Source organism: Biomphalaria glabrata, chromosome 10 (assembly GCF_947242115.1).
Source record: "Biomphalaria glabrata chromosome 10, xgBioGlab47.1, whole genome shotgun sequence".
In the NCBI taxonomy this organism is placed as follows: Eukaryota; Metazoa; Mollusca; class Gastropoda; family Planorbidae; genus Biomphalaria; species Biomphalaria glabrata.
Window position 1 is genome coordinate 19,656,307 of NC_074720.1, and position 235,674 is coordinate 19,891,980.

The window sequence follows — 235,674 nt, forward strand, 5'->3', positions numbered from 1 at the left end:
GAAGGGCGTTTCTGTAATTCGTTATGGCGAGTGTAATGATGTGTGGGCGACATCGTTCCGACACAGCTAATGCCCAGACATTCATCTCATTTACATGAGATGATCCATAGTCGCTTCGCGACTGAAGGAGGTCATAGTAATGAAATAAGCAATTTAAGAAAAGACTTGAGCAGCATGAAAAGTATGGCTGTAGAAGTAGGCCAAGCATTGAGTGTTGATCCACACCAGTATCTTCAATACAAGATTTGACTGACTTCAAAAATTATACACAAATATTTGTATCATTTAGTATCTCAAACATATACACTGTTTCTTCACCAGAGACAAAGTTGCCATTGATACAAAATTACATTAAAAGTTAAAAAAACAGCCAATAACTTAGACAAAGATACTCTTGTTTTTGACCTTACTATTCGGAATGTCGAAAAAAAAAAGCAGTTTTAGTAGGCCTATATAAATGAATTACAATGATATTATAGTGCCCTCAACAGAAATTTGATCTCAACTGATTAACAATAGATTGACAAATGGCTATATTTTATTAATGTTTAACATTTCTAGAATATGTTTCTTTGTTTGTTAAATGTTTCACATATGTGGTTTTGAAATATAAATTTATGTTATAAGGAAATATAAACATGTGTTTGTTAATATGAACACCCGATAGTTACTTTTAATAAATATAAGTATTGAGTGTCATGGTACCATTACATCTAAAATAGGGAGGCTTTTTTGTATGCTGATGCATACGCAATGACAAGATTTGTTAGTTACATATTCAATCTGCTTATCTGAGCGGGCCCACCATCATATTCTTGAACTCCGGCTTACGACTACCTTGCTGCGCAGGGGCGGACTGGGTATCAAAACCGGCCCGGGCATTACCATATAAACCGGCCCACAAATGTCATGCCATATATTTTCGGTGTGTGCGTGGGGGATTTTAAACCTCTCCCAAATTAATATATATATTAGTGTCTGTGTATATGTAATTAATCTTCATTACATTCTTATCTTTCATTATTTCAAACGTTTTTTCTACCCTAGAATACTCCCTATAATTAGTGAAAGGCAGTATACACCGCCAAGGGACAGCTAGGGAGTCTGGGGGAGCACTATAAGCTCCGGATCCAAGCATTATTTACGTTATTTTAAGTTTTAAAAAATGCATATTTTGAGGTATCTACAGTGCAATTAGCCTGCTATTCTTCCGACTGTAGTTTGCTTAAGTTGAAAGGGAAAGTTTGCTTAAGTTGACTGCAATGGGGAAGTAAGTAAAGTTTCCCTTTCAGACAATGAGATCTGAGGCCGGTGATGGTTTGAACTCCTCACCTCTCGGCTACGCCCATGTGTTTTAACATAGGTGTAAGCCTTATTCTATTCAAAATATATAAAGTTTGATAACGCATCGAAAACTGGATGTATGCTTTCGTAGGCTTACATAATGTATTCTATTTATACATGCATGTAGTCTGAAAACTATAAACACTACAATAGCAGCCTTAATGAGTTTCAAACTTTTTGATATTACTTATAGATTACAGACGTTTCTTCAAAAAAAAAAAATAATAATTAGGTCCTACGCATTTCATGTGTCAATCTAGTCATGCATGTTGATCTGTGACTTAAAATATGCTAAGTCATTGGTTTTCCTGGCTGACTCAGGCAACCCATTCTTTTAAAGTGGTATCACCACAAATACAAAACTAGGGGTCTATCGAGCCGTCGTCCTCCCTACATTGCTCTATGGCTCTGAAACATGGATAGTGTACAGTTAACATGCAAAGAAACTGAATCACTACCACGACATGTCTGTGAAAAATACTGAATGTCAAATGGCAAGACAAAATACCAGATAATGAAGTCCTTCAAAGAGCGGGTCTGCAAAGCATCCACACAATCCTGATGCAGTCCCAGCTGCGATGGGCAGGACATGTATGCAGAATGGAAGACCACCTCATCCCTAAACGACTCTTGCATGGCCAACTAAGCTAAGGAAAGCGCTCGCAAGGTTGTCAAAGAAAGCGCTTCAGGGACACCCTCAAGGCTTCTCTGAAGGGGTTCAGCATAGACCCAGCCACCTGGCAGACAGAGGCACATGACACTGTGAAAACCGGCGCACAGGTTGCTGAGGAAAAGAGAACAAAGATGGCAGAAGAAAAACGCCAGAGAAGAAAAGCAACGCCAATGACACTAGCTCCAGCTGGAATAACCTGCCTAGTGTGTAGCCGAACATTCCGGGCTCACAAAGCCCTCAGCCCCCTGGATGACAAAGTGGTCAAAATCGAACTACGATGGGCGAACTATATATATTCCTTTACAAGATAAGAGAAAGCAGAACGATTAGAGAGGTACTTCTAAATGTGAAAAGCTCTTGCTTCGTCCTAGTACATTCTCAAAAACGCGATTTGTATATGAATATATTATTTAAAATATAAATGATTCTAAATCTTTCATTAAATATCGGATGTGACAGCGCTATATAAATTATTGTAATAATTTTCATCATCAATGACTTCATACTAAGCATAAGTTTGCCATTAATTATATAATTATAACGGTACAAATATCCGTTTCGATCTAGTTTATGTTTTAATTAAAATAATTTTTTTTTTGTTAGCCTTAAGTGTAGTATTTTTAGATCTATGTTATTACAAATAAACAAGAAACTTACTTTTTTCTTTTCAAATCGCAGAAACTAGAAACTTTATACGGTTATACCCATATTGAGCTATGAATAAGTTGGGTGGTTTGCTATTTCGCGGCTGTGTGTATGTGTTTAAGTTAACTTCTATTAAGTTTTGTTAACGAGCTAATTGTCTCCCCTTTTGACGCATTATATCAATGTTTTCTAACTTAACCTCTCCCACCCCTCTTTTTCGTTAACTTTCAATGGAACCATAAAAAAAAAACGGGTGAGGGAAGGAGTAAAACAAAAATAGGAGTGCCATCAAAGGCCCATGCCGACCAGCAAAATGATCAGGCCAAACAGTCTTGAAGACATCAAAGTAGTGTTGAAGGTCATGCCGCTCGTGCATAGCAGAAAGTACGATCTAACGTTTTACAAATGATAACACGTACAGTGTATAGTGTAATTCTTAAATTTTGTTCTTGTTGAATTTCAAACAAAATTAATTGTTTAAGTTGTCTGCATTTAATTTTTTTTTCTTTGATCGCGACCAGACCGGCCCATTTGGTACCGGCCCACCGGGCATTTGCCCGTTTGCCCATAAAGCCAGCCCGCCCCTGTTGCTGCGCCACTGGATAGATCTATATCTTTTTAAAATACTGCATGTGTATTAAAATATTTCTGTTAATATTTTTTAAATGGCGATATATTAATTATGTGTTAACAGTTCACCGAAATTTTATAACGCGTCACATAAAATTCCATCATGTCGACTCTAAAAGCTATTGGAACCGTAGGGATTATGATTGCATGTTTTGCAATCATTTATCCACGATTTATGCATCCTCTTGTACTACGAGCTCTAGGAATGAGTGAACCTGCCCAGAAAATGGAAGGTATATTAGTGTTTTTTGATTACTTAGATCTGTTATTGATTGCGAGTTTAGAAAATCCTTGACCTTTCATTTCGTAAGTTTGGTTATTTTGTGTGTAAACTCAAGTGTAAAGTGTGTACCGTAAAACAAAAGTTAAAGTTGGTTAATATTTTTAATAGTAGACGGCATTGCCTACCCTACTCAGTAACTGACTAACTCACTGTCTCATTCTCTACTCTGTGACTCTGTCACTACTGATTCAGAGTAGACTCTATTTAAAGTATTTACTATTAGATTTATTATCTTCTAGGTATTCTTAACTCTAGATTCTAGATCTTTCTATAATTATATTACTTTTTTTATTAGTCTTAGAATACTTAGATCTCTAAAAATATTGACTGATCGAGATATCTAGACTGAGACTCTAGTCTAGACTAGACTAGACTAGATTACTTGACTTACTTATACTAGATAGATGATAGATCTAGATTATTCTAGATTTATTAATTTATTGATTCTATTCTGAAATGAGTAATCATCTAGATAATAGATTAGAATGAGGTAGTTCCGTATTTCTGACCTACTTTAACCAAAGTCACGTGATTGTTGGACAACAAAGAGAAGATTGGCATTGTTTTCCTATATTTCCATTGCTGTTGCTCCTCTATTTTTACGAAATTTTACATTCACAAACATTTTAAAATATACAGAGTACATCAAGGAACTCCATGAATGTTCAAATAATTATACGAATGTTTCATAAAGGGCCAAGAACTGTTTAAGGATAGGTTTAAATTATCAATGATATTTCCTTTATAGTCATATCAAGCGTCAACACTTTGCCGATGATAGATCTACATTCACATACAGAAGAAGACGTTTTTACAAACGTTCTTGTAAGATTAAAAAAAAAGCTTGGTATAAAATACACAAAACACACACACACATATATATATAGAGAGAGAGAAAGAGAGAGAGAGGCCTATATATGGGATAATATGCATATTAGTTGAAACATTGTTATTTTCATAAACTTCAGCTATTTTTTAACGTTATGTATTTCATATTCCGGTTATTGTGTTGGATACATGATGTATTATTATGTTATTAAAAGTTCTATCATTTTTAAGAAATTCACAAAATATTACATTAAAGTTTCAAAAATGCGTTGACGAAAGAGATCTATTTTATTACTTAGAAACCAAATTTAACAATGAAAGGGCGGGGTAAGACACATTTGGCCTGTGTAACTGTAAGAGTAGATCTAGATTTATCCTTGACTATCAGATTTGTTATTTGTTCGCTAAACAACTGAAGCCTATTACGCACAAGGAAAACACATGGCAGTCTTTTTATCTTTTATAACAACTAGTCGACATATCGACTACACACTAGCCCTAGAGCTATCTGACCAATACACACTGGTCTGCTGTCCAACTTTTAGTGTTCTACTCAAGTTCAAGCTTGTTTACTTTTGGGCAGAGAGGAAAAGGGGGGGGGGGGAATGAAAGTATTACTTTTTTTTCTAGGACTGGTTACCCGAATGCTATGAACTGTAAGTGAAGTCATTCATTGTAGATCAAGAAATCTTGATCTCAGTATGGCAGATTATAGGCCAACGCTTCGGTACCTTCTATCAAAGGTTTAACTATTTGTTTTAGTTGAAACTATTAAAAAAATATATCTCTAGATTCTCCTGTTATTAACAAATTATAGTTTAGCGCTAATGAGTAAATTGAAACCACTAAATATTGACTTAAAACGCTTCAGATTCCCACAACAAACTAACTAAAACTAAGCACAGTGCGCATTGTATACACACAACCACGTGACTCGGGGGGAATACGAAACTACCTCATTAGATCATCATCATGCTCCAAATTTTTTCACTTCTGATTCAGATGTGCCACTTAAAATTCTACAAGTTTCAGTCCTTGAAAGTATGGTCATTTGTACATAATTGGTTTGTTATAGCAGTATACACATTTGTGTATAGATCTAGTAGATGTTACGAATTTAAAAAAAAACAACATTTTACTTATTATGTTTGTCTTTGTTAACATTTATAGTTTGCATATAATATATATATAATATTTATAATTTAAATTGATTATTTCTGTATACCCTATTAGATTTATCATAATTTGTGAACACTGATAGCAGTTTTAATTTGTTTAAAAATATATAAACATACTGACAATTATTCCATTTCATGTCTCTCACTAAATCTATAAAGTATTAAGAGTTAATTACATGACCTCAGTTTGTTTTTAATCATTTTCATGAATGAAAATGCTTGCTCTGCTGACATAAGTATCTGACAAGCATAAACAAGATTACATTACAGTTCCAGTAACTCTACCGGTCATTGACTGCTTAGTTTACTTTAGTTCACTTTATTTAATTGATCATTTCCTAGACATGACTTTGCTTCCTCAAATATGTCTGATTGTCAAGTTTTTCCTTAGAGTGACTTAAGGTCAATAAAGTCTTTAAAAATGTTGAAATTAACATCATTTTTTTCTAATAATGAAAAGCTTAAATAGGTAACATAAAAAATGTTTAATACTAATGAAAAGAAAAAACATACACATAGATTCAAATGCAAAATTCTTTGTTAACAATTACATTAATCCTACCTGTTCTTTGTTTTTTGGTCTGATTAGTTTTATAAATATTTTGGTCATTTGTGCGTCATAATAGCTAGTAAATTAAATTCCTTTGAAACTTTTTTTTTCTAAAAATGTGTTATCATTTTTTACAAACAGGCATGCTTTTTCTTGATTTTTTTCACTGGGTGAAATGTGCCACTTTTGGCACTTGTGCCATATGCTGGCCACCCCTGATCTAGAATCTAGTTTATATAGATATCTACTAGAGTCTAGAGTGAGTTTTCTCGATGTGTTTACAGTGCAGATGAGATTATATATGCTCTAAAATTAAAGTTCAAGCAAGCATTCTTACAAATAACATCACATTGCTAAATAGATAACAAGATGAAGTAACTCTGATGTTCTTTGGTCTCTATGTTGGACACTGTCTTCACATTTCTACTTCCTCATCCTCTGATGCAAATGACATGATTATTAACATTAGTAGCTGTTGGTTAGAAAGCCAAATTTTCTCATGGTGGGAAATGGTAACACATGGGTGACAGAAGAATTGGCTTACTAGGGCTAACGTGTTCCATTCCTGTGCCCTTATAATGCCCTCGAAGTTTTGTTATCATTTTGCTATGCCCACCCTGCAACTTGCAATGAAATAGCAGCGTAGAATTAGTTGCAACTTATATTTGATGGTCACCAGGAGGTGTTCTACCAAAAGTATGTATTTAAAAAGAAAAACATTGGGAACAACTGTACAATAAGCTTTTAAGTGTCATTAAAAATAAATTAAAGATAGATTTAATCTTAATGTAGATTTTTTTTTTTACTGTAAATTATTCTAGACATAGATATCTATGTACTGTATATGTAACCATGTATAAATCTGTAAATGACTATAATAGCTTATACAAATCTGTGAATATATGTTGTAGAGATGTATATTGTAAATCTCTACCTTATCAAAGAGGGCATGGTGAGTGATTGGTAAAGCGCTTGCCTTCCAAACCAAAGAGTTTTGAGCTCCAATAATGGTGAAGATGGGGATTTTGAACTTTGGGATTTTCAGGATGCCCCTGAGTCCATCCACCTTTAATGAGTACCTGACATGTTTAGGTAAGTAAAAGCAGTTGGTCTTTGTGCTGGCCACCTGACACTATCATTAACTGTTGGCCATAGAAACAGATGATCTTTACATTATCTGGCCCCATAGATCACAAGGTCTGAAAACGGTACCTTTACCTTAATAAATAAAATGTAAATATCTCTATTATGAATTTTAAAGTTGTAAATACCTGTTGAAGCTACATATATCATCTGTCAATAAATCTTTAATCAATGCATAGGCATTGTACATAATGACTATTTTAAGCTTGTTATTATATTTAGAAATATTGATGTCTATCGAAAAGTATCATTTAGTTGAATTTGTTATTGTTTTGTCCAACTGTAAAATTTGACAGATGACAGTATGTTTCCACCTCACTACAAAAACAAGCCAGCAGATGGGAAAGCCCAGACTCAAGGAGATGACATACGGAAGCACCTACGGGTATGTTTACTTTACGTCTAATGTTCTCTCATTGTAAGTCAACTTGGAAAAGTATGCATTGTAATTCTAAACATTACTGCATTGGAAGTTGGCTTTCACAGTAGCCTATACATTGTGATCTTGAACATCTCTATTATTGGAACCTTTATTTTCTAAGTTTCAGACGTTCCCTCAAAGATTATTATGGGCGGGAAGATGGCTGGTTTTGGCTTGCCATGGATATTTTTATTCCTTAAGCCTTAAACTTACATTTGTAGTCTTAATCTTATAGACTCACTGTTCATTAATGTTTGCACACAGGCTTGTTCTTTCTAAAATGTTCTTGAAAGTTAAATTAAAATAGAGCAAAGTTATTTTTAATGTCACTTATTTTACAGCCAGGTCCACACCCTGGTATGCGTGCGGCAGCTGAGATGCAGAGGCAGCAAGCCCAACAAGGATCTGGCCGAGGCATGATGGGTGTGGTTCTTCCCATGTATGCAATTGGTATAGTGCTCTACCTGGTTTACACTTTATTCAAAGTAAGTCATTTTCATTGACATAAGTTTCCATTCTAGTGCTAACCATTGCCAATGTTAGTAGTCTTGAGTGGTTTCACAAGTCTCTTGACTTGGACAGATTTCCTATATTAGTGGCTGAGATAAAATTTCAGCTATATGGTGGTGTTTTTTTTTCCAACAGGTATTCAACAAGTCAAAAAACAATTCCTGGAGCAAGATCGGTGGACAGTATGAAGATTATTCAGTTGACCGAATGGGTTTCCCTGCTGACTTTGATGGTAGTGCTGATGTTCATGGCTACTTGCAAGATCAACATCATAGAAAGGAGTTTGAAGATCTTTTAAGCCGTGTTGAGGATAAAAATGTTTGTGAGTGTGTCATTCATTGTTATTCAAGTAGTCCTGTTACAAAGTGACTATGGATCATCTCAGAAATCTCAAAATCCTGGTTATTAGCTATTGTTACTCTCAATGCAACTGATGTGTGCAAAGCCGGTGCTGATACAGTTTAAGATCAGTGGCTTTGCAGGTTCTGCCAAGGTTTAATACTGTGCTGAAAGCTGTCTAAGGTCACCAGCTCCTGATTTTTCTCAGGGTTGACTTACAAAGTTTTTCCCAAGTTTAGGTATAGCCATAAGGCAGCAGAGGTTTGCATCTCCAGAGCTAACAAGCCCCTCCTGCCCAAAAGCTTACTGGTTCATGTGCTATTCGCTTGCCTTTGCCCCTTCTCCGGTCAGAATAGCAAATATGGAACATAGAGATAATTTACAGATCTCTGTGGAGAGCTTGCTATCCTTTGGGCAGAACAGTGCTGGTGGACCTAAGTCTGTCAGTATTCAATATTTGAGTCACACCTGAAGGCCAATAGCTGGACTGGTTTTCAGGAGCTATTTAAGACGCAAACTATTGGAAGCATTTTGTAGGAAATAATAATAATAATTTTTATTATCCATATGGAAATTTGTCTTACAATTTGTGCATCACACTAAACAAAACATGATAACTATAGAAAACCAAAAATATACATTCACACCAGACTCACTCATAATTTACATGTGAAAAGTTTATATCAGATCTTTAAATTTTATTTAGTGATTTGATTGCCAGGGGGGACAAAAGAGTTTTTGTTTCTGTGTGTCTTTGCTATCAGTGTCTTGTATCTCTTTTGTCATGGTAAAATCACAAAATCCTGACCCAGAGGGTGATTTTTTATTTCTAGAACTTTTTATCTTTTTTATGAATTGGGTTTGTTTTTTGCCAATGACTTTACCAGGAGCATTTAGGATTCTCTGAAGTTTATATTCATTTCCACTTCTGATATGGAACCGTATCATTTATAACTGCAAACTACAACAATAATTTGTTTTAATACATTTCAACAACGAAGACTTCAGGGAAATTTTCAGATAATTAAAAATGTAACAAGGAAAAAACTGGAAACCTAATTTTTTTAATTATAGGTTAAAAATGTCAGTTGTAATATTAAAAAATGTTTGTGAAACATTAAAAAATGCTAATTTGTTTTTTAGCTACTGAAGAAATGAGAGCTTTACAAAAACGTCTTGAGGAAACAGAAGCCCAAATGACACGTATACTTCAAGCTATGCAGTCAGTTCAGAACAATGTCAACAGGATGGCAACAGATAGTCCCACTGAAAAGGTAACATAACTAACTTTAATTTAAGTTGAGACCTAGCTTGAGTTTCATTGTCTCTACATCATCCAGGACAGCTGGTGTTGTTGTATGTTAAAAGGCAATCATTTAATGTAAATGGTTACTTTGGATTCTAGGATTTATTTTATTTAACAAACATTGATACAGCTTTCTTAAAATGAATGAGCATACTCCTTCCAAGTAGACACATGTGTTTATTAACATTGACAGTTGACTATACCACTATATTCACTAAGATGTACTGGTATCAAATCAACTGTGTCATCTACTGGTCTCACCTGACAAAATCATACACTTACACTAGGTTCAATCAATTTTCACTCACAATAACTATATATTTAATACTTGAAATGATTTGTATGCCTGGTATAAAATGGGATGAAATAATAATGATAAAGGATTACATTTCTAAAAGTGATTTCTGGTAAGCTAACTTGAATTCTGTTCATCGACACATTTCAAAATGGCTAAGATATGCTAATGAAGTGAGAAGAAGTAGAAAGATAACTTTGCTTGCTTTATTCTCTAAGTAGATAGACGACTTTGATTAAATGCATAAGAAGATAGTTACATACAGAAATAATAATCCTAAATACTTACTAGAAAGTTATCCTAAGTAAAAGATAAATGGAACTGTTTTGACTTTGCAGGCTGACGGGAAAGATATTCCAGAGCAAGCTGTCAGCCATGAAGAGGTTTTAGAGGACATGAAGGCTAAAGAAACTTCAGAAGCAGTTCAAGGAGCTGAGGGTTCAGTCAGAGAAGAAGTGGAAGAAACAAGAGATGTGGACTTGGATGCTATTGACAGTGATGAGGATAAGTCTGAGAAAGAAGGGGATGTAGATGAACAAAATCTGCCAAGTGATAAGAACATACATGATGAGAGTGACTCTCATGTGAGGCAAAGAAGATTAAAAACTAAAAATGAGCAGTAAAAATTATTTTAATGATGGCACTGGAAAAAATCATTTTACAGTAGTTATGGCCATATTTGTTAGAGTGATTTTATTTTATTTATTTATAGAATGGACATTATCAAATTTTATTTGCTGATTTGTATAGATTTGTGATATTACTTTAACATTTTTTACATATGAAAAAGTTGTCTTTTGTTGGACATCTTGACATCTCTTTTTTTTTTTTCTTTTAACAGAAGAAACTACAACTGTTTCTTCCTTTTGTGTCAGTTCAGAATTATGATATCAAGTTAACGTTTAATTTCAAATAATCTTTATTTTAAGAATATCATGGCTTTAGTTTACTTTTTCATCTAAGTAAGATTTTTAGCAACTTCATCTGTAATCCTCCATGTGCCAAGTTGTATTATCACTTCAAGCGCCATGATGTCTTTAAATCTCAATGTATTTTGGGTTCTTGTTTATATGCAATGTTTGGCATCGTATATGTCCTACATTTTGTGTTTGGTAGAAGTTGATGAGCATCAGTGTACATTACACTTCATTGTCTGACTGCATGATATCTTATCTCCCTTTGAATGAATTCTTTTATCCTTTCCTTTTGATCTTTTGGTTTTTCACACAGTTTCCCATTGGCAATAATGTTTATTCAGAGCTAAGAAAACCATATTTCAATACTTTGTCCAAGCTTTATTATTGTAATGCAACATAATCTACAGAATACTAACCAGCACTCATATGCTCAAGATATGTGTATTAATGTTTAACATTTATTCCAAGATAGTAGAAGTCTAGTTTAAAGTGTACCCTTGAGTTTTTCTACACATATGTTTACTTGGATAGATATTTGTATTGTATTTTCTTCTCTGAATAATGTGGGGATTTCTTTTGCCTTTATTTTCCCCTACAAAACAGAATTATGAAACAGCATGATCCATAAAATGAAATCTATCCAGAGATCAGATGAAATCTTGTCTTAACTTATTATTTTTTTTTTTATTTGCATCAAGTATCTTTGACTAAAGACTAAAGCTCCACATTGGGGTCTAGTAAGTCCAGGACAGATGGTCACCCAATTTCTTGTGCTGTTAGCCTCAGCATATAGTAAGCTTATTTTCCCCAACCTTACTGGACATATTGTTAAGTGTAAAAAAAAAACAAAAAACACTTCATCATCACTAAAAAAATCGACATGTTTGCTTAACCATTAATTTCAACAGACCTTATAGAGATGTATAAGGCCCTTCTGTTATGGTCACTGTGTACAACAATATGTGTGTCACCCCTTACTTCATATTTCAAATATGTGCAATATTTCCATCAATTCTGATATCAATATTATGATTGTAAGTGTCTGCATTTTAGACAAATATTGTATTTCAGGAATCTCAACATATTATTTAATCTTTGATATTTTTTTTCATATCTTTTTAAATTTTTATAAAATGAAATATTAAAAGATATATGTATCTTGTTTTAAGATGTATAAATTATTTGAATGAATAATTATTTTTGTTGCTTAGGATTCCTTGAGAATTCATTGCATAGGTCACAAATGTTTACAGTGTGCATTTCAGTGATGGAACTAAACATTATATGTATTTTAGGTACACATCTTAAGTTTTACTTATAAGTTAAAAATTAATATGCATCTAATTATTAAATAGTTTTAATTAATATGATGTATCTATCCTGATCATATGATGTTTCAAGTTACAGGTATTTGTTTGTTTTTTAAAAGAATTATCATACTTTTTTTTTCACATTTTTAAATATTACATTGGGATTTTTTAGTGAGTTTTTTACATTAATTACTTAGACTAGAGATTTTCTAAGTATAATTTACTTACACAGTTTTTTTTTCCTATTCAAAATCACATACCTTGATTGACTTTCTTTACCTATCAGTGTCCTCTCTAAATATCTGCAAATATTGCTACAAATAACTTGATACCAGCAATCTCTTAAACAGATAAATTGTGTCCCATCATTGGTCTCTTGTGAAGATAATTTCTCTTTTTAGTATTAATCACCATGGCCATGCAGAGCTTACATTTTTTTTTACTGTGTAAGCCATACGATCAAAGCACAACATGAATTATCCAAAGTTCACTTTGTTCAGTTGAGTAGAATGTATCTTCAGAAGACATCCAAAGTTCACTTTGTTCAGTTGAGTAGAATGTATCTTCAGAATACACTGTCATCTCTGTCAGTGGGAGTCATCCTCAAGTTGTTTGTAAGCTTAGCATCATATATCAAAATAAAATAAGCAGGCACATTTTTCTTTAATTCTAATGTGGTTCATAAATTATGAAAGCCTATTTATAATGTATTTATGTGCACAATATATAGTGTTATCAAAAGAAATGGGGTTATCAATTGATTCTTTCTTGATATTGGTTTAAGTAGGTAACAAATGTTAACACATTGCTAGATGGATAAGACTATTATAAAACCAGAGCTAGTAACTTTTTTAAAACTATAAAATGTCAATTCTACAGTTTATATTTGAATAATAAACAGGAATACAAATAGTGTGTTAATCTTATTTTGTATTGTTATCGTCATCTAAAGATCTCCATGTTACAATTATATTCATTCAAATGGTAAAATTTGCCAAGTTTACTGTTTAAAGCTACTTCTCCAGCTATCATCATCAAAGACAGGTATAGATAGACCTCATTATGTTCAATATTTAACTGATATTGAAAATGTCCATCTAAAAACATTCTTCTTTATATTATATTACTTTATCTAATTTTTCCAACAGACTTTATTTCTTGCAGCTAACTCAACTACAAATGTTTGGGATGTAGAACAAAACACTCATGTGACCGAATGAAGGGAAAATGTTTTGGTAGTGTTGCTGAGCTCTTCAATAATCCTACACTTGACATTCTATAGAATGACCAAAACTTATGGGCTACATTTACATGCCAAGTTTTAAAACAACATTCTGAACATGTTACCTAGATCACATTTACATGCCAAGTTTTAAAACAACATTCTGAACATGTTACCTAGATCACATTCACATGCCAAGTTTTAAAACCACATTCTGAACATGTTACCTAGATCACATTTACATGCCAAGTTTTAAAACCACATTCTGAACATGTTACCTAGATCACATTTACATGCCAAGTTTTAAAACCACATTCTGAACATGTTACCTAGATCACATTTACATGCCAAGTTTTAAAACAACATTCTGAACATGTTACCTAGATCACATTTACATGCCAAGTTTTAAAACCACATTCTGAACATGTTACCTAGATCACATTTACATGCCAAGTTTTAAAACAACATTCTGAACATGTTACCTAGATCACATTCACAAGTAAGATAAAAGTACAAACACTGCCATGGAATTGATACTTGTTTTTATTGTGCTATTTAGAGCAGTTGATCTGAGCCAGACAGTGAACTCCAAAGTAGTGTTAATGGAATGTAACCAACATAACAGCAGAAAACATGAAAGTGTCATCTAACTATGTACACAATTAGACTATTGCAGTTTATTTACAGTTTTTCTTTCTAGTAAGAATTAGGGTTTCTCCATTGCCCTTTATAAAGTGCCAATAGTCTAGAAACATGCTGGATAGGTATTGAGATTTTAAAAAATATCACTAACAATTGTAGTGGAAAGACTCTAAAACAAACTAACATTCATCACACACATACATTATGCCTGTATAGAATATATTTGAAACAAATTATACTGTAGTGTCCACTACACTACTCCATGACAACAAATAGCACACATCAGATACTGATGGTTCAAACACAATTCTAACCTCTCATGTGCTAGGCCATGAGGAGAATGTTTTGAGTTTCTTGTGGTTTCTAGTAGGTAAATTCAAACTGTTACATGTTGGTGGAAGCAGTTAAACAATTTAAGTGAGTTTATAGCCAAATATAACCAATGTACATGTTTTCTATTTTCTGGAGCATGGTCCATTAGGAAATGAATAGAGAGACCATCTTGTTTTTGGAACCAATCATCCCTACCTTTGAATTTAGTCCCAAAAAATGTAGTACTCACTGCATGTAATGAAAAAAAATATCTTTGCAATCAAAATGTTCTAAGGCACTTGCAATGAAATATGAGACACCTTCAAAGGAGCAGCATAGCCTGCAAACACCCAAAATAGAGTGTAGAGATTTAGATATTTTTTGGTTTGTACTCAATTAAAAACAACAAAACTATTTGTAAAAAGAACAAAACATGTGTAATGGAAAAAACTAGCTAACCCAACAACAATCAAGTCCAAAGAATACATGGAATTAAAACACACACAAAAACAGATGCACTTGCTTTTCTTTAAAAATGGAAAAAAAACACAAAGTAGCAGCATTGCAAAAGAAATGTTTCTTCTAGTTTGCTGCCAGTAAAACAAAGAAATACATTAGTTTTGTTACTGAATTTAGAGTACAATAGAATTATTGTATAATAAATTAAAATGAATCAATGTTTGGCTCAAATAAACCTACTGACAAGTTTACTTACATACAATCAGCAAGTGTGTAAAGTGTGACATAAATAGTCTAGTTCTTCAATACATACTGTACACTCTCAGTATTCCTAGAGTCTCAAGGTTCTAATTGGAAACAAATCCAAATAAAAGCTCATTGAAAAGACTTGACAGAAAGGCAGCCAGGCATCAACACATAGTGTTGAACATTCTCAAAGTACAAATAAACCAATGACATCAATCATGCTGTGAGGATACCCTCTTGATGAGATGTACTCAATGAGGAAGCCAAAGACATGTATAAACAGTACATTGCTAAACACAGCATGAACAACTAAAGATTCATTTCTACATAAAACTTTCTAACATGGTCCTAAAATACATGTTAAAGACTCTGACTGAAATTATCACTCTTATAAAACTAGATCTACATAATATGTTCCTTACGACTCACTGTTCCTATAAAACTAGTATTCATCACAAAATCAAATATTGCACATATTTATCATCTTTACATCTCAATAGTTTAGGTCAAACATGTAAGAGAAAAAAAAAAGTCCTCCCTTAATGGAATTCAATCAAACTATCAAATTCAAGTGCCCTACTTCTAAATGTTTGCTGTGGAAAGTTTTGACACCAAATGAAATTTTAAACAAAGTGTTCAACAACCATCAAAATCAATTAAATATAATGAACTTAGTAACAAGAAGAAATGTGTGTTAAGTAGTGATGGGATATACTAAGTAGTGACAGCAATGTACTAGCTACTAGTTTGAAGGTTAAAGATTCTGGTTGGCTAGTGTCAGCAGATTGAGTGCAGCTTCTTTTTCATTTTGCTCCTGAAGAGTTAATTCATCATTAGACATTGGTCTTAATTGAGTCATTGGACCAGAAATCTGGTCAGAGGGGAACTGGGCTTTGGAAGAGGTAAGCTTACTCATTGCATCTTGAGAGACAACTTTACTTGTATTATGGTTGCTGACTGAGGCCTGACCATTTACCAAGACTAGTCCATCAGCTCTATGAGCTGACTTGTTACTTAGAGTAGTTGGACCAGATAAAGAGAATGAAAACTGAGCATTGCCCTGATGAATTCCATTTACTGAGCCAGTAGATTGTTCAGTGTTTCTCACGGAGCGATTTTGTACAAGAATCTGGTTTGATGTTGGTGTAGCTGTAGGTACCATGTTGGTTGATGTTACTGTAGTGGTGTGCTTGAGAATCTGATCTGATGCCTCAATACAAGCAGGGGGAACCAATAATTGGACATCTGTTTTAGCATTGGCAACCATTGCAGGGATTATGTTTGTGGACACCTGTGGGAGGTTGGTACCAGACACATTGCTGGCAGGAGAGAAGTACTGGTCTCCTATCTTGTATAAAATTGTCTTTGACTCACCGCCAGCCAGTTTTGGTCCAGATGTTACAGATACTGCACTGCTGGCTTGCTGGGAGTTGGATGGCTGACCAAGCAGTAACTGTGCAACTTTACCCTCTTTTTTATCACCATTGGCCTGACTGGCATAGATGACTGAAGGTTTAACAGAAACTTGAGCTGGTAAACCAGCCATTGCTGAACTGATAACAAACTGGTTAGAACTCTGACCTGACACTGAACTTGGACTCTGCAAAGCACCTATATATTTGATAGGACTGATAAGATTCGCTTGTTGATTCTGTGGGGCTAGTTTAACAGGTGAAATGAGAAACTGGCCAGGAGCTGTATTTGGGATGATCATTTGGGACACAGCTCCTTTGTTTGTAAGTGCTGCAGCTTGCCTGGATGCATTGGTTAACACAGTTCCTTGTGGTGGTAGCACTTGTAATGTTGTACCTGAGTCTGCTCTTATGATTCTGTTAACTGTGCCAGTTAAGGACCCAACAGATATCTTATTGAGTGCAGAAACCCCTGGCTGTGTCCCTGGTGAAGAATTCAGAACATATTGGATTTGGTTAATGGGGGTGGGTGTAGAAACTGAAGACTGCAGCTGAGATATAACAAGATTGTTTGAATTCTGACCAACACTAGTAGTAATCTTGGTTGTGGCTAAAGTTGAAGCCTTGGAGGCCTGCTGTAAGGTAGATAACTGCTGGCTGGCATTTCCTATAACACCCTGTTGCTGAACAACTATATTCTGACCCTGCTGTTGTTGAATGATAATATTGTTTTGGGGCTGCATCTGAGGTAACCCTTGGCTTTGGACTTGTGGACTCAACTGGGTTGCAACCCTGACAATTTGAGGACCTTGTGGAGCCGCCATTATGGTTTGGCCACCTACCTGGGGATTGATGGCTAACTGCAACACCTGGTTAGGTTGCCCAACTCTACTGGTGTTACCAAGTTGCTGGAGGGAAGCCAGCTGTTGTTGTGGCAACTGAACTTGGGAAACACTGCCCAAATTCAGAAACTGTCCAAGTTGCTGAAGCTGTAAGGACACAACTGATGGTTTGCTCTGAACTGAAGATGGCTTGGTTGTTGTAATCACAATGTTGGGCTGTTGGTGCATGGCACTGCCTTGTTGCAAAGTGAAGATCTGTGCCAACTGTGGTGAAACACCTGCATTCAAAATTGTCTGAGTGGGCAAAATTGTTGAGTTACTGATCTGCAAACTGGTTCCCTGGATCATATTACTAAGAATATGGGGTTGGTTTTGTGGATTAGCTCCTGGGCTAATGGCTACTGATTGTGGCCCATTGCTTTGGATGTGTGAGTTATTAGCCAGCTGTTTAACCAGCTCTGAGGCTGGAGTATTGCTTGGCTGGACTGATGTCATAATACTGTTGGTGGTGGAGGAAGACTGGCTGCAGGTAACTGTGGAATTCAAGAACATAACTTTGAGGTTGGGGTTAGTGTTGTTATTCACCATACCAGTTGAAGAAGGAGGTGAGTTGATAAGAATCTGCTGAGAGGATGGCTGTTGAAGTTGGTGTGTTATAGATTGCTGGTTAACATTAGCCATGGGAAATGTTGGCTGAGTACCTTGCTGGATTTGGGGGATACTGCCAGGCTGCACAGTTGTAATGTTACTAGCTTGTATTTGAGATATACCACCAGCTTGAATCTGAGTAATGGCACCAGGCTGTGAGACATTCAAACTAATAACATTACTATTTTGCTGCTGCTGTAAGAGAGCTGCCTGGGGAATCACTAAACCTCTTGGAGTCATGTAGCCCTGAACAAACTGGCCAGGCCCACCTGGCTGTGAAGTCACTTTTAACATAACATTTTTCATGGTATTCACAGAACTAGTTATTGGTTGGCTAACTAGAGCAGAGCCCACATTCCTTATAGCACTGCTGTTCGCATTAGCCAATGAAGAAGAGATGACCATGCCACTGTTGACTTTGGCAAGTGGGTTGACAGTATTGACAGATGAGTTTTGCTGGTTGATTGGACTATCACCAGTCTTGGCCTCTGACACAACAGGTATGGGAACCTTGGTAGACTGAACAATGGTAGTACCATTTTTATTATGAAGTACAGAGGGTAGTGTGTTAGGAGAAGGAACTTTAATATTTACAGTTGGAACAATGACTTCAGAGGATGTTACATTTCTAGAGGGGATCCCTGTATCCACAGACAAAGGATGTGTATGGGGTATTAGTGTGGTCACAGCAGTTGTATTGGCAAGAGAGAATGAGTTCTTTTTTAGGACAGGGTCAATTTTGTTGGATACATTAATGCAAGTATTTTGGTCTTCATAAGTGCTTTCTGAGTCATTGGTACAATCTCCAAATGTATCTGAAGCCTGGCCAGATTCATCTTCCTCACCTAACTTCTTTGGACCTCGATTCTCCAAAAGAGCCTTCACTGTCACATTGCTGGCATATTTCTTAGCAGTGCTCAGAAGAGGAACATTAATTACTTTAGCTTTTGTTAGTTCAAGGGACACGCCAGTGCTAACCTGAGATGTGGAAGAAACCAGGGGAGTTTGAGTGACACTCACACTAGAGGCTAATGTCATCCTTGTAGTCATTGGGTTCAGTGAACTAATAATCTTAGGTATTGGTTTTTGTGCGACTGAGACAACTGCTCTGACACTGCCTTGTCTGACTACTGCCTTCTGAAGGTTGGTGGGTGCTACCACCTTACCAGCCACAGAGCTCACTGTGACATTGGTTCTGGAAACTATGGCCAGTGCAGAGGTCATGCTTATTTTAGAATTGCTGCCAGGTTCAGTATTCAATGAACTGTTCACCCTCACCACTGGACTAAACTGAGGACGTATGACTTGTGGTGAGCCTTGTCCAGGGACACTTTTATTGCTGAGCCAAACTTGAGACTGTGGTGTTGCACTTTTGTTAATGGTTGACAACAAAGATGAAACTCCAGAAACAGCAACCTTAGTTGGCTGGCTTGAGGCAGTGACATTAGAAGGCATCCTGAGCTGTGCACTAGCAGCAAGGTTTATTGTGGCAGCAGATACAGGGTTAGGTTTGCTAGATAAGGACTGAAGTCCTGCACTGAGAACTAGAGTTGCTGGATTACCAGTTCCTGTGTTAATTTGTATGGCCTGGTTCCTGATAAGCTGTTGAATCTGGGTAACAGACAAACCAATATCAAGCACTTGTTTACTTCCTGTGTGGCTGCCAGACTGTGGTGATATTAATTTGGAAGACACAGTGGATGGGACAGAAAGCACATTGGACATCCTAGCAGGGCCAGAAAATAAAGCCTCAACACCTTGTGCAGGTAGAGGCCTGGATGGGACAGAAAGCACATTGGACATCCTAGCAGGGCCAGAAAATAAAGCCTCAACACCTTGTGCAGGTAGAGGCCTGGTTGGGATAGAGTTGACAGTTTTGGTTGTTGTCTGTGCCACTGTCTTTGCCTGGTTTAGCAACAGCTGCTGGATGACTGGATGAGATGCCTGAGTGGTAGATGTGGTAACAGTGTTTCTAGGCAAGCTGACAACACCTGTGCTGGTTATAAACCTAAGGTTGGATAAATTCTGGGATGAGATAATCATGTTGGGCTTGCCAGAAACACGTATAGTCCTAATGCCATCTGTACCAGGGGAGACTAGACGCAGGACCTGGCCAGCTGGAGAGGACAGCTGGGCTTTAATAGCAGAGTTCGGCTGAGGTGATCTGAGCATGGACATGATACTAGATGATAAATTAGGCTGAGTTGATGAGATGGTCCTAATAGATGTTGCTGCTGTGACAGTATCTGCTTTACTTAAAATGGCTAAACTTGATGCCACAGAAGGTGCCTGTGTTGAGTAAATACTTTCTTGATTGGTAAGGTTCTTTCTTTTCTTCAGCCCAGTGTCTTCAGTATTGTTTGGAATGACACGTCTCTTTCTCAAGCGTCCCCTTGAACTAATGTCCAGCTCATAACTGTCATTGCTGTCTTCATGGCCTTCCCCAGTGATAGAGTTCAGCTTGGAAGCAGCTGATGATAACAAGGCAGTAGTAGAAGGCTGCTTTGGCTTGAGTTTTTTAGACTGCCTGACTGCTGTATCTGGTTCTGGCTTGGATATTACTTCCTCCTCCTCACTGGAATCTTGGCTACTCTGTGAATGGTCACTATCCCAGCCTTTAGTTTCCTAAGGCAAAAAAAAATATTTTATTTCATTCAGAGGGCGGGTCATTTTTTTTGTATGAAAAAATAAAAATAATTTAGCTTACAAATACTAATAATTATACTTATTTTTACAAATGTTAATTACAATAATATAAATGTTTATATAATACAAGTGTAAATTACAATAATGTATCAAATCTAATGTAACCAAGGAAAGCTATTCAAGAATAATGTTAATAAATGATATACTTATGTAATGACATATCATATTTAAAGCCAACTAAATACCTTTTTTTTTTAAAAATAAAATTAACATAACCAATTTGTATAGAAAATCAAACACTGAAATACTGAGATGTAAAACTTTCATGTCACTGTAAACTATTAACTAAAGATTAGTGACAAAACTTTGTTTGTATCAATTTATTTTCTAAGTAACTGAAGACAAATATGAAACAATGTTGTAAGCTACAATTCATTCATTACATACATTAAGTTACTGTGTGTGTATACAGTAATAGGATAAGCTCTATTGATTGATAGAAACAGTACTAAATTTTTTTTAAATAAGTAAAAAAAAAACATATTTTGTGTCTTACACAGCCTTTAAATATATATATCTTTGCCCATTAAATCTGGGCTCCACCAAACAATAAAACACAATGTTTATTAAAAAGTTTTGGTTTCTAACCTCCACATAGCTTTCTACTTCTTTACGAAGCTTTGACTGCATACTAACTCTGGCATTGCTCAGACTTTTCTCATACTTCAAAAGTTCGTCATAAAAACGAGTAACATTTGCTAAAAGCTCTTCTTCACAGGGTTTCATCATCCCAGGATATGTCTGTTAGAGAATATACAAGGACTTGTATGATTACAAAACCAATGTCTGTATGCAAATTCAAAAAAGAAAAAAACAAACTCTTTACTATTATATTCTAGACATGTTCCATGCTCATCTTTACTAATTGGTTAATTTGTGTTAACTCTTGTTTTTGTCAGGTACAAGAAATATTTGTGCGAAATTTCAACTTAATCAGAGAAATAATGTGTAAAAAATTTTAACCAGACAGACAGGCGGAGAGTGGGTCAATATAAGCTTAGTAAAAAAGTATTGACTAGCTAAAAGTAGCTCACCCGTTTCCCTCTTTTAACGGGTTCAGGGTTTGAGAGTTTGTTCATAAGTTGTCTGATTTCCTCCATACTCTCTGCCACCAGCTCAATACAGCCAACATCAGGAAGCTGGGAAATTATAAATAAACTTAATGCATTGTATAACTATGTCATACCATACAAAGTAAAGACTAATCAGTAGAATGTTTCAGTAGACATTTTGTAAGAAAACATAAGAAACTTACATCATCTTCATCAGTCTCAGCATCATCTTCTTCCTCTTTCTTAACATCCTCTGATTTGACTTTGTCCAAACTGTCATTTCCATGCTCATCTTTAACCTCTGCCTTGACATTTATGTCAACAGCCTCTTCTGCTGTCTTAAGCTTAGTTTTGTCATCACCCTTGTTAGTGTCTACAAGAGAAGAGTTGACAATCTTATTCTCTAGACTTTCTTCTGGGAGTTCACATTTTATCTCCGTGCCCTGAATGGGTGACACTTTTTTGTCGACATTTGTATTGACTAAGTTCTCATCATTCTTAGAATTCTCCTTGTTCTCCTTCCACACATCACTGTCGGCACCAGAAGTCACAGAGTTCTTGTCTCGACTGTCAGAGGTGTCATCCAGATTAGAAGTGCTTTGTGGAGATTTACTGTTTTCATGCAGCTCTTCTTGTGTCAACATTTTCTCATCAGAATTCAAAGATGGCAACACCTGTGTACTCAGTATTCCATTCTGATTTTGAATGTCATTTAATTCAGCAGTCTTGTTTAAATTATCCACAAAACTATTATCACCAATATGATTATCACTTGTATCTACATCTTCACAATCCTCTCCATTGACAGCAGCACTCTCTGTAGTTTTATCAGGAACTGTGGGCTTCTTGATGCCAGCTTTGAAACGCTTTCGCTTACCATTAAATATACCAGTGCGCTTTCGTTTCTTAGTGCTGCCTAGTTTACTATTGATTGAATTAGATTCTGCAATGTCACAGGATGAAGAGTCATTTTTACTATCTGGAGCATCAGAAAGGGATTTGTTGGAGTCTCGAAAAGGTGATGCTTCTTTAGACTCGGCCTGTGAAAATGAAGTCAATTTTTTTATGCCTTATTAAAGATCATTTTTAATAGTCTGATGTAATTATCTTTTTATCTCCTGTACCATTTGATATTATTTAGACTTAGGTGAAAATTGTCACAATGAAATTACTAATCTAATAAATGGTTACATAAAATTGTAATTTGAAGGTAGAATAATTTAAATGATAAAACATGCTTTATTCAACATTCTTCTCTGATCAAATACAGATAATACATGATTATGTCCAACACGTGTCTCTAGGTTAATGTTGTCATGAATGTTAATCAATGACTTCTTCTTCTTAAACTGTCAGGTAGAGTTGAGCCTAAGGCTCTTGGAACTCTAGGCCAGCAAAAGTGACAAGAGCTCCCTCTCACCGGCCTGTATGAAAACAGTGTACACTGTTTTGTCTGGCGGGTGGGCCAGACTCGCGGCAAGAGGCTGCATATAGATCTACTAAATCTACTAAGACCCTCGCCATTTTTCTTTTCTATACCAGACTAACCGTGCGGGACACGCCATTTATTATGTAACACCCCCTTGAGGAACAGCACCTGGATTGTGACAAGGTTGTGGGAGCTTTTTTACAACTCCGCGCAGTGCAATGAGGATGCTCTCGCACCCCCTTAGGCACCACCACGGGAGTCTTGTTTTGCTACCCTTTAGCCTAATCGTTTCCCCTTACGATCGTTTCCACCCTGGCGCCACTATGAGGCAGGCTAGCATGCCCGGGTAATCAATCACTTAAACTCTGTCATGTCACTGGTTTTCCTGGCTGATTCAGGCAACCCATTCCATGCTCTAATTGCACTATGGAAGAAGGAGCATTTGTACAAACTTGTTCTAGCATATGGAACAAGAAATGTGCTTTTATCTTTGTGTCTTTCTGAGTCTTTTATTAAATTTTTTTTTTGTATTTGAAGATGATGGATCAGTATTTTATGTAGAATTGTTAATTTACTATTTAGTCATCTATCCTGAAGTGTCTCTTAATCTAATTAAATTGATTAGCATTTTTTTATATTAGATTTATAATTGTTTAAGTGAAATACTGCATACCTCCTTAATCTTCAGACTCAAAGACAAGCTTTATTATCATTTTAATTGTAAAATGTTCATTTAACAAGATTTTTTTTTACACACCTAAATTGCATTGACCAATTAGTTAATATTTAATTTGTCTTTCCTAAACATCTTTTTGGAGTTGAATGGGAAACATTTCTTTTTTTTATAAAGCAACAACACTTTTATCCTTTAATGAAAGTATCATATTTGAATAAGACCATCTATACATACATAGCAGAAGTCAAGTTAAAATCAAAGATTTTCATAAAAAACAATTAAAAAGAAAAACAAAATTATAGTATGATGTGAGGTGTTTTTTTTCTCAAGTAAACCAAATCCAAGTTTTCTTAATCCACAACCATTCTTTACTACAACCTACCGCTTGCAACAGAGCTCTAGCCCTAAGAGAAGTGGATGGTGTTTCACTCGCACGGCTATTTCTTTGATTAACTGGCGTAGAACATCGGGATGATGAAGCAGAAGGCTGAAATTAAAAACAAAACATATATATATTATTGCGCAGGTCAATTTCACTATCGATTTTTCCGTTTTCCGTTTTTTCCCAAATTGACCTGCGCTTCGCCAAGGCCAGTGCATCCTATGGCAGACTCTCTAAAAATGTCTGGAACAGACGTGGTATCACCACAAATACAAAGCTAGGGGTCTATAGAGCCGTCATCCTCCCTACATTGCTCTATGCCTCAGAAACGTGGACAGTGTACAGAAAACATGCAAGAAACTGAACCACTTCCACATGACATGTCTGAGAAAAATACTGAATGTCAAATGGCAAGACAAAATACCAGATACTGAAGTCCTTCGAAGAGCGTGTCTGCAAAGCATCCACACAATCCTGATGCAGTCCCAGCTGCGATGGGCAGGACACGTCTGCAGAATGGAAGACCACCGCATCCCTAAACGACTCTTGTATGGCCAACTAAGCGAAGGAAAGCGCTCACAAGGTGGTCAAAGAAAGCGTTTCAGGGACACCCTCAAAGCTTCTCTGAAGGGGTTCAGCATAGACCCAGGCACCTGGGAGACAGTGGCACATGACAGAGCATAATGGCGTCGCGCTGTGAAAACTGGCGCACAGGTTGCTGAGGAAAAGAGAACAACGCTGGCAGATGAAAAACGCCAGAGAAGAAAAGCAAGGCAAACGACACTTGCTCCAGCTGGAATAACCTGCCCAGTGTGCGGCCGAACATTCCGGGCTCACATAGGTCTCACCAGCCACATGAGGAGGCATAAAACCCCAGTGCAAACCCCTCAGCCCCCTGGATGACAAAGTGGTCATCATCGAACCACGATGGACAAACTATATATATATATATTATTAGATTCAAAACAAAATTTTTTTTAAATATACATATATATTTAATACTTTTTTTAAAAAACAAAGCTTACATTGAGTTAAGGGAGACTGCTACAAACTGTTGTTTTTAAATTTATCTTGCTTTTTTTTTCATATACACAGGTTTGTGGCAAAGTCAAAGTAGTTTTAGAAGAAAGAATTATTTGAGAAAATGGATTAAGATTAGAAAATCCTATAAAAAGTTTTCTTTATAATTGATTAATATACATGCACTCTTTGATATAATCTTTACATCAACATACAACCGACATGCCTACCCACTGAGGATGACAATGAGGGCCTTTAAAGAGGAACATTTATGTGTTTAAGTTCATATCATCAATATTGCGCATATAAAAACAAAACTTCAATTACTTAATAAACATTGCTAGTTCACTTCTTATTTATTAAATCTATATAATATATAGCATAAATAAAAACTATGAAAACCTATAATATAAGTAATTTAATTTACTAGCTATGCTTGAAATAAAGAAATCTAATTGATAAGTATCCAGTTAGACTGCCATAACTAATGATAAAAAAAACACACTTTTACATATATATAAACATTTATTAAGTCTAGATGTAGTGGTCATTATAGATCTAGAATCTATATCTAGATTACCAATAACAATAAAATCTAATCTTAAGCTTCTTAGAACTTTATATGTACATTACTAATATATTTTAATTCAACTAGATTTAGACCTCACAGTCTTAACTTAGCCTGTACTACTACTAGATCTAGATTTACTTATCTAGATATAGACTATATTAATAGAATAAATATCTAGAGATAGATTATCTAGAGAGAGACTCTGTAGTCTAGAATAGTCTAAATGTACTCAAGATTATTTTCTAGATCTAATCTAGATAAGATATTAATCTAAATTCAGTCTAGATCTACTGGTTATTGGATCTCATGTAGATGTAGATCTAATATAGAATACATTTAAATTTACATATATATCTTAGTCAAAAGTACTAGTGGATTCTAGATCTAGAAGAGCCGAGGCAGTAGATCTGGATCTAGATTCAAGTTTTAAAATAAGTCTGTAAAACTACAAATCTAGATCTACTAACTAGATCTAGTCTATAATCCTTATCCTTTTTAAATTCTATTATTTTCTTAGAGACCAATGTGTCAGAGAATTGTCTGGAAAAATAATGTTTTGGCATGATAATTAATGACCATTGTCATTGAATAAATAAAGCATCTAATTTGCACTTTGCTAAACCAAATCTAGGCCACACCACAAGGAAATGTAAACAATAAATGAATTTTAGCATTAAGAATTTTCAATTAGCATTATTATAATATACTGAGAACGACTGTCTTTTAAAGAAATTTTGTCGGATAAGAAAAAAAACTTATTGATAGTGGAACAGCGGAACATGTTAGCTTTTATTTATGTTTTAGCTGGATAGCTCTGCATAATGTAGGACAGTAGGCATGTCTGGTACAGTCTTAGATATAATCATCTTAGATATAATCATTACACTAACATTCATTATTTTATTTTACTCTATCTAGCTTTCAATTGTTATTGTCTAATTCTCTACATTAAAATTGTAATTGTATAATTATCTACATATTGCTTAACTCCACTTAACTATGAAATCATATTCTCTGCACAAGGTTAATCTCCCCTTAGCCTGCTGATTTTTTTTTTTACCTGCATATATTTTATATAAAATCAAAATTAACTAACTTCAACTAATAGACAAAATTAATGGTCAATTTTTCGTTCAATTTATGTTTTGTTAGGGGTAACAAATAATTGTGCAAAGTTTCAAATTGATCCAAGAATGAGAAGTGGGAAAAATAATGTACACATGTATGACATGACAAGTGTAGCGGACAGAACAAGTTGTTATAAGCTTTCTAAAAAAAAAATTCTAAGATGTACCTTTTCCTCCAAAGACCAATTTAACATCTCCAAAGATTCAAGACTGGGTTCTGGTGTTTTGGCATGCTTGAATATTCTGATATCTTTTCCAGTGAACATTGGAAAATTGATGTATCGATATCCCCTTCCATCAGACCCAAGTAACACTTCTCGAACATCATTAGGTCTGACAACTTCTACATCATCTATTGTTTTCTGAAGGTATTGCTGAGTCTCCTGGAATAGTTAAATATACATTGTTGACTTACTATAGAAAGATTGTATCTTCTTAAACACAATGTAGGAATCCCCACAGATGGTTACAAGATTTCTTGCTTAACCATAGAGAGGTTTGTTAAGAATAAATTTACACAATGAAGCCATAACTCATAGGCCTCTCTATGCAGCTGACTTCTTCCTTCTTCTTCTAGCAAGCTTTATTGCTGCTGAGCAGTGAGCTCTTTTGCAGACTGTGCCAAGGAAAAAAAGTGTGCTGTTTTCTTCAGTTGTTCAGCACTGCCGTACAGGGTGTTGGTTATGTTGGGCTGTAGTGGAAGTAGGGTCTGCCTAAGGTGGATTTGGGAGGGGCATTCAAAGAGGATATGGTTTACGGTTTCAAAGGGGTGGGTGCAGTGTCTGCAAAGGGGTAGTTGTGTGGAGTTTATTTTGTTCAGGTGGTAATTTAATAGTGGTGTGTGTCCTGTTCTTAGTTGGAAGATTGTAGATTGTTCTTTGCGGGGGAGGAAGTTAATACTGTCCAGTTTGTTAGGCGTAGTCATTTCTCTGTACATGGCTCTGCCTGTGTTTCCTGATGCCCATTGGTTGAGCCACTCCTCCTTGTGATTGTTGACTAACATTGACCTTAGGGTGAGGTAGTTAACAGGTCTATCTGGTTGTTCCATAGATGAACCTGCCTTTGATAGCTTATCTGCCTTTTCATTTCCCATGATGCCAATGTGTCCAGGGATCCACTGTAGTGTGATATTGATATTTAATTTTGATATCATCTGGTGGATTATCACACTGAGTGTTGTCAACTCTCTTGGGCTGTTTGAGGTGCTGCTGTTAAGTGCTTGCAGAGTAGATTGGGAGTCTGTAAAGACAACAATATCTGATGGTGGTTGCACTCCTTCATATAGTTTGTTTTCCACTGTCTGAAGTGCTATGGTAATTGCCTCAATTTCGGCTTGGAAGTTTGAGCAGTAATCGCCACAGGGTGCGCTTATCTCAAAGTATTTATTTTTAGGGAAGACCAGGAAGGCACCAAGACCAGCATTGATGGTAGCTTTGAAAGCTGATCCGTCTGTATAAATATGGATAGCTGTTTTTTTATAGCTTTCGATTGTTTCAAGTGTGCCTACTTTGAGCTCCAGTGGATTTGATTCTTTTGTTAAGGTGTTATTTAGTAAATGTGTTTTGATGGTTGGTTGTTTGTAGTTTAGTCCGGGTGTAATGTTTGCAGCTGACAAAATCTAAAGCAAAAAACGTTTTCATTAGCAATTTGCATTTTTAGTTTAGTGTTAAATCTTTTTAAAATATAAATGTAATTTTCAAAAAGGCAAAAAAAAAATCTAGTTTTGAAAAAGAAAGGCAACAAATCTGACATAGTAACTCACACTACAAGAGAAAGGCAAATCAGACACTTAAAAGAAAAGAAAAAAAGGCAACACAAGTCACTTACCATGCAAAAGTCACAATAATTCTTTAAAATCCAAACTCTTTTCAGAAAACTCAATTCATGGAATTTTTTCTTCTGCAAAGGATTACTTTTACCTGCAAAATTGTGTATGTATAAATAAGTAAAAATAAGTCTAGATAAAAATTAAAAAAAAAAATGGTTGTCTCAACATAAAATAATTTATCTAAATATAGCAAAACTATGAGTAGCTTTAATGTATAACTAAAATGAATAATATTGTAGATTCTAATTATAGTTCTATTGATATAAAATCAAGTACCCATCATTCTGAAAGCCCTTGTATCGAGACCCAGTTTATAACAAGCCTGAAAACAAAACAACATATTTTATAACTATCATAACGTATGGAAAACTTTGATGTTGTTGTAACAAACAGATTTACAATAAAAACTAACTAAGGCAAATATTGTAAGATGTACCTGAATAGAATTCCCTTTCTTTTCTGCAAGAACTTTGTAAAAATAGTCAATTTTGTCTGTCAGTTTATTGTTCCATACATGATAAGGCATAAAACTTTTCAGGCTGAAATGAGCATCATAATAATATATTTAGATTTTTTGAGTTGTAAGATCAAATTTGACAGTAAGCTAAATCAAATTCTAAGAAAATAGTTGTAAATACAACAACAGTAGGAAGAATACATGTAATACTCTCAAGCAAGGTTACGAATCCCACACACACACAAGAGTTTATCTCATGATATATTCCTAGTAGGAGCCAATGCAACAATGAGGCCTCTGAAATCAATGTTAACTTTTGGCAAATAACAACAATATTTTTTTTTTCAAAAGACTTTTGAAAATGTTTATTATGACTCCAAGCTTAATTTACATTTTAACTGGTTTACAGTTTTTAAAAAGACCTTTTAAAAAGTTGTTAATGGAGCCATTATTGTTAATGAGATGAAAGCCTGGGCTTTAGCTATGGCCAGAACAATGTCACCCTCAAAACAGTTCCCCCTCTTCATGCAGCCAATGTGACCAAAGGAACAGCAAATACTCTATACAGTTTGGGATTAGCATTGAAGGTTTTGTCAGGATGCAGCACTGTGTGCCCCAAGTAGCTTTAGGGTCACCAGCTCCTAAATTTTCTTCAAGGTTATGCTTAATATTGTAAGAATCACATTACCTTTTTCTCTGATGTGGAGTGGAAAGTAAACATGTCATCAGTCGCCTGAAATCTGAACATTCTCTTGGTAAAGCTAAGCCTCTCTCTAACTGGTACTGAGTCACTTCTTCTTCAAGACCAAGACTTTCCATACACAAGTAAACAAACAGGCCAATTTGAGGGAGCTAAAGAAAAGCATACAAGAATATTAGTTGTTATCCTTATTCATACGTCAGATAAGAATGGCAAAAATATTTTTTGCCCTATAGATTATAGGGTCTAAAAGGGGAACTTTAAACATGAAACTTTTCAAGTGTTCTAGTGTTATGATTCTTTACAGCCTAACTTTGACATTTCAACGTGCCAAAACTTCTTTCACAAGTTACTTGTGTAAGCACTAACTCAAAAGCCAAGCTAATGGCTACAAAATACACCCTTGTCAATTTATTGCTCTACTTTAAAATTCAACTATTTGAACAGTTATTACAAGAAAACTCTCTTTTTTGCACTCACCTCCATCGCTCACAATGTTCATATTCTTCTATACAACTTTCTCTATCCCTAAGGCGTAACATTTTTAGTGGGCAAATCCTGTGTTTTTGCGACGAACCAATCCATTAAAATAATACACATGTGACTGGACACGCTATTTTTGAGTCATTTTTAGGAACAGTAAATCTATAAATTACTGTATACAATAACACCCTCATTATACCAGGAAACTTGTTACTAATTTATACGCTCAGTGTCTCGCTCTATATTGATCTGAGTATGTTCAAACTAATACAACTTCTATAGGACTACTGAGCTACTTGCTGTTTCAACTAAAATAAAGTAGCTAAACTAAAATCTTATCACCATCTAAAGAAAATTAAACTCAACTAAAAAATAATTTTAAATAACTTTAATTAACAACTTTTCATAACTTTTTTTTTTGGTGGGGGTGATCAAGACTAGAATCTATTATTTTATATGCTTCGGCATCATCTAAGGTTTAAGCTATAAAAAGTTAGTAAATTATAGTTTACCGCAAATGAATTGATTAAAACCATTAAATATTGACCAAACACACTTATCAGATTCCGTCTATAAACTAACAGAAATTAAACACCACTACATGACTCAGAAGAAATACAGAACACCCCATTCATAATACTGCATGCAATTTTTTGACAAAAAAATGTTTAAAAACATTTCATAATGCTCTTGGGGGAGCTACCACCTTCTACCAAGCGCGTCCCCAGGTGGCGGATAGGGGAAAGACCCTTAGATATAAGGGTTAGCTTTGAATAGCAAATAAACAGCCACGGACCAACTGGTCATGGAGGATGAGGTGAAGTATTCCAGTGGTTAGAATATTTACTAAAAACATCTCAGAAATCCAGGGAAATGATTGCAAAAAGCGAGTATAGGGCGCTCTAACTCTAAACCCGGGTAGATGAAACTTGTTAGCTAGGGATAGCAGTTCATCTAGGAGAGAAAACTGAAAATAAACACCTGCTGCCTTGCAGATGATCTTGCATGATCAAAGGCTATGGGAGCACACCCAGAAAGAAAAGCAGGCTGAAGTCGGAGTCAATGGGCCTCCTGGCGCATAACACATTGACACGCAACCTCATCTATGTTGGATGAGAACGAAGAAGAAGAATTTCATAATGCTGCTATATTCAAGTGAATAATGACTCCATAACTCTAGCAAATTATTTTACCAGTCTCTCTTTAAATGCAGACTGTTAATTGCATCATTTTTTTTTTTATAATCAATCAAAGTTGTTGATATCACATGACTAGAAAACGGGGATGTGCGTTTCAACCATTACCACATGTTGAATAGTTTTTAAAATTTTAATTGAAATTTTTAGTTTATAACTAAAAAAAATTAAATAATCTACGATTTTAACTTTACTAAGCCTTTATTTCCTAATTAAACTTTGGCCTTAATTTTTTACTGTAGGTTTCTAACCTTTTAGTTAACATTTACCCATTATTATGTATATAAATTATAGCTTTTATATGGCGCCACTTTCATGCTTATAGCATGCTCAGGGCACTATGGTCCCATCTCATGTGTGGACCAGTGGGGGGAGGAGGTATCTGGGAGTAGGTTTTCCACGCTGCCTTTGGGCAGTAAACACAACTCTGCTCGAGTCGGGTGTCGAACCTCGAGCCCCATCATAGTCATAGCCAAGCCAAGTTCAAGCATACTTAGCCTCTCGACTAAATTACACAAAATCACTGATCAAGCAAATGTGAAGACAATCCCCATCATGTCACTCAGGAGTTGACTTGGGGCAGCTAACCATGATTATGGTGCAATCAAACATATTTTAAGTTGAAATACATAGTGAGTTATTATTCTAGAGATCGTTCAGAACTGTATTATTTGTTGTTTATTGTGTGATCACTGCCTACATAAGTCTACATATACTGTGACATTTATTATCAAATGGGCAATGAAAGCCAAAAACTCACTTCCCACATAGTTCTTATTTTGTCTTTAACATCTGGACCTAACATTCTATCTTCCCACTCCTGCAAATCCTGCATTTTGGCCTGTTCCATGGCTTTTCTGTCCTCAACTTTCTGGCGACGATCGGATTTTTCTTGCATCTCTCTGTCTCTCCTAAGCTGGGAAAGAAGCTGTTGTGATGAATCATCTAACATATTTGGATTTTTTATTCGTCTTTTGTTTCCTGTGGGGAAAAACAAACAATTTTTAAGAGCATATAACTATTTTGTAGGAAAAAAAAGTTAATTGCTCTGATGCAAAATTAAATTTAAATAACATCAACTCTAACCTGGTGCTAAAACATCCTCTTCACAGCTTTTTTCATAGATTTTATCTCTCAAATCTCTGTAATAGTGTTGCAAACAATAAATAATATTAAAATGAAAGCTATAAAATATGACTTAGTTACAACATATACAAAATGTACTCTTTTTTTTTCTGACATCCTTCATTTGACTGAATTACTCCACAGCAGCAATATTGTTTTTCTGGGTTTGGGTTAGTTTTGTTTCATCTCATAAATGTGCTATATATATATGAATAATATAAAGTGCCCATGACTAGTAAGGGAGGTGCAGTGGCTGAGCGATAAAGCGCTTGGCTTCCGAACAGGGGATCCCAGGTTCGAATCCTGGTGGAGACTGGGATTTTTAATTTTGGGATCTTTGGGCACCTCTGAGTCCACTCTGCTCTAATGGGTACCTGACATTAGTTGGGAAAAAGTAAAGGCGGTTGGTTGTTGTGCTAGCCACATAACACCTTCATTAGCCGCAGAAACAGATGACCTTTACATCATCTGCTCTATAGACCACAAGGTCTGAAAGGGGAACTTTACTTTTTATGACTAGAAATATTTCAAGTTTTTTTTTTTAATTATAACTTATTCACATTTCTGAAATAAAATGAATGCTATTAATCTAATGTTAAAAAAAAAAAGATGCTCTTTTTATTTCAAGTACAATATAAATAATAGACTTACCTTGATAAAAGTGCTATTTTCTGCTTCATCATTGTCTCCAACTTTTGAGCCTTTTTTGATACAAAGTTATCAGGCCCATTAAAACGGTAGCAGTTTTCTATCATCAAACGAAAGTCTGCCATGAAATCAGTCAAACTCTTATACTGGTGATTTTCAAATTTTTCTTTCACTGTGGGAATAGAAATTGATGGATAAGGTTAGAGCAAAATTCATTTTCGCTCTTCAGTAATTGAATTTGAATTTTGATTTATCAACTCCATAAGATAGAATCATTTTTCACCTATTCATTACGAATATTTATACCCATTTTTGTATGAAAAAGTAAACATTCAAATTAAAAAAAGGGTTATTTACTATAGATATATGTTGTTGTTGTTTTTTTAGCTTTATTTTAATTTTTCCATTTGAAAACAACACACTTTTTTTTTTATTTTTAGAAATTGTGTTGAGATACTTGAATTTTCTCATCCAATGGCAAACAAAGAATCTGGATAAAAATCATTATCTGAAAGTCAAATTTTTTTAATTATGTGGTGGGGGGTTTGAAAGAAAAAAAATGAAGAGAGGATGAAAAGACTAGGAATAAAATGGGCCAAGGGACGCAGATTTACAAACAAGAAAAATAAAAAATACTTTTTGAAAAAAAAAAATTAAATAATATTTTTTTAAGTGTAATTGTATCAATTAGTTTGGCTCAGTCATGTAATTAAATTGTAATAAATCTTTGCGATTGGAAATATTTTTTTACAAATTGGTTTTGTTTAGTGCTACTTCAGGCTTTTAGCTTTATCAATACACTATGATGCTGGACAAGTTGGTAAAGTCACGGGGTGGGGGAAGAAGAGATATCTGGGTGAATACCATGATTGCTTTTTTAAATGCATTAAAAATTGAAATCGAACTCAGGGCTCAAGCCTTCTCAATGGGATTCATTCATCTTATACCATCACATCTGTCAAGTACATTTTCTTTACCTTATTTGATACCACACAAAATAATTAATTATCAATGGTTAATTATCTAATTGGTTAATTTTTTTATTCTTGTTTTGACGGGTACAAGAAATAATTGTGCGAAATTTCAACTTGATTTGATATTGGGTGTGGAAAAAATAATGTTTACTTTTTACCAGACAGACAGAGAGAGTAATTTGGGCTTTGTAAAAAAATAAATATCTGAATATACTTTAGTTGAGAAATAAAACATGTTTTGTTTTAGTTTTACCAAATAAAAACTTTGTAACAAACTGATAAAGTTAATTTACTTATTAAAATGTATCACTTGAACTTAATTAATCCATAGACTGCACTCAAGCTACACATATATAATATATATATATATATATATATTCTTACTTTTAAACATCCACATAGGCTCTTTAATTTTTTCATAATAATCTGATGTTTCTGGATAGTTATCATCTACTGGATATAGAAAGAGCTTGTTAACACATCTGTTGCTGGCACTCATCATATTGCTTAATATCCTGTAGCCAACTTGTAGTTCATAGTTGAGAGATTCAACATTGAATTTCTCTTTGCATTTCCCATCTTCATGGTCAGCCTTACTACTCAATGTCTCTGTTTCAGCAGTGTTTTCATGATCAGCTGACTGGTTCCCAGCATTAGAACTGCTGTTTGAGTCTTGATCAGCATCAAAGGAATATAATGCTTCATTATTATCTGTTGATGATACCACAGTGTCTCCAACTTCGTATTCTTCATAAACAATACTGTCCACACATTCATCTGGCACAAAGCCACCTTCGAGTACCCCCTCCCCCAGGTGCTGTTGTGTGAATCTTGAAACATCATTTGGATCAATGTTTACACTGTTAGCGTTAGCATCGTGGTTACTGGATCTACTCTCGTTTGGTTCAGAAGTATCGTTTGAAAAATATACGACTGATGATCCTGTAACATTACTGTCCATCTCTTGAAATTCCATTTACACCGATTTTTCATATGTATCCTTAGAAAGAAAATATGTAAACATAACTATTAATAAGACTAGATCTCTACACATCTTCAACAATTTACTAAAATTAAGATTTAGTTTCTTAAATAAGATAAGATCCAATTAGATATAGAATGAAATAATCGTGATAAAAGCAAGCACTCTTTTCTATGTAACCACTAGTCTACCATAAAGGAAACTAAATACAACTTTTGAACTTAAGTAGAATAAACCATTTTTAACAAAATTATCAAAACTTGTCTCACTGTGTCACCTACTGTAGACAACACGCATACATTGCTGTTGCATTTCTACTAGGATAGAAAACACACTATTTCCAAAACATCTTTCCACCTGTAAAAAGATTCTGACTAGATGACATTGCATTGTGGGATCAATTAGAAAAAAAAACGCGCAGTAATAAAGGTTACAGTTTTTAAATATTTTTAAGGATGTTATATTAAACGCGTTAGACTACGTCCAAAATCAAACAATATACATTATTCTTAGCAATATATTTATCTCACCTTCCCATGATTACAAAAATCTTTTAATGAAAAATAAACACAATCTTTTTTTTCTTGCGCATTAAAATATGCAAATTTTGACCACAAAGTCTGCCTCACTTTCGAAAAATTGACCTAGATAAATATTCTCCCCATGTTCACTAAAAATGTCTATTTGTTTTATGTTTAAAATTAGGCCAATAATTAGATTTTTTACCTCTTTATCATTAATATTAATATTATCGATACATTACGTTTAAAAAATTACAGAACTGAAGCATTATTTTCCATTCAATTTAATTTGACCTAGTTTAGTACGCATTAAAAAGCCATCACGCTTCTTTGACCCGCATTGCCTCCCTTTTCACGTCTCTTTATGATCACTACCACTTATTTATTTATTTTAATTACAGAATGGGAAAATACCCTCACTGGATCAGAGAGTGGTAGTGAAAAAATATATAGCCTATTAACAAAGAAAAAATCAAGAATCGTTTATGCGCATGAAGGTTTTAATTTAAGTCTCACTCATTTTTTATTCCTTTTGGTGTCACATTATGTAAATCTAGATAGGCCTATAGATTGTAATGATTATTATGTTTTCAATAACTTCTGTTATAATAACTGTGTACAGCGTACAACCATATTTTAAAAACCTTTAGTACAAATACTGTTGGTACATGCAGTTTGGCAGGTTATATGGGTAGATCTATGTATATTATCCCTTCAAATTTAATTTAATACCGTTGTTCATATTTGCTTATATTATATTAGTAAAGAAATAAATCGTATATAAATCTTTTAGAACATTGATTATTTTTATGACTTCAACTAGTCTAGCTCAGTAGACTCAGTTCTATGCACATTTGTACGATCGTTTAGTTTTGCTTCTTTAAAAAAAAAAAGGGGTGGGTGGGTGGCACTGAATAGGTCGAGACTATTTCATAATAAAAGCACTATCTTCGGTTCAAACTTATTTATTTAGTATAAAGATTATATGAAATATTTTAAAGGCTTAACAGCTTTTAGCCAATACTGGCAATAATGAATAAAACCGTCACTTAGGCCTCTAAGCCCTAAGTAGTAAGAGTGGTCCAATATTGAGATGTCAATAATATTTATTTTTCTTATTAAATATTGATCTGTATCTAGCTTCTAGATCTATAAAATATACAACAATCTATAATCTACTAAATCTATAAAGTTTCTGTTTATTATTATTGTTATCTATCAATTTAAAGGAAAATGATAGACTAGAATCTAGATCTTATCAGATTCATGTCTTTTACGACAATAAAGAATAGGTTTTCCAAAAACGTGGATTTTTTTTTCTTGATGCAACCTAGATATGAAATGCATCGGAAGTCTTACGTAGTCTATACAGAATCTAGATATCTAGGTACGAGCTTAGACTAGGCTAAGTGAAAGATGGACAAGCTAGGTTTAGGAACATGTTTAACTCTGTTGTTATTAAATATATTTATCAAAGTCTGCCACAACACAGAAATTTCTCTTACTGTAGATATCTCAGCTGGTCGTCAAGAATGTTTCTTCGAAACTTTACCGGCAAAAACAAATGTAGAAATAGATTACCAGGTAACTTAAGTTCAGAACCTGAAAAATGTATAAAATAATAAAAATTAGATCTAAGATCTAGATCTAGCACTTTATATTAGTTTATAAAACTCTATTTAGATTCTATATAGTACTTTAGTTGTTTTAGTTTAGTCACTTTATTAATCTTTAGTCACTTTAGATTAAATTAGACTAGACATATTAATAATAATCATAATGATAATTATACTAATTATAGCATTGTTAATAGATCTAGACTCTATTCTAGATCTAGTCTAGACCTATTCTATACTTATAGTTATACTTATACTAGATCTATATTATACATAGACATATTCATGATATTGTCATATAATTATAATAAATATAGACTAACTGTCACTAACATTGGATGGCTGCCTGGTCGTGCGGTTTGCGCGCTGGACTGTCGTTCGGATTTATCGACGGTCGAGGGTTCAAACCCTACCAGCTCCCATCCCCCGTCGTCCTGCGGGAGGTTTGGACTTGGAAGTAAACTATCTTCAACTCTGAAGGAACATCCGAAACATGTAAAACAAACAAGCAAACATTTTACAAACATAGAGTATAGAGTCTCTAGACTAGACTCAATTTATTCTATAGATAATAGTTGTAGTAGAGATCTAGATCTATAGTAATTTCCCTCTTCTGAACACCCCCTATTAAGCCTATTTTCTGACATTAACGAACACCCCACAATCTTTGTTAAAATGAGCCTCTATTTTGATAGTTATGACAAAACTAGTCTTTTGTTTTTATTTATACTCCATTTCTTTATAGATCTAGTTCAGACACATTTTTTGTTTCGTTTACTATGAAAAACAAGGGTTTTACACGGGTTCAAAGAGCACTGGTAGGACAGTGCCATTTTTTTCTTCTAGGACAGAAGGAGGGTAGGTCCGGGGTGAAGGAGATTTTTTATAAAATTTAAGTATCAGCTATACATGAACTATCTAATATGCTTCTAAATAGGCCTAAAAACACAGACATGTCATAGTCTTTGAGTAAATATGGGGTGTTCCATAATATTCATTTGTCAAAATCAAGGACACTAACGAACGGTCTTTATCACTATCAATGACACTAACGAACGCTATTTTAATGTTGAAAATGCATCTCAAAGGGATGTAACGCAAGGCCGGGAAATGGAGATTTCTTTGATTTATTTTGTATAGGTCTAACTTTTTCTTACTTAATTTTGCTTTTGTTTTAGATGTGATGTGTGATGTGAATGAGTAAAAAGAAAGGGAATATCGCTAAACATAGTGCTAATGAGGGGTAGAGTTCAGTATAATGTGAATGAAAAAAATAATGTTTTCATGAGTGGCACAATCCTGCTCTCTCTCTCCGTTTTTTCACTCCTTGTTGCTCTAATTAATGATTGACCAGCCTAGGTAGGTACCTAGCATGGTATCATCAACCAGAAAAAAAAAAGTAGCGGGAGGGACAATTATTGATCAAGCAGGTACCAAATTAGGTCACATTCACTGAGTGGAGTGAGCAGGTTAGACACGCTGGGTCACGCAGTTGTTTTTGGGTCAACTAGATCTAGGTAGGTCACAGTATATGTCCCTTTGTAAAGTTGAGGGTTTAGCAGAGAAGGGAGCAATTAAAAAGGGAAAAGTGACACTATTCTGTTGGTCTTGAGTTGGTTTAAAAAGAAATTGATAATAAATTAAAAAAATTAAAGATAATATTATTTTTAAATACAATAACTAAGAGGTGTTCGTTAGTGTACAGACAGTGTTTGTTAATGTACAGAGCGGGGAATGTTGTTTGTTAATGTTAGCGCTGGACCTCATTGACCTGACCCTCTTCAACATCATATTTTACTGTAACTATGCGTAGCATAACAAAACAATATAGCTATTTTTATTGACAAATAGATGATGAGTTTATAGATATTTGTAGTTTTTTCCTAGGACTAACCATTACGGAACTACGGAGCTATTAAAATTCAAATGTAAAAATTGCGGCGTCATCGCTTAACTTGTTTGGAAGAGGAAAATTACCATATATATAGATAAAATTAAAAATAAATTAAATGTATACTGACCAGTATAGAGATCTTCTAGAGTAGTTTATTTAATCCAGTCATTACATGAATTCGAACACTCGCTGTTTTTATGGTCATTACATCTTTATTTTGATATTTAATATGAAACTAGCGCGCTGTATAATGTGCTTGTCCATTTTTCAATAATTCTAACCCAATTTCCAATTTCCTTCCATTTAGCTGTCTTTTTATGTAAGAAAAACCAATTTCAAATTTGTAAGTCAGGTTGTTGTTTTTTCCTATGTTACCAGGATGACTTTACTTCTTCCTAGGGTTAAAACTATATTTTTTGGTTGGCTAAGTCTATGCTAATGAGCCCTGCAATATTTATTCTGTTTTTGGAGCTGATTTATTTGATTCATAAGCCAAGTTGTTTGATTCCATACAAAAAAAAAAATTAATAGGGTGTTTGAATTAAATTATGATTTTCTTACCAAAATTTATTTCAAAAAGCAAGTTTTGGACATCAGTGTTAATGATCTTATATTATATTATATTTGTTTGTTTGTTGTTGTTTTTTTATAGAGAATAAATGGGCAAATGTTTGGTGTGAGCTTGGTACATTGAATGAAGTTAAATGCCTACATCTAGACCTACTAGATCAGGGGTGGGCAACCTTTTTGTATCGAGGGCCGCATTAAAAATATTTTGGGAATGGGGGGCCGCATATATATATTTCTGAAACCAATTTTACGAGTTTTTGAAAAAAAAATTGCTATTGCCATTTCACATCACAACATTTAACCACAAATGTACAGTTGTGCTTAATGTGAAGTATTTAACTGTTAACACTCGTGCATAATGTTCCAGAACTGTGGAACTAGCTTACTAGCTGTTATCCTTTTGACTGCTGTCAAATTACAATCAGTCACCATCGACATGTGATTACACTTCTTTAGTTTCCACACAAAAACATGTTTGTTCACAAATGTATGTTTACACAAAAAAATGTGAAAGTTCAGCAGCAAAGTTTTTTAAAGTGTGGAAATACAGCTTCTGGCAAACATTAAATTCCTGCGGATGTACTGACTGGAACTTCTCTTTCAAGTCATAATTCGCATGGAGCTGAATCATTACCTGGTGAGATGATGGTATTGAAAACAGGTTCTTGAGGTCTTAAAATTTGCTTTTATAAATTCCATAATTAAGGATTCTAAAAAAAAAAAGTCTTGTACTTTTAACCATTTCAATAGAAATAGTTTCACCTTTCAGCAAATGGAAATAACAAAACCTGTTTTCACTTGCTTGCCTGGAGAAATTGGAAAACCTTGTTTGAAAATATTTAACATGCACTTACATTTCATGTGCAAGCAGCCCTTTGCAATAGCTGCCATGAAAAACATGAAATCTATCTTCCACTATTCATTAAAAATATTAGTAACAAAGTCACTGTCCTTCTTGGAACATAACAATTTCTTCCTTGAGATTTTATATTCTTATTACCTTGACCAAGCTAAGACAGCGGATACATTGAAATATGTTGTTACTAATTCTTCAAGTACTTTTCGAAACTGCCTGTGGTTATGACCCCTAGCTCTGATACCGTTGGTATTTATGATATTTACATCAATAATATTGTGATATTTTATGCAGCTTTGTGCAAACTTTCCTGTTTACAGTTTATGGTTTGGATATTCTTTAAAAGAAACAAACAAACAAACTGTTTTTATCTATCAAAGAGCTCCATCAGTTGTTACACTTGCCATCTTTTTCCATGCATACTCAACACTCAGCACAGTTCTTCATAGCATTAAATAAATACTGGCCTGAGATTGTGATTTACACCGAGTGTATTGAAGTATAGTCAATAAGCTTAATCTTCAGTTTCTTGAAACTGTTTATAATGAGACTGTTTTAATAATTTATATAGATATTTGGAATTATTTTTAATATATTTGCATTTTAATATTTATATACTAAGTTGAGTGATTTTTCTTAAAGTGTTACTGTTGTAAAATGTAAATATTCATTTGTATAAATCTCAGAGCTCTATTTTGTGTCTTTTCTAGTTTCTTTGTTTTGATGAGTTGAGGGTTCCTGAACTGATGATTCATATTCTAATATTGGTCTAACCAAGCTTAAATAGCATTTTAGTTATATGTTTGATTTATAAAAATAATTTCTTTTAATAAACCTATTGGTTTGTTTGATTTTTTGATAATTTTCATCAAAATGGGATTTCCATGATAACTTTTCATTTTTTAATACGATAGTTTAAGACAAATGCCAAAGTGGAACATATTGTCTGTAGGAGAAAATTATACCATTTTCTGCCTATATTATACTACTTTATTTTGATGGTTATGGTGGATCTATTGTATTAGAAATGCACCAGCACCATTTTTCAAAATTTTTTTATATACTAGTTTAGTTTTTCAATAAACAGCTAAAAGTTTTAGGCAAAGTTTTAGAATTTATTCCTTTTTTTTTTAACTCTCAGGAAGGAGGAGAGTGGGTCAGGACTATTGTGTATAAGAATGAGGATGTTTCAACCAAAGAAGGCACATCAAAGCCTATGCTGTCGATTGAACTAAAATAAAATAAACAAAAATGTCATACAATTTAACTACGTAATTTCTATTTTATTCAAAAGAAAAGAGTACATTTGTTTTGGATAGTTTTATTATTGTTTTTGTGTCAACTAAAAGCTTTTTTTAGGCTTTTTAATAGTTTTGAGTTTCATTGGCTAATCAGATACAAATCTTACAATCCTAGGTGATAGATGGTGGTGATTTGGATATAGATGTGTTGGTTTCTGGACCTGATAATCGAGTCTATCATTTGGACCAAAGGAAAACAGAAAACACAGTCAAGTAGGGGATAATTGTAGTTGATAGCTTTAATTAAAAGTCAGTGTTATTATTTTTTTTAATTCAATACTTTTGAAATTATTTTTTTCTTATTGCTTTTTTATACAGATTTGAATCTACACAAGAAGGTGATTATAGAATATGCTTCGACAACACTTTTAGCCGTTTTTCTAACAAACTGGTTTTCTTTGAAATTTATGTGGAGGATGGCAAAGATGATGATGATGATGAGGAGGATGATAAAAAGCTTACATTTGAAGGAGAAAATGTTCAGGGGCAGTTGGATATGACCATCGAAGAATTCTCGGTTTGTCTATTTTGTAGCTAAATAAGTCAAATCCATTTAATCCGACTATATTGGGAAGCAATTGTTTTGGTCCTAATAACTAGCTTATCCAGTTACACAAACCAGTGCTTTGTTACATAACAGAACATACTATAACTTATGTTACATATTAAATTGAACATTTTACATGTATATATATATATACAGAAAATAACTACTGTTTCTATGAACTTTGTTCTTTGGAAAATACATTTGCAAACAAGTTTTTTCAAAACGATCATTATGTTCTCAGCCTGGAAAGCACTTAAACATTTTTTTTTTATTTCAGTCAATGTTTTGAAGAACTTATCCAGTATGATTTGATGTGTTCTCCTGACATACTGCACTGTACCATTAACATCTATTTTGCAGTAGCTTTTGGACTACATTCATTTCTTTCCTTCATGAAAAAGTGGCGCAAGTTTTCAATGCTTGTCACTTGCATCAACTCATTAGGGGCATCACTTTCTTCCAATGTTGTCCTGTGTTTCTCTTCACAATTCCACAACAATTGGAATATTGTAATCTTCATTTTCATTAAAAATGAAACTCATTTTTGATGGGATAAAAATTTTTGACCTGTTGAAGTTCCACATTTCTGACTTAGACTTCTTTTTCTTATTTGCTCTCACACTCCTTAGTCCTTAGTGAATTTTGGTCAGAATAAAGGAATAATTTTACACACTCGCACACACACACATGCACATACATATACATACTGGTGTGTGTATGTATATATATACACATATATATAACAAGATTTGTTTGGGTACTTTAGGATTTGGTTTGAATAATGGCTGGTCAAATTAACTGGTGATCATATTAACCGAATTGGACTGTGAAAATGTATTAAGAAAAATAAATTATTCCTTCATTCTGAAATGTTATTGAGACATTACACATTTTGAATTAGTTTTATGATATTCCTTTACATAATCTGCCCAATAGATTGAAAGGTCTGAAAGGGAAACCTTACTTTATGATGTAGTAACTAATTCAAAAATATGTTCTTTAGTTAAACTATTCACTCAAAACCTTCTAAAAACTTGTCTGTTGACCTTAATAATGTATCTGGTTTCTTTAGCATATCTTCAGTGATGGGAACTAAACTAAATTTTAAATGTTAAACTAAAACTAGTTTTCAACTAAAATAAAGTAGTTAAACTAAAAGTTTATCATGAATTTCAAAATATAGTTAAACTAAACTAAAAAAAAATGTATCAAACTATAACAAACTTTTCATAACTTTTTTTGGGGGGAGGTGGGGTTGAACTAGCAATGTTTATCCATAATAAAATCAGTAATAAGGAATATGTTTCTTACATAAAAGTTAATGCACAATAAAAAAAAGTTTTTAAAAAGATGTCTAAATAAATATGTGTGCTTGTATTTTTTTTTATATTTTTTATTTTTTTTTTTTTTAGAAAAGAATGGTTGGCCTACTTTTTTTTAAAAATTATATATTTATTATATTATTAGCGGAAAATTTTAATTACTTATACCAGTAAAGTTTAAAATCTCATTAAATAACATACAATTAGAGTTTTAAAATTAGATCTAGTAACCAATAAAATAGAAACGAAATCGTTGGAGTTTTAATAAACATTTTACCTGTATAATTATTTTATAGTGTAAAATACTTGCTTGACTAACCATGCAGATGTGCTATTTTTTTTTTGTCTGTCCACTAAAAATACAAACTAACATTATTGCATAACCGTTAAACGTGCAAGGAAAAAAGAATGGGTGTTCTTGTCATTATGGACTGCACACTCAGTACACTATGTAGGCCTACATGTATACGTCTATCTAGCCATGTTGTCAAACAGTCGGACACACCGTCTATTTACTTTCTGGGCTGGGAGGGTGTGTAACTATTTTAGTGTAAAGAACATGCTTGACTAGCCCTGCCATCCATGCCTCGTCTGACCACTCCACATTAAGCAAACACTGTTGCATAACGCGTAATGAAAAAAATGCAGGGTAGTCTTGTAGTATCATCGACTACACACGTACAGTAAACTAGGCTTACATGTGTATGTCTAGATGACCAGGTTGTTAAAATCAGTTGGACACAGTCTATTTACTTTATGGTCAAGAGAGGGTGTGGATTAAGATTTCTTTTTCTAGAGTTGGTTATCCTAATTAATGCTTTAAGATCTATATAGGCCTAACTGTCGATTCTTAGATCTCAATAATAAGTCTTAAGACTATAAAAAGGGTGTAGTTGATGTTCCTGCAGTTAAAACATTATTGTTTGTCGCAATGAATTGATCAAAACCATTAAATATAATATTGACCTAACTCACTAATTAGACTCCCACTAGAAACAGAAATTGAACACCACCACGTGGCTCATACAAAAATTCGGAACAATTCCATTCATAATATTGCATAGAAGCTTTTAGCAAAAAATGTTTAACAACATCTTATTATACTGCTACTTTCAATTGCAAATATTTAATCCCATGACTTCTACCAGCATCTTACTTTAGCCGCTTCAAATGCAGACTGACTAAATAGTTGTTAACTGCATCATTTTTTTTATAGAGTTATTGATATCACATGACCAGAAAACAGGGGATGTGCGTTTCAACCCTGACCACATGTTGAAAAGTTGTACAAATTTTAATTAAACTTTTTAGTTAGTAACTAAAAAAAATTAATTAAACTACAATTTTAACTAAACTTTTTTTGTCTAGTTAAACAATTTTTTTTGTTAAACTAAAAGTTTTTAACTTTTTAGTTAACTTTTGCCCATCACTACATATCTTGTATAGTGATATCTATTATATTTAAATTTATCATTCTGTTCATTTATTTTATCCCTTGATCCTACTGGGACATGAGATGAACTGCGATTGGGAACAGAATAGGAAGGACTAATCCCCCCATAGTGCTCTGGCAAGAAACTGGACCATATGGCATAATGTCGAGTGACTTCCCAGACATGTCCCCCCTTAGCTCCCAGAGCTGGGAACACAAGATATGTGAAACTGTTTCAGTTCTTTCTCCACAGTGACAGCATTAGGAGTCATAGTTCAGATGGAGCCAGACAAAGTATGCCCCATTAGGACAGTGTTCCATCCTACACTGCACAATAATGGCCTGGTCTGACCTCCTCAACTGCCACCATGGATCACATGATCTGGTGTCGCATACGCTGCCAGACACCACAGGCACAGGCCCTTTCGGATTCCTCCCAGGATTTTACCCACTACTCATGAATGAGTGCTCAGATTTGTGCCGTAGCTTGTAAAAATGTGCTTGGTGCTTTGAGTTGAGTGGCTGCCAAAGCTCCCTCTCTTACAAGGACGTCTACATCCTCATTGCCCTTCACACTGAAATATGAGGGTGTCCACTGCATAAAAACAACAGCTCCAATAAATTGGTGAATGTTATTTGCGGCACAAACTGTCTCTTCTGTTAGGGGTAACCCACCGCCACCCATGGGAGCTAGAGTCAGTTATCAGCACAACAGCAGTTGCGCTGGTTTCTTTGCGGGACATAGGGCTCTAATGCATGCGCTATCCCTGTAAGTTTGGCGTTCATGGAGCATGCAGCAAAGTCATGAGGTCCAGAGAGCTGATCTGGTTCAGTCCTGTCCTGGTAGACTATCAGGTACCTGGATCTATCAGGGTCTCTCAACATGGGTAGGACATATTGTTAAGGATGCCAAAAGTTTTTTAGGATGGCAGGTGTTAAATGTGTCTAAAATTGTCTAAACACCCTAGCTCTAAACAAGTGTATTTTGTGACTTGTTACCTTTCACTAAATTTAATATTTTCAGTCTTAAATGATTTTTGGTAAATACCTATATTAGCAATATCTAAAAGTGTTAAATCAAGTGTTCAACTTCGAAGTTAGAAACTCAAGGATAGCTACCCAGTAGAATTTTTATATATTTAAAAAAAAATAAAACTGTATATAAAACTGTCAGAATAAAATGTGACCATTTTTTTTTTTCAATGGGGAAAAATAATGGTTTCTTTCTTTTAACCTAAATGCTACTATTTCTAAAGCCCAGTTATACTGTCATTCTTTCCATGTTGTGTTTGGTCTTCAGCCTCTTTTTTAGCGGCCCCCAAAAGGGGAAAAGACGCTATTAGTTTTGTGCGAAATGTCTGTCCGTCCGTCCCGTTTAGATCTCGTAAACTAGAAAAGATATTGAAAATCCGACATCACAATATTTTAGACCATTCAAAGTTCTGATGCAACGGCTACTTTTTTTTTTCTGAAAGCGAAAAATCTAATTTTTATAAATCAGTTATGCAAGCAGTTTTTTAAAGAGAAAAAGCTAATTAGTATGCATTATAAGTTAGACCTAATTTAAAATGAATAGTAATCTTATAAAGTTCATATTTATGAACATTTTTTTTTATTGCGGAATTTTTTTTAAATTTTTTTTTTGAGGATTCGAATAAGAGATTGAGCCTTTTCAAAACAATTGGATCAATTATAAGACATCAGTTAGGCCAAGGGAGGCGCGGTGGCTGAGCAGTGAAGCGCTTGGCTTCCGAACTATGGGTCTGGGCTCAAATCCTGGTGAAGACTGGGATTTTCAACTTTGGAATCTTTGGGCGCCTCTGAGTCCACTCAGCTCTAATGGGTACCTGACATTAGTTAAGGAAAAGTATAGGCGGTTGGTCGTTGTGCTGGCTACATGACACCCTCGCTAATCGTAGGCCACAAAAACAGATGAACTTTACATCATCTGTCCTATAGACCACAAGGTCTAAAAGGGGAACTAGTTAGGCCAGGTTCACATCTAACTTTACATTCACTTTCACCTATCCTTTGATCTGCGGGACCGTTGGGGCACTACACAAGATCTGTTAAACTTCTTTCTCCATTCTTATCTCTCATTTGTCTTTGATATATTTTCATTTGCATGTTCTTTCTGAAAATATTGAAGCCTGCCTGGATGGACCTTTTCGGGGGCCGATTTTGAGTTTGTGTTTCCACACAAACTGTCTTTTGTAACCTTGTTTAAATTAAAAAGTGTCCATTTGGTCTTCAGCATAATTAGTTTTCTTTTTAAAATCAGTTCCTGATGTGTTTGATAGTCTATTTTCTCTTACTCAAGCTTCGACTTTAATCAGTGCATTATGAGAATTCAGAAAAATCTGTTTCCTATCCCTGTTATCCCTTTTTTTTTTTTTATGTTATTGTCTTACAACTGACTTATTCACAATTTATTGTCATTCTCTAGCTATTCTGCTTAATTTTACATTTTTAATTGTAACACAAATAACTTCCAAAATAGTTTTTACTTATTTCTTTTGGATTAGTCCTCAACAATAATTTACAGTAGCATGCTCATGTAAATGTCTTGTCTCTAGTTGCTGCCTAATTAAATAATACCATTCACGACAAATTGTAATGTTACAATGAATAAAAAATAAAATAAATTTCAGTGCACTTAAAAGTGAAATTATATAAAATAAATATGTATGTCACACACTTGTGTGCTATTCCAAACAGTGCTCCATACTTTGATTATTGTATACAATTCAGTTTTTGCTCTTTTAGTGCATTCAGATAAAGGCATGTTTTTTATACATATTTTTTAGCCTTAGCTGGCTTATTTTCTCTGACAAAAAAAAACAAACTACCACACAAAAAATTGTGATGGTTAGGAGTCTTGCTTGATAAGAGCTTACAGTTTTAAAACATGACAGTCTCAGTGAGTTCTTCATCATTATAATAGAGCTTTTTGTCATAGTTCACAGAAAAGGAAAGGGGGGGGGGGCGTAGTAGCATTGCTTCAAATCTTATTGTCTTAAAAATGTATATGCACGTTTCTCAAAACCAAACAAGACTGGACAAATGGACTGAATAACAGACTAGCAAAGTTAAAGCATGTAAAAAAGGGGAATCCTATAAGTATTATTTTTGTGAGAGAATAAGTCCTGGTAGATCCTACTTGAGATATTGGATAGGTTGGGTTTCAGTTTTAATTTATTCTCATGGATTCAATTTTAGAAGATGAAACTTTTTTTTCCCCCAATAATTGTTGATTAATGCATTTTAAACTAGTTAGTTAGGTTAATTAAATTTTTCATTAGCAATATTTTTTCGTTAATTTTTCAGGGTATATTGGAAAGGTCAAAGAAAAATCTTGAGCGTTCCATCCAAGTTCAGACTCTAATTAAGATTCATGAAGCTAAAGACAGGAATACTCAAGAAGCCAACTTTTTCAGGGTGAATTTCTTCTCTCTTTTTCAGCTGGCCCTTATGATTTCTGTGGGTCTTGTGCAAGTCATTGTCATACGAAGTTTATTTACTTACCAGCAGCCTGTAAGTGGAGGCTCTTTAAAAGCCAGAACATAGCCAAAAGTATTAGGGAATATTTATTTCAATTTTTCAATTTATTTTAAAACATTTTCTTTGTTTTGTTACAATGCATTATTTATTTTTTTTTTATTTTCATTTTCAGAAGAATATTTATTGCATATTCTTAGCACATAAAAGGAATTGATATCTATTATTGTACATTTATAAGCTTCCCCCCCCCCCTTTTTTTTTTTGTCACTGAATATTTCCTTCCAATCCATTGCAGAAATAATACTGGTTTGTTTGTTTGTTTGTTTTTTCGCTTGTTTTTTGTTTTGAAAGTACTGTAGGTCTACGGTTATTTTTTTAAATCTATGATTTTGGTTTTACATATTTTAAGCTGTGATGATTATTTTGATACATATGTATACATGAGCAGCAGCTAAAGTAGAATGTATTTTTATGACTCTGTAAATGGAACTGTCATTATTATCCAAAGCTGAAAGTAAATATTAATATTGTCTTCTGTCTTTTTGTCCATACCTATGCTCATATTGAAGCATATATAGTGTTCATTTGGGTGTCTTTTTATAGTCAACTTTCCTTCATTAAACTAAGCATAATGAATGCATTATCATCATCTTATTTCTCAGTGAACAAATTGCTTACCACCATTTTACCAAAAATCCTCTCGTCGCTTTCTCTAATGATTTCACTTAAGCAGTATTATAACTATATAAGATTGAATCAAAATGTTGCCATTTTTATATACATTTTTACCATTACTCCTTGTTATGAACAAAGGCCTTTGTACTGTATGAAACTGATATAATGCCTTTTAAATGTCTTTTCTATGTTTAGATATCATACAGTTTTTTGTTCAAATCCTCTTTGTTTATATATATAGGCCTACCTTCTAAGTTAAATGACAAAATCAATTGAAATATAAATTCAAGAAGATGACCCAAAAAATTGATTCATTAAGCAAAACAAGCAGAATAATAAAATAAAATATTGATAAATTCATGCTGGGGATATTTAAAGAAATTCATATATATATTTATGTTTATATATATATATATATATATGTATGGATAGAAAGATAGGTAAAGTCCTGACAGTTCGAAATGATTACTACTGAACCTATTTCAGGTTAAGCGAAATTATTAGTAATCATAATTATGAAATTATATAAAATTTAATGTAGCATTATGCTATGTAAAACACCAGTCTGCCTCGATCCCAACATGTATGTTGTTTCTAAGGCATTGACGTAATTTTGCTTCAAAAGATTGTCTTTGACAAAAAAAAATTTAACAGATATTTAAACCAAAATAATTCAGGACCATAGTACCACATATAACATTGTTCTATTTGTTCATTACATTGTTCATCTTTGAAACCTCGTGTACTTTTTAGCACATAATACAACTATTGACTGTTCTTTTTTTAGTTTTTATTCCTTTATTCCATTTAAAATAGTTTTGTTGAAAAAAAACTGTTTCATGGTCCTAATAACTAATAAAATTTAAAGGGGTAAATTTTATTAAATTCTAATTATAATAATTAATTACAAAAAATACATTTAAATTTTTAAAATAATAAATGTTACAAAACCTAGTGGTAATTGTAAGATTTTTTTTTGATTGTTTTTGTTTTTTTAACCATTTGTCTAAGATTTGATTTGAACTATTACTGATAGCCATTTTATTTCAATTTAGACTGCCAAGTAAAATTGTTAAGAACTTTTAGATGAATTTAACAATTCTAGACATCTAGTGTGTTCACTGTTAGTAATTTATTCATGTGAATAGGAATTTAAAAAAAATAAAATATGACCATTTGTTTCTCAAAATTTCCCAAACTAATGGTCAGCCTAGTTCTGTACTTTCTTTCTAATAAAACTGACAAAATAAAAATGTTAAAATGTTGCCATTGAATGTCCCAGTTTATGTACAATCAAAGAAGCTGTGAGCTTGAAACTCTACACTGCTTTCAGTAATTACTTAGTATGCTACTCAACCTACTTGTATTTATTCTGGTTTTGTTTTCAGTATGCTTTATCAACTAAAACGATTACCTCACCAACTTTTATTTTGTAGGTTTTTTTTTTATTATTATTTTGTATTTTTGTATTATTTACTTTTATATCTTCATAATCTGGGTTTGCTGCTTCTGCTTGTTAACTGGGCATAATAATTATTTGAATAGAAATGTTTGTTGTTGTTTTTTCTACCATGTTGTATTTTAGTAGTTTCAACCTGACATGTCTTTTAACTTAATGAGTTTAAGTATTGTTTTGTTTTTCCAAAAATGTTTTTACCCTATATTTCATTTTCTGAGAAAAATTGAATGTTAATCAGATTGATACTACCTAACTTAAATACAAAATTGAATACACGAAATCTTGTTAGTTTTGTTTCTCCAAGAATCACTGCAAAACAGAAGAAACAAAATATTGTGGATTTTTTTTTATCTCTCTAAGGCAATCACGCTAATCTAGTTGGTATTTTAAACACAATGCAAATATTGTTGCAGCCTCTTGGTCAAAATTTGAGAAGTGTATTCATCTTTTTAAATTGTGTATATCTTTTTCATTCAAATTTTGGTTGTAAAGTATTAGTAAGGTGTTATTGTGTGAACACAAATTTTATTGTAGATCTTCATTTTGAAAACAGTAAATCCAGAGTAAATGATTTGTGTAAAAGGCTATTGAACATTTTATGGACAGATTTGTGAATTTTTTATTTTTTTTTAGTGTCTGTTGATTGTATATGAATGGGACCTTTTTTTAAAAAATAAGTGCCCCCCGCCCCCTTTCCACTTCTTTTGCAAGCTATTATAGCACAGTGCAGAACAGGCCACTGTCCCGTTGGCTCATATTTCTCACAGCTATGGCCAAATTTTGATAGTGTCCCCGCTGCAGGAAGAAGAGGAAACCGTGCCTCATATTCTGTTTAACTGCCCCAGACTTGCTTATCTCTGTCTCGACAGGTCTGGGAAACCAAAAATTCTCAACCTGTATGTGACATGCATGCACAACGCAATACAGCAGGGTTTCTGTCCAGGGCTTTAGCAAGAGAGGATTTGAGCCTCTCAAGCCCTCAGAGTTTTATGGTGATGATGATGATGGACAGATTTGTACATTTTTTTTTTCTTTTGAGTGTCTGTTGATTGTATTATATGAATGAGACCCAAAAAAAAAAGTGCCCCCCCCCCTTTTTTTTTTTTTTGTTTACAAAAGCTAAATTAATTTGTTAGCTATCTGTTTTTGAAAGAAGTGAATGAGTTTTCAGATCATATGTATCAGCTAGTACAAAGTTAGATATGTATCAGCTAGTATTTTTTATTCTGTATTATTGAGGGAGTGTAATGGTTTCTCTCTTAACAATGAATTATAACTATGCAGGAAATAAACTTTGATGATTTTGATTTGTTCTTTTGATTAGTTTTATCTCCAATGTATGTTGTCAATTTGTAATTGGAATTCTGACAAATTCAGATATTGTTTGAAGGGGTTCTTTCATAAATTACAATTAATCTGTTGGTTTATGTACAAATAGGAAATAATTTCCTTTCATATTTGTTAATTTTATAAAAAAAAGCACTTGGCACATAATTAATGTGAATAGTGACTCAATATAGAATTAAAAAAGGTAGGGGTTACAAGAAAATTGTTCTTTAATTTATTGTGTCCCTTAATGAAGTTACTGGACTTACCATTAATTCCATTGATATATATATAATATAATTAATATATATATGTTTAGGTAGGGTTAGGCCAGGCATGCCAAACACAGCGTTTGGGGGGGCCGCATGCGGCCCATGACCACTTTGCATGCGGCCTGCTTGTCCACCTAAAAAATTATCAAAATAATGTTAAACTGTACGTTGGAAAATCAGAGATGACAAGCTACTTGAATTGAAAAATAGTATTTGTTAAACTGAACAACAACATTGAGTCTGCAGTGAAAGCCAGCTACATTTGTCTAAATTGCAAGCCATAGCAAATCATTTAGTGAATGTGATTTTATGATGGAGTGTGTCTTTAAAGCCGAAGTAATTTGTCCAGAAAAGGTGAAAGCATTCAAAGAAATAGCGTTAACTAGGAACACAGTGGCAGATAGAATAAATGACATGTCAATCTGCTTGTGTGAACAATTAAAAAGCAAAATAGCTGATTTTTAATTCTTTTCTTTGGCTCTCGATGAGTTAACTGATGTAACGGGTGTAGCACAGTTGGCTATATTCATAAGGGCCTGAGACAGGAATTTTGAGATGCATGTTCTATGCATAACACCAAGGAGGATGTTTTTGAGAAATAACAGGTGATATTGCAGTACAATTTATCTATGGTAAAGCTAGCTAGACTAACAACGGATGGCGCACTAACCATTATGAAATGGTTTTGATGCAAAGCTTCTTGCAAAAATAAGAGAGACTAATGCTAATTTTAAATTTGCTCATTTACAGTGCATCATTCACTAAGAAACATAACGCACAAAGCTATTACAATTCCAACATGTCATAAGACTGGTTTCAGTCACTATCAATTTTATTTGTGACCGTGGCTTAAATCATCGCCAATTTTCAATGTTCTGGATGACATTGGACACAAATTTTGCTGGCTCTCCTGTCATAAAGAATTGAAGAGATTTGTTGTACTGCATGAGGAAATTGTATTGTTTCTGAACATGAAAGGTGAACCTGTTGAACATTTCCATACTGATTGCATTTGCAGTTGATCTCACTGATCACCTGCAAGACTTGAATTTGAAACTTAAAAGAAAGACTAAATTGTCACAACTGCATGTGATCATGTGAAGTGCTTTCAAGCAAAATTACGACTTTGGATAAACCAAATATGAAGAGAAAATCTTTTTCACTTCTCAACATGTCAGGAACTAAAAAGATTAAATACGGCTACATTATTTGGTTAATATGTCCTACACCTTAAATCGTTAGTAGATGCTTTCAATGGCTGTCTTCATGATTTCGTTTCATACGAGCAAGAATTTTCCTTGTTTTTATCTCCATTTTCATTGGCTTCTGAAAATGCTGCTGGTAACTGCTGATAGAATAGCAGTCAGATTCTTTGTTGAAAGCGAAGTATATAGAAGTGGCTGCGCCAAAATTTTACAGTTATTTACCTGAACGGTACGTTTAATTGCAGAAATTTGCAGCCAGAATTCTAGCTATGTTTGCAATCACTGATCTCTGTAAGCAGTTCTTTTCTATAATGAAAGCTACAAATCACCTCACCGTTCGAGATTATCTGATCAAAATTTGTAATCAGTGATGATAGTGTCAGTGGCAAACAAACTTCAACCTGACATTAATAAACTGACAATGAAAAAAATGCACAATCTTTGTAATTTTTAATTACCAAATTGTACTAAAAATTTAGCTAATTAAGGGACAGGTATGGCATTAATTATTGTATTCTATTGTATTGTTTCTAATTTACATAAAACCAGTAGGCTGTTTTGCAACTAATTTTTGGCTGCAGTCCCTCAGGTCATAGTAAGTTTCTTATGTGGCCCATACACCTTAACAAGTTTGACATGCCAGGATTAGGCTCTCAATAAAACTGACCGATACATTTTAAATATCATAATATGACAGTGAAATGCAAAAGAATCAAAACTGTTTATCAAGTTATCTTACTGTTAAAAGAAAATGTTTTGTTAATTAAACATAAACAGTAAGCTTATTTCAAGCATTAGCACTGATATTTACAATCAAAATATGAAGAAAAAAGCACAGCTTAATAGAGTTCATTAGCTTTTAGCTAATTACAAATGAATTTAATTATTTTCAATAGTTCAATTAAAATAAAGTAATACTATAGGATGATACATTTTTCATGCCATTTTTTTAAAGAACAAAAGGCAATTTATGAAGTACAAATATATACTTTACAATTCTTTGTATTATAAAATTTTACCCATTTGGGGGGAAAAAACAACATCCTGATGTGTACAGGTACTAAACTAAATAACTTGTTTGCTTAAAAGAATAAAAAAGTCAAGTTGAACAAAAAACCATTTTTTTTTACATGTTTTTATTGGTCCAACTATCATGACATGACAACACTGAGTCAACATTATTTTACAATTGTATTTACACAAGCAGTACATCCACGCCCAAAGATCATTAGCTTACTTTCCTTTTCTTAGATGACTGAAATCTAATGTGAATAAAACACATTTATCTAATGTTCTTAAGTCAACGTAGTTTTTTGAAATGAAATATCCTGCTTTGAATGAAGGTTAAAAAAATGAATAGGGAAATGTTTTCTAAAAATCTGAACTGACCCGCTCTTATATCCATTGTGAAAAATCAAACGGAATTGCTTTTAATATTAATGTACATTTCTAAGGAGAAAGTTTAGATCAAAGTTTAATGTAGCAAAGATAATTGTTAGTTATGAAATAGCACTTAAATTTAATCTCTTTATTATCATTATCATTCTTGAATATATTTCAATATTTAATACACTCATCCACTTAGCAAAAAAAAAAAAAAATGCAGTCACACTCCTATATGTTATTATTTGTGATAAAATGTACTTCATTGTAGATTAAATTAATTTAATATTTTCATTTACTGTAATCTATGAAATATGAGTCAGAATGCAAGATTTGTAACAACTAAATGAGAAACACTTTTAGTTTCATAAATGATTTAAACCATTGGATGGGCTCAGTTGGAGAGTAGTATTGGATTTCTACAGCTGAATAGGTCTAAAGTTAAACTTTACAGGTGAAGGCCCTTAGTAAGATTTAAGGACATCCTGGCAGTCATTAAAACTACCTAACCTAAAAATAAAGGCAGGCATAGTTGTGCTGGCCATACAAAAAAAAAACATTTGTTAATTGTGGCTACAGAGACAAAATGATTTTTATATCTTTTTACTACAACTTATTGTCGACACTGAAAATGTTAAGGTTTCTTATCAAATCAGAAAGTAAAATCTCTGAATAGAAAGAATATTCCCTTCAAATACTTTTGGTTTGTTTTATTATTATTATTGTATAAGTATTTTTAATTAAAACAAATAGTTCTTATAAGAAAAAAATATTTAGTTTGACAGCTGTATTAGATATTTTGGACAGTTGCTTGAAAGACTAAGAAATAAAGATATCTAAATTAACATGAAATTTTCAGGGCATTTTTGTTTTTTTAGATCAAACTACCATGTTGCTCATATGAACACACAATGACATATCTACATAGCAGTTTGTAAACAAAAAAAGAAATAGGGCAAAATAAATAGATTCACTGATTGCATTTTAAAAATTGGTTTGAATACAATTGAACCCAATTCATAACTTCCAAGACAAAAAGAAATACAATTATGCACTTAGCTAGAAACATAAAATAAAATGTTATATTGATTTTTATTTTTTGCCCATGAAGCACTTTTAAATGTATCTATGGCACATGAATAATTAATAGGCATACAGAGCCTAATGTTCTAGAAACCAGTCTGAACCTAAATCTAGAATCTAGTCTTATAGATTTAGTAAAGAACCTAAATTTAGCTCACATTGTATTTAGACATTTAAAAATTGCACAAAACCTAAATCTCATCTTATTGACACTTGATGTAATCTTATAAAATATGGTAAACTCACTATAAATTTAGTGATGGACACTGTACTTACACTTATAAAAAACACTATACTGAATGGAAATCTTATCTCAAAATTGTAGAGAATCCAAATCTTTTCTTATCTAATCTTATAGAAACTAAAAAGATACTGAGCTAAAAACTTATAGACAATTACAGTATATAAATGAGTCAGAGAAACATTATAGAATTTCAATTGTCTTATAGAAAGATACACTTGAATTGTTTTACCCAGATCTTAAACATTATAAAAAAATCACACACATCTAAAAATAAGTCAACTTTTGACATTGTTTGGCTATACAACAATCATACAGAAATGGATGGAAACTAATAATTGAAAATCCTTGTTTAAGATTTGAGCCGAAAAAAAATTCAATATGAATCAATGAATATCAAGTCTTTTGTAACTTAAATATCTAGTGAGATTTTCAGCTTATTTTAAACATTGTACCAAAATAATGTCTATATACAACATATTAAAAATGTCCCATGTCACATAAAGTACTATACTAAAATATCTACAAATCATTTGTTACGAGATCGTCGCCGCCCAGTTTCACTACCAGACGAGCTTTCCTCTCTGTCATTAACAGTTCTGTAAAATGGCCAGTCAGGTAAGACTTTGTGAAGTGCCTCCCTGAAGACTTTCTCCACCTCTTTCATGCAATGATACACTTCACTATCAGGCTGTACACAAGAACAAAAAAAAAACATGTTGACATCGTAGAAATAGACTTTCAAAAGTTGTCTAAACAAATCCATTGATATATATAAATCAAATATTGTTACAATTCATTTCTGTAGAGAACATTAAGTGTCCTTCCTTTTTAACTCACAACCTGATCATTTTTGTTTTCAGAACTATAATGCTCATATTGAAGGATGTATAAGAGTTCATTTTGAGCTAATAATCAAACTACAGAATATAGCTGGCCAATAAGAGACTGACATGAATATATTCTACAGTTAATGACAACATTTTTTGACCCCCCAAACAAATCAAAGAGCTTAAACTGTTTTTGACACTATGCAGAGAATTCTTTGTATCATTCATAACCAGTGGACACAGCCCATACAAATACAATACTTTCAAATTATCTTTATAAAACTTGTGTAGACAAAATCTCAGTATTAACCCTAAAATGATGCACTGACCTTATTGTAAGATTCTGCATTCTCAAAGACCAGGGCAGCATCCTCAATAAACTCTTGAGGAGAGGCATAACTCAGTCTGGCACATTTCTTCATCATAGTTTGAAAATCCATCGGCTTTTTTATGAGAACATAGTAATCAGGGACCTGAAAAGTGAAAATAATCAATGCAATATGTCACTACTATTTGAATATATGCTATAAGGTAGTTATAATCAATGCAATATGTCATTACTATTTGAATGTATGCTTTAGGGTAGTTCTTTCTAATCAATGCAACGTGTCACCACTTGACTACTATTTGAATATGTGCTTTAGGATAGTTCTAATCAATGCAACGTGTCACCACTTGACTACTATTTGAATATGTGCTTTAGGATAGTTCTAATCAATGCAACGTGTCACCACTTGACTACTATTTGAATATGTGCTTTAGGGTAATTCTATCCTTTAGCTAGCATGTCAAATTCATCACTGCAGCCCACCAATACAGTTTTGTTAGTCTCAATCAAAAGTTGTACTTTATAGTGTTAAGATGGATAATTTCAATCCACGACCTTCATATTAACTATAACTTCACTGCATTCTTTACTGTCAACTGGCTTGTGAAATACTCCCTATTATTAGACTGAACATATTTTGGCTACAAATAAATTACTTTCATAGCTGTACAAAAAACTGCTTTTTTTTGTAGCTGCACATATTATGAGTGAATAATTCTCAGCAGCAGCCTAAATAGCCGGGCATTATTTTAAAACAACTTTTAGTAAATCTACTGAAAAATTATTTTTTTTCAGCTAGAGATATAATGACCTGTTGCTTTTAGTTTATTTTTGTCTGCGAGAAATCTTTTATTTAGAAACCCATAACTCTTTGACTTCGGAACAACGCACTGGATGTTGGTTTTACTCGGCAAAAAGGTCAGATCAAAGCTGAAATCATCGGTGATTTAAAATTAATTTTTTTTGTTTCTATTTTTCCAGTTCATGTTTTTTATTGCTTAATTTTTTTATCTAGAATAGTTTTCCTTTGCAAAAACATCTGAAATTTCCTTCATTCAAGGTGTTTTTATTTTGTACGAAGTTTTGAAAGAGACTACATTTATTTTTTCTGTGTGAGTGTTTTTTTAACATGGAGCCTCAATCTGGGCCATCTAAACTTTGTAGGTCTAAATATTTCTTTGATGAGGAAGTATAATAATTCAGATGACTGTGATTTTGTTTTATCTGATGGTGATAATGATTCCAAATCTAATGATATAGATCTAGTAAATTAATTTATAGATCTAGACCTAGTTTTGATGAAGCAGCCCCACCCCCAGCTTTAGTTCAATGTAGATCTAGAACTAATTTAGCTGTCTCTACATCATCTAGATCTAAATCTAATCAGATAAAGGTAGATCTCTAGATCTAGGCACTGAAACAGAGCAATTTCAGATTTGTTCCAGCAAGAAATGTGGGTGTCAACCTGCAGCACTGCATCTAATGAGCTGGAATGTTGTTTTTTATTGACAATGACATTGTTGATAGTCTTGTGAGCACAATAAATAGCTATGCTGACCATAGGATTAAATTGAATGTACCCCTGCTAGAATAAGATCCATTTTCAGAGAATGGAGACCTATAACTATAAAGAAAGACAAGAGAATGTAATTGTAAACACTGTAGGTCAGGGAGAACGGTTAATGTTTGCGCTGGATGGGAGTCGAACCCACACATTAATATTGACTGCTTCCATGAATATCGCAGCTAAAAGGAATATACTAAGTACATGAAGAACTTATATATAATATATATATATATATATATATATATATAATATATATATATGCTGTAAAGTTGGACTAGTTTTAGGGTAAAAGTTTTTTGTTCCAAGTGTGTTGCTTTTTTATGGGCTTTTTCATTAAAGTAGTGACATAGGATTATTACTTCCAGTTTATTATTTTTTGTGTCTTTTGCTGTTTCTTCTATGGTGTTCTGTAAATAAATGGATAAAAATGAGAAAAAAATTTCTTTCGATTCAATAAATTTCTTATTACATGCACATGTCAGTTGGTGAGTTTTTCATTAATTTTTATATTCAAAACCCCAAAATACATCAACATGATTTGCAAGCTAGAAAATTTAAGAAATAGAAAGAGCATGCATTTCTCTTTAATTCTATATCAAATTTATTATTTTCCAATAATAAATAAAAAAGTTATACAAGTTAAATCAAAGCAAAGTAGTGCGCTCCGAAATGGCAGAAAAATTAATTTCATCCAAACGTGGAAAATAATTCCGGAGTCAAAGAGTTAAAGCAATTCTATCCATACAGTGTTATCTTTGACTTGTTTAAACAAGTGACTAGCAGATGATTGAGTCATACAAAGCTAGTAGTCCTCCTTCAAGAAACAAACACTAAATGTCACATTTTATACAGACTTTTGTTTAAAATATATTTCTTTCATTTGAAAGTTTATGTTTTCATTGTTAAAGTAAAACTAATCCTGGGCTGTAGTATTCTAAGGGATGAGAGTTGGCTCTTTATCATTGCCTATTGTTTGTATCTGCAATTTATTTTCTGAAGTTACTTACATTTAGTAACAGATTAATGAACATTTTTAAAGTCAAGACTTCAAGCAAATGATTTTATTTAATATTCATAATCCCTTTGGAGAACAAACAAAAATCTAATTACCCGCACTACCTTAAAAAATCCCTCACAAAACAAAGATCAAGGTAAAGTATAACTTTGACCTATTTATTGGAAGTGTGTATTTCAAAAAAAGAAAATATGAAAACTTAAATGCCAGCATTAAAGCCACACAAAATGATGTAAACAATGCCTGCCTCATTTTTATCAGAGATAATGTGTTACCAAATGAGAAAAAATGTATGCACATTTTTTTTATTTCAGTACAAAGTTGTAAACTTTCATAATGTTTGCAGACAAACTATCTCATTACTCACAATTTTTTTGTCAACAGGTTCCAGGAAAGGCCAGCTGGATTTGTGTTTCATTACTTTTTGTAGCACCTCTTCACACAGCTACAAATAAAATTCAGTGTTAGGATCACAAAAGACAAAACCACTTTGAGCTAAATACACCATGTTTAATTTAGAAACACTAAAACAATTGAAATGTACTTCAAAAGCCCAGTTAGCAAGAAAAATCATCTTCAAAAGTTCTTTTTTTTAAACAATCAAAAGAATGAGTTTGTTTTTTGTAAAATCATAGTAAACTTTGTTCCTAGGAATTGACAGGAGAGTATGCTATTTAATGCCTTTCTTTAATTGTTTTCTTACAAAGAAAAAAAAATGTACTGCTTTGAGATTTACCTCTGGACAAAAAAAGTAAGGGTCAAAAGCTGCTGAATTAAGTCTCACTTACAGATAACTCAGAGGGTCCACGTCGAGATACACGATGTGTGGGAGTGACCATTTCTTTTTGTGTACTTGATCTTGACCGACTTGATGTCGTGGAATCCTGAATGTGGCAAGAGCGTTTCTTGACTTTATTGCGTGTTCTTCCTTTGTTTGAGCTTGACCTTTTAGATCTAGCAGGTGTCACTTCCTCCTCTTCCTCAGTAGACTCTTCTTCTTCCTCACTGGCCGACAAAGCTTGCCGGTAGTTACGTTTAGGTGCCACTAGTAAACAGAATTAACAAAGTAGAAAGTTTGTTGTGATTTTAAGATTAGTTAAGTTTTTTGTTTTTGTTTGCTGCTAGTAATACTGAGCTAGAAATAAAATGCTTTGCCTAGCATCACAATGGACAGAAAGAGTTTCATGGTATTTAACTCATTCACTACTATTTCTGGCTTTGAAAAGTCATCTTGAACTCAATAGCAAACTATAAGGTCTTATTTTTTAAAGAAAAAAAAGAAGCTAACATTTGGTTTTTAAATAGAACAATAGTTTCACAGCTAAATCAGAACACGACATGAGCTCTTCCTATACAAAAGTTTTAAAATAAAACTTTTTATTGCATCATACTGCTTAAGCGGGCTTTCTTTAACACAGCATTCTATCGTAAAAATAGTTATCAGATTAAATTCACATTTTAACTGCCAAGTCAACTTTAGATTTAATAACTAAAAGATTTGATAGCAGACTCACCTTTACGAGAAAGTTTTCCTCTTTTTCTCTCATTGACACCATTTTTACAGTCTGTGCATTCCCAAGATCCTCTGGAAAATAGAACAGAATCAAAATAAAGATTTTATCCCATAATTTAACATGCCCCATTTAATTCCAACAGTATTCTGCATTGCTGCTGTTTGATTAGTTTCAAGTTAGGAAATGGAGTACAATTAAGACAGCTTTGTTTCTTGCCCCACAAAACACTCATAAATAAATCAGTCCAAGTACAAAGTACCAATAAACTGCATGCAACTTCTATGTTTGCAATCTAAATTAAAGTTAAAAAAAACATGTTGACCTGGGAGGGTGCCGGAGGGGTGGATCATGACACTGAGTGTGGAATGCAGCAGGACACTTTGAGCAGAATATCAGCTTCTCCTTACCACCACATTCACGACAAGCATCTTCCCTCTCTTCCTCATCGGCTTCCGACTCAGACTGAAAAATGAGGATTTACGCTTGAGTAAAAACACATAAAATTTTTTAAATCTCAATAATCAATGTCTGTACTTAATACTCAATTAAATCTTAAATATAATTACCTCTGCAACTCTTTCCTGTGGTCGTCGAGGCTATTGGCAAATAGAAGAATTTTGCAATACAATTAGCATCAATTGTACAAATGAACAACACATACTTAAAAGCAAATTTATATCTAAGAAAACTATCTACACAAAACAATAATAGGACCAATAGTTATATATATGTAAGTGAAACCTGGAAACTGACAAAATAACAGAAAATCTGCTAAATACTTGGGAAAGGATAAATCCTCAGAAAAGAGGCAGATCTACAACAGCTAAGAGTCTGGACATGGAGAAGCCCAGGATAGATCAGAATGGAAAGATGTGATAGAGCAGGTCAGGGCACTCCATGGGCTGAAGTGCCACTGGATGGATGAAAAAGTCATTACACAACTTGGTAGTTGTCAACCAAACCAAAAAAAGTCTAAAACAGGTTATTGTAATTGCCACTGTAGAAAAAAAGTCCATTGATTTGATGAAATTACTGCCTACACATGTTTAATATGTTATAGCAATGTCATTAGATTAGCTACCTATTGTTAAGTCAAACACTTATGAACATGTGAATTAATATGATGTGACATAACTAACCAATATAAATTGGTACATAATCTTTCAACCTTCTAAAACTCTTATAAATAATATAAAAAATATAAATATATATGGGGGCGCAGTAGGTGGGTGGTTAAGGACTTGTCTTTCGAACCTAGGGTCCTGGATTTTAATCTCTGTGAAAACTAGAATTTTGAATTTTGGGATTTTCGGGTTAGGGTTCCTGACTTTAGATGAGGAAAGTAAAGGTGGTTGGTCATTGTGCTGGCCACATGACAGCCTGCTCAATAACCGCTGCCCAAAAAAATAGATGACCTTAACATTATTTGCCGTATAGATCACAAGGTCTGAAAGGGGAACTTTACTTACTTTAATATATATGTATGTACATGTATATACAGTGCTTTTTTGTGACGGTACGCACCGGTAGGGCGTACCAGCACCTTTTTTAATGTGGGGAAAAAATGATTACTTTTCTTGCATTTTAACGTTTATTAGTAGTAAAAAGTTAGGCAATCCATCACAGAGTACTGGCACCTATTTTTTTTTACAAAATATATATATATATATATATTTCAACATACATTTAAAAAAAAACATTTATTCATTTTATGCCTCTTAATAAAGCAGAAAGATATTTTTGTTTCTACAACCACCAGAGCATATAAAACACACCTTGCAAGCAGGACAAAACCAGTCACCACTAGGCAATTTGTTGAGAGCAGGTCTCAAACAGTACATATGGAAAGCCTGATTACATTCATCACAGAGTAGCAGACGAGCATCGTCACATTTTTTGCGACAGATTTTACATTTCTGAAAGAAAAGTTTTGATTTTCAAAATAAAGTTTCAAGACATCAGACTACAAAATGAAATAGTCAAAATGTTATTTTTTATAAGCATTTGTTTAAATGTTAAAAAAGAGTCAGATGGTTTTATGGAAAGTGAGCTTAGATCTTGCCAGTTTTTAGCCACCTTGAGCCGGCTTCATGCCAGTTGTCTGTGATTGGGACATAAGCTGATCTGCAGTGCAGTGTGGGCCTTTGCTGGCCATCCTGTATTGCACTGGTGTTCATCACAAGGTGCAAAGTTAAGTATTACATTATTGTTCTACTTACTAGGTGCATTAAGTAATTACTGTGTGGTTGCAAACACCTTATATCATTGTGGGTCTAACATTGTCATATATTTTTATCATTGTGCATGTTCATTGTATTAAACATTTTTTAACTATCTTCACCAGTTTGCTCTTCATTTTAAATAATGTCTGGGGCTTGAGAAATTGACAAATTAATTACAAATTTTCTTAATATATTTCAGAACTAGATTGAGAAAACAAAAAAAAATTAAACTAAAATATCTTACAGCATTCTCCGCAGATTTCTCCCACTTGATACATGAGTCCAAGAAAGCCATCAGTACATGTAGCCTGGACAAGGTCTGGCAATTCTCTACAGCTTCCTTCCATTCCCTTATAACTTTCTCTCTTTTATCTTCCTTCTCTTGAGGCTTATCAGCACATTCACCTAGTACAAATACATTAGAAAAGGATACTAAAAAAATATTTCTATCAAAGGTGAGATTAATGAAAACAACAATGTATTGTTTATACAAGGTACCAAATTCCTACCATCACTTTGTTTGTCCTCTGTTTCACTATCCTGCTTCTTTTCTCCCTCACCAACACGATTGCTTGGCTTCATAAAACCTTGTAAAAATTTCTCCAGTATTCCATCATGTACCCGCAACAAACTTAGACCCTAAAAAGATTTCAAAAATTTCTGACAAAAGTAAAAAAAAGTGAAAGTTTGAACAATTCCCTTTCACTTGATTTTGTCAAAAGTCATGGACTTTTCTCTTTAAGGAAAATGTTTGTGATACGTAAAAATAATTTAATAACTAATTGAATACAAATATTTCCGTACAACAGAAAACAAAATTAGCAGTACAAGTTTGAGTTGAATATACACTGATATATATATATTTCTGTAAAATATTAGTATTATTCTTTATGATTAGCAGATTTTCATGCTCCTTTAGCATGCCTAGTAGCTCTAGTCCAACATCAAGAGTGTGTGGACAAAGGAATATTTAAGATAAGATTTACATGCTGCCATGAGGAGCTCAGCAAAATCTAATCTTAAATTTAAAATTTCTAAAAATAAACCTTAGTAATTGCATTGAACTAGTAAGATAAGACACAATTACAAACCAATTCTGATATCTCAGTAGCCTTCATCAGTGTAGCTTCCCACTCATCGTAGTCTTTGACTCCACCTAGCCCACCATTTCTAAGTCGCAGCTCCATGTCAGACAATTCTTTCTTGAACCCTTCAACCATTTCTACATCACCATCAGAGTCTCTGAGTTCTAAATTTGTTCTCTGAGACTGTAACAGAGAAAAATCAAGCTTTTATTTCTTTTTTTTTTTTTTTAATTATTAAAACTGACAGTAAGTCCTGCATATTTCTTTCTTTTATCTAAAGACTGATAGTCAGTCCTGCATATTTCTTTCTTTTATCTTAAGACTGATAGCCCTGCATATTTCTTTCTTTTATCTTAAGACTGACAGTCAGGCCTGCATATTTCTTTCTTTTATCTTAAGACTGAGTCAAACCTGTATATTTCTTTCTTTTATCTTAAGACTGATAGTCAGTCCTGCATATTTCTTTCTTTTATCTTAAGACTGATAGCCCTGCATATTTCTTTCTTTTATCTTAAGGCTGACAGTAAGTCCTGCATATTTCTTTCTTTTATCTTAAGACTGACAGTCAGGCCTGCATATTTCTTTCTTTTATCTTAAGACTGACAGTCAGGCCTGCATATTTCTTTCTTTTATCTTAAGACTGATAGCCCTGAATATTTCTGTGAAGCTTTTCAAACTGGAAGGATACAATACATTTAATTACTTTTACAAATTTACAAGTGCTGAAACAAAATTAAAAACAAGTATTTTGACAATACTAATAAATATGAAAAAAGGACTATAAATTTCTAAAGAAACAAAATGCTACAAATAGTTTTCATTGCTCCTACTCTAAAAAAAAATGACATTGGTTAGTGTTATAGTTAATTACAAAGGTGTAAATAATGTTTGATCCAAATGTTTGTACTACTGACCATAACTCATTTCTAAATGTTAGTTTATGTTAGAAAGTTTATTAGTTTCTAAACGTAAGGGCTTCTGACAGTAATGGTGAATTTTAACTTGCTTCTTAATGTTAGTGCTACTGACAATATGTTTTAACTAGTTCTAAATCAGCAATTCTCAATCCAATTGAGGCAAAACATACTACTGATAGACATACTACTAATGGAGCAAAAGATGGTAATTTTTTTCCAAAGAAAAAATCTTAATGAATTTCTGCCGACAGATTTTTACCAAATAAATAGAAAACTTTGTCCCTAAGAATCCAAAGACAAGCCAGTTAAAGCTTTTTTTCTTTCAAAGAAAAAATATTGCTTTGAGATTTAGCTCTTAGATATCTTTAAGGTTGGGATTCTGATCTTGACATCACCGGGTAAGTTTAGAGACTCCACTAGACCATACAGCTGAGCAAAGACCTACCCTTTTAGTTTCAAGTTAAAAGTTGAAAACACTTGTTAACATTGACTACTAACCATAATGATGGCTCTTGAAATGTCATCATATCTTTTCTTAATTTCAGCCTTAAGCAGACTTTCTCTTATTCCCTGAGGATGTAAAGCTTTAAGCAATCCATCCAAATCTTTCTGAGACCTGTATGTAAACCACATGTTTTGTCCAGGATGTGGGGTGCTAGCGGACAAATAAAAATAGGATGAATTAAAAAGTGTCTTCTTTACAAATGAACAAAAAAAAAACAACTAGAAGATTATTTAATGACCAATGCATATATTATTAAAATTATAGCAAAATAAGTTTGAAAAATTAAACACACAAAGTGCATAATTAATATGTATGGTTAAATAACCCCTCACAAGGTCTCACAAAGGAATTACTAGTCTTATAAATTCACACAATAGTAAATATTCTGTTTCAAATAATAATTAGAAGACTGTTACACTTACAGTATTTAAAAAAACAAATGTCAAAAGTTATTTGTGCATACATTTTTTCTGTCTCAATAAGTAAAAGAAATCCTGGCATGATTGTACTCTAAGTAGTGTGCAAGGCTTACCTGGTCTCAATCATCTGCTTCTTTGTTCTGTACTTCAATTTGAGAGGAGTGTCTCCAGTTTGAGGGATATCAGTCTCTTCCTCACTTTCAGATGATTCCTCTTCTTCTTCCTCCTCTTCTGTGCTCTTGGTCTTTTTATATATGTTATAGTTGATCTCCTCCCCTACCCAACCTGATGTAGAAAAAGCATTGCAATTGTTGAAATTGTTTACTTTGAAAGCTATGTAAAATACACAATACACAAAATACACAATTTAATACATTAGTAATTATTCTAATAATTTATGTTTACACCAGTAATTAGCTACAACAAGAAATTCAATAACTTTAAAAGTATTATAATCCTATGCCAACCAAACTGATCAATGTGTGAAAGTTCTGTAAGGCCAGGTAACGGTAATGTGATTATCTCCTACATTTGTCAGAATGACTATAATAGGAGAGGTAATAATAGAGTGAGGGGAGGCATTAAGGGACAAATCCACAAAAAGCAGCTAAGGAGGTGAGATCAAGTTAGGTATGCCACTAAAACAGTGATAAGAAATATTAGGTACTGTAATAACCCATTCAGACCTGATGAAATGTGAAAGGCAATTATTGAGACAGAAAATGATTACTAAGCTTGTGAACATCAAACTACATCAGCTATAGCATCAATACACAACACACAGTGGTATTTGTAAGTCTCAATGTCCTCTTTTCATTACTTGTCTAAGAATCAGAAGCTTGACAGAACGAGAATAAAAATATCAACAAGGTTACCTTTTTCTACATACAGTCCAGGTGTGGTATTTGTGAACACCCAGTAACGATCATGATGTCTATCTGTGCCAATGGGTTCACATCGAAGCACCATCCTAGCTAGGTTGATGGCGTCTGCCATTTGTTCTTGTTTCTTACGTAGCTTTTCTTTCTGCTTTTCTTCCTGTTAACAATTAAACGTCATTCTAAAAAACATGTTTTCTTATTTTAAATGAGTTTCATCTAGCCTACTAAACAAACATTCTCTTGTAGGTACACATTTTTGTTGTTTAATACCAGAGCTGTCCAACTGATGTCATAATATCAAAATCATACTTATTACATTGAGGTTGGGTTTTGATACTTTATTGTTTGCTTAATCCTATTCTTCAATTAAGTTTTTGACTGGAAAGACTATTTGAATTTTAAAACAATGAAAAACACAACACAAATCAGTGTGTGCAATTTGAATAGTATGTTAGAAGATAGTTCCAGGGATTACCATGATGCTACAGTAAAGAAAGTAACTTCATTCTTCAAATTGTAGTGACAAACTGAATTGCTTGACTTAAAGCTTTAAAAATGTCTAAATAATATTCTAAATTCAATTTATACATATTTTAAAATAATAAAATCAGTTAGTGCTTCAGTATTTTAAGCACATCTTAAACAATTCAGAGTATTCATTTATTTTGTTTACACCAAAAGTCCTATTCAGACTGTTTGGGTCTTAACCAAAACAAAAAAGTAACTTAAAACCAACCAGCTGTTGGTTATAGCAAATATATAGCAAATTTTTACACAGTGTAAAACAGTGATTTTCTGTAATATTTTGAAAAGCTTCTATTAAATGACTAAAATTACAAGCATTGGTTTCCTAAAACTAAAAATTAATTCTTGTTTTATTTATTTTATTTCAATTAGAAAAAATAAAGACCTGAATTTCTTTTTCCCTTAATGCCATTCTCTCTCTCTCTAATCTTTCTTTCTCTGCTGCTGCCTTGGCTGCAAGTAGCCTTCTGCTTTTAACAGTAGATATCAAATTATCAGACTCCTCTGTAATATCTGCAGCTTCTTTGCCATAGAAGGAAGTTATTGTCAGTGATCCATTCTTAGTATCCTTGTTGTCTTCCACTTTTTCATTTTTCTCAACTAACTTTTCATTTTTAGTTTCAAAGCCACCCTGCTTGCCAGTTTTCTTTTGAGCCGCCATTTGTTTCAGTTCTGTGTTTTTTTGTTTTCTTTAGAACAAATAGAAAAACAGATTTTATATGTAGAAAAAACATTTTATTTGGCATCAATTCGTTTTAATTGTGGGTTTAATGCCTTTTTCATTGAAATCCTTCTGGTTACTTTTTTAAGTCACCTATTCAACACTAATAGAATTTAAGTGTTGTTTCTAGAAACACTACTAACTCAGCAATAGACACACATACAGCCTCAAATAATTGAACATTTCTGCATCCTGAAACATTTGTTATTAACTTTAATTTTCAAATCTTACAAATTAAAAGTTCAAAGTCAATCAAGTTTTGCTTAATTTTCAACTGAAGAAAGGGTATGGATATCAAATAATATCTTTACTTTATAAAGATAAGAAGATATTGTACATTAAAGGTGTATTTTATTAAGTCTAGTGCAACTAACAATATCAGGAAAAATTATTAAGACTATAATCTATTATGATGAGACATTAAAATTTTAGCAAAAGTTAAAACATAATAAAATTAAATGTATTTAATACACTTACGTTAGAACATTGACTTTCCGCTGCTGCTCTTCCATGTAATCCTGAACTGAATAAGTCGCCAGTACACGAGAACACAGACCATGCAGCACACACAGTTTCTGTTCAACATCTAACTGATAAAACTCTGAGTCTTTCAACAATCTGATATACTCTTCAGGCTGCGAACACAGTGACAGAGAATCATGAAGATGCTCAATGAAAGGAAACAATACCAAACAAAAACAAAAATATCTGAGAGATAGTTACTGACCACATCTTCAACATCATCATCCTCATCTTCACACTGTAAACACAACCTGACCAGCTCTGAAGCTGTATAGGAACTTACAGCTATATCTGACAACAATGTGTTGAATTCCTTATAGCCCTAGGAGCAAACACAAAAGAATAAGCTGAACTGTAAGAGACATTTGGGGCATTATTATAAAATCAAACCATCATTTAGGCTGGCATTATAAATCATTCTTAATACTAATGTAGATAACCAGCCACCTTTTAAACATAATTAAGGCAACTTAAAGAGAAGTAATCATATATATATATATAAATATATATATATATTATATGTGTATATATAGTTATGTTTTTTGTTTGGTGTAATGCACAAATTGTAAGACAAATTTCCGTATGGACAATAAAGATTATTATTATTATTATATATATTAAATGTATATATATATGTGTATATATATAGTTCACAAAGGTGCAGGAAAGTAGCTAATTCAATTATTTAGTGAGGTGAATAGACATTATGGAGTTTTATTTGTAAAGTATTTGTTTTGAAACATTACAATTAAATTATTTTGCAATATAATATATTATTATACCCTTACCTTAGCAATTTGATCTTGTAAAAGGGTTTGCAACAACACATTTAATACCCTTGAGAGATAGGCAAAGCCTGAGGAGCCACCAACCAAAGCTTTCATCAATGCATCAGTATAGATTGGATACTCTGATTCAGGCATCAAGAGTCCACTATAACTGTTAATGAATTCCGTCACCATAGCGACATCCCCAAAAAGTGAATTTGGGAAGCTGTCTGGTGTGGGTACCAGTTTGGCTTGTGGCAAGGGTGTTAAATCCAAGTCTGTATCCTCAAACCTTTTCCTTTGATCTCTCAGTTTTTGAAGCAGTTTCTGTTTCTGCACAATTTTAGCCTGCTCTCTCTTCTCTTTCAGGTAAGCCTCTCTTTCCTCTTGAGTCATCTTGGCCATCTTCTCTTTTTCCTCCATCAGCTTCTTTTTGTGCTCAACCTCTCCCTTCAATTTTTCTGGAAGGTTCTTCACCTGAGCAGCAGACAGGACAGACACAGCCTTTTTCAACAGCATTGAGTATTTCATCTTCTCTTGAAGTGTTTCCCGCTTTGAACAGAGCAGACGCTTAACAATGGCTGGGGTAGGCGGGGGCCGAGGGGGAGACTTAGGGGTTTTAGCTGGCGATTTTTTCTGGGGTGTCTTCTGTTCAGAGATTTTACTTTTCTGCTCAATCTTCCCCTTTTTGGTGAGATCAAACAAGGTAACCTGTTTCATGCCTCCCTTTTTCTTTTCCTCAGCTAATATTTTCTTTTTCTTGTTGCTCTTCTTGCTTGTTGACTTGTCTGATATTTTTTTCATTGACTTAGACAAAGAAGTTTTCTTTTTAGGTGTTGAGTTAACAGTTATCTTAGGTGTTGATTTTTTGGGGCTTGACGGTGTGATTTTACTTAATGGTATGTCCTCATCACTAGAGACATTAACCTCACTGGACTTTTTCTTTTTTTTAGGGGTAGTTTGATCCACCAGCTGATAAAGAGGGACATCTGAGTCAGAATCAGAATTCACCACAGAGCTGCTACGTTTCAGTTTAGCCAGAGAAACTTCATCCTCTGAATCACTGTTTGCAATAATTATGGCTGAATCTTTACAGGCTTTTTTCTTTGGTGATACTTTTGTATTCTTCCCTGCAGATTTGGAGTCCTTTGTTCCATTTAATTCCTTTTTAGTATTAGGGGTAGACTCCTGATTCTTAAGCTTCTTGTCTTTCTTTAAGGACTTGTCTAGTTTCAGTTTCTTAGCTGCAGATTTTGTTGCCCCATTTGACAGTTTGCGTTTTTTGCCATTCTCTTCAGCTTTTTTAATTGCTTCAGACATCTGCAAAAAGATTTTGAAGTCAAAAAAACTAAAATACAACAGCTTATATAGCTCACTTATTTCATGGTGACAAGTTTAAAGAGAAAAAAAAAACAGCTACACAGAATAATACAATACTACATAAAACTGAATAGTAGTTTAAGGATTAACCTTGCTGTTTGTAACAAAAATGTTTTTTCTTGAAAAGTCAGTATAAGATTTTCTTTTATTGGGATTTGTTAGCTTCTTTATTCTCAACTGAAACAGTGTGGGTTTAAAATCCATTAACTATTATCAAACGTAATATAATGTACCTTCAGAGGTGATAGGAAAAAATCAGCAAATTTGTTGACAAGTTTATACTGTTTAACCAAGTCTGTGTTGACTACCCATGGACTTGTTGCTGTGTTTCCTGATCTTAAAGCAGAAACTCTTATAAAGTGTCGAAGGACATCTTTGGATGGGGCTTTTTCTACACGACTGAAAAGAATATAAATATTGCAATAGAAATAAAATTTAGGTTACAAGATTGGAACATGGCAGCATATTAGCCCCAGATTCTGGTACTAATTGTGACTTTTTGTTGACATCTTTAGGGAAATCTATACAGAACTTATCTTATTACATACTTTACATTTGTGAAACAAAGATTGATTATTGTACTCACTACATGACACTCTAACTAGTTAACTGCAGAACAGGACAACCCCCATCTCCTTTTTTTTTTTACCCTGACTTTTATCTACTGGAAGGAATCTATTTATTGCACTCATTTACAAATTTCTTTCAAAACAAAATGTATACTACTTACTGGAGGTCACTCCCTGGAACTGAATGAATCACTTTGGCTTCATTCTCTAGCTCTATACTGTAGGTATAGGGAAGCATCTAAATAAACAAAAATAGCATCAATTGAATGGTTCATCTACGAACTAAGAATCACTTTAGATTCAACCCTTTTTTAATGTTTAAAGTAGATACTTATAGAACTGGCTACACAAAGCTAAAAATAAACAAGTACGAAATAATTGAGCAAAGTACTATCCAATGAGCTAACAAATGTTTTTTTTTAATATATCAATTTTGTATACAAACAAGACTACAATTATAATAAATTGCATATATATTAAAAGGTTTATCCAGAGTCAATTTAAACATTTTTCCTCCACAGAAAATAATATGGAATTGTGGAAAAATTAACAAAATAATCTTAACTGAATTGTATCAGCTGGGTTTCCTCAATTATAATTAGGTATTTCCACATGTGAAAACGTTGATTTAAATCAAAACCTAATTCATTTATTGGCTTTTAACTAATATATTCAAATGAACAAGAATTCATTTGACCTTAGGTGGTACCCATTTTTTAGGGCTTTCTTTATCCTTTTCCTCTGTACTGTTTTCCTTGTCACTTGATGGTGAATTACAGGCAGGGCTGGATACTTCTTTACAAGTCAAATTAGAATCAATGGCAATTACTTTGGCAGGAATTCTGCATGGAATAAGGTTTAACACAACAATTTATTCAGCTAGAACTATCACAAAGATCTGTGCTATAAATACTCTTATCAACTGATGGCAAAATTTAATAACTTACAAACAAACTGTAGAACAGAACAAACAGGACAATATTTATTGATTTATAATAGGGAATATTTAACTCTTTCCATACGTTAGTTTTTGTCAATGCAACAGAGCAAAAAAAAAAAAAAAAAAAAAAATTGGCTGAAAATGTTCTAGTGTAAGTATTGTATGTTCTTATATACAATCATTTTTTTAGTTTCTATTGCAAGTAGCATATCAATGTTTGTGTCATTGAATAAGGAATATTATACTGTAAATATTAATAAGATAATTACAAAAACAAAAAAGTTATTAAACTTTAAGTACAACACTATGGGAAAAAATATTTTTATAATTTTTTTAACTCAACTTACAGTACGAAAATCCATAAATATTAATCCAAAGAAGCTGCTTTTTATAAAATTTACACCAAAATATGTTTGTAAGAAAGTAGGAAAGTTTCATCAAATAGCACAAGAAATAAAAAAGTTATTAATTTCTTTGTCCACACACCTGAATTTATTTTTTTTTACATGTTTTCTATGCGAAAACTGAACTTTTTACACTATATGCTGAAAATGAAAGAAAAAAAATTGTCCAACAGTCAACAACGTAATTGCACTTCATAAAAGGATTTGAAGCATCCTTTAGGATGTAAGTGAGGCTTTGCTTCACATCCAGAGCAAAAAAAAATTGGTTTTAGTGCTCGTAGAACAAAAAACGCAGTCTCTGTCCCGTTTGCTGTAGTCCACTATATGCTGACTCTTAGTTATTTCCAGGCAACCTGTCTCTTGTTGTCTATCAGGAGCTCTGATTTGTTCATTTAAAACAACATTCTGTGTTAGCTGTCGAATCAAAACATGCTTGTAGTCTTTCAGAGACAGTTTTCTTGCACCAGGTTTCTGGCTGGGGCAAAATAAAATGTAGGAGTTGGCTTGACATATTTCAAACAGCCAATAAAACAATTTTTTCCACCACTTGATGTTCTTTTTGTCAAAGACACAGTTGTAGGTCACTTTCTGGTCTAGCTTGTCACACCCATTCATGTTTCTATTGTATGTGTCGACCATCTAAGGCTTGTCAATGTCGTTCACTTTTGAGGTGCCCACTTCAGCATCTGTGGAAATCATTTTTTTGTTTGCTTTTTGTCTTTGAAAGCAACACAGAGCATTGTTTTTTTTTTGTGGAGGAACCATTTCATTTCCATGTGTTGCAAAACCAAACTCTTGACTTCTCTTGGAAAACCAAGTCTGTTGACGTTGAGTGTACCTGTGTAGAACTGTTGTTTTTTTGCAGCAAATAGTTGATGAGTTTCTGGGTGGTATAAAACTGATCCGCAAAAATTTTATGCCCCTGTTCTGACATGTTGAAGGAGGGTGTTGAAAACCTGTACAGCTTATCCGCCATCCTTATCTGCATCAGGATTGTAAGAGGTATTTGTCCCAAAATGTCAAAATATCGACAACATAGCCAGTTGCCGAATCACACAGGCCAAAGGTTTTGATGTGATATTTGCTAGATTTAGTGGCATTAAACATTTTGTATTGCCACCTACCTGTAAACCCAATAACCATCTCATCAATGCTAAGCTCCTGGAAGGGATAGAAACATTTTCTAAATTTATCTGTCAATAAATTCATGAATGGCTCTATTTTTTCTTTTCCTTCTGATGCTTCATCACCATAGTGAAGCATGGTGTGGTAAATATCTTGGAAGCGTTCTCTGTTGAACACATGGTGAATCCAAGGAGAATAAATTTCTGTAGCAGTTGTCCAGTAGTCCGAAATAGCTGTGTAACATGTAACATGGTCCCATTCAGGACCTGCAGAGTCAAAAGTGACAGAAGAATTAAATGTACTAGACCTAGTTGTAGTGCTGGTATCAACAGACTGTAGACTAGTAGATCTAGAACATTTCCTTTTCCCTTTAGTTGATGAACATGAAGCAGTTTTTTTCACAAGCGGAGGCCTAGGTCTGGTTGGTGGCTCATAATCTTCATCACTGTCAGTGTCATCAAATATAAGTTGTGGGTCCATATCAGAATCTTCATCATAAATAGGTCTAGGCCTAGGTCTACTAGAACTACTTCTGCTAAGTTTCATGCTTTTCCCTGGATTCTGATCTAAATCTAAAGCAGGTTCCTTCCTTTTTTGCTAGACTTACAGAGAGGAACAGTTTCGAAGACTGTCAAGTTCTAGATCTAGAATATCACTATTACTATTACTAGATCTATCATCATCCGACTCAGAATCAAATAGAATCATCTGACTGGCTTCTTCAGCCGTTATACATCTGTATTTATTATCCTTACATCTAGAGCTATCACTGGAAGAAGCCATTGAATCAGCTGTTGTGTCAAAAACTGTGACACAACGTGGTAAAATGTCTATAACAAAATCAAAAACAGCGCTATAATCAAACCAAAACAACATAAAGGAAGTTGAACCTCTTCTGAATAGAAGTAATGAAAAGTATTTAAAATAAAAGTAGAAATACTCATTAAAAGAAATAATATACGCTTAGCACAGCCTGCTGCGATAGGTAATCAAGCGAAATCCCCTTGGCGCACTGTGCGGCAATACGTATTGAATGAGTTAATAATTAAAACTGATTTAAATCCTCCTGATTTAAAAAAATATTCAAATTTTGACTTGGTGACAAAAATAATTTTTCCTTTAAATATTGCATTAACTCACAGTTTATCTGCAAATTTGACTTTCAAATTGACTTTCTCTCCAACAATAAACTGCTGTTGTAATTTCAACCAGGCTTTATCAACCAGATTTTCCAAGCTTACAGTATCTGTGACACAAGAAAAGACAGCATTATTTTATTTTAATAATATCAAACTGGACTTAACAAAATATATGCACTGATCAATTAGAATTTTCTGTTAGCATATAATTTAAAATGTGAAGTTTGTATATGTTCTTCAAAATCAAAATTTCCAAATTGATCAACTCTTACATGATTTAGCATCAGTTCTTGAAATGTGAAAACTAACAACTATGAACAATAAAATGCTCCTGTACCACTGGAAGGAACAACGGAAATAGCTAATACATTAGGATAGTCTAATAAACAAAACAAAACTGACAAGATTTGTAATAAAAACAATGCAATTTTTTTAAAAATGATTTTCAACTTACTGTGGTGGACTATTTCTAAAATATCCTTTTCAAAGCACTTTGGGAACTGATCACCTAACTGCTTCATCACAGTTTTCTCAGAATTGCAAGCTTCTTCATGACTTAAGTTGGTGTGCCCAGTGGCACGGCAAGTCCAAATTTTCTGCTCATACAAACTTTTTCTTTTTTCATATTCACTGGCAACAGCTAAGGAAATATACTAAAGTAAAGGTATACCTAAAATGCTTAGCTAATAAAGAAAAATTTTCCCCACTGAGAACTTGCTGATCATTAGGGCAGATGATGTATAGCTCATATCTATTTCAATGACAGACATGAGTTATTGAGCATAATATGTAGCCAAGTCAAGTAACGTCACATTCTACTAGTCAGTCCATTACAACAGAGTTCAGCTGCAAGATTAGGAGAAGCCAGCAAAGTTCTTGTTGCATTATTATTGATCAGACTTCCCCTTTTGGTTCAGAAGCACTTTCCTACCCATGACCCCAAGCCTAAAGAAACACTCAAATCAGATGGCTTTCAAACAGAAATACAAGTGACAAAGATGCCACATAGCCATCAAGAAATACCATGTCAACCTTTAGAGTTGATCTGAATGAAACTGAGCATGAGAAAGAGAGTTTATTTCTTGTTTCAAAGAATTTCTTTTGTCCTATTTCAATTTCATTAATTTACTTCAATCTGAGTTTTAGACTTTTTATTGCTGATTGAAACTTGAGGGAAAACAAGTGGGAAAAGTTTAAAGCTTGTTACATAAGAGAAATGCTTATAAGACTTGAATCATCTAGAACTCTACATCTAGTAGTCTAGACATTTGTTTTATTTATAGATTTATGACTATTTTTGACAGTAGATTTAATTATAAAATCTATTTAAATTGTACATCTTGATGCTTTCATTGATATAAAAAATATAATAAAAATTTAATTCTTTGTAATCAACAGACATTAAAGCTAAAACAAAAAACAAAAAAAAACACTGGGATTTTAACTATCACCTTAATTGATCCATATCAATTACTGATCACCTCATATATGTCCTTCTGAGGGCCCTGCGCTCCATGGACATAACATTTCTAGTGGTGCCCATGCCATAACAGTTATCAGTACATGGACCAAAGGTTTGAAATTTGCCACTATTAAGCTCAGACAAACAACTTGCTTCCTACTTTCAAGAAGAACATTATTATGTATCTGTTTAAATCTTTTTTAGATTAACTTGTCATTTAGACTTTTTTATGCCTATTATTTATTATGTTATCATAACAATGATATTGTCCCAATAAGTATTGATGATGAGTATGATCTGGGTTTACTCAGTCTCAGTAATTATTTTAGTTTTAGAATGGAATAGGTCATTGAATGGGTTGCCTAAATAAGCCAGGAAAACCAATGACTTATGAATAACATGCATGAATAGGTGAGGTCACTAGATTGACACATGAAATGTATTTAGGCTAATTAGGATATAATTATCTTCTTTTTTGAAGTAACATCTGAAGCATATATAAGATAAGAATGATCTCTAGAGACTATTCTAGACCTGGACTTAAATTAAGTCTAAACTCTAGCTAGATCTATTTGTCTATTGAACTATTCTAGAATTTTAGTATTTTCATGCGACAATGCCTATATTCTTTGCTACTCTAGTTTTATTTTACTGGAGAATCTAGACCTAGTAAATATCCAAGTTAGACGACCTAGTAAACTAAAAGTCAAAAAGTCTAAGTCTAAATGAACTGAATTACTGATACTGAGAGAGTGATACATTTGATTTTTTATTTATGACTGAGATTACTAGACTACTACTAGACCTAGATCTAGCTAGTAAGCTAACCTAAATCTAGACTCTTAGTCTTAGTAACCTTACTCTCGGTAACTCTCTAGTTCTAGACTAATCTAGACTGACTAGACACTCTTACTCTAGGCCTAGGCTCTACTTCTAGATCTAGATCTAGATTTTTTAAAAGATAAAGTAGATCTAACTATAATTTCAATTCTAGATTATATGATTATAGACGTCTAGTATAGATAAATGAATCATTCTAAGTAATAAGTCATCAAGATCTAGATTCTAGAAGAATTAGAAAAAAAATCTAGAATTAATCATCATCATCATCATGCAGCAGACATGCATGACAATGAATGATGATCAGATTCAGAATGATTTTTCTGCATGTTCTGAGTTCTGAACTGAAACAGTGAAAGTGAAAGGATACGACTTTGATTGGAACCGCTCCTTTGTGTGAGGAATGAAATACTGCCAATCCTCTTTATCTTTTTGTGGAGAAATAGCTCCTATGGTAAATAACTTTTTACCTAGAAGCGGCATATTTGTTTAATTTACATGAAATTAATAAACTAATAATGTTTACAAATCTGGCGCGAACCTTTAATAAACTAGTCTATAGAGACAAGCCTTGTAGAAAACAAATGTGCAAGGCTCTTGCATAACTGATGTCGGATTCAAACTAACCAACCATTACATGGAAGCAAAAGTTGGCAGAGACTTTAATTTATTACACAAAAAAATGCCGATTTCATTATTTTTATTCATTTTTTTTAAATATACGGCACACTTAGAAAAAAAAGTGATATTAAAACTATCAGAGAAACACACAAAACATGTTTTTAGTTATCTGGCATATTTTAATATCATCAACCTGACAATATTTGATGAAAGTATTTGTAAAAGAAGGTTCGCTCCCTTCCCTAGCACTCTTTTATCAGAGAGGTACGTATTTTATCCTCAAAGTTTCTCTCATAGGCTATGGTTTCTCTTATTAACAGTACCCGAAGGGGAAAAGCTTTAAAAAAGAAGTACGTAGTTTTGTGTGGTCTGTTCATCTCTGTCACGTTTGGATCTCAAACGCTAAAAAAGCTATTGAAAATTCTTTTCACTAGTCGACCGGCGGCGTAACATACGCCGCTATTTTGCAGGGCCGGCCTTAGGCCACTGCAACCCAGGGCCGGTCTTAATTAAGCCACTGCAACCTATGCGGCCGCAGTGGGCCCCGCACTTTCAGAGGCCCGCGCGAATTCTAGGTGTAAATTATTCAATTTAACTTATTATTAAAAGGTTTCTGAAATTCTCATGAAATTGTAAAACATCCGAAAAAAGTCATAAAAATCTCCTGAAATTATTAAAATCTTCTGAAAACTGATGCAAATCTCCTTAAAAACAGACGAATTGTCATATCCATTCAATATGGAAAACGCCAATTTAAAAAACGGCATTGTCAGCTTTCATTTAAATAAAAATGTAATAATAAGGCGAATTTTAACCAAAAACAAGAAGTTCAAATTCTTAATTTACTTTAATAGTCACTGGCATAGGCCTACAAATTTAGATTTAAATCTATCTCGACCTCTTATAAAAAAAAAAAAAAGGGATATTTTGCTAGTCGATAGTATAAATCTAAAATTAGATCTGAATGTTTATCAGCTTTTTGTTGAAAAACTACTATCTATTGTAGATGGCTCGTAACGCTAATTTGACAGTGATTCTGTACTTAATAAAGTAGGCCTATTGTTGTAACTCTGTCCCCGCGCTGATATAGGCCTACATGGTGCGCACTAGCACACTGTTCCACACGAGCGTTGAAAATAGAGGACAGGAAATAGAGACATGATGGTGAATGCCAGCTTATTCTGAAAAAGAAAAACTAGACCTAAGAAAACCTGCCATCCTTTTGGTTTGTGTATGTTATTTGTTTTATTTATTAAATCACTACCAATGTTATTCTTCCTCTGTTGAGTGCTTATCTTGAATTTACAACAACTGGTATCAGAAGTGGGATTTGTAATGGCTACCACGAAAACGCTAGACCAACTCCTTGTGAAGGAACTGAGGTGGGAGCGTCTGAAGACAATTGGAAATAAGGAAACCTTACAAGCACGTCTGCGGGAAGACCTGATGGAGGAAGACGCAGATCCGGACACATATCTTTTTGAAGTCGAACCAAATATGGAAGATATGCAACAGCAGATGGCAGCTGTACTTGAAAAGATGAGTTCTCAGCAAGAACAGACGGGAGCTCTGCAACAACAGATGGGAGCTGTGCTCGAAAATATTGGTTCTATGCGAGAACAGTTGAACTCAGGGCTAGGAAACACCAATGACAAGCTAGATGTCGTGGACACCAAGATAGATGTCATGGAATCGGGAATCAAAACCGAGTTATTAGCTATGAACCAACGCATACATGCTGTGGGGGAGAGAATCACCAACATTGACGAACAGATGAATCAGAGGGTCGACGCAGTTTTGAAGGCCATCGACGAAATGAAGATACAAGTTCAATGTAAGCACATAAATATACGAGAAGCCGATATGACGTCATTTGTACCCGAAGTCTCCGGGAAAATGAAGCCCCCCGTATTTGTTGGTTCCGTGTCCTGGTCCGTGTATAAGAAGCAATTTGACGCAGCGGCTAAAGTTAACAAATGGAACAGTGAGGAAGAGAAAGCAACCGCCCTTGTCTTATTCCTAAGAAGAAAAGCCTCCGAATTGCTTCAGTCTCTTCGCCGCTCTTGTCCAAGCTATGGAACTCCGATACGGGGATGAACATTTGCAAGAAGTTTATCGAGACCCGACAACAGCGCCCCGATGAAACACTACAGGAGCTAGAGACAGACATCGAACGCCTCGCACATTTGGCCTACCCAACCGCCGCACAAGATTTCTTGAAAGTCATCATCACAGACGCTTTCATTGATGCGCTTCGAGACCCTGATTGAAGAAAGCCACAAGAGTTAGTGGTAAACGCAAGCGAAGCCCTGGTTTACGCTCTGTCATACGAAGCTGCCAAAGATGCATCTGGGAGCGCTCACCAGGGCCGAAGGCTGGACGCCAAAGAGGAAGTATACGCACAACTTGCCAGAAGGGTGACAGAGGCACTGGACGAACGGCGAACAACCCGGATACCAGAAGATCAACCCAGGGCCCCTGTACGATGTTGGAATTGTGGGGAACTTTGCCATATTCAAAGAAGCTGCACTGGAAGATATCGTCATACCGGAACCCATCACAGATCAGAAATGTATGCACGAACTGGTTCCCGGGGCTACCAGGGAAACTAGCACGCGCCGGCTTCAAGGGGCGGAAACCGTTATCCCGGTCGCCGTGCTAGGGCAGAGTAAGAGTCTGAAGGTAGAAGGCAAAACGGTGCTGAAAATTATCGTTTTCTGCTGGACACTGGTGCTTCTCGATCAGTCATTCGGCCAGAGGTCATGAACAAAAACATTATAACCAAAGTGAACTCATATTCCTTAAAAACAGCCAGTGGTGAGTTAATGCCTATACAAGGATTGACGAGTGTTACATTCGAGCTCGGGAATCAGTTATTCATTCATGAATTCCTGATCGCCAATATAACCGATGACTGCATTATAGGACTCGACTTTATGCAGAAATTCGAGTTTTCTATTGACATTGGCGGAGGAGCTTTGACATGTGGAACGTAGAGATTCCTTTGCTAAATGACGAGGATGAGGAAGAGAATGGTCGAATCAGAAGAATCATGTTGACGGAGGATACGAGATTGCCTGCACAATCGGAATCAATTATTCGGGGAAAATTGGAGCCTGGTCATACAAAGACGAGAACAGCATTGGTTGAGGGCAAGGAAGATAACTACAGTGAAATTGCCGTAGGTAAGACATTGGTCATGATCGATAGAGATCAGAAAGTACCTGTTAGAGTTATGAACCTTGGCTTGGGTGATAAAAAAACTAAGAAAAGACAGCATCATAGCTGTTTGCAATACGGTTGACCATATACAAAATTGCAGCGACGATAACATCACCAGTGACAGCACTGAATCAGCCCATCAAGATTTTGATTTTAAAACCCCTCCAAAATTTACGATAAACCCCTTCTTCAATATGAAAAAAAAGCAAATTATGCACTCAAAATGTTATGAGCGTAGCCAAAAGGGTTTTGAGTTTAAAACCCCCTAACAGGGGGTTTTGAGTTTAAAACCCCTACCGGGGTTTTTTGAATTAAAACCCCCCTACCGGGGTTTTTTGAATTAAAACCCCCCTACTAGGGGGTTTTGAGTTTAAAACCCCCTACCAGGGGTTTTTGCAGTTAAATCCCCCTCTTCTATAAAACAAAACCAAAAAAAAAATGCAAACGACAATCCCCAAATTCCAAAAGCACAGTTAAGGAAGATTTACGATAAACCCCTCTTCAATATGAAAAAAAAAGCAAATTATGCACTTAAAATGTTATAAGCGTAGCTAAATAAGTTTTGAGTCAGTTTTAAGTTTAAACTCCCCTTCAGTGGAGTTTGAAGCTAAAAAAATACAACTTCAATATAAAAAAAAGCAATTTACAAACTCTAAAATCTATGAGCGTAGCCAAAGGGGTTTTGAGTTTAAACCCCCCGCCATCGGGATTTGAAGCTAAAAAATACATCTTCAATGTAAAAAAAAAAAGCAAATTAGGCACTCAAAATGCTATGAGCGTTGCCAAAAGGGGTTTTGAGTTTAAATCCCTCTTCAGAAGGGTTTAATGCTAAAAAAAATACCTTTTGAATTTAAAAAAAGCAAATTAAACACTAAAATTATTTGAGTGTAGCCAAACCAATGGTGGGTTTTGAGTTTAAACTCCTCTCCTCCAAATGGTTTTGAGTTTAAAATCCCCCTACAAAGCGTTCTGAGGTGGAAAACCTCTATCTTTAATATTATTCTAAAGCAAACTACAGTTACCAAATTCTATGATCGTAGCTAAATGGGGTTTTGAATAAAAAAAAAACCAACAAAGTAAGTCCTGAGATTTTTTAGTTGAAAACCCCCAACAGATGATTTTGACGATAAAACTTCGTTTTTCGATAGAAAATCTAAAGCAAACTACAGTCACCTAATTCCAAGAGCGTATTCAAGAGAAGTTACACATTTCTACCAGTTGCAGGGCTCCATCAATAAAGTGCAGTGAATAGTCATCTGCCGAAATTGAAAAACACTAAATGTGGCTCAACAAAGATGGCTAAGACAGATTTTAGGAGTCAGTTATAGAGATCGGGTCTAAATCAAGGAAATCCTATGCCGGACTGGAAGTTGACCCCTTAGTAAGATTGTGAAAGAGCGTCGCATGAGGTTTGCGGGACATGTTCTCCGACAAAATGAATTACGCATAATAAGAAATGAGATGACATCCTAGTACAACTTGGCGCCACACCTTCATGGAGGTCCTCAGAGCAGGTGGTAAGAGGCTTCAGACATTACCAGTGGCAGATTTTTGTGGAAACAGCTTGACGGCAAATGCGCCGAACGGTGCGGGAGGGTCTAAGTCAGTAAGAATAACACACTAGGTTTGAAATAAGACTTTTTAATAGCAGGAAAATGCACTGTAGATACCTCATAATATGCATTTTGTTTCCATTCAATAGCAAAAATAGTCCTCTTGGCGGCGGGGCTCCGCCCCGCGCTTGGGGGAGCTCCTAGCGCTCCCCCAGACCCCCTTGCTAGCAATGGCTGGGAGTCAACAATTTTTCCACTAACTACAGGAAGAACCTATTCTAGGGCACAATAAACGTGTTCCGAAAGAATAAAGGGTCAAAATGTAATAAAGACTATGTACACACACACACATACATACATACAAATATTTTGTTTTCGCGGGGGGGGGGGGGGGAGAGAGAAAAAAATCCCCCCTAACCCCCCCCCCCGAAAAAAAATCCTGGCTACGCCCATGCGTCAAACGCATATGTCCCTAGATCAATCTAGTCAAGCGTTTTAACTCTTTCTCTCCTAACTGACGATACCAGCGTTGATTCCAGCAGAATGTGGTAAATAATTACTGAGATAAAGAGTTAATCAATGACTTAAATCACTGGTTTTCTGTCTGTCAGGTAAAAAGTTGTACACGTTATTTCTCCGACACCCAATCGCGGATCATGCTGAAATTTGGCAAAATTATTTCTTTTACCTGACAACATAAGAATCAATAAAAAAAAAAACAAATTAGTTAATTAACTATTTTTAATTGATTATTTTATTTGGTATCCCAAACAAGGGGAAAATTGTACCAGACTTTTGTTGTAGTACAAGCTAAATATGTCACCGCTTTAAAGTTTGAAGCTAGAAATAAATAACTATAAAACCTTCTATTTTCATAAGCGCATCGCAGTGGTAGAGTGTCAGTTTGGGTTAGGCTTAAGCAGAGAGTTCGAATTCAGGCTATACCTTTTTTTTTAATGTTTTTTCTTGTAACTTTCCTTCAGAGTTGAAGATGATGATGATCTATTTCCTAGTCCAAACCTCTAGCAGGACGACCGGGGATGGCAGTGGGCAGGGTATGAACCCGGGACCATCAGAACGACCAGTCAGCCATCGTTGTAGGATCATAATCTTTTTGTCTTTTGTGTGAGCGTGTACGTGTTTTTGTTTGATACGCAAAAGTCGTCTACACTACGATTTCGATCATTTTGACACACGAAGAATGACAATAGCTTAGCGCGCTGCGTAACATTCTTCAAAAGGAGCCTTCGATCGTTGCAAACTCCTCCCGCGTAAACTGTTTACATTTTAAAAGGTCCTCATTAGAATGTGAAACGATGTCAACAATTTAAAATATTTGAACTGTTGAAATATTGATACTAAGAGTAGCATTGTCGTAGTTTCGCTAAGGCTAAGCCTGCTCTTGAAATCAGTGTTTAATGTACGAGGGGAAATCACAACAACAACAACGAAAAACTCGGGTATCTTAATATTTTTTTTCTATTCAAGGTTATTAGTCATACATAGAGTCTAGATCTATATATATATATATATCAGTGCATGTTGTGACGCATGGGAGATAACTCTAATACTCATTCTAAATCCTAGATCTAATAGGTCTAATGTTTATATCTAGATTTAGTCTAGATCTAGATCTAGATCCAGATCTCTAGATCTAGAATCTAGGTCTAGTAGAGTGTAACTAGAGTAGTATAGTCTAGATCTAAAGTCTAGAAATAGAGGAGTCTAATCTAGTCATCACAGACTCTCTTACTATCTTACTAATCTAGATTTCTAGATCTAGATTCTATATGAATATCATTGAATATGTAAAATATGTTACAATATGTAGAATTCTAGGTCAAGAAATAGAATTTTAGATTAGATTTACTCATTTAGAATAATTTAGATCTATCTGTCTATCTATATAATAGTATATAATCTAAAATATACTTAATTATATACTTATTCTACTAGAATCTAGATTACTAGATCTAGTCAGTCTAGATCTAGATTATTCTAGATTCTAAATGTTTTTGTTTTGTTTTCCTATCGGTGACAATCGGTCCGATAATTAAATATTAATCCTAGAATTAGAATGCCTAGATCTATAACTATAATTTAAATTATTAATAATAGTATAGTATAAGTACTATTATATTATAATTATATTTATGAGTATGAATTATACTAATTATAGAATACTTATATAATATATATATACTTAGACTAATACTATGAATGATAATGAGACTGTCACTGAGTCGAGTCACTATATGACATGTATGTGACAGTAACTTGTCACAGTATGAATCTATGAATCAGTATCAGTGAGTATGTGATTCATAGGCCTATGTATTATGTTCCTTCAGCAGACTTCATAATCACAGAGCTGAAGTCACTGAAGATAATCTAGACATCCTTTCTAGAATCTTTGAATCTACTTTCTTAGACTTTCTACTAGTTCTAACGGTAACATTCTAGTCCAAACCTCCTGCAGGATGATGGGGGATGGCAGCAGGCAGGGTATGATGACTCAGATGAGTACTACTACTATTTTCTAGATCTAGATTCTATGACTGTCTTACCATCAAGACGACTGAGCTGAGCCGAGGTGGACGACCAGTCTTCAGGCAGCCTTCTGGCTATAAAGTCCTACTCCTAGAAAACTATCTAAGAGTCAAGAGTATCTAGATCATCTATCATCTAGATTAGGCTAGGCTAGATGATGGATCTAATATTCTAATCTATATATATACTATATTAGTATATATATAGATTAGAATATTAGATCCATCATATATATATATATATATATATATATATATATATATATTTGATATAGATAGCTTATTCTAGTATTTCTAGATGTAGAAATAGAAGTCTGTATAGTTGTATAGGTCTAGATTGATATCTTAATATTATCTATTCTATAGGTTAATCATAATCTCTACTAATCTAGAATAGATGTCATGTCTAAGTCTAAAGATATAGACTAGAATAGATCCTAGACTAGATGACTAGCCTCTGCGCTCTAAAATACTAGATAGATTATTAAGATTGATAGATCTAGAACAGATTTAGTTTACAGTACACTAGATTCTAGTTAAGAGTTTAGATTTTAAGTTACATCTATTTATATAGGATTATATAGTTACAAATTAACTTAAATCAAGTAGAATCTACAGACTACCTGTGCTATTCTATGGTTCTAGGACAGCTCTTGAACAGCTTGATAAAATACAGTCTCAAGCACTAAGATTTGTCTGTGGAACCTTTAGGACAAGCCCAGTAAATTCAGCTGAAATAATGCCTAAAAGTAGGTCCACTAAAGCTTAAGTGGGAAAGGTCGATACTGATTTGCTTTGAGTGGTATAAAAGGCTGGATGAATACCTACCAGCTAGAAAACTAGTGGATGGTTGGAGATGCAGAAGACGTATCCATGTGCAGTCTTTTATGCATCATGCTACCAGACTATCTGATAAAGCTGGCCTCTCCACCAACCGACAAAACATTCAAAGTTTATATCACCTTCCCCCTTGGTGTTGCCCAACGACCCCAGACATATGCTTGAAACTAGTAGACCCTAATGCCACTGAGCTATGTCGTTCATCTAATGACCTTCAAATTCTAGCACTGGAGACCATTAATGCCTTCAAGCCCAGTGCCATTTTTGCATATATACTGATGGGTCAGCATCATTAGATTCTGGAAGAGCAGGCTTTGGAGCTTACATCAAGTTTCTTGGCTCTGATTCAGTCAAAATCTTTGGACCATGTGGTAGTGTTTACAGTTTTGATGCACAGGCAATGGCTGTCTGTGAAGCCTTAAAAGTCACTGACTCTCAAATCGGCGAGGGACATTTGAGGGCAACACAAATTGTTGTGTCACTGACTCAAAACCTGTACAGTCTACATGTAGATTGGAGGAATGTTGGTTGAGTGGTAAAGCACTTGGCTTTTGAACCATGTGTCCTGGGTTCAAATCTTGGTGAAGACTGGGATTTTTAATTTCAGGATCTTTGGGCAACTGAGTCCACCCAGCTCTAATGGGTACCTGACATTAGATGGGGAAAGTAAAGGTGGTCACAGGAACAGATGACCTTTTTACATCATCTGCTCTTTAGATTGAAAGGTCTGAAAGGGGAACTTTACTAATACTACATGTAGATTACTCTAGTCTATATCAAGAATCTTAAGATAGATCTAGATCTAATCTATCATTTAGAATAAAAGATATCTATTAAAGTATAGATCTAGTATATAATCTACAAAAATTATAGTAAAATCTAGACTATATTTTTTAATCCACAGAGATGTCAAAGTTATTTAGATCCTACAATCTAGATTGACTTTATCTAGACTCTAGACCTACTACTGCTACTATCTTTAACTTTGTAACTTTTGTTATGGTACTGTAAAAATGGCAAATGATTTAACTAACTCAATTATGCGAACTGTTTCCTTTGTGGAGAGAATAGAAGTGGAATTTCATGGTAACATTATGACTCAAACAATGGTCTTAGCTGATGTTGATAATGATATGGTAAGCCTCAAGCCCATTGTCATCTTAGTTGTTAGTTGATATAAATCTTGCATTTTATATTATACTTGATCTATATTATAATAGTGAAATCATTTAAAAATCCAGACTTTGGACACCCATTAAGTATTAGATCTTTTAGAAAAAGATGTAAAGTCTGAATAGGAAGTTAGCACATAGTCGATATAGCAAGCTTCTTACCTTAAATAATTAGATCTCAATACATACTACTTATTTTGGATGATTATTGCAGAACTACAAGATCCAGATCTGAGTTTGTACTATGAGGCCCCATTTCTTTTTTAACATTTAGATCTAGTTTTGCTTTTCTCAATACATCAGAGATTAACTTATATGATAAAAGTTGGCAGGTATGGAAGTTTCCATTTTGACCTCTTAAGGAAAAAGGCACAAGGCAGCAAAGCTTAGTACAATTTTTAAGCCTTTTGACTCATTAGCTATTAGAGAATAGTAAATTTGACCTATACATAAATGGGGAAACAGGTTTATTTCATAGCCTTTGCTTCCAATGAACTAAAGAAAATAAGCTTGAGATGTGTGCTCTCTCTCACTTTTCCCAAAGGTAAGCATTGGGCAACAGTTAATAGAGGGTAAATTGTTAACTGATGGGGGGTTGATTCCTGAAAATGCTTAGCAAGAAACAAATCCCAATATAGACTAGAAATAAAAAATTAAAATACACTTATACTGATCAACTAAAGGCAGTGCAAAACTCATTTCCCCCTCCAATAAAAAATGTCCAAAGAGATTGGACCATGCCTACTTGTACTGTTACTTGGTCAGGAACACTAAAAGAAAAAAAAATGTCTAGGTAACAATCGCTTAGGAAACAAGAATAATGTAGATTTCAGGGGATATAGTGAGGCCACCAAATATTGATGGACCACATACATGTAAAACTGGTCTGACCAATGGCCTTGGTATAATGTAAAGTAACCTTTCAACTCTGTAAGGTAGTTAATTTTGTTTTGTTTTTTCTCTGCAGGCTAATGAACTTATAGTGGGAAACATAGATGGTTTTGTGGCAATATTTAAAGGAGAATCAGCTCAACCATGGAAGAAGACAACTGTCAATGGAATGGTAAATTAGTTTTTATTTGTAATGGTTCACAACCAGGTCTGTTATTCACTAAGGTTGCATGGATTAAATATTTTTCTCTGGGTCTGTTGTGAGTAATACATTCTTTTAAGTATTTTTAATGAATACAATATTTGCTTTTTGCTACTGGTATGCAAATCAATGCAGAAAAAACACATTATGACCAATAGCCAACAGCGATTTAAAAGGGACATCAGCATTGGTGGCGAAAAGCCAAGTGTCAGAAGTTTTAACTACCTTGGACCTATTGTCTCAGATGAGAGAACCAAACCTGAACTAATGGTGAGAATAGCCCAGTCTACAGCAGCACTTGCTCAACTCAACACAATCTGGACAGACAAAAGCATAGCCTTGGACATCAGACTGATGCACTCCCTGGTTATGGCCACATTCACATGCAAATCTTGGACGCTGACTGCAGATCTTGAGAAGAGGATCCTAGTAATGGAACTAAGATGCTACAGAAAGGTTCTAGATGTCACTTACAAAAACTGCAAAATGAAGATATTAGAAACAGGATTATACAGCACTTGGACCCCATGTTGACCTGCTAACCACTGTCAAATATCAAATTCTATGACCACATCACAAGGTCCTCGGGGCTCACAAAAACCTTGCTTCAACTAACAGTTCCAGGAAGAAGAAGACAGAAAAAGTGATGGGAAGACAACATCAAAGAATGGACATGCCAAAACAAAGGACAGAGGAAAGGAGAAAGACAGTTAACAGATCTTATGTGGTACCCCAACAGTCCAACAAACTAAGGGATAGATGTAGGTGAAAATCATCTCTTAAGCTGAACTTTTGGAGTATCATCAGTACATGTTTCATCTCAGATATCAGACCAGTTATCGGAATTCTACATGATAATGAGAATGCAGAAGAAATCTCTATGATTACTATAAATAAAAATGGCTTAAATCGAATATTTAATAACATATCTACTCAAATATAGTCAAGAAAACTTAAAGCTACTATGAATGTATTGTGAGAATGACTAGACCAGAGATAAACTTTTTGCAGAGCAGGTCGAAAAATTATAGGAAAAATCTTTGCAGGCCATAATTATTTAAGAAAATACAGAAATTTAGTATCAGATTTAAAGATATGACAATTTAATTAATGGGATGTATGAAGCTACGATTGTTTTGATTATAGTTCTTCTTAATTTGGTTCAAAAGCTATGTCAGAAATAGATTAAATGATGAACTACTAGTTAATTTGACTTGTGACTTGCAGATCAAGCCACATTGATAGTTAAAAAATTATATAAAAATGCACAAGTTTTTAGTATATTATATGTTATCTCTAATATTGCACAAAATTAATTAAAAATGTTATTAAATGGTTGATATGTTTTAGAAGGTGGTATTCATTTTGAAATAATTGGTTTTATGAACGGAGAGTTGTGGGTATATTGAAATAACATAAATTGTATGGAATGATTTTTTTCATTTTTCTGTTCTTAAAGAAACTGCTTAGCCCAGTTATGGATCTAGGCTATACAACAAGAGCTTTTATTTAAAAAGCAGGTTATTCATTTAGAAATTTCTAAGATAGTCAGAAGCTAGTGTATTTTTTTATTAACAAAAATGGAAATGATGTTTAAATTTTAAAGCGGGGGCATTTTTAAAAAATATAAACGAACCAATTGCTAGTCAGCCTAGTGTCATCTAAAAGTAAGAAACCGTGATGAATTGTACTTGCTTGAAAAGTGGAATTTTGTGAATTTCATAGTTTGTTTTTATGTTTTATATATTTTCAATGACAATTTTTAGTTTTATGTTAAAGATTTACAGTTACAGAAAAAATGTTGAGCTAGAATCTTTAAGCATCTAACTGCGTTAAACTTTTTCTTTTCTATTGAAGCTGACTTGTTTGGCTGTTGGAAAAGTGCATCTATCAAACAAGGTAAAATAAAAATATATGGTATAAAAAAAACTTTAATTTTGTAACTTTTTGTCTACAATGTGCTCTTAAACTAATTATGCAACTTTCCCCAACTTGGTATTTATGTTGTTTTCATTCTTCAAATATTTGTTCAATTTTTATATAGAATAGTCTTGTGTGTATGACAGCTGAAGGATGGTGCTATATCTACAACATAAATTCAGACTCATCTAGTCAGGTAGGACAAATTTAAATGTATTAACTCCCTCTTTTTTTTTTTTTTTTAACAACTCACTGTGTCTGGTAAAAAGTTTGTACTGATACTTGTTATTTCTCCTACACCCAATCTCGGATCAAGTTGAAATTTTACACAATTATTTCTTGTACCTTGTACAAATGTACTAGGCTCTTGCATAACTAACATCAGATTTAAACTAGCCAGCCATCACATGGAAGCAAAAGATGGCAGAGACTTTAATTTATTGAAAAAAAACAAATGCAGATTTCATTTTTTATTTACTTTTTAAAGTTATTATTTAATAATATGACATATGGCTTAGAAAAAAAAGTTAGTAATATTAAAATGATCAGAGAAACACACAAAACATGTATTTAGTTCTCTGGCATAGCCTATAGATGCCTTTTTATGTCTTCAGTTTGACAACACTTGATAAGAGTTTTTATAAAAGCAGGTTCGCTCCCTTTTGATTGCTAATTTAAAAAAAAACTTTATTATTGAATTTCATGATTTTAGCTAAGTTATGATCTTTTTTTCTGAAGATAAATTGTTCAGAAGTACAATTACTGTTTGTATTATTGATTTGAAGTTTTATCAAGTGTCCTAGTTTTGTCAGGCTAATTCACATTTAAAACTTTTTGATATTTGGGTCAGAATGGTAGCACAAATTCTTTGTATGTTTCCAAATTCTTGCAAAAACATTTATTGTGTTAGTTTAAAATATTGGACTCCTTAATATGTGCTCACAATCTCTATTCAAGAGTTTATTGACAAAATCCTGTGGATATTTTGATTATTTTACTGATTTTGTATTTTATATTTATTGGTTTTATATAGTGTTTTCCATGCTCCAAGAGCATGCCCTGCTCTTACTTGTCCTATTTCATTTATGGACATGTCACAAGGAAGTATCTATGGGAGGTTGTTTTTTTTAATGCAAATTTTTTTGGTAACAAATCTAAGATAGTTTCTCTTGCTTAAATGTTTTGACTAATTAATCTTCACTAGATCAATAATTCAGTGGAAGATGATGGTGAGAGCCCTAGCCTAAAGCCAGTCTTTACACAAGAACTGCCTGCAAATGCAAAAGTAATGTGCCTTGCTGATATAGGTCAGAGACTTTAATTAATTTCATAACAAGTTTTTAAAAATAGGTCCTTTTTTAAAAAAATTGTTCAATCTTTGCCATGTTCTTTAAACTTATAGACTTAAAAAAAATAAGCATAAAAACTCAATTTCAGACTTTTTTTTGCTGACCTTCATTTTTTTCCCTTTGAAAATTAACTTTTTTTTTGTTGTCATTTTTAGATTAAGTTATTTAAAGAGAATGAGAAGGGAGAAATAATGTTCTCAAAATTTGTACTAGACAACAGAGTGAGTTGATATAAGCTTTGTAAAAAGGGGAGGGTAAGATATGTAGGTATTAGCTACTGCTCATTTTGTTCAAGATTTTATATATTTTTATTACATCATAGTTATGCAACAGTAGTGTTAACAATTCCAATTAAAAAATGTTAAGGTACAATCTGATAGATTCTCATGATAAATTTGTATTGAACATAGAAAGCTTTGGCAGTTTGCATTGCCTTTAAGAACATTGACTTGAAGCTTAATTTTTGTCAGTTAAAATTTCTGTAAGTAGGTTTGTTCATTTGTCAGCTGAGAGATTTTTAATATATATAATAGATTCAGAACATCAAATATACATTTGTTATTGTTTTGGATATAAAAAAAATCAAATTTAAACAAAAATACTTTTTAAAAAAAAGCCTATAAGAAGTTTAATTGCATTAATTAGTTTGTATAAGTCGTGTAATTAAATTTGTAATAGATCTAGACCAATAAACAATAAATCTGTGCAATTAATAATATTTTTATCAATTGTTTTTAGCACTGTTCATTCTTTTGGCTTTCTCAATACGCTATGATCCTATCACTTATCTGGACCAATTTGGAAAATGTGGGGAGGGGGGGGGGAGAGGAGAGATAGAAAGAAAGAGATATCTTGGTGGATTTTACCGTAATTGGTTTTAAAAAGCATTTCCAAAAAAAAAAAAGAAAGAAAACAACCTGAATTCGAACTCGTGTCTCTAGCCTTCTTAGGCCGACGTGCTAACCACTCTGCTAGTGAGGTCCTTATGACTATAGAAGATTGTATAGTTATTTATCATTTGTTTCAATTTAGAGCTGCGACCTATAAAGGGGACTAATTCAGCTTATACCACCACCTCAGTCAAGTACTATTTTTTCACTTGTTCAAGATACCAAACAAAATAGTTTATCAATAGTTAAGTAACTAATTGGTTTATTTTTTAAAATTAATTTTTGTGTTGTCAGGTAAAAGAAATAATTGTGCAAAATTTCAGCTTGATCTGACATTGGGTGTGGGGTAAATAAGATGTACAAACTTTTTACTATACAGAGAGAATTGATATAAGCTTTTAAAAAACATAGAAATCAGATAGTTTACATATGCTTTATTCAGAGAAAGCATTCACATTTTAACTTAAAATATTTCTTTATCTTTGACAAAGTCAACATCTAGCATATTTGGTTTAATCTTTTACTCTATTTATGTAGATTCTGATGGCCATATTGAAATGGTGATTGGTTATTCTGATCGTGTTGTCAGAGCTTTTCGTTGGAAAGATAATCCTGATTCAGATGGTGGTCAGTTTGTTCTAATACAAAGATGGCAGCTTGCAGGTCAGGTAAATGTTCCCAACTAGCAATGATGTTTTTTTCAAAACAGCCATTGATTGACCATTGTGAGCTTTGATATTAGGTCAACATAAGTTTCAGTAAAGAGGCAATAATGATTCATAGGTTTAAAGCTTCCAATTTTTAATGATATGTCAAACTGTTATCAATTTACATTTGATTAGATATTGGATAATAATATGCAGCAGAAACCTTTCAAAGAATATATACTATGTAATCTTAATCTATAGAAAATTAGAAAAAAAAATGAAGCTCGTCTTCTCAAAGATTAAGTGCAGATGCACTGATGAATTGAATTCAAATTCACATATTGTTGATGTATACTGTAGAAGCAACAAGAATAATGAGACATTTTAAAATTATAGAAGCTTCTTTTATTAATTGGTAAGCAATGATTTAGTTGTTGTTTTTTTATTTATTGCTCTCATTTTTCAAGACTATAACAAACCACAAACTTAGTTGTAGGCTTATCTCAAATTCTTTAATAAATAAAATTTAAAAACTACCATAATAAAATTCACTCCAGTAGATTTCAGTAGATATAATAGCTTGTATTATTTAGCTTGTCTTAGTATTCAATATAGAAACAGAGATTGAAGCATTTATTTACAGCCTTCTATTGTTCTTTTTGTGATCAGTAGATCTATGTCACTCACACTATCAAACAAGGCTGTTAAAGTACTAACTCTACTCAAAATTATAAAAGGCCAAAATAATTTTTTATCTTTAAATGTCAAAAGTTGAAGTTAACTTCAAATAGTGAACCAATTTTTAGTAATTTTTTGGGCCTTAATTTGGCATCTCATCAATTGAATGGCTTTAGATAGAGAATTTATATCCCTATTTTAGAATTCAGTAAATAAAAATATACCAACTTTGTCAATTTTGTTTTAAAATCATTTGTTAAACTCTTAACTACAATAATTACTTTGTCATTGATTAATATTTGCTGGTAATTTTCTTTTTCTAGATTGGCAGCATAACTATTAATTACAATAAGTATCATGAACCAGAACTGATGGTTTCCCAACCAGGCGCAACGTTTGTCACACTTCTGCTCAAACCAACATTCAGACAAATTAAGTCTGACAGTTATCTGGACAAGATGACAGGAACAAAGAAAGATAGCTCTTTTGAAAGGAATGGGAGCTTTGTTTCAGCTGGTAGAGCTGACATCATTGCCAGCAAGTCAGACATTTCCTCCATCCACTCAGACAGTATGTCCAACAATCTAGCTGACAGTTCACAAGACCTGAACAGAAGTGATTCAATGTCACAAAAACAAAATAGTAGAATGGATCAAGGTGATCACAACAAGTCACCTGAAAAGCCAGAATTAAAGTCCAAAGTGAGCTTGACCCTGGACAAACTGACCTCCTCCCCACCAGCCAAGACAAGCTTCAGTTCTCCTGATTGTTCAGAGCATGATAAGTCAGATGAAAAATTGAATCATATATTTGATGTAAAAGATTCTTGCGAGTAAGTCAAATTTATCTGTATTCATTATTTATCTGCACAATTAAACTGTGAAAGGTTATAATAGTCATTAAAAATCTCTATGGATTGTGAAATGTTACTGTTCATTCTATATATAGTTCATCCATCATGGTTAGATGATGACCACTTTTGTCATCCAGGGAGCTAAGGGCTTTGCACTGGGGTTTTGTGCATGGCTGGTGAGACCTATGTGAGCCTGGAATGTTCGGCTGCACAGTGCTGGCCTTGCTTTTTTTCTGGTGTTCCTAGGGTTTCCCTAAAGCATTTTCTTTGTCCACCTTGTGAGCACTTTCCTTCCCTTAATGTTAAGCTTGAAAATTAAAGCACAAATCAGGAATGCACAGAGTAATTTATAGATATTGTTGTAACTCCGCTCCCGAGCCACACTGATGGTGCGCATCAGAGCGCCATTCAACACAAGTAGTGGAAGACATGTTTATACAGGAAGAAGAACTGTTGTAGATCTGGCTAAAGTCATGGGAGTCTGAACAGTCTGGCGCTGAGTGCTGTCCTGTGTGATACTAGGGAACTGTTTGGGAGCCCTGAAGCAACACTGGGAAGTGTGTTGGTCGTCTGTTCTGTGTTCTGGTATTAATTAGGACTTAAGACGTTACTCCCTGTGACTTTATAGTGGAAGTCTAACTCCAACTATTTGTTGATAGTTTATATAATAAATACATCATTTATTATAGTTTATATAATAAATAAATCATTTATTATTGCCTCCTATCTGTTCGTTGAGTGCCTACCTTAGAGTTCCAGCAATATTTTAAATTTTAGTGTGTTACATCATGTATTACTCTTGGAATATTGTAACACATTCATGGCTTTGTGGAGATCAGTGTTTCCCATACTGTGTTCTGTGTGACCTCATTTGGTGTATACAGGGCTGGACTTAGGCCACTGCAACCTATGCAGTCGCAGTGGGCCACACACTTTCATAGGCCCCGCGCTAATTCTAGGTGTAACTTATTAAATATAAAAATTTTAACTCGCAGGTTTTCTGTGGATTCCTGATTTTCCAGGGGCTCCTGGAAATCTTATGTAATTGTAAGATATACCAAAAAGTCACGGAAATATCCTGAAATTGAAAATCTTAACTCAAAAAAAAAAATCTCCCGAAAAATAGACAAAGTGTAATTTTAGGGTGCGAATTTTACGCATGATAAAAATAAAAAAAAACACATTGTCAGCTTTCATAAAAATAGTATTTTCTAATACAAAATCTTAATTTTGACATAATCCTTATCCCTATATGTATCAATTCATATCACAGTCACTTATTGTTTCCTCCCCCTCATTACTGTGTAAATACTGCTGTAATTTAGCTTCTAAGATTTCTTGAGAGAATAAACATCCAAAATTCAACTGATCATTTAGACTGCAGGATTATTAAATAGTATTATTAAATAGCTTCTCTCAATAATTCAATCATGAATTTAATAAAACCTGCCATATTAGTTTAAACAATGTCATAAATCTAAAAAGATTTGATGATAACTTTCACTAGATACACCTATCTTCCTTTCTCAGAGAAGAAATATTTAAACCAAACCTCATCTACCATCCTCTGGCACATATGCAAGCAAGGAATAAAGACACAAGCACTGTAATCGTTGGTGGAATCAACAGAGAGAGGGTCTCCCAATCCAGTAGTGACTCTGAGTTGCACACTACAGCTACTTATTATGCACTGGCAACTTTAGATGGTAATATTAATTTCCATTTTGTCTGAAAAGGTTGTTTTTAATGGTTCAGTCTTTAACTTGTTTATTTATTTGTCTGTGAAGTTTGTCTGGAGTATCTTGTGTGTTAAAGACAGTCTCATTTTGTTTATTATATGCAATACATAAAGTAATAAAACGAATATACCATCAAGCTTGTTGTTAAGGCTTATCTCCCTAGAAGCTCTTAAAATTTCTTGGCTTTCCTTATTAGCTTCTGGTTTTCAAAGATAAGAGCTAGCCAGCACACCAAGTTGGCTGACATCTTTTTTATGAAAGGTTTCGTTTGGGAGAAATTGAATCAAATTTGTTTTAAAGTAAAGAAGTATTTTAATTATATTTTAAAGTCTTTTTTCCATTCAGGGTGTTATCTTTTTGAAGGACTGTTCGTAATTTATAAGATACAGTTCTTGTATCTAAAAGACTAAGTGCACTACTCTAAGGATATCAATACCTGCCAATATGCAGCTTAAAAACAAACAAACATATTAAATATGTGATGCAGCAGTAATTATTAACTAAAAATAATGTGAATAAAGTGTCACTAATACAAAATCATTGAATGCTTCGTAGGTTCTTTAATTTTAGTAGAAAATGACAGCATACTGTGGTCATTACAAGTGGATCATTACCTTTTTACTTTGGCTAAATTGGATGTAACAGTGAGTAGTTTGATAAAGTTTTTTTATTTTTTTTTATTTATATAAAAGTTTTCAGCTTATATTTTTATAAAATATAATATCTTAAGCTTTAGTCATTAATTTTTTTTTTAGTTATAATGAAACTAAATAAAATGGCAATGGCAGGCTCAATGCTTTAATAATTTGCTGTAGACAAAAAAAGTCATTTGTGCTTAGTTGTGTTTTTCACTGTGACATAATTGTAGGGAAATGGTCAGGAGGAAGTCGTCTGCTGCTCATGGAGTGGACAAACATACATTGTTAATCACAGCAAAGAAATAGTTCGTTACAATTTCCCCGACAGTGTTGCAGCATTTTGTGCAGGTAACTTTAAATCCTAATGAAACTTTGAAAGTATAACATATTTTGTTAGCATAGCTTTGACTCAAAAATGATATCTTCAGATTCACTTTAGAGGTCATTGTCAAACACATTTAGTTTTCTAAAAAATTTTAATAAACAAAATAATGAAATCATCAGAGTAAATAAATATCAACATCTATCATGCAAACAATAACTTAAAATTTGTCTATTCATTTTAATGTGCCACTATAAATCAGAATTGTATAAAACATTGGTTTTTCTAGAATGCTCTGTTGTAATGAAAAAAAAATGCTTTTCAAAGTACATTGGAAGAATACAATAAATTTATTTTCACTGGGTATTAAGTGGAGTTTAGTAGAGTTTAGAAGATTTATTACTTAAAATCCAAGGGTGTTCTAGTGTCCACTTTGCTCTGTTGGTGAGCTTTAAAAGGATTGGTCTTGTTTTTGCTCACATCACACCGTTTTAATGACATTTCTACATTTTTCTATGTTATGTACTAAATCTTAAATTTTTTTTTATTAATGTCAACCTTTTCTTCATCTGCCATTTTGTCTTTTTAACTAGTTGAAATAACTTGTTACGTTGAAAACCATTTAGCACATAAAACTTAACCTTATCAAGTTTGTTTCTTTCTCCTAGGAAACTATTCACTGCATGGGGAAGACTCCAACTCACCTTGTTTTGTTTATGCTACATTCAACAACAAGATCTACATTTACCCAAACCTGACATTGCCTAGGGTAGAGTCCACCAACTTGCTGGAAGTTATGCAGCGGAGACCAGGGACTCGTGAACTATTGCAGAAACTAAACATCAATGGTACAGCACATTATTTAATTGTGGACAGTAATTACACAAATATAAATAGAACCAAATGTTTCATTCATGGTTTTAAATTTCAATAACACAATGATGGGACATGGGGGATAAGGGGAAAGCACCTAGATTCCTAACCTAGGAGTCTCTGGTTTGGATCTTGGTCAAGGTTGAAATTTTGACATTTTTAGGACACGCCTGAATCCACCCTACTCTAATAGGTAAACGCGAAATGTAAGATATAATAATAATATAATACTCTAATGGGTACCTGACTTTAGTTAAGGAAAGTAAAGGTGGTTGTTTGTTGTGTTGGCCGCATGACACCCTTGTCAACTTTTAAAGAAACGGATGACCTTTTCACCCCACAGATAACAATTTCTGAAAGGGGTACTTAACTCCAATGATGAAAAGTTTGTGAACATGAACCTGTATTCTTTACACATTAGAACCTGTATTTTTACACATTCGTTTGAATTAAGCTTTGAAATTGAAACTAATTTACAACATTTTAAAAATATTTCCAGCTGATGATCATGAAACCCTGAGAAAGTTGTATCGTTATTGTCTTTATGGTCAACACAAAAAGCCAAAGGAGTAATTACTTACTTTATCACTTTGATACACAAGAAATATCTTTAAAGAATACTATATTAGTATTTCTAAACAAAAATATGAATGTGTATGAATTCAAGAGATGTTGTTTTCACTTTTTGTTTTCTCTTTTTTTTTTATACCATTACATTATCACTTTTCATAAATCAAATAAAAAAAATAAATGAAATGATAAGTTGCACTTTTTGTTAGTGTTACTTGTAACTTGAACATAGATTGTTTCTTTTTGTCTTATCAAAACTTTGAGATAATTTTAAAAAGAAGAAACACACAAAAAACATCTACAAGTACTACATTTTAACATGAAAATGAAACAAAAAATCATTTAAAATAAATGTTTACGTTTATAAGGCAAGAGTAATAAATCGTTATTTAAATTTTGGCATCTTCAAAAAAAAACTAATTGCTACTAACAAGCTACTTGTACATTCATTTACATTAGTTATAGTTCATTTTAAATCTGACATTAATTATGTCATCTAATGTATGTATAACTTATGTACTGGTATTTATTATTATAGTATAGTTTAGTCAATTTAAGTAAATTAAACTGGGCCTGAAATAGGATTCTGACAATAATTCACAATCAATGGAACTGAGGACTACTGGTCAAGGTCAAAATAGGGAACCACAGTACAAGACAAAAGATTTTTTTTTTTTTCGAGGTGAATATTTAGCAAAGGAGATTCAGCAAAGCAACATTGCAATGAATTTACATTTCATGAAGTGGACATCATTAATGAACAATATTTCTACCAAAAAAAAATTCAATGATTTGCTTAAAAGTTTTATTTTGATAAATGTTCTTCAATTGTACTGAATGGAATGAATACGACATATATACATGTAGGTACCTCTAAAACTACTGGAATACAAGAAAAACATTTTTAAAAATACAATAGTTAAAACCCTAACTCTATTATACAATTTAAAATATTTGAAAAAATAAATTCATTATCATAGCCATGATAAGCCATCAGACATTGTTTTAACAAAAGAAGCGGTTTGGGCATTATGCTCACTGTGCTAACGACAACTTGGTCATGATTATGTCAGCTTCAAGAAGTTGCAGATGATTTGATACAAAATGTGTTGAATTTTTGCTCACAGAATCTGAAGATTGATTCTTGAATCCAATAAGGAGGGCAAATTTTATAGGACGCTCAAAAAATTGCGCTCTACAAGCTAGTTGTCGCATTTAGTTTTGGTGTGAAGTTTATTTGTAAATGTACACAAATTGAGAGCTCCGCTTTCTTCTCTATATATGTACAAATAACGCTGCTTTATTCTAGGTGCTTTGACGTCATTTTTGACACCATTATAATTTTGTGTTATATATTTTTTTCCTTGTTGCTTTGTCATGATTTGGTGTGACGTCATTTGTCAACTCTTTAGTTAGGTTGGCAAAATATGCAGGTCACAGCTGGGGTTGCGCAGCCACGGGAAATACTGTATTCCTCATTAATCTTCGGACTCGAAGAAAAACCTTATATAGTTAGGTTTAGTTAGGTCATAGACTATGTATTACATATAGTCTATGGTTAGGTTTGCATTTCGCCATTTTGAACTTGAGAGGATAATCTCTATTTTTTTTTGTCCTGAATAGTTTTTATGCTACTGGACAGCCTTAGCCATGTTGCCTTGAATCTATTCTGGGTAGGACTTGACGCTGTTTCGGGTGTTTGTTTGTTATTGCTATGATATTCTTTATGCGGATTCGCTCGTATTTATAGTTTAGATTAGACGTTAGAGTCTTTTTTTTTTTATTTCTATAGGGTTTAAGTGTCGGAGTTACCCATTTCAAGGGTGGGTTTACTTTGTCGGTATTGGTGTTGACATTGACAGTGTAGTCATCATCATTGCCAGTGTTAACGGTCTGAAGTTCATGACAGTCTTTGATTGCCGTTGTCAGAGTTAATATTCATTGATACTGACAAATCATTGGTACAAGCTGCGGAACAGTTTATGTTGAAGTCACTATCGATACCTTGTCATTGTTGTTAGGCAACATAAGATTAATATTATTTAAGTATGGGTACTCACTATGAATGTGATTATGATTTATTATCTTCATATTTAATTTTTATTACGTATCATTCACATTATTCATATCATTATATAAATATCTTTGTGTATTAAATACTCTATGTGACGTCTATGTGCGCATGATGTGTCTGTTAGGCTGAACCTAGGGACTAAATAATTATAATACAAAAAGAAAAATAATTCTTCTTACTAAAACATACAATCATTGTATTTAAAAATTATAAGTAAATAGCATAACTAAAGTCCTGACAATTTGACAGTGGTCATCAAGGAATGATTCTCCGACAGAATTGAGATTCAGATTTTTTTTTTGATGTAGCCTACCGTTACTAAAGATAATAAGACAAATTAATTTGTGTTTCTCGAAGGAAAAAGAACGCATGGAAGCTGCAGCACATATAGGCCTATGAAATGAGAAATTGTCTAGTACAAAATTGTAAGCGCAATCAACGTTGTGACAAAAATGTTGGAACGTGAGCTGCAAGATCTAAATTTAATGCCGTGAGTCGTCTGGAGAAGATAGAGAGTGAACTAAATTAGGTGAGAAATGACTTCGAGAGAGAGTGACCAAAAAATGAGGCTGCTGAAGTAGCTGTGATCAAGTTTTTCGCTTCAAACCTTTTCTGAAAAGTTAAAAGACAATTTAAAAGTCTACCATAGACTACTGTGAAGAGAAAATTCAAGATGAAGAGAAGACTTTAAAAAAACAACAACATATTTTACCAAACTTTAGATGTTATTATTTCTAAATTAGGCTACAAGAATAACTTCATGAGCATAATTTTTTTAACATATTACAGTCATTAATGCACAGTTAAATTTCAATTGCCAACGACATAGAGTTATATGATGCCACCATTGCATGCTTCTATTATGGTTTCCTCTTACACAGACGATATTACCATAGAATATTATTCAAAGATTCAGTACCTCAAAGAAGCTTTCCATAAAGACATACCAAGTCTGTGTTCAATACGAGATTTGGTTGTTTTTGCAAAGCTTATATCAACTCACTCTGTCTGTCTGGTAAAAAGTTTTTACACATTATTTCTGCTACACCTGATCTCGGATCAAGCTGAAATTTTGCAAACTTATTTCTTTTACCAGACAAAACAAGAATCAATAAAAAGAATTTAACCAATTTTGGTAATTAATTATTTTGTTTGGTATCTTGAACAAGAGAGGGAAATTCTACTTCACCGACTGATAAGGTGGATTATTAGTTGAATTCTTTATATGTCGCCTCTTTAAAGTTTGAAGTTAACAATAGATAGGTCTAACTATTTTCCTAAGCACCTCCCTGACACAGTGGTTAGTGTATGGGCCTGAGGAGGCTTTAGCCCACAAGTTCGAATTCAGGTCGTTCACCTTTTAAAAAAAAAAATTATAAATGCATTGATTTTTGAATCCCAGACAACTAAATATTATGGCCTATCATCAAGTTTTCCAAACATTGTCACAGCATGTTATTTCTCATTTTGCATGTGATAGTAGAGCGTTCATTCTTCAAGTTGTGATTGATCAAAATTATTAAAGAATTTATATAGCACAGAGCAGATGGACTTCGCTTGCTGTTCTATACATTGAGCAAAAAACAGCCAAAAGTTTAGAAATACATGCATTGGTTTCTGACTTTCTAATCAGAAAGCAAGAAAAATGAAATTTTAGTAAATAAACATAAGATCTTTTTTTTTTTTCTTTGAATCGTAGTTTAATATTTTTACACATAAAAGTGTTTTCCGAATGTAAATGTGCATTATGGGGAAAAAAAGAACTAATAAGCATTGGTTTGTTAATTTGAAACACCTTTAATTAAGTCTTTTAATTCTGTTAAGAAGTTTTACAAAAATTGACTTTTAAGACATTCTCACTTGTATACAGTCCTAACTGAATCAAACGTAATGACTTTGGAGGCGGATGAGTGGACCAGACCGCAAGGATGCGTGAGAAACAGGCCGTCCTAGCCTAGTTCCGTGTCACTGCCCTATTGGTGCTTTCTTCGGGCAGTTTCGAGAGCCTTACAACACATTGCATAGAAGGCGACGAAACAGTAGACCACATTCTTTATGAATGTCGCGTTCTGCAGGAAGGACGAAGGGGACAACGATATGAGAGAGAGACCTGGTCCAAGTTTGGCAACGAATTTGTCCTTGTAGGCCTACGGGGACAAGGCGACCTTAAGATATAAGGCTCACTGCCCGATTTCTTTCAGATGCTCTAAGGGACAAATCTCAGCTTGATTTCTTACTAAAGGGGTTTCTGAAAGGCCTACCGGAAGAGGCAGCAGTCGACATTGCTAGAGACTTTTTATATGGAGACAGCTTTTCGCCCAATACGTCAAACGGCTCAGGAGGATCTATTAAGACATTAAGTCTATAGCATAGGGGCCTATAGGCTAAGTCTAAATGTGCTTATAACACTTTAGCATCGGCTTGTCCCATAATTTAACCTTATTTTACCGCACCATTTTTACTAACATGCACTGAAGACGCTAGGAGAAGTAGCCTAATGTCTGAAGCTGAGAATGAGGGACAGGCTTAAATTAGCATCGCACCCTGCTCGGAGAAATTACAGCACCTAGGCCTATTCTCCAATAACCACCTAACTAGCTAAAAGGGGGCGAACGTATTTTTTTCTTCTGTGGGGAATCTAAAGTCATATAAAGTTTTAGAAACTGGAAGTTGCTTTTAAAAAAAATATTTAAAAATTATATTCGAAATATCCCCGCTCCCAAATTTCCCATTCTTTTAAAGTGTAAAATAATAATATTGCGAAACTTTACTGATCCAAGTTTTCTCGTCGTTTCCGTTGAACTAATCTAATGTTACGGTGTGTTCATTAAAATTTCACCAGCATGGCTTTACTGGCCGAACAAAAAAGGAAAACTAAGTTTGGACTCGATCCACGTAATACTAACTGGAGCAATGGTATTGTGGCCTTATTTATAGAGAGCAATAATATGTGTTTTATGCGGTTTCATCTAGTGATCTACTGATTACCGCCTACTACTGGCTACTAGATTCTAGTATTTCTAGATCTACTTACTCGTCGTCTTAGTAAACTTAGTTACACTCAACACTGTGACTTAGTCTTAGACGACTTTTTTAGTAGATTTAGATTTAAGTAGATCTACTAGTAGTACTAATACTACTAGGCCGCTAATGAGACTTATGACACTTATGTTAGTATTGTTACTCACTCAGTGAGTCAGTCACTGTTGACGAGTGTTGTTGTCACAGTAATCACAACACTACAACTACAACAGATTCAGGTGTGTTGTGCTTTTCACCCCAGCCCAAATCCTACCTAAAAGGTCCCCCAGCTGTTGCAGTTATGCGTACACTTCGCACCATGCCTCGTTCCTGAATTCCACTCGCCTCACTCCCTTATGCCAAGTTATGGCTTATAAATTAAAAGTTAAAGTGGTAGAGGGCTGTGCTTACCATGGGCACGGGGAGTTTACCTTTTAATTTTAACCTTAGCCGGCTTAGCCTTATGACCTTATGCATATTAATATTATATTATATTCCTATGCCTATACTGTAACTAGTGTAACCACCAGCTGTTTTTTGCAGGGACCGCCACTGGCGGAAAACAGATTTCCCATTGAAAATGCATTTTTGAATGTCAATATTCATTATCTCTGAATTTAAGCCACCTGTAACGTATTTTTTAGATCTGATACGTAGATCTATGTTTGTGTAAGCTTCATAAGCAACATTTTGTGGAAATTCGTTTTTATTAAGATTTTGTGCCCTTGTGAAATTCACCAAGTAGGCTATTCACGACAGAAAGGATTTACTTATGGTTTTATGTGATCCCCTTTGAAAAGGTAAGAAACATATTATTTTTATAGTTATATGAAAAAAATTGCCTACTTATCATTAAAAAATGGTTGTTGTAAATGTTCAAGGAAAAAAAAAGTGAATTGAATGGTTTGTTTGTCTTAGATTTAAAAAAAAATAGCCTCGATGCAAATACGAAAATTGGCTGTCGCGAATGTACGGTTGCCGATATTTATTTATTTACACTTAAATATTACCAATTTTAATTAGGAAACACATATTTTTATTTTAGAAATCATATTGCAATATTTTCGTACTTAAAAAAGAGAAAAAACTATAAAAAATAATGTTTTATTACGTTTTTTATAAACCAATCGGAAGTGGTGTCGTCGAAATCAGAGGGCTTACGTTTTTTTAAAAACTTGTTTTTTCAATCATTCGCTCTGAATCCTCGAGAAAGAAACATCGCTAAAAGCGATCTCAGTCTGAACTATCCATAAGACAATATTTTTTATAATATTATCAACTATTAAGGTAATTGTACTTTAATACTACGTTGTCGCTTTCGAACAACCGATTTTCGAATAACCGGACATCGGCAATAACGCACGCGTGCTAAACAGGCTAAACACTACACAGCGTGATGCCGCATGGAGATCGATATCTTAATTTTAACTTACATTTTATAATCTAGATCTAGATTATAGAATACCTAGATCATCTAGTAGATCTATAATCTATAATAATAGAGATTAGACCTAGCCCTAGTCTAGATCTAGGGATTATATACTGTCTAATAGAGGCTAGATCTAGATCTAGAAAAACTTCTACGGCGACTACGAGTGTTTTTTTCCTTTGTAAATTCTTTTTACTAACGCCAAGAAAACCAAGATCGGGATAAAGATTGGATTGTAGATATAGAATCTAAATTTTAGATTAAAATTAATTACGGTATTGCTAGATTAGATCTAAAAAAAATGCTGACCGGTAAAAAATCGAGTGCTGTATCACTTCCATTGTTAGATCTAGACAGTAATCTAGATCTAGAGGTACTAGTAGATCTAGACTAGAGATATCAAAATAACGCAGATACATTTTTCTTTATCTAGACACTTGATCTAATAATACTTGTTATGTTTGTGATTTATAGATCTAGACTAGTCTAGGTCTAAGACTAAATAGTAAATTCTAAATCTCTATAGATTATAGATTACTATAGATAGATCTATAGACTATAGAAGAATAGATCCACTTATCATCTTATGACTTAAACTTAAGACATCGTTAAAAATAACAACAAACACATATAAACCAAATATAAATGTTTTTATTTCTTTTCTCAGCAACATTTACAACCGATACAAAAATTGAGATTATTTGAGATAGTAAACAGAAAACACCATGCACTTCTAGCTTAAGCCTATTATTAGGTCTAGAGTCTAGACCTCAAATGCCTAGATCTAGAAATGATCAAGAACAAGATCTATTTATATCTTGATAATAATTCATTTAATATTAGATCTTTTCTAGTCTAAAATACATCTATATATTATACTGTATTTATGTAAAAAAAAATGAAGATAAATATAAGAAAAAAAAGTGACTTTTTATGGTCGGGTGGACCGAAGAGGAGACTTATTTATTAGTTATCAATACATTTCAAAGTTGTTTGTTTGTTTTTTCAAATGTTGTATAAATATACTTTACTTTGTGACACAGTTTTATGTTAATAATATTGTGAATTTGTGAAATTCATGGAATATTGGACATATCTTCTGTGAATTTTGGATTTTTCAATATTAGGGGTAAGTGTGTTTGATCTCATTTTTTTATGTTAAATACTTGCCTGATGTTAATGAATTTACTTTTTTTGGATTCCTCTGTTCTTGGGCATTAAAATAGATACATATTATGTCAAAACTGATAATGGTTTTGTTATTCAGGATGATGATAAAGTATAATTTGCAACTTTTTTTTTTACCGAGGGGGTGGGGTCTGGGGGGGGGGGGCTCAATTAATAGGCATAAATGTCTTAAAACACATGTTTATATATTTTTTTCAAATGTTCTATAAATATACTTTACTTTGTGATACATTTTTCTATTAATAATATTGTGAATTTGTGAAATTCATGGATAATTGGACATATCTTCTGTGAGTGATGGATTTTTCATTATTAGGGGTAAGTGTGTTTGACCTCATTTTTTCAAGTTAAATAATTGTCTGCTGCTTCTGATTTTATTTTTTTTGAATTCCTCTATTGTTGGGCAATAAATTTGATACATAATATGTCAATAATAGCCAATTTGAAATTGGTCAAAAAAATGGTCCTAAAAGTAGAATGTTGAGAACTCAATCTGTTTTCCGCCCACTCCAGTTTGTGGGACACTGGTGTCGGCCCTCTTTATGGAACAGTGTGGCAGACTTTTTGGACTGGGGTGCTGGCTATTTGTTCCATCCTCACCTCGAGTGAGATTAAAAAAAACAAAACTCACTTTTATTAAGGTATCCTGCATGGACCTTGTTCGTTTCCTGTTCTTAGCCTATCTAGTTCCAATATAAGACGTTTCCACGGAGTCGTCACGCTGATGCGACGGGGGCTGAGTCCTCAGCATCTTTTTACATCAGATTAAAAGCCAATCACTTCATTGTCATTATTTGAATGCTTACTAAGGCTCTTTTCTGTTTATAATTAATGTCTCATCCTTTCCTTTCCACAACTAGATGCAGTCCACATTATTCAGTTCTCTATCCTGCCACTAGTCTTCTACATTATTATTCTTCTTATTAATGCTGCAATTTTTTAACTAAGGTCTCAATGACATACTTGGTCCAGTCTATTTGGACCTGCTGGGAATACATACACATTGCTTTTAGGGGATCAGCAATCTTTTCTTTTTATCCCCATATTTTTTTTTTGTAAGTTGTCCAAATGGTTTATGCCACTTAATCATACAAGTTTTAGGCCTACTTGTACCTCGTCAGTCAGCCTTTAATGGGGTTCTACCCTCTTCTGTGACCTAGGAAGGAAAGAGGGTGGAACCAGAAGAGCTCATTTAATCTCAAAATTTCCTGTCACTGGAAGAATGAACCCACCTCATATTTTTCAGTTATTGACCTTTTTGCCCATCCATGGCCTACTCAGCCCAACATCCTTAAATGCATAATTTGCTGTTTTATAACTTTACACACCTTTGATTATGGGGTGTGTGGGGGTCGCTATTAAAACAGCCTTAATAAATATACACTTACAGATTTATAATTATATTACATATATACATGACGACATACATTATTATGTATAGAATAATAAAAGTTTATACCTGTACATCTCTTCAGATAAATCTAGATTTTAGACTTTACTAGATATCTATTATATATTTACCTTCATCAAATAATCTTTTCTAAAGCATTATCAATATTAGATAAAAAGTACAGATCAAAATATAATCTTCATTATCTTTAAAGGGCACTTTCGCTTATATCATAATAGTGACCAGGCAGTTATATTATTTTTTGGAATATGTAACTTTGCCCAGACACCTCCTTATATTTTACTATAGCTCTAGTAGAGCTTTGAGATTTACATACACACTAGGTCTAAGCATAGCATAGTTTTAGCCTGGTTACACTTTTTCATTTATTATGCTTAAATCCTGCAAAACTACACAATGGTAAACTTAGTAGCCTACATTTTGTAGCCAGGCAAAGCTGCTTCTTGAACTTGTATCACTAGTATTTGTATTCAAAATACACTTTCAGGCAAAACTGGGCAATGGTACTGTACTCAAGGGAAATTAGATTGTTCTTAAGTCTAACCTTGAAGGTTTATTCCTTGTAGAGGTATAAACATTTGAAAAATCAATAAATTCCCTTTTTTTTTTCAGCTTTAATTTGTATTTTGTTTCAGATGACAGTAAAATAGGTCAGAAATTAATGGAGAAAATGGGTTGGGCAAAAGGAAAAGGACTTGGAGCTAAAGAGGATGGCATGAGAGATCACATCAAAGCCACTTACAAATCTGACACTAGAGGTGAAGTGTTTAATTAAAAGGAACAAGTAGAAATATGGAAATTGAATTCAAATATTTGAATTTTTCATAAATTGTTTTATGATGGGTTTGTGATGTTCTATAGTTTGTAAAATGTTTAATGATTTTAAACGAAAATTGTGTCCATGCAGCATATGTCAATGCAGATAGCAAAATAGATTAAAAATTATTTTTTTCCCTATAATCTTAATACAATTAGCAATATCAATCAATTCTTTTTTTAATAAATTACTTTTGTTTTCTTATTTTAAAAAGTAGTGATATTTTTCTTACCTCTGAACATGGTTGTTTTCATTCAAGTATGAATCAAAACTTAGCAAAATTATAAATCATCAGGATAACAAACAATTAGTGTTGTTTTTTTTCATCCTATATAATTACAGGCCATTGAGTTATTTTTTATCCTATAAAATTACAGGCCTTGGGTGCACACCAAAAGATGCTGATGCCTGGATAGCTCATCAAGATGATTTCAATAATTTGTTACAACAATTGAACTCTCAGACTTCATCACAGCAGTCTTCAGACAAAGTCGTTGAGGAAAGACCACCTGATGGACATAAGAGATAGTATGTTTAATTTTATTAACCTAATAGCTACCATAGCATCAAAATGCTGTCACACCTCCTGCCACAATGTGGCACTAGTGTTTCTCTTTATCAGGCAAGGGTGTGGATAAAGGTCTTATTGTAGCAACACATTGTACTGACAGACAGAAGGTCAAATGACCCTGTCATGACTACCATTGAGGGAAGATCCAAAGCATGAATGATACATCTGAGAATGTCTCTTCCAGTTGTCATTTATAATTCTGGCATGTTTGGAGTAGAATTAGCAGATCAGCATTGTGCTTCTACCCTCTTGGCCCTGTAAGCAACAAGTGGTGGAGGCAGATGCTCTGGCACCTGATTGAAATCTTACATGTCTGTGTATCTTTAGGACCGTTATAATATTTCAAAATATAATAATTTTAATACTTAATTTGGCTTGCATCTTTTTATCCTGAGTATCCTGGTAATTCCTCCTTGAATTCAATTTAGAGTTAAATAAATAAATAGATGTTCAGGAACATTTTGCGCACCTTCATTAGCTGGACTGCTAGCATTAATTTGTGACAATTTGTACAATTTATTATCCATACTATTTTTCTAACTAGAATCAGTATTCTAGTCTAAACTACTGGTTTTTTTTTAATGTTTCCAAGTCTGGATTTAATCACCAAACTATAATTTTCTATACTCTAAGTAGATTTATACATGGGAGTAACAAGGATTTGTTTGGGTGGGTGATGTGAATTATTGCAGGTTGCAAACATTTTCTTTTTTTTTTTTAAATCTATCATTCATTAGCTTGTAAGAGCAAAGTAGTCACTCTAACAAAAGGTTGTCAGCTTTATAAATGTGGAAATGTTTAAAAAAAACAACACTATACATCTTTAAAAAGGTCAAACATAAACATTTTTCTTTTTTTTTTAAAGTATTATTTTTATGTAATTAGATGTTTAGAATAGTCTAATAATTTTTTTTTTTTTTTTTTAAATGACTATTTTTAATTTGAAGTAACCTTCCTTAGCGTAGTATTTTGAGAGATTTTTCAAAGGTATGGTTCTCATAGCAAAATGGTTAAAAACAAGTCTAGAAGTAAAGCAATTTTGAAGATAGTTATCACTACCAGCTAGCAGGTCATGTTGACCATTAATGTTGATTTTGAAATCTCTTTTCAAAATAGTATGTAAATGTCTTTCCATTTGTTTTATACTATTGAACCAAAACTAGTTTGTACTCATCAAAGCTATTTAGTTGTCAGTAAAAATGTTTTAAAAGTGTATATTTTTCTTTGTCTCCCTAGTTATGGTAGATTTGCTCGTGGACGTGTCCCTACCTTGAGAAGTACAGAAGATCTGAATTGTATATTTGGTAAAAGAAAGAATGTTTCAGAGCCTGCTACTCCAACAAGACAGTCAGATGTATGTAATTACTCTCATTAAATTCTAGCATAAAAATCTAACATTACATTGCAAACCTTAGGTGAAATGGGAAATTCTGATGTTTATTTCAAATCTGAGATCTCTTGTAATTTTTTTTTTTTTTTTGAGATTAGAAGAATTTGATGTCTAATTTATTTAATATAAATGAATCTTAACATCTAAATAAAAAATAGTAAAGTGTTTACTGTTACAACTTTTTACACAGAATTTTGTCATTATCTCAAATTTGAGAGTGTGTCAAACTTTGGCTATCAAGGCTGAAAATGAATGAGCTAACTGAGGTGGACAAACACATGAAATTGGGATGGTGCATCCAGAGTAATGTTGAGGATGAAGGGGTGGGACAGTGTCACAAAAGGGCTAGGAAAGTACGAGGAAAAAAGAGGCTGGGTGCTTCTTTCCCATTTCATTTGACAGCACACTGGGCAGATTATTCCAGCTGGAGCTAGTGTCATTGGCCTTCCTTTTTTTCTGTGACACTTTTCTTCTGCCAGTGCTGTTCTCTTGTCCTCTGCCATTTGTGCACCAGTTTTCGCAGCTTCACGCCATGATGCTCTATCATGTGCTTCTGTCTCCCAGGTGGCTGGGTCAATGCTGAAGGCTTTCAGACAAGCTTTGAGGGTGTCACTGAAGTGTTTACCTTGCCTACCTTGTGTAATAGATAAACTGATGACCAGGAGGTAATTCAACTTAAAACAAGTTGACATTCATATTCCTCTCCTGCAAATTCTGTTAATGATATTGATTTGCTATTGGTCTGTTGTGAATGACATATAACTCTTGAAAAGACTAGAAAAGTTAAAGAGATAAATAATTTTGTTTCTAAAAAAAACTAATGCTACATATAATATCCAGAACTAAATTGTATTTGTCTGGTATTTCAGAGTATTTCATCTGGAGATGAGAGTGACGAAAAGAAACATGGAATCACTACTATTAAAAGTAGCTCAAGTGTTCAAGAGTACTTTGCTCAGAAAATGGCTGCATTGAAAGCCAAAAAAGACAAAACAGAAAGTGTGACAGAACAAGTGGTGAACATGAAAAAGTCAGATGAGCAAAGAGTTCCTGCTGTGTATGGTGCAGTTCAGTTTACATATGACCAGGACACTGGGTCTAAGGAGTTTGATAGCTCGGATGAAAATGTACCAAACGTAAATTTTAGTCACAGTCAAAACAAAGAAGAAACTTCCAACTTAGATATTGATGAGAAACTATTAAAAAAGAAAAGGAAAAAGAAAGAGAAGAAACATGGTGAAGAGAATCTTTTAATATCAGATCAGTTAGTCAGTTGTGGTGTTTTAGTAGATGAAGAGAAAGCTACTGCCAAGGAGAAAGACAGTTATGGTGAGTCTCAGTCTAAAACGAAAAAGAAGCACCAACTCTGTGAAACGGGTTGTCTGGGTCAGAAGGATGCTAAACAAAGTAACTCTCTTTTGGTGGAAACAAGTAAAAGAAAGCTTGAAGATGGAGATGACTCCACCTTGCTGAATCAATGTAAAAGAAAAAAATTAGATAAGGAAGAATTGAACTCAAAAATAGATGTGAAGAATGAACACTTAACTAATTCTAAAAAAAAAAGATCAAAAAGTAAATTAAAAGACAAAGATATACAAGTGGAAACAATAGAGTGCCAAAAGAAGGAACTTGATCCAACTCGTGAGAATATTGAAGATTTTAAGTCTGAGGCTGAACAAAGCAAGAAAAAGAAGAAAAAAAATAAAGAGCAAAAAACAGTAGGTCAAGAGGATTCTGAAAAGAAAAATGTACATGATTTACCAAATGATGGTACTCTGCAAGAACCTTATGATGAATCTAAGACTCAACAAAGCAAGAAAAAGAAGAAAAAAAATAAAGAGCAAAAAACAGTAGGTCAAGAGGATTCTGAAAAGAAAAATGTACATGATTTACCAAATGATGGTACTCTGCAAGAACCTTATGATGAATCTAAGACTCAACAAAGCAAGAAAAAGAAGAAAAAAAATAAAGAGCTTAAAACTAAAGAGGATTCCCCCAGTGTGAATTACTTGCCAGAACATTGTGAGGAATCAAAGCCTTTACCTGAGACTCAAGAAAGAAAGAAAAAGAAAACAAAAAATAAAAAGCAAAAAAAGAAATCAGAAATAAATAATATGTTTCCAGGTTCTAATATTGGAGATATTCAAGGGTATGCTGTTTAGCCAGTTCAGAACACTTTCTGTCTTTTAGTTCAAGAACAGTTAAATGTCAGTGTATTTACTTGTAACACTATTAAACCTTGTGGATGTAAGAAGACAGGTCTATTGAAAGATATCATTTTGCAGTACATCAGGATGGACATTATACTTTACTGAAGTATGTTTGAACTGAATGGGTGACATATTTCTTACTGACACACACAATTATTTGAAAGTATTTCAATGAAATGCTTATTAGAGTGCCTTTTATTGTATATATGAATAAGTTACAGATGATCAGTAGCTCTCCTATAATTTATTTGCTGTTCATGTTGTGTACAAATAATTTTATGTTTATGCCAGACTATAGCAATACATAAATGAAATAAAGTTGCTTTTATCTAAATATATTGAATAAAAGTTTAATTGCATGTGAATATTTACTGTCCTTGTCAAGTTACGCAATTAGGGAAGTCCATCTGATCCTTCATGAAAGGCATTAGTTCTGTAAGATACAAATTTAAGTACATGTAACTGAACCAATTATCTGGTACCAGTACACTCCAATTAGTAAAGCAACATGTCAAACTATTTAAAGTGTGTTAGGATCAGAAGTTTTAAATATTTTAATTGTATTTTTTAACACACTTAAAGACCATTATTAAACAAGTCAAGGTTGGGGTGATGAATGGAGTCATATTAGACTCAATTTAAAAGAATAAAACTAAACTTATTTGTTGCATGCACTCTAAAAAGTTAAGCTTTGAATATAACATGATATAAAAACCAGTAATTCTAAACCTTTATCATTTAGAAGGGAATATACGTTTCTAATATGGCTGCTTGGTCATGTGATATGTGCTCTGGACGGTCATTTTCATGGTCTCAACTTGAGCCCTGTCCACTATCCTCCCATCCTCATTTCTGAAGGGGAACATTGCAATGAACAATAACATTTTCTGATGTTGTTTGGGTCGGATAGCATTCTATCTTGGGCAAGATATAGGAATCACAAATAGGCTCTTTTAAAAGGGTACGGGAACTAAAAAATAATAATAAAAAAAAAACAAGTTTTCAATATTTGAATAAAAAAATGTATTTATAAAATCTTCAAAGCAAAAACAAACTGTAATGTTAAAAAAAAAACAACATCAAGCTCTAAATAGCTTTTGATATAAAAAAAAACAATGAAAATATCAACCAATAATTTCTGTTAAACATAAAATCTTCACAGGCAAGTATATTATTATTCTGGACGGTAATAATAATGATAAACAAAATGTACCAAAGGCACACAATTTTGATTTATTTGTTTTGATTAAGTCTATAAGAATAAATGCACAGGCCTACATTTTGGCAATAATTCAAACACTCCCAACATCTTTTATAACACACTACACAATGATAAACACAAATAAATGTATGGTTTCTACAAAATGGTGTCAATAACAAGTTATGGGAAAAATAAATAGTTGTAATATATGTTTATATAATTGACAATCACATCTATAAATTACAAGATATAAATCAATGGATATCTTTCAATGATGTATAAGATAAAGAGGGAAGGGAGAGACTATAAGAGATAAATGGTAGCCTAACATTTTGTGTGAGATAAATATTTATTTAGAAAAAAAAAAAAAAGAAACTGCAGTGTAGGGCAAGTTCAATAGCCTGAACAATAGTCTTTACCTGCCATGGCCATATTTATGAAAACTTATTTGTTAAAGACACAACTAGTCAATAAATCCTACAAAAAAGTTCTTCCTACCCAGCAAAAATTACTTTTAGGAATAATGTTAGTAGTAGGTCTTGGAATTGCAACAATTTTGATTTTGATGCGATTAGTTGTACATTAAATTGTACAAAATATTACAAGTGATTAAAAAAAAAAAAAGCATTTAGGATTTCAATTGAGGTTATGAAATGCATAAATTTACATCAAATAAAAGAAATTTTAAAATGTATATATATCAGTATTTATACAACTAATTTTCACAATGTTTAAAATTGATAATCATTAATATAACTTACTTCTCATTACATACACATTCATTAACTATTAGCCACATAAACAGCTGACATAGAAGACTAAAAAAAATAAAGAGAGAACTTAGCTCTTGAACCGAGGGGTCCCAGGTTCAAATCCTGGTGAAGACAGATTTTTACTTTTGGGATCTTTGGGGCACCTCTGAATTCACTTAGTTTTTACGGGTGCCCGACATTATTTATATACAGTACATACCAGGCTATTGTGTTGTGTACAGTAGTTAAAAGGCTGCTTTGTAAACATACAGCTTTAGAATTTAAAAATGTTCAATTTTGATAACACAAAATGATTCTTGTTCATTGCCTACATTAGTTGTGCCATTCACATCTATATTTAAATCACTTTTTTTGAGCTTTGTAAAAGTTTGTTCAACAAGTTAACATACTTATAGTCTTGTCTTCTATGTCCAGCTGTTTATGTGGCTAATAGTAAATGAATGTGTTGTCACAAAAAAACAACAACAAAGTATTCATTAGACTGAGTCAACCTGCAAGTCCACATTTGTTAAAATCACCATATTGCCCAGTATCTGGTATAATGGAAGCAAAAATCATTTAAAAAAAATTTTTCACAAAAAAAAGATAACCATAATATATATAAATTTTATCACAGAAACAATTACAAAATAAGATCTCTCATTTCTTTTGATAAATATTATACATATGTTATATTACACCAATGTCATCATGCATTATATTTATTAAAAAATACTTTGGTCTGAACAGTTGTAAATGGTTTGGTTTGAATATAATAGTAACTTGTATTAATGCTAAAAGGAGAATCTAAATTTCTCAAGATTAAAAAGTAACAACATTTAAGTTTAGAAGTTGGAATGTTTTGATATCAAGTTAGTTGTATCATGTAGTTCTTTGTGCTAGAAACCATTGGACTTTAAACCATCTCCGTCTCTCCTCGTCTGTAACTGGCTGATGAGTTCTGATTCACAACAAAGAGTCGGAAAGCCCTCAGGACAATGGCCACCTGTTGACAAACTCTTACAGAATTAGTATATATAGGTACAGTATAGCTATATCTCTTGTGCATAGCTTGTAAATAAAATGAAGATTGATATATTACATATTTTAAATGAAAAAAAAGTAGTGGAGGGACCAGAATCTTAAAATATTAACAAGTTCTTACAAAATCCAGAAGGGATGACCACAAATGACCAGCAAAATGAGAGCAGAAAACTTTATTTAATGGTAAATATTTATAAGACTCTAAACTAAACTCCAATACAATCCTATAAATGATGGTTAATGTTGATTGTAAAGCTAGGTCAGACATTGACAAATCATTCAAATGGTTTCTTCTGGCTGCAATGAGTCTTGAGGCTGATAAGAAGAGTCACAAAATTGATCATATCTAATATAGAATCTACAATCTAGTTTATCATATCTCTAGAAAAACATTACCTGTGTACAAATAGCTCCCAGTAGTTTGACCAGAGGCTCCAATGCTTGACATAATGCATTTAGTATGTTCCAGAGTAAAGCAAAGATGGGGTGTATAATGACATTAAATAGGAGGGTAAAGAGAGGCTTAAACAGAAAGTCCCCAATGGCACGAATAGTGTCAAGTAACAATGGCCTGACAATATGGTGAACAATGAAGAGTATCAATTCAGCAAAAAATAATAGAACAATTGATGTCAGAATTCGAAAAGCAGCAAACACTTCTCGCCAAACACGACGAAATAATTTTTCCAATCTGTCAATACAAAGAAAAAAATAAGTTTGATAAGTCTGTATCTTTATAAAGATGAAAACAACACCAAATACAAATGTATCTATTAAACAAGGTTACAAAAGACAGTTTGTGTGGAAACACAAACTCAAAATCGGCCCCCAAAGTAAAATGTTTTACATAATTCGGATAATCCTTCAGAGTTGAAGATAGTTTACTTCCTAGTCCAAAACTCCCGCAGGATGACGGGGGATGGGAGCAGGCAGGGTTTGAACCTTCGATCGTCGATAAATCCAAACGACAGTCCAGCGCGCAAACCGCACGACCAGTGGTCCACCCAGGTAGGCTTCAATATTTTCAGAAAGAACATCCGAATGAAATTATATCAAAGACAAATGAGAGATAAGAATGGAGAAAGAAGGTTAACAGATCTTGTGTAGTGCCCCAAGAGTCCCGCAGATCAAAGGATACGTGAAAGTGAATGTAAAGTTAGATGTGAACCTGGCCTAACTAGTTTGTGGTCTAAAGGGCAGATGATGTAAAGTTCATCTGTCGTTGTGGCCTACGGTTAACGAGGGTGTCATGTAGCCAGCACAACGACCAACCGCCTTTGCTTTTTAAGTTTCAATATCACTGCCTGGTATGGCAATCTGAGCATTAAAAATAAAAATAAACTTAATAGAATCCTAAATGCTGCTGGCAAAATCATTGGCAAAAAACAAACCCCATTTGGGTAGTTGTTTGAGACAAACATCTATAAAAAAGCTAACAAGATCCTCGAAATAAAGAATCACCCTTTGTGTCAGGATTTTGTGATTTTACCATCACAAAAGAGATACAAGACACCGATAGCAAAGACAAACAGACACAAACACTCTTTTGTTCCAGTGGCAATCAAATCATTAAATAAGAACAATCTGGTATAAACTTTGTGACATGTAAATTATGAGTGAGTCTGGTGTGAATGTACACTTTGGTTTCTTATAGTTATAATGTTTTTTGTTTGGTGTAATGCACAAATTGTAAGACAAATTTCCTTACGGATAATAAAGATTATTATTATTATTATTATCATTTTCCCCAACTAATGTCAGGTACCCATTAGAGCTGGGTAGACTCAGAAGTTGAAAATCCCAGTCTTCACCAGGATTCGAACCCGGGACCCTCGGTTCGAACTAATTAAGTTAATTTCTTTGAAAAGGCTCAATCTCATTTTCGAATTCTCAAAAAAAAATAAAAAAAATTTCCGCTATATGGAAAAATGTTCACGAAAATGATGTTTATAAGATTACTATTCGTCTTAAATTAGGTGTAACATATAATGCATACTAATTACCTTTTTCTTATAAAAAAATGCTTGCATAATTGATTTTTAAAAATTAGAATTTTCGCTTTCAGGAAAAAAAAAAGTAGCCGTTGCATCAGAACTTTGAATTGTCTAAAATATTGTAAAGTCAATTTTCAATATCTCTTCTAGTTTACGAGATCTAAACGGGACGGACGGACAGATGGACAGACATTTCGCACAAAACTAATAGCGTCTTTTCCCCTTTTGGGGGCCGCTAAAAATCACAAATTATAATTGTGTCAAAAGCTTAGTGTTCAATAATGAATGAAGAACTTACTTATCCACTTTTTCTGGTAAGTAGGCATTGATTTCATCGTCTGACACCTCAACAAAATGTGGGCTGCCTTCTTCAAAGTAAAATATGCAGCTGAAAAATAAGAAGGTTAAATTGACTTCAATTAGCCAAAGTAACAAAACAAATAGCATATTTCATTATACAGAAGATTCTTTTTGTTACAGACAACAGTTCCCAATGTAAATAATGCTAGACTAATATTTTTGTAAGGTGGCTTTAAGCTACTTTTCTTCACATCACATAGTAGCCTGGCCACTGGAACAAAGGGAAATAAGCAATTACAATAAGAAAAAAAAGGAAAACAAAATCTTGTTAGGTCACACATGCGAGTGAAAAAAACAACAGAAATGTCTATTTCTAGATATTGACCACAAAAGCTTGGCTTTGCTAATTATGGGATATCTTGACCTCAAATTTACTAGTTCCTTCACAAGTGTCAGAAATGCTAAATAAGAAGTCTCTGGGCTAGAAGGTTCACTTGTTCCAATAAGAAATTCCTTTGTTTAATTGAGATGGATTCAGTGTAATTTTTCATATTCGTGAAGTTAATTATGGATTTAAATGTCCTGAATTTTATTCCTGGATTTGTTGTGCTTTATTCTATTTGAAGTCAACTCGTGTTATACAACCACTGAAATGTATTGCTACAGTTAGAATTAAACAACAACAAATATTCAGAACGAAAACTTAAAGACATTCTCAGTAAAGAAAATGAAATAAATAAAAAGTTAATCATAATGTAAAATGTCAATAATACAAACTTGTGTACCTTTTCCCTGTAGCATCTTTGATGATGACTGGAGCTGACATCTTAGACTGAAACATCTGAGGAACTGGAATTGCTTCTTTAATGTTGCCAGATATTTTCACAATCTCAGAGTGATGGTCTGAGTTCTGAAAAATTTAATGTTGCTAGAGATACATGCCATTGAAAGAGAAAACAACAGGCTACTGATAGAGAACAAAATTACTCTTTTAGTTTATTTTTGATTCCCTAAATGTATAAGATCTAAAAAAGAATCACCCCTGAGGAAATTCAGGAGTTGGTGACCCTTAGGTGGCTTGCAGCACACAGTGCTACACCCTGACAGAACCTTTGTCACTGGTGACGCCAACCTGTATTGACTGCGTGAAGAAAAGGGCTGTGTGGGTAACATCATTTTGACTATAGCTAATTCACAGGATTTCAACTCATTACCCTAGTTGCTTTATGACTGAAGGAAGCCATAGAATGGCAACTTACACCAGGTGCCTCGTTTTGGTGGCAAAATGTATCACTTCAAATTGGAATGAAGTAATAAAATAAGTAATATATATTATATTTCTAAAAAAAAAAAAAAGAGTGGTTACCATTGCAGGCAATGGAGATTTAGCCACATGGACTTCACTTGTACGATTCTTTTTGTCAATAACCGATTCATTGGATCTTGCACCATGTGGACTGGACATATAACCATAGTTTTCTGCAGCTACTTTTAGCATAGATATTATAAAAATAAAAAAACAAAAAAGTTTTTCAAGTATTGTTAGCTAAAAAAAATTTTGACAACAACATTTAAGGTCATAGTTTTTATTGCTGTAACTCATTAAAGATACTTTAGTTCCTTATTTTAGGCTGCATGTAGAGAGACTTAAAAGGCTTAAAAAAGGTAAATTCTCTTTTTTAGAGGATCAAGCAAAGTGCTGACTTGTGGTTGGAAGAGTATTTAAGCCACCAATCAAAATATTTAACTATACATACATATATGTAAACAAATAGGTGCCAGTACTCAGTGATGGATTGCCTAACATTTCCTAACATTTAACTACTAAAAAATTAATAATAAACCTTAAAATACAAGAAAAGTAATATTTTTTCCCACATTGAAAAAGGTTCTGGTACACCGTACCGGTGCATACCTTCACAAAAAAAAAAAGCAGTGTATAAATATACATATATATATAAATATATATAATATTTCAGATGAAAAAGAATTTGCAAGGAAGTCTTGATTAACAGGATAAATACAATGCATTTCTACAAAGGATGCACACTAACAGTCATAATTAAACAAACTCCACACTTTAAAGAACATGGTTTTAATTATTTAGATTACGCGAAAAAAGAAACACTAGCTATTGCGAGACATTCATATTATTAAAAAAGTACTTTAACATTTTACACATTGCCAGAAGAGGTTCTAGTCATTCTATAGAATGCCTAGGCAAAGAAGGAAATAAAGAAATAATTTCTCACTTCGCCTGGAGTTGTTATGCATTCTATAGAGTGCAGGATTTAGTACTTTGTGAACTAAATATATTATTGTATCCATTGTTTTCTCTTACAATGTATTGTGTGTAATGCACAGTTGTAAAACAAATTTCCTAGAAGATTATTAAAGATTATTATTATAAATACTGCTATCATTATTACCTTTGCCTCAAGTAAACACTATATAAAAAATGACACTCACTGTTGCTTTTGTCATTAACAGAAACAATATGTTTCCTGTCTCTGGAAGCAGCCTGAACCCTTTTCAGTTTGTCTCTCTCTTGTTGTAGCTCTTTCAGTACTCTCTCTTCAGCATCACTGTCATTCCAACTGGGAACTAATAGACATTGAAAATAAAATAATGATCACTAGAGTAAGAGTTAGTGGTGAATAGTTTGAAAATAAAATTTATAATAAAAACATTACAACATAAACACGAGAGCTAAAATGACAAACTAATCTAAAAAAGTTTTGAACAGATAGGTCTTTATGTTCTTTGTCTGAGATCGATAAGGGAATGAGTTCCAAACCATTGGTCCGTGTACTGAAAAAGCCCACAAACCATTATTTATTAGGGATAAACGTGCCATCACTAGAAGCGTTGAGTCCATGGAGCACAGTGTCCTATGAGTGACATATGGAGTGATCAGTTCCCTAAGGTACAAGTGCATTTCTTCATTATAGATGCACTGATGACAAAGTGTGGCAACCGTGTAGTTGATTCTTGCTTTCACAGGAAGCCAAAGAAGCATGCAGTCGCAGAATCTCGTCTTGTTTTCTGTAGGACTATTTATGCGGTGTAGTTCTGAATTCGCTGCAGTTTGGCGATTTTGTAATCAGGTATACCTGCTAGCACAGCATTGCAGTAGTCAAGGAGGGAGAGTATGAATGCTACAGATAGCTTTTTTGTTGACTCCGTTGTTAAATATTGTTGGATCTGGCCTAATCTACAAGAGCTGACATATGTGGGGGTCGAAAGATCTGAGTACCTCTGAGGGTACTGAGGGATCTTATAACTGTGAGTCATCTGCAAAGAAGTGGTATAAGATGCAGGTTGGTTGTATCACACCGCAGAGTGGGTATGTATACATAGGGAACAATACTGGGCCTAGAAACGATTCATGGGGTACTCCATACTTCAAGAGTAAGCTTGTTGACACTGTCATGTTAACCACAATAAGAGTTGTGAAAATTTTGAAAATAAAATTTATAATTGAAATGACAATCTGCAAGATTAATGAATTCCTTGAAACACTGTTTCTCATACTAGTGACTCACAAACAAAACATGAAAGTGAAATGAACAGATATACACAGAATGTCAGTGTAAAATGCTCAAGATCAGAACAAGACATAGAAATAAATCTTCACAAGACTCTTGCTCTTAGAGATTGTTCTATGCTTTGATCATGCCTTGAGAGTGTCACATCTTACAGTCAGTTAGTCTTAGTAGTTGGGAACCACTATCTTTGTTTAAATACAAGAAAAACATAAAAAAATATTAAAAAAAAAAGTTTATATTAAGTGTAATTGTATCAATTAGTTTGGATCAGTTATGTAATTATATGTATGATTGACCTAGACATATAAACCTGTGCGATAGAAATATTTGTGCCTATTGTTTTTCTTTAGCTTTTAGCTTTCTCAATGCGCTATTATCCTATCACTTGTCTGGACCAGTTGTGAAAGGGGGAGGGAAGAAGGGGTATCTGGTGACTGTTTACATTTTGTTTTTTAAATGCATACACAAAAAAGTTCACTCAGGGCGCAAGATTCCTCAAGGGAACTAATTCAACTTATACCACCACATCTGTCAAGTATGATTTCTTTCCCTTATTCAAGATACTAAACAAAATAATTAATACCAATAGTTAATTAATCAATTAGTTAATTTTTTTTTCTTGTGTTGTCAGGTAAAAGAAATAATTGTGGGGAATTTCAGATTAATCTGAGATTGGGTGTGGGAGAAATAATGTGTACAGACAGACAGAGTAAGTTGATATAGCTTTGTAAAAATGTGATGAACTTACCCTTACACCTGAAACCAAAAGCCTGAAAAATTCTTTAAACTCACCTTCTCTTTTCTGTGAGGTGGACATAAACATATCAGATTCTGGTACTGTATATAGCTTCCCTTTAGTTTCATAGCCTCTAGAAGGAATGTCAGGCATTACTTCATACACTGTCGAGTAATCTGTCCAAACAAATGCAGTTGATACAATTACTTATGTATATGTATATTTATACATTTATATGACTCCTTTTGTCTCGAAAGGCGATGGATGCGCCCAAATGAGTCACTAGTTTTGGCTTAATCTTTAGACGAGGCAGAATCTGGTGTGGCTAATCAAGCCAATTAGTTTACAGTTATTAATTTATTTCAATCAAGTAAAAGTAAAGTTTACCTACCTGAAAGTGCATTTCTAAAGGATGACAGATGAGGGGGAGGTGAACTTAGTCCTGTGGCACTTAATTCTCTTAAACTTTCCCTGGAAATATATTTTAAAAAATGTTAGAAAAATTAAATTATAGCTTTTATATAGTGCTTCATTTATAGCATGCTTAGAGCACTATGGACAAATCTCATGCGTGGACCAGTGAGGGTAGGCATATCTGGGAGAAGAATTTCCATCTAGGCACTCAGTAAACACAACTCTGCTCGAGTTGGGTGTCGAACCTTGAGCCCCCTTCATAAGTAGACAAGCCAAGCCAAGTTCAAGCATACTTAGCCTCTCAACCACACATCCACTAGAGGGTTATAGGGAAGTTATTGTAGGTGGTAAAGAACTCACTTCTAAGCAGAGGGACTTTAAAATTTCACATGGAGACATTTTAAACATTTTTAATTCTGTCCATCACACTAAATGAAATTTGGCAGTGAAATATAAAGAGTTAGTTGCTGTGCAGCCCATATAAATATTTAATGATTATCCTCAACAATAACAGCAAGTACTATCTACACAATTTTTTCCCCTAAGATTAAAAAAGAAACAAGGATAGATTTGCATTTTAGATTCAAAGAATAATCTGAAAAGAGTTTGAATGAATTAAACTGCATGATTGAAATGAATCCCTACAAAGTATCCATAATGAGAAACAAGGAACACTAAGCACTACTTGGTTGAATTGGACATGCTCTGAGTATATCACACAGAAGTCTACCAAAGTTTGTGTACACAAAATATTCTACTGTATATTTCTTTGCTCACACATAACTAAGCTAGTCTTCAAAATGAAAACTTAAACATATTGTATCCATGGTGTTAAAAATACCATGTTTTACAGCACATACAAAAAAAAAAAAAACCTAACTCATTAGCGGATAATTATCTGGACACATTATTAATGAGGTGATAACACATGAACAGCAAATGATTTTATTTTTTAAAGAAAGTTGTACAGAATTCTATAAAATAAAACAAAAGACAACTTGGATTTAATAAAAAACATTTGATTGAATTATTTTACAAATATTTGATACTCTAAAAAAAAAATAATGAAAAACCTTAAAAGACAATATTGACCAGACAGATGCATTGTTTATAATGTTACTAAACATAACAATGAAATTAGCCCCATTTTTTTTTTAATTGCAATATTGCTTTTATTTTTCTTTCATGTAATATAGCAATGTTCTCTTTAGAGTAATGTAGGGGACGTTCTTTTATAAAAAATGAATTATTCTCTCACAAGACTTTATCCACCTTTTAAAATAAAAAACACTAAAAAAAACAACTTGCGTGTTTGGCAATTTAGATTCTTGTTTATAATTAGGAGATTGGGTATTCGCAACTTTCTCAGTACTTGGTTCTTTGTTATTTGAATCAGCAACTGGATAAAACAAAAATAGGACAAAACTGTAAACATATTGTGGAAACATTGTGGAATTGATAATCATAATTATCTTATCTTATATAATACAGACGTTACGTCAAAAAAGAAGATGATTACATTATACGTGTCATGCATTTAGTCATGCATATTAACCAATGACCTAAATGCTGTCAAGTCACTGGTTTTCCTGGCTAGCTCAGGCAACCCATTCCATGCTCTAATAGCACTAGGGAAGAAGGAGCACTTGTACAAATTTGTCCTAGCATATGGAACGAGGAATGTGTCTTTATCTTTGTGTCTTTCTGAGTATTTTATTAAATTTTGTTTTTATTTAAGTTGTTACACTCTCTCCTGAGAATTTTTTTTTATTTTGAGATTTAACATACTATTTTTCTTTTACCGTTATATTGCATAAAAGTAACACAATATTCACAATTATTGCTTAAAAAGTCTAAAAGTAAAAGCAGCTTATAAAAGACAAAAGAACCAAGTCTTCAAGCCAAAGTACATATGTCTACCTCTTGACTTATATAAGCGATGAGCCAGCCAAAGGGTTTAAATGGACCTTGACCTAACAAAATGCATTATTTTTACTTTTTATAAGCAACAAGTCAGCTGAACAAATAAAATGGTCATCAACCTAACAACATGCACTATTTTACTTGTATCTACTTCAAGTGAATAAACATGATAACATAATGGACAAGTTTGCCTCTGCAATTTACTTCCATTCAGTGGTATTCTCTTTTGAGCTTGGTTAGTCCCTAACCCCTAAAGCCCCATACACTCTCCCGTTTATAGCACTATAGAAGACAGACATAGATAATAATAATATAAAATTGTCCTAACAGCGTACATAGAAAAATAGTGATGTTTATATCTATATCCTCTCAAAACCCTCAAAACAAAGGGTCTCATCAAAACACTTTAATAACAAGCTTTTCAAAGCATGTTGGTGTAACTCAACCAACTGATTATTACAATCAAAATCATAGTGTCCAATGCCTGATAAACTCTAATTCTGTTAACAAAAACAAAAAACAAAAAAACTAACAAGAATAACACTACTCTACCTTTAGGATTTTTTGGCTGCTTAGGTTGTACTGTAGCATATAGAGTTTCATCAGTTTTGTTGGCTGTAGGGAGCTGAATTTTCAGAGGAGGATTTGAATGTGTAGGTGATTCATTAACAGTGGAGTCCCAGTCAGACTCTGAGTCTTCACTATTGTCATATGTTGAGGATCTCCGATTCTAATAAAGAGTAGGAACTAAGTTACAGTAATGTATTTATCAGCAGTTCAAAAGTTTCAAATAGCTTTTAACTTAAAAATAGAGAAAATCTGTTTTAAAAAGGCACAACAGCACTACTCAGGCAATATCATGCCCAATTAATTAACCTTTAAGTCAATATCCACATATCAACTCTTAAACTCTGATGGGATCTAAAAACACACAGACTTGTCAACATACAAACCATAACAAATCAACAAGAAGTAAACAGTGTCCAATACAGTTTTGTAATACATCAATCTTAATTTCAGCTATATTTTTCTTGGTTACTGAAAAAATTCATAGGGCTAGACATTTATTTGACTCAGGTTTTTTCTATAGTGGTTTGAATATTGCACTTGTGGGTCCTAATATGACACTTCTCTAGCTAAAGGACAGACCTATTTACTTACCATGTTTATTTAGAAAGCTTGAAACTTTTCAAATAATGATTTTCATTATGAGCCATATGAATTGAAAGTACACACCCTGATGGTTTAACCAGCCTTCATCTGGAAATCTAGACCTGATTACAAGAGGTTGGTAGAGATACAAATGTTGTTAAGCTATTTTTTCATCTATATAATCACATATTAATGAAATAAAGATACTTCACCACACCTTCTAACACCAATAAAATCCTTCTCATAAAAAAAGTAAAATACTGGTACTCCTTTCAGACCTTGCAATCTATAGGATAGATGATGTCAAGGTCCTGTTTCATATCATGTGGCCAGAACAACTTCCCCCAACTAATGTCAGGTATAAATGGAGAGTTAAGTCCCCTGAAATTCAAAACCTCTGCCTTCAGCAAGATTCAAACCCAAGACCCCTTGGCTCAAAAGCCAAGTGCCTTACCAGTACTTATCACTCTACCAAATGCCTCCATATGCTTGTCGAAGAAACCCAATAAATTGAAGTTTCACTTCAAAACTCCAGAGTTCAGCAGCAGCTATTTCACTGTAACTTACTTCATTACTTAACTAGCTATAGCATTGTCTTAACTTGCACTAAAGCCTCCTTATGTTGTGAAGTGACTATGGATCATACCCACATAGCAGTTTCCTCTCTCTCCACGCAGCTGATGTGTCCAATGGAATGGCAAGTGCTTACATAGTCTGGGATCAGTGACATTATAGTTCTGCCAGGGTGTAGCATTGTGTGCTGGTAGCTGCCAAATTTTTCCTCCACTATCCATGAGTAAATAAACCCACACAAAGAATGATAAAATAAATTTGAAAGTACAACTGTGTTTCCTCATAATTACCAATGATCTAAGTTAAGATATAAAAAATATCTGAACAATCAAGACTGGAATAAAATTAGTTATTTTTAACTTTCTTGGTATCGCTAGGGACTAGTGGATCTCAACCTTTAAAGTACTTTGACCCTTTTCTACAATATCCCACCATACATCGACCTCCCCACTGTCGCGTAGTATAGACAAGTGTCTTTTTCTTTCTCCTAACTCTGTTTTTTTTAAATTTCCTCTACTGGTAGTACGTGTACGGGGCGAGAGTGTCTTGTATTTTTTTGTTGTGAATTGTTTTGCTACGTCAGAAAGTCCGGTGACATCTATGGGTCTTTTTTTTGTCATGAGGCAGTTCACCCTCTAGTTTGGTTGTAGCGGACGGTGTGTTGGCTCGTAAAACGTTATTTGTCTGTACCAGTTTCTCGGACTTATTATTCAGTTGGATTTTTGGGACCCCTGTTTAGGGTGAGTTATTCGTTTGTGATATCTATTATTGTATGTTGTATGAGGTTGTCACTATTTCTATTTTTAGTGTAGAAGTTGAGAGTATTGTGTTTATTTCGTTATAGGGTGCCAGTGTTGGAGTTGTGGGCTTCGCTTGCCGTCTCAGAAATACATATTGCAGTTTTTTTCATTGTCATTGTCAAACTTTACTATTACCAAGGTTGGCAGTGTTGTGACGCCAGTCGGTCAGAGTCTGGTGGACCATAAAGCCAGGGTGACAAGTTAATAGCCGTAGCAAAGGTGCTTAAATTAATTATTGTATAATATCTTTATATATACCTATTATATATATATATATATATATATATATATCTAATATATATACTGTCTATTTGTCATCCTCATTGTACATACACATATATGTTTCATACAATTAAATTCATTTATTTTTGTTGTTATTTAAACTATTCACCTAGTTGTTTACTGTATGTACGACTGTGTGTGAGTGATGTTCTTGTCAGGTTGAACCCCGGGACCTTAACAGTATACAGATAGTTAAAAACGCAAATAAATCCTAAACCTGACAAATGGGGGCTCAGAGTCCGGCTGTGACTACTAGGTCATAGATTGTCTTATCTCGTCTTGTTATCTTATAAAATAAAAATAAAAAATATACTGCCTAATACCCCTTTATTGTATTTATATTTGATGTTATTGGGTACAATTTGCTGAAGAAAAAAAAAAGTGTTTGTGTACTTCTCATAATTGTTGGGACATCAAAAGTAGCAGAGGCTTGAAACATTGTTAAATTTATCATTAATTTGTTTGAATTCACCGCCATATTATTATATGTGTTGATTGTTATTGAGGATTGTACCAATGCTAAATTTATCATTTATGATTTTGAACTCATCATCATAGGACTATAGGTGTTGATATTTCAAGATTGTGATTTATATTCATTTATTTAATTTTTTCTTTCATGTTATTTTGTGCTTCACTACCACCGAGTGACGAGTGTCTTCTCGCTCCCGGCAACAGGCAAGTGTGTGGGGATTGACCGTTGATAGCGGTGTTAGAGGCCATCGTTCCTATATTGGTGTGTTGGAAGTCCCTGTAACAGCTATCTTTCTACGCATCGGCCTGGAGTGAGGCGTTTTCTCTCCGACTTTGGATACTACTCAGATAGGTTTTCTTTCTTTGCCATACGACACACTCTAAGTTTTAGTTTACATCTTATGTCTGTATATTATAGTATATCATAGTAATAATAATAATAGTATTAGTTGATTTAGCTGAACACAGTAAGGCACTTAGACCATGGAAACCAGGTTAACGGTAAGGTCACAGTTTATTAGTGATGGCCGTGCTATGGGGTACGAAGGGGAAAGGCTAGAGAAATATGTGAAGGAACGGAAAGCTGAATATGATAGAGATAAGGAAGAGGCGAAGGCAGAAGAAGAGGCTAGAAAGAAAGAGGCGAAGGCAGAAGAAGAGGCTAGAAAGAAAGAGGCGAAGGCAGAAGAAGAGGCTAGGTTTGAGCGGCAGGAGAAGTTGAAGAAAGAGGCGAAGGCAGAAGAAGAGGCTAGGAAGAAAGAGGAAGAAGAGAGATTTGAACGTGATGAGAAGGCCAAACGCGAAGAGCACGAAAGATGGAAGGAAAGAGATGCCAAGGAGTCAATCAAGAGGAAAGAGGAGTTGGAACTGGCTAGGCTTAAAGAAAAGTCTGCGCCAGAGGCAGGCGGGGCGGCAGGACAGTCAGGGGATGTGCGATACAAGAATGTCTTAGACAGGCTTGACAAGAGTTTCCAGGGAATGAAAGATGACGACGACCTCCTAGCTTACCTAACACACTTTGAGGCCGTTGCAGCAAGGTGCAAAATAGAGAGAAAAGAGTGGTCCTTGCTGTTGTCATATAAACTGACCACCGCACTCAGAAACTTCATGCTAAGGGACAGTCTGTTCCTTAGCGAGAATTATGAAGAAGTCAAGACTGCACTTCTTCGCCATGCAGATATCAACGCGGAAACCTGCCGCAAAAGATTCCATCTCGTGAGACCAAGTCAAAACGACTTTAGGAGATATGTAACAGAATTGAAAACGGCCTTAGATAATTGGTGCAAGATGGCTGAAGTCGGTAAAACAGTGGAGGAGTTAAAAGATCTGTTGATCAAAGATAGGATTTTAGAAAGCGTATCGAGTCGTGTATACAGGCAACTGGTTTTGAGCAAGCACAGAACAGTAGAGAACATGCTGGAAGTTATAGAAGGCTTTAAGGTTGCTGGGTCAGATGAGCCGATTTGTAAGGAAGAGAGTGTATATGTGGCGGCAGCATGTTGTGAACCTGTGGGTAAAAGAAAGGTAATTGTGTGTTTCAGTTGTGGTGAAAAGGGGCATAATTCAACCGAGTGCCGTAAAGGTGTTTCCCCGTCTAACGAGATTGATGTTGAAGATGTGAACTCTAATGATATTGTCAGCGATCAAGATCAAAGGTCAAGACATAGATGACTAGCGGGTCGTCGCGATTCGGATGGTCGCCGTGGGTATAAGTTAGTGCCGGATCGCTACACAGTAACTGTTCAAAATTTGCCATTCAATGTTAACTGGCAGAAGTTAAAAGATAGATTTAGAGACGTTGGTTTAGTGGGATTTGTGGAGGTTTTAATGGCAAACGGGAAGTCGATGGGCGTAGGTCATGTAAAGTTAAGGAACCTGGCCGATGTTGCGAGAGCAGTTAAATATTTAGACAAGTCCAAACTTGGAGGTAGAACTATTGTAGTTGTCCCACATCGTATAAGTGCGCGGGGGTAACGATATGATAACTTTGATTCTCTGTTATATATATATATATATATATATATATATATATATATTAGCTTTGTTGGTCAAACGTTCCAATATTTAGACCTATGGAAGTAAACTGGAACTGCAAGTGTGCGTTGGCATTGAATAGGCTGCAGACTTGTCTGAGTAAGTGTCCTATTCTTCGTTTACCTGATACTTCTCTAACTTTTTTTTTCTTCAGACAGATGCTTCAGATAAAGGAATTTCTGGCATTCTCTGTCAGTGTATCAAAGGCATGTTACATCCCATAAAGTACGTAAGCCGTAAATTGTTGCCTCGGGAGCAGAAGTACTCTATTATTGAACGGGAAGGATTAGCCATAGTATATTATGTTAAGGAACTGGACAGGTATTTAGCAGGTAAAACATTTTACCTGCTGACTGATCACAAGGCCTTATCGTATCTCAGGAGCACAAACTTTACAAACGCACGTATCACAAGAGGGGCATTGATGCTACAAGACTACTCCTTTGACGTTGTCCACGTAAAGGGAGAGAACAATCTGCTGGCTGATCTTTGTTCAAGATTGATATAGACTTCCATCCGCCATTTATTTTATGTTTCTATGTGTTATAACATTTGAACTTGTGTTTTATATTATGTAAATGATACTAATTTCAAGAATATAATGTGTATTTATTTAATATGAATATAATTTGGTATATTATATTAATGTTGTATTTGTAAATATGAATTTGTAATATAACTTGGTTCTTGTCCCAAGTTGATATGGGTCACCTTTAAAGTCAAGGTAACCAACTTTTCTTTGTTATTGGATCTTTATCTTGACGTGTATTGTGTCTCCTTGGTTCATTAATTGGTGACTCCCCATCATTTTTTTTTTCTTCCATTATTACATTTTGAAATGTGACATAGATGCACTTATGATCTTTTTGTTCTTCCTTGTTCTTTCTACAAAGTTTTGTCTTCGAAAGGATTTTTGATTACTGGAATTTCTTTCAAAATTTCCAGTTCGTCGAGGAGGGGGGATGTCGCGTAGTATAGACAAGTGTCTTTTTCTTTCTCCTAACTCTGTTTTTTTTAAAATTTCCTCTACTGGTAGTACGTGTACGGGGCGAGAGTGTCTTGTATTTTTTTGTTGTGAATTGTTTTGCTACGTCAGAAAGTCCGGTGACATCTATGGGTCTTTTTTTTGTCATGAGGCAGTTCACCCTCTAGTTTGGTTGTAGCGGACGGTGTGTTGGCTCGTAAAACGTTATTTGTCTGTACCAGTTTCTCGGACTTATTATTCAGTTGGATTTTTGGGACCCCTGTTTAGGGTGAGTTATTCGTTTGTGATATCTATTATTGTATGTTGTATGAGGTTGTCACTATTTCTATTTTTAGTGTAGAAGTTGAGAGTATTGTGTTTATTTCGTTATAGGGTGCCAGTGTTGGAGTTGTGGGCTTCGCTTGCCGTCTCAGAAATACATATTGCAGTTTTTTTCATTGTCATACTTTACTATTACCAAGGTTGGCAGTGTTGTGACGCCAGTCGGTCAGAGTCTGGTGGACCATAAAGCCAGGGTGACAAGTTAATAGCCGTAGCAAAGGTGCTTAAATTAATTATTGTATAATATCTTTATATATACCTATTATATATATATATATATATATATATCTAATATATATACTGTCTATTTGTCATCCTCATTGTACATACACATATATGTTTCATACAATTAAATTCATTTATTTTTGTTGTTATTTAAACTATTCACCTAGTTGTTTACTGTATGTACGACTGTGTGTGAGTGATGTTCTTGTCAGGTTGAACCCCGGGACCTTAACAGTATACAGATAGTTAAAAACGCAAATAAATCCTAAACCTGACACCCACCCCCCATAAATTATTTGTGTTCATAAGCGTTAGTAACCATGCTTCTAATTTAACTTGCATAACAATACTGATCAAAAAGATTCTTTTTAAAATTTGGATGGTTCAGTGGTTAATTCACCTGGTACAGTGTTGCTGCTAAGCAGAGCTGTCGAGTAGAAGGTTCCAAGGTTTTTGCCCTGGTCATCATCAGCAGATGATCCTTAAGGTCCATAGCAACATGCTTGGACGCAGACCCAACATTGTCTTGATCTGTCCAGTTCATTGAAGTACTCATTGCAGGTACATAACAGACTTCTCTAGTTTCTTTATTTGTCTCTTTCCTTTCAATTCGGTACATCCCGTTGAGATCGATGCAGCAATTGTTTTCACGTTTCTTGTCTTGAAATTCACACCTGCAAGACTTGCCCACATTAAAGTCACAGATGGCGCTCCAACCACTGGCGGATCCAGAACTTTTGAGTGGGGGGGGGGGGGGCGATTTTTTTCCAAACCCTAACCCTAATGCCCAGTAAACCCTAACCCTATGCATAAACGTGCGTATATATATATATATATATGAGAATTTTTAAAAAGCAGCATTTCTCAACCTTTGGTGAAAAACAAAACAACTGGGGCATCGCTATAAGGTTTTAAAGTGGGGTTCGGGGCGAAGCCCCGCCGCCAAAAGCGTTTTCTTGCATTCTTCACTGTAGAAACGCATTCTCCTGACATCTACAACTCATTATTTATCAATGGAGTTCGGGGCGACGCCAAAATTTCTTTTCTTGCATTATTCATTGCAATAACGCATTCTCCTGACATCTACAACTCATTATTCATCAATGGAGTTCGGGGCGAAGTTCGGGGGTCGGCCGAGTGGGGGGGGGGGCGATCGCCCCTACCGCACCCCCCCCCCTGGATCTGCCAGTGGCTCCAACCCCCAGAGTCTCCATCACCAGTGTTTGTGCAGCCACAGTCCTGACCATGCAACCTCTCCTTCACCAACAAGTCTACAGGCAACTGCTCCTTCACCAGCTCTTTAATTAAGAGTTGGTCTAGTTGTTTCAAGGATGCCATTGAGGTCGAATCGTACCTTCTCTCGTTGAGTCACCTATAATTCCACTTTTAGACGCAAATGTAATAACTTAAGGGAGGCAACTCAACGATATAGATATTTATTTACATGAGGACATCACAAACACATAAAACAGCATCTGCCTTGATCACAGCCTCTTCATAAGCTCTTTACTTGGGCAGAACTTTTAAGTCTATGGTTATCTCCTTTCTAATGTCAACATCCTTCACAAATGGAAATGTGTATTACCAGACCTATAAATGTGTATTTTGAGTTTTGAGGGTTGAATGTGTATTTTCCTAAATATATAGAAATATACCCAGGAAAGACCACAAATCATTCAAGCAGCAAAATGCAGCAATCCTAAAGTTAACACAGCATAAAGTTATGTAAGACATTTTGTACCCTTGTCAAATATATTTACACTTTTAGTCTTTGTCATAGACTTTTCTAGAATATGTTTGAATGATGCGGTTCTTGTCACTTGGCAATGATTTTTTTGACTATAATGCATCTATAGTGTATTCCACATTCCATAATAGAGGCAACAGAAAATTCATTGAAAACAATGGGAATTTTTGTTACAAGTGACTTTAGACTTAAACCAGATGTAATGGTTTGCTTAGCTGGATAGTGACATCTAATTCTATAAAAGTAGTTTTGTTTATAGGCAATTTCTTTACAAGGTATCCAGACACTGGAAATATTTTATCACATTTTGAAAGAATTCAGATTTTTCTTCTTTCAGACTTTTCTTTGCAGAGTTAGCAATGAAAGCTTTGGCATCATGTACAATCACTAATAACAAACATTTAAAGATTTTTTTTTCAGGCAGATATTCCTAATTAGTCATTGAACTTATTTCTAATATAAAAGCTGGGCTATTGAATCTGTTGAATAGCTGTTGTAAGATAAAGATATTTATTCTGGTTTCTAGTGCTTGGACAGCCTTGAATGCCCCTGATTTAATTTTTTAAATTAAGGCCTTCATTAGTAATGGAACTTAAGCTAGGCTAGTGACTATAACAGTAGCTTTTGATCTGCGACAGAAGAAGTCAGGGAACATCAGTTTGATTCCTTTTATCATGCTAACAGAGAGCTCAACCACTATTTCTTTATTAAAACCTCTGCCCTTCTCACTTTTATCTCAAAAGAACTCTCCTGAATAAGGTGGTTTACAAAAAATCATATCAAGATCAGTAGGCAGCTTCATTAACGGTTGATTGTTTTTTTAATGTGCATAGGGCTATTTAAAGGTATTTTACAATCCCAATGTCAAGGAATTGTAGGCTCTATCGTGAATGTGAAATAGGCCTACTAGACAAGATTTAGACCTTTATAAAGTTAAAACAGCCAATTTTGCCCCTTTTTTTTAAATTTTAGATTCCATAAAGGATAAGATGGGAGATCAATAAATCTCTTTATAAGATAGCAGAAATTGCTGCTTTTGAGTAGATCTGGATTAAAAATCTAGATTCTAGATCTAAATCTAAGTGTAGTACACACATCTAGATCTAAAAACTAGATTAGATTAAAATTTAGATATGTATCACTATATCTAGACATATCTAGATCTTTTTAGATCTACATCTAGATATGATTATGAATTCAAAATCTAGATTTACGTAAATTCTATTATAATCAAGGTGCCTGACATTATAAAATACTCTAGTTCTAGATCTAGATCCAGTTTAGATGAATTATAACTATTCAGTCAATTAATGCGTATTTTTGTGTCCATTTGCATAATATGCAAGATGTGTACTTGTAGGCAACTCTGAACTTACTTTACTAGAGAATACTAGATCCAGAATGATACTATAATATATATATATTATAGATCTACTTTATTTAGATCTGATCTAGATCTAGTAAGAATGAAGTAGATCTCTAGACAAAAACAGAAAAATATATATGAGACTGGATCTGACAGCTAGATAACTAACTATTAGATGCAGGAGATGTAATCTTTTATGCACATGTCATTACTGCCATTAGATTTGTTTGTTGATAAACTAAAAAGCTAGCCTCTTCAGTCTTCACCAACCATCTGAAATTGTCTAGTAGTGTTGTGTGACGCACTTGGAATACTAAGGCCAGCAAAAGCGAACAAAAGCTCTCTTTCACCAGTCTGAATTGGACAGCGAGTTCCTCCTTCCCGCTGTCCTGTCCAACGGGGGGTGAGACTGGGGGTTAAATTTAGAGTTTGTTTTGCGTTCACTTCCAATGGATACAGACACTCCGGACTCGAGATTTCAAAGGCCGCACTACTGGGACCCCCGTCATATTCGTATACTATACCAGGGCAGGCTAACCATTTAGGACACACCATTTATGTTACAACGTCCCCCTTGGGGGACTGTGCCTGGACATTGACAGATCGCTGCGGGAGCTTTTTCAAATCCCCTCACAGTACAATGGAGATGCTCTCACATCCCTTTAGGTACTCCAACGGGAGCCTTGTTTCGCTACCCTTTGGCCAAGTCGTCCCCACACACCCGAGCGCCACTATGAGGCAGGGCAGCAAGCCCGGGTCTTCACCAACCAGGTAAACACAAAGCATCCATTCATTTCACCACCTCCTTTCTTTGTGCTACCCTGCCCCAGATATTCGCCAACTTGAAACTAGTAGTGTAGTGGACCTTAATGTTAATAAGTTGGCTAAGCCTAAGCCGCCCTAAGGCTAGGCTAAAACTTTTTTTTTAAAGAATCTATGTCTAGATTTCGACTATCAATATCATATTGATTTATCATCTAGAATTCTAAATCTAGTAGATCATCAGATCATGACAGATGACTAATAACTAAATAAGATGATCATCATGATCATGATAATCTGTCATGATGATGATCTACTATCAGTAGAAGTAACTATGTTTAGATTTACTCTAGATTCTAGATCTAGAACCGACCTAGACTACATAGAGTCTACTAGTCTAAGTCTAGACTAAAAGTATATAACTATAATAAAAAATAATTAAAGTTAAAAGTATAATATAAAATAATAAATAAATTAAATATAATAATTTAAATAATATTCCCTCTCTATCATATATAGTAGTTTATTTATTTCGGACATTACATGAATTCGGACATTCGCTGTTTTTGTGGTCATTAAATAATTATTTTAATATTTATTATAAAACTAGCGCGCTGTATAATGTGCTTGTCCATTTTCCAATGATTCTGACCCAATTTCCTTAATTTATTTCGGACAGCCAGTTTTGGACATTTATGTTAATGATCTTATATTATATTTGTTCGTTTGTTGTTGTTTTTTTAATAGAGAATAAATGGGCTAATGTTTGGAGTGAGCTTGATACATTGAATGAAGTTAAATGCTTAGATCTAGACCTACTAGATAGATCTAGATTTATATATAGAGAATATAGAGGATTCAGCTATTTAAGCAAGAATGGCTATCCTAACCTGTACTATACTACAAAAGATCATCTGTATTAGAAATTTATTAAAATGAATAAACAAAAAAACACAAACATTCAATACAGATCATGCAAACATAAAATAAGTCTAAAAGTCTGTGTAGAAGTCATTATCCCAGTGACCTAATTTTGGTAGAATAAGTCATAAGTGTGTTTATATTTTTATTTTTTGTGTTCGTATTTATGCATAGTTTGAATACATCTTAATGATTTCATGTGAGGGGCTATGCCTGGGGATCTTAAAATCTAGTTAATGTTAATATAGAATTAAAATCTGAGTTTATTGATGCCTAAATATAGAGACTGTCCGAAATAAATTATGGTGTCCGGAATTAAATAATGTGGGTCAAATTTGTCAGAATTAAATGAAAACACATGGCCTCTTTGACCTTAAATATAATAGCAAATATAGGTTAGGTACAAATATACATAGTCATCCTTATTCTCCTTTAGCTAAGGAAGATTTTAATACTTCATTTTCTTTTCTATGTCGAACCATTGTAAAATAATGCGCTGTCAAAGTCAAACTTTCAAATTAGGGCCTATAGGTGTCCGAATAGCATAATGAATGATAAACTACTCTAGTCTAGATCTAATTTAGGTACTCTCACAGGTGGCCATTTTGGATCTAAAAACCCATTTGACATCAAAACAATTTCCTGTTCAGGTTTTACAAAACTGAAATTAAGCATGTCCTAAGAAAAGACATTGCTTTATAACTAAGTGTTTTTTTATGACATTTTCTTAAGTTTATTCTAAAGATAAGAGGTTCCTCTAAAGGCTAGCGAGAAAAAAATATTTTTTTTCTCTTACTATGTCCAAAATATTTTAATCTGAAAAATTTGAAATTTTCAATTAACAAGGAAAAAAATATAGGTCTCCGTACATCTTTAGTTTTAAACCATACACTTAGAAAATTCATTCAGCTTTCCAATGATACCAAATTTATTAAGATTAAATGAGTCAACGATATTTTAAAACTTAGCACACTTTTTTCAGGTACTAGCATTTCACTAAGGTCGGGATGACCTTTTATCATTAATATCCGTTTTTTACATAAGAAAAATAAAATTAGTGTACACTAAAACATGTCAAATTGAATGAATCACTTCTTTATACCTATATCATTACTTATTAACATAAAATATAATAAATATCTGTATTCTTGGGAGTTCTTTTGGTCAGTCGATGTCGATGCAAAAATCTGTAAATCTAGGTATCTAAAATATTCTTTCAAATAAATATACTTAAATAGATCTAAATCTTAAATCTAAAGATTCTTTTTCTAATCTACACTATTGTTTTATAACTAGATAGATATAGATCAATTTAGAAGCTTATTGTGTTGAAAACTTGACAACCAGGAGCATTGTTTCTTTTTATAGACTATTTTAAGAAAATTAGAAAAAAATTGTATTTTTTCGTAATTTACTAATGATATTTTTAAATTTTAATTTCATTATGATTTGCCACTTATAAATTAAAATTCCTCCTTTAAAACTGTACAATTTGATATATACCTTTTGTATATGTATTCACAATAGTTTTTGAAATATTCACATTAAAAAAAATTTGCTTCACTTTTTTTTTTTTCTATATATAAAGTCCATAAGATGTCAGGACGCCTCGGACAAACTTAAAATCACAATAACTTTTGAACCAATAATGCTAGCATAATACATTTGGTGTTGTTGGAAAGCATTTTTCATCCTCTTTCATTCTATTACACATTTGTTGGTATAGGACTAATTAAAATTTTTTGGTGCAACTACCTAATCTAATTTATAATAATAATAATAAAAATAATTATAATTAATTATTTATATAATTTTAAATTTACTTAATATTATTATTATTAATATAATATATTTACTAGATCTAGAATCTAGTCTATGACTATGATCTCTCTATCACAGTATCACTACTACAATAGGACTAGGACAGTAGTCAGTAGACTAGCTAGGTAGGTGATAGGTGAGTGAGTACTGAGTAGGTCTACCGTCTAGTCTAGTAACTAGTAGTTAGACTAGACTAGATCTAGTACTTACTGGTCGTCTTACTAGACTCTAGATTTGTATATTATTATAGAATATAGTCTAGATCTAGATTAGATCTATCATCTAGATCTAGAGTTAATCTAGTGATTCTAGTCACTAGAATCTAGATCTCTAGACTCGATCTAGATTCTAGTAACCAGTCATAAACAAAACTAAAGAAAATATGTGCATTCTTCGACGTGGGAGTTACATTGTTGCATTACTTGATGTGTCCAGAATTTGTAAAAACTGCATTTAGACTCTAGAATTTTGTAAAAAAAAATTTATGAAATTTTGTCAATCTTATATAATCTGACTACTATTTATATGTCGTCAATCTATCTATGTACATTTATTCCGAGAAAATAGTATGAAATATAATAACAACTAGATCTATTCATACAAAAATTCCCATTGTTTAAATACCGTTTTTTAAAATATACATTAAAGAGCGACATTTTTTGACGTCACAGTTTCTAAGTTATTTCCCTTTAACGCATGCCTACTTATTTAACTTATTTTTCACTCATTTGGAATATTTACAAAAAATGAATGTTCCTGTATTTATTGACATTGCCGTTCCTCTTCAGGTAGACTCTGATTAAATTTTAATATTAACTTATCGTTAAATTAATAATGTCGTTTAGCTATGAAATTATTTAATTATCTCTTTAAAACATAGTCCATCTGGTCAAATGTTTGCCGGCTGTAGGATGCCCAGTTATCGATAGTGAAATTAATATTTTATTATTTACTAAAAATTAGACATAGATCTATAGTAGATTCTTATATTAGGCACACCGTATTCGGGAACTAGGTCAAATTTTTATTTTATTTTTTTATTTGGTGACGGTTTAACTTACAAAAAAACTGAAAGCAGATTGGCGGAAAACAGATTGAGCTCTCAACATTCTACTTTAAGGACCATTTTTTTGACCAATTTCAAAATTACTTTTATTGACATATTATACATCAAATTTATTGCCCAAGAATAGAGGAATTCAAAAAAAATAAAATCAGAAGCAACAGACAATTATTTAACTTGAAAAAATGAGGTCAAACACACTTACCCCTAATAATGAAAAATTCATCACTCACAGAAGATATGTCCCATAATCCATGAATTTCACAAATTCACAATATTATTTATAGAAAAATATATCCCAAAGTAAAGTATATTTATAGAACATTTGAAAAAAATATAAAAACAAGTTTTTTAAAGGGAAACTCCGATAGTTTTTCAAATTTTAGTTATTGACATATTTAAATTCTGCGTAAAAAGTTGTAATAGTAAACATTATATCATTTTTTATTTAAATGCTCGGAAAATTTTATATTTAATAAATTAGACAGAAAATTCTCCACGCCCCCCAAAAAACGGGGTTCTGCGAGATGTTTTTAGTTTTTAAAAACGTGACGTCACGAAGGTGCTGGGGGTGCTGGCTAAATATAGATCTAGACCTATATAACCGATAAACTCTCTAGTCTAGATCTAGACCTATCGGATCGCATTTATTGTTACGCTTCACAGCTAGATCTAGTCTCCACGTTGATTTATAATCGGTCATTGTTTATAAACCTCTATTTCTACTTGAAGAAAATTAAATATTGTTCTTCAGCTTGTTGCAGTAGTTCCAATCACAAAGATAAAATCAGCAAGTATGCTGATACAGAAATTAGTGTCTCTTTTCATTTGTTTCCAAGAGATGAAGTTTTAAAGGGAAAATTTATTCGCCTGAAGAGCAAATATTTTACAAAGGCATTAGCTAATTCCTGTTTGTGCTCAAACCATTTTGAGAGAAGCTGTTTCAGCAACTTCATTGCTGTGGAAATGGCTTTTAAAAAAAAAATTGAAGTTAATACCAGGTGCAGTACCAACAATACATTGGATTTCCAGGCCAAAGAATTCAATTAATGATACTACTGAGACATTTTAAACAACTGAAGTTCATAAATATAAATGAAATCAGATTTGTGAGCTAGAAATTTACTACGAATACTAGATCTACTATTAAATTTCTTATTTAATAAGTAGATCTATCGTCTACGAAACTCAATTCCAACTTTTTAACTTTTGACCTTGGGGGTGTGTCTCGCCGGCTGAGCCAGCGTCAAGCTCTCTCATCACTTTTTCCATGTCAACCAATGTTAGGTCGAAACAGCACAAAAAAATCATAATTTTATTACGGTCAAACATACAGTCATAATTTATACACCATTAGAAATTTCTTTTAAAGTATTTTAATGATGTAATAACGAAAATTTTTTTTTATCAAAGATAATTTCTTTTTCGCCTCCCTATCAATGAGTATCAATAGGATTTGAGTGCACCGTCGTGACGTCACACAGAAATTCAGTGAAAATCTGACTGTTTTGGATGCGCAGAAAAATTATGTCACAAAAACATCAATTACTAAGTTATTCTTGCAAATAAAAAAAAAAGAATAATATATTCATTATCTATAAATCAAAACACATATTATATCAAAAATTGTCAAAACCATCGGAGTTACCCTTTAAGTCATTTATGCAAATTAATTGAGCCACCCCAGACCCCTTCCCCTCCGTAAAAAAAATTAGGTTGCAAATTATACTTTATCATTATCCTAAATAACAAAAACATAATCAGTTTAGACATATTATGTATCAATTTTAATGCCCAAGAAGAGAGGAATCCAAAAAAAGTAAATTCATTATCATCAGACAAGTATTTAACATAAAAAAATGAGATCAAACACACTTACCCCTAATAATGAAAAATCCATAATTCACAGAAGATATGTCCAATAATCCATGAATTTCACAAATTCACAATATTATTTGCTTAAAACTATGTCACAAAGTAAAGTATATTTATAGAACATTTGAAAAAAAAAACAACAACCTTAAAAAGTATTTATAATTAATAAATAAGCCCCCTCTTCGGCCCACGCTACCAATAAAAAGTCTTTTTTTTTTCTCTTATCTTCATGTTTTAACATGATACTATTTATATCAATTGTAGATAAAGGTTATAGATATGTATAATTTTAGACTAGAAAAGATCTAATATTAAATGAAATATTATCAAGATTTAGATCTATTCTAGTTCTTGATCACTTTTTAGATCTAAGTCTAGAGTACTCTACTTAGAGTTAGACCTAATAAAGCTTAACTTGCATGGTGCATGATCTATATCTATTGACTATTCTGTTTACTATCTCAAATAATCTCAATCTTTGTATCTGTAGTAACTGTTGCTGAGAAAAGAAATAAAAACAAATTTTATAATTTGGTTAATATGTGTTTGTTGTTATTTTTAACTATGTCACTATGTCTATTGAATCTCTTCTACTCTTGTTTATAATTGACTAGATCTAGATTTTTTCCACTTTAACTTTAAGTAATTTAAGATGTAGATCTAGAGATCAGATCTAATTTAACCCTACTGAGTTTATAAGATCCTATGAATTAGATTTAGATATATAAAATCTTAGATCTAATCTACATTTAGATTCCTAGATCCACACATGTACATCGCTAATTGACTATCTACTAGTAGTACTAGATCTAGTTACTAGATCTAGAAATGACTAGATCTAGATAGTAGATTTAGATCTCAGATTTTTTTCCATGTTAAAATCTAGTCCTAAGTCTTACTATGAATTATATTTAGACGTAGATATAAGGCTATATAAATTATATAGATCTAAGACCTAGAGTCTACATTTAGACTTAGACTAGATCACTACGGTCTTGATTCTTGATCCACGTGTGTACATCGCTACTTGACTATCTACTAGAAATGACTAGATCTATATATAAATATAGATCTAAATCATCTAGTTCTAGATCTAATCTATCCTGATAAGAGAATTTAGATCTAGATCAGTAAATATTTAAATAATTTCACGCTTATTAACTCTAATGACTAGATCTAGACTAATCTAATCTCAGAGTCTAAGTCCAGTGACCTAGATCTAGTCCTAGACCTAGAGATCGATCTATGTCTAACTAATCTAAAAGCATTTCGCTAGATTGATTTTAAAATATGGTTAAGATCTAGTCTTTATAGATATAGATCTGTAGAAACTATTATTGATCTAGAGATAGATTAATTTAGATCTAAAATCTAAGTTCAAAATGTGCCCCCCCCCCCCTCGCGCTGAAACATCGCATTGCCGGGCCGATTTTATGACGCATGCAATGCACCAATATTAAAGTAAAATAATTGCCGTAGTAGTCGATATTAATTTAAAAATTATAGGTTTTTAGCTTTTACAGAGTAAGATCTCAATTCAGAGGTGCGCCTTCAGGTTGACTAAGTCAAAACGTGTGTTTGTTTGTTTTTTATCGCGCGCGCCTGGCTAAAGATAGATACCCGTGTTCCCGTCCTTGAAGTTAATTATTGAAGAAAACGACATCCTATTATTAAAGCAGAATAATTAACTAAGCAGTTGATATTATGAACTGAATTATCTGTAATAGATTCTGTCTATAATTACCTTTGCTAGAATTATCGCTTCGAATATTTCTGAGCGAATGACAAAAAAAAAAAGCACTTTGAACGGGAGGTCATGAAGTCAATTCCGGCGACCTCCATTCTGATTGGTGTTAAAAAAAACGAGATTTTATAAATATTTTTTTATTTTAAATAGCCAAAAAATAAAAAAAATAATTAATTATGATGATAGAAATACAAAAATAAGTGTTTTGAAACGAAAATCGGCAAAATGTAATTTATATTAAAAAAAAAATGTACACATTGTTTGGCGACATCACAACTTCAAAAATTGCATCGAGGCTATTTTTTTTCAAATTTAAGACAAAAGAAGCATTTTATTTACTTTTTTTTTCTTTATGGTGTATAACAATCATTTTTAAATACTAAGTATGTATTTTATACATGAGTTATATTTCTAAAATATGTTTCTTACCTTTTGAAATGGGATCACATAAATCCAGAAGTAAATGCTGTCTGTCTTTTTGGCAATACTTCATGATATTCACAAATGCACAAATTCCATATAAAAACGAATTTCAAAAAAATTTTGCTAATGAAGCTTCCAGAAACATAGATCTATCCATCAGTAAAAGCAAATATACCACAGATGGTCTATATTCAGAGATAATGAATATTGAACTCGAAAAATGCATTTTCAATAGAGAATCTGTTTTCCGCCGATTCTTATTCTGCAACTAAAGGACTATAATATAAAAATAGCTGTGTTCCTTTGTATTACCACCCATAGTCAAGATTTTATTTTAAAATAAATCAGGTCACTTCGTGCTCCTATAATAAACGCAGTTTTTGTGCTTTCTCCTTTAGCGCACATCGAGCACCGTTAAGAAACACCACTATGTTATTGCTAATAAATTATATCTGTGTTAATAAAAAATTATTTAGATTGTATTAAAAGAAGTAGATTCACTTCTGCAATATAATATCAATTTATAGTATATTGCCTCTCTCTCTCATCTTTTGATATATTAATATAATAATATATATATATGCCTACCTATATAATCTATGTGTAGAAACAGACAGGAATAAATTTATATAATTATAGATCTATTAATTATTATAATTTAATAAACATGATATTTTCAACTAGGCTACATGTATTCTCTGTCTGTCTCTTTCTTTTAATTCCCATCCAAGGACCCTCTTCTTTTCATAATTTAGATGTTCATTTTGTTACACCTTAACATCCCCTCCCTCCCATAGATGCTTATAATTCTTTTCATGACTCTCTCCCCCTTCCCTCCACTGCCTGTATGATAGGTTGTGACACTACACGCTTAGTGTATACCTCTCCTCACCACCAGCGCTCGCCTGGCGTGATCACCTGCAGTGGGCATGGTCTCTGGCTTCAAATTAGCAGCCCGCACTTTTTCTTTCATTCATAAATTATATATATATATTCTAGATATCTCGATCTAGGTCACATTTATTTATTGAAAAAAATCATAGATTTATTAATCCCAATAATATTTCTTATTACGATTTTGCCTTGTGCACTATAGGAGAATGTGTTTAATTCATTATTATTCATTGAAACACCTCCTTTTTTAATTTTATTTAACAGCTAACAGTATGAATGTGATTGGAATGTCTTTCTAAAGATGTTTGGAAGCTTATTTTGATATAGCCACCAGCCTACGATCAAACAGGCTCATAATATAGCCTTCATCCCTTATATGGGTATGAATTGCCGGGGGAGGTTTAAACAATAGCTTTACATACTTGGTTACCGAGAATCTAAAAAACTGCCATCTGCTTTGGAAAAGCGGAACAAAAATACAGGAACTTATCTAAAATTGGACATGCACTGTCCCGAAACATCGTTTTTAGCTCCAAACATAAAAACAAATTAATTATAAACAAAAAAAGCGACGTGTTTCTAAAAGGAGAATTCGATGAGCTGTGCCTAATATAAGAAGCTACTATAGATCTAGACTCTAAATAATAAAATGTAAGATCACTCCAGAGTCCATTCCATTGTGACTGTTGCATTGACCATGACGTCCATGACCATTGCCAATGCCATGGCAATTGAATTTCTAGATCTAGAATCTAATATTAAAAACTTTAAAATGATAGCATAAGAACAAAAAACTCTCTTTAAAAAAATTTATTGAAAAAAAAAGAAGAAACAACAACTGAACATATCAATTTATTATTAACATTTTATTTAGACCTTCATTTCAGTAAATACACTTAAAAAGACATAAGTTGACAGCTTAAGAACAAAAAAGCTCTCTTTAAAAAAAGTTTAATATGGGTAAGGGAGATAAATATGCTTAAAAACAACATGGTGGTCAGTAAATGTCTCTGGGTATCTAAACTATTACCGTAGTTTATTTATTTCGGACATTACATGAATTCGGACATTCAATGTTTTTGTGGTCATTAAATAATTATTTTAATATTTATTATAAAATTAGTGCGCTGTATAATGTGCTCGTCCATTTTCCAATGATTCTGACCCAATTTCCTTCCATTTAGCTGTCTTTTTATGTAAGAAAAACGAATTTCAAATTTGTTAGTCAGGTTGTTGTTTTTTCCTATGTTACCCGGATGACTTTACCTCTTCCTAGGCCGTCCTAGGGTTAAGACTATATTTTTTGATTGGCTAAGTCTATACTAATCAGCCCGGCAATATTTTTTCAGTTTTTAGAGCTGATTTATTTGATTTATAAGCCAAGTTGTCTGATTCCATACAAATAAAAAATTAATAGGGTGTCCAAATTAAATTACGATTTTATTATCAAAATTTATTTCGGACAGCCAGTTTTGGACATTTATGTTAATGATAGGTACTTCGATAAACTGACCTAGATCCATTTTTTTTATCTCCCAAAAAATAGCTGAAAAGTGTGTCAGCACATTTTACCCTTTTTTTAGGGGTGGTCATTTCCATGAAAGTTTTAGCACATTGTATTTGGTTTGAGGACTAATTATGATTACTTTTTGTAAACATAAGATATCAGAGATCATTTTTATTTGCTTTTGAAGCCAATCTGTTAAATTTTTCTTAACAAAAGTTTATATGAAAGTTGACATTTTTACAACTTTTTTCCTATAAAAGTTACAACAATGCTGTTTGCTACAATAATTTATCATATTATGAAATGTGTATATTTCAAATGTCATTAAATTCTCTTGGCTCACTTTAAAGATATTTGATATTAAAATTAACAAAGACAAAGAAGGGTAAAATTTTCTTTTTTAAATAAAATAAAAGTGTTTATAGTTACAACAATCTCACTAATTCTATTGAATTTAGCATGTTAATATATATCTGTGTGCTAAGTTTGAACTTTAATTCTTTATAGCTCACTCTTTAGATATTAATTTTCAAAGTTGATGGTTAAAATCTATTTTTAGTAACAACCACCACTGTGATTTACTGGAAATGTCAATTTCTGTCTATCCCGTGCTATTTTTAGAAGCACACATAGGAATTTTTCATTTAGATTAACTTTAATAGTGTTTGAATGCTAGATTATGGAGAGGGAATGTGTCTTTATTATAATGACTTTGTAATCTGCAAATTTTAAAGTAAAAATAAATATTTTAAAATAATAATATTAAATATTAATTATTTTTTTTTCATATTTTTAGCTCAGCGAACTATTAATTAATTATTTTCTTCCATGTGTTGTTTTTTTCTATTAGTATACATGTGAATTAATAGTTAATAAATGAGTACATTATATTTTTAAAATGATGAGCTATTACTTTACAAAAATTCAAGTAAAAAGTCTTTTAATAACTTCTAAAAAAAATCGCAAGGTTTCTTTTTTATTTTATTGTCCGATGTAAGAAAATTTTCATTTACAATCTAATTTTTAAAGCATTTAAATTCAGGCATTTTAAAATGATTAATTGTCAGTGCTCTACAAAAAGGTTAAAACTGTTTTTTTTTATGAAGTTTATAAAACCTATAGTCATTAAATTTTAGGAAATATTTTTCTGCGCAGTGCTATTTTCATTTATGATTTATAAGAATTATCTGTCTGATGCATATAAATAGCTATTTAATTACAGTAGAATTATAATTAAACAAAATAAAACACAATGACAATACAGATCTCTGATTTGTTTTATTTGTGATTTTTTAGTGACATAGTCTAGATCTACAGTAAATTCAGTGAAAACATTTCTCACACAGCCATGAAAACTCAGAGAATTTGAGTGACTGATCAAGAGTCTAGATCTATTGTAGATGTAACTAATTATTTCGCACACAGCTGTGAAACATCTGTAAAAGTTTTTTCAGTCGTAAAAGCCCGGGAAACTACAAAGTTGAAAAAGAAATTGTGCTCGAAGAAAAAAAAATGATAATATGTCTTAATACCCCCTGCCCCACCCAGTTGAAAAAGCCATTATTTAGTAAGCAAATGTCAACTAAACATACAAATAGGCCTGTACATTACAGGCTCTGTTTATGAGGAGGATGTAAGCACAGCTAATAAAAGAATAAAAAATTACCTCAAATATATCATACATTTCATCCTTAAAAAAATCTCCTAAAATTTTGTCATGGAAAAGTGCTACTAACCCTGTAAGATATATAGTTGAATAGTATTCAGAAATATATCAATACATTTTATAACTAATAATAACTTAAAGACATTAAGCCAGTTTTATTAAATTTGAAAGGTGGCAACTCAAAAGAGTGTAACAGGAAAAAGCACCTCTTTTTCTCTAGTAGGTTGAAATCAATACAATGTGCGCTTGAGATCTTGTGCACATTTCAAGAACTCCTATTATAGGCGGTTTAAATTATTTTCAGTATTTGAGACATGAAAGAGTAAATTGAAATGTGAAAAAATCAAATGTTTAATGTACTGGTATAACTCTACACAGGGATATATGGTAGTTGTTTTTTTTTTTCTTAACTCTCATTAACTAATTATAATCAGTGATTTTAACTTTTTTTTTTCCTTCAGACATTGGAGTTAAGAACTTTTTTGAAATCGCTGGGAGCAGAAATTTCTGAAGAAAATGCAGAGTCTGGTCTTTTAACTGACCTTAAAAACATTATTGAAGCAAGTAAATTCTGCTGGAGTTTAAACAATGAAGCAGGTGAGAACAAAGTTTTTTTTTTTATTTTGGGTTTTTAAATTTTATTTTTTCAAAGAATAGGAATGGGAACATTTATTTTAATCAAAATTTTATATTGAAAAGTTGAAATGAGTTTGTTTTTACCTCAACAGTATCTAGTTAAAGAGTCAAATATTGTTATTAAATATCAAATTTCATTGGATTTCAGTGTAACTGGAGTCGGGGCTGGCCTTAGCAATTGCAGGGCCCAATTTATTGGATGCTTGCGAGACCCCTCTTCTAATTTTTGTTTACAATAAAAACTATTACTATCAAATAGAGCATTATACAACATGCACATGAAGCAACTCAAAACACAACTTCACACATGAACTGTTCTATATTTAAACTTTAATAATAAAGTATTAAAACAACTTTTTATAAAAAAATCAGTTACCATTAATAATATAATGACACGTAATAGTTTAAAGGCAGGCCTTTCTTGCTTTCAGGAATTTTTCATAGTTAATGTCTCTGCTCAGATCAAGCTTGACTACCACATAGTCCCAAGTCCCCCTACACAAGAAAAAATTGAATTCTTTGTATCTGCCACTCAACGGCAACTGATTTGGAGCAATGTAATAAAGAAGAAAGTATCATAAAACTTAACTTACTCAATACTGGGGAAACAACAAAAAGAAGCTCCATCAAGAGCCAGCCTTGCAAGCCAAATAAAAAAGAAACACTGAGGTTAACAGAGCGCATCTTTGTAAACCCTACATTATTTAGAAAAAGAAAATGAGTTTGCTTGTGCAGTTGAATTGATAAGTGTTCTCCATCTTTTGTGTATAACATTTAGCTGTGAAAGATTTTCTTTTTCCAGATATTGAAATGGTTTTCAATGGGATCATTTCCCTCTTGCTTGTGGTGCCTGTCCAAGAAGCAGAAAGTGTGGTCACATTATTTTGTGAAAAAGTTGGGAAATTGCCTGAAGGAGATAAACGAGTTGCCATTAGGCTTAGGATGTACGAACATGCTTTTATTTCCCCATTGGCATTAAAATAAATAGTTTACATTAATCTTAGATATTTTTTTCGCACTAAATTTTAGCTGTCAATTAGAATTAGAAAGAAAGTAAAGTATAAAATAATTTTGTTTAAATTTTAAGTGTATTTCTTTTAACAGGTTGAGTAATTTATTTTATGGCTTAGAAAGAAAGTAAAGTATAAAATAATTTTGTTTAAATTTTAAGTGTATTTCTTTTAACAGGTTGAGTAATTTATTTTATGGCTTAGAGGAGGAAGCGAGCCTGAGATATGTAGTTTTGTGTAGCATGGTACGTCTGGCTGGACAGAATGATCTATTGTCAATGGTTCCAGTTGACTTAGAGAAAGTAAGTTAAATATTCATAGATTTACCATAAGATAGATTTTATTAGTATTTCAATGATATATTATGTATCTTGAGCTAATGTCACAATTATTTTATACACTTTGATCTTTCTTCAGATCAAAAAGTGGATAAATCTTTGGGAAATCAGTTCTGCCAAGGTTCAGATGTTATATAGAACTTTACACGAGTCTTTAATTGCTTGCAATATGAGGTTTGTTATTGTACCAAATATTCTATAAAACTTAGTCTCCAAGAGAGCCAATACCTTCAGAATTGTTTTTAGTGTTCAACTGAAATATTGCCTATTTATATACATTTTATTAAAAGATGTATTGGACCTTAAGCTTAATATTTGAAAAACAAATCTTTTGAAAAATGACTTTGTAAACTATTCACAACAGTTTGTATTTTTGTTTGTATTTGTATAAATACACACTATAAGTGATCAAGGAGGAACTTAAAACAAATTTGTATTGCTGTGTTATATTTTTTCTTCGTCTATGCCTGTCTCATTCAGCTTTGTCTTTGGTGTTAAAAAAAACAACTAAATGTGAATGCTTTTAAATATACTTTTTTTTTTCATTTGACTGATATAATTTAAATTTGTAGAGAAAATTTAAGTATACGCTGTTTAAATGAGATTTGAATACTAATCCTTCAATAATTCTCTAAATACGTAAAATCTTTGTTTTTCATTGTAGTGTTTACATTTTTATTCATTGCATCTTCAGCTTTTTTTTTTAAATTTGTATCTTGTTACTTTAAAGCAAGGTGTTTAAGAAGATGCTAAAAAAATTCTGGGCTATCCAAGGAGATAGGTTCCATAGCTCTTCTCCATTTCAACCCATGCACATTTCAATCAAAGTTTCTAGGTTATTGTCATTTTTTGTTCTATTAATTCTATTAATGTTGCTGAGCCCTTGAGCTTAGAATGTCTTATTTTAAATTAAATGATCAAGTCTTTTTGCAATTAATGTAAATTAGCTAGATTGTAGATTAGAGTTAAATGCAAAATTTTTTTTTAGCTAGAGCTATGTGGTTTTGGAGGCCAGGATAACTCCATGTAAAACTTACAATAATCAGATCATTTTTTTTTTATATTTAAAGATTTTCTTCACTCTCATTTTTATGTTGGAGCGTTCAGATGACTAGACCAATATGTGAGATGAACTGCGCTGTGGTTTCCAAATAAGGGAGCTCTCCATATGATATAGTTTTCTTTCTATCAGGGTATTTTGGGGCCAGTGTCTTGTACGGGCCTCTTGGTAAAGAGAGTAGTTTTGGAGGACATGGTCAGCATTCTCTGGTGACACTCCACATGGGCAGATTTCACTGGTTCCAATTTTGAGCTTCCGGTACATATGTTGTCTCATTCTGTTGTATACAGTCCTGAGTCGAAAGATTAGACGTTGATCTTGTCAGGATAGCTTATGATAGGCATCATCTTGTGATTTGGATGAGTGCTTGCCCATTTCTCATTTTTTTTTTTTAATTATTAGTTTCTTCATTTCTTCTGGATAGAATGCAATGGTTTTTGTGAGTTTGTTCTCCCACTCTTGGCGAGTGTGTTAGCCTTCTCATTTCCTTCTAGTTCTATATGAGCTGGTATCCATTGAATAAGAGTATTTATGTTGTTGTTGTTGTTGAGCTTTGTAAGTGCTGTCGTTTTATATAAGAGGAATCATAGTTTTCCAAGCTTTGGGGGGTTGTTTTCGCATTGGTTAGAAAGAATGTCTGTGTGGGGTACTTGGATGATTTGATAGCATGGTAGCTGCTAGTTCTAGTGCTTCCCTTTCAGCTCTGTGGCTGTCAGTTGCAATGGATTTTTCTAGTTTTTCTCCATCGGGCCATTCGATGAGTATTCCAGCTCCTCCATTTGTGGTAGTTTTATGGACATTCAATTAATTGTATAATAATACAAGTAGTTCTGTTAAAGAAAAAAGTTGAAATAATTTATGGTCAAGGTTGGTGAATGAATAGGGGAGTGGGGACAGGTAAGGTGTATAAGCTTCTAGTATTGTGGCTGTGATTTGATAGTAAGTGTTAATAGTATAAATAGGTTTAAATGAGCCAGTGTAGAGACATCTGAATGTTAAAAAGTGAAGAATTTCGTGAGGTTACTGAAGAGTTATGTCTTAATGCTTGTAGATTTTCAATACATTTTATGAGTATACCTTTTTCATATTTTTTTTATCATTGCATCTTCAACATTTTATTGTTTTGTTTTGTTAAACAAGATATTCAGAAGATGCTACAATAACATTCTGGGCTATCCAAGGAGACAAGTTCCATAACTTTTCTCCATTTCAACCCATGCACATTTCAATTTCACTAGGCTATCATTCTTTCGTGTTTCATTCTAAACACACTGAATGTAGAATTTTTTTAAGCTTTGAATACCTTATAGCACTATAAGTTTTTAAATTATTAGTAATAGTTTTTGTTAGTAATTTGTCCATTTACTGACAGTATCTATTTATATCCTATTCCAGAGAGCTAGCCACCAAAGTAATGATAGAACTACTGGGCACCTACACAGAGGAGAATGCCTCCCAGGCTCGGGATGATGCCCATAAATGTATTGTAACTTGTTTAGCTGACCCAAATACATTTCTTATGGACCACTTACTGTCCCTTAAGCCAGTCAAATTTCTAGAAGGAGAACTTATACATGATGTAGGTTTAACTTGTACATCTACCTGTTTATGATTTGTATTTCTTTTTATTATTCATAAATATTTTCATTAATAGTAAACTTTAAAAAAAAATTTTGGGGGGTTAAAGTTTGGTTAGGACTTTTTGTGTGTGCATATAATATGTTGGAAATATATGACATTATTTAAAATTTCATAATTCTGACTTGGGGAGAAATGTCTACATCAGAGAAGTCAGATATTCCTGTTAACTGGGCTAACCCACATTGTATTTGTCAAATTTTATTACTCGTTCTTGTAAAACTGGATGCAATTTATAATATACAGATGTGATTTAATTACTAATAATTAACTTTTTATACCTTTAGCTCCTGACTATCTTTGTATCTGGTAAACTTGCCCAGTACCAACAGTTTTATAAAAACCATACAGACTTTATCAACTCTTTAGGTAAGTTTATGGCAAAAACGTTTCTTTGCTTGTTAATGACTTTAAAATTGAGTTCCTATACTTGTGTGATGTTCACATTGTCAACAATTACTTTTTTTATGCAGGTCCATCACATGAAGAAAACATGCGCAAAATGAGACTGCTGACCTTTATGCAGATGTGTGAGAATACAAAAGAAATGGCTTTCAGCTTAATACAAGATGAAATGCAGCTTGAGAAAGATCAAGTTGAGGAGTTTATCATTGATGGTTAGTTAGTTTCATTTGCCCTAGATCATTTGTTAACAATGTTACAGAATCTGTTGATGCAAATTTCTAAAAGTCCATCAGAAAATAATTTCTTTAAAATAATAAAGTTTTAGTCATGGAGTTTATTTTTTTTTAAAATTTGTTTGAACAGTTCTAAAGACCAAAGCAGTGAGAGCAAGGATTGATCAAATCCAAGAGAAAGTGATTGTTAATTCCACAACATTTAGGACATTTAGCAAACACCACTGGCAGGTATACAGATGTGTTTTTTATGCTGTACATTTGAATGTTTAGACCAGTTTATTAGAGAGATAGATTTATTTACTTTTTTATATGATAAGTTTGATGCTAACACATTTCTTGGACATTCCAGGTGATTCGTCAACATTTGGCTACATGGCAAGAGAATTTGGCACGTCTGGAGATCAACTTTGAAAATGTTTCCCTTTTGCAGTCCCAAGTCCAACAACAATAGTTTTATGAGATTTTTAAATTTTAGGGTGGGGTACAGTTTTATTTTAACTTAACAACTAGTTTTGTTTCAGTTCTTAATTTAAACACTACAATAACTTGGGTCATTTCTTGAAACATTTGATTTTGTACATAGAAACACTCATGCATAAGTTCAATAAACATTGTATGAACTTCCAACTTTCATCTTCATTTATTTGTTTTAGACCATAGAACTATACTGTATTTTAAGTCTCTGTTAACAAATTAGATTGAACTAATTTACATTGCAAAGCTAGTCTACATCATGAATAACAGTATTGATATCCTATGTTATAGGCCAAATGATCTGCAAATTTCAACTTGATCAGAGTGACATCTTATTTCTAATGAAATGTAAAATTGAAGCCTATTAAATCTAATACAATTCACATATAGGCTACACTTGCTAATGCCTGCTTTCATTTTTTTCTTTTGCATACTATATCAATATAAGCTTAATACATTCTTCATGCCTTGGTACTTGTGATTATGTGGGGAAAGTACATCATCTGCTCTATAGAATGCAAGGTCTGATGAGGGAGAATTTACTCCCACTCACTCAGGGTTAGGGTGAAATTATTTTAAAAAAATGTATTTATGTGAAAAAGGAAGTAGAAACAGAAAATGGAGTTGGGAACAAAATCAGTCGTTTTAATAAGAAGAGAAAATTATTTTTGATTCTCAATTATATTTAATGGTTGATTTTATTTCACATGAACTGGACATCGTTTTTTTCCCCCCTATTTCTAGCCTCTTTTGTCCTAGTTCAAACTTTTGTTCCTATCAGTTGGTTATTTCTTGATACAAAGCTATGCTTATTTTATCAGATATACATGTGATTAACGAAGGCAGTTTTACACTCTGCAGTTAGGTATTGATTTGGAGATTAATGATGCTGCAAGCCATGTTTTCTGTTCCCATTCATACACCCTGTATTTTATTTATGGCAAATTCCACCTAGTAAACTCTAAAATAATTAAGGAAAACTACCATGTTGGCATATTTTAAAATTTATTATAGTATTCCAACATTTGTTCTTAATAGTATTATATTAAAAAAAAAAACACAACCATGAATGGAAACACACATCTGAGATGATACAATGACAATCATGAATGACTTAACATGCAACAGCCATTCCATATCTACTTTGACAATACTTCCATTTACAACATGAATGTCTTCCTATTACCAACACACATCACTAAACAAGTTTCCAAATGAAAGTCTTTCACTGTCAGGGATGTTATGAGACCAAATAAAATAATGTTTTAATTTCTAAACTAACTAACATATTTACAGGAGTCAAAATAGCTGTTCTATTTTTGATTTTTCTTTTTCCTAGTATGGTACAGAAGAAGCACTGCAAGTAAGATGTAATATGACCAAATCAGCTTTACAATAAAAACCTTCAATGGCAGTAATTACTTAACCTTCTACTTCTTACTTGCTAATTAGCATCACAGTTGATTTGTACATAATAACATCAATATTTAATGATACATTGTCTATTTAGAATACTCAATACATAAAGACAGCCTCGGGGTATCATGACAACAGAATAAAACAAAGAAATAAACCAGTCTACAACCATGTTAACCTTTAAAATTAAAGTTCTTCTGAAAATTACAAAAAAAAACAACAACTGTATCACTAATAACCAAAGTTAAAAAAATACATATTAATTTTTTAAAGTACCGGTACTGGTAAATGATTTAAAATATTAATTATCAATTTAGACAAGCAAGGTACAAAAAAAATATATCACTAGATTTGTAACAGCTTTTGTGCTGAAATGTAATAAGCATCATTAAATTCTTGTTGACAACAACCACAGACAGCCAAACACAAATACCATTTGTGTAGAGTTGTATAAATTCTTTCATAACAAGTGACATCAATTAACATTACAAAAACTATTCAGTACAGGTCAAATATAATATCAGTTCATGAGTGAAAATATACATGGCCTTTTTTTATTAGGTATATGAAAAGTATATACAAGTGTTCCAATGCAAAAGCATAGGATTTATTTGTGACAGATTTACAAACAAATTTCTTCTCCTTGTTTTACTTTGCATAGATTCATAGATTTCATTAGATTATTGCTGCTATCAACAAACACCCCTAAAAAAACTATTATAAACTCCTTGATAAACAGCCATTTCATAGGATTCAATACAAACGTTGGACAATTTATCACCATAACAGAATACAATATATTTTGTTTTAAATGTCCAAGACAGTAGAGCTAAGTCCTCTGATTAAAAAAAAACTATAATTTAGTAATGGAAGAAACCATATATGCTGGGCCACTTAATGAACTATATAGATATATCTAGGACACATTCTGACAATCTCATTACCATTGTGGGTAATCAAAACAGACTGAAAAAAAACTTAAGACTGAAGAGCAATATAAAAGCCATCTAACTGTTGAACCTTACCTCTAGCGAAAGTTGCTGCAATATCACTTTGAAAAAATTATTTTTACAAATTCTAAGTTACAAACCAATTCATGTGGACAAAGATAAAAAAAAAATAACTTATTAAAAAAAACTTCACAGCAGTGAGAGATCAAAGAGTGAAATTATATAAACTTGTAGGCTGATAGAATAGGAAGAAATGACACTAATGTGATTGAGATTTTAGCCCAAAATAAGACTTGTCAGGGTTAGGTTGTAGGCTTAGCTAAGATAAAACAGGTGTTGCTTGTTTGCTGAAGTTATGCTTGAAATATATAAAACAATGAGTCTAACTTGAGCTTAAGAGATGGATGATAATATACAAAGAATGCATAAGTTGATCAATTCAAGAAGTTTGTTCAATAAGTGATGCCATACATTTGGGAAATGAGCTAATATAAGATAAGAAAAAAAATGTCCTTTTCTGTTCAGCCACCCACAGACTTAGGGACCAGAATGCAATATAACATCAATAATGTCTATGAAATAAACTAAACAACATGGGATGGTTACAGTGATGCCAGTAACTAAAACAACTGACATGACCAGAATGTAGTCACAATATATGTAAGTTGAAGCCAGTCTTGAGGCTACTGGGGAAAAACAGCTAAAACATGGGGATTTAAACAGAAAATGATCTGGAAGTTTCTTAATAGTAAAAAGTCACCCACACCTTACCACAAGTTTCATTATTTCACACAGGCACAATGAACAATAAAACCTCCAAATCACTTCAAACCCCAAAGTCCACATATCAAACTATATTATTCACCAATACAGCATGTGATAGAGACACAGCTTCTTTTGGCATAAAATAGAAAACAAAACAATGCATTCCATAGGAATTATATAAGAATAGTTTGTTTTTTTTACTTCATGGCAAACAAATTCACAGCATAGACTCATGGTAGAATTTGACTTGTTACTTAATAAACTTGATAATCACATCAAACAAGATTACTAACCAACAAACAAACAGCATAGACTCTTGGTAGAATTTCACTAGCTACTTACTCAATAAACTTGATACTCAGATAAAAAAAAGATCACTACCAAGGACTGACTCAAATATCAAAAGATTTAGAAAATATATTTTAAAAAATCAGTAACATTATATGTCATCTAGATCTTGGCTTAAGTACTATATTAAAACAACTGATGCAATTAAAAATAAAATTCAAGGATTGAAACTAAAAAACTTGCATTGTTATATAATAAATCAAACAGTTTTAAAATTTCACTATCCGATAACTAGTAACAGAAAATTCAAATATGTGAGTTTTTATTTTCAAATGAGTTAAAAGGCAAATCTTTCATATATGAATATATTTTACTTATGATTTAATAATTTAGGCAATTATTCACTATTTTCTTATTTAAAAAAAAAAATATATAGTTTTGATCAAAGCCCAGGCTTTCATTTCCTTTCTATGTGATGATTCATAGTTGCATTGTGAATTGAATGAAAGAGGCCAAAAATGAACCATATTCACTGAAACAATTACTGAAAAAAATCACATTCAAATTATTTTTTATTTAATTATTGGAAAACCTGTTTGATATAAATTTTTGAAGAGAAACATATTTTATTTCAAATTACTAAAAAATACATTTAATTCAAGTACTATTTAGGACTCAATGTCACTTTCACTAGTTATCTCAATTTACTAGTTACTAAAGACTCATTTTGACAGAAGGGATGGAACACATGTTCAACATGGTAACTAGTTAAAAGACTAAATACCATACATATAATTCACACAAAATTACCAAAAAATGACAACAACTAATTAAAAAAAAAAAATGGAAACCAATTGCCATTTTGTAGTAAATGATACAAAACAAAATACACCTACTTTTGGATGTAGTTAAGAACATTCAACTTGCTGCCAAACAGTACACATTTATAAATACCAGTCTGTCCAGTTCATCACAACACAAGTAGACAGAAATTAAAGCTTAAAATGTCCAGAGATTTGTGACTATGATTCAGTGCACCATGATGGCTATACTTATACCAAATATGATCACTGTAGTGTCCCCCTGAGGCTTTTAATGCTAACTACATAAACAAGTCCACACACTGACAATATCAGCAGTCTGAAGTAGCCACTGGCGATGGTGGCGGGGGGTAAGGGTTGAAAAAGCTCCGCTCTGTCGATGGGGAAGGCGGACAACTGACGTCAGAGTAATAATGACTTCGAGGTGTTGGGGGTGGGGGGTATGGGTCAGAGTCGTAGTTCAATTCCATTGCAGTGCTGTTAATATAGTATTTAAATTTTTTGCTGCTGGACCTCGACGAGCGAGTACGAGAGGACCTATTGCTGTACTTATTGTTTGATGGTGTGGAAGTGTGAAGTGGTACTGTTTGGTAGTAAGGCTCACTGTCCTCGCAGACATCAGTGGAGCAAGGTGTGGTTGGAGGTGGTGGAATGGGATGATGGTGGTGGTGATGGTGATGCCGTTTGTGCATCCGCCTCCTCCCTCCACTACCAGCTCTTGGCACTGACGAAGGCAAACTGTTGAGTGAAAGGTTGATGTCACCTACAGGGGCAGTATACACTGACCTGTCTGTCACAGGGGAAGGTGGCGGATTCAAAGTCTCCTGGGGATACTGTGTGACTGAAGAACTGCTGGAAGATGCTCCAGTGACATGATTCCTGTCATAAAAAGGTGGACCAGACTCAGAGCCCATGGAGATACCAGTAGCCTGAGATTTGCCTCGACTCAATGTGTTCTGCGGGCTGGAGCCATCCTGCACTGAAGGCACTTGAGGGTTCAATGGCTTTTTCACCATACCAATGTCTTCATCTAATGGCACACTGTTTGACTTGTGTCGACAGACTAAGATAAGTCCTATCACAACCAAAAGGAAGACTACAACAACAACTATTGCTATAGTGTAATCTTTTGAAGTTTTGCTGGGACCTGGTTGCGGGCCTTTACTTGGACACAAGTTTCCATTGGAATCTTTGCATTCCTGTGGTGTCTGGCAATCAGCACAGTCACAGTTTTCTGCAGTGCAACAATCCTTTTCATCGGATTCATCATCACAGTTTTTTCTTCCATCACATTTGTACTTCTTATCTATGCACTGCCCACTGGCACACTTGAACTGATTAGAGTTGCAGGTGACACAGTTCAACTCATCAGAATTGTCCTCGCACTCTGAGTGGTAGTCACACTTCCAAACAAGAGGTATGCACTGGACACCCCCGCTGTGGCACTTAAACATGTCTGCTGCACATGTAGGTGGCTCAGCACAAGTCTGTTTGTCAGACTTCAGCACAAGATGAACAGGACATGAGCAGCGGACTTTCTTGTCTTCAGTAATGAAGCAAATATGTGAGCATCCGCCGCTGTTGTTGTAGCATGGGTGCCAGGAGGCTGAGATGGAGTGCTCCACTGCAATCATGTCGGAGAGGCCTGGGATGCGACCCCTCACCCACAGACGTTTGTTGCCTTTTTTGTGAATCCTTTCAACAAACGATTCTTTGCCAAGCCAGTAAAGAAACTTGCCAAACACAGCTAATCCTCTCGAGCTACCAATCTATTTTAGGAGAGAAATTATACAAGAAATAAGAACACAAACTATTTTAAAAATTACTTAACAATAATTAGATTAAAATGTTTGTTTGTCTATCCCATGAATCCACTTACTTGATGATCCACAAGTACACGTCTATTACCGCCTGTTAGATCAGAGTATTCAATACGGCCAAGGTTAGAGTCTACCCAATATAAATTTCTTTCCTTGGTGTCAATTGTTAAAGACTGGGGGTTGTATAAAACAGAGTCAAACAATGTATGTCTCTCTGAACCATCCATTAGGGCCACTTCAATTCTTGGAGGAGTTATCATATTTGTGAAATAAAGCTTCCTGTTAAAACAGAACAACACATTAGCACATTGACACAGAAATACTCTAGAGTGCTTTTATGACTGTCAAAAATCTAGATATTAGCTTTAGTGAGACGAGATCTGCCACAAGGCACTCATCTTTTCCTCTCTTCTGTCTGATGCATAGACAGGTGCTTCTTCATTGATCCCTAATCAAATCTGACACAAAACTCAGATTTATCAGACAAACTGCTGATTTTTGTGTGTGTGTATGTTGCCTTCAAATAATCATAGAGGCAGACATAAGATGCATTTTACCAGCAAAAAAATAAATTTTGTATTAGTACAGATAATGGATACATTTTCTCAATTTTTAATGCTATATATACTAGCACTAATTCTTGATCAGTCAGTGTTTCTAGTTAAGTTAGTCAATAAGAATTACTGTCTGAATGACATAGTCTCATATGACACAATTCAAATCTCTTTTAAGAGGTCAAGACTAACTATAGTGAAAGTCAATCCCTAGACTACATGCAATGCTAGTTCCATACACAGCCAACCAACCAAACATTAAACAAGGTTACAAAAGACAGTTTGTGTGGAAACACAAACTCAAAATCGGCCCCCGAAGTGGTCCAGCCAGGCAGGCTTCAATATTTTCAGAAAGAACATCCAAATGAAATTATATCAAAGACAAATGAGAGATAAGAATGGAGAAAGAAGGTTAACAGATCTTGTGTAGTGCCCCAACGGTCCCGCAGATCAAAGGATACGTGAAAGTGAATGTAAAGTTAGATGTGAACCTGGCCTAACTAGTTCCTCTTTTAGACCTTGTGGTCTATAGGGCAGATGATGTAAAGTTCATCTGTTTTTTTGTGGCCTATGGTTAACGAGGGTGTCATGTAGCCAGCACAACGACCAACCGCCTTTACTTTTCCCCAACTAATGTCAGGTACCCATTAGAGCTGAGTGGACTCAGAGGCTCCCAAAGATTCCAAAGTTGAAAATCCCAGTCTTCACCAGGATTCGAACCCGGGACCCCCGCGCCTCCCCTGGCCTAACTGATGTTTTATAATTGATCTAATTGTTTTGAAAAGGCTCAATCTCTTAATCAAATACTCAAAAAAAAAAAAATGAAAATTTTCACATAAAAAAAAATATTTAGGAAAATGAAGTTTACAAGATTACTATTTGTTTTAAATTAGGTCTAACTTATAATGCATACTAATTAGCTTTTTCTCTTTAAAAAACTGCTTGCATAACTGATTTTAAAAATTAGATTTTTCGCTTTCAGAAAAAAAAAAGTAGCCAGAACTTTGAATGGTCTAAAATATTGTGATGTCGGATTTTCAATATCTTTTCTACTTTACGAGATCTAAACGGGACGGACGGACAGACATTTTGCACAAAACTAATAGTGTCTTTTCCCCTTTCGGGGGCCACTAAAAATAGAGACCAATATTGACTGTGTACCAACATTTAATGTTGCTTAACTGATAAATTCATAATCTGACTAATAATGCTCTTACTAAGGTCAACTTGTAACATCAGTAGTAGAAAGTGATCATCTTAGTCTCTTATGATTCACTTGACTTATGATGCTACCAAAAAGTGTTTTTTTTTACTTTTGAAAATGTTTAACATAGCCTAACTGTTGAGATCAAAACTACAGAGTAGTAATAAAAAAAAACGTACCCTTTTTCTGGGTACAGCACTAGAGATCTTGGTTTAAAACTAGGAGAAGAAGGCATGATGACACCAATGGGAATACTGACATTGCCAATGCGAGTGACATTGATAACATCCTTGACTTGACAAGTCCAGTAAAGTGTTCGAGCATATGGGTCAATAGCAATGTCATAGGGCTGGAACACATTCTCACTATCTGTTACAAATGTACTAATCTAGAGAATACAATCAATTGCATTTTAGTACAAATACAACAAATAATTGAGAAATCATATGTATCAATTACAATAGGTGGTAGGATTAAACTAAGGATAGTTTTTTTTTTTTTTAATACCGACAGATGTAGCAGCTTTCAAAGCTGTTTAAAATAGGTAAAAAAAAATGTTTCACTTATTTACTGATCCCTAGATCTAAATCCTTGAAATGGATATAAAAGCGGAGAGAATGAAATGTCACAACAAATATTTTACCTTAGTCCCATTGTCATACGCTCTTCTAATCTTATGTTTGCCTTCTATCCAATACAAATATTCTCCAACTGGATCATATTCTATGGCTTTTATGTTTCTCATGCCATGAATTGGCAAAACTACTTCGGGGTAGTTGACTACATTTTCCACATTTTCAATGACCAGCCGTATGGTGGTATTCTTGGTAGACAGTAGCAAATATTGTTTAGGCGCTGTAGAGATATATTGGGAATCAGTCAGAGCAGAGATATGTACATATTTAAATAGAATTTGTATAATTGTAAGCATATATAATAACTTTTAAGGAGCAGCCATAGAGTTTGATAGGAACAAAGAGCCAATTAATCATAAAAACTGCCACAGTAAAAATGAAGATACAATAAACATACATGTAAACAAGAAAACAAAAAAAATACTTAAAAAAAAACAACAAAGCTTATACTAAGAGTAGTTGTATCAATTAGTTTGGACCAGTCATGTATTTAAATTTGTAACAGATCTAGATGAACAACAATAAATCTGCACAATTGCAAATATTTTTAGCTTTCTGACTGCGCTCTGATCCTATCACTTGTCAGGGGAAGCAGGAGAAAGAAGCTGCTATCTGGGTGATCACTTTTTAAATGCATTTATATATATAAAAAAGTTGAATGACCTGAATTTGAACTAGAGGGCTAAGGCCTCATCAAGTCGATACACTAACTAATAACATGTACCACTTTTTATCAGACAGACACACAGAGTGAGTTGATATAAGTTTTGAAAAAAATTTTTTTTATTTAACTTATTTGTCCTAAGTTGTAGTTGGCTATCAAAGCAGAAATAAAAGGAGCTCTACAAGTGTGGGACATCAGAAAGAGGCAATGCAGTCTGACCAAGATAAATGGGAAAAGGGGGCAGAATTTTTGCCTCCATCAGGTTTGAAAGAAAAGTCTCTTGTGGATATTAAATCAGTTGATTCTCAATCTGAAGTATTTTTCAGTACAAATACAAGTAATAAAAAAAATTTCTAAACTACAATATCTGATTTGTAAAAAAAAATGTGGACCTACCTGAACAAGTGAGTCGATCACTATTGAGGGTATAGTGTGTTGGACAAGCACAATGGTGTGTAGTGTTGCTTTCATTGGCAGGATGTGCTAAACACAGATGTGAGCACCCTCCATTGTTCTGACCGCAAGCATTAGTACCTGTGTAGGAACAAATTATTAGAGCTAGCTAAACTTAATATAAATCAAATTAATTGCACAAATATTCAGTAACAAATGTATTTAACCGATTGGTATGAAGATATTGTTCAGTATGAGCATGACATAACAAATTTTATTGAATGGTCATCTAATTGATAGCTTAAGAAAGGGCCAATCTCTCATTCAGTAAAGTAAAGATCCCTTGGAATCTAGAGGGCAGATGACAAGATAATCTGTTTATGTGGCCAGCACACTGATCAACTACCTTTACTTTTCCCAACTAATGCCAGCTACCCATTGGAGTTGGGTGGACTCAGGCACACTAAAAATCCAGAAATTAAAAATCCAGGATTCAAACCAGGATCACTCAATTCAGAAGTCAATCACTTGGCTACTGCGCCTCCTTTATATAACAGAAAAAAAATGTTTTAATACAAATATTCTTTATCCCATTATTTTAGAAAGGAACAAAACGTATTGCTTGAATTTGAAAAAAAAAAAAAAAATCATTAGTTAATAATTTAAAAACCTAAATACTTACCAAACTGTCTAGAGTTGTGAAACACAAGAAGGTCCATGGCAAAGTCTACATTTTCTTGTATCAATGTTCTGTTCAAACCATTCACCTTATTAGCCCTCTCAATGGTCTTGGCTTTCAAATCTGTCCAGTAGACATAATCTTGATATATACTCAAACCCATTGGCTCCTGTATATCTGATTGGACAACTTGACGAAGATCATCTCCTAAATAAGACCAAAAAAAAAAGTTCACTTTGGTTAGATTTAAATTCAATAAGGTAGAAGTATTTATAGCCTGAATTTCAATTCAAATTTAATAATTTTCTCTTTTATTCTTTGTTTATTTAAAAAGATTAAAAAAAAAAAAAAAAAAAGAAAGAAAGAAATATAATATTTTTGTGTTATAGTTGAATTAATTGCAATCAATTTCAAAAGTTAAAAACAAACAAATGTCTAATATCTATCTTAAAAATTGTATTTAGGTGTTACAAGATTAAAAACAACTAACCATTCATATCACATGACATGATACTATGAGTATCTAAATTAGTCCAATATAATCTGCGCTCAACATAATCTATGGTTAAATCCTGAGTTCTTCCAATTTTGTTCAAAAGTTTCCTGCGATTGGTTCCATTCAAATGTGCTCTCTCCAAAGCTTGATTTTCTTTAGCAAGAGTTGTCCAGTAGATGTAACTATCAAAACATACAATTGTTTTCATTAGAACTGGGTGTTTTAATATTATTTTCAAAGTTGTTTTTTTCTTAAAGAAATCTAAAAATATCAATTAATCACCTCACTCCCCTCCCAAATGTCAAGTACCCATGTAGAGTGGACAAGACTTAATGATTAAAATCTTTAATTTAAAATTCCTGTTAGGATCACTAGGAATGAAACTCAAAGTCTTTTAGTTAGGCATGTATATGTTAGACTTGACAAAAAGCTAGACAATAAATGTTAATGTTTGATGCTCCATCAGATTTAAACAGCTTATTATTTTAAATTTTTTTTTTTTTAATGAGAATCTAAAGTATGAATGTTTGTGATAACATCATTACATTAAGCATTGTTACAACCATCTTGTGTATACTACATTATGTGATACTTGAGATTTAGATCTCTGATTGCTACATAGATAAAACCACTGTGTTCTCACCCATTAGGAGGATCTACTGCAATGGCTTTTGGCTCCAGTAGGTTGCTCCAAACTAAAACTTTTCTGGATGATCCATCCAGCCGGGCAACTTCAATCCTGTTTTTCCTGGTATCAGCCCAGTATATGTTGTGTGCCACCCAGTCTACAGCCATACCTTCAGGGAAGTCTAGCCCAAACTGGATAATGTTTTGAGCTGAGCTACCATTCATAAAGGCTCTGCTGATATGCTGAACAAAGAATAACAAAATAAGCAATACATTGTTTTCTGTCACTAAGTAGCCTACCTTCTAGTTATAATGCTTTATTATTATTATTATTTTGCTTATAAAAACAGCAAAGTCCAGAGATTTCATAAAGTCCTTAGAGAAGATTTTTTATTTAGCTATTCAGACTATCTAATAAAGGTTTTAAAATAAAAAGACCCAAGGGCCACTACAAAATTAATGCTAGTAATAGCAGAGATGTCAAAGATATGGAAAACTAACAGGGATAATATGGCCAGAAACTTTTTTTTATTGCTTTCTTTTTGTAACTAGAAAATTGGAAAATAGCATAACTGATTTAGTGTCTTATCAATAAGAATATGGTTTAAGATACCTCATTAGTTTAATTAGTATCTTTTTAGAGTATAGTAAATTGAAAAGTTCTTTTAATTAAAATAAATAAATGAATAAATAAAAAGAAACCTGCAATTCCACATCAGTCCAATAGATTCTCCCATCAGATATGTCAAAGTCAATAGCAGTGGCCTTCTGGGCTCCAGGTATAGGGATGACTTGGCTTTGTTGGTTGGTCAGTAGGGAGACTCTGTGGATGTCTGACTGGCCAGAGAACAGGAGAAAGGCCACAGGTACAATACATGTATGTCCATCATATGTTAGCTCCAAGCCCATTGGACATGCACAGATGTGATTTAATGGCTGTGGTCTGTACAAACACAGGTGGCTGCAATTGCCATTATTTCCTGCACAGGTGTTAGTGCCTTTAAATTAAAAAAAAAGACATCTTTATATTAATTTTTTTATTTAAGTAATAATAACTAATAATTTTCCAACATCATAATTTAACTGTATGAGATAGTCTTGAACAGTTCCTTAAATCTGCATTAGATTTCTATAAATATAAATACATTATATGTGACAGTTTGATGTTAGCTATAGATAAGTTTATTACTGAGAATAGTAAATAAATAGAGCCATTGTAAATGTATTTACAAACTATTTAGTTATTAACTATTAAATCTAAAAAGAGAAATACTAACCATTGGGCCTGTGGATATCAACAGCAACTATTCCCATCACATCTGGCAGTTGATCAATTATAATTGTCCTATTCAGACCAGTATATCTATTGACCCTTTCTAAGGTGCGGCTTTGCCAGTCCGTCCAATAAATAAACTCATCTTGAAAAGAAAAGTAACTATTATAAAAATATTGCTAAATTTTTAATGAACTTTTCTTGTGCTAAACAGAAAATGTTAACTCACCCACTAATGCAAAGCTAAATATATGTGGCAGATTCTGCGAAACTAAAATCCTTCTATTGCTGCCATCTAAATCTGCAACTTCAATGCGGTCAATTTGTGCATCCCCCCAGTAGAGTTTCCGGTGAACGATATCAACAGCCAGCCCGTTAGGCCAGCCTACCTCTGAGGATACTATAACCGTTCTGTTAGTGCCGTCAAGGAAGGCTCTTTCAATGGCGGGTGGCTTTCCCCAGTCAGCCCAATACATATACCTGCAAAACAGTTTAAGTTGTTTTTCTTATTAGAAATATATAATAATAATAAAATATATAATAATAATAATAATATTGATAGCAGTTTTCTGGAAGACCAAGTAATCTCAAGCTAATTTTCTATGATAAATAGTGGATAAAGGCTTCATGTGCTAATAAAGTCAAGTACATATTTTAAAAGGGTGGAAGCTTCAATACTGTCAACTAATTGAAATATCCTAGAATTATTCCTTTTATTAATCAGACTTTAATAAAAACTGCATGATACTGCATCAGATAAAGAAACAAAAATTACCCATCAACTGGATTCAGACAGATTGCTCTGGGTTCCAAAAGGCCATCAGAGATAAGAACCTTCCTTGAAGAACCATTTAATCTGGACACTTCTATTCTGTCAGTTCCAGTGTCTGTCCAGTACAAGTTTTTGGCTATCCAATCAATAGCAAGCCCATCAGGGTTGTCTACCTCTGTAGTCACTATAGCTTCTTGTCCTGTAATGGAACAGTAAATCTATATTTAAAACAAAACTACCAAAAGAAAAATCTGTAACAATTTTCTCCATTTTGTGTAAACATTTAGCAATCTATTTAATAGTTTGATGCTAAATATAACAAATAACAGTGTTCCTGACACCATTTTTTCTCTTTTAAGATTTTTTTTTCATAATTTTTTTTTAGTTTTTAAACTAACTTTAAAGAGGTAGCTTAAAATGTTCTCTTTATTTAAACTGTAGCTTGATAAAAAAGACAGATTTCTTTTAAATCTTAAAATATGTATATTAAAATGTAATAGATGAAAATGCGATTGAAATTAATTTACAAATCAATTTTCTAAAGATGTGATATAAAGTATTTTAAGTATTATGTCACCCACCTGAACCATTTAAATAAGCTCGCTGAATCTTTTTAATTTTTTCATCCGTCCAATAAACCATGCCTTCTGCAATGTCATAATCCAAGATAATGGCATGAGAAACATCTTTCAGTTGTAAAGCCACATCAGTGTAGTCAGAAGTATCCAAGGAAATCTTTCTAATGTCAGATCGTCGAGCCAACAACAGCATCTTTTCAGGGCCTTTAACAAGACAAAGCACTTATTAGGAAGAAGTAATAGCCACAAGAAACAAAATATTCTCTATCCTATGTCAATCTGGGCCTAATTAGACACCAGGAGATGGTAGTCAAACATTTGACCCAGAAGTTGGAAATGAATTCAAACTCCAGATAAAAGTGTTAACTCGTTGTTAAGAAAAAAATAAACTCCAACAAGATCTTCAGACTAAAGAAAATACAGTTAACATACAAAATCATTTTAATTTCTAATTTGTATCTAAGCATATCACAAAAGTGACACTACCCACCGTTGGCACATGTTCTGTTGTTGGCCAATAATTTAACTCCAGTTGGGCAGGCACATGTGAAATAAGGTGGCAATGGAGACAATAGACATAAATGTGAGCATCCTCCATTATTCCCCCCACACATGTTACGACCTGGGAAAGTAACAAAAATAACATTAAATTCATATGAATATATAGATTGAATAACCTCTATTAACTGTATTACTTAAGCTATCAAGTTTTTTCTTGTTTTTTTTTAATACATATAATACAAGGTTTAAGTTATCAATTTTAATTTCTTTTGGTTAAATATTTTTAAAATAAATTGCCACAAAATTGTGTTCACAAAGAAAATGAAATTTAAAATAGCCAAATAAAATATTGCTATTTTGGTAACTTCTAAAAGTACTTAATGTAGACTTTTAAATGAACCAGAAACAAATTACTATAGCAAACAGTAACACAAAAAAATAATTGCTTAAAAAGCAGGAGTAATTGAATAAATTCTATATTCATTAGTCTTATTAGTTTTGTGTCTAATACAGTGTCTGTAATGTGACAAGCCTTATTAGTATAAAAAATAAAAATTTAAAAAAATGTCACATTACAAATACAGTAAGCTGCATCATGTTAAATTTTAATTGAATCAATTTCATAGTTATTATTACAATTAATCTTTTGTAAGGTCAAGATAGACTGATTTTTAAAAATTAATTGTACTAAACTTTACTGCAAAAATCCTTTAAATACTGTGCATAATCTTCCATAAGAGTTGTATTGATTAAATAACTGATGGATTTCAAATGCTGAAATCAGACAAATCAACACATTTTTTTTTAAATTAAATAAAACTATCAATAAAAATGATACAAAATCCCCAAAATTATAGATTTGATTCAGGCTTGTAAATGGCCTGTGAATCAAAGAGTTGAGCTTACGAAATTGTATTACTTCCCATTTAGTTCACATCTCTAGACAGAATTCATGGAAAATGGAATTTAAATGAATCAATAAGTTGTTTTTTTTATATTTATTTACAAATATATTTTAATCATTTTTTTTAAAGAATTGATTATGCCTAAATTAAATTAAGCATAAGCCTAGTAAAAAAAATTACTTCCAAAACTAAGCCTTTCTAAGCATATCTAAATCCAGCTATGCTAATTAATTGAATCCACTTTCTAAAAGTTAATTCCACAGGGAAAGACAAACAAATGATGCCTTCAGGTGAACTTTGAGGCTAGAAAGTAAACAAACAAGAGAGTAGACTGTGTGAATGGCAATGTGTATCTCTGGGATAACAAAGACACACACACAAAAAACTCAAGTAACTTCACTTTAGAAAAGATGTATCCTGACTGCCAGGATCAAGAAATGACAAGTTAACTTAAAAGCCAGTGTTGAAGGTATAGGAAGATAGACATAATGACAATGTGGCCAATTATTCAATTGCTAAACTATAATGTTATTTACAATTGTCTTCTGTTTTATTTATTTCTTTAGAGTTGATTATGTTATGTCTTATCGTAGAATTCTTGTTCAAAGAAAACATTTAAGAACCATTAAGAATGATTTTAATTCAGATTATCAGTTTAACTATAAAAATACATCTTTTGTGATTTAAATTTTAAAAAAATGTTTGGAAGAAAAAATTAAATGTAGAAAGAAAATTCAGATTTTTTCCCCATATTAAACAAACAAAAAAAAAGTTTTCTTTTCTTTTTCCAAAGCTTAAGAACACTGAGTGAGATGCTTGAATAAAATAGTTTGAAAAAAACAAACAAACAATTTAAACATGGACTATGCATAATATGTGTTTATCTAATTTTATAAGAAACACCTGAAAGCTATTCAAGTCCATTCCATGCATATAAATGATTGGCTGTTTTCACTCACCTACAGGTTGTCTGCTCTTCATAAAAGCATGTATATCCATAGGGGAATAGATTTGATCCAGAACAACAGTCCCATCTGCACCTGTTAGCTTATTGCATGTCTTTATGGATTTATTCTGCCAGTCAGTCCAGTACAGCTGATTTTCAAAAAGGGTCAAAGCAAAAGGATGGGGCAGAGATCCATCAATAACTGAATGTCGATTCTTGCCATCAAAATCACAGCTGCATTGAAATAAAAAGATCTCTAAATAAGTCTCAATGGTTTCTTTTATACCAGAGGGGGATACTTGTAACCTTAGAAGAATCGTTAAATATTGAATAAAAGACAGATGTCCCTGTGCCTCCCCTAGCTAGCTAGACAATCTGAGGGAGGGCTTCAAACCAAGCAAATTTTCTTTATTTGGAATATCAAAAACGAATTAATTCTGCTGACGTCTAAAGCAGAAATGTCATCATAGTAAAATGAACTAAGGTGCAATAACGAAAGGGAGACAAAGTAGAATATGTAATCACAGACCCATAATGAAATAAGAGAGGCATGAAATTGCATGTAGGTCTGCAATAGTTAACAATTAATTTTTTTTTCTCTACATAATCTCCTTGTAGATCTATGCACTTCTCTCAGCAATACCAGTTTAAAAAGTAGGCCTATATAGTAATTTTCCTAAGCTAAAGGTTTAATGAGTTGACTAATAGTTTTAGACTTTCCTTCAGCCCAAACCTCCTGCTGGATGGCATCATGCAATTTTCCAACTGAAGACAACCGAGACCACAGTTCTAAATGCATAATATATATCACCTAGAAAGCCAATGTACTTGGAGGAAGGAAATTTCCATCTACTGATAATGATAACCTTTCTATAGAACTTTTTATGAAGAAATATGTTAAAATACTATTTGTCTGCTCTTTATATAAACATAGGGGAATAGATTTGATTCAGATGGCATAAGCTAAAGCCTTGAAAAGCAATCTGTAGATATGGATGTCATAAGCTAAAGCCTTGAGAAGCAATATACCTATGGATGTCATAAGCTAAAGCCTTGAGAAGCAATCTATACCTGTGGATGTCATAATTAAGTTAAAGCCTTGAGAAGCAATCTATACCTGTGGATGTCATAAGTAAAAGCCTTGAGAATCTATACCTGTGGATGTAATAAGCTATAATCTTGAAAATTAATTCATACCTATGAATGTAACCAAGTTTCCCATCAGCCCAATAGAGTTTTGAGGCTTCATAATCAATGGTTAATCCATTGGGCCAAAAGATGTTATCATTTATAATGACAGATCTGGTATCCTCATTTCCATCCATTCCAGCCTTTTCAATTTTGGGTGTTTCACCCCAATCAGTCCAGTACATGTAACTGTAATTGAAAAGGATAAAAATATAGGGTTTGGGATCTATTGTCTGAAGTAGAGCTAAATTAGGAAATTAGTTTTTAAAAAGTCATCTAAATATTTTTTTTCTGATTAAACATGCAAATTTACATCAACCTCTTAGTATCAGATTATATTTTGTATGAACAGCTAACAGATTAGGTTACAGGTCCTTGGAGAAGTCATAGCACATGTTTTATTTCCACATTGCCTATATGCCACTTGGGTGTTTTCAGAAATGTTTTTAGCATATAGCTTCATTTAGACAAAAGAAAAAAATGTTTTCAAGCTATAGTTATCAAGATTTTCTTTTAATATGGTATTTATTTGTGTATTACTAATGATGTTCACTTGTACTAAAATGAAAACCCAAATTGAGAAAATGACAATTTATTTATAGACCACTAAAAGTCCAGCCCAATCAATACAATTAATTTTAAAAGTACAATAAATAAATAAGAATTTTACTAAATTTTAGAAAGACATTTTTTAAGAACTGGAAATTATGACTAACTAGGCAGATGTACAAGGAGAACACTCACGGGAATTTAGGATTAAACGAGGATTAAGACAAGGAGACGCACTTTCCTGCATGCTTTTCAATTTAACACTGGAGAGAGTTATAAGAAATATACACATAAACACAAGGGGAACTATTACTAACTACTTCAGGAGAGAAAACATGGGTCCACAACCAACAGGGACGATATACAGCCAACCTCTACAATACATTGCTTATGCCGATGACATTGCCTTATTGGGTAAAGAAACCTCTGACATCGCTAGAGCCTTCATACAACTAGAAGAAGCATCTCGACCAGCAGGACTTGAGGTCAATGACAGTAAAACCAAGTACATCACAATGACAAGAGACAATCAAACAGAGGGACAAAATATCAAAATCAAAGACCACGAATTTGAAAACGTCCAAACTTTCAAATATCTAGGAAGTACTATTAATTTCAAAAATGACCTACTAACAGAAATAAAGGAAAGAATAGCAGCAGGCAACAGGGCATTTTATAGCACCCACCATCTACTTAAGAGCAAAATGATTTCAAGTAAAACCAAGAAAATAATATACAAAACTATAATAAGACCAGCAGCAATGTATGGAAGTGAGACCTGGACACTGACAAAGACATCTGAAAATTTACTTAACACTTGGGAAAGAAAAATCCTTAGGAAAATCTATGATGCCATACAGGATGAAACAGGGTGGAGGACACGCACTAACCATGAGTTATATCAATTATATGAAGACCCACCAATAGTGAACGAAATAAAAAAGAACAGACTACGTTGGGCAGGTCACCTTGAAAGAATGTCAGACAACAGAGGGGCGAAAATCGTATACAGGCAAAAACCAAAAGGCAGGCGACCCAAAGGCAGACCCCGAATGCGATGGATAGATGACGTGGAAGCAGATCTGAAGCAGCTTGGGGTTAGGGCGTGGAGACGAAAGGCCCAGGAGAGATCTGAATGGAAGGATGTGTTAAAGCAGGCCAGAGCCCTCCATGGGCTGTAGCGCCACTGGGATGGGATGGATAGGCAGATGTACTAACCATAACTAATATGACAATCTTGGCAGAAGTGACTACTGACTAACATTAACTAATGTGACTATCTTGGCAGTGACTAACATTAACTAATGTGACAATCTTGGCAGAAGTGACTAACATTGACTAATGTAAATTCTCTAAAGAAAATTATTAATATAATGTTCAACTACAGCAAAGATGAAAAACAAATTTTGTTTCTACTTTTATCAGATTATGGCTGAGTACCACATAAGTTCAACTTACCCATTTTGTGGATCTAAAGCAATAGCTCTTGGTTGGTCTATGTGATGCCAGAAAAGAACTTTTCGATGCTGTCCATCCAAATTACTCACTTCAATGCGGTTGGTCATAGAATCTGTCCAGTACAGCTTTCTACCAACCCAGTCACAAGCAAGGCCATCAGGGGAGTCCACTCCAACTGACACAACCACTTTAGGATTCTTTGTGTCATTCAGGTAGACCATTTTGATAACTTCCAAAGAGACATCTGACCAATAGATAGCAGCATCGTCATAGATGAAATCAACAGCAGCTGAGTCTTCCATGCCAGATATGATAACACTGGCATTGGACCTTGAACTTTTCACATCAATTATTTGGATGTTTCTGTGGTTGGCGAACAGAAGAAAGGGGTCAGCTGGAAAAAAAAAAAGAAACAATTTAAATAAAAAAAAAATAAAAATATTGATAAAAAGGAAAACAGTCAATATATGAATTCACATCTATTTTCATTACTCAATCTTTTAATAAAATGTACAGCTTTTACATATTAAGTATTGGGATGCATGGTCAAGAGGTTAAGTACGCTTGAATGCTTAGCTTGGCTATTTATGAAGGGGGCTCAAGGTTCGACACCTGACTCAAGCAGAGTTGTGTTTACTAAAGGCCTAAAGGCAGCACGGAAAAACTTTCTCCCAGATATTTAATTTAATTTTTTTATTTTATTGACAAGATTTAGTGGGCATTAATCATAACAATAGCAAATTGTATTTCCCTTTAAACCAATCATGACCCCAGGATTGCCAGAGAATCACTAATAGCTAACGAGTAATGATGCCCAAAGTATGGTCCATGAGCCATTTCATGCATGTGCGATGATACTATTTGGTTGCATTGAACTTCAGAAATTTTATTGTGGCAATGTGGGCCATGACCAGTGAGCTTCCTTTGTCACTATAATACAAGAACAATTAATGCAAACTTAAACTTATAAGAGCATATTTTTAAACACAATGTTAATGACAAATGTTGAAAATCTGAAAATAAAGGTGAAGTGATTGATAATTTAATGGCAGGTTGTCAGTAAAATATGGCAATCTCAAGTTTTCAAAATCAAGCTGTGAAACCAATTCATCAACAACTTATCTCAGCATATTGACAAAAGTAAACTGCCTAACTTTAAATACTTTTCCAAGGAGGAACTTGACCAACTACATTCTTTATTGAGACTAAATAGATTTTCACTAATTAGACCTCTTATTATTGACCATAAAGAGAAATCCACACTAATTATTGACACTGCATTTCAACATCCATTATTCAATAATATCAAAATGAAAAAAAAGGACAAAATATTATTACAAATGCAAATAAAAAAGCGAATAATTGAAATAGCAATATACATATACGCTATTGTGATCATTGCAAAATGGTTAATGATAACAGTTCTTACAAATAACATTGGAGCCCTGAATAAGAAAAGATTCTTTCCACCAATCAGAGCTATAACAGACCTGTCACATCATAAGAAAATTTATCAGAGGACATATTTTTTCCCCTAAATGACTCTCAATCCTGATATTATCAAAGAATGCCTATTAGCATGTAATTGACAAAAATAAGAAGAAGAACATGTGTATGTATTACAGAAAAATTTGAAGGCTTTGCTAAACACACTAGAGCAGTGGTGTGACTTAGACAGGCACTGACAAATCAAAAGTGATGATTGAATTACAGAAGAGTAAGCAAACAAAGCTTAATGCAGGCACATCAAATTAGTCATTTATCACAGGAACTGCTTAAAAACAATTTTTTAGCATTAAATTTATTAACAGAGATGTGTGGATTAAAAAAAAACAATTATACTATTTTTTTTAGCATAAAATGTGAAAAAAACAACAAAGAAATGATTATTGGCTTTCATAAGGAAAAAAGGGAAAAAATAGCTTTCATAAAATAGAGAGAATATTAATTAACAAACTTTTTAGTATCATGTAATTAAATTGCAAATAAAAACTATATCATAAACGTACAATAAAGATTAAGACAGCTAAAGCAAATGTCCTCTTTTAGTGTTCATAGAAAAACTTGATCAATGTTTTGTCATGCTCATATCTGCAGTTTTTAAGATAAGATAATTTTATTGGTCCAAACAAATGGAAATTTAGTTTGACTTTGATAGTCCAACTTGGCATTACTACTATAACTATAACAATATATATGTATGCAAAAACAAACAACATTCACATCAGTAATATAGGTACACACACAGCCAGTGCTTTATGAATTAGGCTTCTACTGTATTTCTCAGTGACAACAAGTGACCTTACAACACCCTAACTGAAAGTTGGATAAAGGAGTTTTAAAATCTTTCTGTTCCAGCCTTAATGGAGAAGAACCGGCCACTTCATCCAGATCTGGTATATCTGTTGTTAAATGGGTGCAAATAGTCTTTAAGAATTTTGTGTTTTTTGGAAAGGCATCTTTCATGAAAAAGTTCTTCAACAGATGCCATGTTCAAGTGATATATGATGCTTTTTTATTTAGTCTATTTAGTCAATGTCTTGTGCCAGTGAAGTATTACCATACCAGCAGGTGATGGCAAAGGTTCAACATCTCTGCCTGGTTAGACAATCTGAATATTAAAAATACAAATAAACTAACCCTAAACCCTAAATGCTGCTAGTAAGATCACTTGACAACAAACATGCCATGACTTGGACACTTCTTCAAGAAATGTTAAGAACACTAAATAGATTTTAAACACACACATACAAAACCTTTGGGACATGACTTTATCACAAAGATGCAAGTCACAAAAACAAACAAAAATATTCTTTGTTTTCATGGCAATAAAATGAAATCTTTCTATTTGATGTAAATTTCACATGCAATATTTGATTGAAACTGTTACATGATTGTATTTTTCATTAGCATCTTAGTAATATTTTACCTGTATTACACTACTGTTAAAGAATGTCTTTTGGGATTAATAAAAATTATTAATAAATTGTACAAATTGTTTTAAAACTATTTTTTCTTGATAATGAAAAAATGTCAAATTTTAAATTGAAATTTGTTAATGCTATGCTATAAGTCAACTAAGTCTCTTAATATTTTTTTTTTAGTTTTCTTGAACATGAATATTGTGCTAATATGAAACTCATCAAGGGATAGGTAGGCTATAACAGAATGTTACTACACTTAGTGATGCTTTTGCCTTTTGTAACTCTTTGTCAGGTTTGGTAGGTGTATAATCACTGGAATCCTAATGCAATAGTTAATTGCCAGGGCTCCTGAACAAGAAAACTCACTCTGTATTATATATAAGATAAGAATTTTGGATTAAGTAAGTGACCAATGGTTTAAAAGAAAAAAGAAGTGGCTGCATTACTAACTCAGACATGTTCACAAAGGATAAGCAATGATGGTGCAAAATGTGCTATTCAAGTGTATTTACTACATGCATGTACATTTGAATGGGTTCACATATCAATACGTAGTTTATATTATATAGATATTCAACTAATTTTGTTCACAAACTATGATTCTCCATAAAAATAGGACCGCCAACCCCCCACTCAGAGGGCTAGAGTGGGAAGGGCAGTACATGCAATCGCCCTCCCCACAACCCCACCGAATCGACCAAGATACCAGAACGGGAGCGACATAATATAAAATTTATATATTAATTCAACTAATTTTGTTCACAAACTATGATATCTCCATAAAAGTAGGACCGCCCCCCCCCCCCAATCAAAGGGTTTAGGTGGGAAGGGCAGTAGAGTTATTGGCCCCCCCCCCCCCAAATGGCAAACAGGGAATGACATAATATAAAGATCGGTTAAAATATCAATAACAAGTTTTAATCATATAGATATTTAATTGATTCTGTTAGCAAGCTGTGATTTCTACAAATAAATTGGACCGCCCCCCCCACTCGAAAGTGTATGGGGGGGGGGGGCAGGATTGATACCATTGCCCCCTCCCGACCCCACCAAATCGGTCAACATACTGAAGGTGGGGGGGGGCGAGTGTGTGTGTGTGTGTGGGTCGATCGCCCCTTCCGCCCCCCCCCCCTGATCCGCCAGTGATGTATATAAATAATATGAACTCATTCCACACCATGAGATCTGTTTGCTATCTGCTGGAGAAATGAAATGACTGGATCCCAAACATGACTGAACCAGTGTATTTCTGAACTGTGTACACCACGATGGATAGCAAGGCTGGGTGCACAATGGTCCCAAGAATGAACCCCTAAAAGTATGCAAAGAATAGGGGTCCTTATATATACTAGTTTATATTGACAGTGATGATGATTAAACTAAATAAAAGGTCTGGCTGTAAATTTACCAAACTCATCCAAAATGAGATAAAATGAGGTATAAAATTAATATACAGAAATCAATCAAGTTCAACCATTGTTGTAGAATTCATGGTAGTGGATGACAACTACAGAAATACTTTTGATATAAGGTAACTATGACTAATATGACTTAGTATCTTATAAATATATAATTCTCTTCATGGCTCAGGAGTCTGGACAAGAAGTAAACGAAAGATCACTCTTTTATTTCTGCAAGTTGGACTAGAGTTACCTTCGAAAAAAAAATGAGGGGGGGGGGGGGGGAGAGAACAAGTAAGTATTCACCCGTCACAAAATAGCAGAGCCGGATTAAGCGTTGTGACCAAGAAGTCATGAAAAGATCACTCTTTTTTATTTCTACCCCACATAGTTTTAGCGTGAAAAAAAGAGGGGGTGGGGAGGAGAACAACTAATCTACTCGGTATTCACCCGTCACTAAATAGCAGGGCTGGACTCAACCGTTGTGCCTTGCGTGTAGCGAAGTCATACAGTATATCATAAAAATTATATTTCCTACATAGATCACGCTCAATAGCAGGAATTACCAAATGTTTCAATCTATCTATGAGAATTGTTGACCTCAAATTCTACATTAGTTTGAGGCGGGAGAAGCTTCTTTCACCATATTACGGGATAATGTTTTATTTTATCACGCGTATGATTGTCATTTTCCATATTGAATGACACCCCAAAATGACAATTTTTATCTATATATTTCAGGAGATTTGTATGAGTTTTCTAAAGATTTTAATAATTTCCAGAGATTTCCAGGATTTTTTTGTGTGTATACCCTGCAAAATAGCGGCGTATACTATGCCACCGGTTGACTACTTTGATATAAGTTAACTAGCACCAATGCGACTTTCTCCAGATTTTTTGGTGCTAAATTGCTAAATAGTTGGGGACCAATTATATGACCACAGCACAGATTTTATTACTAGCATGGAAATGTTAATTTTATCATAGGAAATTATTCCTGAGTGAAAACTACCATGCTCAGTGAGAAGTGGGTTGAATAGGAAATTGGCGGTTAATAGGTACAATGATTAGTGAGTAAAGAAATTGTAGGTCAGTGGGCTCAATGATTAGTGAGTAGATTATTGAATGACTGAAGAACTTTGGTGAGAGTAAATGGTAAACACTTATTAAAGAGTTGAGTCTTCATATGTTGTTAAGAAACTAGCAGAAGTATAAACTCAGAACACACACACTATAATTACTTTCCATTTGATATCTTTCAGCTTATGAACAAAAATAAAAACCTAGACTACTTACTATCCCTGTTCCCCCCCCCCCCCCTAAACTTTACATACAAACATTCTCTCGTCTAGTCCACCACAGAACAAATGATTCCCTTCACAGACACACACATACACCATTCAGTTCGTTCTCTGACACCTCAATGGGGACCACCTATCACCCCCTCCCCTCCTCCACAAGTCCCCATGTCCACCACAGACCAGCACAAGTGAAACCCAGCAAAATTGTACAAAGCCGGTTGCTTTTTATTTTTAAACCTCTCCTCCCCACCCCTCCCGCCAACAAAGTCTTGACACTTTCAGTGCAACCTCCCAAGTCTTTCTTCCAGTATAAAAAAAAACACAGCCATCTCCCTCCCCCCCCCCTTCCTTTGCCCATTTGTTTTTACTTCTTGCGCAGTTCTTTACTTAACGGAGGACTCCCTTCCCTAGCTCACCATTCAGCAGCATTCAGTTGGTTTTACCTGCCACACAGCACTTGTTAAAGGGGGGGGAGGGGGAGAGAGCTGGCTAGAGGCCAGGTGTGATAGCAGTTCTTTCAACGGTTCTAACACAGTTCAAAAACTCTACAGGGATTGGAAAAGTTGCCTGCCAACTTTATTTGACTAACTAGATCTATAGATCTACTAGCTCTTGCTTTTTTTTAAACACACATCCGGAAATTTTCTTTCAGCACTTTTTTTTTTTTTACTTTACATTGATTTCATTAGAAAGGGGAGAGGAGAAAGAGACAAGAGAGAGAGAATGAGGAGAGTGAGGAAAGGAGAGATAGGAAACAGGAGAAAGTGCGGAGAGAGAAATGGAGCAAGAGGACAGAGAGAGAGAGAGAGATATTTGACATCATCCATGTGTAGAACTTTACAACGTCGCTACAATGTTTTACTTTGTTCCCTTCAATGCTATTAATAACCTTCTCTTCCTGAAATAAAATCGTTGGTCTCTGATCGAGCATTGCGACCCCTTAGATTTCAACAGGCCAGTCAAACTGTTGGTCATCTTCTGATTAAACGCTACAGCTATATGTCTACGACTGGAGTTGTGCTCAAAGAATGAAAAACATTGATAGATTTCTACACCAACAAAAACTTCGGGAAGCACCTGTATCAATGTCATCCTAAAAGCAACACCGCCAAACAGATCACGCCCCATCCTTTTTTTTTTCCTAGAAAGAGCGCATTTTTTTTGTCCACATTGCCATAAGTAATGTTCCATGTTTAAACAAAAATTGTAAGAAACAGATGCAGTTGAAATATTCCTAAATAGATCTCCTAATCGCTTCAAAGCTAGGTGGGGGAAGCAACGAGAACCCTCGTGCCACTAACGTACACAATGTTGAACGCGCTACACTAACATAGGATTTACTGACATGGACAAACTTAACCTCAGGCTCAGGGATTCTCACATTCACGAGTATCAAGTATAGGGTGTATTCTTTAGCACAGTGTTTCTCAAACTTTTTTGTCTGCCGGCACAGTAAAAAAAAAATACACAAATTTAGCGGCACACCACGAAGAGCAACAGTTGTTTTATAATAAAAAGAAAAAAAGATTTTACCTATTTTTAAGTATTACATTTAATGTGAAGGATGTGCCTGTTTTTGAGAGCAAATGCGATCTAATCGAGGCTCCAAAGTCGACAAACTCACATTTCATCGTCTATTGTAAGAAGTCTCTCTCTTTTCTTAGACTTGATTTCAGTCAGTAAGTTTCTTAGATTGTTTATTTTGTTGAGCCCTGATGTTTTCGATGTATTCCTTTGTTTGCGCTTTTACAGCTGGATGTTTTGTTTCCAAGTGTCTCTTCAATTTGCTTGGAACAAGCGCCTCATTCGACAGAGTTGCATTGCAGATCAGACAGAATGGCAATGGAACATCTTCAGGTCCAGAAGATATGAAACCATATCCGATGTAATCTACTTTGTACCTTCGTTTTGGTTCCTTGCTTTTCATTTAACACTTTCGCAGTTTCATTCTTGCTAACGTATTTCTCCATGGATAACAATGAATAACGCTTATTGATAATGTGTTATTATTAGCATACAACTAAACAATTCACATGAAACACATCGCTATTATTATTGTTACCAATTCAAGAACTGCTGTGCGTCTGCTAAGGCGCCTACATTTGAGTCATTATAATAATATATATATATATTGGACTATTCCATAACCTGAAGAGCTAACACCCCTTTCCGTCACTATGGAGCGCTCCACTACTATTACTGGTCGTTGTAAGTGGGGATGTCATCGCAACGTAAAATAAACATTTAATAGTAGACAGAACTGTGTAACACTACACGTGTGGCGTTCTGAAAACTCCCGCGGCACATCCGCAAATCTTCGGCGGCACACAGTTTGAGAGACACTGCACTTTAGCAGTATCATTTATAACGTACTTTTCTTCTTCTACCCCCCCCCCCCCACGCCCGATTTCGTTGTCCGTGCTCCTTTTGTTCTAGCTCTATTGTAATAATTTATTTTTTTTAATTCATGAAAATGTTTTTAGATGTTTTTATGACAAAATTTTTTGTCATACTTTCTTAATACGATGATACGCATTCATAGCGGGAATTTGAAATAAATATTTTGATATTTGTTCGTTTGCATCCTAGGGCAAATGACGTGAACCCACAGAACAACAAAACAAATCAAAATCGTTAAACGGCATAACAGAACATTTCAAATGAAACTGAGCAAATCCACGGAGTATCTGACAAGAATACGTATCAGACATACTTTCCTTTTGTAGAGCTAGGGGTGATACTCTTTGTTTTCAACGCACCACTGGCATTCTGTTGCATTTAGTCCTAGATTGTCCCACGAAGACCTAATTTGTGGAATAAACAAAAAATTCATGCCTGTCTTTCTTCCATTTGTATCTCTGTATTTTAGAACGTCACAAATCTCTCCCTCTCTGTCCCTCCTTTCGTTCTTAATCTCCTAGTTCCTCTTTCTATGTGTAATCTTTTTCCAATCTACTTTGACAGGTATAACCAACATACAAGGAGAAACCGAAAGTCTTTAAAGAGTTAGTACATTTCAACTAATTAGACTAATGACATTGTTATGGCTTGTGGTAGTAGAAGTGAAAGAAGGTGTAGATAATGATGTGAATGAATGTCAAGTTAATAATGTGAATGAAGGTCTAGATAATGATGTGAATGAAGGTCTAGATAATGATGTGAATGAAGGTCTGGTTACTGATGGGAATGAATGTCTAGTTAATGATGTGATTGGAGGTCTAGTTAATGATGTGATTGAAGGTCTAGATAATGATGTGAATGAAGGTCTAGTTAATGATGGGGATGAAGGTCTAGTTAATGATGTGAATGAAGGTCTAGTTAATGATGTGAATGAAGGTCTAGTTAATGATGTGAATGAAGGTCTAGATAATGATGTGAATGAAGGTCTAGTTAATGATGTGAATGAAGGTCTAGTTAATGATGTGAATGAAGGTCTAGATAATGATGTGAATGAAGGTCCAGTTAATGATGTGAATGAAGGTCTAGTTAATGATGTGAATGAAGGTCTAGTTAATGATGTGAATGAAGGTCCAGTTAATGATGTGAATGAATGTGTAGTTAATGGTGTGAATGAAGGTCTAGTTAATGATGTGAATGAAGGTCTAGTTAATGATGTGAATGAAGGTCCAGTTAATGATGTGAATGAATGTGTAGTTAATGGTGTGAATGAGGGTCTAGTTAATGATGTTAATGAAGGTCCAGTTAATGATGTGAATGAAGGTCTAGTTAATGATGTGAATGAAGGTCCAGTTAATGATGTGAATGAATGTGTAGTTAATGGTGTGAATGAAGGTCTAGTTAATGATGTGAATGAAGGTCTAGTTAATGATGTGAATGAAGGTCCAGTTAATGATGTGAATGAATGTGTAGTTAATGGTGTGAATGAAGGTCTAGTTAATGATGTGAATGAAGGTCCAGTTAATGATGTGAATGAATGTGTAGTTAATGATGTGAATGAATGTCTAGTTAAGCATGTGAATGAATGTCTAGTGAATGATGTAAATCAGTGTCTAGTGTTCCGCGAGGCCTAAATAGGTGTCCCATGAACTACTGAAATAATTCACTAGTAGGCCACCACATGAACTACTGAAATAATTCACTAGTAGGCCACCACATGAACTACTGAAATAATTCACTAGTAGGCCACCACATGAACTACTGAAATAATTCACTAGTAGGCCACCACATGAACTACTGAAATAATTCACTAGTAGGCCACCACATGAACTACTGAAATAATTCACTAGTAGGCCACCACATGAACTACTGAAATAATTCACTAGTAGGCCACCACATGAACTACTGAAATAATTCACTAGTAGGCCACCACATGAACTACTGAAATAATTCACTAGTAGGCCACCACATGAACTACTGAAATAATTCACTAGTAGGCCACCACATGAACTACTGAAATAATTCACTAGTAGGCCACCACATGAATTCACTTCTCTAAAAAAAAAAAAAAAAAAAAGCAAAGTGTTCTTTTAAGGAAAAGTTTTGGAAAACACTGATGTAAATGAATGTCAAATGAATGATCTGATCGAAAGTCTAGTTAATATTGTCAATGAATGTCTAGTTAAATGATGTCAATGAATGTCTAGTTAATAATGAAAATGAATATCTAGATTATGATGTGAATGAAGGTCTAGGGCAGAGACGGTGATGCGTGTCTCAATGCCACCTACCACTCTAAGCATCATAACAGACAGGTACACAATATGAATATTTTGACAGCGAAGCTGTAGATATCACTACAAACGAATAAAGCAAAAAAAATAAAATAAAATAACCCACTGTAATTTTTGAATATTTTTAAAGACATTCAGCTTAAAATGTGTCAAAGTGACAGCACTCCCAGCTAAGCCAAAAAAAAAAAAAAAAAATTCCCATGTAGTTCTAATTTCTGAAGCTCTGGCAACATAAACAAACGGTAACGTAAACAGAGGGTAAACTGTTCGGGGAAACCCGAGGAGCAGTCACTGAATAAGACACAAGAACCCCAACGAGAAAGATGTTACATCGAAAATGTAAAGATAACACACACCAGTGACACTAAATGGTCTTCTAGGCTGAGACGTGAACACACTGAAAGGTAGCAATTAATGGCAGCTCAAATAGGACGAGGACGTCCTTTTTCTATTGTAAATGCATTGAAACAAGCAAAATAAAAAAAATACTTCTAAAAACATCTAAGATTAAATAAGAGGAAGAACTCCACATTTACAGCCATACATCTAAATAATGTAATATTTATTTCCATTTTTCGATATTAAACACAATTAATGAATTACCACTATTTAATTGACTAATTGTTTTGAAAAATCTGATTCATGTTTTGTTAGAAACAAGGAATGATTGTGCAAAGTGTTAACTTGATCTGGGAATAACGTGTTTAAAATGTGTACCAGTCAGACAGAGTGAGTTGATAGAAGCTTGGTAGAAACGGGAAAAAACAATTACAACACGGTGGACAGATCGATACGGATTTTGTTTTTTAAATGGCAGTAAAAGTGTTTAGGATAAAACTAATAAAACTAAACTGAAAATTTTAATGTAATCCTTATCCTATGGTAAATGTAAGACTAAACCCTGAATAAATCTAACTATTCCATATTCCAATCCTATATAATAACTCTGCACAGAGAGGACACGACCTGACATCTCTGACATATGTTGTAGAGAAATCCACTTTCAAATATATAGTCCAGTCTATGGTGGAATAGCACTGATGACAGGAAGAGATGATGACATTGAAAGCAGAGTTCATTCCTACGTCTTATGTGTATGAAGTGCAGACCTACGGACAGGTCATTCCTACGTCTAAATGTGTATAAAGTGTAGACCTACGGACAGGTCATTCCTACGTCTTATGTGTATAAAGTGTAGACCTACGGACAGGTCATTCCTACGTCTTATGTGTATGAAGTGTAGACCTACGGACAGGTCATTCCTACGTCTTCTGTGTATGAAGTGTAGACCTACGGACAGGTCATTCCTACGTCTTATGTATATAAAGTGTAGGTCTACGGACAGTCCATTCCTACGTCTTCTGTGTAGGCCTACGGACAGTTCATTCATACGTTTCTGCGTATAATGTGTAGACCTACGGACAGTTCATGCCTACGTGTTCCGTTTATGGCGTGTAGGCCTACAGACAGTTCATTTCTAAGTTTTCTGTGTATGACGTGTAGGCCTACAGACAGTTCATTCCTACGAATCTCAGGTATAGGCCTATCCTTTGAATAAAAAAAACACAAGGGTTTCAGAAGACCAAAAGTTGCAGTTGAACCTATTTTAAACACGATACAGACGGACGGACAGACAGGTTGCGCAATACCTAAAGCAGCCTTTACTACGAGAGCCGAAGAAGACTATCTTCCCACATCTACGATAGAATCTTATATAATACAGACGTTACTACTATGCATCTAGTCAGGCATATTAACCAATGGCCTAAATTCTGCCAAGTCACTGGTTTTCCTAGGGGAAAGAAGCAACTATGACCAGTCTAACCAAGCCATTAATTAAGTTGAAGGCATCAGTTATTGCGTCAATGTGTTCACTCGTCAACAAACTAAACAAGCAATAAGTACAACTAATTTGTATACGACTCATTAGATCTATTCTGCATTTTTTATAGGTCATGACTTAATTCTTTGATTGAAAATAAAAGCGAAACAGTTCTCTGTTTAATAATACTGTATGCTAGATGGAATTTTGCAACACTCCAGTGTAGGGTCTTCTGCATCCCATGCACGCTTCGTAACGATCGCTGACAAAACATTTTCTCTTGACACGTTTGACAACAGTCTGGTATTATGTACGTGTCCAGGCCACACAATCCCACGGAAACGGGAGAACTTCCCTTCCAACACAAAGCACAGTCGCCTTTTATGTTTCTGGTACAAGTCACAATAGCCACATCAAACAGGTGGGAAGAGGATGGGTGGGGGGGGGGGGCAGGGGAGGAGAGGGGCGACAGCAACGATAGGAAGACACCGGTTTTTGACGAAATGAGACAAAGAGACGGTCTCTGCATAGTGTGAATGGACAAAGGTCAGGAGCATGACACAGAACGGTTAGGACCAACAAGTAGCCAACTGGTGAGCCAAAGGGAATACTAAAGAAATCGTTATGCGACTCAGTTAAACACACACAAAAAAATAGCAATGACCAGACATATTGATACGACTCATTCTAACAACAAAGTACTAAGCCTATTGGGAGTACAACAGAATTTTTTAGCAAAATATTACTACTACATTATTTCAGCCTCAGAAAATGAACAGCATAATGTTATGCCGAATGCTCATGTCTAGAGCTTAGCGTACCGTATTGTATGGCATGACACTGAACTGTCTATTTTTATTGATTCCAAAGTACATCTCGATGATTTTATTTGCAAAGTTTTGGTTCAAACAACTTTTAACAACCTTAATCAACAGCCTTTTGTCTGCCTTGGTCAAGGAAAGAAAAGTATTCAACAAGATCACAATGCCTTGGTGGTGTTAGAAGATGTATTTCAGCACAGATTAATGTGAAATGCATTCGTTCCTCTACCGAGCGAGAACATGTAGATGTGTTCTATTTTCTTAATTTCATTGTTCTACAGCTTGGTATCCCAGAGATGATCAAAACGTCTGTGAATAAACATGTAGATGTGTTCTATTTTCTTAATTTCATTGTTCTACAGCTTGGTATCCCAGAGATGATCAAAACGTCTGTGCATGAGCATGGGACAAAGGAAACATCCAAAGAAAAAAAAGGACAATTGAATAGAGAGAAGAATAAGAAAGTAATAAAAATGAAGCAAATAATATTGTGCACTCATAGAGTATGTTCGGAGGCCGAGAGGTAAAGCGCTTGACTTCTGAGCCGGGGGTCCCGGGTTCGAATCCCGATGAAGACTGGGATTTTTAATTTCGGGATCTTTGGGCGCCTCTGAGTCCACCCAGCTCTAATGGGGGAACAGTAAAGGCGGTTGGTCGTTGTACTGGCCACATGACACCCTCGTAAACCGTAGGCCACAGAATCAGATGACCTTTACATCATCTGCCCTTTAGACCACATGCATGCAAATCTAAAACTTGCCTTTCTCTGGTCTAGGTATTGTGTGTTAATCTGAAGATGATAGCAAGACAAGGACGGACACAAATGAAATGCACACATCAGAGACACAGATTCACAGAGGTTCTCACAACCAATAAGACATAGAAAAACAATTCTTTTGATACACCTTGTATTTCTAGAGTATTTGATAGTTGGTATTCATTTCGTTTCTCATAGTAAATGACAAGCAGCTAAAAGACTTTCTGAAATTCTCAGAGCATAGTTCTGAATAACTGAACATGTCTGTAGGGTCTTCTAGTGTTTTCTATTCAGTTTTTTAGGATAATAATAATGAAAAAAATAATAATTTAATCTATATAACGGTAATAGCAAACATAATGTAGGTTCAATAACAAAACAAAACAAAAAACACAAGAGTTAAAATGACAAACTAATGTAAACAAGTTTTGAACAGATAGGTTTTAATGATCTTCTTAGAGTGAAGCGTGTTGTTTGTCTGAGTGCAATGGGGGCCAAGTTCCAAGCCTCTGGTTCGTGCACTGAACAAGCCTGCAACTTTTGAAGGAGAAATGTGGCACAAGTAGAAGCATTGAGTCCATGGATATGGGGACAGACGTACACAATGATCCTATATTACCAAACCTATGTAACAGATGAACATCACGTATTTATTCTGAGCTTTCCATCTTTCCCTCTCCCTTTATCTTTCACTTGACGAGAGCTACAGACGTCCAGGACAGTTTCCAAATACACCGTTCAATCAAGAAACCGTTCTCTCAGAACGTCGTACGTGAAGAAACAACGCAAGGGAAGAGGGGAACCCATCACGGCTGACAAGAACATCAAAATACTCTTTTGTTTCGTCTTATTTCTGCCATTAAGTTAAGTGTGGACTTATGGAGCAGATAAACTGTCTAGCTAGTTGATGAAGCTTAATTATAATGTAAAAAAATGTTTTTTTTCAAACAAAGCTTATCTAAGGGGAAGAATCATAAAATCATTGAAAATCACTGCCCTTTATCTCAATAATGCAGGAATAAGCTCCCATTTTACTGTATAAAACCAAATTAATTAATTACCACTAACTGATTAATAAATTTATTAATTTTTGTTATTGATTCATGTATTGTCATCGACTGTGAATAATTATGCAAAATTGTAACTTAATCCGAGAATGGGAAGTGGGAGAAATAACGTGCAGAATATGTAAAAAGGAAAATAGCTCCACAGATAGTCACAGCTCTCAGGAAGTTGCATTTCTGTCACTTTTTCCATACCAAATTAAATTATGAACTATAATTAGTTAATGTTAGATTGATTCGTTTTTTTTTTATTGTTTTTTTATTAGGTAGGCGTACAGCAAATAATTGTGTAAAGTTTCCACTTGATCCGAGAATGGGTGTGGGAGAAATCACGTGTACAAAACTTGTATCAGACAGAGTGAGTTGATATAAGTTTTGTAAAAAAAAAATATATAAATTTTAATTGCTTTATTTTTAATTCGTGAAAATTGAAACAAATTAAATCGGTAAGTTCAGGGACGACCTTGGGCCACCGCAACCTATGCGGCCGCAGTGGGCCCCGCACTTTCATAGGCCCCGCGCTAATTCTAGGTGTAAATTATTAAATTAAACCTTTATAACTTACACAGGGTTCCCGCGGACTCCTGATTTTCCAGTAGTTTCTGGAAATTACAAAATATTGAGGAGTCATTCAATATGTAATATGCCAATCCAAGTCAATAAGTGAGTAAAGAACTGCAAGGTGAAACAATAGATTTGAGCAATGGATTCGTACAACAACTTGATGACTTGGCTAAGGAAACAGAGTTGATGGGTTTGTTCAGACTCTTGTGCAAAGGAATTGCATGGATGTTGCAATCTTTCCAGCCAAATGTCTAAGGAAAAGGCAGTATGATAAATCTGTGGAAAACTTCACATCTGGAAATGCTGAAGGTGACAACATGATAAATTGAATTGCAGTGCCCATAATTCTATTGAAGCAATTTATCCTGTAGTTTCGCATTGGGCCCCGCAATTATTAGGGCCGGCCCTGTGTAATTAATATTGTCTGGACTAGTCTTTATACACCAAGAACAACGAAAAAAATAATAATTAAATAGACCCCGGATAACAACGCTTTGTCTGCGTCAGATGCGACAAAATATGTAGGTCGTAAACTAGTCCGCGAAGACATTGCCATCACAGGTGTTAATGGCTAACTCGTGTTACTGTCTTGACAAAAGTTTTATAAACATCAATTAGAAAAAAACAGTCAGTTATTGATCTCTCCGGTACTTAAATATATTGGTGAAGGAACATATCGGTTAGAACGTGAAGATCATCTCAGCCTCTTCCAATACAATCCAACAGTACATCAAGCTTCTCTATTCATTCTTTATTGGCTCTATCAAGACTTTCCATTGAAGTTCTGAAAATACTTTATTCAGGCTTGTTTCTCGATCTACTTTTTGTGTGCAGACGTTACACATTCTGTGCCTAATACAGACTCTCTTTTCACAACATAGGCCTCATACTAGGCTTAATACTCTTATGTTTTCACAACATAGGCCTCATACTCTGACTCTTTTCACAAACATGTAATCCTTGGGGTTAAAGTGCACAACATATAAAAACGCAGAACTAATGATTCCTACTGCATATGAAAGCTTAATATTCGATAACCAATGCATGTATATTCCCCATACATAGTAGATATTTGATATCATATAATCATATTTACAAAGCAAAGACAAAACGAAATAGTCCTAAGTCCGACACTTGGTTAAAATTAGAATGCAGCCTGATATTTATTTATTAGAAGTTTTTTTTTTTTAATTCACAAGGTGAAAAAACCTGGTTCTCTTAAGTAAACTCAGGAGTGCATATCTTTAGACTGTGTGGTGTGACCTTTACAAGGTAGGCTGTGGCAACAGTTGTTACTTAGGATCACAAAGGTCAAATAGTGCCATTAGTGTACACATTCTTTAGGTGTAGGCTTCCACTGAGGAAACGAAACAAACAAAAAACTGACACTTAAAAAAAAAAAAGAGCCGTCGTCAAAGAAAACAAAAACGTTTCATAGAGAAGAACACGACAGCTTACGTAATAATAGAATGTGTGGCAGGTTTCCATTTGTACTGACCTCTGACTAGTAGAGGAAAAAAATAACCTTAACCCTTTCAGACCTTGCGATCTATGAGGGCAGATGATGCAAAGAAATTAAGCTTCTATGTAAGACGCAGTGTCCTGCGGCTAGCACAACGATAACTGCTCCTTGCTTCTCCAATGTCAAAGTACACATTGAAATCTGGCTGCATGCTGGGGGGGGGGGGGGCAGTAAATAGTCCGATGTTCAAAATATTGGCCTCACAGTGATTTGAGCTATAAATCCTTCGGTTCGGAAGCCCTCATCCACCACGCCCTCTGACTTGCAACAAGAATTTTATTGTTTGGTCAATTCAGAATCGTATCGATGCAATATTCGTTCTTATCTATGAAGAACCTTTCCCCAATCCTTTCCTTACTATCTATCTGATCGAGGTCTCAAAAGGAATCCATGATGTTCCTGGTTGTCCCTTTATATACATTACACATCACTGTACAATTGTGTGAACATTAACAGGCAATATGATGATAAGATCTGTAATCTTCAAGCTCATGTGGTAGGTGCATCTTTTTGTACGGGAAAGTCTTTAGAGACTTTGCCTTGATTCTTTATGAACATCTACAAAGCTAGGCGCTCAGTTTACCAAAATAACGCGATAGAGAATAACGCGTTTCTATAACTCTGTATAATTTTTCTATGTTATCAAAGGCAGAAAATGCAAATGGTAAGCAATAAAAGGATCGCGAGGCGGTGAGACGTTGAATATATTAAGTCGGGGTATCTGCAGCCAAAGGGGTTTGCTTAGATATGTCTGATGAAGACACAAGAATACGTCCCTTTGTTGTCACGCCACAGTGAATGTTGTTTGGATCTGGTTGCGCTTGTCTGGTGCTGCATAACAAATGTGACTCTTTATATATTTGGCATCTATTGCTGTACACAATATGATACATTGAATTCTATATAGTGTAAGAAGCATTGACTAATGTCTTCAGTGGGCCTAGAGAGTTGTTAGACCACGAGTGATTTGATGACTTGTAATGCAAGCAGGTAGAGGTGTTATTTAAACATTTCATATTGTCAGTGACGCCGGTTTAGACACTTGTGCCCAATCTTTTTTTAATACTGGGGGGGGGGGGGGCATTTTAATGTACGACATACATCACTTCGTTTAGTCCAATAGAACAGAGCCACTAGGACTTCATCAAACATCGTAGGCCGTTAGACTGGACAGCACCGCGTCAAGGGTCGGATGTGTCCCTTGGACCATAATTGTATTTCCTTGGTTAATACCACACTCCAAAATGAGCCCAACGGTAACAAAACAGTATCGAAACAGAGACAAAATATTAAGGCACCTTTGTGTTCTATTGGACCAATCTTTGAAATTTGATAGAACACGTGTGACCTACTTATGGACAATACTATATAGTATGTTTCTTTGTATATTTTGTTTTTAGATAAACTTGACTAGATAAACAGTATCTGAGAAGTTGTATAGATCTCAACGAGACAATGCACAATCAGGTATCCGAGATGATGGAACTAGACTAGATGGGGGGGGGGGGGGGGGAGAGAGAGAGAAGAAACTACTTATCTTAAAAATAAGTGGTTAGAATCTCAAGGTTAATAAGTTTCATTTTAATTTTAAATAAAGCAAAAATGCTCTAGCTTTACAAAAAATGGCAACAACTGTTTTATAGGCCTGTCTATCCGACATTATTAATCAACATTTTTTTTTGTCAAGATAGTTACGTCTGACGTGGTACACAAGTAGACCTATCTGTAATATAAAGCTAGTCGTGAATTTGTCGTGAGTTTTACATTTGAAGAATTATTTACGATCAAGGGGCAATTTTAAAGACAGCACACGGCCATCTACAAGCTAGAAACCACAGCTGAGAGGTCCATCCCACTACAACTTAGTCTGAAGCACCAACCCTCTCTACTGCTAAACAGGCAGCGGCCTCACAGCTGAGAGTGCCAGTCCTTCGACCGCCAGAAGACGACTCACGGGCTAGCAGCTAACAATATAAGTAGCCAGACATAGGAACACTCTTCTCTTCCAATCACTCACCAATTAGCAATCCATGATGAGCAGTTATGTTAGATATTAGCACCTTCATTTCATTTCTTGATTATAATTTTATTTGATCATTTATCTTATGTAAACTTTCATTTATTAAATAATTTTTATCTATAAACTTATAATATTGGTCTGTTCTTACTGTTAGTTGCGGTGTGCCTGTACAAAATCTTATATGTGAGCGTGATAAATTAATAAAATTTCCCCTAGACTTAAATAAACAAGCGACAAATTAACTAATTAAACATCGCGTCACAAAGACAGTGGTATAGTGGTGGCTTCATCACAATTAACAACTGGTTGTAAGTAACTCATCAGACATACACAAACTATTAATAGTATTACTGTATTGGAAAGAACTGCACAATTTTGACGATTCTAATGGGGTTTGTTGCTGAACATCAAAATTATATATGTGTCAGACGCGAATAGCCCAATTTTCAGTAAAAGAAATTACAAAAAGTCATTTCTCTATAGAAGAAGTTACGAAGGCTATATAAAATACAACCACAGACCTATATATACTACAATAAATATAGGTTTTTGATTGCTAGTTACGATTTATTTAGGTAGGTGCTGTTTTACTATTACATACCAAGTATTAGAGTTTAGAAAAACCCAGGTTTGTTTCTTGAGCAACGCTATTAGCTAACACCTCATATCATCTATCCATTAGTATATTTAGATCTATAATTCTAGTCTAGATCTATATATAAAAATCGAATAGATCTAGTAATAGTATAGATTCTATCTTGAGACTAGATTGCCGAGTCTAGCCTATGCTATGCCTATAGTCAGTTTTTATAAGAAAAAAGTCTAGATATTAATAAAGACTAAAGTTTTTTAATTATTAGATTATTAGAATTTTTAATTAGATATAAAGATAGACATAAGACTTAGATCTAATAATACTGTAATACGTTTACTATACTCTATACTTAATCTACTAAACTAGAGATCTATAGATCTATCTATAATATAGTCAATCTAGATCTATACAATATTCATTATAATACTTCTACTTATAATGACTTATTTAAAAAGTTAGTACTTAGACTTAGATCGATTTTAGTTTATTAATAGATTTACTTTTCAATGCCTAGACCTAAGAATAAAATTGCGAATGATGTCTATAATGACTGATTATTTTTTTATAATAATAGGCCTATTTTTTAAGTAGCCTACAAAGTTTTATGGAAGAGGCAATATATTAGTTGTTTGAAGATTGTAACTTCTTAAATTCAGGCTAAAAATATCGAAGCCTACATTTTTACTCTCACTTCTAAATAGTCAGAAGAGATGGACTGACTCATAGTGTAGCTTGTGTACATCTGCAAAAACACAAACTCTGTTAGACTTTCAAAACTATTAAAAGAAAAACTTAGTGATTATTTTTACTTTATAATTCTATTATTATTCCTTTTTAGAATTAGGATATAAACAAAAATTTGTTATATGACTATATCTAATAGAAAAAAAAATTAAACTTACATCTATTTATGTGGTTATTTATAGTTACCTAGTAATATAAAATATATTGAACTAACACGTACATTCATCATAATGCAGCCATGCGATTTTTCGTTTATAAACATAGCATTATTTAGGACCAATATTTTACAAAGGCTGCTTGGAGAAATCAGGTATACCCATTAGGAGAAAAACGACCCCTTTACTCAAGAAAAATTTAAGAAACTAGAACAGACACAAAATAAACAGTGACATTCATAACAAAATAATATTCACATTGATTAGAGTAACACCCTTTTAAGTAATCATTTAAAGTTTAAAATCATTACAATTTTTTTCAACAATTACTTTGTGTATTAAATTGTGTATCGGAAAATGCCGGGTACATGAAATAAGCTAGTCCTAAAAAAAACAACACAGATCTTGGGTAAAATACTCATAAAATAAATAAATAAAAAAGCGACTTTAGCCCAATATCAAAGAAACGAAACGGACTAGTCCAACAAACCCCATTAAAAACATTTCATACATAAATAAATAGTGCGTCCGATGATTACTATACTATAATATACTGTTTATAAGCAAAATACACGTATAACATGCCTCATGTTTTATTTCAACTACAATAAACTTAAAAATCATATCCGACGTTTAATTATTATATTCATCAAAGCATAAAGCAATTTAAAACTTTAAATGACCACGCACAAAATGTGTTGCTGATATGTGTGAGCAAAGGACAATGTGCGATTGTGAGCCCAATCTAGCTAGCTGTGCAATCTGTTATTAATTAACATGCAGCCCTACAGGCATCATGGTGCTATTTTGTTTACAAAGGTGCTATTTTGTTGACCTGTGTGAAGTGTGTACACACACAACGGTATCAAGCCACGCATTGTACGAGACACGCATATGTTCACATCCAGTAGCGCAAGAATCAAGATTGCTCGGGTGAAATGACGGAGGGGGGCGGCCAGAGATCTGCTGTTGTTTGGCTTAAGTGGGGCAGGTAATTAAAATGTCAACTATCACTAGGTTAGATGAAGAAGGAGGGGAGGGGAGAGTTCCCCCGCCTTTTTTTTGTGTTCATAGATAAGGGAGATAACATTGAGGGCAGGGAGTTAACCAAGGTCAAGACTTTGTTTTTTTAACATATAAAAACTGGTGGTAACAAATCTAATCAGTTATTTTAAATGTTCTTCTTTTCTGAAACATTTTTTTTAAATTTCAACCCAAAACAGCCTTTAACCGCCTTTTTGTTTTCAACTTTAAATCAACATGAACTGAGACATCTTTCGTTTCTTCTTGTTCCAGTCAGTGAGATGGCGAATGGCGTGTGACAGTAGTAATCAGTGACACCTGACTTGTGCAAATACTGGCAGGCCTTTACTGTTGGGTGGGTTTGATTAGACTACCTGGCAAGTTTATTACCTCTGATACAAGTACACAAACAAGACAATGAAACCTGGCCGCTTGCCTGTCTAGTTGTCAGCAGTCTACAACAATGCGTGTAACTGCAGCGCTTCCATAAACACAAGTATGAAGCTGTACTGCAATAACAATTTATATTACTGTGTTGTGTATGTTGAAATAACGTCATACACAATGGGATAGAATCATTTCTATTCGGTGTTGCTATCAGTGACGGAAGCTGGACAGAATCCGAAGCAGATCAGCTCAAAGAAGGGGCAGAGGGATATCTAGAGTTCTAGATTCTATTTGGAAAGTAAAAACTTTGTCCATGCTCCCGCTTTCTTCCTCATTTTTATAGAATGTTTTAAAACGTCCATCTTAAGTGCTAGCCATCAAGTTATAATAATAAAAAAAAATATTTTAAAAGTCTTTGAAGAGCCTGTACATTGAAACTTGACCATTGGCTACTATACTATTCTTATTACTGTGACATCTGACTATTGACTACCATACTACTCTTGTTACTTCTGACCATTGACTACCATACTACTCTCCATCACTGTGACACATGACCATTGGCTACCATACTACTCTTTATCACTGTGACACTTGACCATTGGCTACCATAATGCTCTTATCACTGTGATACCTGACCATTGGCTATGTTCCCACTTTCTTTCCCATTTTATAGAATATATAAAAACGTCCATCTTAAGTGCTAGCCATCAAGTTATCATAATATATTTTTTTTTTTTAAAAGTCTTTGCAGAGCCTGTACATTGAAACTTGACCATTGGCTACTATACTACTCTTATTACTGTGACATCTGACCATGGACTACCATACCACTCTTATTACTGTGACATCTGACCATTGACTACTCACTACCATACTACTCTTATTACTGTGACATCTGACCATTGGCTACTATACTACTCATATTACTGTGACATCTAACCATTGACTACCATACTACTCCTACTACTGTGACATCAGACCATTGGCTACCATACTACTCTCCATCATGGTGACACGGCCATTTGCTACCATACTACTCTTTATCACTGTGATACTTGACCATTGACTAGCATACTACTCTTTATCACTAAGACACTAGACCATTGGCTACCATACTACTCTTATCACTTTGGCATCTGACCATTTGGCTAGAGTAACACTTAGAAAAGGACAAAAAATTTTTTTTTTTAATCTTGAGAGTAAAATAATTACAAAAGAGAGACAACTTTTAACTAATGAGGAATGGTGAATATCTGACCCCTGACCTTTATTATGAACAAATGAATTAACAATAATAATAATAATAATAGTTCAAATTATATTTTCAACAAATATTGACTAAAAATTTAGTTTTCAGAAAGTAAAAAAAAATTAAGAAATTTGACAAAAAGTTGTACACCTAAGTTAGAGTGGAGAGTTCAAGGCCATACATCTCAATATTGGTGCAATGTGAGAAACTTTGTTAGCATTTTTAAAACACAAGTTTGAAGTAGTATGTGGTTAGAGTGAATCTTTGGATAGAGTAAGACCATACAACACACCCGAATATAATATAATATAATATAATATAATATAATATAATATAATATAATATAATATAATATAATATAATATAATATAATATAATATAATATAATATAATATAATATAATAATATAATATAATATATATATATATTATGCCAGACACTATTCTTATTCCAAATCTATGACAGTTAAGACTGATGCTTAAAAACAAAAAGCATAAATGTAGGAAATTGTTTACAAAAATAGCTGTAAATGTAAAATAGTATAAGAAATAAAGTTCTGGTTATGTTCAAAGCAATTATTTCTTTATTGTATGCCCCATTCATTCATTTCAGCAGCACTGAATATTGCTAGTAATAGAGCTTATAGCCAATGCTATAACTGTTAGTAAAGAAACCATATCAGTAAACTGTTTTTTTAATGAGAAAAAAAAGTCAACTAATTAAAGGCTATGCTCTTTTTTTTTTCCTAAGTTATTTTTTTTCAGTCATAAACAAGAAAGTCTATCATTGTTTAACAAGAAAGCACCAACCTAAAACTGTTATGCATTACAAATAATCTATCAAGTGCTATAAAGCTCAACATTTTAAAAATCTAAATGTATATCATAGCTACAATGAAACTGTGACTTAGGAAAACTCTCTTACTACTTCACAAACTTGGTATATCACCAAACTGACAAAAGTCACAAAAGTGAAATCTGAAATGGGCTGTAGGCCTACAAGTCATTATCTGGCAATGATTAGCCCTGTTTGTCTGGATTGTGGCAATTTGTGCTGTTGTGCCCAAAGTGCTGTTGTGTCCAACAAACAATCATTGATAAAGATTCAGAAATTCAAGAAGGCAGATGTAACATTCAATTTGATGATGATGTTTTTTTCCCCACCTTTTTCTATAAAAACTGACACTATATGTAGAATGCCATTTAAATACACATCAAGAGAGCTAGTCTACTTCTGACACAGACTCTACTTCTGACATTGACTAGATCTATAATGATGAAGATGGAAGCATTCAGCTCGTTAACATTTTTAAGTCTACACACTTCATTGTTTTATTAAAAATTTGAGGCTAAGGCGAGGGCAATTTTATTTTTAATGAAGTATAGAATACTATAAATCTAGATTTAAAGAACAAGGTCACAAATCGTGTGACCTCATTTTAAGATGTCACACATTCCACTACCAATGTTTACATACACACTCAGACACCGATACTTTATTTTGAAATTTGACACCCAAATAGTTGTCCATTTAATTAAACGCATCGCTCCTAGACTATCTGGTGGAAGTCAATACTGGCATTTAATGAGGCTTAACGGTCATGCTTAACTGTGTTAACAGCCTTCTCCATCAGCCAAAATGGCCGTCGGCAAGTCTTTTGAAGTTCGGTCTTGTCCACTTCAAAACCGTTAGTCTCGCTTAATTTCATTACAGTTGAAATGTTGATAGACGACAACAAGATCCAGACATAGAGACTTGAAAGTTTTATTAAACTAATAAGGTCTGAAACAATCTGAATGTGTGGTACCGAGATAAAAACAACGCATTGTGAATGATTGTGATTGTCCCCCCCCCCCCCCCCAAACCTAGTGCAGTAGAGCCAGTAGCGATAGTAAACAACAAGTATGGCCGTACGTACCGTTAGAGAGGGATACTATCCATGTAACACAGACGAGGACGCAGGTAACGGTACACTGATCCATCCCTTTCTGTTTCTTTGGGAGATCACACTCGAAGAAAAACAGTCCAAGAAATCATGCGATATAATTCCGTCATTATAGACACAAACAAATAGATCTAAGTCAGGTTAAAGAAACACAAGTATCCCATAGAGCCGCACGAATGCTACAGTAAATTTAACTACCACCGAACTTTAGATGTAAGCCGACAAAACATAACATAGGCTCAAAGGGAGGGAAAAAAGTGTAGAAGGGGAAACCTGACTGCATTTTTTCCCCTTGATATTCCTCCGCGTGCTAGTTTTGACAAAAAAAATAATTTAGCTTTATTTTAGCATTGATATAGATCTATTGTTGAGGAATGGTTTAAGAGTCAGATACATGTACAGTTAATGAAACACAATATTAAAATTTTAATCTCTACTAAATGCCACTGTAATTAAAGAAGAAACCAAAAATAAATCAAATAAATATTTTTTGTACTACTTTTCTTAGCGCATGCACTACGAAAAGAGGACTGTGAATCCCCCCCCCTCTTCAAGTCAGCCACACTGAGTGGCCATGACTGTTTGTTTATTCGACAAAATGATAAGCTAATTTGAAAATTAATTTAATTTAAAATGAAAAAAAAATCTACATACACGAATTTTTGATTGAATAAACAAATAATTACATGATTAGTACAACATAAAGCTGTGAGTGTCGATGTGAAAGATGGGTATCAAATGGTGCATAATTACAAATTAAAGAGAAGACAAAAAAAAAATAAAAAAATATTAACCTACCCACCCCCTTTTTTTTTACCAGTTACAAAATAAGGCGTCTTGAAATATATTTCACCAACAATGTAATATGCTGTTCATTTTACTTTTTTTCCTCTATGAAAATTAAATACTATAGTAAAAAGACCTAAACGTTAATCACATCAATAATGTGCTTATTTAAAACAAAAGATACCAAAATGAATGAATCAATACATTTCAGAGAATAAATAAGAAGCTCTAACAGCTACGCTGTACAGACCAATCTTTTTTTTTTTTTTTTTACAAAGCTTATAGTAACTCAATCCACCTGTCTGGGAGGATACTCTAACACTTTTTTCTCCACTTCCCATTTTCGGATGAAGTATTCATTGTCAATGATAACTCACGAATCAATAAAAAATAAATGAAAAAAAAACATAATTAATCACATAGTTGTAATTAATTAATTTTGTTTTATCTTTAAAAGGGGGATAAACCTCGCAATATTGAGAGATTGAAAGGTGCTCTCCCTTCGCTCAATATAAGCTAAGTTTTTTTTTTTATTATATCATCTGTCCCTTGTCCCTTGACTTTCGTCGTATGGGTGCTGTAATGTGACAGTTTGTCTGGTCAGCAGCTGTTCTTAGAAGGATGCTCGTGCCTTCTCTACTATACCTAGAAGGACGACTTTAGACAGTGAGTCATGTCCTACAATATAATCAAACCAACTCAGCTCTTCACAGTATTGAGGAGTTTCTCCTTTTTGCCAGCCAGAGCGTTTACTTGTAACAGTAAAAAGTAATACAAACTCGTGTGTCTTCTTTTCCTTGAATCAGACACCCAACATTTGTTCTGTAGCATTTACTCTCAAAAGACTTGAATTCTTCTTTCAGCCTCAGAGTTCAGTGTCCAACTTTCACAACCATATTGGAGTACAGAGACTACTAGAGAAGAAAACAGGTTTAATTTTACTTGGAAGCTGATGTTACTCTCACAGATTTCACACAGTCTCCCCATGACAGCGGATACCATTGCTTGTTTATATATATATTGCTTTTTTAAAATACATATATATTGCTTCTTATTAATACACAGGCCTATATGTTCGTTGTTTTTTTATACATATATATAGCTTGTTTTTATACATATACATATTACTTGTTTTTATACATATATATTGCTTGTTTTCTTTTCAATCTAATCTACATATATGCTTTGCTGTGCTATGCTAATGATATGAGATTTGCTCAGATTTGTATGAATTATTTTTTTTATGTGTGTGTGTTTGGGAGAAGGGAGTTGCAGTAAATTATTTGAATCAAAGGGGAGTAATAGGCATAAAAAAGTCTAATAGATTTGGTATAAACATCATTATAACCTCCCTTAAAAGTAGTTTAATTAATTTTTGAACCAAAAAAAAAGAACAACTGGCTCCTGAGATGCCCACCAACGATTGGAAGCACGCCCCTTAGTCCCCATGAAGTAATTTCTCATATATAATTGTAAATATTTATGGGAAAGAAAAAAATTTTTGTGTGGAAATTTATAGCTTTTACAGTAGTATCAAAACTATTGGAAATGTTCCTCCGACATTAGAATAAATGTAAGCTGTAGAATACTTTAGATCTATGAGAACAGAGATACAAATTATTGTAGAAGTGCAGAAATATATATAGGGTTCCACCAAAAATTTTTCGAGATGAACCATTGTCATTCTATGACTGAAGGAGGCCAACAATATATATATATATATATATATATATGTGTGTGTGTGTATGTGTGTTTATAGTTAACCAATGAGATGTTCCTAACTTTCCACTCAGGACAAGCTGCATTACAATAACTCAGGACATTGTAAAAGGTAGCACAACATTGAAATAATTAAGGAAAGACTATTTTTGTTTTATTTCTGTGATTATTTTATTATATTTTTTTTTTTACAATCAGATTACATGGGAAAAGAAAAAGTGCAATTTATGGACAATAAACATATTTTTTAATCAAGAAAATAATTGTGTTTACAACACCGAACATAAAGTTGAAATTGTTTATCTTGATCTTGAAGTAAGAAAACATTCACAGCCTCAGGATAATATTAGGATAGAGCTTGCTGCCATAGTTAGAGACACACAACATTTCTTTCTAGTTTTACATTTGAATACAAAAAACAAAATACAATAGTCCAATGAAACAGTTATAAAGGACAGAAGCTGCACACTTTATGAATCGTGTGTTCCACCAGAAACATATCAAACAGTATGTGTAGTGAATTTACAGTTGGGAAGAACCTGCTGTGCCAGATTATTTTTACAAGTAAATCAAATACTAAACTTTGTATGAAATTTAATATTTACACCATGTTTAACATTAAGACAAATAAAATAGCAATAAGTTGTAGCTGTCTCAAAATAAATGTTTTTTTTTATTTGAAAAGTGTTGTCAACTTTCATTAATCCAGTACAGACAAAGAAAAAAAAAAGGTCAACTTCAAGACCTTTCAGTACATGGGGCAGGTTCAGTTTATTTATTTTCAGGCCATGAGTTAGAGTGTGCGTCGTATAATTAACCTAACAATCAGAAGTCTATACATACTTTGCCCTCTAAACTAATTTAGGTTTAAAAAAAAAGAAAAAAAAAATTCTGGTTGAAGTTTCTGTGTTTGAAAATTAAATTTCGTTAATCATACATGAGTGGAATAAAGTTATACTTTTAGAATAAAAACCTGTTGTCAAAAATGATGTTTGAAGGTTGTTGTTTTTTTCCGTCATATTTTTCTTGACTTAGTAATGTACAAAGAATTTAGTCAAGACTGTCCACCTCTTATAGTTAGACACGGACAGACAAGAGTGAGTTGATATATGCTTTGTAAAAAAAAAAAAAAGCACAAGTTAAACAAAAAACACAACTAGAAAAACAAAGTCAAATTACAATTTAAAAAGTCATTAATTTTTTTTACTTGTCCTTAATTAAATAAAGAAATTTAAAGGGTTTCTATCCAAGTACGTGATTGAGATTTTAAATGGTCCTATAGAAACCCTTATCTACTGTCAAAATTGTACTTGGCAAAGATATAAAATACTTTTATTAACTATAAATGTGCAAACTTTATAACTTAGTTACAAATTAAAGATGTGGTACATTTTCTAAATATAGAAATATAAAAAATGACAAAAATAGTGGTCATTTTTTTTCATTCTGACTTCAGTAACTATACATTAAATTTAGTAATTAAATTGCTAAGGCATGAACTTATCGCTTCATTTAGTAATTAAACCACGTCAGAACTTTGAAAATGTCTTCAATTAATGTGGTGTTGCAGAGCAAATGAGCTTCTCATAAAAATTCAAACTGCTACAGTATCCTTTAAAGACTCCAAGGTGAGTGATTTTTTAATCTTTGTTGAGTAGATGGAAAAGAAAGATTGAATTACATTTGACAAACTAGCATTCCTTATAAGCATGAGGTACAAGCTATAGTCTTCAATAGAATTTAGTCCAGTGCTCAAAGTAACACCAATTACATACTTTGAGACAATCCAGAACTATTCATAAGAATTTGGTTCACGATATAGAGCACAACAATTACAAGTCATTTCTGTCTTTCAATTCAACTTCTCTTTCTTTTCCAACCATTCAACAAACATTAAGAAAACATCTCTTCCTCTTGAGGCTTACTGATCCACTTTCCGCAGCCTGTAGCTCTGAACTGTTTAAACATAGCTTCTTTAGCCTGAAGGAAGGACTGGTTCATTCTTTTGGTGGCATAGTATGTGCTTCCACTGGGGAGCTCTGATCTTCTGTGGGCAGCACAGGCTCTTTTGTACTTGTCAAACATATTCTTCTTGGATAGTCTTGAGAACATCTTTTGCTCTAGTCTGTACAATAGTTGAATAAATGAAATAGAAGCAAGGAAAAATACATAAAAATTAATATGTGCTAAAAAGGATCAAAAAGCCTCAAAATAAAAAACTATTATATCTAAAAGAAGAACCATGGTTTAGCACACACTAGGGACGCACTGGATAGCACTTTTTTTATTTCCAGCCAGAGCCGGATATGACCAGATAGTAGAATAAGATATCCAGCTGTAGCCAGATATTGTTAGAAATGTATAGTAAATAGCTGATTAGTTATATTCTGAGCATTTTGCAAATCTATGTTATATTTTTATTTTACTTTTTTTCAGCTTTTTGTTTTCAATTCCATCCCTAAATGATGAATTAAAGTTGACAAGCATTTATTAACAGATATTACAAACTAATATATACATGTATATGTTACTAATGTAAAGTTCTCAAAGGTAAAGTGCAACCTCGGTTGTATAGTGGGTTATATGGGTTCATGTATTTAAGGCTCATGTTTTTTTTAAGGCCATGGTTTGTGTAGCAAAAGGTCCCTTGTTTAGGTGTGTGTTTTACAGTCCAGCCTCCTAATTGAGATTTGCTTCCAAGTAAGCATACTCAGTATCCATGTAGAGGTGTGGCTTGTAGTCCAGCCCCCTAATTGAGATTTCTCCAAGTAAGCATACTCATTACCTGGTTAGTTGTGTAGAGGAGTTGTTTGAACTCCCTAATTAAGAAATTTCTCCAAGTAAAGAAACTCAGTTCCCTCATGATCTCAATGTGATGGACTAAACAAATAAAGGGGTGGGAGTTTTCATCTCTACCTCTGGAGTTATACCCACAAACATCTGGTCAGAGTGATGTAGTTAAGGAATATAGCATGTTAACTAATCTGTTCAAAGGTCAGGACAAAAAAAGTTAAACAAATGTGCCAGCCATTGCTGCTATGTATGTAATTCACATTTATAATTGTAATGTTTCATTTCTATTTTTCTTTGTAACAAAAGATGTTAGGTGCATATTTTATATTTAAAACACATTTTTTTTTTAAAATAAATGTTAATACATTTCATAACAGACAATAATGGAACCATGTCCACTTTACATATTAATAGAAGGTGCACTTTTTAATATCTCGCAAACTATCCTGCAGTGATATTCAGTCAAAGCAGAAAAATGGTCAGATATTCATCATGAGCCAGAGCTACTATCCACTTTACATATTAATAGAAGGTGCACTTTTTAATATCTCGCAAACTATCCTGCAGTGATATTCAGTCAAAGCAGAAAAATGGTCAGATATTCATCATGAGCCAGAGCTACTATCCAGTGCACCCCTAACACACACACAACTATGAAAAGGCACAGAAAAAATTTGGATGGATAAATGATAGGACATGACTAATATTTAAAGTAATGTAGAGAAAGCAATCAAAAGAACCAAGAGACTCCAGCCCTCTTCAACTTTGACTTGACACATTTTTTGCAGAGACCAACTCTAAACCTGAATGTTACTGATAATTTAAATTATTTGTGTTAAACTTCTTTATTGAATATCCCATTACTTCATTTCCATAATGTCTATAGCAATAATGGGTAATCAATGGTGTTAGGAAAAGTATGTTCTTTTATCTCGTTCACAATTATTTAGATTTTAGTCAAGATAAAGACAAAAGTAAATACAAATCTAACTGATACTAGTAAAAATGAGAAAAGTAGCCAAATATTGTTTTAGCCCCCTTGTGGAAAGGCAATTTTGGACACCTATTCAATTATGCCTCATTTACAATAAATGGAGTATGCAGTCATAAGACACTAAGGCAAAAACCTTGGCTAAAGTAAAAAGTGATGAACTTACGCAGAGTAACAAATTCCAAGACTGCCATCTAAGATTTCAGGCCTGTCTTCTCCAAGCCTCCAATTCACACTATAAGACTTAGTCTTTTGGGTTTCACGTGGAGGATCACATGCTGTTACTCGACCCAGAACTGGGTGGTTCAGGTGGTAGGGTTGGGGTAACTGTTCATTAAGGGATGAATCTCCACGATCAAGACGACAACAAACTGCTCTACACAAGTGACTATGATCATACAAGTAACCTAGAGTAAGAAACAAAGAGTTTTAAATATTGTTCATAAATAAGATGCATTTGACATAAACAAGTATCATCATCATCAAACTCCATACGAGTGAGGGTTGAGAAACTCAAATCTTCTCTTGCAAAAGCCCTGGACAGAAACCCAGCTGTCATGCATTATGCACCTATGTCACAATGCAGGTAGGAAGACATGTTCTTGACCTGTATGGTGACATAAATGCATCAAACACAACAGCAGGGTTTCTGACCAGGGCTTTTGAAAGAAAGGATTTGAAACAATAACTTCCTATTAACACATACACACAAAAGACTACATAATTCTAGAGTTTTTGTTCAAACTGAATCAAACATTTTTTCTTGTTAAAGCAAGTTATAAAATGGCTAATATAAGTGTAAAAGAAACCTATGTTGCTTTGTTTCAATATATTGTTAAAAAAGAGGGGATATAAACTGCAACAATGATTAAACAACCTTGAAGGTAAATAAGAACTATTTTAGCAATGCCTTTCTGGACAATCTTAAAAGGATGTGTTATAAAAAGGTACATGTTTTATACCAGGCTATTCAAATGACTTTCTAATGAGGATTTGTTAGGTCAGAGATTGTATTAAAAGGTTGTATAAAAAATAGACTAAAAAATCCTTTTAGGCAATAAATGCACATAGAAATGCAGTCAGTTAATTAGATTAATATTTTCAGCAATTGCTTTACAGAACTAGGAAATTATACACAAAAAGAGTAGAAAATAATAAGAAACAATACAGATTTTACACAGAATACATTAGAAGACTTGATCCATGTTCTATGTGAACTAGCAACTGACCATCTGTTCTATATACCAAATAGAAAAGAAATAATCAAATGAAATGAAGAGCAAGTTACCCAGTGTGATGGAGCTGAGATAGACCGGGTCCAGAAAGTGTCCCAGAAGGGCTCCCTGCATACCCAGAACATTCCACCGGCAGATTTTGTCACTGCAGGACATTGTACGAAGTCTTTCCCCAGTGATGAGTCCATCCCATGCCTGCTCTTTATAACTGGCTTCAATTGGTATAGTTCCTTCACCTGGGATAAGAGTTGCACTAGTAGTAAACCCTCTTTAATAGACTATAATAACCCTCTTCAATAGACTATAATAAGACAATACTGATATGAGTGAGTCATGTGATGCTACCATGATATCAGTAACTCCAAACATATTACAAATTACTATTAAAACATTTTATTCATAACACTGATTTATTAGTTTTGTTGCACTGTGGAAAAGTCATTCATTTTATTTATTATTAATAGAAAATATTTTTTTCTCTATTGTTCAAGTCACTACAGATAAAATTAAAAAATGTGTCACTTATTAAAAATCAGTATTTTATAACATTAACAGAAGTTACCTCCCTCCATCTTGGTCCTCAGCACACCATGTGCATTGTTTGTGTAAACTGGACGATGTATGGAACCATCTGTTAATGGTGAATTATTGGATTTCACATCCCTAAAAATGTTTACAAAAATACATGTTTTCATAATTCAACAGAAAGAATTTATATGATGTAATATTGCTAATTTTATAATAATATTTACACTGCAAAAGTCTAGATTTAAATAGAAAAAAAATATAATAAATATGTAACACTTCAATATTAAATATGAAAAAAAAATTGAATGGTTTGAGATATGAAAAATTGATAAGCCAGAGGCAGAACATTGAATTGAGTAGATGAATGAAAGAGGTAATGTGTATCACGTATTGTTAGTATATGTTGTATCTAGAAAGTTCTAACAATCCTAGTCAACGAATGTATGTGTTAGCACACTACAAGTAAGACACAGCAAACAACAAGTCATAAATTTTGCACTTCCATGCAACAAATTCTGTACTGTATTTTGAAATGGATAAACAAGATCTTAACCAGAGGTATGAAATGAGTAGATAGGATTAGAATGTCCTCTGTTCTCAACAAAATATGAATCAGGTGATCTGAGAACGTTAAGAGACCAAAAAAACAAAAAACAAGCAAATTTCCAAAGGATCTGTTGCATGCATGATGAATAACCCTAACCCTAAAACTCAAGTTTTAGTAATACATTAAGCAGACATATTAAAGTTGCTCACATTGCCATCAGCCACTACCAGGATAGGGAAGAGGATTGCTCTACATTTATACCACTGATTGTGCAGATACAGATGTGAAGCATTAGGAAAAATCAAAACTGGATGTTTAGAGAATAAGAAGGAACGGGTGGACTGTGTCAGCCTATGGCTTAGAAATATGTTTGGCAGGTACAAGACTGCTTAGACACTCTAAGAGTTGTAACTAATACCCCTGAAATAAACCATCTGGAAGTTAAGGTGGAAGGATGTCAACTATCAGAAGGTTAGCTAATTTTTATAAATAAAAGATGTGAAGTCTACAAGTTCAAATTAATAGTAAGGTGTTGTCTTCGAGTCACAAGATAAAGGATGAAAGCAGTGTTTCATATCAATATGCAGACCCAGTTAGAGCCTGCATAATTTGCCAGATTTGATGCAGACAAAACTGTTGTCCGCTGGGGGTCTATTTAATTTTTGGCTGTCTACACAAGGCATCCAGCCTGCGCTGAGTTCAATTCTATGGTAACTATAAGATGTTAGTGCGAAAATATCAAAACGTTAGGTACTGGTGATTAACATAAGAGAGTTTTTCTATTTAATTGCTTTTGTGGAATACAAATGCTAAGATTAAATTTAAAGAAAAAAGGAAGTATTCTATACAGTTTTAAAAGTATCTTAACAATAACAACTTATTGTAACACAATAAGAACATAAGTAAATTAACAAACATTATTCAAGATGCCATATTTAATATAGAGGATTGAATAAAGTTACAATGCATCCAGAAATAGTAAGACTTAATTAGAAATTACACTACTTACCTTGGTGAGAACAGTGCTCCATCTCCACAAGGGGCAGTGGAAATATACAGGTGGAATTTTACATTAGGTCTAATAGCTAATTTACCAGTCAACATTGATTGCTCTAAAATTGAGCTTTCCTTGTTGCTTGCATAAGCAATGACTTGGTCCCATAAGAAACTGTCAAAATATTCAGTCATCAACAGAAGTAAGTTTCCACAATAACAAAAATGTAAAAAAAAAAAAAGCTCAAATATTCAAGCAAAAAAAAAAAAACAAAACAAACTGGTACACTATTCCTGATTGCTAGCCATGATTTAAGAACATGCCTAAACATACACAACAATTCTACTTAAGATCTGCTGAGAAAGTCAAGGTCACTTGTGCAAATAAAGATTGTTGCAGGATTTATATAAGTTTTATTTTCCCTGTCCAAAGTCCTTATAGTTTCCTATTGAGAAGTAATTTATTAACCAATGAATATGTTCCAGTCAAGATTTGTCATCTCCATACAGTCAAACTGCTGCCCAACAGTCTAAGAGCAGGGGTCAATCTCAAGTTGGATGAATTCATGTTTCAGGGGTAGGATGGGAATTTGAACATTGGACAATAAAGTGAACTAAAAAAGGGTGTAGGTGCATGCAATAGTCATCAAAATTCTAGTGAGACATTTTGGGAAATTATATGCCATTGGTTATTGCAGCGACCATATAAAAACTTTCTAAAACTAGGTTGCTGAATGAATCCAGCTAAACTCAAAGATCATATCTCGTAAGGGAAATTTGCCATATTTTATCTTCCCTTCCTAACAGTAAGACAAACCTTATCAAGCCCCGCCTAGTGATTATTTCAGCATGGCAGTCATTCACTGTGTTGCCTTCCTGACTCAGTTTGTCTCCAGTGATACAGCGATTGCCTGTGTAAAGAAAGTGAACTGTATTGTAATAAAGAAAAAAACTAACTTTGTACGAAGTCCTTTCCCTGTGATGAGTCCATCCCATGCCTGCTCTTTGTCATTTATTTAACTTTACGTCTTTTATTCTCAGATTCTATGATTTTTGCAAAGATCCATTACCTGATCCTATGGAAACAACTTCAGCAGATTCAATTGAATCAATCTGCATAACAATGCCAGCAATAACCTTCCTGCCTGGGAAACTTTCAGGGACAGTGGCAATGAGCTGATTGTAAGTCTGGTGAACTTTTGCAGCAATCTTGTCATGTTCTGTCATACTTGACTCTGGCATTTTCATCTGAAGAAAATAATAATTATATAATATAATATAAATATATATATAATTCCATTTTCAGGAATTCAATAAGTAATTTTTAAAATGTTAAGTAGGCCAAATGAAAATGTGTAGATAAAAGTCTAAATAGAACTGATTCTAACTATATTCAACACTAGCCAAATTTAATCTCAAAATTATTGTAGTGTTAATGAATACACACAGATATAATACATCTTTTAATCCTGGTCTTCATTTTTATAAATCTCTTAATTGTGGCAACTCATTCTAGGTTTCAATGGCATTTAAAAAGAATATTGTTTTATATCTTTGTCCAAACACATGATAAATGCACTGCATTTTTGTCCTTTTATATTTTCGGTAGTTATTCATTAGAATGTGTTTTTTTCTTCTTATAAATTACAGATCTGCCTTTAAAAAATGAATATACTTACACCATAACCATTTCCATAAGTTCATCTAGTAATACATATTAATTAGAGACTTAAATTCTATTGATTCATCTATTGATTCAGACACCCCCAAGCTAAAATGTCACTAGGAAAGGAGTACTTATATGAATTTATTCTAACATATTACAAGGAGTACTTATTTTTTTTTGTTCTAACATATGTAATAAGAAATGTGTCTTAATTTGTTTTTGTAAGATAGAGTTTAGTTTTAAATAATTTACATTCTCTTTTTTTTTTTGAGAGTATCTCATAACTTAAAGAGATTCTAATTTATTGATTTTTTTCTATTGATAAACATGGCTTCTCTTTTAGAAATGAAATGTAATTAAATGTTTGTTTCTTCTATGTAACAATAGTTGACATTTACATAAGACGTATATGCACTCACTACACTTATCTGCTGGGGTAAGTGATACTGTCCTTCAGCTATCAGTATTCTTATGGCCTGTTCAGCTGCTTCTTTTTTTCCATCTTTCTTGTTGCTGCTGGAGATACATGGGAAGACGCGGTTGCCAAGCTTGGCGGCGTAGACAAAGCTGTTCATACAGAAAAAACAACATTGGAACATTCATTCAACACCATATTTAAAAATATAAATCCATCAATAACTTGATATTGTAGGTACTAGAGAACTCAAATATCCAGGGCGGACCAAAACCATCATCAGCCTTGAAAAGCTGCTGACCATGGAGGGATTTATTAATTAAGTATTAATTAAAACAATATGACCAATGGTCATAAATGAATTAAGATTATTTTAATTCTTTATATAATGCTAATAAAATTTACTTGTTAAGTTACTGAACTAATTGAAAAGATAAGAAAACAAAAACCAAACTAAAGGTTTCATATGTCAAAACTAAAAAAAGAGGAGCTAATTTATTTCAAATATGATGTCGGCAGATTTCAGAGCAGAACTTTAACCCATTAGAAAAAGTAATATCCCCTTTGAGACCTAGTGGTCTGTAGGGTCATAGTGGTTACTCAGTCTTTAGTTTCCATGATGAGCCATTTATCCATTTCTGAAAATGCTGAACTTAAGTTATTTCACAATTAATGCTGGACCAAACTGATAATACTCTTATTTTGATTCCCTTTGAGGCACAACAGTCCAGTTACTTTATTACTAGGCCAACAGTTAACTTGGTTGTAAAATGGTCAGTCCAAAACTCAACTATTATTCTTATCTTATCTTATATAATACAGACGTTATTTAAAAAAAGAAGATGATTACATCCTACGCGTAATGCATTTAGTCATGCATATTAACCAATGATCTAAATTCTGCCAAGTCAATGGTTTTCCTGGCAAGCTTAGGCAACCCATTCTATGCTCTAATAGTGCTAGGGAAGAAGGAGCATTTGTACAAATTTGTCTTAGCCTATGGAATGAGGAATGTGCCTTTATCTTTGTGTCTTGTGTATTTTATAAAATTTTTTTTTTTGTATTTGAAGATTATGGTTCAGTGTTTTATGTATAATTGCTACTTTACTTTTAAGTCTTCTATCCTGAAGGCTTTCTAAATTTAGTGATTTTACTAAAGGTGTTACTCAAGTCAAATGTGAATATCTATTTGTTATGAATCTCACTGCTCTATTTTGTGTCTGTTCCAGTTTCTTAATATTTTCTTGAGTTGAGGGGTCCCAAACAGAGAATGCATATTCTATTATTGGCCTAACCAAGGTTAAATAACATTTTAGTTTTATGTTCTTATTTGATTTATAGAAATTTCTTTTAATAAACCCTAATGCTTTTGCTTGATTTTTTGATACTTTCATCAATATGGGGATTCCATGACAGTTTTTTATTTATTATAACACCTAGGTATTTTACATTTTTAATTTTACATGGAATTAATATGTTTTAGTTTCTTTGTTACTCTTAATAACTGACATTTTTCTGGGTGGAAAGACATGCTCCATCTAATTCTCTTTGTTAAATTTCTGTGTCTTGTGTTGTTTTTATTGTTCTATATATTATGCAATTTTCTGTAAATAATCTGACTTTTGTTCCTGAAATAATGCAATTTGGTAAATCATTTATGTAAATTAAAAATAGTAGTGGACCTAAGACTGTTCCTTGAGGTAGACCTGAGTTTACTGTTATTGGTGTTGATTTAGAGCCATTTATTATTACAGTTTGTTCTCTCCCTATCAGAAAATCTTTAATCCACTGATGCAATGGACCATCAATGCCAAAATATTTTGATTTTTTAAGCAAACTATGGTGGTGAACTTTGTCAAAAGCCTTGGAAAAATCTAGTAAGATAGCAATTATTTGCTCAATATCATCTAAACCTTTTGAAAAATCATCAATTAGTCATATTAGTTGTGTTTCACATGATCTATATTTCCTAAAGCCATGTTGGTATGGAGTAAGGACACTATATTTGTCTAAGTGGTTTATGATGTTGCTACATATTATGTGTTCTAAGATTTTACATGTGATGCTGGTAAGTGATACTGGTCTGTAGTTTCCTGGGTCAGATTTTTCTCCTTTTTTTAAATAGGGGGCTGACATTAGCTTCTTTCCAGTCCCTAGGTACTCTGCCCTGGTTATCAGATGCCTGAAAAAGTATTTTGAAGACTGGTGCTAGCTCATTGCTTAGTTCTTTGAGTAATCTAGCTGGAATACCATCAGGTCTAGAAGCTTTATTCGGTTTGATGTTTGCTAATAGTTTTTGGACTCCCTTTTCTTGTACTTCTATATCTCCTATGTTATCTACTTGGTTCAAATTAAGTAATATGTCTTTGTCTCCTGGGGCTGAGAATGCTGATGCAAAGTATTTATTTAGGATATTAGCTTTATTTTCATTATCATTGTGTGTTCTCCTTTTAATGGCGCTATGCCTGTTGTTTCCATTTTATTAGACTTATTGTATGACCATAGGTTTTTGTTATTATCTTTAGATATTACATTGTTTATGTATTCACTCTGCAGCTGTCTGCTTACTTTTTGGGTTAGGTGTTTAATTTTTATATACTTTTTGTAAACTCTTTCTGCCTTAGTTTCTTTAAATTTTCTATATAGGTTTTCCTTCTGTTTACAAAGCTTCTTTAATCTATTATTAAACCAGCATTCATTTACTTTGTTTGATGTGTATTTAGTTGGTATATTATTTTCTATAATATTTTTACAATAGTTTTTATTGAAATTCCAGAGGTCATCCATCGACTGGTTGGTTAAAGTCTTTTTCTGATAAAAATGTTTGTTGAAAGTTTAATGCAGCTTGGTGTAGTTGTAATAGATTACATTTATTCCAGAGTAAGATTTTTTTTCTTTTGGGTTTTGTATTGGCTACTGCTTTTATCTGATTGTGTATTTTAATGATATCATGGTCTGATAGACCAGGGATAATATCATAATCTACTACTAATCCAGGTCTGTTGGTTAAGTATAGATCTAATGTGTTGTATAATTTTTATTTTTTTTAATGATTTGATCTAAACTTAGGTTGTGTAAAGTTTCTATGAAAAGATTATTTATGTCCTTAAGGTTTTGGTGTTTATCTATGGTTAGTGTTTTCCAATTTATATCAGGTAGGTTGAAATCACCCATAATCCAAAAAACTGTATTTTTATTTTTTTTCTTTAAGTGTAGTTAACTGATTACATAGTTCTTGCATGTACTCTAAACTATAATTTGGTGGTCTGTAAATACTGCCTATTATTAGGGATGTTGAGGTGGTGTTGATTTTACAAAATGTTGATTCTATATTTTTTGAGTTAGGTAAGGTAATTTCTTCTGATAAGAGTGTTTTTTATTACTAAAAGAACTCCTCCATGGTTATCTGATTATTCACTCCCTATTTAGAGATAGTTAAACTCAGGCATCTTAGTTCAGACCTCAAGTGACAAAAATATTGATGCTTATGACAAAGACTCAAACATGTGGCATTCACATCAGCCACCAAATGCTTTATCCATTGACAGAAGCAGAAGAAAAAGTAAACTATAACTTTTTTGTTTTGGATTAGACTAGAAATAAATGCTCAACTACATACACAGGTTTGTGTGAAGGACCATGCTGATCTACAGGATCAATACTAGCAGCAAGATGCCTGGACTGAGCATACTCCATGAAGGCAGAGATGGGATTTTTATTCAGGGCAGCAAAACTTTCTGCAGTTATCTGAAGTTTGGGCTGCACTGTAGAAGGCTGACTTTCTGCTGGAGGGTTTCTATTCAACTGTGACTGTACCATGGGCTAAAAGTAGGATGAGACAAAGTGTAGATCATTGAATAGCTGATTTAAAAAATGGGCTTTCAAAAAATCATATCTTTGGGCAATTTGACTTTCAACTTTCTAGATGAAGGGAAGTTAGGTTTCATATGGAGAAACATTCAGTTCATTTTAAAGCAATATATAACCTATATAAGAGAGTTAAGACAAATACTAAAATCAGAGCTTTAAAAGACTTATAATAAGAAAGTTAAAATGAAAGACTCTCTTAAGAGGAGAATACATTTTTATGATACAAGTTTTCATTGCAAAGAAAATTAGTTACAAGAATTATTATTTTTTTCCACACATTTTTTGACCAATCGTTTTAATCAGACATAATAGAAGATGTGATCCTGTATGCAATAAATAGGTAAAACTACTGTTTTATACATACAAACAAATAGACTTTAAAAAGATGAATAATTACCTGAAAAGGAAACCTTATTCCTTGACTAGAAGAAAATGTAGATGGGTTAGGGTTAGAGCCTCTTAATAAAGGCGTGCTGAGCAAAGGAGGTCGCCGTACGGATGGTTGACTCTTGTTGTCAGATAGGATCAAGTCCTCCATTCCTTCCACACAAGTTTTCCCTTCTTTCAGAAGCTGCTGGCCTAGAGTCATGTTGGACACTGTCTTTCCAGAGAAGGTTTCAGTAACCGCCAAGTTTGGTTGGATTTTCAACCAAGGCATCAAAGCCATGTCTTTATTATTGATGAAGTGGGAGCTTGGTGCTGTTGGTCTGTCATTCATGAACTGTGAGTTTTGTGCCACAGATCTATCAATGACAAACTCAGAGTTTGGCCCTGCATTCCTGAAACATAATGCCTTGTAACTAGATTTATCATTGTCAAGATTGAATTGGGTCTTCAAAAGCTGAGCAGGGTTAAGTGGCCTGACAACTACTGTACTAGGTATGCTATCAACCTCATCTCTGAATCCAGCATCAGTACAAGAATTATCATTCTGTTTGTCCTGATTGTCAAACTGGCCCTCACCATCTGTACATATGTCACCATCTGTACATGAGTCACCATCTGTACATATGTCATCCTGCCCTGCACTATATGTTGTGATTTCCTTTGCACCACCCCAGTCTTCATTCATATCTTCTTCACTCTCCTGACTGTAGCTGTCAAAGTCAGGTTCAATATACACCTCATCATCAAAGTCTACATTGTTGTACTTCACGCCAGTAGAACTTTGCATAATGTCATAAACCCTATGAGAAAGATCCTCATCCTCTTCTTCTGATTCTGATGTATGGCAAGCATTACTAACTGACTGCTGGTTGACACCACTGGATGTGGACGCTAAGGGCATTAAATCTTGGTTGAAAGTTGACTGCTGGTTGACAACACTGGATGTGGACGCTAAGGGCATTAAATCTTGGTTGAAAGTTGACTGCTGGTTGACACCACTGGATGTGGACGCTAAGGGCATTAAATCTTGGTTGAATGTTGACTGTTGGTTGACACCACCAGATCTGAATGCAGCAGCTGCATCAAAATTATTGTCAGTGTTCCTAGATGGCACTTGTACATTACTTTCTAAACAAACTTTAGCCTGAAACAAAAATACTATCAGGTTATTTTTTTCCATGATCATATGAATCTATACAGCATAATCATTTACTTCAAAGCACATTAACTAATAAACAAAAGGACAAACAATGATTTGATGGTACAAAAAAAAAACATGTTCAAAACTATTTTTTCCTGTTTAAAAAAAAAAGGCAATGTAAGCTATAATTAGATTGTTCTGAAATATAATGTAGGCTTATGTATATGCATTTAAAATTAATGAAATATAGGTAAATAATAATAATAAAGAAAGCATAGGAGGCAACCTGACATCCTCAGTGCAAATTTTGCCTACATTTCAGGACCACTGTGAATGTGGGGAGGAAGAGGAAAAAGTGTCTTGTTCTTTTCGACATTATAGATTTGTTCAATTCCATTTTGACAGTCTGGGACAGTCAAATACATGCATTGCACAAAACTGATAGGTTTGAGTCCAGCAATTTTACAAGAGAGGATTTGAGCCTCTCAAGTCCTCACTCACATGAAGTTTATGGTGATCATCACTTATGTTCAAGAAACAGAATAGAATGATACAGATTGAATACTGATTTTACCAAAGCACACACAGAGAGAGAGAGAGAGAGAGAGAGAGAGAGAGAGAGAGAGAGAGAGAGAGAGAGAGAGAGAGAGAGAGAGAGACTAATATAAAGATCAAATACAGAATTTAATCTACTAAAGATTTGTTCAAAGGTTATTTTATAGTGCAATAAAGTTTTTATTTCTATTTCATAAAGGTATATTTCTCTTTTAAACCTTGCAATCTACGGGGGATGATGATATAAAGCTATGTGTTACTATGGCTGATAGTTAACGAGGGTGTCATGCAACCAAAACAATAACTAACTGTATTTACTACCCCCAACATAAGTGGACTCAGTCTTCACCCAATCTACAAGAATCAATTTTTTAACCTGTGTAATGCATAACTGTTATAGCTGTGTTCTTCTCACTTTAATTTATAGTTTACATCAAAAAATTAATTTGTTTAATGTAGTTGAAGTGATGAGATTCTTGGCCGACTTAAGTTTGATTGGAATAACAAGAATTTAACCAAAACTTAATCTCAGAATATTTCAATATATCAGCTAATAAACATCCTTCAATTTAAAACACACTTAAACAAATCAAACTAAAAGATTTTTTTTTAAGGCAAACTTTGGTAAGTACATGAATATTTATTTGCATTCATTATAAATTAACATTTTTTAAAAATAATTTATTTATGTAAAACAGTTTGTTGAAGATTATAAGCTAACAAATACCACAAAACTAAATAGCCTTTGATCAATAATAAACCAATCAAACTACAGGGGAGAACATCCAGGAAATAGACAATTTCACAGGTAAGTAGGTTTAGCAAAGAAGATGGAATGGACAATGATCTATGGAACAAAATCCCATTATTACTCTTCAAGAAACTGGCGCTCCAAAGCACTGTTTTTACAAAACAAGATCAGAATCTTGAACACAAGCTAGTCCTTCATACAGTTCCAACACATGAAGAGTCACAAAAACAAAAAAACTCTGCACCTTGGCCAAAAGTTGCCTATGCCAAATACAGGGAATTGGCCCCCAAAAGATCAACATGGAAGAGAACCAAGCAGAAACCCTTAGCGTAAGACACAAAAAAGCATAAATGGAGCTGCATAGGACACTGTGAAAACCTGTTACCTATGAGGCAGGGCAGGCACTTAAATGGAATCCACAGGAAAAGAAAGAGGGCAGTCCAAACAAACCTGGAGGAGTTTGGTCATCAGCAAAGTTGAGGATACTGGAATGACAAGGGAGCAGGTGAAGAAAGCTGCTCAGAAGCAAGTTTAGTGAAGAGGTGTAGATGTGGCCCTACACTCTTCTGGGGGTTTCACTAGATTTACTCAAGTAAGTCAACCTATGCCCTTTTGGGGGTACACTGGATTAACTCAAATAAGTCAGAAAAATTGTTTGAGCTAGAAGGCTGGCTGCCTGGTCATGTGACATTCATATAGACTGTTGATCCTTTCCCTACTATCCTGCAGGACATCTCTGGAGGAACCTCAGAAACTTAAAGGGTCAAGTCAATTAAGCTAATAATGAAGGCTAATGAGAATATACGTAAAAATCTATTACCTTAAGAATGAGAACTCGCAGAAAAGTCTGTTGATAATTTATTAAAATACAAATGATTTTTTAAAAAACTTACGGGACTGGATTTGGTATATGCACCAGGAGCATCCTTATCGTCAATAGTTGGCTTGAACAGGTCAATGCTGTTTTTTTTTAATTCATTTTTTTTGTCTGGTTTATGTTTGTAATTATTTCTGGAATTGTGAGGTTTGTTTAAGTGCTGTCGCCCTCTATGAGATTTATATACAGATTCATAATAATTGAAATGGCTTGGCTCACATTCTCTGTATCCAGAAGAAGCCATACCATTAAAATCAAGTCCTTGTCCTCTTCCAAAAACATTTCTAGCATATGGAATTGGGTTGTGTGGGAAATTACTACTTATTTGATCCTGATTAAATTGGCTTTGCTCCGATTCCCAGGGTCCAGGAGAGCTACTACCAAATAAATCATGTCCTCGTCCTCTTCCAAGACCATCTTTAGTATATGTGACAAGGTTCTGTGTGAATCTATAATCCTGATTGCATTGGGGAGCTAAGTAATGACTTCTGGGATGTTTGTTATTCATAGTATTGGGGGATAAGGTCCAAAGAGGTGGCTGCTGACTTATTTGTTGCAAAACTCCTTTATCTTTCAGCCTATACAATGTTGGGTTTATAAACTTTTTAGTACTACCACCTAGGGCTTTGGCAATTTTTAAAGGTTCTTGAGGCCCTTGCTGGTTTTGAAGAAATTGTATTACATCCTGTTCATTGGGTGAGCTTTGGGTAGTCTATGGAAATAAAAAAAATGTAAGCTAATGTTTAATTCATTTTGCTATTCCACACACACACATTTTTTATATTAATGATTTGGAATAAAAAGAGTCATATAGTTTTAGTTTAAGACCTAAATGTTGAGAAAGCACACACAAAATTTGTAGGAATCTACAAACAACAGTTGATTTCAATACATGAGAAAAAGTGTTTTTCAGTTTAGTCTACAAAAAAGCAGTTGCGTTGTTTTATACTTTTATATTGTGAAGTGGTAGTTATTTCCACTTTAATCTTCAGGCAACAGAAGTGGTACAATTTAATCTTAGGGCTATAAATGTTATGATTTTCAATTTAATCCACAGGCAATAAAAGTTATGCCTTCCAATTTTATCTTTAGGCAATAGAGGTTATGCTTTCCAATTAAATCTACAGGCAATAGAAATAGTTCTTTACAATTTAATCTACAGGCAATAGACGTAGTTCTTTACAATTTAATCTACAGGTAATAGACGTAGTTCTTTACAATTTAATCTACAGGCAATAGACGTAGTTCTTTACAATTTAATCTTTGGGCAATAGAATTACATGAAAATTATCTTTGCAATGAAAATGATAATTAAGCCTATTCAAGAAAAACAGTTCCATATAAACAATAACTATCATACTTAGCTTCAAATAACATGAAGAAACTTTATAAGTCGCTTATTTAATAAAAAAAAATATATATGTTTTTAATGAATTGAGACTAAAGTATAGAAATGAATGACAAAGATATTGTAAATACACTTTGAAATGATCCAAATAAATGTATACATGGTAACTTACCCTTGAAAATAATCAAAAGAAATTGTCTAGGATACTTACTTTAGTATGATGAGGAGAAATATTTCTTTTAAGTTCAGATTTCCGCTTTGGATGATTTCTATGTTGTTTCTTTTTGTGTGGTGGTTTCACATTAAATGACATATTGTGAGCACCTGCATCATTTCAAATATAAAATAAAAAACATAACCACAATCATGTTATGTGTAGCAAAATAAAATTGGGTAGAAAAAATTACATAAGGCTATGCTGTTTCTGTATTGAGACTAAAAGTCCATTTAAAAAACTATTCTTTCACTTAGATTGGCATGAAATAAAACCCATGGAAAAACTTAAGCAGGATAACAGGCTAGTAATCAGTAGGGCTGCCTGCTCATTTGGTATGCGCTATGGATTGTCATTTTGATGGTCCAGGATCAAACCTACTTGCTGCCATCTCTCTGTCATGTGGGAGGTTTGGGCTAAGAAGTAATAATAGTACTTGAAGCATGTAAAACCAACAAACAGTGGTCAACCAATTATTAAAAATTGTTTTAGAGTGAGTGCGCGTCTTACAAGCAGTTTTTGTACTTAGTGCTTTAAACAAGTGTGCAATACAAGGTGGACTTATAAACTTATTTATGCTAGGATAAATTTGTACAAATCCTCCTTCTTCCCTAGTGCTATTAGAGCATGGAATGGGATGCTTGAGTCAGCCAGGAAAGCCAATGACTTGGCAGAATTTAAGTCATTGATTAACATGCATTGACCTAGGGACAAGGGTAAGATGTAATTATCTTCTTTTTATGAAGTAACATCTGTCTTTTATAAGAAGATTAGGCTGTGTATAACTTAAGTGGCTTCACTAGACAGGAACATACATACATATTTGCATACGAGCGAAATGACTCTGGACCAGAAGAATGTTTTTTGGACATTCCGATGGTCTAGAGGTTAAGTTTGCTTAGTGCATTATCGCTAGGCGGTGTTGTCGTTTCCAGGGTCACTGGTTCGAGCCTTAGTAGGCGTAGTCCCTTATTTTCGACGCATTTAATTCACTACTTTCTCTCATTTAAAAACTTGGTCCCTGGTGCTGCTGTTTATTTATGTTTACTAGACAGGAAGATGGCTCTAAGATAAAAACCTTTGTTTACAATAAAGGTCAACTGAGTGCTTTGGTCCAAGTAAGAGAAGGTACATTCACATCATCTATACATCATTGAACAATACAAGTTTCAGTTACTTTGTCTAGCAGAAGGTGAATGTAGGGTTAGGGTAGGGTAGCTAATAGCTTTCATTAGCCCATACATTTGGCAGTTGTAAATTTGATTCACATTTAAAATTTGACTTGTTGTGATAGTGATCAACATTTGCATTGGTCATATGTCAAGTTAAATAAAATTATTAGGAATTAATATATTTAAGCTGGCTCGGTCATGTCACTTGCATGCCAGATGGAAGAATCCCTAAAGACATCCTATACGTTGAGCTTGCAGAGGGAGTCAGACCCAAGGGCCGCCCAAGACTACCCTACAGAGATGTCTGCAAGCAAGACATGAGAACAACAGGCATCGACCAAAGTATGTGGGAGGAGATAGCCCAAGACTGGACAGCATGGAGACAGTACGAACTTCGCCGAGTGCAAAAGAAACAAAGCTGCATCAGCCAAGAGAAAGAAAAAGAAAGCTCCCCTGTCAGCTACTCCTTGGACAGATGCATATATATGCATGAACTCTGGCAAACTCTGCCGCTCCAGAATCGGCTTGATCGGTCACTCCAGATTCTGACAAAAGCCAGTGACTCATCTGGGCGCATCCATTGTCTTCTGAGACAGAAGGAGCCATATTTATCTTGATTTGTACAGTGTTGACTTGTTTTTACTGGGTTAAGTTCAAATGGCTTTGTGTTTATTTATAATAAGCCATTGTACAACTGTTTAACTATATTGGTGAACTTAGAATTCCGTAATGATTCATCAGTCTCCAGATTATGTCTCTGTTAATACTGTCAAAGGCTTTCTTAAAATCCAACAAAGGTCATATAGAGAGGAGATTGTCACTCAATGGATTGTTCTATGATAATGCACAGTGTGGCAATGTGGTCAGTGCATGATATTTCCTTCCGGAATCCATCTTTTAGGCTGAGGGTTGACAGTAACATGATTCCTCATCAGTTGTTGCATTGTGTAATGTCACCTTTATTGGGTAACTTGATTTGATAACCTAGCATCCAGATTTAGCAAACTGTTCTTGTTCCCTAATCTTGCATAGTAGTGGATGAAGCATTTCAGATGATGTTTTGGGGTCTGCTTTAAGTGCCTCCACCTGTATACCATCTGGACCTAATGCCTTTCCATTTTTTAAAGTTTTGATGGCATTAATTATTTCCACTTTAGTAGGAGGACCTGTGTTAAGCTCCATTACTTTTGTTGCTGGAGGTATGTCCGGAATAGATTCTGGAGATTGGCAGTTCAAAATTTCCTGAAAATGTTTGGCCCATCTATCCTTCTGTCCATTAATGATGATGATCTTTTTTTTTTGTTTGTCTTTCACTGGCTTGTTGGTGTTAGTATTTCTTCCTGCATATTTAACTTTTTTTTTTTCACCGTCAGAATAAGATCGGAATATAATATGTTCAGTATAGAGGAATTATGTTCTATTTTTTCAGAAAATGTTTTGTGGATAAAAAAATACATCACATCTCTTTTAATTTGTTCAACATTTATTTGAAAAAAAGTGTAAAATACTATTTTTAAAACTAGTGAATATTAGGCCTATATGCTATCTTAAGTAACCATGCTGCCTAATAACAATATCTAACAATGAAATAAAGAATATGAATCAAAGCATTTCATTATTTTATTTTATTAAAAGTTAACAATAACTAGACTATTTTTGCTCAGAACTTCCTAAGTAGGTTCATTATGATATTATATGTGGATTTTATAGGTATTGATAGTTAGGCTTAACTTTGATGCAATACATTTTCCCTTTTGAAAAAAAATTATTCAGTTTGGTGGTAATATCAGGAAGATATAGTTAGAACTAGATCTAGGTGCAGCTATGCCGGTTAACACTATTCACTATTCTAACCGGATCGATGTGTGCTTCACTGGATTTATTACCACCAAGTGAAAGGTAAGAGTATTCTGTACATTATTATGTCAACGCAAAGACGAATACACCTAGACTCTGACACAAATAATAAAAAAATAATGTTTATCAATCTATTTAGAACAAAATAGCAGGAGAGTCTTGTGCTACATTAAATGCATGTAACCTTTGACCTGTGATCATAAATAATAAGGAATCTGTGTCAATAGGGGAGTGACATCATAAATCAGGAAGGATTACCCCAGGAAGTTTCAAAATGCTGTCGTCTCCATATCAGCAATTTAGGAAAAATTATTGAAAACTAAAAATTTTATATTCATGTTAATAATAATTTGGGATGTTACAGCTTTGTTGGTGTGGATATATTGGTTCCATGACAATTCGTTCACTGACATTTCATTCATGTGACAGTTCGTTCACTCGACATATCGCTCACAGACAAGATGTTCACCGACAGTTGGTTCATGACAAATCGTTCACAGGTCAAATCGTTCACACGACAAATTGATCACTGACAAATCGTTCACTGGATTGTAACATATTGTTAATATTATATTCTCATTGCGTGTTTAATTTGTTGGCATTAAAACGTTTGTAGCCATTATTTCCACACAAAAAATTTAATCCGAGTTTCCTTGTTAATTTTTTTTTTAATTCTTTATTCATTGTTTACTTTATAGTGAAAATGTCCAATAGGTATGTTAAGATTGGTGAAAACAAAATTTAATAAATAGAAATAAATAAAAAAATATTTCTAAAATATTCAAAGATAACAAAAAAAAAAAAACTTTCACCAATGTTTAGCAAAGGCATAGATGAATGTAAAAAAAAACAAATACTTGTCAATGAACCATTTCTCCTTTTATAAGCAATGGCTCCCTGTCCGATAAAGTTTTATTTCCTCTAGAGCCGCCACTTAATTAGGTTTTAACTAGAGTATCCAGCTGAATGGGTAGATAAAAAAAAGGAGAGGAGAGGTATAGGTAGAGGAAGGACCTTAAGAATGTTGACCATAATGGCAAGATGGAACAGATATGTCAATTAAACATCTGGACCCCTATTAAGAAGATAAGCAAATGTGGGTGGGGCGAACAAAACTGCATAACAGACATAAGTGTAAAAGAAGGCCTACATGATGAAAGTAAAAATGTTGCATATAGTTAAGTGACAGCCCATTAAAATTTTTCAGTTAGCTTGTCAGATTGCATTTTTAGCGGCCCCCGAAAGGGGAAAAGACGCTATTAGTTTTGTGCGAAATGTCTGTCCGTCTGTCCCATTTAGATCTCATAAACTAGAAAAGATACTGAAAATCCGACATCACAATATTTTAGACCATTCAAAGTTCTGATGCAACGGCTACATTCTTATAAACTCCATTTTCTTGAACATTTTTTTTTATGTATTGCTTTAGAGAATTCGAATAAAAGACTAAGCATTTTCAAAACAATTACATTATGTAAACACCAGGAGAGGCTCGGTAAAGCGCTTAGCTTCCGAACCGAGGGCCCCGGGTTCGAATCCTGGTGAAGACTGGGATTTTCAACTTCGGAATCCTTGAGCGCCCAAGAGTCTACCCAGCTTTAATGGGTACCTGATATTAGTTGGGGACAAGTAAAGGCGGTTGGTCGTTGAAAGGAGAAAAGAAGCTCCGTCCATCCCGTTTAGATGTCGTAAACTAGAAAAGATATTGAAAATCCGACATCACAATATTTTAGACCATTCAAAGTTCTGATGCAACGGCTACATTTTTTTTTCCTGAAAGCGAAAAATCTAATTTTTTAAATCAATTAAGCAAGCAGTTTTTTAAAGAGAAAAAGCTAATTAGTATGCATTATAAATTAGACCTAATTTAAAACGAATAGTAATCTTGTAAACATCATTTTCTTGAGCATTTTTTATTTAAGTATTTCTTTTGAGAATTCGAATACAAGATATAACATTTTCAAAACAATTACATAAAGTAAAGACCAGGTGAGGCTCGGTAAAGCGCTTAGCTTCCGAACCGAGGGTCCCGGGTTCGAATCATGGTGAAGACTGGGATTTTCAACTTCGGAATCCTTGGGCGCCTCTGAGTCTACCTAGCTTTAATGGGTACCTGACATTAGTTGGGGAAAAGTAAAGACGTTTGGTCGTTGTGCTGGCTACATGATACCCTCGTTAACCGTAGGCCACAAAAACAGATGAACTTTACATCATCTGCCCTATAGACCACAAGGTCTGAAGGGGGAACTAATTAGGCCAGGTTCACATCTAACTTTGCATTCACTTGCACCTATCCTTTGATCTGCAGCACCATTGGGGCACTACACAAGATCTGTCAACCTTCTTTCTCCATTCTTATCTCTCATTTGTCTTTGATATAATTTCATTTGGATGTTCTTTCTGAAAATATTGAAGCCTGCCTGGGTGGACCACTTCAGGGGCCGATTTTAAGTTTGTGTTTCCACACAAACTGTCTTTGTAACCTTGTTTAAAGTATAATTTTTATCACATACTGTCCTCATTAACAAAGAAATAACAAATTTAAAAAATTAACAAAGAAACTCAGATTAGGCCTGATCTCTAGCAATCAAATATTTTTTTTTGGAAATAATAGCTACAAAAGTTTTAATGTTAACAAATTAAACACACCATTAGAATCTATATATAATTCTCTTCTTCCCTCAACAGTTTAAATGAGTAGTAAGAAGTAAAGGAAAGATCACTCTCTTATTTCTGCGTAAGTTTAAATGAGTAGTAAGGAGTAAAGGAAAGATCACTCTCTTATTTCTGCGTATAGTCCACAAGATAACAAGAGTAGTGTTGACACTACGGATCACTGGCTGCGCGATGGACTGTCATTTAAATGTATCAAACTCTGCCCGCTCCCATCCCCCTTTGTCCAGCAAGAGGTTTGGACTAGGAACTAATCTAAGTAATCTACTATGTGTTTATATATATATATATATATATATATGTAAATAGCAGGGCCGGATTTACCCACTGTGGGGCCCTATGCGAAACAGATTTTGCAGGGCCAAGTTTGAGTAGGGAAGCAGATAATAAGTGAAATTTAAGAGTTTGTATTAGAAAATAAATTCGTCTATGCATTTTATTCATTCTTTACTACGTACAGAAATACTTTACAAGCCTTGCGTGTAGCGAAGTCATACAGTATATCATAATAATTCTGTTTCCTACATAGATCACGCTCAATAGCAAGAACTACCAAATGTTTCAATCTATCTTTGAGAATTGTTGACCTCAAGTAATTCTTCATTAGTTTGAGGCGCGAGAAGCTTCTTTCACCAGATTACACAATTACGGCTGATGCATAATGTCGCACGTAAGATTAGCATTTTCCATATTGAATGACACCCAAAATGACAATTTTCGTGTATATATTTCCGTATATTTTAAGAACTTTGTCATATATTTTGCGATTTCTGGAGATTTCCAGGAGGGCGCGGGAAATCTGTTTTAAGTTATAAAATGGTTGAATTTAATAATTTATAAACCTTGAATTAGAGCGTGTCCTATGAAAATGCGGGTCCCACTGGGGTCTTATAGGTTGCAGTGGCCTAAGGCCGGCCCTGCAAAAATATATAATTCTCTTCTTCCCTCAAGAGTTTTGTTAAGTAGCCAGAAGTAAAGGAAAGATCACTCTGCGGATAGTCCACAAGAAAAAAAGAGGGGGGGGGGGGAGAGAGAACACGTAGTCACAAACTAGCAGGGCAGGACCGTTGCAATATCAGTCTTTTTTTTTTATATTTCTACCTCACGTTAAAAAATAGGGGGGGGGGGGGGAGTAATCTACTCTGCAGTAACTATTGAGGCGACAGAAACTCAGACGGAGGGAGTAATCCTAGGTAATTTAGGAGCGAAAAAAAAAAAGACAATTTTCGTCTGTATATTTCAGGAGATTTGTATGAGTTTTCAAAAGATTTTAATAATTTCCAGGACTTTTTCGTATATTTCGCAATTTCAGGAGATTTCCAGGACCTCCTGTTAAATCGACAGGAGGCCAAGGGAAATCTGTTATAAGTTATAAAATGGTTTAATTTCATAATTTATACACCTAAAATTAGCGCATGAACTATAAAAGTGCTGGGTCCACTGCGGTCACATAGGTTGCAGTGGCCTAAGGTTGGCCCTCCAAAATAGCGGCGTATGCTACGCCGCCGGTTGACTAGTATATAATATTAAAAATATGTTACTATCCAGAGAACGATTTGTCTGTGAACAATTTGTTGGTGAACGATTTGTCAGTGAACGATTTGTCATGAATAAACTGTTGGTGAACAAGTTGTCGGTGACCGATATGTCGGGTGAACGAATAGTCACATGAACGAATTGTCAGGTGAACGAAATGTCTGGTGAGGGTTAGGGTTTGTTAGGATTTGTTGGTGAACGATTTGTTGGTGAACGAAATGTCAGTGAACGAATTGCCGTGTCCCCGGATATATAATAGATTTGCCATATTTTATCTTATCTTATCTTATATAATAGACACGTTACTTCAAAAAAGAAGATGATTACGTCCTACGCCTTATGCATTTAGTCATGCATATTAACCAATGACTTAAATTCTACCAAGTCACTGGTTTTCCTGGCTAGCTCAGGCAACCCATTCCATGCTCTAATAGCACTAGGGAAGAAGGAGTATTTGTACAAATTTGTCCTAGCAAATGGGATGAGAATTGTGCCTTTCAGAGTATTTTATTAAAATTTGTTTTTGTATTTGAAGATTATGGTTCAGTGTTTTATGTATAGTTGCTACTTTACTTTTGAGTTTTCTGTCATGAAGGCTTTCTAAATTTAGTGATTTTACTAAAGGTGTTACTCTGGTTAAATGTGAATATTCGTTTGTTATGAATCTCACTGCTCTATTTTGTGTCTGTTCCAGTTTCTTAATGTTATCTTGAGTTGAGGGGTCCCAAATGGAGGGTGCATATTCTATTATTGGCCTAACCAAGGTTAAATAACATTGTAGTTTTATGTTCTTATTTGATTTATAGAAATTTCTTTTAATAAATCCTAATGCTTTGTTTGATTTTTTTTATAGTTTCATCAATATGTGGATTCCATGACACTTTTTCACTTATTATAACACCTAGGTATTTTGCGTTTTTAGTCTGTGTTACTGGTTTGCCATGAATAAGGTAAGTGGAATTAGTTTGTTTTAGTTTTTTTGTTACTCTTAACAACTGACATTTTTCTGGGTGGAAAGACATGCTCCAATTTGATTCCCATTTCTGTAATTCATCTCATTCTCTTTGTAAGATATCTGTGTCTTGTTTGTTTTTATTGTTCTATATATTATGCAATCTTCTGCAAATAATCTGACTTTAGTTCCTGAGGTAATGCAATTTGGTAAATCATTTATGTAAATTAAGAATAGTTGTGGACCTAAGACAGTTCCATGAGGTACACCTGAGTTTACTGTTATCTCTGTTGATTTAGAGCCATTTATTATTACAGTTTGTTCTCTCCCTATCAGAAAATCTTTAATCCACTGATGCAATGGACCATTAATGCCAAAATATTTTAATTTTTTAAGCAAACTATGGTGGTGAACTTTGTCAAAAGCCTTGGAAAAATCTAGTAAGCATCTATTTGTTCACTATTATCTAAACCTTTTGAAAAGTCATTAATTAGTCCCATTAGTTGTGTTTCACACGATCTATATTTCCTAAAGCCATGTTGGTGAGGACATTATGTTTGTCTAAGTGATTTATGATGTTGCTACATATTATGTGTTCTAGGATTTTACATGTGATGCTGGTAAGTGATTCTGGTCTGTAGTTTCCTGGGTCAGATTTTTCTCCTTTTTTAAATAGGGGGTGACATTAGCTTCTTTCCAGTCCTTTGGCACTCTGGGGCTAGCTCATTGCTTAGTTCTTTGAGTAATCTAGCTGGAATACCATCAGGTCCAGATGCTTTATTTGGTTTGGTGTTGGCTAATAGTTTTTGGATTCCATTTTCTTGTACTACCATATCTTCTATGTTGTCTACTTGGTTCAAATTAAGTAATATGTCTTTGTCTCCTGGGGCTGAGAATGCTGATGCAAAGTATTTGTTTAGGATGTTTGCTTTAGTTTCATTATCATTATGTATTATGTTATGTTCATCTTTTAATGGCGCTATGCCTGTTGTTTCCATTTTCTTAGACTTAATGTATGACCATAGGTTTTTGTTTTTATCTTTAGATATTACATTGTTTATGTATTCACTCTGCAGCTGTCTGCTTACTTTTTGGATTAGGTGTTTAATTTTTATATACTTTTTGTAAACTCTTTCTGCCTTAGTTTCTTTAAATTTTCTATATAGGTTTTCCTTCTGTTTACAAAGCTTCTTTAGTCTATTATTAAACCAGCATTTATTTATTTTGTTTTATGTGTATTTAGTTGGTATATGATTTTCTATAATGCTTTTAAGATGGATTTTAATGAAATTCCAGAGGTCATCGACTGGTTGGTTAATGTCTTTTTCTAATAAGAATGTTTATTGAAAGTTTAATGCAGCTTGGTGTAGTTGTGTTAGGTTACATTTATTCCAGAGTAAGATTTTTCTTTTGGGTTTTGTATTGGCTACTGCTTTTATCTGACTGTGTATTTTTATGATCTCATGGTCTGATAGACCAGGGATAATATCATAATCAACTACTAATCCAGGTCTGTTGGTTAAGTATAGATCTAATGTGTTGTTTAATCTAGTTGGCTTTTTAATGATTTGATCTTAACTTAGGTTGTGTAAAGTTTCTATGAAAAGATCATTTATGTCCTTAAGGTTTTGGTGTTTATCTATGGTTAGTGTTTTCCAATTTATATCAGGTAGGTTGAAATCACCCATAATCCAAAAAACTGCATTTTTATTTGTCTCTTTAAGTGTAGTAAACTGATTACATAGTTCCTGCATGTATTCTAAACTAGAATTTGGTGGTCTGTAAATACTGCCTATTATTAGGGATGTTGAGGTGGTATTAATTTTACAAAATGTTGATTCTATATTTTTTGAGTTAGGTAAGGTAATTTCTTCTGCTATAAGAGTGTTTTTTATTGCTAAAAGAACTCCTCCACGATTATCAGCCCTATCTTTTCTAAAAATTTCATAATTACTATTGAAAATTTCTGCATTATAAATTTCTGGGTGTAGCCAAGTTTCTGTTCCTGCAATTATGTCTGGTTTCTCACATTCTAATAAAATTTCTAAGTCTGCTGTTTTGTTCCTAATTGTGACGATACGTAAACGCTTGCATATAAAAGTTTGACTTGTGCTTTAAAAAAACGTTTGAGAGAGAAGTTTGCTGTTAGAATTCTATTTTTTTTCTTTTTATTACCCATCCCCTGACCAACTTGACCAGGGGTATTAAAGTGATAAAACTCATCCAGTTTGACCTTCGTCCAACAACCCCCCCCCCCCCTCCCAGCGTCCAGCGAGCTGAGAAAGGAGATTAATATCTGCTCTGTTCCATTCTCCTCAGGCATGGGCACATCCGCCCATAAAAAGAATAACAATAGAGTCAGGTAGTGACATCTTCCCGTCCAAGCAGTTACTAGGGAAAAGATAACTTTCCAAATTGCCATCTTAGTAACTCCTGACCTGATCACAAGTTAGATAGGGCCCTTGGGTTAGCTTAATAGAAATTTAAAGTTCAATTCTACTGGACGCAGGTAACTTAAAAATTTAGAAGCTTAATCCCATTGGGTCAAGCACGAATGTTATTTTAAAATAAAATTCAAAATACCCCGAATCCATTGGACCGGCACTACTGGCTATGCTAATGAGTTCAAGTCCCAATCTATATAAGAGTGGACTTAAACTCTAACAGTATGTAACCTTTTATTTTATCTTCAACACATTGTTCATTATCAATGGGCTATGTTCAAGCCTGTTTTAATTATTTTATTATCCTCCTCAACCAAGCGTTGAGATGATTTAATCTAGATCTATTGGAGCGATCGGATCTTTTACAAGACTCCGAATCATATACTCGCTTACTAGATCCATGAATGTGTTTTGCAGTATAACATGTCAGCTTATTTTAGTGACGGCATGTGATATACCACTTCTTTCTATGGCATTTAAAGTCATTACAATTTTACTTATGTACAACCAAACTAGGTTGTGAATAAGATTTGATCTATGATCATATCATTCCCTCCCCCTTAATATCTACATATAATTTAATTGTATAAATGATTTATATAACATTGCCCACTAGAGATGTATGCAACTCTCTTCTTTTATGTTGGTTTTATTACCATATATTCGTGTTCACTTTTAAACATTTTGCTTGGGTTATCTCTCTCCCTTATTTTGTTTTGTTTTATATAATATTGAAGTTCGAAGTTTAAACCTGTGGTTTACTTGTATGATCTTAACATCATGGCTTATAACCTCACGTATTGATTGATGTAGTTTTTTCCCCTGTTTTACTTTTGTTAAATGTATTCATTGAACGGAATGAGCATGCTTCACATGCACAATCTGATTGCTTGCATGGCATAAGAGAGTTCCTACCTATTGCCATGAGGAAGTTTCTAAGTGCTTCTTTCTTTTCAGCCTGGTTGTTATTGGTGGTGCAATATCACGCACACTAGACTTGCAGTCTTTTCACCACTAGATCTGCACTGTCTACACCTGTTAGATCATCAGCTTCGACTGGATCTGCAGCGTCACCAAACCTGAGTCTACAACGCCTGAACCCCCTCCCCTTCTGTCAGCGAGAAGGAATCTCAGTAGTGCCCACTACAAACGGCCTAAAGCTCAGTGCCCACTACCAATTGCCTACGGTCTAGTGCCCAGATACTAGCCCAGTGTTCAGCGCCTACTGCCCAGCATAAACTGCCCAGTCTAGGCTCCAGCTGTCCGCTGCCCAATATCTATTGCCCACTACCTATGGTCCTGGGAATACCCTTCCCACCTTTCGCTACAGACGTATTCCTCTATGACTCAAGCCTCAACAAGAAGATTCAGCTCCGAGTCCTTCTTGCATCTACCAAACGAATCCAGCGAACAACCGACCAGCAAAGAAAGATAAGAACTAAAAATAGAAACACTTATCCACTCCTTCACATGTGATCAATGATGAAATTAATCCACCAGAATCATTGTTAACCATCTACCCAAGCTAGTAGTGATATTGTTGTTGTTAAATTAAATTGTTTTTTTTTATTCAACATATAGTCAGTTCATTTGTTTCTAATTGTTGCTCGTAGTGTGCCTGTTCAAAATTTACTTATGTGAGCGGGGAAACTCAAAATTACTTCCCCTAGAGTAACCAACCAAAAATCATTTTAAACATTTAAAAACCTCGTCACACTAATGCTTTGAAAATTTATTACTAAGATTTTTAGGTATTTTGGTATTGCTTCTTTAGTAGGTTTGTTTAGTGAGGCTGTTGTATTAATTTTAGTAGATTTAGGTTTAACAGGAGTGGATCTGGCTAGTGGTTGGTGAGTTTGGTTTGGGATGGTGTTTAGGATGTTGTATGGGTTAGAACTGTCCGCATCAAAGGAATCAAACAGTCCTGATGTAAACTGAGGTACCCACATGGTACACAGTGCCATGATGCGTCTTTGTTGCTTAAGGCATAATATACAGGTGTATTCATATGGAGACACGATGCATGGTACCATTCATCGCAGGTGTCACATTGAATGGCTTTCTGATTTTCGCATGTATACCCCGCACAAATTACAAAATAAGTAAAATAAAATCACACCCTCATATAACTTGGATGTGCAAAGCAAAACTCGCCTTAAATTACAGGTACATAAATTTGTTGTTCATTAGATGCGTGAACATCAAGGTGCAATTGTGCTCCAGTTGTTGTTCCAACAAGTGAAACAAAGAGTGCAACACATGTGTACATAGTTTCTGTTATGTTTAAAATAAATTTTGTATACTCTACACCTTTGTACACACCAAACATCTGTCATTCATTTGTAAAAACCTGTATAACCCACAGGTTATATGCGCAAAAAAAAGTGTATACAATTGTATGGGTGGACCACAATGAGAATCGTATCAGATGCAAACAGCATAACCATACTTTCCCACTATCTCTACTATCTAGCAAAATCATAGCAAAGGGAACTGGCTTGGTAGCATACAATTCATACATACATGATTGTCTTGATTATGATCATAATAATAATGCTTAAGTCAGGCTAAATCTAAGTTAATGGAATAAGTATAAGCCATAATTATATTATGATAATATTATTACCATACTAATATTTAGTAATATTAGTCTGTTTAGTAGATTTTTTTTCTATATATTATTATATATAATGACTCTACTAACTCTAGTCTAGTCTAGATTTACTAAGTCTAATTTCAAATTTATTTATAATTTATTAACTTATAGAGATCTATTCTAATTAATAATTATTAATAAAAATACATTATTAAATAAAATAATTTAATAATTAATTTGTTAAATTGTTAATTAGACTCTCACTCTAGCTAGTAGATCTAATTTGTTTTTAAAAAAAAGAGGAGTTAGTCTCTGTCTGGACTCCTCTGGAGTAGATCTATTTGAGTTGATGAGTGAAATGAGTGTTTAATAATTCAATAATTAAATTATAATAGTTTATTAGGTCTAACTCTAAATCTGTAATATTGTGAATATTAATATATGTTTAATTTTCAAAATTTTGTTTAAGTTTAATCACATTTAATGTTTTGCATCTGATCTTACATCATTTACATTACATTATTACATTTTGATTTCATTACAATCTAAATCTTACCTCTAGTCTTGATCTAGACCTATTAAATTCTATTTATAGTTAGTCTAAGGGCATTTTAGTTTATCGCTTATAAAGCAACATTTAGATTAGATCTAACAATGAAACTATAGATCTATTATTCTATAGTTTCAGTTTCTTCATACATAAGGCAGTCATTTACGACTCATTACATTTCATTACTAGATCTAGACTAGAAACTAGATAAATGGATTTAGAATCTAGTTCTCTCCATTGACATAAAGTAGATCAAGACACGGACCTATATATATTATAATATATATATATATATATATATATATATATATTATTATTATTATTATTATTATTATATATAAAGAGAGAGAGAGAGAGACATAGATCTATAGATCTATATAGGTCTGTGGATCAAGATCTATAGATATAGATCTACTAGATTTACGCGAAGAATCTATAAATACATCTGTGATTTCTACTTTTCCAAGAAAATTATGGAATCCAAAAGATTCGCTTTTCTTTTTCAACTTCGCATAATGTATCTCAATGTAGTCTTAACATTCAAAAAAATAATAATAATAATAATTTTTTACCTCAGCATATTAGCTTTAGGAACAAGAAGTGTCCTGTCATCTTTGTGTCATTCTTAGCATTTTATTATAGTAGGCTAAGTCCAACGGTACTAATAATAAAAAAGGAGATTTAAAACAAAGATACATATATGATTTATATGATGTAGATCTATATGTAGGCCTATTATGTACATAATACGAATGGGCATGGGCGTAGCCAGGATTTTTTTTCGGGGGGGGGGGGGGATTAAAGGCCCCCCCCGCGCGAATTTTTTTATTTTTTATATTTATGTGTGTGTGTGTGTGTGTGTACTGTACATAATCTTTATTGCATTCTGACCCTTCATTCTTTCGGAAGACGTTTATGTGCCCTAGAATAGGTTCTTCCATGAGTTAGTGGAAAAATTGTAGATTCCCCGCCAATACTAGCAAGGGGGTCTGGGGGAGCGCTAGGAGCTCCCCAGCGCGGGGCGATGCCCCGCCGCCAAGCACTATTTCTAGTATTGAAAGCCAACAAAATGCACATTCTGAGGTATCTACAGTGCATTTTCTACTATTAAAAAGTTTTATTTCAAAAACCTAATGTGCTATTCTTACTGACTTAGACCCTCCCGCGCCGTTTGGCGCATTTGCCGTCAAGCTGTTTCCATAAAATTGTAGATTCCCTGCCATTACTAGCAATGGGGTCTGGGGAGCGCTAGCGCGGGGCGAAGCCCCGCCGCCAAGCACTATTTCTGGTATTGAAAGCCAACAAAATGCATATTCTGAGGTATCTACAGTGCATTTTCCTGCTATTAAAAAGTTTTATTTCAAAAACCTAATGTGCTATTCTTACTGACTTAGACCCTACCGCGCCGTTCGGAGCATTTGACGTCAAGCTGTTTCCATAAAATCTGTCACTGGTAATGTCTGAAGCCTCTTCCCACCTGCCATGAGGACCTCAATGAATGAGTGGCGTCAAGTTGTACTAGGATATCATTGCAACTCTTCTTATGCGTAATTCATTTTGTCGGAGAACATGTCCCGCAAACCTCATGCGTCGCTCTCTCACAATCTTACTAAAGGGTCGACTCCCAGTTCGGCATAGGATTTCCTTGATTTAAACCCGATCTCTATAACTGACTCCTAAAATCTGTCTTAGCCATCTTTGTTGAGCCACATTTAGTGTTTTTCAATTTCGGCAGATGCCTATTCACTATACCAGTTTATTAAGGGAGCCCTGCCACTGGTAAAATGTGAAACCACTCTTGAATACGCTCTTGGAAATAAGTGACTGTAGTTTGCTTTAGATTTTATATCGAAAAGAGAAGTTTTATCGTCAAAATCATCTGTTGGGGGTTTTCCACCTCAAAAATGCTCTGTAGGGGGATCTTAAACTCAAAACCATCTGGAGGGGTTTTAAACTTTAAACAAACGCCATCTGTAGAAGAGGGGTTTAAACTCAAAACCCCCGAATGGATTGGCTACTCTCAAATAATTTTAGTGTGTAATTTGCTTTTTTTTTTATATTGAAGAGGTATTTTTAGCATTAAACCCCTCTGAATGGGGGTTTAAACTCAAAACCCCTTTGGCTGCGTTCATAGATTTTAGTGTGAGTAATTTGCTTTTATTTATATTGAAGAGGTACTTTTTAGCTTCAAACTCCACTTGAGGGGAGTTTAAACTCAAAACCCCTTTGA

The 235,674-nt window shown here is 33.7% G+C and overlaps 11 protein-coding genes across 23 annotated transcripts; 6 read left to right on the forward strand and 5 right to left on the reverse strand.

The window, feature by feature from the left end:
- The first annotated feature begins 3,355 nt into the window (after window positions 1-3,355).
- Window positions 3,356-13,282, forward strand: LOC106054363 (resistance to inhibitors of cholinesterase protein 3-like). 2 transcript variants are annotated; one of them, XM_056043310.1, is made up of 6 exons: window positions 3,356-3,525; window positions 7,571-7,659; window positions 8,037-8,180; window positions 8,341-8,527; window positions 9,688-9,818; window positions 10,484-13,282. In XM_056043310.1, exons 1-6 carry the CDS (start codon window positions 3,396-3,398, stop codon window positions 10,766-10,768), a joined length of 966 nt encoding a protein of 321 aa, XP_055899285.1. In that variant the 5' UTR covers window positions 3,356-3,395; the 3' UTR covers window positions 10,769-13,282. The 2 variants fall into 2 exon arrangements, with proteins under 2 accessions (XP_055899285.1, XP_055899286.1); XM_056043311.1 differs by lacking the exon at window positions 3,356-3,525 and adding an exon at window positions 3,786-3,814.
- An 837-nt stretch (window positions 13,283-14,119) lies between these two features.
- LOC106054362 (uncharacterized protein KIAA2026-like) lies at window positions 14,120-35,904 on the reverse strand. 2 transcript variants are annotated; one of them, XM_013210187.2, is made up of 15 exons: window positions 35,793-35,904; window positions 34,914-35,529; window positions 33,559-33,727; window positions 32,869-32,924; window positions 32,543-32,763; window positions 30,092-30,255; window positions 29,383-29,485; window positions 29,223-29,268; window positions 28,946-29,037; window positions 27,286-27,501; window positions 24,401-24,505; window positions 22,117-22,953; window positions 21,896-22,000; window positions 21,450-21,602; window positions 14,120-20,780 (listed from the first exon to the last, which is right to left on the reverse strand). In XM_013210187.2, exons 2-15 carry the CDS (start codon window positions 35,503-35,505, stop codon window positions 16,008-16,010), a joined length of 7,632 nt encoding a protein of 2,543 aa, XP_013065641.2. In that variant the 5' UTR covers window positions 35,506-35,529; window positions 35,793-35,904; the 3' UTR covers window positions 14,120-16,007. The 2 variants fall into 2 exon arrangements, with proteins under 2 accessions (XP_013065641.2, XP_013065642.2); XM_013210188.2 differs by having other exon boundaries at window positions 35,781-35,904.
- A 1,455-nt stretch (window positions 35,905-37,359) lies between these two features.
- LOC106054361 (transmembrane emp24 domain-containing protein 5-like) lies at window positions 37,360-52,512 on the forward strand. Its single transcript, XM_013210186.2, has 4 exons — window positions 37,360-37,616; window positions 42,385-42,482; window positions 42,588-42,786; window positions 48,898-52,512. Exons 1-4 carry the CDS (start codon window positions 37,449-37,451, stop codon window positions 49,135-49,137), a joined length of 705 nt encoding a protein of 234 aa, XP_013065640.1. The 5' UTR covers window positions 37,360-37,448; the 3' UTR covers window positions 49,138-52,512.
- Window positions 52,513-55,112: 2,600 nt separating this feature from the next.
- LOC106054360 (tyrosine-protein kinase BAZ1B-like) lies at window positions 55,113-78,985 on the reverse strand. The gene is made up of 24 exons (XM_056043464.1): window positions 78,763-78,985; window positions 76,545-76,720; window positions 76,092-76,197; window positions 73,180-73,324; window positions 72,644-72,720; window positions 72,147-72,312; window positions 70,555-71,853; window positions 69,972-70,088; window positions 69,722-69,879; window positions 68,909-69,212; window positions 67,993-68,155; window positions 67,231-67,402; window positions 66,692-66,848; window positions 65,283-65,459; window positions 64,701-64,830; window positions 64,436-64,596; window positions 63,745-63,885; window positions 62,536-62,565; window positions 62,292-62,431; window positions 61,970-62,040; window positions 61,244-61,500; window positions 60,823-60,900; window positions 57,875-58,018; window positions 55,113-57,406 (listed from the first exon to the last, which is right to left on the reverse strand). The coding sequence occupies exons 1-24, from the start codon at window positions 78,873-78,875 to the stop codon at window positions 57,245-57,247; spliced, it is 4,644 nt and encodes a 1,547-aa protein (XP_055899439.1). The 5' UTR covers window positions 78,876-78,985; the 3' UTR covers window positions 55,113-57,244.
- Window positions 78,986-85,446: 6,461 nt separating this feature from the next.
- Window positions 85,447-100,119, forward strand: LOC106054359 (KICSTOR complex protein ITFG2-like). Of its 5 annotated transcripts, none has more exons than XM_056044793.1 (13): window positions 85,447-85,465; window positions 88,082-88,313; window positions 89,317-89,412; window positions 91,300-91,341; window positions 91,487-91,558; window positions 92,567-92,669; window positions 94,139-94,269; window positions 95,250-95,758; window positions 97,310-97,485; window positions 98,074-98,162; window positions 98,387-98,504; window positions 99,147-99,326; window positions 99,851-100,119. In XM_056044793.1, the coding sequence occupies exons 2-13, from the start codon at window positions 88,191-88,193 to the stop codon at window positions 99,922-99,924; spliced, it is 1,713 nt and encodes a 570-aa protein (XP_055900768.1). In that variant the 5' UTR covers window positions 85,447-85,465; window positions 88,082-88,190; the 3' UTR covers window positions 99,925-100,119. The 5 variants fall into 5 exon arrangements, with proteins under 5 accessions (XP_055900768.1, XP_055900766.1, XP_055900767.1 ...); XM_056044791.1 differs by lacking the exon at window positions 85,447-85,465 and adding an exon at window positions 85,736-86,453; XM_056044792.1 differs by lacking the exon at window positions 85,447-85,465 and adding an exon at window positions 85,736-86,381.
- A 4,672-nt stretch (window positions 100,120-104,791) lies between these two features.
- LOC106054358 (uncharacterized) lies at window positions 104,792-114,368 on the forward strand. 2 transcript variants are annotated; one of them, XM_013210181.2, is made up of 5 exons: window positions 104,792-104,911; window positions 109,657-109,802; window positions 110,239-110,389; window positions 111,669-111,786; window positions 112,692-114,368. In XM_013210181.2, the coding sequence occupies exons 2-5, from the start codon at window positions 109,706-109,708 to the stop codon at window positions 113,982-113,984; spliced, it is 1,659 nt and encodes a 552-aa protein (XP_013065635.2). In that variant the 5' UTR covers window positions 104,792-104,911; window positions 109,657-109,705; the 3' UTR covers window positions 113,985-114,368. The 2 variants fall into 2 exon arrangements, with proteins under 2 accessions (XP_013065635.2, XP_013065634.2); XM_013210180.2 differs by having other exon boundaries at window positions 109,680-109,802.
- Window positions 114,369-115,581: 1,213 nt separating this feature from the next.
- On the reverse strand, window positions 115,582-139,787 carry LOC106054356 (uncharacterized). Of its 5 annotated transcripts, XM_056043692.1 has the most exons (13): window positions 139,618-139,786; window positions 127,743-127,882; window positions 127,106-127,218; window positions 126,497-126,674; window positions 125,330-125,420; window positions 123,999-124,078; window positions 123,664-123,783; window positions 121,793-121,927; window positions 120,690-120,811; window positions 120,109-120,233; window positions 119,322-119,411; window positions 117,426-117,720; window positions 115,582-116,991 (listed from the first exon to the last, which is right to left on the reverse strand). In XM_056043692.1, exons 3-13 carry the CDS (start codon window positions 127,106-127,108, stop codon window positions 116,902-116,904), a joined length of 1,329 nt encoding a protein of 442 aa, XP_055899667.1. In that variant the 5' UTR covers window positions 127,109-127,218; window positions 127,743-127,882; window positions 139,618-139,786; the 3' UTR covers window positions 115,582-116,901. The 5 variants fall into 5 exon arrangements, with proteins under 5 accessions (XP_055899667.1, XP_055899669.1, XP_013065631.2 ...); XM_056043694.1 differs by lacking the exon at window positions 127,743-127,882 and having other exon boundaries at window positions 120,690-120,808; window positions 139,618-139,787; XM_013210177.2 differs by lacking the exon at window positions 127,743-127,882.
- On the forward strand, window positions 128,154-131,229 carry LOC129928643 (golgin subfamily A member 6-like protein 4). Of its 2 annotated transcripts, none has more exons than XM_056043696.1 (2): window positions 128,154-129,923; window positions 129,978-131,229. In XM_056043696.1, exons 1-2 carry the CDS (start codon window positions 129,709-129,711, stop codon window positions 130,894-130,896), a joined length of 1,134 nt encoding a protein of 377 aa, XP_055899671.1. In that variant the 5' UTR covers window positions 128,154-129,708; the 3' UTR covers window positions 130,897-131,229. The 2 variants fall into 2 exon arrangements, with proteins under 2 accessions (XP_055899671.1, XP_055899670.1); XM_056043695.1 differs by having other exon boundaries at window positions 128,154-128,409; window positions 128,514-131,229.
- A 248-nt stretch (window positions 139,788-140,035) lies between the features above and the next one.
- LOC106054355 (eukaryotic translation initiation factor 3 subunit M-like) lies at window positions 140,036-154,532 on the forward strand. The gene is made up of 10 exons (XM_013210174.2): window positions 140,036-140,195; window positions 149,044-149,179; window positions 150,021-150,162; window positions 150,407-150,530; window positions 150,646-150,740; window positions 153,022-153,205; window positions 153,552-153,633; window positions 153,738-153,881; window positions 154,033-154,133; window positions 154,255-154,532. Exons 1-10 carry the CDS (start codon window positions 140,154-140,156, stop codon window positions 154,354-154,356), a joined length of 1,152 nt encoding a protein of 383 aa, XP_013065628.1. The 5' UTR covers window positions 140,036-140,153; the 3' UTR covers window positions 154,357-154,532.
- An 835-nt stretch (window positions 154,533-155,367) lies between these two features.
- Window positions 155,368-199,100, reverse strand: LOC106054354 (low-density lipoprotein receptor-related protein 6-like). Its single transcript, XM_013210173.2, has 18 exons — window positions 198,822-199,100; window positions 173,862-174,255; window positions 171,864-172,043; window positions 170,680-170,900; window positions 168,805-168,936; window positions 168,318-168,518; window positions 167,740-167,935; window positions 167,194-167,444; window positions 166,969-167,109; window positions 166,394-166,689; window positions 165,708-165,934; window positions 165,059-165,246; window positions 164,572-164,775; window positions 163,893-164,030; window positions 162,841-163,052; window positions 162,377-162,585; window positions 160,499-160,718; window positions 155,368-160,388 (listed from the first exon to the last, which is right to left on the reverse strand). Exons 1-18 carry the CDS (start codon window positions 198,883-198,885, stop codon window positions 158,931-158,933), a joined length of 4,932 nt encoding a protein of 1,643 aa, XP_013065627.2. The 5' UTR covers window positions 198,886-199,100; the 3' UTR covers window positions 155,368-158,930.
- Window positions 199,101-201,981: 2,881 nt separating this feature from the next.
- Window positions 201,982-233,704, reverse strand: LOC106054353 (double-stranded RNA-specific editase 1-like). Its single transcript, XM_013210172.2, has 13 exons — window positions 233,451-233,704; window positions 219,662-219,774; window positions 218,119-218,814; window positions 214,789-215,922; window positions 214,141-214,343; window positions 210,526-210,673; window positions 209,511-209,688; window positions 209,258-209,351; window positions 208,457-208,615; window positions 206,935-207,035; window positions 206,426-206,608; window positions 205,304-205,544; window positions 201,982-203,478 (listed from the first exon to the last, which is right to left on the reverse strand). Exons 2-13 carry the CDS (start codon window positions 219,761-219,763, stop codon window positions 203,247-203,249), a joined length of 3,471 nt encoding a protein of 1,156 aa, XP_013065626.2. The 5' UTR covers window positions 219,764-219,774; window positions 233,451-233,704; the 3' UTR covers window positions 201,982-203,246.
- Between the last annotated feature and the right edge of the window lie 1,970 nt (window positions 233,705-235,674).

Bases quoted from the DNA above. Each gene is read 5' to 3' on its own strand.
- LOC106054363 (XM_056043310.1), top strand. From the start codon at position 3,396: ATGTCGACTCTAAAAGCTATTGGAACCGTAGGGATTATGATTGCATGT. The intron at 7,660-8,036 runs GTATGTTTACTT...CTTATTTTACAG, and splicing joins ACATACGGAAGCACCTACGG to CCAGGTCCACACCCTGGTAT. The intron at 8,181-8,340 runs GTAAGTCATTTT...TTTTTCCAACAG, and splicing joins TGGTTTACACTTTATTCAAA to GTATTCAACAAGTCAAAAAA.
- LOC106054362 (XM_013210187.2), bottom strand. From the start codon at position 35,505: ATGGAATTTCAAGAGATGGACAGTAATGTTACAGGATCATCAGTCGTA. The intron at 32,925-33,558 runs GTAAGTCTATTA...ACACTATTACAG, and splicing joins AAAATAGCACTTTTATCAAG to AGATTTGAGAGATAAAATCT. The intron at 27,502-28,945 runs GTAAGTGACTTG...TAACTATTCCAG, and splicing joins ATTATTGTGACTTTTGCATG to GAGACTCAGCAATACCTTCA.
- LOC106054361 (XM_013210186.2), top strand. From the start codon at position 37,449: ATGGACAAGCTAGGTTTAGGAACATGTTTAACTCTGTTGTTATTAAAT. The intron at 42,483-42,587 runs GTAGGGGATAAT...TTTTTTATACAG, and splicing joins AAAACAGAAAACACAGTCAA to ATTTGAATCTACACAAGAAG. The intron at 42,787-48,897 runs GTTTGTCTATTT...TTAATTTTTCAG, and splicing joins TGACCATCGAAGAATTCTCG to GGTATATTGGAAAGGTCAAA.
- LOC106054360 (XM_056043464.1), bottom strand. From the start codon at position 78,875: ATGCCGCTTCTAGGTAAAAAGTTATTTACCATAGGAGCTATTTCTCCA. The intron at 67,403-67,992 runs GTAACCTTGTTG...TTTCTACATCAG, and splicing joins TGGACTGTATGTAGAAAAAG to GTTGGGTAGGGGAGGAGATC. The intron at 64,831-65,282 runs GTTTGTAATTGT...AAATCTTTTTAG, and splicing joins CTACTGAGATATCAGAATTG to GGTCTAAGTTTGTTGCGGGT.
- LOC106054359 (XM_056044793.1), top strand. From the start codon at position 88,191: ATGGCAAATGATTTAACTAACTCAATTATGCGAACTGTTTCCTTTGTG. The intron at 91,559-92,566 runs GTAGGACAAATT...AATCTTCACTAG, and splicing joins ATTCAGACTCATCTAGTCAG to ATCAATAATTCAGTGGAAGA. The intron at 94,270-95,249 runs GTAAATGTTCCC...TTCTTTTTCTAG, and splicing joins GATGGCAGCTTGCAGGTCAG to ATTGGCAGCATAACTATTAA.
- LOC106054358 (XM_013210180.2), top strand. From the start codon at position 104,839: ATGGCTTTACTGGCCGAACAAAAAAGGAAAACTAAGTTTGGACTCGAT. The intron at 104,912-109,679 runs GTATTGTGGCCT...ATTTTGTTTCAG, and splicing joins TAATACTAACTGGAGCAATG to ATGACAGTAAAATAGGTCAG. The intron at 111,787-112,691 runs GTATGTAATTAC...CTGGTATTTCAG, and splicing joins CTCCAACAAGACAGTCAGAT to AGTATTTCATCTGGAGATGA.
- LOC106054356 (XM_013210177.2), bottom strand. The intron at 125,421-126,496 runs GTAGAGTAGTGT...TGTTTTATCCAG, and splicing joins GCAGCCAAAAAATCCTAAAG to TTGCTGATTCAAATAACAAA. The intron at 116,992-117,425 runs GTAATGTTTTTC...GTTTGTCAACAG, and splicing joins TGGGAGCTATTTGTACACAG to GTGGCCATTGTCCTGAGGGC.
- LOC129928643 (XM_056043695.1), top strand. From the start codon at position 129,709: ATGGAAACCAGGTTAACGGTAAGGTCACAGTTTATTAGTGATGGCCGT.
- LOC106054355 (XM_013210174.2), top strand. From the start codon at position 140,154: ATGAATGTTCCTGTATTTATTGACATTGCCGTTCCTCTTCAG. The intron at 150,163-150,406 runs GTACGAACATGC...TTCTTTTAACAG, and splicing joins GTTGCCATTAGGCTTAGGAT to GTTGAGTAATTTATTTTATG. The intron at 154,134-154,254 runs GTATACAGATGT...TGGACATTCCAG, and splicing joins TTAGCAAACACCACTGGCAG to GTGATTCGTCAACATTTGGC.
- LOC106054354 (XM_013210173.2), bottom strand. From the start codon at position 198,885: ATGGATCAGTGTACCGTTACCTGCGTCCTCGTCTGTGTTACATGGATA. The intron at 167,445-167,739 runs GTAATTTTTGTT...ACTGTTTTGCAG, and splicing joins TGTCTGAATCCAGTTGATGG to GTATATGTATTGGGCTGACT. The intron at 164,031-164,571 runs GTAAGTATTTAG...GTTCCTACACAG, and splicing joins TCACAACTCTAGACAGTTTG to GTACTAATGCTTGCGGTCAG.
- LOC106054353 (XM_013210172.2), bottom strand. From the start codon at position 219,763: ATGTCATTTAATGTGAAACCACCACACAAAAAGAAACAACATAGAAAT. The intron at 208,616-209,257 runs GTTTGTCTTACT...ATATTTTGACAG, and splicing joins ACTAGGCGGGGCTTGATAAG to TTTCTTATGGGACCAAGTCA. The intron at 206,609-206,934 runs GTAACTTCTGTT...CTCTTATCCCAG, and splicing joins GAGGACCAAGATGGAGGGAG to GTGAAGGAACTATACCAATT.